Source organism: Mchenga conophoros, linkage group LG10 (genome assembly GCF_057382185.1).
Source record: "Mchenga conophoros isolate Kocher_MC1m ecotype Shallow Benthic linkage group LG10, M_conophoros_male_GT1.1, whole genome shotgun sequence".
NCBI classification, from domain to species: Eukaryota; Metazoa; Chordata; class Actinopteri; order Cichliformes; family Cichlidae; genus Mchenga; species Mchenga conophoros.
Genome location: NC_140535.1, coordinates 16409199 through 16697556, shown reverse-complemented (window position 1 = coordinate 16697556; position 288358 = coordinate 16409199). Strand labels below are relative to the sequence as shown.

The 288358-nt window shown below is 40.6% G+C and overlaps 8 protein-coding genes and 1 long non-coding RNA gene across 16 annotated transcripts; 6 read left to right on the top strand and 3 right to left on the bottom strand.

Moving 5' to 3' along the window:
* Positions 1 to 26455: 26455 nt before the first annotated feature.
* On the top strand, positions 26456 to 30574 carry LOC146565614 (uncharacterized). Of its 2 annotated transcripts, none has more exons than XR_014894134.1 (5): positions 26456 to 26722; positions 27421 to 27486; positions 27837 to 27992; positions 28445 to 28537; positions 28835 to 30574. It is a non-coding gene; the product is annotated as an uncharacterized LOC146565614 (long non-coding RNA). The 2 variants fall into 2 exon arrangements; XR_014894135.1 differs by having other exon boundaries at positions 26456 to 26878.
* Positions 30575 to 32827: 2253 nt separating this feature from the next.
* LOC146565613 (GDNF family receptor alpha-4-like) lies at positions 32828 to 55820 on the bottom strand. Of its 2 annotated transcripts, none has more exons than XM_085288889.1 (8): positions 55303 to 55820; positions 46817 to 47083; positions 46640 to 46732; positions 46161 to 46530; positions 43080 to 43189; positions 42434 to 42568; positions 38646 to 38749; positions 32828 to 35273 (listed from the first exon to the last, which is right to left on the bottom strand). In XM_085288889.1, the coding sequence occupies exons 1-8, from the start codon at positions 55355 to 55357 to the stop codon at positions 35073 to 35075; spliced, it is 1335 nt and encodes a 444-aa protein (XP_085145015.1). In that variant the 5' UTR covers positions 55358 to 55820; the 3' UTR covers positions 32828 to 35072. The 2 variants fall into 2 exon arrangements, with proteins under 2 accessions (XP_085145015.1, XP_085145014.1); XM_085288888.1 differs by having other exon boundaries at positions 38613 to 38749; positions 55303 to 55815.
* Positions 55821 to 58158: 2338 nt separating this feature from the next.
* Positions 58159 to 60460, top strand: LOC146565612 (ADP/ATP translocase 2). Its single transcript, XM_085288890.1, has 4 exons — positions 58159 to 58365; positions 59199 to 59685; positions 59772 to 59912; positions 60033 to 60460. Exons 1-4 carry the CDS (start codon positions 58255 to 58257, stop codon positions 60188 to 60190), a joined length of 897 nt encoding a protein of 298 aa, XP_085145016.1. The 5' UTR covers positions 58159 to 58254; the 3' UTR covers positions 60191 to 60460.
* Positions 60461 to 63101: 2641 nt separating this feature from the next.
* On the bottom strand, positions 63102 to 96934 carry zbtb20 (zinc finger and BTB domain containing 20). Its single transcript, XM_085288887.1, has 4 exons — positions 96673 to 96934; positions 80803 to 80947; positions 78044 to 79549; positions 63102 to 75309 (listed from the first exon to the last, which is right to left on the bottom strand). Exons 3-4 carry the CDS (start codon positions 79527 to 79529, stop codon positions 74774 to 74776), a joined length of 2022 nt encoding a protein of 673 aa, XP_085145013.1. The 5' UTR covers positions 79530 to 79549; positions 80803 to 80947; positions 96673 to 96934; the 3' UTR covers positions 63102 to 74773.
* Positions 96935 to 112926: 15992 nt separating this feature from the next.
* Positions 112927 to 173511, top strand: dlg4a (discs, large homolog 4a (Drosophila)). Of its 4 annotated transcripts, none has more exons than XM_085288885.1 (22): positions 112927 to 113607; positions 145989 to 146150; positions 153644 to 153700; positions 160774 to 160827; positions 161491 to 161541; positions 162505 to 162629; positions 164274 to 164443; positions 164587 to 164723; positions 166243 to 166387; positions 167046 to 167181; positions 167288 to 167444; positions 167539 to 167641; positions 168028 to 168142; positions 169841 to 170017; positions 170127 to 170169; positions 170260 to 170290; positions 170715 to 170762; positions 170874 to 170975; positions 171142 to 171314; positions 171959 to 172071; positions 172181 to 172272; positions 173186 to 173511. In XM_085288885.1, the coding sequence occupies exons 1-22, from the start codon at positions 113578 to 113580 to the stop codon at positions 173290 to 173292; spliced, it is 2328 nt and encodes a 775-aa protein (XP_085145011.1). In that variant the 5' UTR covers positions 112927 to 113577; the 3' UTR covers positions 173293 to 173511. The 4 variants fall into 4 exon arrangements, with proteins under 4 accessions (XP_085145011.1, XP_085145009.1, XP_085145008.1 ...); XM_085288883.1 differs by lacking the exon at positions 112927 to 113607 and adding an exon at positions 122687 to 122785; XM_085288882.1 differs by lacking the exon at positions 112927 to 113607 and adding an exon at positions 133386 to 133791.
* Positions 173512 to 184029: 10518 nt separating this feature from the next.
* Positions 184030 to 225171, top strand: ephb4a (eph receptor B4a). The gene is made up of 17 exons (XM_085288881.1): positions 184030 to 184963; positions 207076 to 207146; positions 210566 to 210847; positions 213423 to 213813; positions 216192 to 216344; positions 218266 to 218601; positions 218684 to 218808; positions 219154 to 219322; positions 219644 to 219743; positions 220856 to 220920; positions 221073 to 221186; positions 221625 to 221872; positions 221982 to 222197; positions 222604 to 222753; positions 222932 to 223125; positions 223667 to 223825; positions 223943 to 225171. Exons 1-17 carry the CDS (start codon positions 184885 to 184887, stop codon positions 224049 to 224051), a joined length of 2961 nt encoding a protein of 986 aa, XP_085145007.1. The 5' UTR covers positions 184030 to 184884; the 3' UTR covers positions 224052 to 225171.
* Positions 225172 to 237559: 12388 nt separating this feature from the next.
* Positions 237560 to 267147, top strand: LOC146565608 (voltage-gated potassium channel subunit beta-2). 2 transcript variants are annotated; one of them, XM_085288880.1, is made up of 14 exons: positions 237560 to 238293; positions 259817 to 259860; positions 259955 to 259992; positions 260264 to 260343; positions 260611 to 260655; positions 261084 to 261128; positions 261231 to 261274; positions 262974 to 263060; positions 263214 to 263299; positions 263415 to 263535; positions 263626 to 263720; positions 263832 to 263952; positions 264387 to 264475; positions 264590 to 267147. In XM_085288880.1, exons 1-14 carry the CDS (start codon positions 237998 to 238000, stop codon positions 264677 to 264679), a joined length of 1281 nt encoding a protein of 426 aa, XP_085145006.1. In that variant the 5' UTR covers positions 237560 to 237997; the 3' UTR covers positions 264680 to 267147. The 2 variants fall into 2 exon arrangements, with proteins under 2 accessions (XP_085145006.1, XP_085145005.1); XM_085288879.1 differs by lacking the exon at positions 237560 to 238293 and adding an exon at positions 242334 to 243070.
* A 2797-nt stretch (positions 267148 to 269944) lies between these two features.
* On the bottom strand, positions 269945 to 273290 carry LOC146565607 (sialidase-3-like). Of its 2 annotated transcripts, XM_085288878.1 has the most exons (4): positions 273163 to 273290; positions 272621 to 272756; positions 272200 to 272439; positions 269945 to 272085 (listed from the first exon to the last, which is right to left on the bottom strand). In XM_085288878.1, the coding sequence occupies exons 3-4, from the start codon at positions 272422 to 272424 to the stop codon at positions 271084 to 271086; spliced, it is 1227 nt and encodes a 408-aa protein (XP_085145004.1). In that variant the 5' UTR covers positions 272425 to 272439; positions 272621 to 272756; positions 273163 to 273290; the 3' UTR covers positions 269945 to 271083. The 2 variants fall into 2 exon arrangements, with proteins under 2 accessions (XP_085145004.1, XP_085145003.1); XM_085288877.1 differs by lacking the exon at positions 273163 to 273290 and having other exon boundaries at positions 272621 to 273149.
* A 5-nt stretch (positions 273291 to 273295) lies between these two features.
* On the top strand, positions 273296 to 282721 carry xrra1 (X-ray radiation resistance associated 1). Its single transcript, XM_085288876.1, has 17 exons — positions 273296 to 273434; positions 274102 to 274247; positions 274330 to 274401; positions 274493 to 274565; positions 274670 to 274767; positions 274928 to 275076; positions 276435 to 276539; positions 276758 to 276867; positions 276945 to 276994; positions 277083 to 277172; positions 277252 to 277345; positions 277431 to 277546; positions 277936 to 278070; positions 278188 to 278317; positions 278456 to 278571; positions 278667 to 278772; positions 278865 to 282721. The coding sequence occupies exons 1-17, from the start codon at positions 273323 to 273325 to the stop codon at positions 279017 to 279019; spliced, it is 1857 nt and encodes a 618-aa protein (XP_085145002.1). The 5' UTR covers positions 273296 to 273322; the 3' UTR covers positions 279020 to 282721.
* The last annotated feature ends 5637 nt before the right edge of the window (positions 282722 to 288358 follow it).

Genomic DNA, 288358 nt, shown 5'->3' with positions numbered 1-288358 from the left:
CAGCTCTCTGAAAATGTTTCTCTGCCTCCTCAGACGAGATCTCAACTCTGCCAACAATACTTCACAGTGACGTCCTGAAATATGTATGAAAGCAGAATCTCCATTTCTTCCTTTTACTTGTTCAGAACTATCAGAACCACCTCATCATCGCTTGTTGTTGACTTCATATATTTCACTGTGCATTTTATCCGTTTAAATCAGCTGTGATGGAGGACACGTCTAAAACCTGCAGGGACACCGGCCCTCGTGGACTGGGATTGGGGACCCCTGGTATATACATTACACGGCAGGTTCACATCTGAAAAATTTTGAATTAAGTGTCACTTTTTCACAACGCCCTAGGTGACTAACAGCTTTTAGACACAACTTTTTTCAAGGCATCTAAAAGTGTCAAAGACTACAGTTTCTCAAACAGCCGTTTTAGGCTGTTTACCAATGTGAGTCATTCAATCTATCTACACTTAGGTTTTAAAATGACTCATTTTAGAGCAGAAACACACATTTTTACCTCCTGGTAGAAAAAACTGATTGACAATTAATAGATAATTTCCTTCTCTGTGGTGACTGTAGATGGGTGTATTTTATTGTATTACCAACTTGTTTAAATTGTATTAAGGCAAAGTTTGACACAATTACAAGTGATAGGCTTCTTCGAGTGAGGAGTGGGTTCTGTTTTATCTAGTTCAGCATTCGGTTATGGTGACATATGCTTGAATGAGTCAGTTGTTCAGTTTCTCTAGCAGCTACATTGTATTTGTCTGTCCAAACACACTCACAGGCAGCTTTAAGAAATCCAACAGAGCAATGGCCTCAACGCTCAACTTGAGTGTTTGTAGCAGCAGTCCACAGATCAGTGGGTGATGTCATGGTGGGTGACTCATGAAGTTCCTGATGCCGTCTGTACATCAGGGTCTACTCTTGTAGATATTTGCTTTTAACCATGGAGCCTTTTGTGCATTAACTTTATTTCTTTGACGTGTGTTTTGACTTTTTTGGTTGCATGTTGAGCTCTGAGCGACATCATATACGGCAAAACCATTTGGGACATTTTTGTTGAAAAGAATCTAAACTTCTGAGTTGGCATTTTACGTGAAATGAAACTGCACACGCTAATACACATTCTTTAACTTCTCATTCTACAAGCTGGGAACTGACACAAGATCGCGTCACCATTGGTTGTATATCACAGGATATAATGCCTGACCTTTTAAAACACTTGACAGTGAGGAGGACATACTCCTCTATTATGTGTCTATTCCATTAGTCTGGTGCAAGCTAGTAAATATAGCTAGTTAATGTTAGCACTGGTTTACAATATTCATGAAATTTCCGCCCCTGTTTAATCAGTGAAACATTCACTGGCTGTCTCTTGTGTATGCACAGTTGTGGAAGTGACAGTATAGCATTTCATACTGAAAATGCAACTAAGTATCATGATGATCACATCGTATTATCTGGCCTTCTGAATATCTTTGATCTCAAGATTATACTCAGACTCAACTCTGCAGGGCTCTCCTGTATTTTTTAATGAATTCCGTGGTTTCGAGTAGTTTTCAGGTCTTTGCTGTGACTGTCCTCAGTGTGTCCCTGACTGTCTCCCTTTACTTTGTCTCTAAACCCAAACTCTACTGTCTCAAGGTCTGGGGAGGATTGCATCACCCTAGTTCATTTCTGTGGCTGTGTGCTCCGTCCATAGAGCTCAGTAAAGCAGAGAGCCAGTCTCTCTCCTAACTCAGCCTCCCCTGGTGTGTGACCTCAATTACAGAGGCAGAGAGATTATGGGTCAGAATTAATACCACTCTTAATCTGTACACTCCTCTCCAACTCCGTCTATCTGCTCTTATCCACTGTCTTTAGCGTCTTGATTCAATGCCAGTTTAATAAACACAATAGTTTGATCACTCGTTCTTCCATCAAATGTGCACAGACATCAACTTTCTTCCTCTTACTTGATCTGTATGTTGTTGTTTTTTTGTTTTGTTTTATACAATACAGCACTGATTTTGTTGATCCATAATGCTGCGGGGAGAGTACAGACAGGAGAGACCACATTTGTCCCATATTGGCTTCTTTTTGTTGGTTCCCTGTTAAATTTAAAATCAAATCCTCACATACAAAGTGTTCATTAATCAGGCCATATTTCAACTTAAAGACGTCATATTACTCGTATTACTGTATGGCTGCTAGGATATTTAAAACTGAAATGGGAGGCAGAGCCTTCAGCTTTCAGGCCCCTCTTCTCTGAAACCAGACCCCAGTTTGGACTCAGGATACAGACACCCTCTCCTCATATTGATAAAATCTACTTGCATAATAACTAAGCAAAATCTACTTAGTTATTATGCAAAACTATCAAATTTACACATAGTGGAAACATGTTGTAGGCCACAGGACAAAACCATTGCATTTTGGTGCAGATCTATTTCTTTTTTAAAACTGTAATACAGAACTTTGGCTTTGGGAAAGGATGTGCTCTCTGTGTGCCCTTCTAGTTTGTTCCTGCATCAAAGCAGACTCAAGGCAAAGGTATTTGTTTAGTGCTTTTTGTGTGTTTGGTTTTTAGTGAGAATGCTTACACAGAAGCTACTTGTTGGAGAGGTGTAGCATGCCCAAAGGAAGAAGTCTTCTGTTGCGTTTAAGATTATTTTTTTAAGTCAAAAGAAGATTTACTATTGTTTTTCACAGGGAGCAAAAATCAAGGATTTCAACATTTGTCTCTCTAGACTTTCAGAAATTCTTCTGCACGTTACAAATGTTTATGAAATTTGCCATGAATGCTGAAATTTCATATTTCAAAGTGGAAATGGAATGAAGTAGAAGATGAAAGGTATTTGTTCACAGGTCATTTTAATGAACCTTCACTGATATTAAATAGTTCCCTTGTGATGAGCCTGTGAGCATGTTTTCTTCTGCTGTTTTACTGCAGGCTATTCCACATAATTTGCTGGATTGTATTGATAGTGCAGCAGAAAGGCTGTTAGGAGTGTGATTCAGCATTTATGTTAGTGTTCATGCTTATGTGCGTGTGTGTGTGATCAGGGAAAATCGGGGAGGTGCAATGGGAAGGTAGCTAGAACAAAAATGAAAAACCCACATCTCTGCAAGAAAGGTGGATTTACAGCTTTAAAGCCTGTGGCTGTAGCCTCACCTCTGAGATATCCCATCTCCCCCTTTTTCCTTCCTCTCGTTCACTCCAATTCTTACATCCCTTCATCCCACTTGTAATTCTCCACATTCAGAGACATTTTGCTGTGCTCCTTCCATTCCTTCTATCTCAGCAAACAGGACCAGAGATGAATCCATTAAGTTGCATAATTTACCCTCAAAGCAAAAGTCTCAAAAAGGGCCTCTGCCATTGTGTTTCTTTCAATAGAGAGGAAGCGCTTTTGTGTAAGCCTCACCCGACCAGACTGTAGGCTTTTAAAGTCTGACCACTGGCTCCTATGTACTCAGAAGGTCTAAATCTTCAATGAGGAGTCAGCTGACATCTGCCCTGACATGACTTTTATTAAATGCTGAAAACACAGACATAGAAATGCATTTAAGCTCCACAATGTTTGTGTATCTTTCTTGGCTTCTCGTGGGAAAGTGTCTTGGTTGTGCCTGCGGTTTCTTATTCTGGATCTATGGGCAAGTGTGCCTGTATCTCAGGGAACAAAGAGCTGTCATCAGTCAGCAAAAGTAAGTGCAATGACATCATCAGAGGCACTCTGTGGCTGACATTTACAATCTCGTAACGGTCACGTTTTGTGTGTACATGGAAGGGTAACTGCTTTAGTGTGTTTGCTTTTTCTTCTTTGTGCGTATGCGTGTGATGTTCTTGCACGACTTTAAAAATCACGTTAGGGTTTAAATCTCAAGGCGAAGAGTCGACTATCTCGAAAAACACTTTACAGCCATGCGAGTAGCTCTGTGAGACTCTAATAATGGATAGCTGTGCTTTCAGCTAAATATTAGCAGGCCCACATGCCCCCAGTGGCAATGTGAACATACTGACGCTGAGCAATTATCACTGCTACCATCTTTGCTTCGTGTTTCATGCTCGCTAATTAGAACCTGATACAAAGTAAAGCTGAGGGTGACTAGAAATGCTGTTTACAGATATTTAGTCATAAATCAGTAGAAAGATCTCACTGCTATATTAGGAGGTGATTACAGTTCTTAAGGAATATGAATGTGGAGTTAGGAAGTTGCACTAGAAAACAAAAACATAAGCCTCATGATGACGGAAGAGGAAAATAATGACAAGGTCTTAAGTTTTGTATGTCCCTGCAAAACATTTGTCAATGCAACCACTATGTTGAGGTAATAACTGGATAAATCAAAGCTTAGAATTTGAATTTAGGGGGTTAGAAAATAACAAAATTTAGTCTCATGGACACTAATAGTTGATACATTTCAGTCTGGAACAAAGTGATGGACAAAGGATGAAATAGATTCACAGACTACTTTCATCATGCTCAGAGCCACTCGCATAATAATTATATGAGACACTGGTTCAAATGTCATCTCTTTCCTAAGCATATTTCAAAGCACTGTGAACACTCAGGCGCAGTAAATAAAAGTGTGGTGTACTAAAATGTAAAAGCAAAGGTACAACATGTACAAAAAGAAAAAAACAATAACAGTAAACCCACACAAACAAAACCATGAACTTCTTCAGTCTGTTCAGTTTTGAATCAAACTGAAGGCAACTGTTAGGCCTAATGAAAAACATGCTAACTCTTTTTAAAACACTGACTTTATCCTGCGTCAAAATCTTTTGCATCTCGTTAAAAATTGCTGTTTCCTGAAATGAGAATATGTTTTGATAAATTGCAGACTTTGTAAAAGCACTGCAGAATAAAAAATTATGAGAGTGAAATATTATGTTGGTCCACAGAATTAGTGGCTAAAGCACATTATTTCTTTTCAGTGCTTCATCTTTTGGTTTTAAGAGTAAAACACCAGAGTTCTCAGTAATTTAAATAATTTGATCTATGTGAACCAGACCAACAGTAGTTATCGTCTGAGATCTGAGTTATGCTGGCAGCAGCTAGTGGGTGGAGGAGGAATTGTTTTTCCATGATCTGAATCAAAAACAATATGCAGACATGAAAGAAAAGGCACATGATTGACATGATTTGATAGACTGTGATGGTGCAGCGACTCACGTGTACTCAATGACTTAGTTGACAATAATGGCTGATCGTAAGCAGAGTCATGTGCAAAACTATTTCAGCTTTACAAACAGCCAAGACGTGGTTTGTGACACACGTGGCAAGACCACAAACCTTGTCAAACACATAGAAAAGTAAATTGTGGCACAGAACCTGATGATGAGTATATGATGATGCGAACTGAAGAGGACGAGAGGGACAGGTGCTGCTAGGGCAAGACAGCTTGCGGAGTCATTTGGCGCTGTAGGCAGGCGCTATCCATGTACAGAGTGAGAAAAGGTGGTGCTGTTAGCGACGTATAGCACTGTTTCTGAATTTTTGAAGTGACTTAGGTCTAAGTTAGGTTTTTGTGTTGATGTTTAAACAATGGGAATTCCTTAAAACTACGGAATCCCATTTTTTCAGATTTACAATAATAAATTTAGTTATTAAATAAGTAATGAAATAAATGCAAGCTACAGTTTAGCTTGGAGTATTATGTGTGCACCAGGGATCACTCACATCAATGTGAGTTGGCCTAGTTTTAGCCAGGAAAGGTTGTAGAGTAGAGCGTTTAAAGTAGATTATATAGGCTAGGTGTCATTAAAATATACTGCATACTTGCAGTAAAACAGCCATTTTAGGCCTTTTAAAAATAATAATACAACTCAAATTATCATAAATTATATAAATATGCATCTTTAAAATATACCTATAAAGTGTTTCTCAGCTTTATTGTTATTTTCAATTAGTCATATTTGTTTTGATTGAAAAATGCAGTCACTGACTTGTCAGGTTTTTCATTTTTTATATGACAATTCTTCATAATTAAACAATAAGAAGAAGTAGGCTGATGTCTTGTATCCATTTAAAGGTATGGTTTGAAATACAATGTTTTTGATTTTCCAAACACTTTAGGTTTTTGTACAAAGTATTACCCAATCAGTATCATCAATACCAGATCAAAAAGGAAATCAGTGGTATCACAAGTGTCCAGGCTTTAAAACTTTAGGTAAAGAGTCTGATACGACTCAGTGAAGCTCACGTCTGTTCGATGACAGCAATACTGAGATGAGTTTTTGAGGATACCCTCAACAGTTTTGTCTTTAAGTGCTGCTGTTTTTGCTGCTGCTAGTCTCTGTTAGCTGTTAGCCGGTGTTAGCTGCTGTTAGTTAGCCTTAGTGAAACTGTCTTTGAAGTGGATGCAGCATAGTTAGACTCAGACATTTAGTGAAAAAAACTCTCATACTATATGAGAATGTAATCACTATTTATCAGAGGGAAAGTGTGATTTATAGGTCACTCTAGCCTAACATTAGCTGGCATGATTTCTACAGCTATTAACTAGCTATTGTTGCTGTTTAGCCGACTCGCTATCAATTGTCCAGAGACGGGAGGGTTACATGTCTAATCTCCTAATAATAATTAATTTTGACAACATTGGGAATAAATAGGCATATTTCTGAAAATGTTTGTGTTTTAGAGCTTTTACTTCAGTTCAGGAGGTAAGGCTTGAGGTGAGGATGAAGAGGATGGCATTTTATTCAGATGCTGGTTGCGTTGACTTTTTTGCTTTGCTTTATCGCTTCTTTGGTGAATGGGACCCTTCCTCCCGTGATAAAACATAGGTATGATCAGGGGCATTTTTAGCCCATTTTGGGGGTGCCAAAGCTCCCCCCAAAGATTTCTTACTTTTTTGACAATATTTGGTACATGATATTGTCATATTTTTTTTGTGTGTGATACACTACAAAAAAATATAGAAGGCACACAGTACTTGGTTGAGATGTAATATTTTAACAACAAAAGCATAGATACCCCTCCTCCCAAAATGGTTTGTTCCAGCTCGCCTCTCCCCCACTCTGGCTCTGGTGCCCTTTGTGCCAGACCGATGGTCGCTGAGACGCAGCGGAGTGGAGGTCTAAGTGCCTGGCTTAAAACAGGACATATTTGCTGCATTTAACCTTCAGTTATTGTTTATATAGTTAGGTAGGAGTCAGACCATGTTTCTTTTTAGCTGAAAAACATTACACCAGGTAATCTGCTGAAAACTTGTTTTCCGACGATGTTTGCTACCCTACAATCCGTCCTGCTCTGTAGTAAAATCAGCGACATTTGACCGTCCTGTTGCTCCCATTGAAATTTTTGGAGTGTATTTTTTATGTATCTGTATTATATTATACAGATTTGATGGTTTTGTTACAAACTTCTCAAAAAAGTGTTTTGCTTTTCTTTCACAAATGTGGGGATTAGAAATTTTTTTTAGAATTGAATATTGATTTATTGATTAGCATTCAAATATCTCAGTGAAAACAGAATAAAGATCTACCACAAAGTAAGAAACCGAGACAAGGCTAATCAAAAGGTATTGGGCTGAAGCATATGCTTATTAAATTGTGTTAAAATGTACAAAACAGTGATCTCATGTTTTGAGACGAGGACCCATGCACAGAGAGACTTGATGAATTTAAGAATCTTACGATCTAATAAAGAAATTTGCAGACTTGCACAGAGATGGTAAAATTATGATGACTGATAACGGAGACGAAGACAACAGTCGACAAGGACAGGGAGGAACAGGGGTTTAAATGCACCAAGGAGACAGTCAGAGAGAACTCGGGACAACTGGAGGCATTTAGGGATGCAGGGACTGACAGAGACAGGGAAGAAGTCTCATTGTGACAAGTAAAGTTTATCTTGCCTGGCTGGGCAGCTCTCCTGACCCCCAAAGCTCTGATCCTAGAATCGCCCCTGGGTATGATTCCTCATATGTTGAGTCTGAAGGTACAAACATGAATTAAAATTTGCCTTCACAGCACAAAAAACCTTTCAAGTTCTATTCTCTTCTGCTTCTGCTGTATGTTATATGTGGCCAACATCTAGCCGCATACATAAAATGCAGCGATGTCCATCAAACTGGTGCCCACTCCTGTCACTTTTAAATGGAATTTTTATGAGAACGCATTTGTTGGAAGATATAATTACACAGTAATTAACAACATTAGCAACATTTTTTCTATTAATGACCTCACAAAATGACTGACTGTACCTTTAAAGTTCTTAAAGCCATTAAATGTAAAAAAAACCCTCTTCATATAGAAATGATGTGTAGACGTAAACAACTAGGCTCAAGCAGTGATCATGAGCAGGCTACAGGGTTTTAGTATGCGCTCTTCACTCTAAATCCTCATCAATAGATTTCTTTTTAATTTCCAGCTTGTTTCAAATTATCAGCTCCCTCTGGAGCAACAGAGCTTTGCATAAGTGTTTTTCAGTACATTACTCATCAGTAAACTCAAATCCTTATTTCATTTTCTCTTGCAGATATTCTAAGATAGCAGTTATTTTGCATCCACGGTAAAACAAAAAACAGATTAAATACCCTGTGTTTTATTGAGTGGGATTGTTAGTACAGCTTTGATTGGTTAAAGTAGAATATAGTTTGTTTAATCGTGCAATATTTTTCATGTGTTGCTAAACAGAGTGTGCACTGTCACTTTCATTCCTGCACTTAATTATGGCTGCGTTATATATTCATCATCTTCCTCTTGTGCCTTCAGCACCGTGCATCTTGGAGCATGAAGGTTTAACAGTGCAAAGCTCTCACTCATCACCTTTTATGCTTACGCTGACAGGCCTGTGCTGTCCACTGGCCGACTTATTCATTGGCAGTGTTTTATCATTAATGCCACTCTTGTTCTCGAGCCATACATCAGACACTTCATCTTCATTTCCCTCCTCCTCCCCCACTTTTTCTATCTCTCCTGGCCTCCAGCAAGCACATTATGCTTTTACATTGTTATGGAATGGGATAGCCAGTTTGGTATAATGACATTCATTTTCTTGGTACTAAATACAAAAAAAATAAATAAATAAAAAATTAATGAATGCTAGTGGTTAGTACATTAAATAATCATTATAATTATTTTTTGCTGAAGCCCACATCCACAATCACCATTGTAAGTTTAATAGGCTGCTACCAATCAATACTTTGTCTCATTTTTAAGCACAACATTGCTTCTAAAAGTTCTCCTGGTTATCAAGCGGACGCAGGGCTTCACCCCCCACTGTCTTCTCTCTTTGGAGTACTTGTACTGCTGTCGGCCACACTGCGCCTCTTTCCTCCATCTGTTGCCTTGTGTCTCTCACTATGTGCTCTCTCTCTCACAGAAATATCTCCTGCACCACCCCATTAAGCAAAACTCCCTCCGATAGCAGACACTCTGTGTCCTTGCAAACATGATCTGCAATATTGCTATCCCATATTTGTCACAAAATAAACTAAGGCATTATAGTCTCTCTTGGTCCTTTTTACTTTCTCTTCAAACAGAGTCCATTATAAAAGGTCTGTGCTTCTCAATCTTGATATATATCTGTCTGTGATGGAGTACTGTGAGGAAAATAAGGGAAGGTTTTTGTTGCAGCTCTCGCACCTTTTCCATACACCTATTTTTTTTTCATCTTTGTGTTTATGAAAGGGTCTGTGGGAATTGCTCCTCTGTCTTGCTTCCTCTCATCATTCTGTTCCTCCTAGGTGGTTTTACTTATTCAGCCAGCAGCTGTGTTTTGGCAGAGGCTCATCTACCCCTCGCTGCCTTTCTCTCTCTGCCTGTGTGTTGTTTCCTGGGCTTTTCTATACTCTTATCTATCTTCATACAAACATTTCCACATGGTCAAAGCAACAGGTCAACATGCAAAGCTTAGATTGCCTTTAATAATCCATGATTAACTTGTTTCAATCTTGTATCTGTGCTTTCTTATTGGAGGTCAAGTATCTTTATTCTACCTTATATATATTCTTTAACAACTCTAAAGTGCCAAATGTAGTTAGTCTTCATTCTTGTCTTGGTTTACACTATGTTCCCCCTGTGGAGTGCAGTGATACAGGCTGAATTTGTGAAAATGTTAAGTCTGAGAATATTTGTTTTGTGAAAGTCTGTGTTTTCAAGAAGTGTGATCATGCTCAGTAACTCCGTTTCCAGATAAGCATCCATGGGTCAGCATTCATACTGCCATACTTTAATTACAGCACTGTGTCAAACTATTGAGCCCACCCCTCATTTCTTTACTAACTTAGCACATAAAGTAAGGAGATTTGTGTTTGGTTCATTATTATTTCTTGGCAATAAATCCTACACTGTTATTGATTTCACCTTAAATGGAGCAACATGTGTTAAATTGCGTCACTGGCCACTAACACACCATGTGTGACATTGCGTCACTGGCCATTCATCTCTTTCCCCCCCCCCCCAAAAAAAGAAAGAATAAATAAATAAATAAAGTAAAAATAAAGCATTGTGACAGTTACTGTTACTGACCTGCAATGATGATAAAAAACATATTAGGTTTCACCATTTATATGCTAAAAGATGTGAACTTTATTACTATTTTTACTATAATAATACATAACCTGACTGGTATTCAAAGGGTATAATATCAGAATTTGAATTATATTTTGGTTTTTATGACTAGAAGCGGTGCTAATTTAAAAAATCAAGTCAATGAAAGTAGAAAAATGTTTTAATATATATGAATTTTATAGCATTTTGTAAATGTAAACAGGGGGTGGCCATTTTTGGCCACGAACAAGCTGAGAGGGATTTTTTTTTTGTTTTTCTCTCACTGCACAAAAAAACAAAGATGCATAAAACTCATTGATACTTTTAATTATTGCTATGCATCTAACCTCCATCATGGTTAGAAAATAAATCAGTTTGCATGTATTATTTAGAAAAAAAATGGGGATTCTATGCTTTTATCCCTATGTAAATCATTACAATTATGTGATTTAACTGGTATTTAAAAAAAACAAATGTTGCATAAATGTCATTGACATTGCATTATAAAATAACAATGCATTATAATCAATGTTGATGTGAATCAATTACATGCCCCAGACTCTACTATTAATAATACAAGAAATTTCAGTAGCAATGCAATTATATAAAATTGCGAGATTTGAGGTTGTCGTCCAGCTGGTGCAGTGGACAAACAAACTGGTGTTTAAAGGGTTAAAAAATAAAAAAGTAATAATTATTTTATATTTATGGAAAGAACTGAAGTTACTTAAAAGCTTTATGCAAAAAAAATGGCAAAAAAACAAAAATAATAAAAAATTACAGACCTAATCTGTAGGTGGCCACTTGTGGCCACTAACAAGCTGAAAGGGTGGTGATTTTTAACAGACCCTGAGGGTTAAGCAGCAGAGTTGGATCTGTGGGTTACACCCATGAAAAACTTGCCAAATCGTCAGCTTCTGGTACCACAGGTGCTGACAATCATGCCCCTGATTAACATCACCTGTGAGCATGGACCCTGCTACAGCAGTCAGTTGGTGTTTGTTCCAAGAATGCTGCATTCCACAAAACCAAGTTGCAGCAATATTTGGAGTGAGCCATAAAGCTAATGTCTAAATTAAAGGCTAAGTTCCACATAAGGAAACAAAGATTTTGTTATAACCAGTCAAATCTGGATTTGTTACTCTGTTTGACCACTGACTTTGAGTCCAGTTCTTATGTAACTTCACATACCTCGGCCTTTTCTCCCTGTTTCCCATCCTTAAGTTTGCTTTCTTGTCAGCCAGCCTTCCACTGAGACCATTCCTGATGTTTCTTCAGTGAAACATCAACCGAAGAGCCAGATGCATCTCTGAGGTCCTGTGTCAGGGCATTGCTGGTCTGTGTTATCTTTGACATTTTTCATCCATTCTACTAAATAAATCAGAACAAATTATGTGTTTATGCAACAGACAGCTAGTAAGCAAGCAAGTGCCCGACTAAAGATAAAAATAAGTTTTTTTTTAAAAAGGCCTTCAGCAACCCTGGAGAATTTGTACTCCAAAATGCTTTAAAAAATTACACAACTCTGGCTCCTTGGAAGTCAAATATAAAGAAACGAGGGGCAGTTCATATGTAATAACCATATAGTTTCCCTGTATCAAAATTTGTTAATTAAATACCAATTTCATTGTGATAGTTCTGTAATTTGCCAAATACAAATTACCAGTCATACCTAATATGTAAACTTTCAAATTGCTAAAAATCTCTGTCTGTGTGTGTCTGCAAACGTAACCTCCAGGCTAAAATAGCCCAACTGTGGCATATTTTTTCAACTTATAACACTTTATAACATCTGTATTTTTGAAAAATAACATTTCAATTATACACACAAAACTTGAATTATGCATCATGTTTAATGGTATCAGCACATCACCTAACAACAGGCAAATATAATATAACATTTATATTGTGAGTATTGCAGGCAGCTTAAATGTTGACTCAAATCTACTTTATGTTCACACAAAATAATCAATGGACAGAATGTGTGTAAATTTTACTACAAGGGTTTTAAGGTTTAAGGTCAGACTTAGACAAGTCAGGGGTTATGGTCGCAAGACAAAGTCTCCAAAAACATACTCTGTTATGTGCAGTAGTACATGAATGTGTTTGTGTGTCCTTAATTACAGCGGCCTGACAAGGACACAAAAGAATATAATCATCCCTTATCAAATCAAGGTTGTTGTGTGTGAAATGTCACCTGAAATGTCAGATTTGATAGATGTGTTGAGCTCAGATTTTTTTTCCACACACGACCAGATTCACATTAAAGGACTCTGTCACGGTTTTTTCCAACCAAATCTTGTGTTTTAATAGCAGGATTTTTTTTTTGACCTGTATAGAGTTTGTTTAAGCAGCACAATAGACAATTAGCAGTGGCTGTTAGTATATCATTAAATGTAAGTCTTCTGCTTGTTTACCTAGTTTTTTTTAATTTAGGAGCCCAACATAGATTTAAATAATTAATGTCAGGCATTATAAGCCTTATAATCCCCCAGTTTAGGGAACCACAGCCACTAAAAAACAAATGTACAGCTAGTTAAAGCCTTCCTATTGTGGCTTTGTATTGGCAGGGGGGAATAAATCTATACAAAATAACAGAACCGAAAGGTTAATGTGAAAATGTAAAATGCAAAATGAAACTAAACTTGAGAGTGTAAAGATTTAACAGCCAGAGCTACAGAACTGTTTCAGCGTGAAGCAAATGAAACTGAGAAGACACAGCCAGCAGGCAGAGTCGGAGCTCAGACGTGATGGGATATTGTAGGGCAGGTGCAACATGGACAAGAGGGAAAAAGATGTGGTTATGAAACAAATACAGACGGAGGTAGCCAAGTGTCATCAATGCAAGGTTTTAACCAAAGCTCTATTGGAGACTAATCTGTGAGGAAATGAGGAAGAGATGAAAACAAAACAGGTTACTGGGAAGATAATGTCAACAACTGTTAAAATTAGTTGTATATATTTTAATATAGAGCTATCAAAACATCACAGATCATTTGCCAAACCTTCTGCATGCAGCAGCCATCTTCATGCTGACATCACTGAAAACTATCCAGTGCACCACAAATTCAATGACCTGTGTTATTGCAGATAGAGACTATATGGCCAATAAAATCATACCAGTCCTTCTCTTAGAAGCGTGCCATTATCACAAAGTCCAGTTCATAGGCATTATCACATAATCCTTCTATGGTAGGTGAAGATGATGTTCACAGAACAAAATCTGCATTTCCAAGTCATCAGGAAGATTCATTTCTCATGATATTTTTGTCTTCTGCAGCAGTATATGTCTGCCTGGCAGACCTGAAGCCGCAGCATTGTCATAGTGGATACTTGGCAGCAGATGTGTATCACTGCAGGGCAATGTTTATATGCCAAGTCACTAAAATGATGGTTACAACTGTCTGTGTGGAAGAAAATGTGTAATCTGTCACATTTTTTAGCATCTACCCATACAGCAGCGCCAATGAGAGATTCTTTGTCAGCATTTGAATATTGTTTGCTGGATTTCATTTTCCAAACAGCAGCAAATAGTGTTTGTCACATAAAAATCAGTGCAAGGGTCTCGGCCATAAATGACAGCTCTACAGGCAGCACTTTCAATTAGGATGTTAAGAAATGATCTGATAGAAAATGTGCGGAACATTTTCTGATGCACTCTTGCATGAAAGGTTGTTTTCCCAGCGTTACTTTTGGAAAACATCACTGAAAAGCCGTGTAAAAACAAACCCTTTCTTGCTTCAGTGGAGGGTTTATTAGAGAGTGTTTCTTTTTCTTCTGTTTTTATTTTTTTTGACTAAACAAGAAAAATATCATGCACACAAAGCCGTGCAAAACCACAAATTGCTGATTTTACACTGTGATTTATGGGAGATTAAAAAATAAGGCAAAACATATCAATAAGTGAGGTGACAGTATCCAGTTGCTGTTGAGTTTGCACCGAGCTATCCAGTTTCTAGCCTTTGTCATAAGTGCAGTTAAGCTTATGGCTCTAGCACACGATCGCAGCATTGATCTTCTCTCCCAAATTGTAGCTGGCTTTTATGTAAAGTTATTTTTTTTGTAAAAAAAAAAAAAAGTATCTTCATAGCAGGTTGACTGTGAAATGCACCCCTTCTGTTACTGTCTTGAGAGACTTTCATATATTTCCGCAGATCTCAAAGATTGATGAATATTAACTGATGATAATTAATAATTAATGATGAACATTTATTCTCAAAATATCATTTTATTTCTGACCTTAAGCCTTTAATCTTTAATCATAACTGTAACCTAATACAAGTCTGAACCCTTAAATAGGTCATCGTGTCTCTCAGTGGGAGGACGTCACCAGCTATGAGACCAAGTTAACATTCAGTATTTGTGTCCCAGTGACATAATGAATAGCACATAAACCCATTGTTGTAAAAGACAACTGTGTAGCACTATACGTGCTAAAAACAGAGACGTGACACGTCAATCTTAAACAACACCCAGCTGAGCTCATCAGCCCCAAATAATCAAACAAGAAGGGCCATAATTAAATAATTTGGACACTATGTGACTGTCATAACAGGCTCAATCCACCACAGCTTTTTTCACTGCAGTAATAAGATAAAGGTCCCTGTAACAACATAGTCGGTCTTGGGAGCAGTGTGGAAAATGAAAAGAACAGAACAGATGAACACATTTTATTGGCAGAGAGGATAGCCTAATGGAAAGTACTGTGCTGAGCTAAAACATTAGATTGGTAGAACTGTAACCGCAGGCATTTTCTCTCTGTTCATCTGAGGTGAAACTATCTGGACCGTCCACAAGTACAAGAGCTTCTCTTCAAAACCCACAGTTTAAAAAAAACATAAAGTTGTGTTTTTCTCTCTTGATGATTTATTTATACATGTGTGTGTATATATTTTAAGCACATTTTCAAATGCATGTCAGAATTTTGAACAATAAGAAAAAATCTCAGGAGAACCCGAGGAGCTACAAAGCCTTAATCCTATGACATTCTGCAAATCCCAAGTAGTTTTCTCATATGTAGGTAATGACTAACAACAGACCAGACACCAGCGACGAGCCAGTAAGCAAACCTCAAAGATCCACACCTCTGTATACACTAAAATCATCTGGTCTCGATCCACTAATGCCACTATAACTTGCTCCAATGTTAGTTCAATACCAAATAAGACTTATTTTTAATGGCATCATTATTCGTAATAAACTGGACTTTTTTGCTTCAAGCTGAAATCAAGCTTGATAACAGTGGTAGCACAGAGGTGACTGAAACACCGCCCACTAATTATAGGTTTGAATATTGCACCCATCCAAACAGGAGGGGTGGGGAGATCACCGTTGTTTAGTATATTGCCGAAAGTATTCACTCACCCATCGAAATGATTGAATTCAGGTGCTCCAATCACTTCCATGGCCACAGGTGTATAAAAATAAGCACCTAGGCATGCAGACTGCTTCTACAAACGTTTGTGAAAGAATGTGTGTCTCTCACGAGGTCAGTGAATTCCAGCTTGTTACCATGATAGGATGCCACCTGTGCAACAAGTCCAGGCGTGAAATTTCCTCTCTAGTGAATATTCCACCAGTCAGCTGTTAGTGGTATTATAACAAAGTGGAAGCGATTGGGAATGACAGCCACTCAGCCATAAAGTGGTAAGTCAGTGGATGCTGAGGTGCTCAGTGTGCAGAGGTCATCGACTTTCTGCAGAGTCAGTTGCTACGAATGTCCAAACTTCATGTGGCCTTCAGATTAGCTTAAGAACAGTGTGAAGAGAGCTTCATGGAGTGCGTTTTCATGGCCAAGCAGCTGCATCCAAGCCATACATCACCAAGTTCAATGCAAAGCATCCGTTGCAGTCATTGTATAGTAGGTCACCACTGGACTCTTGAGCAGTGGAGACGTGTTCTCTGGAGTGATGAATCATGCTTCTCTATCTGGCAGTCTGACTGATGAGAGCGGTACTTGTTTGACCGCACTGTGCCAAGTGCAAAGTTTGTTGGAGCGGGGATTATGGTGTGAGGTTGTTAGTCAAGAGATGGACTTGGCTCCTTAGTTCTAGTGAAAGGAACTCTGCTTCAACACATCAAGACATTTTGGACAATTTCATGCTACCAACTTTATGGGAGCAGCTTGAGGATGCCGCTTCCTGTACCAACATGACAGCACGGCAGTGCACAAAGCAAGATCCATAAAGACATGGATGAGCAAGTTTGGTGTGGAAGAACTTGACTGACCTGCACAGTCTCGATCTTAACCTGCCAGAACACCTTTGGGATGAGTTAGAGCAGAAACTGCGAGCCTCCAACATCAGTGTATGACATCACAAAGGAGCTTCTGGAGGAATGGTAAAAAAAATTCCCATAAACACACTCCTAAAACTCGTGGAAAGCCTTCCCAGTAGAGGTGAAACCGTTATACCTGCAAACAATCCCTGTGGAGTAAGAAATCTATCATTCTTGCACAACTCCGTTGTATTTATCATTTTCCTCTCATGATCTAATCGCTGGTTATATAATAATAAACCACACTGATGAAATTAAATGCTGGATGTCTGGAAACCTTTTAGAACTAAATACAGAGAAAACAGAAATGAAGTTTATGCATAAGTTTGATAAGGAAGATCTGTAATCACTCATCTGCCTGTTTCCTGTTAGTCCTTTTTTACATGACTTCCAGTTTCCCACGCTGTCAAAGTTAATACTGACATCATTACTCTAGTCCAATGATTCTCTTGCCCGCCTTCAGTGAGCCAGTCAGCCTCCAACCTGTGTGCTTTAAATCTCAGTGCTGCTCTTTCAGTCTGTCTCCCACCTCCTCTCCGTCTCCACTTCACTCTGGTCACTCAGGACCCATCAAAGCCGTTGTCTCCATCTTCATCACCAACAGCGTCTAGGCTCTGTCCTAAATTCTATCATCGCTGGACTCTATTCTTTCACCAGACAGATTAAATAACGTCTGTATCACAAGAAATCATTTTAAATTCTTACAAACAATCTCTTTTTTTAAAAATATTTGTTGTTGATTTAAAAGTTCAAAGGCAGGAAAATTGTTCATATTTATCACAATGAGCAAGTTGCAAACCTTGCCTTGATAATCGTTTTAATAAGGCCACCAGAAATGCTTTCAGTCACTTTAAAAAAATATCAAAAGTCAGAAAAATCTTATCTCAAATTGACTCTGAGAAATTGGTCTATTACACACAGGTTAGACTATTTTAAGGATGTATTTGTCAGCAGTCATCAGCAGGATGACTTCAGTTAGTTCAGAATACAACAGCCTTAAATTTCCACAAGGAAATTTGATCATATTTCCCCAGTATTTCACTTCACTGGCTCCCAGTTCAATAGAGAATTAGCTTTAAAATGGTTCTATTAGCTTATAAAGTTCTCAGTATATGTGTGTCATGTCTATAACTCAATTAGACCTCTCAGGTCATCAGGTGGTGATCTTTTAAATGTTCTGACAATTACATCTATGTGTGCTGAAGGTGCTTTCAGCTATTGTGGTCCTGTTCTTTGGAAGAAGCTGCCTGCTCGCCTGAAGTCAATTAGAATTGTGTCTAGATTCAAAAACAAACTCCAAACCTTTTTATTCTCACAGGCTTACAGTTAATAACTCTGTGTGTGTGTGTGTGCATGTGTGTGTGTGTTAACTTGTATTTTATTTCTTTGTAAAGTTTGTTTTGTTGTGTTTATTTCCTTAAGGTATACCAACTTAGGTTTTTTTGTTTTTATCTTTTATGTTAAACACATTGAGTTTACGTGTCATGAAATGTGCTATATAAATAAAACTGCCATTACCAAAAGAAAATGAAGAGAATATGCTGCAAAGGGTTGGAATCAGTCTATTCTTTCTTCCTTTTTTTCCAATATAGATTTTACTGCAGATAGTAAAGGTCAAGAGCACTTATTGTTGACTTGCAGATCAATTGAAACTGCTTTAATGTACAATAAATACATGAAATTACTCTGAACGTGTCATTTATTCACTCTCTATATTTCCCTGCTATTGACTGGAAACTCAAATTATTGTCTTCAATTGCGACTTTCGTTTGCTTCAGTACATTTATGTCAGTTTGATTCTCCATCCACCTGATTCTCTAATATCTTAATGACAGAGCATTAATGCTAAACTTTATTAATATAGCAGGTCTTTTCAAGTCTAACCGACAGAAGTACACACAATGATAAACCGCTTTTTAATATTATACAACTGTACAGTGCTTTTGCTGTCACTCATGATGCTGATTTGTCTGCAGCAGCTGTATTGGTTTCACCATGTATTATGTGTGTAACGGCTGCATGTTTTTCTAATAGTATACTCTAAGCTTCTATTGCAGAATCAATGCACTGCTGCCAGTTGATTTATACATGTTAAGGTTTGGTTATATGCTGCTAATGGCCACTTTTCATGTGAACACACTTGTAGCTAGATTGATAAACCCTGGTTTAATTCATGGAGTTGATAATCACTTTCATGTGATCGTTTATCCTGACTGCCTGTGTTAAGGTAAATGAAACCAGACACTAAAAAATATCCTGAGGAGATTCACATTGCTTCACAGTATAGGGCCCACTTGTCATTTTATTAGCTAAATGCTCGATTAGCTAAATGCTCGATTTTATTAGCTAAATGCTCGATTTTTTTTTGGATGGTTAATTTAGACTGCATTTCCTTTTGACAGACTCATCAAATTTTTTGGAAAATCTATCCTGTTTTTCCCTCTTATTTCTTCTTCTTTTAATTGTTACAGTTATTACTGTTGTACTGTATTCAATGGGAGTGGTGGCATGCTTTCATGTTGTTTACATCAAATTCGTACCCTACCATGTTAGTGTTAAAGCAAGAAATAGAGACTCATCAGACTGGTAAACATTTTCCAGTCTTCTATTGTCTTGTGTGAATTGTCTCAGTTTCCTGTTGTTAGCTGACGGGAGTGACATTCTCATCCCGAGAAAAGCTGCTCACTCGATATTTTCACCTTTTCACACCATTCTCCAGAGATGGTTTTGTGGGAAAATCCCAGTCTATCTTCTCACATTGAACGTCACCTAAATTTCCTTTCTTTTCTTCCGCATTCTGACGCTCGGTTTGAACTTCAGCAGGTCGCCTTGACCATATGTTGATTTACTATTAACGTAATGTTGCTAGTTTGTGGCTGGAGGGCACACAAATTGCTCGCAATTGGAAACAGTTGACTGAATCTCAAGTGTTTGTCAGTAGGTGATGAGTAATCATCTCACATAAGCTTCTCTGACAAATCAGGGAGACCTTCCCTCTTTATCACATTCAATCACCATAAACTTTGAGTAGGCCTATTTTCTTTGCAAAATGCCAAAGCACATTACAATCAGGCCTTCATCACATGGAAGAAAATTATTGCCTATTATCATTCAATATTTGCATGAAAGAAAGCTGCTCCAGAAGTACTATTTGTTCAAGTGTGGTGTCTGTTGTTATTTTTGCATAAAGTAATAAGGCCACCGAAGGCGAGTGGAGTTTTTTTCCCGATCTAATTATCGGTAATATCCAACATCACGGGGCATTTGAAAAAATTTTTTAAAAATCCCGAAAACAACATCAGTCAGACTGTACATCATCTAGTCTTTGGCAAGAGAAAAGAACGCTGTGATTTCCTCACATTACTTTTTTTCCTAATTTGCACAAAAAAGAGTGCGACTGCGTGAAGAGCTCTGCACGAGTATCAGCATCTGTGTTGCTCTCTGCGTGCGGCACCCTGGAGTCAGCAGGTGAACCAGCTCTGTAAACTGGTAGGAGGCAGAATGTCAGGTGAGTTGCTCTGGTTTGGAAAATTACCATAATAACAACTCTGAACCTGTTTTGAAGGGAAAATCATGATGAGCAACAGCACAAAAACATGCAGGGAAGGCTTATTGTTTACTCCCCTGTAAACCGTTCAAATTCAGCGAAGCAAAAACCTTCCCAATCAGTGAAGTTTAAGCTAAGTGAAGAGAAAGGAATTTAGGAATAAGAAATCTTGTTGCAAACCAGCAGACTCCAGTCACCTGCAGTCTCTTTGTCGATAGCTCCATATTTAGCACACAGATGTACTGATGTCACGTTTTTCTTCTGAAAGCAAGTATTTCACGAACTGTGAAGCTATTCCTTTAAATAACCTAAAGTGGCAAGAGAGAAAAAGAAACTAAAAACAAAATGACATTCAGCTGCTGCCCTAAGAGCACTATCATTATATGCATCCCAGTGTATCCCCTTGGCAAACATCACTCCAGAAACTCCTTGTTTCTGAGGCCATTTGCACCACATCACAACAAAAAATGTCCATCTCCTACACCAAAGGAGAACCACAATTTTTAAAGCACAGTTCACCCGTAGCTAAAAACAAAAATCCAAAATGTGAGCATGGCTGCAGAAAAAACAGAGCTGAAATTATGGGGGTTGTTTTTGTTTGTTTTACCTTTTCCTTATCAGACATGTACTCATCAGTAAAGTTTTGTTTTATGGTGATTAAAATTTGCAGATATGTGATCCTTCTGGATATGGCTGCTTAATTGTGTAATGCACCAATAGCTATTCTTTTTTTTTTTTTTTTTTAATGACCATGTTCAAAATTAACATTCTGTTGGGTTACACAAGCTTTGGGTTAAAAAACCTGTTTCATAATGTGAATTTTTTAAATGGGCTTTCTCTCCTTTATATCAGTGAAAAATGAGAGGCTCCTTCCTAACCAGGACTTTTCCTGGTTAAATAAAGGTTAATAATAATAATAATCATTGCTTTAACAGCCAGTGATAATGAACTGCATCAGCATTTAGAGTCTTTTTTTTTTTTCAGAACACGTACTACATATTTTGGATAAAATAGCATTTACATCCAGATGCTGGGAGCAAAGGACATGCAAAGGTGTCAGATTTATGCACAAAAATACGTAGAGTCAGTAGGAAAGGAGCAAGTATTTTTGTACTGGAAGCCAATGACCAATCACGTTTGAGCAGGCATTTTCTGCTTGCGAACAAAGAGTAATTGTGGAGAGCAAAACAGTGACTGCATGTGAAGAAATGAAATCTCAAAACCACATCATGGCTCTGAAATGACTTAACTTTTTTATTGCCTTTATCTGCATTTGTAAACAAAGACAGGCAGATGGCTACATCTGGAGGCCCCAAAGCAACAAGTCTGACAGATTAGTCTTCACTTTGACTTCTCAACCGTGGAATAACACAGTAATAACTTCAACCGCCGTGCTCTTATGTTCAAGTGTCTGATAAAGCCACGGCATTGAGCCATCCTGAACAATGGGATTCCAAGCTGCAGCAGCTAAAATGGATTTGGGTTATTGCTGAGTTTGTTTTAACACCTGTGATTTTATTTTATCTTCTCCAACAATAATAGAACACGGCAACTGGACTGTGGCAGCTGTAAACTGACAAAACAGATGAAACCAGGAGACTTCATACATGACAAAGAGAAAATAGCACCATAAACGATAAAAACATTAGTTTTTTTTTATTTAAAATGTTCAGAAGAAGGCACGGGCTCTTTTTATGTATCAGGACACAATAATAAAATCATCTAACCCACAACCAAATGTATTTGTAGTACCAACCCCAAGGCTGGAAAATGGGAAGGGCATCCTTTGCAAAATCTTTACCAAATCAAACTTGGAGATAATTAAGAATAAGATTATGTACCAGACTGGTGAGGTTAAAACTGTGTTGCTGTTGATTTAAGACAAAGGAAGAAAAGGAGCATAGAGGTATCTGCACAAACACCTCCACTTTAGTCTGTTCTTATGGGGCTTTTTCAGATGTAATATTGCAAACTGCCATGCTTAGAGAGAATAGGCTTTCTGCTGGCAACCCTTCTAAGACACACTTGTTCAGTCTTCTTCTAATTGCACTGTCATGCACTTCAACATTTAGTTAGCTAACGGAGGCATGTAGAGTCTGAGATGTAGCTCTTGGGTTTTTTGCAGTTTCATGCTCTGACCTTGGGGTGAATTTGCTGGGACAGCTGCTCCTGGGGAGTGTCTTGAATGTTCCCGAATAATCTTGCTCACTGTAGAATGATGGAGTTCAAATTGTTTGGAAATGGCCTTGTAACCCTTCCCAGATTGATGGGCAGCAGCAATTGCTTCTCTAAGATGATGATGCTGCTGCTGCTGATATCTTCCCTCCTTGGCATTGCGTTAACACTTAGCCGAATGCTCCAGACCAACAAAACGCCAAAATGTCTGCTCTTATAGAGGTGCTCGCACTTGCTGATGATGTATATAATTAAGTGCATTTGATTAGCAGGACCTGGCTGCTATTTAACTTTAATTCCTATGGCAGCAATAAAGGTATACTTAGTTTTTCACATACTGTTTCTGCATTTTGCCTTACTTCTTGTAAATAATGACATGGTGTAGTGTGACATGCTGTTCATCTTACATTGTACTCACCTGATTTCAAGACTTTTTGATTTTTTTTATTATGTAAAATTTTGGAACTTAAAAAATGGTGTACTGTATAAACAACGCCCCTGTTGTAAGCAGACTTCCAGTGCCTCAGTGACATCTGCAGTGTCCATGATGTGAGCAGAATGCCATCTACTATACACAAGTCGCTACTTTCAAAATTTCCATCTGTTTTCATTCATTAATGTCCCATCAAGTGGAAGAAAACAGACTCATGAGAAAATGCACCACCTTAGCATTTCTACAATAAAGAGCTGCCCTTTCAGTGTTTGTTCACAGCACTGTTTCATGGTTAATATTTGAAGTAAAAGGGAAGTTAGAAGAGTATGAAATCTTAATTGTATTAAAATCCTAACATGCCCAAAGGAAGTGAGCGCTGATATGATGAATCATATCAGCTTCGCACAGTTCCCGTCTGGGAAGTTACAATTTTACCTTGTAGTATTTTACCCTGTAGGCAAAAATCTACAAGGTCAAAATAGGTTTTTGCACCAAATCTCTGTAGTGCCCATATGATAACTGCATAATGTTTCTTCCACACAGGCACTGATAAAAAGTAACTAATTAGATCTGCTCAAGCATGGTATTTAACTACAGTTTGGGGTATCAAATAATTGTGAAGACTTGCTCTTCAGAGTGAGGTTTTACATTAAAAATCAAGTAGTAATTGAGAAAAGCAATATAAACATAATTTTAAAAAATTAAAGCAGTAAGAACCAGTCTTTGAATAAAATATTTCGTTCCACTTGAGAGATTTCCCCTGAAAACATCTAGCTTAATTTAAGTTATTTTTTTAGCTTTTACCCAAAATAAAAGAATAGATGTAAGTCTAATATTTTTAAAAGCTTTGCTTGTTATTCACCATTAAAAAGTCTCTTTCATTTATATTTTGCATGGTGGCCGTCCATAGTAGTGTGGCAACTACTGCAGAAAACTAAATATGTGTTGTTAGGACTAAACACATGTGGAGTAGTAAAACAGCAAAATGCAGAAACATGAAGCTGGTGGTTCTCAAAGTGTGACAGGGAGACACACTAGCCCGGATAGATCTGAAAACGGCGTTTTTGCCTGAAAACGCTCCACACTGAAACAGCCGAAAACGTTACGTTCCAGTACTGCGCATGCGTGAAACGCAAGAAGATGCCACTTATTTACTTTCCAGCTCTTTGAAACGTTGCAGCAAAGATGTTGAGGAAAAGCACCGATTTTTTAAAATGGACTAACAATGAGGCGGAGTTGTTGCTGTGAGTAACACAAAAGTACAAAGTTGCAAAAGCGAGTGAGAATTAAAGAATATGAAGAAAAGCTATCTGAAGCATGTATAGACTGATATTAATCTTTATTAGGGCTGTCAACATTGAGCGCAAACAAAACAACTGCTGTATAATGCCCTCCGCTATCTTTGTTTAATTGGTCACATGACTGCATCATGTGACCAATGACTAACATCATTTTAGAAAGTCTGCGTTTTTTGATGTCCACACTGCAATACGAAGGCATTGTTTTCAAACGTATGCGTTTTCTAGAGCGTTTTGAAAACGCTGTGTTTTCCATGAGCGAAAACACCGTCTCAGTGCGGTCGGGAAACCAAAACCGAGAGAAAACGAATTAGTGTGGACGTAGCCTACAAGGGGTAGTAGTGATTTTTTTTAAAGGGAAAATAAACAGCACTTTGGTGATGCTATTGCACTGACTTCAATTCAACTTGGATCCATTCGCACATGCTTGGAGTGTGAACTTTTTTTTGTCTTGGCAGACAAAACTTGAGAAACAGTGATGTATCAGAGCATCAGTGCAATTATCTAATAATGTTACATTTAATAATTCACTGGATAATCAGATAGTTTAGAACATTTCGGTAAATCTCAGTGTCCCTTGCAGGTTGTTTTTGTTACTTTCTGGTACTGATGCTTTTCTGTTTGATTTCAGATGACATATAAAATGCTCTGTTTTGAATAAGTGTGTCTGATATTTTTTCCTATAGTTCTCTTAAAGTTATTGAATATCCTTTATCTGTAACTATGCAAACATATATTTCATTTCAAAGGGTTAATTGTTGGGTTGAAGATCTCGCATCAGTGAAAAATCACTCACAATGTGCAATGCAACCTTCCACACTGCACTTTTTTGCCTTACACTCAGAATTAAGGACTCAGGGGAACTTTCCATTTCAGTGGAAGAATTCAAAATCAGTCTTCTAATGTCAAACTCTACACATGAATAATTCTGTGCAGTGAAGCTGAAACATTCGAGAGGAACAACATTAATCAAACCACATTTCTGACTGCAGGCCTTAAAGTAAAGAATCTAACGATTTTTTCTTTCTTCATTACTGTTCACAGGGTGATGTACAGTAGTGAACTTGCAGGCTGCATCACTGGGGTGGTGGAATCACAGGCAATGTGTCACCTTTGCGCACCTCTGATCTGCCAGCTTTTCGGGTAATTCTTGTTTACAGTGCTGACAGGTATCTGACTGTGTGTTTGTGTGCAGAATGAGTCTTGGAAAAAAAAATGCAACAACATCACACAATAGTGGATATGAGAGAGAAGCTAATGGGATAATCTCAGTAGACTTTTTATATTTCTTTGCTGGACATATTATCATATTAATAAAAAAGGACAATTTTTGCTTACTGCTGTAAGGTTTTGGGTTCATGCCTGAGTTATAGATTATTATTAATACATGTTACTTAATATAGGAAGATAAGTGTTGTATATGGGCATAGGATTACCTTCAAATGCATGCACTGATTTACCTAATTAATAACCACATTAACATAACTGCTTATCTTTTATATATTATAAGCACAGCGCTGGGATATTAAGCAGTTCGACAGCCTCCCGGGGCAGAACAGTGGCTCAGCTGTGATTACTGTCACCACACAGTGAGAGGGTCCTGAGTTTGAATCCAAATGGAGCTGCACTGCATGCGGCGTTAAATTCCCATCGTTCCTGCTCTTTCCTCACAGATTGCTGCTCTTTCTACCCTTAAATGCCTCGTGTTTTTCGCAGACAGTCTGAAAACATATGTTTTCTCCATATCATGATATACTTTTGTTTTCCTTGTAGCCACTGGCTTCCATTTTCCATTCTTAAGAGACTATATGGAGGCAGGATTTACTAGAAAAGCTTTAGCAAAACGTTGTTAGCTTCACACTTTCAGTTGAGGGCTGCGATAGTTGGGGGAAAAGTCAGAAACAACTACGCTAGCGTCACACTGATGGCATAACTAAAAATCAAATGATTGACGTCTGTAATCTATAGTGAACACGAGGGCAGACATTGACAGGCCATTAACAGGCTCATTCCATGAAGCACAGTAGCAAACACTCAGTCATAAATAATGTTTAAACAGCTTAATTCCCTTTGGCTACTTCAGCATTGTGGTACTGGAATAAAAATTTGACCAAATAATCTTTTGGTGTTAACAGCAGCATGACCGGTAGCTGTAAAAGGTACACTCAAAAAATGAATGAGGTGGATTGTTCAGTGTATATTAATTATTTATTTTCATTTTACTTAAAATATATGTTTTTGTTAAGTTAACATGTGTTTTTCTAATCAAGTCTACGTAATTGTGTCTATTATTCAACGTACATAATACTAATGTGTTACTTGATCGCATAACATTTAAGTTAAGTCAATTAGGATCGATATACCTTGTATATCCACAAGGTGGCAGTAATGCAAAAACAGTTGTAATGAAACCGCGCAGAACAAGAAGGTTTCACGGCTTGTGCCTGCTCATGCACAAGACTTCAAATTTAACTGAAAAAGGCTGTTTTGGCGCCAAACTGCTGTTTCTTTGAGAGGTAAGACCACTTTTTTCTTTGACTATGTTGTGTAGTATCTATATGTCCAGCATGGTTATATTTTGCGTTTGTCTTACAAGACATGTTATATCGTTTGCGTGTGCTTGTTTTACATTAGTTTTACTGGGTCCTGGACATGCTTATTTTGTGGACTGTGTAAGAAACATTTTTATTGTTTTTTGTTTTATTAAGGGATTAGCTACAGGGGTTCATGGGGTTATTCTTTCAAGGGGTTATTTTTCCATTTGCTTTCTTGGGATTCCTTTTCTGTAATCCGAGAGTCGGAAATATCGAATAGGATAGCAAGGATAGCATAAAGTGACATTTAAAATCCAAAAAGTCAAGGGCGAAAGCCACTGTGACACCATTGTTCTGCTCTATCAGTAATCTGTATTATGTAAAAATGGTCTGTAAATACAGCATGTTTCCTAGCGGAGTTATACATATCAATGTAGTTATAAATTACAGTTTGTGAAAGTACACACTTAATTTTTTTAATAAAATTATTCAAGACATATGAGTGGACAGACAATGGAGGTCGACAGACCTGGTGATAATTGCTTCTATAGAAAGTTAGCACATGGCAGTGTCAATCTCTTGCTTTTCTTCTGAGTAGTATTTTATTTAGTTGTAATTCAAACAATAATTTGCTTCTTGAAATTAAGGAATTACTTATTTTTTTTCTTTATAAATCTCAGATCCTGCCTTTACCTGCTCCCTCCTATACTGATGTGGTGTATGTGGTATTGCTGAGCTTGTATGTGGTATGTGAACTGTTATACTTTTAAAAACAAAACTGTTTTATAAGTTAAGTTTTCTTTTGTGACCCATCCCATGCCCCTGTTATTTCTTCTCCACATCTGAACCATGGTAAAGGTTGCAGTTCAAGGGCCTGAGGCATGAAATTCTTTTCAGATCAGCTGTGATCAATATTTTTTGGAACTTGATAAATAACAATAAAAGCTGTAATGGCTCCATTAGCATTTTGTGTAAATGTTTGTGTTAAAATTATAGCTTTAATGAGGTCTTACTACATTAGTTTTAGTTTGTATATGTGTACATATAGTATGTATATTTACAGTACAGTATGTTGTGTTTGTTGACATATTTTCAGGTGGAAGCAGAATATGTGAGGATTACTACTGCTGCACATGTTCCAAGGCTTTTTACACAACTTGACCAATACACTGACCAGCTCATAAAAGTCTTCAAGAAAAAAGGAGGCGTTGCAGGGAAGAAAATTAGACAAACTTTGGCCCCAGCCACACAGGTGCGTTATTCTGTTGGTAGCAAAATATTATGGCTAATAAGATCATTTTCAAATTTAAACAGCTAGTGTATGGTAGCTGCACAGTGCACTTACATTTATATTAAGCAAGACAAAGTTTGGTACTCAAAACGTTGGAAAATTAAAATTACCTAAACATATGTAAAATCTGATCCCTTGATTTAGGTTAAACCAGAAGTGAATGTTTTTATGTTATGTTTTGAATGCAAAAAAGATGATGTATTAGTTTGTCTTTACCTCCATTATGGACATATATAATGTGGTGGAAACCCTGCCCAACAGGTTAACTATTCATGTCCATGTGATGATTAGTTGGTCTTGTGTACATGTCTATCTGTGCAGTGGATATGTCATTCATTTTGCGTATAATGTGAGTTTCTGTCATCCTAAAGTATATCTGTTTTCTCTTCCTGTATCTCTGCCACTCTCTACAGAAGGAAACCATTGAAAAGGGGAGGGAGTGTGTCCTCAGGGCACTACCTTTTTACCTGAATGAAGACCCAAGCATCCTCTTCAAAGAATAATTGGTTGGTAATTTTAGTTTAGTTTTTTATCTGTATTAAACCAAATTTTGAATAACTAATGTTGTTGCATGTTGTAATGTTGTTGTTGTTGTAATTTGCATGGAACCTGTTTAAATGTTTTGGGGAATCTTCTTGTATACCCAAACTATTTATATTTATCGTTGAATCTGTAGTCTGAAATAGTGGCGCACTGGGGTGCATGTTCCTAATATTGTGTTTACGTCATTAAAGGGTAGCTTTGGCCCTTTTTCTTTCTTTTTTTAAAACTGGATGCCATTTTTCTATGTTTTTGTGTCTAAGCTACAGCTGTTCAGAGGGAGCTGGAACAAATTACCCTTGCTATCTTTACCATCGAAAGAGCTGATGCCAGCACTCCTCCAGCCGATGTGGGTATAACCATCTAGTGTGTCCTGCATGACCTGGAAGACCTGGCCTCTGCATGTGCACTCTTAATGGGTGGGATATATGCACTGAATCTCAGTTAACCTCAAGACTGAAAGCTAAGAGACAATCAAAAGTATTGAGATTTAAAGGATTTAATTGAGAGATGATACTGCACCAGAAATGTTGAAGGGTGGTGTGTATATTAGCGTTCAAGGCATATTGTTATGAGGTAGAAATATGTTCATATTCAGTTTGTGTTACATTGTGTGCATTGTAAAGGTAATTGCAATACATACTAAAAATAAGGGTAAGTTAGGAGGTTGATCTGATATCCTCGTGTTGGTGTTGTTCCCAGATCATCATACTAAACGCCTCTGTCCGCCGATCAACTGACCCTAACCCTAACCGTAACCCTTTAATAAACAGTAAGCAGAATTGATATTGTCCTTGCAACATTGGAATTTCATAAATGCACGAATGGCTTGGAATAGAATAACGTCACAACAATGTGATTGGTCACTTGCAATGTTGAACCTGGAACAACATTTTCATGATGGTCTGGGAACAACACCAACACGAGGATATCAGATCATCCAAGTTGGGAATGCAGGATGAATGTATATTTTGTGGACTTTTAAAGACGAACAATTGTTTCCATGTTAAAATGTTTACATCTGAAGTTTTTTGCCCAAACACTAGTAAAATAAATGTTGACAGTGGCGAGTGTTAAATGGTTACTGCGGTGCTGTTGCAAAAAAACTGAACGCTGACAAGCTGTTTTATTGTTAGACCATAATGTTGGCATGTTTTGTTAAAGTTTTATTTGGGATGGTGATGTAATTTTCTTTGATTGCTAATATCAGTGGACTATTTATTATTATTATTATTATTGTTGTTGTTGTTGTTGTTGTTGTTGTTGTTGTTGTTGTTACATTTTTTTTTTTCTTTTTAAATTGTGGCTGTTGAGGTGGACACTTCACTTTGCATTGTTAAAGGAAAGCACTTCATTGGCATTGTGTTACTGGACTGACCCTAAGCAATCATTGCAAATAGCAACTTTGCTATCCATTTTAGACACTAAAAGAAAAAAAACACTCACAGACCTTACTAGCATCACATGTGCATAACTCAAGTGTCATCTTATCAATGTGTTATGGATCTTCAATGCGTTTTTTTTCTCTTCTATTTCTGGTAGATACAGACATTTAATTTAAAGTCTTGATGTTGCATCTGTCTACATACTGTTAATTACTAACCCTAATGAGCTGTTGTGTTTTATTTTGGACTGGGTTTACACAAATGCTCACTGAATGTGTTGGCAATAAAATAAATTTTAAAAAATAAGTTGGATGTACTTAATTCATTTGTGTGGAACCTGTTGACAAAATAGATTTATGTAAAACTAATTAATAAAGCACAAGGTGGCTGAAAATATAATATTTGAATTAATCTAACTTAAATTTAACATTTTACTGCCACAAATAAGAAATGTGTTGAAGTAACTAATCTAAACTATCTAACCTGAAAATATATCATCTATGTTCATACAACATAACTTGATTTAGTTAGTCTTAAATATGTCTTGTTAATCTTAAGTAGTTTTTTTAAATTAGATGAACTAAAGATTTTTGCTTTAAACTAACATAATTCAATTTCGTGGAACCTGTTGACAAAATAATTTTAATTAAAGTCAACGTTTCATTTTTTTTGAGTGTAAGAAGTGGTGTGGTTTAGAATGTTGACAGTCCTTGAAAACCTCAATGTAATATTTGTTATTACATTATAAAAGATTAATTTATTTCAGCAGTGAGTTTTGAACTCTCCGTGGCTTTTCTTCTGCAGACAGCAGTGTTCAAAAAGAACTTTTAAACTAGACAACAGAACATGTATCTGGTCTTCTAGACTGCTGTGTTTGATGTATGCATGCATACTAAAGGATATTGATTTATTGATAAACTATCCCCAAGTGTAGAGTAGTACAGCTTAAAAGAAAAAAAAACAATACAATAGCAGGATAAATATTATAATCGAGGACGCTCAGCTGCTTTTCTCAGATTTCTTTTTCTTTTTTCAAATCATAGATTGCCTAAAATGAATTAATAAAATAAAAAAAGAAACCTAATTGTATTTGTACTATGCTGCACTCCTGGCTGCAGCTGTCTCACAGCCACTTCCCTACAATAATGCCCGAGGCTCTAAAAATAACAACAGCAACGCTGTGTATGAAATGTTTACCCGTGATGGTTTCTAGTAAATGGGTTAAAATGTGAGAAACCACTCAGAACTTGAGAGCTCCCACTGGTCATAAATAACAAAACGTAGAAGATATTTTTACCTCAGGGGGATTAATAAAGTATAACTTAACTTTGGGGACACTTGGCTGAGTTTGGACATAAACAACAAAGGCCCAGAGCCCTTGTGCTGCACTTTTTTGTAATTAAAGTTTCCATTGCTGCCTAAAAATCATTTCACTGTAGCTTGTTCATGTCACAGCGGCTTCATTTTGTATGTAGACACCCCCAGACCCTGTAATCACCTCTGTCAGTCAGGAGTGAAATGTAAAAATGAGAGTCCTGGCTCAATTTGTCCAGAGTCAATATATAAGCTGGGGGGAAATTAAAGTGACTTATTAGCCTGAACATTTGACTTTCAATTAGAGCTAATTAAGCTACAAATAGTATTTATACAGTCATCAAATAAAAAGCTTTACATATCCTTAGCAGGTTTAAAAATAAAGTAAATATAGCCTGAGATGAAAAAAACATGGCATATTACATCCTGTCATTATTCATTTAACAATATTTTTTCATTTTTAGCCATTCTGTTGTAGATTTGCTGCTGTGCTTGGGATCATCGTCTTGTTTCCTCACAATGTTTTGGCAAATCCTTTAGCTGTAAGACAGACAACCTACTTTGATATACAAAGCACTTTGTGGTCAACTTAATGACTCCGATGTGTCCAGGTCCTGTGGTTGCAAAACAAACCCAAATCATTAACCCTCTACCACCATGCTTGACAGTTGGTATGAGGCGTTTGTGCTTATTTGTTGTGTTTGTGTTTTTATCAAATGTAGCACTGTATTATGGCCACACATCTCCACTTTGGTCGTGCATGTCCAAAGAGTCATTATTCTAGAGGTCTTGCGGTTAGTTGCAACTTTGCAAACCTAAGCTTTTTCTTCTTTCTAGGGTGAAGAGGCTTTCAACACTTCCAAACAAACTGCAGTTGTTCAGTCTTTCTCTAATTGTACTGTCATGAACTTTAGCATTTAGCATGCTAACTGAGGCCCTGTTAGGATATGAGCTGCAACCCTTGGTTTCTTTCCAGTTTCTGTGAGGATTGCACAATCTGACCTTAGGGTGAATTTTCTCACTGTACAATAATGAACTTTAAATGATTGGGAAATATCCTCATAACCCATACAAGATTAATGGGCGGCAACAATTGCTTCTTTCCTTATTGGCGTTGTGTTACCACACACGTTAATGCTCCCGAAAACTGCCAAAACTTGCTTTTATAGAGGTGCTCACACTAGCTGATGATCAGTCAAGTGCATTTTATTAGCATCACCTGGCTGCTACTTAGCCTCTTAATTCCTGTGGAAGCAGCAAGGGAATACTTCATTTTCACACAATGCATTTTGGCTTAGGTTTTGTTAAATAAATAATAACATGATTTTGTAGTTCTTATGAGGTTGTAGTTCCCTAATTTGAAGACTTGTTAACGACCAGATTATTTTTTGATGGTTTCACAATAAGTAAAACCTTAGAGCTTTCTCATAATAACTGGATACTTTAACACTCTTTTTTATTTTTATTTTTTCCAACTAATTGATTTAATGTTCGCTTACATTATAAATGACCAAAAAGCCCTTCCACAGCGGTCGTTCCTCGGTCATTCAAAAGCACTTTTTTCAATTTCCAACATGACTTTTATTTTGATTTTTTTTAACAAACTGGAACACTTTATGCTATGTCACAAAATTACACAGTTAATACACACTAAGGTCAGCATTATTCAGCATGTCTGGTATGTTTTTACAAGCATTGAAACAGTACTGTACATAGCCTCACCACATCCATGATATAACATACAAACTGTCTGGGGAATAGTTACAGTTTCTTTAATATCTCAGTTTTATGCATGGAAAGTAAGCTGATGTAAACGTTTACTTTACATAGTTTACAAATATAAACAAACCTGCGGATACACATGTAAACTCACATTAAGTCGTTAAGGCCAGAGTGCACGGGATGCAATTACTGACACTTGTCATTGGATGCTTAAGAGCTCGCTGCGGCTGATTCTGCAGCGTAAACGCTGTGATGGGTGATGTTTCTCTGTCATTAGCGGCACGCCTTCTCCACGGTCTGCTTCATAAATGTGAATCCCTGCTGGTTGTCAAATCAGACTATTACTTCACTTCTTCTGTCCGGTTATGTTCTCTTGACACCAGCTAAGCATGAAGTCATACTTCAAAACTTTGCTCTCAACAAGTACGTGGTCAAAAAACTTGCATGATGTCATTTCGCCCTACAGTCAGTAATAGTCACTGCAGGTGCACTAGCCTTACAACATCCATTCAAAGTCCAACTTTAACTTCCCCAAACTTTGAAATAGGATAGACTGGCACTCAGGGAAACAGAGCTTATATGCTTCCAGCGTCTCCTTTACGCCTTCACACTGTCGAGACATATCCAAAGTTCAGTCTTCATATTAATAAACAACTCCAGCAGATGTTGGTGACGCAGTCTCGAGTCACCCATCAATGCAATTACTCCAATACATATTATTTTCTTAAAAACATGAATTCATAATTACAATGAATTGGTGCTATAGCGGTTTATGACTAGTGAGAAACCATGGAGCGATTTTCTTTGCAGAGCTACTTCTTGGAAACCCATCATCAAATCAGAGAAGTTTACCCCTCTTAAAAAGCTTCACTATACTTCTCTTTACCTACACCCCTGCAGCTGCATAATTTCACAAGAAAATGAGCCATAAGAGGAAAAATCATTAACATCAGCAAAAGATATTTCAGGCAGAGAGAATGGCTCAATGTGCTGCTCAATGATCAGAGCAGCCAGCAGGCTTTACAGCCTCCTGTGTCCGTCTCTATCGCTGCATCTCGCTCTCGCAGCATCTACAGTGCATGATGGTGAAGGCGCACTAAAAACACATCTCCTAAGGATAAAAGAAGTGAGAGGGTATGACAGCAGTAAATTGGCTTTTTCCTCCCCTGAGCCCTACTCTAGACTTCCCCTGCATGCTGAGCAATTTGAATTGTGCTGTAATTGCTTATGTTGCTTTTCTCTCCTCGTCATTTCTACAAAAGAATTTGATCTCATTACTTTTGCCTGTGGTTGAATTCGCAGCCACTCACTGCGGTAGGAATAATACTAAGTGGCGTGTTAACAAAAGAAAGGGAGCAGAGTGACTCGGTGCGCCAAACGCAAAGAACTGTATGCGACGCGACAACGCGTTGGTTTTACATTTCATCACTTTTTTAAATGAAGCCATTGCCAAAAGTGTTTCGTTTTTAGTGGTACAAAGCAGATTAAGTGTGGTGCGGCTCCCTATTAGCTCGTTGTGAAGTGGATTATCTTACTCTACCACAGTACGAAGGAGGGAGAGGAAGAGCCGAAGGGGCAGCAGAGAAACGGATGCGACATGGGTCATGAAAAAGAAATCAAAAGCCATGCTCATGCCTGGTTGCAGTGGAGTAGACTGGTTATGGTTTTTGGGAGCAAGTAAAGTGAATGTGGCCTTGGGCAATGTGCTTCTTGGTAAAAGAGGGGTTTCAGTGTGAAGCAAGCTCTAGATGGAGCATTTGCCCAGAGAAAACCTCTCAATTCACCCATGCTCTCATGTATCTGCTCGTGCTGTTGCCTTCCTTTCATTTGAGACAACTTGAGCACAGACAACATGGATACAGCGGGGCTACAGATATCTTTTAACATCTGAGGAGGCTCAAGAGGAAAAAACAGATAGAAAAAAATGCTGGGATACAAAACTAGAAAAAAGGAAAGAAAAAGTGTTATGAGTATTTACATTTCTTCTTGATGACAGTCCTCTGAGGTCCATTCTGAGTGCTGAGATGGATTTGACAGCAGTAGCGAGTGTAAAATGTAAGTGGAGAATGAGATGGAGGCTTCAGTAGCTCCAACACTTCCAGTCTATGATGAGCGCAGGCAGCAGCAGTAATGGATACACGGGCACTGCTTGGTTAGCTGCTCCCCGCTGGCTCCCTCTAGCACCCGATTCTGTGTCAGAGTCCTTCTCGGAATACGGCGGAATGACGTTGAATTCTTCGCTTGCCTCTTCCTCCTGCTCCTCTTCTTCGCTGTCCTCCATCTGCGGGAAGCACAGGAAGAGCGATTCTTTCAATTAACATGTGTGCTGGAGCATGGAGGAGAGGTCAGGAAGAGAAAGTCTACATTAACCCAGAATCTAAAGCACATGTAAAAATATCCTAAAGGCAAAAAACCTGGAAGCTAAGACATGACTTTTAGGTTAACAAAAGACAGAAAGTACATTTTGTTTGTGCAACTTGAAACTATCTATCTATATGTGTATATATAGATGTGTGTTTTTGTTGTCAGTTCTCAATGGTATTTGTACACTATTTTAAATTTTAAAAAAAGGTCAACCCCCAGGACGGGACCTATAGGATGTCAGAGAAGTGAAACGGGCAGGGCAACAGATACACAGTTATAGGAGGAGCTGAGAAGAGAGAACCACAGACAGGAATGAAAATTAGCAACTAGGAAGCCACGGTGAGGGAACGGCCACTGGTGAGCCACTGTCGCCCTGAGCATAGTGAGTGCTTAAGAGGTAGAACGAGGTCAAAAATGGAAGAAGCAACAAAAAAATCTGCAGTAAGCGACTTGATCATTGTAGCAATCACCTCAGAGCAATCACCTCCCCCAGAGTGGAGACCCATGCCAAAGGACTAACAAGTGCTGCACTAGCTTCCAAAACAACTTCCTTTGCTGTAGCCGGGGAAACTTTTCTTCTTCTGTGGTTGCAAATACTGTTTTATGATTTGGAGTTTTTATATCTACTGAATTGCCTGACAGCTTTATTCTGCTCACCATTTGATTTGGTAAGATTTTATATTTTTATGTCCTGTATTTCCATATTTTTGCTATTACACCCATGAGCTTGAAGTAAATTTGAATGTTTTATCTTTTTTATCGTTAATGTTTTTGGGATGATCCATTTTTTATTGTGAATAAATGATTTTTATCTACTCTTTAAGCTACCACTCTCTTGTCTGCTCCACTCAGTATCAAAAGAAAAAAGGAGATGTGTGGTGCTGATCTGTGGATCCTTACTGAAACCTAATAATAGTTAGAGTACAACTGTTGACAGTTTTCAGTTTGCTGCAATAGAAAAATGGAACACACCAAGACCATCAGACCATAAAAGTAAACTTTAACTTCTACTTTTGCTAATAGGAAGTTGGGAGAATTGCAGTTGTAATATATTTGTCCTTCACATGACGTAAAATGTGCAAGTGTATGGTTCACTGTCTCTCTGTGTTCGCACTGTCCAAGGTAAGTCCTGCCTTTTCCACTATAGCAAGACAGGGCTGTCAGCATATATAAAGATTGGCAGGTGTAGGCTGAATATAATTACTGGTTGAACCGCTGTTTTTATACAAAAACCAAATTCTGTTTTCATCCATATTTTTCAAAGGTTTGTGCAAGTAAATCTTTCCATGTTTGTCATTGGCTGATTGGTCACATGCTGTTAACACTGCCTCTCATTGCTAAATTAGGAAACTGCAGATTGCCTCACTGAGTTAACAAACACCTTCGTGTGACTGCTTAGCCTGATTGTCGATGTTGGAGTTAAACCAGAGGAGGAAAAGATATTTGGGGTATGCAAAAGAACTGACCTTTGCCCTCTTTTGCCTTTCAGCCCCTCCCCACAGCGAGGGAGTCTACACACAGAGTCGAATCTGTAAAGATGATCATTGCTGATACATAGCATATAGCATGTATATAAGGTGCGCTACAACCTGTAAGGCTTTCTACTCAAATTCTATGACCTAAAGTACAAATAGGCAGTTAAACTACGATGAAGCACATAACCCAGCTGTCCTTGACAGATTAGTAACACTCCAAAAATTACAATTTAAATGTAAAAATGAGGATCATAAGAACCCAAGACTTCTAGTAAGCCTGGTCCATTATTAATATTAATGAAATTCTATAAAATCACATTTAGGAGTCCCACCAGTAATCTCCAATTTGTCGTGCAAAAGATTTAAAAAGTCAAAAGCAGCACTTCTCTGAGGTAAATGTGCACATTTTGCCCAACACTTGGGATGAGGGATCTTGCTATTTAGGCTTTTCCAATGTCTTCTGTTTCCTCATGTAATCTGTTTTTGACTGTATTTGTATTTCAGGTCCCCGGGGAGCTATATCAGCTCTGCCCAGGCTTTTGTTTCATCATTTCATTGAAGATAGTTCTTTAAAAGTCTGGCTGTATGTTTGGGGTCGTTGCCTTATGCCGCAGGAAAATTTGGGACAAATGAGATGTCACACCATGGAACTATGTGATGGATAAGAATATAAAACGTGAAAATGAAAATTTACACAGTCAGGACAAGTCAGCAGGCAGAAAACTCCCACATTAGCTCAGTATTAGTACATAAATGTATGCTGGGCTTTCTCTGGTCTATGCTTTTGATGTGAAGCAGCGTACAGAAGCAGTGGTTTTCACTTTTTGACCATAGAGCAACATCTACTGATGACCTGGGTGTGATCTTTTTTCAGTAAAATATTAGGTTATTCACAAAATGTTGCTCTCTGTGGATTGTTTAAAGCTATTTGTACAAATAAGAAAGAAGCAGAGCTTAATATTAATAACCCAGATAACATTTTACACAACTTCTCCTTCAAGAGTTCACATTCAACAATCTCTCACTGCTGTATGACTTTCTGTGCTATATATTTTTCCTTTGAGAAAGCCCTGAGTTACAGCGAAGCCTCCATTCAAACACAGCCACAGAGGGTTGTGAGGGCACACTGAATGGAAAGAGACTGAGTCCTCACCTCGGATCCTTACTTTAGTTTGGGTTTTACTTTTGGTCTTGGCATTTCACTGCATTAAAAGTACGGAAGGAAACTTGTAGCACAGTCATCTATCCATTTTTTCATTCAGGTTTTCTCAAATCAGTGCATCGATAAAAGCATCAAAGGAGATGTGGAGTGATGCTGCAGAGTTTCACTTTGGTGTATCCACGAGAATTCATAATCTGACCTTTTTCAGTGAAACTCCAGAAATGAACTGTGCATCTCGATGTCTTCTAAATCTACTAGCGGCGGAGTTTCTGTGCTACGAGGGTGGGTGGCTTGGGATAGGAGGAAAAGAAAATGAGGAATTAGAAGGATTAAACTAGTGAGAGAATGGAGACTATGAAGCAGATGGGTGTGCATACATGAATATTAAAAGTAAGGGCTGAGTCTGCTACTGCAAACACCTACGGCTAATCCTAGGCCACAATGAGAGGTGTGGATAGGAGAGAGAGGGAGGGAAGTAATCTGAGTTTATACAAGGAGCTCCGGAGCCCGGCACACTGCGATAGTCCCACTTAGGTGTTATCACCTGATACACAGGCGACTGCCTCTTTAGCTGAACTGGTACCACCAGCATATGGCGCAGAGAGCACAGACAACTTACACTGTCGAATTCAGGAAGAGTGTTAATACTGACGTGGACCTTCTCCTGGTAGACGTGTGGGGAGGGCTGAGAAGTTGGCATGGGAGAGTTTTCCACAGGAGGAGGTGCGGAGATTCCCATGGAGCTGATGGCACTGCCTAAAAACAAAAGCAGCAGGGGAAATCTTCTTTAGCTTCACATCATTATTCATCCCTGAAGCATCACCCAAAAAAATTTCTGTGACTTTTCTAAGCATAGTTAGAGCCATTAGCTCTGAAAACACTGTGCAAAACTGTGCATGAGATATGAGCCTCTCTTTTTTGCTTTTTGTTTTTGTGGCACGGTAGTGCACCGTTTAGCACATTCACCTCAAATCATGAAGGTTCTGTTTTCAAACCTGCTACTCTGAGACCTCTGCGTGTAAAGTTCTACCTGTGGCTACTTGAACTTTCTCTGCGTGCTTCAGCCTTTTCCATCAGCCATCGGATGGATTGCTGTGAAATTGGTACATATACCCACATATCCCTTGGCATGAGTTCTGATAACTGAAATTTCCTGACTTTTCATTTAATGCCACCTTTAAGTCAAAACCTTGTACAATATTTCTGTTGGCTCCCTACATATAAAATGGGATGAAAATAATCTAATTTCACATCTCTTCTACACATTCCAAATGTTATTTTAGCTAAATCCCACAGAGAACCTCCTGGCTGCCAAAGACAAGAAAATATCTGCTTTGGTGTGAACAATTATTCCAGAAATTAGCTGGGTCCATGCCACATGTTACCAAGCAGTTCTGATAAATGGTAAATGGCCTGTATTTGTATAGCGCTTTACATATCCAGTCATCCACCCATTCACACACTGATAGTTGAAGGACAGTAAATAAAATACTAAAATATTCAAATTAATATTGCAACTGTTTGTATTTGTGGTGAAGTCATTAGTGGTTGTACAAATACTTGTACGTATATGTAAGTATATTCATGTGAAAGAGAAGGTTTTCACAGGACTGCATGGTATCCTGTGATCCAGGTTGTAGGGATAACTGTAGCAGTAGTAACTTAAAGTAATTGTTTTCTGTATGACTTTGTCAGTCTCTCTTTTTAAAAAAGCGGCTTCCTGCTGGTAACCCCTCCAAACAAGCCACACTCGTTCAGGCTTTTTCTAATAGTGCTGTCATGAACTTTAACATTTAGTATGAGCCCCGTAGAGTAAAAGATGTAGCTCTTTGATTTTGTGCAGTTTCTGTGAGCGCTGCACAGTCTGACCTTCGGGTGAATTTATTGGATGTCCACTCCTGGGAAGATAAACACACACCTGAATGCTCCACACCAGCAAACCACCAAAACCTTTTTTAGAGGTGCTCACATGTGCTGATGAGGAATTAATCAAGATTAGCAACACCCAGGTGCTACTTATCCTGTTAATTCCTATGGAGAAAATGATAGTGTAGTTCGTTTTTCACAGTAATACATAGAGTGCTAAGAAAACTTTCTTTTTCACATGACTCCAGTTATTGCTTAAACACTTTTAAGTCATTTCTTATGCTGCTTTTTGCACTAAAAATATTACCGGTGTAATGTTTTAAATTTATATTTATATAAACATGAATATTTTTTGCTGTGGGATATTCTAGCTTCAACCTGTCAGACATTGGCTACAGGGTGGGATATATAAAATGCACATCCTTGAAACTAGTCATTGTAATATTTGGTATATGCTGCATTTGGTTTCTTTCTTTTGCGTGTTCACTCAGCTACTTTTATCTTAAGCCCAAGTAATTGGATGCAGGTGACCAATGACTGCTGTGTATACTAGACATGTATTGACTGATTCTTGGCTGGACAGCACTTAATGTTTGATCATATTTTACTTAAGAGAACGTGTCTGGCCTCTAACAATTATTCTTGCTCTCTTATTAGAGTACAGTACATCAGTAAAAATTGTTTCTACTGTATTGTACTGCAATTTTTTTAATTTTTTTTTACTTTTTACAGTTTTCTTTATACTTACACAGCAGCAAAATGAGATACTACCCTTCCAGCCATTCTGATTTGGCAACAGTTCAACAAGAAGCCACATTATATTTATCAGATTTAGTGAAAGGATTTATTGACTCCACAAAGCTTGGAAATCAGATTCACATTTGGCAGCCAGCCACACACCAGGGATGATGTCTCTTGCCACTGATTTATTTATAAGAAAACATTATGGTTCAATGGTTTGCCATTTCAATCATCAATTATGACCCACCTAATTTGAATTCTGTGTTCATGCACATTTAAAATGCTCACTTAGATCAGCATGCCTACATTCGTTTAAATAATACTCTAAAAAGTAACATTTCCTCGGTCATTATGCTGACACAGGGTGATTTGTCAGATACAAGATACTTAGCGTAAAGATGAGCAGTGTGTTTAAATTTTGATTTGTAAGATGCATCAGCTACTTGTGCTTCCATTTAAATTTACAAGAACTCCTTCAAATAACACAAAATGTAGAAAAAAATACTATTAAAAATAAAATCAACATATATTACCAAATCCTCAAATGTGAATGTCAATAAGCGTACAGTAAATGATCAAAAAGGTACACTGTTTCTTCAAGTTGTGTTTTTACAGTCTCCTTAGTTAAGTTTAAACTTCCTGAAACTGAAACTTTGAAACACACCTGACTCTCTGAATGTTCATGCACACTTTTATTTTCTCAGAATGACCAGGACATACTCATGCCACAGCTTTGTTTAGCCTATTCCTGATGGCTGTGAAATGATAATGACACGATGCTTCCATAAGGAGTTGTAGTTGCATAAATACAAACAAAATATGGGTCATTGTAGCCCATTGCAAGGTGGTTGCTAGGCAACATCATGACACTATAATACATAAATGTATAATTCAGTTTTTACAGATATATACAAATGTTATTGTGAAATTAAAATGACAGGATGCTTGCATAAGGTGTTATAGGTGCATAAATGCTAAAAACAGGTCCTTTTAGACCTTTGCTAGCTGGTTACCAGGCAACCTCATGGTGTTACAATATATAATACATAACTGATGTTTTGTGGATATAAATGAAATGTCACTGCTGTGAAATTAAAATGACAGGATGCTTGCATAAGGTGTTATAGGTGTATAAATGCTAAAAACAATATTTTCTTAGCATAGACAGCAATACCCTGTTGCTAGGCGGTTGTCTTGCAACCTCATGGTGTCACAATATATATTACATAACTGAATTTTTGTGGATATAAATGAGATGTTAAAGTTAAAATGACATGAAGCTTACATAAGGTGTTATAGGTGCATAAATGTTAAATACAGGTCATTTTGGGCAGTTGCTAGGTGGTTTTTAGCATGGTGTCATAATATATAATAATTTAAGTTTTGTGGATTTGAATTAGTTATTGCTGTCATAAAGTAAAAATGATGTAATGCTTTTATAAATTTTTATAAATGCATAAATACTAAACACAAGTCATTTTAGCCCATTTCTAGCTGGTTGCTAGATAACATGATGACATCATAATTTCTGAGATAGATAAGAACCTTAAGGTGCCTAAGAGGTTCCTGTGCGCCACGTTTGGACGCTTAACTCCTGATCATGTAGGAGGAGTGGGCAGAGAAAGACAGAGACACAGAGACGGAGATTTTGTGTACTAGAGGAAAATCCCAGATCTTAAATTTTATTTGTCTTGAACTGTTTGGTTCTCACAAACTGTTGTGAGTACTGCTTTTGTTAGAACATTTCTGGTATCAATTTTTTTCCTTTGGATAAAAAGCTGTAAAACTGTGCTGTGCTGCCTTCCCTTCCCAGCCTTATTACATCGTACTCACGCAGACAAATATTGTTGGTGAACATCTGCAGGATGCGCTGACAGCCCTGCCATTCATTCCCACTGCCTTCGCATGTGCACCACTGGGACACCTCTGTACTGCTGTTGCTCACGTAGTTGGGAGTCATGATGGTTCCTGGTTATAGAAAGAAGACCAAAGTCATACTGCAGGCACAACTTTATAAACTTTTAAAATCATATTTCCTTCAGACCAAGAATTTTATTTTCAGCACACACCTCTATGAAAGGTAAGACACAGACTACTAACGGTATTAGATGCCCTGCAGGTATGGTGTCACCAGGTTCCCAGCTCTAGATATTGATAATTTCAGGTACACAAAATTACATTTTGAGTGTGAGGAATGAGTGAAAATAATATTTCCCACATTATTTTGGTGAACTGCTGGAAACACTGTTTTTGAATCTGCTGCCGCTGTTATAAGTGATGCTATAAAGAGTAGCAGCTAAGGACCATTTGTGAACCCCTGTAGATTTATTTTGCATAATGAAAATTACACATACCGAATATCGCTGCTAAACACCTATTGGAGGAAGTTCTGTTTGTCAGATTCTGTCTGGGTTTTTTTTCTGAGCTATACACTCTTTCAGCCTCTTCCACCTCTTTAATTTGTTTTCCTCCGTCTCACCTATGAGTCCAGCATAAGCCTTCAGGCACATGGTTCTGCGTTCTCGCATACAGCCAGAGGCAGAGAGAGGGGAGGGCTGGCAGTTATGCTGGAAATCAGCAAAGCGGGATCTGAAACACAAACGCGCACACATACACACACACAAGAAGAGAAAACAGTTTTTCATGTGTCAGCACAGAGAAACAGAGTGTGCATTTTAAAAGTGTTTTGACAATTTCATTTCGGGATTCAGGGTTGTGCTGAATGGAAACAACAAAAGCAACACAAACAACGACATAGTATAGGAGCTCAACCCACTAGAGAAAGGGATACATGAAAACTGCCTGGTACTTTAGTAAAGCTTCAAAAAAAATGTAGCTTTCTAGCACTCTGACGCCACCTTCTTTTCTGCAAAAATGCACACACTGTTATTGTCAGTGCTGACAGATAATTTGAAAGGTGTGCAAACCATACATTTTGCAGGTAGATGATGTCTTTTAGGTTTGCAATCAACCCTTTCCACAATGGAGGTGCAGCCCATATGCCGTGTGCATTACTGAAACATAACCCGCTGCTTGTTTCTAGAATGCTGCATAGGTTAGCACGCTAGACAAAGAGACTGCTTGATGCTACCGCAATTAAAAGTAATGAAGCATTGTTGTGCTTCATTACTTTTGTATAAAAATCTGAGTGAGTCTATTGACTCACTGATTTAAAGCTGGAGTTCAAATTTAAAACTTTTGCTGATGACAACTTCTTGAGTTCAAAATTCCCACGACTCTCTCTTATGCACTTTGTGCTGTTTGGCCTTGCAGTTGTTCTTTTACTTAATCTTCTTTTTCAGCTTTCATTCATTCATATAAAAAGTATCGCCAGGCTAATGAAGTTAATGTATTAAATGTGCACAGATACAGTCATTTGCAGCTGCATCATTCAAAGCTTTTATCAATAATCAACAGCAGATCTATAACACTGTACATTAAATGATGTGAGGTGTGTTTTGGTGCCGTTTCCACACTCTGCAGTATAGTAACACATGTCAGCAGGAATGAAACAGGAGAACCTCCGTCGGCGTAACTTTGTGCTGAACATTGGGGGGGTCAAGATCTCGGTCTAAATAAATAAATAAATCTGGGTAAATTCCCATATGATTAAACATGCAGCTATTTTGCTGGTAATAACTGAAATGAGTAAAGGAAATCAACAGCCTATTTATGCAAGATAATTCATAATTTTATTGGGGGGGTTATATTGGTTGGGTCTGATTATTGGGGGGGTCATTACCCCCCCTAACCCCCCTGAAAATTATGCCCCTGAGAACCTCATATCTCTTTGTTCCTCATAATGCTGTATATTGAAAGTGTGAGTGTTGCGTCACCGTCTACTAAGTCTCAAGTAGTTTACTCTATGGACACTTTGTTAGGTACACCTTGCTAGTATTCGGTAGTACCCCCCTTTTCGTCTTCACTGCTGCCTTAATCTTTCATGGCACAGATTCAACAAGGTGCTGGAAGCTTTCCTCAGAGATTTTGGTCCATATTGGCATGAAAGCGTCACACAGTTGCTGCAGATTTGTCAGCTGCGCATCCATGATTTGACTCTTCTGTTCCACCACGGATGGGTCATATAAATACAGTGATGTCATGTTCAAGAAACCAGTTTGAGAACTGAATCAGTTTGAACTGTTGATATAAGTCATGATAGAATCATGCTTTTATTCTGTTAATGTCATGTGAATTTTGCAGCACTGAGACTCATCAGAGCATGCAACATTTTTTCTCTGAGCTGCTTCCTTGTGAATGGCTGATTACATCCTCGTGTTTACAAGCAGGTGAACAAGTGGACCTAACAATGCGTCTGGTGAGTGTTGTTATATCCATTTAAGAACAATAAGTAGACAGCGCTTGAACAAAAACTGCCCTCACAAATCATCCTGATGAGCAGCGATGTAGCTTTGAATTCTGAGTCACTGGAAGTAAACTGGTCCAATCTTTTGCTCCCACTTCTGTATCTGTAAAAAGCTTCCTCAGTGGTTATGACCCCACAGGACCTGTCACCTGCTTATATTTCCCTACGAGCAGACAAGAAAGGATACGGTACATTCAAGGCGTAAAATATTTATATTCCGAGACTTTAATCTTTGAGTTACAATGCAACAATGTGCTGAAAACCCACAGGTCCTGGCATTAATATGGATGTAACATTCATATCTACCACCTGCCTGAGCACCGTTGCAGACCAAGCACCCCCATGCTAATACCACTCTCTGTTGGCAGCATGACAATATTCCCCAAAAACCACAAAAACTGCTCAGGAAAATCCCAGAATAATACAAAGAGCTGAAATCAACAGCACAGCCTCCAAACCTCCCACATTCAAATTCAAACAAGCATCGAAATTGGGATCTAAAGATGCACCGCATCAAGTCTTACCACAGGCCAGAACAGGACTCAAAGGCACCACAGGACACTTCAAAATATCTTGTGTCCATGCACCAACAGGTCAGAGCTTATTTAGTGGCACAAGTGGACATGGACAACATTAGCTTTTAATTCCACTTTAAGTCCAAAAGCAAGGGTCGTGCAGTGGGTCTGGTATGTTCAGGACATCTTGGATTGTATCATCTGAATGACATGCTAAATCACATCTGGGAAAAGCAGACCTGGTGGATGAATTTTGTCAATCAAAAAAGCATTTACAGCTTCCATTCACTTTACATTTAGTTACATTTATTCCCCTCACTAGTAATCCGGGGGGTGTATCTCATACATATCACCCTTGAAGGACTGCATGTTTGTGCTTTAGGGGAGAGATTATTTAATTAACTCATTCATCAGTGAAGGGGAAATTTTATTTGCAGCAGTTCTGTTGATACTAACAAAATGGGAGATGCTCATCAGAATGCAGCTCACTGGTGCCACTAGTGTTTAAAAAGACAGCACCGTGTGTTTGATGTATCCATGTTTGAGGACTGTGTCGAATCATTACTTTGTGGTTAACTTTGCAAATATTTCTGACTCATTTTTCAATGCTTTTTCTGTTCTGTGTCCATACGACGAGCCCTTAATGTTCCGCATCAGTCTACTCAAACAGCCATCTTACCTACACAGCTCATCTTTGGAGCAGTAGTTCTGAAGGCTGAGGCAGTTGGGCTTGCCCGCCCTCTCCTCCCCTCTCACATTCTCCTCATAAGAGCATGACGGGACGATGGTTTTCCTCCGGCGCTCCCCACACAGTGTGTCAGAGCAGGGACAGAAGAGCAAAGCGAAGCTGTACTCCTCTGGCACGCGCTCCAGGAAGCGCCGCAGGGCTTTGTGGCATTTCTGGCGGTTACAGCTGTTGTCAGAGACTGTTGCTCGCTTGGTGCAGGCTACAACATATTCTGACCGCAGAGAGCCACATTTCTCGTACAGGCCACAGTCCTGTGCCGCCTTCAAGCACTGGTTTTGACCATCCATAGTATTAGAGGAAGCTGGGGGGAGGGATTTGGGAGGAAAACAGAGCAATGTATACCCAGGAAAATCAAAAATGGCATCTAAATCTAATTTTGGGAGCAAAATCACAAAAACGTTCATCTCTACCTGACATGATGGAGGCCATACGCGACATCTCGATGTTTCTCACCAGGTTTAACTTCAGTTCTTCATATGGAGACACTTCATACTCATCATATGCTAAAAAGGCAGAACAAAGACCACATCTATGACCCAGCTGAGAATTCAGCACATACAGACATTAAATGCAAGCATCAAACCCACCTGCGAATCTCACAGTCCAGTAGACCTTGAGGCAGTGCTCTTCCCTACGAGAGCCACGCTGACACTTGCAAACTTGGAGGGGGCGATAGCGCTGCAAGGAGTTCTGGGCCTCCAGGCACTCCAACCGCGCGTCTGCCCTGAGGGGCGCCACGGCTTCCTCGGCCGCGCAGTACTCCAGCAATCGATAGATGGCCATGCAGGACTGCTCCTGGATGCATCCCTGCTCGGCCACCAAACAGTCTACGGATGCAGATACTGTCACGCTACCTGCAAGAAAGGTTAATGTCGTAAGTGGTGAAAGCTGCATGTTGCCAACATTACTGGGTTTATTGTCCCACCATCCAGTACTAAATAGGCTTTAATTAAGGCAGCAGAGCCAGGTGAGTGCACTCCATAGGCACTCAGCAGGTTATGATAATATCCAAAAAGGAAGATAAAATTGAAACTACACAAGAGCAATAGAGCAAAACCTCAGATCTAATCAAAGAGACTAAGGAGAATAATTTACCAACACTACAGGAGTATGTTATGGCTATAATCATTTTCAAATTATTTCCTCGTCTTCCCAGTGGGCATCGTAGTTGAATTTTCTTCTTCTGGTTTCTTTTTTTCCCCACACAACTTAAAAGTAAATCTTTGACTTTTTTATCAGTTTATTGTTCAGCACAATATTTGCACCAGTGGGAGTTACAGCATGTCCTCTTAAGCTGTTTAGTATGCTTCACCTCAAATTGTAATACGATGGAGCTCATATACTATGAGTTAGCTTCATCTCTCTTAAGAGTTAACCATCTTTGCTTTAAGTGAGCAAAGATGAGAACTTAGCCAAATCTTTAGTAACCACTTCTGTTAGTCATATATTTCCTCAGCTTCTACATTCCCAACAACACCAAAAGGATTTTGCTCTCTAAATTAACATTGCCATACTGTTTGATTAAACTACTTAGTGGAGGATCCTACTGATGTTTTTGATGATTCATCCTATTAACTACCTCTTCATACACCCATGATGTATCCCATTAAACGCAACATTACTACTGCTGACAACTTTCCGAAGCGTAATTTCAAGATTGATTCCCCACCTTGGTTTCTGATTTCGCCGGATGTTCACACAGTTAAAGTTTTGTCTCTTTTATTTTGGGGGTCAAATCAATGTTATTGTCCGTTTAGAAATCTGTCCACACTTTTCTGTTCAAGTGCTTCTTTGAGGGTTTGGGAGTCAGCTTCCTAACTGCATTGCATTCAGACACTAGGAAGAAACTCTAAAAGACAACCGGGCATGTGGTGAGAAAAAAAAATCTGCTAGTTTCCTGGATCAGAAGGGATGCCATTCAACAGCCAGCCCTCAAGTCTTGGATGCGTTTTTGCTCTGCAAATACTTGAACCACCACCAAGAGAGTATTTCCGGAATTGGCCCCTCCTATGTGACAGTAATTGGCCAAAAAGTGAAAGTAGCTTTCTATAAACAAGCATGCATAGAAATATCATTAAAAAAAAGTTTATGAGAGGCAGTGAAAGCAGTGTAAAAATGTATAAGTTTAAATTACATAAAAGATTATACAAACCTGACTATCATCCTCTTACATGTGTCACACTGGTATTTATTAGGCTATGTTCAGATATGTGTACTTGTGAATGTCTTGCGCTGCTGTTGTTATTATTATAAGACACTTAAACAGCTTAGGGCAAATCCTTTTGCAGCAGAGTTCCTTCCATTTGGAACAAGCTTTTACTGATGCCAGACACCGTCTCCACATGTAATGCCAGAGACAAAACCAATTTATTCAGCACTATGCAGCACGTCACTTCCAGTTTTACCTTCACACTGAGACTCAATCTGGATATCACACTCAGACACTGAGTGAATTGAAACATCCACTATCAGGATATTCCCCCAGCTTATGTGCGCATTCATACAGCTGCTCCTGCAAAACATGCTACTTAAGGACGCTAAAGATTTGCATCAGCTGTATATGTATTTGTAGAAACATGCTGAATATCACCAACCACATTTCCTCTACATGTCAGAACAAAAAACACGTGGCTCCATTGTGATTAGGCATGAAGCATATTTTGATTGGCAATGTTCTGCCTCGAATGACTGCGAGTGATAAACTACAAATCATTTCATAATGCTGATTGCTGCTCAGTAAAAAAAAAAAAAACACAATGCAGGAAGGCCAAAGGCAGGCCGAGTGAGGCGAGAGAGAGTAAAAACATTTGTTTAAAGAAAAGAAAAGAAAAAGCAGTCTTCAAAAAAATGTATCTGAAGGAGCATTTCAGGAAATTAATTTTCTCAAATGTGACACATTATTGTCCCCACAAATTACACTTGATATACAGTCATTCGAGACTTATAAGGAAAATAGCTTGGATAGGCAATATGCACTCACTTTTCCCACTTTAGCTCATTAATTTTCTATATCCTGTCACTTTGTAAGTGCATGTAATGAATAGGCTGGCAGATATATAAAACTGGGTTGCACATAGAGTAAATCATCATGTTTAAAACTTAATGCATGCCTGCTAACAAATATCTGTACCCATTTCATACACACGTATACTTGTGATTCAGTACATTAACATTTACATCACATAAGCTCGTATGCAAACACACGCGGCATTGTGTTAGATTGGTCACACACTACGATTAAGCTCCTGCTGACTGGCGGCCCAAAGCGCGGCTGCAATCCAATTCTGCTGCTGCATGTTTTGCAATCTCAGGCGCCACATGAGGTCCACGTCTCACTTTGGCATGAGACATATCATAAACAGAAGCTATGCTTCATCGCCACAGCAGGAAAACTTCCAAAGCGACTGCTGGGACTCCATAGGGTGAGGTGGGGGTGGTGGATAGTAACACACAGGCCAATCAGTCATATTCACGGTTACAGCAAAGGTGATGATTACCTGTCTATCTGTGTATCGTGACGTCTCGATAATCCTACCAAAGTATTACATCCCAGCACTTTTAGCTGCAATTTTAGCAGGCTTTGTATAATCTCCAGTTTATTCATTATTCTTTCTCAGTGTTTGCTCCTTCAGGCTTACATTCGATAAAGACAGACTATCAGCAGTTTTACTTTGTGGGAACCTTTCATGGTGTAAGCTCACACATGCGCATACCAACACACATATACATCAGAGATAACAAAAACCTCTATGGAGTCCAGACCAGCTCTTTTATGCCTCGTCCAGCGTGCAGGTCAGAAGTTCATTTTTAGCATTATTTAACGCTATGCTGATAAAGAAGCACTAGGCTCACATTATGGGGGGTTTTTTTGGGACGACAAATTGCTACAGTAAACTTCTGCATTAAGGGAATTGTTGGTGTAAGCACGGGGTTTATGTTTTTCAGGAAAAAAGAAAAATAGAAAGAAAAGTAAGCGGGAGATTAATTACTGCGATATGGGAGCCATAATGCACTCTATTGATTTCTCACTGGGCTGATTAATAGAATTTGTGAGCTGATGAAGGTTGAAGCCATAAACGTCAAACCATACACCACATACCGACATTCACAGAGGGACCAACTGGGTTGGCAATTTTCTCTTCCGTCCTTTCAAACACATGGGATGGGCTGTAGAGCGTCCAGATTGTTGGGCAGTAATTTGACTTGAGAGGAGACCGTGGCGGGAGAGTGCGACTCTGATGTGAAATCTGCTCAGAGATTGTGACAGAAGGGACTTCTTGGAAGGAAGTCACAGACTCAAGGAGCAAATGGAAGCACAGCAACAAGATGGAGAAAAAGGAGAAACACGCTCACGGCTGCCACAAAGTGTTACTACGTGCACTCATTCACAAGCACACCAGTGGGATTCCTGTCTGACCTGTTCATGCATTTCTGCGTGCACGTAAAAGATTTTACTTGTTGTAACTGGAATTGTTGACAATCAGCAGCTACAGTTTTGTGTCAGGGAAAGTAGAGCTATAATTAAAATGCACTTATTCCACCATAAAAACACAAACACTTACTGCTCTTCTTGACCTTCTAGTGAGTACATTAAATAAATATAGATTAGGATTGGACTTTAAACAAACAAAAAAATAGCAGCTTGAAGATGTCAGCTTGTGTTTAGGTAATTATTAGTAGCAGTTAAACCACATATTCAACCGTGGTTTTATAGCTGCAATGACAACGATGAGGCTAATGTTCAATATCTCTATAGCCCTGTTTTGTTCATTAGCGGCACATTAAAAGGACGACAGTGTTGGCATGCTAGGGCTGACCCACAACCATGCTGGGATATTGTATTTCTATGAAATTAACTCATCAACTGACCACAAGACGTCATGCTAAAAACAAAACAAAACATGGGACTAATAAATGGGAGCGGATACCCCGCAGAACATTATGCTCAAATCATGATGTGTAATTTGAACACTGTTCCCTGTGCAGTGTGGTCAGAGCTGCTTCCTCAGGAAGGACACAGATGGTTGATCAGTGCTGATTAAGGCTTCAGTGGCTCCTTATTGACACAATCGTTTCCACTGAGAATTATGCAAATTCAAACAATCGGCTCAGCCTCCTCTAACATTAAGCCTTCTTTTAACATTAAACATATGCTTAACAGTTTGCACATATTCTCTTTGTTACGAGCAAAGTTTCGCTACTGCCCTGGGCAGCCTCGGTCGAGCAGTTCCTCTTAAAGAAATGGCAAAAGTTGGTTTTCTTTGTCTGTAATGGAAAGCTGACTTATTTAGTATGTGAACTCGTGCTGAGATGACTCTTATTTAACATGCTATTTCAAAGCATATGCATTTCCTTTAGATGTCGCTGGGTATTTGGGACTTATTAGTGCTCAAAGAAAAACATTTCAAAAGAAGCTGAAAACAAAGTTATTATTTATCAAGGAAACACAACAACAACCATACATTAGCCAAGCAACCACAGTACACTGCGTTATCTTTTTCTCCCTCGTCATTGTGCTTACATGCTTTTGTGGCCTCTCTGTTCTGCATTGTAGCTTCTTCCCCTTCAGTCACTTCATGCAGTTCTACCTGCTGCATTTATTTATTCTCTACAACCTATCAAGTCATCAAATTTTTCCACACCTAAAGTGTACAAGCCCCATCTTTTTTCCAGCAGCTCTCACAGCTGTGGCCACATGAGGACAACACTGATTGGTTTAGTAACATGTTACATTGACTTTAAAAAAAAAAAAAAAGTGCAGTCTTCAAAAAATCTGATCATTTGCCAACTTCTTTTCAAAAAGCTGTTTGTGGAACAACTCTTCACACCTCCTTAAATAAAAAACACACCTTGTTTAAATTACCTCGCATGTATGGGCAAACACCTCACCTTTCATTTTGCCTCAGTTTGTGCAACATAACAACACTAGTGCTGAAAACTTCCATACGGAGCCACTTGCTTAACCACTTTTGATGTACCAACCCAAAGAAAGACTCCAGGCCTGGGGGGCCCTCAGTAAGTGAGTCAGGAGTAAGCAAAGCAGTATTAGCTGCTCGACAGTGAGTTGTTGAGCAGCAGGTAAAGCTGTCTGAATCCAGAGGCGACAGTTCTGCTGGTGAGGACAAGAATAATCATTTCATGTTCGATATCAACAGCTACCCAGTGCATCTAGTACATGGATAATGTCTCACTTAATGAGCCGTGCCAGCGGATTGTGCAGCCACATCACGCAGGCAGCATCCCTCCGCTGTACACCAGGTAAAACGCATCAGGTGCTGCATCAGCCAGCTAGGGTGTCTGGATCTGTGTGAATATTTCAGGCTTCTGCCTTCTGCTGCCTGATGTAATTCTAAATTCCAACGTGCCAAGACATTTCTTGGCCAGACACACACACGAGCACTGACAGTTTCCATCGGGCTGTGGATTTTTTGTTTGTGCCATCAAGTGTGTGCGAGCGGCAATCAAGATGCAGTGCACACGTGAACAAATTGACTATTACAGCCAGTCATACATAAGTGACACAATTTAACGTTTAAGAAAGTGGGGCTTTTTTATGCTTTTAGCTTGACAGTGAGAAACCAGGTGTCATTCAGACCTACATTTAATTGCTATCCTTGATGTGATCCTTTTAATTAAAATGACTCCTTTAATGCAAAATGTCAAATAGATGCATATTCAGAGGAATTTCATATTTTTTATCTAAGGAATATTCAATGGGCTTCTTGCCAGTTTAATTTTTGTGTGCTGTCGTCCTAAACAAAACAGAATTACAGGCACAGGGAACATCAAGACAATGCCTGAGCATTCAGAGGGGAAGACAAAGAAATGCCTATGGCACGGAGAGAAGGATAAAGAGGCTGAGAATTGGATAAACCTGCGTGCATGAGGTGAAGTCAAATAGCCAAATAGAAACTCCAGGGAGACTAGTCCACCTAAGAAGTGGGTAACTTTACACAGCCTGAAAATAAGCCCTAATAAATTTGTGACAACCGTGTTATGGCTCAATCACATCCACTAAATGAACTACCAAAATAGCAGTGCTCAATCAGCAGTTGCAGCCTCTACTGGGACTTTAGCGATAATCCTCAGGGGCCTGGCAGCAAAGGGTCAAAGTCGGGTTAAATGTCACTCAACAATAGCCAGCTTTCAGTTTATATAGCTGGCAAACATGCAGTGTTTCCACATTCAAAGTGATTGCATGCATTATTTGTGGGCTTTCTTTCCATTGCACTATTCATTTGAGGAAAGAACCGTGGATTCAACAACATATACAAAAAATAACCCAGAGAATGACAATCAGATCATATCTTTGACCCAACAGATGATAGATTTTAAAGTCAGCTTTTAAAAGTCGGGACTTTTGTTCAAAGGCGTGAAAATTCTTAATCTATACCTATAGATGTTTTTCTCCTCTTCAGTCTTGGTGACAAACCTTTTGAGAAGGCCACTGTCATCATCTTGTTGGCGCTGCCATTGTTGAGGCCACCGAGTTGCACAAAGTCGGATATATTCCAAGGTAAAAATAACATTGCATGAAATGGAATACAGTTCGTAGGGGCCAGACTATTTAAACAGCAAGTCTGGCCAAACAGCCGTTTTGAAGCAAAGTAGCTCCACAACAGATTTGACCAAAACGACATTAACACCGAGACCAGATTCTGCACCGATTACACTTTTTTTTTTAATGACGTTGATTAACAAAATTAAAATCCAATAATTTCTCTTGCAATCAGGTATAATGTCAGAAGTGAACATCAGTGCAGACTAATTTGCATGTGTAATGATTCGTATCTCGATTAATTAGCACTTGAAAGTAGCTGCTTTTCTTGGTGTGATTCCACCTAAGTGCGTGGCAGGTGGGCTTGAAACACTATGATGTTCTGCGTGTCTGAAGGCTCTGACATTCACGAGAAAGCATTCATCATCTAATGATACAAATCTCTAATGGGCAGCCTCACCTGATGTTATCTGAACATTCCCGGATGCCGAGAAGGATGAACCTCCTGTACTTGGAGCATAATCCAACAATTACACTATTTGCATGCATTTGTGCAGTGAAAAGCAGAGGGTGGGCGGTGGCTGTGTGTCCTGCGGTCTGTGTTACATTAGATCAAGAACAATAGATCAAGATACATGACATGTAAAGAGCCACAAGCTCTGATGTACATGTCACATTTTTCAAAAGAAAGATCAAAATGGATATATCTCTAAACCAGCAACCACAGACCAACAAGCTTTACGCTCCACTGAGATGTCCGACCACATTATTGACTTTAGACAATATAAAGGCACTTGGCAGAAGCTTAATGTGTGTTCACACTGCAAATTCACGGAGCCTGCTGAAATGTCAGATATTGCTGAGAGGTCTCTCTTGAGTTGATCTTCACAAAAGACAATGACTGCTCGTGCTGTGACACTAAATGCTCTCTTTTGTTACTTCTATTAAGTTGTGAATGTCAGATTTAATCCTACAGCAAATTCACTTCCATTGCACATTTTATGAAATAAAGGAAGAAAGGTCTATTGTCTCAGACCTGAACACATCATCCACATGTAATATCTGAACTTCTGCTAGCTTTTGTATTATTTCGTGGACCTGTGTAGTTTTATTCTGAAGGCTGTCCCAAAAGTTTCTCTTAAACCTGGAATACAATGCAAGACTATTTATGAACCTGCGTCCAGCCAACGTTTATTCTCCTTCTCATGCGTGGACAAAAAGTCTTTCTCCCTTTATGAATTTCAATATCAAGCCAGCTACCGCTCGGGTCACACAGATGTAGGCAATATACAAAAATAATAACAGAACATCAGCAAAACAAATTTAGCTCCGGTGTCTTCGTGTGTATCTCGGCTTGGGGCTTCATACTCTCTAATATGCTGCTATTCGTTCATACATTTGCATGAAAAACACGCACGCACGTACCCGCACACACATGCACTTTCTTATTAAAGTTGCCGGTACTGTCAGAAAATATCTCTTCCAAAAGATCCCAGCTTTGCATTATACACCGCGATATGGCAGTCTAAACGGGTGATTAAAATCTCACTTCAAAATCAGAAAGGTGATGCTTACCATGAGAGAAAACATTGAGCAGAAGTCCAACGATTATCATCCTGCCCGGTGACATTGGATAGTTAGGGATTAGGAAACTCGCACCCGGCTCACTGCAGCTCAGTGACCCGTCTCCTGCCACATCCAGCCTCCCCTGCCGCTGCGCCCTCACGGACTGACTGACTGAGGCTGATCGGATGGTCTAGCAGCCTATACAAAGTTGGCAAAAACTGAACAGGAGCGATTCAAGTTCTCGCGATTTTTGTTGTTCCATTTATTTTTCGGATCCCGGTTATATTGATCTCTGTCGGACGCCAATTCCAAAATCATTTATCCACAAAAGAAGAAAGAGAGAGAGAAGAAAGTTTCTCTGCAGCTGATCGCGACAAAGCTCCCATCAGTCACACACCGTACCGTAACCTCCCGAGCGCGAGCTGTGTGGCGTTTGCGCTTCTGCTTCCCTGGCAGCTCCACAGTTGTCCAGCCAGAGTTGAGAGCAGACTGAGACTGCACGGTGCAACTCTTGTTAAAGGCGCAATGTGATTGGCCCAATGCAACGAGCGATTGTGGCCAAAGGGACGTGAAAATGTTTCCAGTGGGAGAACAGCTGGGTCCCAGAAGGAAAATATGGGCATCAACTTTATGGACAACGTGCATCTGTTATTGAGGTTACACGGGGGGAAAAAGTTAGCACCATTACTGTGAATCTACTCAACTCTTCACGTGTTGTGTTTAGTTTTTGATGGTCGGTTGTGTTCAAAGCATAGCTCCAGTGAATGAACATGAATGCTTTCGACCTTGACGCTTATAATAGGCTTTTGTGCCATGCCAGGCTGCATTCAGAGGAAATCTGAGGAAGACGAACCTTTGTTTCCGTTTGGACTATATGTCCACGGTTATAAATCGTTTTGGGTTTTTTGTTTCCTCCACAGCTGCCTTAAATTAAACAGCTCTCATCCTTTCCATCGAGACTGGTCTGCAGTTCAGGCTTTTCCCATTCATATCAGTTTATAGCAGGAGTGGAACTGTGAGATCTTAATTTGTTCCAGTGCTGTGGCTGATCTGTGGGGGGAATGTGGTTATCCACAGAGGAATGAATTCAGAAATACTAAAATAAGACTGCTCACCTGTAACGCTAAGGTGATTTCACTCCCTTGTGTTTGTTATTGCACGATTCCGTCTTTCATTATTTCCTCAACTTCTCTCACTTTCAGTATTTTACAAAGATTTGTAGCATCGTTGAAAAGCTTTCAAGTATAGCATCCACTTTTTTAATAAATTGCTTTCTTCTTCTTCTTTTTACTTTAAGGTGTTTGTTTGTGGTTTCGTGGAGTTCACAAGCCTATATGTTTTTTAAAAAATGCTCCACTCAAAAAACATGATTAAATACACCCACAGCTGCCTCTCAATAAAGGCGAACAAAAGCAATTTGAAATTGCAAAGTGCGTGCAATTGACCTGCTGTCCTCACTGTAATTAAAAGCAGAGGGATTAATGGATTAATTTACACATCCTGTTGAAATATATTCTCAAGTGGCAGCAAGAAATACAAGTGGACAGTGACTGGCGTTAAAATGCACATGCAGACAAACAAGACCAACCACACAGGGCATTTCATAAGGAACTGTAAATATCAGAGGGCAACGCAAGATTTTGAGAAAAAACTAAACATTTTTCCAGGGTGCTTTTAAATTTTGAATAGGCAAATATTTTCTCACAGCAGTACCAAGGGGGTTCATTTAATACGCTGTTAGCCCTTTCACCTTCAGAAGCTGGTCTGTGGTAGGATTTCTTAGAGATGGCTAGACACTGACTGCTGTACATGGCATGACAGCAGCACCTCCCTGTGGTCAACACTGCGCACGAGCCAAGAAACGTGCAGCTCGCAGATCCAAATGCTCAAATACAGTTAAAAATATATGTTGAGTGTTAGTGATGTTATGGTTTTACATAATAATGTCAAAAAATCAATAAAACAAAGTCAACAAGTATATTATTCGATGATCTGTGGTTTGAAAGAAAGTCAATGGCTTTTATAAATAGTCAGACAAGCAGAAAAGCCATTAAGATAGATAGATAGATAGATAGATAGATAGATAGATAGATAGATAGATAGATAGATAGATAGATAGATAGATAGATAGATAGATAGATAGATAGATAGCCACATAAAACTGAGGCCAAGTCTTCTGCCGCCCTCTGGTGTACATATGTGCTTAAGTCTACTAGATAGATTAAATATCTATTTGCAGCATTGTCACAATGGTGACTCACACACACCTAAAGGTGGCTTTCAGAGGGTAGTTGTGGTACCAGCAGTGCAGGTGCAGAAATGAACAAGCATCGAATATCATCCTAGCTGACTCTGCGTAGTACGTGAAGAATTATCTGCAGGCTGGTGCAGTGATTTAACCGTTTAGTGTAAATATGCAGATCAGGGCAAAACTAGAATGCGAAACCTATGTTAATAGAGTCACACGTAACACTGAAAATGAGTACAGGCTGTGCCAGAGTTGTTTCATAACAGGTAATATGCCGTTAATAATTGTAGGGATTACGCATCTTTAAGGTCCTTGATAGATGAACCTCACGGTATGATTCACACCAAGAATTTGAAACTGTCTCGTTACCCACCATAGTGATTCTGAGCAGGAAGCCAAAAAGGAACGAGAACACGTTCTGTCTCATTTTGGTTTTCGGTCTAAATTAAGGCACTTCACGTGAATTTAATTATAATTCAGGAATTACTCGCCTGGGGTAAGTGACGACAAGACAAATTGGACCGTTTTATTGGCGGAGCAGCGCGTGACGTGGAGGCTAGTTCTCGTGTAGTATCGCGATCCGATATGTGAAATAAATCCCCGGCGCAGCTACACAATCGGCCATTTTGTCGGTGCAGGCCATCAGCCGCAGAGGGCAGAGGGGCGTATAGTATTTACTAGTTACCTGGAAGACGCATCAAGAACATCGCAATATGAACGATACACTTGTTTCATTCGCCAAGGATTTCTTGGCCGGTGGTATTTCTGCTGCCATCTCCAAAACAGCCGTCGCCCCTATTGAGAGAGTGAAGCTTCTCCTTCAGGTAAAACTCTTTGACTGGCGGAAAGCCGTTAGCCGGCTAGCTTGTGTAATCTTACTCACTGCCATTTAAAAGTATTAATCGAATACTAATTGAGTAGCTTGTACATAAACTAATTGCAGCTTGCTTATTATAATGTTTATCCGGAAACGGTGAAACTATAAAGAGGGACTGCTTCAATAATTTGAGGTCACCACAGGATGGGGAAATGACCTACACGAGCCCGGCTGCTAACGCTAGCTTTATTACACGTTAACCTTAGCCGGCATAGCTAACAAAGGACAAACACGAGAACACTCTGTACGAACAGCCGGCAACTCGTCTGGATTATTTAAAGCGCTGGTATCTCAACTATAGTTACACGGGGATAACATGATTATAGTATTCTCGGTAAAATTTGGCGGCGTATCATTGTGGTGGCCCATGTACCCCCGGATGTTAGGCAGCGTTTAGCACGACTGCTAAGCTAAAGCCCGGGCGGTAGTCAATCACAGCCAGATCAGCAAGTTTTACATCCCTTCTTGTTCAACCCGCACAACGACATTATATTACACCCTTTAGTGACATTTGTGTTATTTGAGGCTTAGTGTCTGTCTGTGTGAGCATGATTAAATTAATAGATGGTTAACCACGTCCGAATTAACTAGTCAGATTACAATTCAACACGGTAGTCATTATCATTAATTACTGATATCTGTTTAAGAATTTCTCTTGTGGTTCCTGCAATTTTTATAGCTTCAAGGTCACAACAAAGGGACCTTGTCGCTGTAAAGTGGTTCCTTAGCTTCCTGATTTTTAACCTCAGTCTGTGTGATTCTCCTTTTCTCTTAATCCAGGTCCAGCATGCCAGTAAGCAGATCACAGCTGATAAGCAGTACAAGGGTATCATGGACTGCGTTGTCCGTATTCCCAAGGAGCAGGGATTCCTTTCCTTCTGGAGAGGTAACCTTGCCAATGTCATCAGATATTTCCCCACCCAGGCCCTCAACTTTGCCTTCAAGGACAAGTACAAGAAGGTCTTCCTTGATGGCGTCGACAAGCGCACGCAGTTCTGGAGGTACTTTGCTGGCAACCTGGCCTCTGGTGGTGCTGCTGGAGCCACCTCCCTCTGTTTCGTGTACCCCCTTGACTTCGCCCGTACCCGTCTGGCAGCTGATGTGGGAAAGGCAGGAGCCGGGAGAGAGTTCTCAGGTCTGGGTGACTGCCTGGTTAAGATCTTCAAGTCTGACGGCTTGAAAGGATTGTACCAGGGCTTCAATGTGTCTGTGCAGGGCATCATTATCTACAGGGCTGCATACTTCGGCATCTATGATACAGCTAAGGGTATGTTTATTTCGCACTGATCATAAAGCGATTCATCTGCATCTATTGGTGTTGTAAATAATTTACCTTTCCTTTTGTGCTTGCAGGAATGCTTCCAGACCCCAAAAACACCCACATTGTGGTGAGCTGGATGATTGCACAGACTGTGACAGCCGTTGCTGGCCTGACCTCATACCCCTTCGATACTGTCCGTAGACGTATGATGATGCAGTCCGGACGTAAAGGAGGTGAGTGCATTTGTAACACGCGTCACCTAGACATGAACCCAGAAGTTACAGTTGATCTGTTCTATATTGAGTTTTATTTCGTAACTAACTCTTTATTTTTATTTTTTTTTCCTTCCTTAGCTGAAATCATGTACACCGGGACCATTGATTGCTGGCGCAAGATCGCACGCGATGAGGGTGGTAAGGCTTTCTTCAAGGGAGCCTGGTCCAACGTGCTCAGAGGCATGGGCGGCGCCTTCGTGCTGGTGTTGTACGATGAGCTGAAGAAGGTCCTCTAAATCTTCATTGTCACATCACTGTCCAATTTGGCTAAATGTAATAACTTTCCATTTCTACGGACTCTGCGTTCTGCCTTATTTATGGGAACAAACTTCTCACCAATAGTGAGAGATGGCTGTACGTTGTGCATCTTTGATTTTAAAACGTTCCACACCCTGTTTACCAATGTCATTCCTGTTTAAAAAGAAATATGATACCTCCTCCTGTCATTCACTAGGTTTGTATGGTCCCAACTTGAATAAATTTATTCTGGGGAACAAACTAAACAATTTATGTCTACTGTCTCCAATACTGTTATAGCATGGGATGAACACTCACTTGGATAATGAAATGCACGAAGTGGATTACACCCAATGGCTATATTTACTCATGCTTATCTCTCCCTGAGCCTTTCTGCATTTGACCGTGGCCACTTCTAGGATTGTAGAGTAGAATACTCGAGTGTCACCTCCTTTGTTGTGCCACTCAGATTGTTAGTAGCACAATCTATAGCTTGTATACTGACCTTACTGAGGTTCTGTTTCTAGGTTATCTTTCACAGCACATGTAAATTGACAGTATTGCAGTTTTAGTTATTCAAACAGCTGGAAAATGTAAATCTTAAGAGAAATATATAAAATAGAATTTATATAGTTCAAGATATCCCTCTCATTGGATATTCAGTGTCTGAATAAATATAGCTCTTAAATTTAGAAGAACAGAATGACTACCACGCATCCAAGACACCAACTGAATTCAAATCTATTCTCACATCCATCACAAGTTGCTTTGGCGATGTAAGAAGTTTGGTTTTGCTTTGTCAACCTAAATAGCAAACATGATTATAAGGTGTGGTGCATGTTAAGTGAGCTGCAAATGACTGGCTAGGTGAACACTTGCTTTATTAGTCATATCTGTAGCCAGGCAGAGTGTTATGGGAGAAATACTTCCTACATACTTTCTACATTTTTCATAAGTAATAAAGCCTATATGACATAGTGTAAATTAACATAGGTGTAATTTGATTATATAGATATATAAATTATGAGAGAGAGAGAGTTTAAGGTAAACTTGGCAGGTATGTAAAAAAAATGGCATGGCTTTTTTTTCTTTTTTTAAACCTAATGAAAAGTCAGATTAAAGATAAAGCAGCGATTAAGAGGCCCTTACACACAAGTTTCAATATACAATCTGGTTTCGGTCTACTTAACCCGAGATACTGAATGTGGACAGCAGGGGGCGCCAGTTGCATACAGCGTGAAACTAGATCAGCTCTGCTAAACTGCTCCCACTGAGAGTTTCTTAATGAGGAGTGTCTAAAGCTCAAACAGGCTTTAAATCTTATCAGAATATTATGACAACAAAACAAAGGCTCACCCTGACCCAACCGAGATAAACAATCATCACAAACAGCCAGGCAGTGTTTGCTATGTTGAACTTATTACTTCAATACAGCGAAACCTGCTGCCTGTATAACTCGTTTCAGAAGGTTAAAGAGGTGTTGATGCATTCCAGAGTGATGCTGTGTAACTGTAGCCTGTACTGTAACACTGTAACTTAAATGTTGTTGTTCCTCTATTACATTGTAAAAAAGAAAAAAAAAGTAATACACCTTACAATAAAGCACCGAGAGCCTGACAAAGTAAAGGAAGAATATTTGTCCAGTGCATTTAAAATGACAAATGTTAAAGTGTTTATAAAGTTGCTAATAAAGTGGACAGATACAGAACTGTTTGCTCAGTGTCTTACATCAATTTAAATGAAACCCTTTGCATTTTACTTTGCTTTGACGAGAGATTCACCTCTAAATCGTTTGGAAATATGAATTAAAAAACCGGCAAATCACTTTCCTGTTTGTACTGAGAGCGTGGGTGTAGCCATATAAAGAAAGGGAATGATTTGCCAAGGCAGTAGAGCTATGTTTGTCCTACACAAGTTTAATTTGCAGTCATAAACACCAATAACGTATGCATCTGAATAAAATGCATACAGTACACATTATCTTCTTTGCCTTCTCCCTGTCTGCTCTTGCTGGGTAATGTTTTTGCCAAATCACACCTGTCATATTATCCATTCTTTAGACATCTGCTAATCTGTTAATGAGTATTATTGAAGCGCATGGTTGACATTTGTTTTTTCTTTAACTTTGCTTGTGGAAATAAGGAGCACTGTTTACAGCACATAGCTCTAATCTGAATATCAATAAAAGCTCGTATTGATCTTGCTCGGGTTGTTCTCCGTCCACACACACAGTATGTTAATCAGTGTAAAAAGCCCCAGCGCAAACCACGTTTGATATGGCCATATCTGAGAATCATCTGCGGCCTTGCGCAGCCACGTGCTGTACTTTGCAGCAGCTCGGGGGTAAAAACGCACACCTAACAACGGGACACACCTGCTCTTTGGTTCCTGCTGAAATCATCTCTAGCTCTTTCCACATTGGTCGTGCCAGTTTCCTCCCACAGTCTAAACACTTGTGAGTCAAGTGGACTGTACTCTTGAATTGTCTGTAGGTGTGAAGTACGACTGCGACTGTTTATTAATCATTGTTAGATTTGTAACCAACTGACAGCTTGTCCGGGGTGTTCCCTGCCTCCTGCACAGTGCATTCTGGGATACATTCCAGCCTGTTGTTCATTATCTCGTCACTTCCAACTGTGTTTGGAATCAACACGCACCACAACACACCAGGCTAATATTATTTATGAGCTTAATTTTAGCTACGACGGGTAATTTATTCGAATAAATTGACTCCGAGCATTTCATCTATATGTTTATCTGGTTTTAAGGATTAACTGGATGTTAGTACTTTGCGGCAGCGCAGTTGGGAAATGTGAGTCCTATTATTATTATCATTATTATTACTACACAGGCATTCATTGATCCAAAGACAAAAGATAAAAGAGCACAAAAAGAAAACAGCAACAAGACTTTCTGTGAAGTACAGGAAAGTACTAGTTTTTATTCCTTCATAATCAAACTTCACAAACAGCTTGAACTTGTACAATACCTCAGAGAGTGAAAATTACAAAAAAAGTGCTGGTAACATTTACAAAAATCATCCTTACTTAGCAACAATCAGTTTATTCTTCCACACTTTTTTTAGTCTTTTGTATTAAGGCTTAATACTTCTGTATAAAGTATATGCAAGATAAGTCTTCACAGTTTTTCGAAAAAAGTCACAATATTATGTAACATAATGAAGCTTTTACGGCTATTTTCTTTATAATAACAAATACACATCACTGGTAAATATATGTGAAATACAGGGCTTATTGTAAAATGGCAAGTAATGATACTGTTTGCTGAGATAAATTGATTCCACACACTGTTATAGGAAAGTTCTGACATACCCTTGCTATAACTGAAGGAGGAGGAGAAAAAAAAAATATGATAAGCATAAACACTTGGGAGATCGCCTCCAAACTTTGGCACATCCCATGAAACAATTTCACAAAGAATGAGATTTATTTTTGAAATCATACATATGGAAGAATAGTTAAACTGGCATAAAGTGAAAACATGCTGTGTAGTAAGGTGCTAAAATCAGAGATATTACACTGCCAGCCTTTTTTTTTTTTTCCTTTTTTACCCCACATGGACTGACATGAATAAGGTGCATTTGTAAGACTCAAAAGCATGATGTAGGCCTTTCTTAGATGTCAACGAAATATGCAATAAATACAAGTCTTCAAAAACGACCTAAATGAATTTGACCAATAGTCTCGAGGCGACCTCGTATACTCATGCGTTCCCATGGATTCAGAAAAATGAAAATCTCTTCTGCAGTTGTGTAACTCTAACTGTGGCATGTGAAAGTAAAAGCTGTATTGTATCGGTAAAATGGTATGTGTTATTTGATTTTTTTTTTTGTGTTGTTTTTTCTGTTTTTGTTTCGTTTTACCTTTAACTGTCGTGAAAAACTGGATGAGTAAGGAGATGGAATTTGAAAACTAAATGCGAAACTAAGCCAAGATATATTCACAAGATCCTCTAAGCTGCACTGGTTTACAGGTCAACAGATGAGAGCTCTAGCCCTAGACTTACCAATTTCACCCTCATGCATACTGTACGGTTAAAGTGACGCAACAAGCTTGCTTAAATAGTCTACATCACAAAAAGCAATTTGGTTTTAGTGCAAACACAATTGGCTGGCTTCAGCTTCTCAATAATAACAAGCTCACCAAGGAGATTACAAGAAGGCACATACTTATGCTTCCTCTAACACGCAACAAATTTAGACAAACCGCAACATCTTTCAACAACACCACAAAGCGGTGAAAACAGGAAAGCTACTACATCCAGATAAAATGGTGACGTTTTGCTCTTTGTGAATTTTTGAAAAATTTACACTTATTTATCAGAAAAATATAGTGACGTTCGGGCCGATCGCTAATGCTGCCGGTAAATGACCCCAATTGAAAATGACGTATGATACATTTTGGTGGCTTCTCTACATAAGCAGCCAATGATGGTGCGTTCATTGACGAAAAGAAGAACAAAAAAAAAAAAGATGCATTTTGGATTTTCGTTTTTTCATTATTGTTTCGTTTTAAAGCATTTTTTTTTTTCTGGAACATCCCAGAAAAATATCACTCAAAGTTTTTAAGGGAAAGGTGTGCACGACGGCGGACAGCTGGGTTTCTCTTTTGGCATTTGTGTTTATTTCTAAACATGTTGGCTTGTGTGATGAAGACGACTGACTCGTGGTGAACGATTCCATCCCTCATAACATCCCTACTCTCACTTCGGATCTGTAAGAGCTGCTTGATTTGTCCAAAACAATCACAGGAGGAAACAACAGTTTTAATGCCCCTCAAATCTGGACACTAATACTCAGGGTACTGCTGGGTAAATTTAACATAAAAAAAAGAAGAAGAAGAAGAAGGAAAAAGGGGCGAGGGGAGAAAAAAAAGAACCCTGCTACAAACAGCAATATATGGATGTCATGTGCATTTAAAAAACCAATTCTGTACCTTTGAATACAAAAAAAACAAAACAAAGTAAAACACGTCAAATATCACCATTTACTCAGCATTCCCATGGTGAGGACAAGCGTCCCATACTATGGTTCAAATATGTGTCGTGTGAATTATATTGCTTTTGATAGAATAAGACCAAAATCAGTCTAGTGCAAATCTCTTATCTGGTTTGAGAAGTGGTGGTAGGTGTAATGAGAGGCAACTGTTAAATCTGCTCTAGAAAGAACATATCGGGTGATTCTGACAACTACTTAGCTGTGAAGTGGTATCCCTTTATGAATTTTCTTTTCCAGAAAAGAAAAACAAATCTGTCACCAGTCTATGCCATAACAACAATTTTGAAGGACATCCCTAATAAATAGTTCCTATTAAATATATATATATATTTTTATATATAACCCATCACCTACTGAATGCAATTAACCAGCACAAAAGGAAATATGGTAACTCCTTCTATCCAAATAACTCCTATTTTGATCGGGAGGATGGCGGCCATGTTACTCACCCTCCCGTGTACAGCAGGGGGAGGGTGTGCTTTGTCTGTCAGCTCACATCGGTGCTAATGGGTGTTGCCTGTGCAGTTATGTCTGTCAAATACATCTCTCAACTTGGAAATGTTGGAAAACTCACTCCAGTCCAGTGTTTGACAAATCATATTATAAAAACATCCTTGCACATACATTTAAAAAAAGAAAAAAGAAAAGAAAAAACTTTATCCCCTATTTCAAAACAGCAGTCAATACATTTCATACAAGCTTGTTTCATAACAACAATAATAACAACATACAAACCAACTTGGAGCATAAATTATCAAAAACAAACTGAACACATTACTGCAGCATATATTTCAGGGTTGCTTAGTTGTGATGTTAACTAACTTTACTACAACAGCTCCACTTCTGCCAAGTTCATAACTATATAAGAGATGTCTTTTTTTTTCTTTTTTTATGAAGGGAAATAGTCAAAATCAAAAGCTGACATAGGCAAAAAAAAAAAAAAGCCTGACAAAATATACACATATTTATAACCACATCTCAAATTTCAACTCATGTGCATGTTTACAAAAGCATCTAGGTACATGATATGGCAGCAAAAAGCCTGAAAGCACGATGGAAGAAGAAGAAAAATCAAAATCAAACCTAAGCTGCTTTTTAAAAAGGGTGCGTGTAATTTTGGATTTTAAATGTTAATATCTTCGGCCCGGGTTTTGATTTAAAAAAAAAAACAAAAAAAAAAACCCTGCCTGAATTACAGTAATTCAATTTTCTATTTTGAATACACAGGATGAACAAATACAGCAGATTTTACCCAGATTTGGACCTCATAGTTATAAAACTAATTGTTGCCAAATGATTTACATTCGCTATTACAAAAATATACTCTTTTTTTGAATCACTTTGATAAATAATACCTAATCACATCGCGATGTTGAAATCCATCGTACAGTTTGGTTTGAATTTACTTTTGTTGCGCAGTGACAACCGGCTTTGTTGCCTTTCTTTCAGCGAACATTAAGGTCGATTTGTTAATAGGTGACGAGCACCTAAACTAGATTTGAGTTGCTGAGACTTAAAGTTGTGTATAATTTTTTTTTTTCCATTTTTTTTTTTTTTTTGGCTTAATAAACAACTTACAAATATGTGCAAACTTAACATCTTGGTCCATCTCAAGTATAAATGGCTGAATGTACTCTTAAGTTACAATGTCAGATTAGTTACTAGGGACAGCCTTAAATATATTAAACACAATCCAATGTGAAGGTGAAAGTGTACACCGATTTGCTAAATGTGTGTATAGAAGACGTAACCAATGATTATTATGTTTTGCCAGAGGAACAATGCAACATTTACAATCTTATACATGTTTTAACATGCAATAGTTTACATCACAGCTATTGTGTCAGATTCATTTTTATGTTTTGTTGCATTTCTTATTTTTAAAAAAAGAAAATCTATTTTGGTCTACAATAGGCAAATTAACACAACCACAAAACTATAAACAAGTGACATAACGTATACGCATTTTCACAAGCACCCTGCCATGAGATTAAAAACAAAGAAAATCAATCATATTAATATTAATAATAGTAATAATAATAATAACGGTGGCAATCTAGCCCAATTGTAGGAACCCCACACACATTATAAAGAAATATTCATTTTTTCAAAAACTTAAAATTGTCCTAACCTTTTCTTTGGTTTGTTTGTTTGTTTTATTTAACTTCTAATGATTACCATGGCCCCGTTTTGCTAATTACCCCCAACCTGCCCGTTTTATGAAGACACAGTGCTAGTGCTGAAATTTTTCATCTAAGTCTTCAGTGATGGCAGACCACGAGTTGGCCGAGACCACGGCCAACGTCACGGCGAGGAACCTCGACTTTTTCTAATGTCTCTGCACTATTAAAGAGTGACCTACACAGAGAGAGAGGCAGAACGATAGCATAGTGTATATGTTGTCTATAAAACCAGTCCGCACAAGCGTTAGCTGTGGTCAGAGCTTATAAGGGTTTGTGATCTCATGGCAAAGTTTGAAATAAATGTCGAGATGAGATCTAAAAAAAAATTTAAGAAATTAAAAAAAAAAAACGAAATGGGATAATTTTTAGGGAAATGTAAATTTTTGCTAAACTTGTGATAAGCAAGTCTGCTACCACACGGGTTTGTAAAAACGATTAAGTGCTGGGAATTCTCCTTAATGTTTGGTTTGAGTTGGAATGTGCTGCTCTGAACAGGAATGCATGTTTTTAGTTGACGCTGCTGCACACCTTTAACCTAATCGTCTCATCCAGCTGAACTAAGCCAAAAAGACTTGAGTGACTGAGAATACAAAGAGGCTCAGCTCTTCAGAGTCCAAGTCCCCTCATCAGTGTGATAAAGAAAAGATACTGAATGCGTGTTATCCAGGGACTCGATAACAAAGTACTCCTCCACTGAAAAAAAAAAAAAAAAGCTGTGTAGACAGGACTGCATGCTTTATTTGGACTGTTCGATGGTAGTTACCTGAAGATGGTGTTTTATTTCTAAAACAACACATCTGGGGTAGAGTAATAACTGCATGTTCGGAGAATAGTAAATATAATCTAGATATTGTAATAGCTTAGTATAGCTGTGTCTACTTGAAAATCTGAACAGCTGCTTCATTATGTCTGCAAAACCCTTAAATTTCAAACAGAACTGTTTCTGAGGATGTCATAGTGTGACGGTTGAATGACAGGGACTAGCTATATCACATTGCCTATATTTGTGATGCTTCCTTTTAACAGTAAATGTCTATGAAACTAAGTGTATATTTGTTAATCATAGCTGTTTTCTCCTAATTTAATTGAAAACTATGCATTATGGAGGATTCAAAGATTCAAAATAAAGGCAATCACTTTCTTTTGGCATGCTGCATTTAATGTTATAAAAGGTTTTGCATTTAAGAAAAAAAATGAAGATTTTTTTCTTCTTCTTTATATTTGTCTGCTTCCCTCTTACTCTTATAATTTAAAGTCTCCCCTCATCCTCCCCAAATTTGGCACCGTAACTAGGCTGGAGAAGGTTAGAGAGAAAACTGTGGTAATTAGTCCACAGGGGACAAAATAATAAGCCATCACAAAACCTTTTATTTCAGAGCCACTCGGTCCTGAAACTTGATTTGTGGTTTTTCATTCTGCCGTATTTCTCTCTTAGTTTTTGTTCATCCAAGCACCTAAAGACTGCTGTTTATCTGTAGCCAAAACTTTCAATTTGGCATCCCACTTTTTATTTCCAAATTGCGGTGATAAAAACCGGCCAATCTAATGTTTAATAACCATTTTCTTTTCTCTTTTTTTTTTAACCACATTGCTCGTTGCTTGCCCTTTACGATTCCAAGCTGCACATAAATAACAAGGCTGTAAGATAAGATAAAACTTTAATGATCATTGTGGGGAAATTGGGCATTGGCTTGCATTTGGACGGGCCTGCCATCAAGGTCAAAGCACGCCTGGTGTGATTTGCGCACAGTGTACTTTGGAGCCAACTAAGAACCTTAAAGCAGCTTTCAGATCCTACAGACTGCAAACCATTTCATTCATGTAGTCTCAGAGGAGGCAACTAGTGGCATTCCCACAGATGTTATTGTAATATGAAAAAACGCAACGGCCATAATGACCAACAAAGAGAATCAAAAATATTCAACGATTCTACTTGTTTTCGTTTTGTTCGTTTAAACTTCACCTCTTCTGGCTGATGTGTGGCTCCCCCTGCTGTTCACAAAATGCCACTGCCCTTTCTCCCCAAACATACAGTACAGTACAGTATATGGCTTGTTTGCAAATGTGAAAAACTGGAAAAAAAAAAGCCTCATCTATGACAGAGAGCAATGTGACAGGAAAACAAAATGGCTATCCAGTATTAGGATTTCATATTTTAATTTCCAACTGCCATCTAAACCAACCAATCAAAGGCGTGCGTGATTGCATTTTAAATCTTTTCATCCTCCAAACTGTATACATGTATGTTTAAAAAATAAAACTAGCTGATGTAGTCTTTACTGTATATGAATAGAACATTTCAGGTATTTAAAGGGTTCTCTTATGCACTCACAACCACCAGGTTTTTAGCAGTAATAGTATAAATAGTCTATTTTTCATTAGTCCACTGTGTATATTCTGTATTTGTGCAACGTAGGAGAGAAAAACTATGAATATTCTGTATAGTTGCTGTATGTACTGATAGGCACTTGATAGGCGTACTCCCTATATCACACAAGGTATTGTATATTCTAGCTGCAATTTTATCAAACTATCTGAAAATGTATTCTTTATCTGTGTGGAGATGGTGATACTTAAAATATATATAGTTTATTTGTAAGAAGTTATCTATTTCATTCTTATGTGTACCGGTACTGTAGAAGGACGAAAAAAGCAACGAAAAAAATAAAAAAGCTGTTAAGTATTATATGAATGCGTTCATGTGTTTTCTACTTTTGTGACTTTCTTCGCGCCTAAATAAAATAAATCTGGCTTAAAATGTGTGGAGACAGACTTAAAGACAAACAGGAAGACAGACACATGCTTATCAGAATAAAATGAACCTGTTCCTTACTCAGTATCACCCTCACCATTACTATCTTCCATTTCCTTGTTTTCAACTAAATGCAAAGCGTATATGCATATATATATAATACACTGTGAAAAATAACCGACTATTCTTTATTCAGTCGCGCGAAGCTATGTATGTATAAACAACACCACTATGACCACCAGAAAAAAGCAGAAGGAACTCCGAAATAAAGAAGTATAACAATGAATTAAACTTACTGCAAGAAGGACAACAATGTACTGTAGACCCTGTGTCTCTACACTACGATAAACAAAACATAAACAGGAATATATCTGAAACACAATACAAACAGCTGCAGGCTCAAGACTAGTATCTACTTTTCAATATGTTTTGTTCAGGAAAATATGCGTACACTTTGCAAACATAAAGTCTAGTCTAACAACTAGAAGAAGCACGATTGAGATAAGGACTTTTTTTTTCTGGATAATGTTGCAACTTTTCAACAATTTTTGACTTGGGGTTTTTTTTTTGGTTTTTTTTTGCAACACTGAGAAAAGGGAATTAAGCACCACCACGAGTATCTGAAGCAGTATAAGGAATATATAACTATGGACAGTGAAGAGCGTGTGATGCTAATGCGACAGGGGACAGAGGGGGAGGAAGCCTGGGTATGCTCTGAGCACGTTATGACACACTGGAGAGAAGGTGCTTCCCCTTCCGAGCCTGGTCTGCTATCAAACACCTTATGATACAAGAAGTCAACTGACGACGGGACGAGTTATTTAGCCCTCATCCAGATAACGTTGAGATTGGCTACTTTTGTTATTCCAAAAGAAGTGATAGAGAGAAACGATTGATAGTGAACTTGTGAAATCAAATATTTGGAGGAGAAAAGAAAAAGAAAACCAACATCGAGCTACTTAACCTACTATTTAGACCAATGATACCACAAAGCTGGTTGTACTCATCTAGCTACAGTCAATAGTGCATTTGATATACGTGTTTACACAAAATATGTAAAAATTTCGGTGCCATGAAGGAATGCTAGATTACTGAATACACACGTTACACTGAAACGATTTCATTAATGTCTCTGCCTTTGCTGTTAAAGAAGTGATGATGTTAGTTTGGCAGTGTTTATTTGGTACTGAACAGACAACAAACACCAACATCATGAGCTGTGCGCCATACGTGTGGCAATACTGTTGGAAAGAGATCTCGGCAGTTGCTTACATATTTCTATTTAGTGCATTGTCTGTTAAGGCATGAGATTACCCTCCACGTGCTGTGTAGAGACAAATATAGCACTAGCATGCAGCAATATTGCCATCCTGGCAACAACAGCTACAAACAGGAACCATGTAGTTTAGGCTTATATGCACACCGTAAGAGACGGGCCCAATCAAATGTTAAATAATGTGCTACTTTTACTGAGGACCAACCTCACGGCTTTTCAGTGTATTTCTAAAGTGTGGCCGATTTATTTATATTTCAGTTTCAGACCAGGAGAATCCAGAATCCCGACATCACCGGGTCTCACATGTTCGTCACTTGACTTCATCTGAAACCGACTCGGCAGTGATGTGAAATCTAGTAGCAATTATATGAAATTTAGCATCAAAAATGCTTGACACAACTTCTCCAATCTGGTACAGTGAAGTCAACAGTACTTGACCTAAGCTTGAGTAAAATCCTCCGAACAACTGTTACAGGTGCCTTATTATCCCAAAAGGTTTGGAGAGCTGCTTCTCATAGTACCTGCGCTGCATATTGCAAAGGAAGCCCTACAGTTCAGATATTCCACTTATCAACATTTTGATTAGGCTATATACCACACAGACACTCACAGACATACGGACACTAAGGAAGGGACACAACTGTGTACGACTGACGGACAGATATCAAAGAAGCCGCATTCCATCACCTCCCCTACACCTTTAAACCCCACAGAAAAAAGTTGTTCTAGGACACATACCATTTATGTTACACACACACACTTTATAAATGTTTTATTATTAATAATATAATAATAGTTATTATTATTTTTTTACCTCCGCCAACAGCGTCGGACGGGAGTTTGTTTATTATTACTGTCGTTGTTGCACTGTTAATGTTGTTTGGCTTGGATGTTTCTCATAGGAAAATTCTGCTCTTTTACTAAAGAAATGCAGTTGAATAAAACTGTTACAGGGAGCTGACTCCATAGAAGAGTGAATTCAAAGGTTAAAACATAGATGAGCACACATAATGGTACAGGTTTAAATAAAAACAGGTGCTTGCATTAACACGGCACAAGTATATATACTGTAGGTAACTGCAAGCAATAACAAAAGCCAAGAATCGCTGAAGTACTTAATGAAGAAATTGAAACAAAGCTATTCTATTACATGTGAACTCTACAACCAAATGTTAGATTTAAAAAAAAATCCTCTTTTCTAAAACTATAATATCTCTGTTAACAGTAGTGCACTTATTGGTTTAAGCAGTGCAACATATATGCAAGAAAATAATGCAGTCCACTTATCAAGATTTTTTTTAAAAAAGTTGTTGTTTTTTTCCTTTGAAATTGAATAAAAGAAAATCATAGTTCATTTAAGGAAAATGATTAAATATCAAGCACAGGCATTTTAAGAAAATGTGCAAAGTAGCACTTTTTTTTTTAAAATCGACAGCGGGTCTTTTTAAGACCCCCGTATGCAGTTAGTTATTCTTTTAATAATACAACTACGAAAGTGTTTGCTCACATAAATGAGCAAATCCTTCAGATTGCAGTTGCAGGCAGTTGCGTGCGTGCGTCTGTGTGTGTGTGTGTGTGTCCGAGTGTATGTGTGCGTGTGTCTGTGTGTGTCCTATTTTGGATTAAAAAGCAATAAAAAAAAAAAAAAAAGAATTGAAATATCAGAAATGAGCCTTAAGTGATGTGATGCAGGGATGACAACTTGCACACACTAGCTTCCAAATCTATTCTGTACATGCTGTTGTCTAGGTTTTAGAAAAATTAGGAATGTATGCTATTGTCTACAAAGTCCATTTGCAACTTGTGGTATACCATGAAACAGTGTGATAGCAATCAGTCAGTGGAGCTACTTGTTTTGCTTTCAGACTGTATTTCCTTTCAAAACACTGCACGCTATTTGAGCCTTCAGGGAGAGCTAGGACATGAAAAGCAATGCATTTAGCTCCCATCTGCTGAAATAGCTTTGCAATACCATTAAACGGGTTATACAGGTGCTCTGTGATCAGGGGTGACGTTTCCTTTAATTTCAAATTTGATTCAAATTAAATGATCCACTCCTAAACAACACTGTTTCAATCAACAACTAGCCTAACCCCTCCCCGATATTCAAATTCAATTATCAAATTAAAACCACATCGGCTACTTAATAACAACAATAGTTGAAGTGACAAATCTTTGTTTTGTTTGGGTTTGTTTTTTTTTTTAATCTATATCCCATAACAGTCAGGTGCAAGTTGAGGAGCAGCAATTATGAAGGAGAGAGTTTAGTCGCATATTCCAACCTGCCAAAACTATGAGCGTGAAAGGCTAAATAAAAACCGTCAGCAAAAACAATCTTTCTTTTTTTCTTATGTTTTGACATGGAAGAGGTCTAATAGCCTTAACAGTCTTTTGAAGATATTAGTGGCAGTGTATGCAAATGAGTTAAACTCCAAACTTCAGAAAAAAAGAAACAGATTTTTGCTCAAATACTGTCTCATCAACACACCATAATTTAGTCATCTTTACCATCAGAATGCATGGACAATAATTATAAAGCATGTGAGAAATATCTGCCCCCGTCACCGCTGACGAGGGTGTTACATTTCAGGACAATGATTGAAATTGGTACCTTGACAATGGCTGCATTATAATCCCTTAATACAATAGGAATAAATAAAACCCAGTGTCAAATTAACTACTCTCCTTTTTTTTTATTTCATATAAGAAGGCAATCTTGTGACCATCAGTATTTTTAGAGGGAATATGTAGCCCAACCCCAGGTGTTTTTTTTTTTCTTATTATTATTGTTGTTGTAAATTATACCACAGTAAGCTTGGACATCTAAAGTTTCCAAACTGGTCAATATGGGTTCACAACTGCCATGATAGATATTTCATGGCAATGTACACACACACACACACATACACACACACACACACACACACACACACACACGGTAACGCACACACACGCACACACTTGGATAAACAGACAGACACATGCAAATGCACGAACGTTCAAACAGGTATATTCATTCAGACATGTCGACACAAAAGGTGTGTTTGTGTGTATGTGTTTCTTTCGTAGGCCTTTCGGTAGTGTTCAACACATAAATCAGTATTTTAGGAAAGCATACATTTAGAGGCCTGTAGTTAGGATCCATCCAGTAGATCAATATCAAACTACTAAGCCTTAAGGCCACCATCTTTTTTTTTCTTTTAGAATAACAGAAAAAAAAAATCTTTTTTTTTTTTGGGAAACTTAATGTGCCAGTGTCTATACTCATTACTCTTCATACCTCAAAATAAGAAAAGGAAAATCTAGTGCCATTTTATTTGTCATTCTTTTTGAAAGAAGTTTATCTAGTTGTACTTATCCATCGGAGACATGCATTCGCATGTGGTCATTGAAGTGCTCCATTTGGTCAAACTTGGCAGGGCAGACGGAGCATACGTAGGTGGTCCCTTCTTGGCAGCTCGCTTCTGCAGCTACACCCACTCCTGTTCCAACCCCAGCCCCTACTCCAGCACCTCCACTTACTGGCATGGCGAGGGCAACCACTCCAGCTCCGGGCTCAGGGACGGCCATAGGCATGGGAATGGAGACAGGACCCGGGGCAACTGCACTCCCTGACAGCCCAGTGATGGCGCTGGCTGTGCTGTGCAGGGCCATGTGCCTCTCCAGCAGGGTCTTGTGTGAGAACTTCTTCTTGCAGATGTAGCACTCATAGGACTTCTCTCCACGGTGCAGCCGCATGTGGACGTTGAGAGAGCTCTTCTGGGTGAAGCGCTTGTTGCAGATGCTGCACTGGTAGGCCCGCACCCCCGTGTGTGTCACCATATGTTTTATTAAGTAATCCTTCAGGGAGAAAGAGCGCCAGCAGATGCTGCATTGATGAGGCTTCTCACCTGGATGTGCATGAAAGACAAAAGCATTAAGGAGGGTGGGGGGAAAAAGGGGGAAGAAAGTTGTGGATTAGGTTAGGAATATGGACAAGATGGGTGTCAAAAAATCACTACTAAACATTTTAAATGATTAAAATCTCATAATGTATCTCCAGACCAGGTGGACGTGCAATTACTGAACGGTGAAAGAAAAATTTATTCAAGGGAAAATTCTTATAACCCTTCTCACCCTTTCTCTGGTTTCTTTCTCTGAGGTTAATTTAGCTCCATCTGTTTATCACATAAACATCCACCTCGATAGGGACATTCACTGAGGTCTGTGTGGCGCGGTCATTTTTAATGAAAGATTTCAGGGTGCGCACGCTGCTGTGGGTAAATCAGCCATTACGAAGGCACGTGTCTGATTTATTAATTACAAAAAAATTGGACCAAATTAGTTGTTGGAAATTGAATCAAGGCAAATTTTGACGCTAAACGCTCCTGAAACACAGCCAGCTGACTCTTAAGCCCTACATAGAAAAAAAAAACATGGCAGGATCAGCTGACTTCAACTTGTACAGCAACATCAGACGCCCAAAGCCACAGGGGTTACTTTTCCAGTACAGGAACACACCTCTGGCTAGAATTATTTAAACCTGCGTTTGCTGTATTGTGATGCTGCTTTCACGTTGCGCTGCACGCTACAGCGCCGTGGGAAAGGTTTAGGTTTCGTCACAGTTGCTCTGATACAACATGCGCAAATTTAAAAAAAAAAAACACACAAAAAGCGAGAAAACGATACATTTGAAGTATTTTACAAAAATGTAATAACGCTGTAATGACGGCGCAGAAAAGTGGGGCTAAAATGTCAGGACTGCGAAAGCAATATTTTATGCATCTATTTGGCATTTCTGCCACTTTGTCGCGACGTTAAGATCATTTTCCATAATTGTCTCTGCTGACATTATGGGCTGTAAAATATTAACATATCAATAATAACGTAAAACGAACAGGCGGAGAAGGAGACTGATAACACAAGTTGTACCACGCAAGTTAATGAAGTTCTGTGTATCGACTGCTTTTCTGCTGTGCCGAATGAATGAATGTGTTGCCACCTGCTTTCATTTAACGAAGCTAATAAATTCTGCTTTTGCTTTGTCTTTTTTTGTTTATTTCCACTTGACCCGACCCAGGCCCTTGCAGAGGTCAGGTTTCAGGGTCACAAAACATTAGCAGCACATACATAACAGGTATTTTACTGTGTTGCCCGGGGGGTGGTGTACTCGCAGTACAGTGATTCATACCGCTGAAAAGCATTCTCTATGTCTCTGACAGGTTTTTGATTGCAGAAAAATGACACACTACCTCTGCTGCACGTGTTATCATTATCTTTTTAGCTATTTTGAGTGCGCCGCGTCAACGTGCCCTGTGAAGATGTGATATATTACATTTTCTGGGGTACTTTGTAACTCCTGCTTAATAAACAAACAAAAGATGTTATCTTGTGTATGCGTTAGATGTATTCTCATATGGACAGCAGCGGCATGTTATACTAAATCACGCTGGCATCCTTGTGGATTCTGAAAAATATAATTTTTACGAGATTAACAAAGGCGATCCATCATCGGCAGCCACGACTTGTTCAGATCTAGTCCAGGGGGATTAATCGATCGCTGATTTATTTTCCTTCTCAATCTGTCATCACTCTGCTGCTCACAATTATGCGAGTAAAACAGGAAATTTAGTTTCAAATAGCTTTCATATGACAAGTGGTTCTGGCCAAGCGATGGATTGTAATGAATAATAATGGCTATTTGAGTACGCAATTTTAACAAGATCATCTAATTATATACGATATTTTATTCTTTCTTTCTGTGATGATGATTTCTACAGCATGTGATTGATAAGGTTCTAAGTGCTGGAGGAAAGCGGTGCACAGTGAAACGATGTGCTGCACAAGCACTCTGCTGGCATTGCAAGTTAAACAGAAATGATGGCAAAGATAATAGTCAACCGTGACCTAACGAATGCGATTTGGGCTGTTTTTTCATCAGTTAGTAATTTAGTTAAATTGCTAGGATGGGTACTGGTTTATTATTTATTATGCTGGAAGCAATAAGATGACAGACATGTGTCGACAGGCCTCAGCTTTACACTGGAACTACAATCCACAGTGCAGTGCAACGCTAGAACTTGGCAACTATCTTTGTGCAACAGTGCCTCTCATAAATCTACATACTGATTTATACTGTATGTAAATAGTAAAGATGAACTTTCTAAAGAGTAACTTTGCAAATACCTAAAAGTTCACTTTTTATGGTCGAGATCTCGTTTTTCTGCTTTAATCTAAACTTGACCTACACTTGTTCCTACATTCAAACAGTCATTTCTATGACACCCACATGTTTTGCAGAAAACCGAAGACAGGAAATCAGATATCAATATGTACAGTATTCATTTGGTTGTTTCCCCAGTGTGAACAAACTACAACCTCACATGTGTGGTAACCTTGGATTTTTCCAGCTCTTCCGCACTGGCATATTGCTCCTGCACTAACAAAATTTGTCTGAATAGTTTATGATTAGCGAGCTCGGGTACTGTCACGAAACATCGTAATCAGAATGAATTTCAGATGAAAAAGACTGTGGCGAACCGAAAAGCTTTCAGCATTCACAAGCGGAGGCATTACCTAGAGAAGTGATGAATTATTATTGCTTAACTAAGAAAATTCAACTGATTAAAAATATTTTTCGCTTACCAGTATGGACAAACATGTGTTTGACGTAGTTCTGTTTGGCAGTAAAGGTTTTACTGCAGAGAGTGCATTCATAGGGCTTCTTTTCCCCCTGACCAATTCCTCCTGCAGCCTGTTGCTGCTGAGCTGGCGATTGCGGTACCGAAATAGGGTTGGGGAATGATGGCATTGCAGGGGGCGGCACTGCCACAAACTGGGGTTGCTGCTGGCCAGGAAGGTAAAGGAAAGGCTTGTGGTCTCTAGCCGGCTGTGTAGGAAAGAGTGTGGGCAGGAAGGTGCTTCCAGCAGTGCCCATCACTTGGGAATTGCTGGTCACGGTGAGCGGCATCCTTAGATTGCTGGTGTCTGGCTGGCGCATGTACTGGGACAAAGGGCTGAGTTTGACTGAGTTTTGCAGGGTATGCATCATGCTACTATCACTAGTGCTGTGGGATGTGTCCCCGTCCTCTGTCTTTTGCACTTGCTCTGGGGACGAGTCATTGACCTCTATCTGCACTGGAACTCCTTCCCCGCCACCGTCTCGGCTAAAGCCAGTCAGGTATGGCTGCTGCTCCATTGTATCTGGCTCAGTACTAATGGAGGAGCTCACCCCTGAGTCAAAACTTTCAACCTTGGATTCACTCTCTACACCCTCAATCTGGTCAGTGTCGTCCTGGCAGTCCCCCATAGTTTCATAGCAGCTGTACTCATCATCCTCTTCCTGCTTTACTTTCACGCCTCCTGTTTGTATGCGTACCGGTCGTGGTTGCTTGCGGCAGTGAGTGGACTCAGCTGTGGAGATGAAGCGATCAACCTGCTGAGATCTTTCCTGGATGCGGTTCATCCAGGGTGGATCTTGAGATTGCTGGTCCTTCTGAGTGCTAAGATTCGGATCGTAATTCGTCGACAGAGGGTTAATGTAAAGGGAGCGCTCGCGGGTGCCGTTCTGCAGAGACAGGCCAGGGTAGGAGTACAGAGATGTGTATGCACGATCCACATTTTGCTGTGATGTTGCTTGCATATAACCTGACTCTGCGTCACTGCTGGGCCCAGAGGTGCCAGACTCTGGAGTGCCGCGGGGTGTTTCCTGACCAGAATCTCCCGGTATAACAGGGAACCCCCCTGGACCAGCCAGGCCCACGTTCTGGGACACGATCCGTGTGCACTCATCAATGACGGTCTTAATCTGAAGGATGCTGGCAGCAGTGAGGATCTGCAGAGCCTCTGATTGAGACACTCGCAGAATCCCACTGTACATAAAGTCTATCAGCTTTTGGATGGATTGTACCGAGACCACAGAAGGGATCTCAATGTCGCTGTAGCCCAAGAGCAGCTTGTCCTGAAAGAAGGGGCTTCCAGCAGCCAGCACGCACCGGTGAGCTCGCAGCATACTTCCATGGATCCGAACAGTCACGTCACAGAAGTGCCCACGGTTGCGCTGCTCATTGAGGGTCTCAAGTACAGAATTGCTGAAGTTGTGGAGATTGATGTTATGAATGCGCTCGGTCATCCCCTTGCAACTGATGTCACCTGCAAGCAGGAAGCAACATGCCTGACTGAACACAACACTAAAAGTCCCGGCACTTTTTTTTCCCACATGTAACAACAAAACATCGTCATTGTTCCCAGCGTCGCTGATAAATTAGGATTAATAAAATCGTGCACAATGGAATACAACAGTTATAACCAAAGGCAATATGATAAGAAGCTCTTTATCCATTCAAGGAAATTGCCTTTCTAAACTGTGTGTAAAAATGTCGTCAACCATGACACAGCAATCAGTTTGAATACGAATTCAATACAACTGCCTGTTATAAATAATAAAAATAATACAATTCTTTGGAGAATGTCTAAAACAATAAGACAAATGTGTTCATTCTGAGGGGGGGGGGTCTTTCAGTTCAGTCTCATAGTATTAGGAGACAATCCAGTAATTCCAGCTTCTGAGCTACATTTTTCTTCCACATCGCCAAACTGAAGGACAATTAAGATGGTTCCCATCTAATTACTCCAAGTTTCTATCAGTGTGTATTTCTGAAATTCCTCCGAACACCATTAGGTGGTGCACTGGGCTTAAAGGACAAACAGGCCTCTTTTGTTAGCCATGTGTTCACTGTGATGGCGCTTCCTAACTATCCTAGGGATCCACTAAAACGTGACCCGGCTGATCAGTGTGAGAGATAAATGAAAGTGCTTTTCTTCCATGTCCTCAGCTGAAGGAATAAAAATGAGAAAGGTAGTAAGTATACGAATTGTCTGTTTTGTTCTACAACTGCTTTGAAAGCACAGAAACATACTTAAGTATAATTTCTGCTTTAAAGTACAGCTGCTGACCTTATTTGAAGGATCATTAAACACAACTTGTACTGAAACCAAGAAAATTGCCCTTCAAAACCAAGTGGAATATTATACTGATTTTTTTTTTTTTTTGGTTTTTACACTTCATCTGTCAGTGAATTAATTTATTTAAAAAATAGTGCTAATGAAAATATGAGGCAGAATCGAACAAATTACTGCTGAATACACAGGGGAACGTTTGAAGAAACACTTTATAATTTAAAATGTTATTATATAGCGAGTAGAAGTAAAATTAATGTTGGGGGGGTCAAATGATAAAAACTAGATTTTGTTTTAACCAGTGAAGTTGAATTTAGGTAAAAATTACTCCAAGAGGCAGTACAAAAGTGTCAACACAACCCTTTAGTGCTAATTCCCAGCTCAGTGAATGAAACGTTAAGGAAGAATACGTTATTTTAAAAAAATGAAAGGAGTATAGTACTCACAGTTAGATGACGTTTTGTTACGAAGATGCTTGTGTGGCTGGTGATGAAGTGCGGGTCAAGCTTCAGTTTGCTGGTGGAGATGGCTGATCAGAGGCCTGGTGCTAGGCAAGGCTGTCAGTCCTCTCTGTCCAAATCATGTGTTGCTCTGCCACAGTGTTTGGAGGGGGGGGGGGGGGGGGGGGAGACAGAGGGAGAGAGAGAGTGAGAGTGAGAGAGAGGGAAAAAGACAAAGACAAATCTTAATGCCACATACAGCCTCGTCGATACTGCCACTCCCTTAATGAACCAGGAGCCACATTAGCAGGAGTGTCTGCTGCAACAGATGTGTGAAGAGTTTTTAAAAAGCAAGATGAATGGACGTCGGTGAGTTCACATGACTGAAAAATACAAATCAAGGTTGAAAATAATTTTGGTATTGGCTCCCCCCCCCCGCACACACAAACACACACACACCCACGCACACAGTTGCCTGAGCTTTTGGGCAATAAAACCACACCCTTCCAAAGAAAAAAATGATCTACTTTTTTTCCTAAGGAGCTTTGTTTTTGTTTGAATATTTTGGAAAAGGTCTCAGTCATATTCACCATCCGTGTGTGTGTGTGTGTGTGTGTGTGTGTGTGTGTGTGTGTGTGTGTGTGTGTGCGCGTGTGCGTATCTGTTCCCCTTGTCATTTTCAAATCCACAAATGAAACGGCACAATGTCTCACACAGATGTAAAGCAACGTTTTCAGCTGTAATAATAGAAAAGAGTCAAATATTAAACACACAAAGCTTTCATTGAAAACACAAGAAAGGCATTCAAAAACATTAAGCATGTGATGAGCTGCTTTGGTGATGCTAAGGAAGTCTGACACAACTGCTCTCACACTGTACAAACACATGCAAATGCATGTATGCAAATGTTTGACCCCAAAAAAGAAGACAAAAAAAAAAATCACAAAATCACATAAAACTCATCAGACTCAAGTCGCACACTCGTGCTATCGTTCAAGAGCAGGGAAACTGGAAAAGGGGGGTTTAAAAAATGCATTGAATCGGTGAAAAAATGCCTCCACCAAACAAATTAGACCCACATTGTTCCAAAGTGCCATCAGGTAATGCAACCAGTGAAGCTTTTAAAGTACCTGGAAATTTTCACGGCATGTTTGGATGTGAATATTTATCATTAATTTGAGGGTGGATGATATTTCTGACACTCAATTTTTTTTTCTTTTGTAAAAGACGTTCAGCAGCAGCCACGCTTGCTACAACAGGAACATGAAGTGCTCTGTAAAACGCCACTAACTACTCTGTGCTGCTGAATGAACAGAACAGGGCCAGGATTTGACCAGACGTGCGCATTAATGTTGGAGCAAATTATTCTTTTACGGCTCTCGAGTACTTTCCAACAGCACACCTACTTTGAGACACTGAAGTAAAGCCTGCCTACAGAAACTATGAGATTTTAAGCAGTGACCTCCCTTTTTTTTTTTTTTTTTTTCCTTACACACTCGTGTGGAAGGATCATTGGCTGCATTCGGTTCTGCTCTTCTATGCCAAGGTAACAGACACGCGTTAATGTGTAAATGTGGCCCGAAGATGATCATTGTCGTTATAATTGAGCACGCTGAAGCAGAAAATCTGGGCTGAAAAAGTACAGTTAAAGTGTAACTGAGTAGAAATGGCTGAGTTGACGGACTGCTTGGGTCTCGGGCCTCCCTTCGAGGAGCGCCGCACTCTGTGGGACGCTCAGTGCTTGTTTTCCAGACATGTTCGTAACAACTTACAAATTTGATGATTAGATATAGGCATGTAATAACATGTTTAGGAGCAGATGGTGATCACACAATACTCAGATGGATCATGCTTTCAACCAAACGCAAACAGTTGGTTGTTTTTCAGTTTTGATCTGGATAAAAAAAAAATTATTATAAAATGAACCTCCTACATATGAAATATAACTTTAGCCATTTTCTATTCACTATAAAGTTATGTGAGTGACCTAAAATAACACATACAGATGGTTTACTATAAATATATATATTTATATAAGTCTAAACTGAGCGCTGGCGTAGCTGCTAAGTTAGAAACTATGTATAACTGCGACCTGTTGCGTGTGAATGAACCCCTCCTTAAATAATCCTGACTGACAAAGTCAAAGGAAACCCCCTCATACATATATATATATATATATATATATATATATATATATATATATATATATATATATATATATATATATATATATATTGTTTCACCACCTAAAAAACAATAGCGAGACCACTGTTTTTTACTAGACCGCACACCCACATGTCAAATTTCTTTATCCATTATAATGTCAAATATTTGACTTTTTTTCCTTTTTCCTGCTGGGGTTAGCTTGACATGCAAATGTTATCCAGGTGCCATGGTTGGGTTTTGTGGCTACTGCTCGACATTGCGCACATATATGTTGCTTCTACCAGTCCAGACATGTAAATCCACCTGCCTAATGGGGAAACTGAGGTGAACGCTGGCAACAAAGGAGTAGGCCAAGGGAAGCGGGCTTCAGTTGCCCAGACTGCCACTCACAACAGTGATTCCATTTTAGCCGTGACACAGTGGGTGAGCAGCAGCCAGCGCCTACCTGCAGTGAATTCTAATCAGCCCAGGGGTCTGTCTCCCTCCCTCCCTCCTGTACCCTGCCTTGGACTAAAGGGGCTGATGATCCTTCAAAATTAATTAGATCCTTGTAGGAGGCGGCCATTTTCTTTCACTTGCTAATACTCCATGGGGAGGAAAAAAATTTAAATCAAACTAAATTCAGCATTCGTACCCCACCTCCCCCATATTGGTTTCTTTCTTTCTGCGCCTCTACCTGTTTCCTGTTTCATCACGTTGAACCTCTCCCCGTCTTCCCTTCCTACCCGTCTATCTCTCCATCCGTCTATGCCCCCACTCTTCTTCCTCCCTCCTCTCTCCTTACAAACCTTCTCCAACACCCCCCCCCCCCCCCCCCCCCCCCCTCTCTGGCTGCCTCCATGCCCCCAGCTCTGTGTCTGCCTCTGTGGAGTTTGCTGTCAATAAATCCCCAGAGGTCAGTTTGTCTGCTGGAAATCAGACACAATGCTTCAGACCGCCAATGCAACGCATGCTCTGCTGCTGCCGCCACAACAAAGACTAGGGAGGGGTGGAGGAGGAGGAGGAAGAAGGGGGCATTAAAAAAAAAAAAGGGAAAAAAAAGGAGGAATTAAGACGGGAAGACGAGGGTTGCAACTTCACCAGGCAGGCTCCAGGTTAATCAGCTGACTGCGTGAGGAGGCGAGCTCGTGGAACACGCTGCACCGAATTGGACATTAGTTAATCAAGGTGGGGTGGGGTGGGGTGTGAGGGTTTTGGGGTGGGTGTGAGGGGGGTTAGAATGGTGAGAATGGGGGATGGGGTTGAGAACAGACATAAGAGGCATGGTTATGAAAGGAGCAGTATCAGCCATTTGAATAATGTACATCTTGAATATGCAAATACTGCTTACAACACACACTACAAGCATACATTCAAGGCCCTTGGTACGATTCAGTGTGGAGACAAAAGGGCCGCGGGGCATGATGAAAAAGCTCATGTCCATGCACGCGCACGTAGCATCTTGATGGATGTGATGCAGATCTGCACTTATCGAGAGTGTTTTTGTGTTACACCTTATTAACAGTAAGTCTGTCTAAAACCTCCGCTGCTTAACAATCACCGTCCGACGTTGTAATTATTAATTTCAATCATCCAAGCACATTAGCATATAAACTGCCAGAAATCAGGCTGTAATAGTACGTTTTGGATATGGGATCTAATGTAATTCTGTTCACAATGTAAATATGTAGCCAGAACACTGGGGTGGGGGGGAATGAAGCAATATTCGTGAGGTAAGTGAAGGGGGCGCGTTTGTTAAAGACAGAGTGCGTTCAGCTCACTTCTTTGACAAAATGGGTGCGCACACGCAACTCGGCGTCATCAGTTAACGCCTCAAACTTAAAAACCAAACGTTAGCCAGTACTATTTTGCCGCTGCACGCTTTGAAAAAAGAAATAAATGAAAAAGTCTGGCCAACGACAGCTGTGTCAGCTAATTAAATCGGAACAATTTGGAGCGCTGCGTTTCTCTCGTTACCTTTGAGCACTTAACAGGTAAGTAATGCGCCCAACTCCCATACACTCCAAGAAAAGCTGCAGAAAAACCACATCCTCAGTCTCAGGATTTAATTGATTTGGCTTTATTGCAGTCACTGAAAATCATCAACAAGCACACGGAGACTGTTGACAAGTTGAGCCAAGATTTTTCACACAACATTTTTTTTTTTCCTTCCAATTTCTACTTCTCCCTGGACTGAAACTGTACGGCGCGACATGTCAGAACCGGTGAAATAGTTTGAATGATTTCGAGTGCAAATCATTGATAATTATAGCGTGTTTAAAATAGACTCGATACGCAACTATTATTATGAAACATGAAACGCCTTTTGAACTTTGAACTGCCATTTCACCTCAAAACGGAGGCGTACCAGAGATCCCTCCTTCAAAACGGTACTTTCGATTTTAAACTCAAGACCAGGAACGGTTTCAAAACATGAAAATATCTAAATTTACAACACTTTTCCTTTCTCAAATTCCTTCCTTCTTGGTCAAAGCATTGTAAAGTAATTACACCACTATAATGTTATAGCCTCTCTTCAGTTGAAATTGCTTCAATGACTGTGTTCATGCATTTGTGTGCATCATACGCTAACTGCAGCCACTGTTAACTCTTTACGGTCCCCTTAATTTAATCACGCCGCGAATCTTTAGTTCCACTGAAATGTCTCCAGTAGCGCAGCATATTAATGTGTGAACATATTCAGCCCAACAGAAAGCCACTCAATGTGACAGGATGTGCGGCTTTCAAATAAATTCCTCTAGCACATAAATAACAATAAACACTGCAATTCAAGTGGAGGACAGTTAAAGTATTTTTTGACAGGACAGCTTGTTCAACTTCGTCACTTTCTGTCAAAAACACACCCACCGCCACCCGTTATCCATAGCAGATCCATTGTACACTTACAGATGGGAGGATAATCTACTTCTAATATACTTTTTTTTCACACAAAGTCCACACAAACACTTGTGAATTAGTGCTATCAGTATTTTTTTTGTTCATACTGTATTTTATGAAGAGGATGGGGTGGGGAGTGGGGGAGGTGGGAGGGGGACAAACAGCCACTGCTGGCTTACGGCCATTAAAATTAAAGACGGCAGTCACTTTGGTGATGGAACAGAAAAGAAAAAAAATCTCAGAATTGGCAAATGGCTCTGCTTTTGTTAATGAGCATTTGACCATAAAGAACCACCTGACTACTCATATGATAGTCTCCAAAACACCTCTAACCCCCGAAGCAGCTAATGCTAAATTCAAGAGTTATCATTTAGGCACAAGTGTCCAATGCAACTGCCTCTCTACAGCTACTACACACGTCAAGGACATTTTGCCTCTCCAAAAAAGGACCTCACAGGCCATTAAGAGATCTTCACGAACCTACACAGCTGCTCATATAGGACCTCTCTGTCTATTACTAGTGTATCATGATAAAGAGCAGTTAATACATTCAGCTCATCAAGAAATATCAGTGTGTATGCCTCTATTCATATTTCTATTCTCAAAAATTGGACTGTGTAGTTATGAGGAACAGTTTTGTATCTTCAAAGAAAATAAAGCATCTCCTGACTTTCTATCCTTGAGATGTAAACAAGGGGGAAAAAACAGGCGTTTGTGCTGAATTTCGAGGGGACTGTGCGGGACCTTTGTGAAGAAGCGCGCAGCTCTAACACAATAACGAACAAAGCAGGCTCTGAATGTGTTTAGGGTTAAGAGTACACTATGTTTGTCACTATAGCGAGGCCAAACAAAATGAAACCACAGTCTCATCTGTATTTAGAGCTAGAAAAACAGAAAAAAAGATGCTCGCATAAGTTTTATGTAAAGCCGGGTTTCACATGCAGCGCTTTCAAGGTGTCCTGCCTCTCAAAGACAGCACACATACGTGCTGTGGTTAAACAGTAAAGCCTTCTTTCATCAGTCATGGTTAGTGCCTCCACAATGGCACTTTGCTCTGTAAAATTTAAACCTTTAAGTTAACCTGACTAATGATTTAACTGCTAGCAGTGACTTTAAATCACTACTCGACCGTGCGTGCGTGGAATAGTCAGCAACTTCAGAAGTTGTGTACCATGAGGTTTCACAGCAGCTGCACAAGGGTGCACGAGCCAGCGCGGTGATGGTCCAGCACAGAGCTGAACTTTCACAAATGCACAAGGGTGCTTTAAGCAGGTCAGCTGCTCCGCTAGCTGCTTTTGCTTCAAGGGTCAGCAGCCTACCCTCTCTCTCTGGCAAGCACAAGCACAATGTTTGCCATTTAAAAAAGACATGGTACAAAACTGCTAACATGCTAGCAGGAGAAAAAAGAGAAAAATGGTCATTGCAAAAGAAAAAATAGTTTCATGATGCAACATATTTCTTCAGCCTGTAGCTACGGTAACAAAAATACAAATGGCATTGGGATGAAATAAAACTGACTCATTATTCAGGTGAACTGGTGATATCTTCAATATGATGTCTTCAAACACAGATTTTTCTCATTATGTGAATAAGATGGTAAATCCAGAAGACTTAATGGAAGCATGCTGTCCTTATTTGAAGCCATATGGATGTTAGCAGTGTTTAGTTTATTTTTAGTTTGGCAAGCTGTTGTGTAGTAAATACAGATGATTATATATGTCTCCTCAGATCATTTGACATATGACCCATCTAAAAGTGCAATGCTGACGCACTGAAACACTGCCGACCACAACCGTGCCCTAAACACGCTTTGACCAAGCGCTGGTCTGATCCACTGGTCTGCAGGCTGAGCAATGTGATTTAGAGCTAATGACTTAAACAAAAATTGGCACATAGGTAAGGTTTTCTGGTAATCCATCAAGGGGTGGCAATCTAACCACATTATGAAATTTCATCCATACAATAGCGTGTTGCGAGATTAACTTGTTAAGCAAGCCAACTACAGGATTTCACAAGCGCTCAGGGAAAGGCCAAAAACTAAAGATTTCCACTCTTTCGGCCTTGTGTTAATCTCTAGATGTTATTTAGACATTTGAGCTGACTGAAATTTCACAGCAGCACACTCAAAGTACAGATAAGTCATCGGTCCCTCGTGGAAACGGCGCTCGCATAAGGACAATAAGATCATTCATGTAAAGAGGAAATCAGCTCTCGTCGGGCATTTATGATGAGTACATTTTAAGAAACTACTGCCAACACTGTAAGCCACACCCTCTTACTCAGTAAATACACCTTTTGGAGGAAACAAAGGAGTAAATGGAGAAGTTTAAAGAAAAATATGCAAACTTGGACATGTGACAAAACAAAGCTTATGAGCTTCATGGGAATCACATGTAAGGCTTCTACTAACACAGTCCAATTTAGTGTCAAACCTTTGGACAGTCTAATCTCAAAATGGGCCTATGCATTGCCTGGAAAGTCTGTTGTTTGTGCTTGTTGTTTTCCTAGCAATTACATCAGGAAAAACTATGTAAGCAACACCAGTTAGTGTGGTTATACAAGTTCTATAGCATATCAGAGGTTGCATATACATAACAACTTCTTGTGTCCTTGTGTGACTGTGAGGATGACTATATGTTTTTAAAATGATGTCAGATGAGCTGATGGTAGCTGTTTGGCTGTTTTTTTAAAATAGATTTTTACCACCCGATGTGTTAGCTGTTAACACGCTCATTAATTTATGGTCTTTCCATTTCCTGTTTGCTTTGTTGGTGCCCAAAAAAACAAAAACAATGCCATTAGCAGTGAAGTCTTCTCCAAGATCGATCATATTTAAAGTAGGGAAATTGATTTAAAAGGCATTTAAGTGATGCTGACAATGTTGCGTTTCTTACTGGACTTCCTTATGTTTTCCAAAGACAACAACTGGTGGAGCTGTACAATGCTGTAATTTGTAATTACAGAGCAAACTGCACTTGCTTTGTAACAAATTTCCATTACCTTACATGGCTTGCGTTGTTTGTTGCTGTGCAATGTGTCACCGTCAACACAACAAGATATTTGCGTGTTCACCATTGCTACACTTCCTATTGTTCCTTGTGCATTTTAGTGTAGCCCAGGTTGTCCTCTCTGATCTGTTTTAATGCAAAAAAAAAAAAAAGCAGAGAGACCACAGGGTCACCTCAGCACAAAGCGCCGATAATATCAGCTCCGTTTATGATAATCCTCTGGCCCTTTGGCCTTGCTAATGCTCATGAATTGTTGGTCAGTGTGGTCTTTTGAATGCAGCAGAATTATTATCGTTGATGCTAACAATCTATAGCTCATAAGCCCCAGAGTGTAACCTAAGCTGATCAGCTGTTTCTGGTAATATTACTATAAAGATCGTGCCACAGGCCTGTGAGTATTTTCGGCAGGTCATGAAACAAATGTGCCACTTCTAAGTCATTTGTGGTGCCACGGTTTGATGGAGAGGCTCAGGAATGCATATGCCTTTATTCCTGGTCATGTGACTGTGTTAGGTGAAGTTAACAGGGTACGTACAATAGCTATGTGTGTCTTTGTCTATTTGTGTGACCTTCCTTCCTATAAATGCATGTTGGAACTGAGCCTAAAGAGAAGTGGGAATAAGAAACATGCTTTGTGAATGAATGAATGATTGTTTAGACACTAGCCAGCAGCACAGCTCACTCTAGTGAAAGACTCTAAATTGGATTCATGTTGTTTAATCTGTTCACAGAAAAAATTTTTTAAAAAGAGCTTAAAGTGAGTTTACATAGCAGCTGCCACAAGGTCATGTATGGACGTTTTCACGTGCAGCGTCCCACTGCTGCCACAACCAGCAACCATTGCATTGGATTTCAAGCCGCCCAACTATCTCATGGAGACACATGGACTGCATCTACAATAAAAAAGTAATGCAGGTGTTACGAACGTCACTAGAACGATCCCACTGGGTCACTTGATAAATGTCAAACTTATTGTCAACAAACCTGGCAACTCGGATAAAACTGAACATTTGCCTTGCCATCTGGTTGTCATTGAACAGGATAGGCATGCATTTTCTTTGTCACCTAAACCAACAGTCCTAATAATAATAATAAAAAAAGACAATCTATACTTTACTATTCATTAAAACAAGAAGCTGTTAGACAAATTAACTATTATTTTCAGACTCTTCAAACCTAAACGTGTCTTGATATAGATACAATTCAGGGCAATAAATAACATGGATGGTATAAGAACAGATATGCCTTTTCAAGATGAAAATGCAAGAGAAAAATTCCCTTGTTAAAGATTTTCTTTCAATAAGAAAAATACCTAACAGTGATTTCCTAAGGCTGTATTTAAAAAAAGAAAAGACGAGAAAAAAAAAACCAACTAATGACTTACTCAATAAAAAAAGAAAGAAAATACAGTTTTAGATTATGTGAAAATACTCTAAGGTTTCAGCAAACGTAATATTTGATAAAACCACAACACAAATACTATTGTGTAAATAAAATAATTCCCCCTTAGTTTACCCAAAGCACAGTGCATACCAATGTACCTCGAGCGAGAGTGTGCACAATCTTAACATTTTGGCTGGTGTGAGTACAGTTTAGTGGAATGAGGCTTAAAAAGTCTCCTCGATGCCAAGAATGAAGCCGGGAACTTACAGCGCTTATATTTATTGTGAAAAGCTGAAAAACTTACAAAGGACACTACTGCTCTTTGCAGTTTTCTCATACTCTCTTTAGATACTCTCCCCTTCAGCTAGGCAGTGAGCTCACCATGACTTGTAGAAAACCATATGGGTAGCAGGGTGAACTGAGGACACACATGCACCTTGGCAAACATACAACTTTGCTATTAGAATCCAGGATACATTTTTCACATCAGTTGAATACCTAGGCCTGCTTGTGTGTTTAAAGAGAAAGAACATTAATTAGGTTTAAATGCTCCTTCCATGCGACCGACAAAATAAATGTTTCTAAGACACGTTATTAAAATGAGTTCTAAAGAAGTTTAAACATCTTCAATAAAGGAAGAAAAAAAAAGAAACTCTTCCGTTGTGAAATTGTTGTGAAATAACTTCTGATCAAGTTCTTACATGAGATTTGGCTCCTGCAGCACAAATATAAAAGCTTTGATAACAACTGCATGAACCAAGAGAGTGTAATGGAAACACATGATCATACCCACCGTGTTTGTAATGTATATACTGTATACATGTGACACAAGGAGACCGCAACTGCGAAAACAAAGCAGCTGGCATTGCACTTTAAATGACAAAATTAAAAAAAAAAAAATCTTAAGACTAATAAACATATTTCTTATCGTGTGAGCAGGCTAATATTAATTCTGGTCCTGTACCAAGCTCATGTGTAAACATTAAAATAAAACCTTCTTATCCGACGGCAAGTGTGTGATGAGTTTCTCCCCTGTGGGACGCTCCTTTTAGATTTTGCTTTATTTTGGAGAAAGTAAACATTCAAATCTAAAACCATATACTATGAAGCTATGCAGGAAGTAAGGATAGTAAGCGGGTTTCATGAGACTTTATAAAGTTTTATAGCCGAACAAAAGCTTACTGACGACCGGCTGTAACACTGGCAAATACTTATTCAGGCTCAATTTGTGCTTTCATTACGCATTCCTGTGATACTTGCAGGGAGGGAAGATTCCAAAACAAAAGTCCTTTGAAAACTGAAAAACGCGTCATAAAGTTTTTATGCTGCACGATCTTATAGTCACACCAGGTTCAGCTAAGGTTTAATAAAAGTTCTGATCTAAAAGGGCACATATTAAAAAAAACAAGACAAAAAAACAACTCAATGAATTTTAAAAGAAGGAGAAGAAAAAGTCTGGAGCTGTAAATATTCCTGAAATATTATTTATGGATAATATACCCTGATTGGGTTTCTTTTTAAAAAATAAATAAAAGCCTCTCAGTTGATTCCAAAATATTTTTTATGCTTTCTTCTCCACATCTTCAATAACAAAACACAATTTTCCTCCCTTTAAACAAGTGATTTTGTGTTCAGTCCTTGCTTTATTGCTGGAAGGAAATCCCCATAACACACTGTAACAGTGGTTTTGTGTTGCATTATGCAGCTAACGGGGAAATTCATTCCTTACTGACAAAGGCAACCTGTGCAGATTGTCAATAGGTTTTGTGATTGATTTGTATATTCAGGGATAAAAATAATGTAATATAAAGAGAAGCATGTAATGTGTGGAAAGGGTGATTTGTGGGTAGAAGGATCCAAGCCAGTTAGCCAGGAGGTAGCTAGCCTGCCAACAATTTCTAGTTTGCAAAGCGTAATCCAACGATCCAGCAAGGAAGAACTATCATTATATTTTACTAGGATCAAGGGATACAAGGAAAATAGAAATGGAAAATAATTTAATCACTGATACTTTAGAGGCACCTGAGTTTTTTGGGGGGTTACCATGGCAGCTAGGGACTCAAATGTTGCGTTACAGCTGCAAATGCTGTAAAACAGGAGTCTTACCAATAAACAGAAGGTGAGAAACTTTATTCATTCTTCTTAAACAAAACCAAATCCTGAAGCTTAAAGTCTATTAAAGGCTTAAAGGCTACTCTGTAGTTAATTACAAGACTTATTAACTTTAAGATGTGCACCTGAAAACAGTCTCTGTTGGCAATCACATCAAAGATGAGCCTTACTCCAAAGGGGGGAATATTCATCTAACGAGTATCATACAGGGAGGGGGAAAAAAAATAAAAAGCTGGGAAAAGATAAACTCTGCCTGAGACAAAAAGGCCAAGCAGTTAACAAGCACTGTGACATTCTGGATGCAATCCACAAAGTGGCTTGTTATATCGATGGATCTCTGCTGCATTCCCAAAATGGCTGCCAAATATGTTCAACTGAGCCAGACAAAGTGCCACAATGGACTCAAGTGCAAGTCTGCTGTCATACGATGGTAAAGACCTGACTTGAAATTTTAGTTATTGATTTTACTTCATCTGTAAAGGCTCGCCATTACCGCGAGGAGGAATTTTATTTGGTTCGTTTCTTTGCCGTTGTATTGCCAGCACATGCCAGAATTTTCAGCCAAATGTAGACTTTCCAAAATAAAATTATAAATACAGAGTACACATGGCAGAACGAGCGAGGTGAATTCCTCTCATGACCAGCGCTACACGCCCTCCCACACCTCTCCAGTCCGTTTCACTACATAGTGTAGCTCCCAAGGCCAAAAAAAACATTTCAGGGCAACTGCACTGCAACAATATGATCCTTTCAAATATTTATAAATATAATCATGTAAGTTCGGGACCACCACGCTTACCTGGTAACAGCCTGGTGAAGATAGCTGAATGGCGTGGGAATACCAACAACCAATGAAGCACTGCGGAGGCTTCAGAAAGATGTCTCTATCTTGTCTTTTTGGGCATCAGTGCCTTATTTCACTTATTTATTTTTTTATTTTTTATTTTTTGGAAATCTGACCTACCATCTGCGTCCATGTACAGTACAAGATGATTGTTTTTTTTTTTCCTGGTTATATGTGTCTTACAAAGAAGCACTTATTACATTAGTACAGCATGGTACCCTTACACATTTTCACTTGAGTAAACCCAAATAATCAGGTGGGAGAAAATGTGTGAAAGCGTGACTAAATCAGTCAAAAACACTTCAAAACTGAATGCTGGGCACACATTGCGCCAGTTTTCTGGTCAATAATAATAAACTGGCAAATGTGAAGAGACGGTGACAAGCTACAGCGGACGAGTGAAGGATGCTGAAGCCAAAAGAAAATTGGGATTGATTGCCGCATGTGGATTAACTGATCACCCCCCACCCCTTCCACACACACACACTCACACACAGCCTCTTTCTTCCATGTGAGTATAGGTGTACAGTTTATCTGCTGGGTTTCCTCACACAATAACCACTTTCCTTGATGTGCAGACGTACTCTTAAATATTCATTAGTCATGGGTGGGTTTGAGCCGTGACACAGAAAGTGGGCAAATGGCGATGGCTCAAACCCTGTGAATATTAATGTGTGTGGAATTTATACATGTAAATACCCGTTCCTGACTTAACTGAGATGAAACCGGGCACCTGATCCACGGACTACAAACCCTCCCAAAGCACATAATGGCTTACCCTCGCTCAGCAGCTCCTGTACACCTCTGTGGTGATAAAACAAGAGTTTTTGACATCAAGCCATGGCGAGAGCTCACTTACAGCCAAGACAAGTACCCTCCAATTCATCAAAACAATAAAATGTCCACAAATGCAGGTGCTACGCCTTTTTATTTTGGGGGGGGGGTTACTATAATTTTTGAGTTTCTTTTCAGATGAAGGGCGTTCAATTCAGTGTACACATTGTGACAATATAATTTTTACTTTCTCATTATTTCCTCACCCACATGCAACCTGTCAAATCAGCGTGCTCTAATTCATGGGACAGAATTGCAATTATGCCTGGCTGAAGTCTCACATCAAGGAGAGGGGAGGAGGGTGGGGTGGGTGGGTGTGTGGAGGGGGTGAAGGAAATGTTGCATTTCTCCTACAAACATGCTGCACGCTCAGCTCCGTGTTTTCCAAATGTGTCCATTCAGAAAACAAACGATCCAGTGCTGCCACCAATTACGTAACCGAGCCTATAGACAAGCAAGTCGTTTACGTTGTGGAGGCATATTCTGAATGAAGGCGGGCAGGAGGAAGTGATCACAACAAAAGTGAAAAAAAAAAAAAAACAGAGGCAAACGCAGAATCGTAAAAAAAAAAAAAAAAAAAAAAGGAAGAGAGAAAGAAAGAAAAAAACCTACACACGCTCTGACACACACACACAGGTGCACATCCACAGATCGAGTCTGCGCTTTAAGGACGTGGACGCGGCGTTTCTCTCGTGCCTGTCAAACCCGGGACCGGTCTCTTGTTTGGGGCTATTCACTGACCAAACCAACACCAACCTGTGACATGACTAATGCGTTGACGCAAAGCTTTATACCTGGGAACAACTCCCGGGCTCCAGCCGGGTGTGTGGCTATTAATCAGACACGGAACGTGCTGTATTATAGAAACCTATCAGCGGCGCTCGCGTTAGACACAAGGACACGCCGTATTACTCTCTTTATCTGACAAAGCCGAGCGCTTTGGGACAACATCTGTTTGCCACACACACACACGCATGCACGCACACACACGCATACACGCACGCTCTCTGCCCCTGTCCATCTCTCAGTCACACGCGCGCGCGTGCACGCTCGCGATCGAGCACGGAGAGAGCAAGACTGACATGTTGCTCGGGATGAACTCTCTGTGGCCCTTTCAGTAAATTCATCCGCGTATATTAATCTATATACACACATATGCACGCATCTATATATATATATATATTTAATTTTTTTTAATTGCGCAAACAATACACATATTTTGACTTTAATCAAGAGGCGAAGCGCCGCTGTGCTGCCATGTAACAAGGAAGAGCGAAGGAATCACGAGTTGCCCATTAATATTTTGCAACAAAATGTCTCAAAAGGAACACAGAGAGCCTCTCTTGCAACTTTAATTACACCAGAGCATGGCTTCGTATCTAGGCCAGCCTCACATGGTAAACATTTTTTTTTTAATCTACTGTAGGGTATGAATTTAAAACGTGGGGGGAGGGAGCGATTGCGACAGTTTAAAGTGAGCTTTTATTTTTGGGAGAAACATGGCACCAAAATCCAGACCAAAAGAGTCCCACCAGATCCAGTTCTTATTTATCCCAGAAACTGGACCTGCAGTATTGCTTTACCTACAGACACAATATTAGCCAGCCTCCCCTCGCCTGCTGAGCACATCTGAACGTAACCCCATCTCATAAATGCAACGGCGTAATGATATTAATTCACAAAAAAATGTAGGCTAGACATCTGTCTCAGTGTGAGCCGCTTCGCTCCAAGGATAGATTTCACGCGTGCACAAAAAAACCAAAAAAAAAAAAACCCCCAAAAAAAACCAACCACCTCTCCCGGTAAGTTTAACAAACTGAAATTCATTTAAGACAGTTTTCTAGTGAGAGTATATAAGAGCGGTAGGAAGGAGAAGAAGAAGGAAAAAAATGCAATAAGGAAACGTGTTTCCTCTGACTCAAATAACTGACCTAAAAGCCAAATGCGCACGTCGCCTGCCACAGTTGTTCCGGGCTCACAGTGTGTAAAATGTGAGCAGGCAGCCCGCGAGCATCGCTCAGGCTTTCGCTGATTGAGAGAAACAGACCTGTGAACACACTTTGACCGGAGTAGTATTGTTCTCAAGTGTCCCCCCCCCCACCACCACAACCACCACCACCTCTCCACTGTCCGGCTCACGGGTAAATCTAAAAGTAAAGGGGGCACAGTCAGAATAATGACAGATGGCAAACTTGCGTCACGCCAGGGCAGCGCGTTTTTTGGTAGTCGAATATAGATGGACAACAAAACCCCCTGGCAGCCAAAACTGAATACCCTCACCCCTACCTACCTACCTACCCTACCACCACCCCTTCCTCCTCTAATCTAACGCAAGGGGCTCGTTTCATTAGGCTACATTTCGGACGCTGGCATCACGTTTATTGAACGTTCGTGACCCTCCAAAGAATGAAGTTTCCAATGTTTGCGGAGATTTCTGGGGGGGCTGGTAAAGCCAGCCACAACTACATGGGAAGTGAGTGGCATTTTCATGCATTTCACCCGAAAGTCAGCGAGCATGTTTTAATCCCCGATAGAGGACATTCCTTGTATTCCCCCCCTTCTCTCTCTCTCCCGCTCCCTCTCTCTCTAATAATAGCGGCAGAGATGTTGTAAAGACCCATCCCTTTTCCTACTTTTCTCTCAATTTCTTACCTGCACTTCGAAGCTCGTTCACAAGAAGAAAAAAAAAGTGGCGACAGCGTTTCCACGGCGTTCCCCCCCCTGACGAAGCGCGCTGAGTTGATGTCTTTTTTTTCCTTCTTCTTTTAATATGTTCCCTTACTTTGTTTCATTTCTCACTTCCATCTTCTTTTCATCTCATCAATAAACACACGCTGCAGCCTACCTTCATAGAGCAGCTCGGTTCAAGTGTGCCCTCCCATTTTTTAACTATACATCGAGTACTTTGAGGGGTGGTGGTGGAGGAGGAGGAGGGAGGGGGGGGGGGAGTGAACGGGCAGGCACGCCTTTTCACTTAAAGCTGCTATTGGAAGAACAGTGCACTGTCTTGGGTTGGATCAGAAATCCGTCAACATTATTGCGCCCCAATCGCAGGGAGCGCGGTGGGACGGTCAAACCGGCTCCATTATGGCTCTCTGGAAGTGGTAGGAGTTGTAGTAATAGTAGTTGTAGCGGGCTAATAGCGCTCAACCTACTCATTTGCCACTGCCTAAGCAGCAGCACGGCAGTTTATATAAGTGGAAGTCGGGCTGTGAAAGTGAGCGGTGCCTGTAAAAGGATGAGGGTTAAACAGGCTCGCAGTGACGATAAAAAGCAGGCGAATCTCTTCCTGAACCCATAAATCCCCCCACTTCTTCTTCTTTTTTTAAAAAATGTAATTCACTCATTTTTATTACGTGGCTTTCAGCGCCAACAGTTTTAAAATCTCTGCGCTCGCAAATGTGAATGAACTCCGAAATCAATCCCCCACTTTGGGATGAAGAAGGACAGGGGGAATTGTCGGTTACACGTCCATCACGCGTCTGAACTTCTGATTGGACGCCGCCTCTGTCTGTACCGCGAGCCAGCTGCGCCGACGCCTCCCATTGGACGCCGGCGCCGTCGCTCACTTCCAGCGCCAACAAGCTAGATTGTCTGCCGTGTCTTCTACTTTCTACGCATTTCTATTTTCTCATTTATTTATTTTTTAACGTCCCGAGCTGACCTCGGGTTTGCGAGCAGGGGGAAAAAACGGTGTCGGTTCAGCCGGCCAATCAGATTTGGTTGAGCCGCTGCTTTTCCCCTTTTGTTGTTGTTGATTTTTTTGTCATTATCCAGTGCCTTGAGATATATTCTGGCTGCCTTAGAAAAAAAAGAAGTAATGGGTCATGTGGGATCTCTCCCCCCCCCCCCCCCCCCGCACCCACCGCCTTAATGCCCCCCTCCCTGTCTAGACAGTGACAGGTGTGCGTGTGTGCGCACACTCTTGTCTGTAGTTCACATCGGAATAATGAACCACGTAGAAGGTAGTGTATAACAGATACTTTAAATAAAATATGTATGTGTGTGATTAGGGTGTGCAGTGGACGGAGTGTTCAGTGTAAGCTTCCCTGCTTCTTGAAAGACAAGCTTTTTACTTGACAAAGAGGTCAACTAAGGTTAGCCCCATGTGACAAACCGTCCTGCGTCCCGAGCTGAGCTGCTGGGTGAAAGAGGGATGTTCAAACGAATAAATAAATAAATAAAAACTCTCTTTAAGCAAAGCTGTACTCTTGAACTTTGCGTGCAAAACCCTCCAGCTGTACAGGAGAGACAGAGGTGCTGCTTCAGACAATCGCCATCTCGGAAGCTGGGTAGGCTCCTTACGGATATTGTTGTGCGAGCACCGCGGTGAGCACCCAGGGCACTCTCAGTTGACTGTGCGCGCCATCTGCAGGACTGCGATGTGGATTAATACCGCGGGTTCAACGGAGGACACCCTTCCGTCACTGCTTTGACCTACATTAACCAGGAACAGTGTAGGAACACCACTACCGGCCTTAATGCGATCGGTTGCAATCCGACAACGAATCACGAAAACCAAAAAATGCCTTTAATACTCGTTCAAAATCAGAATGATCACAATCTTAGATCACAAACAGAAAAAAATTGCACATCAGTGCGGTGAACGCCTTTCCCGGAACAGTATTTAGGATACTTCGCGTTATTAACACGATGGCTCAGCCGGCACCACGTGCAGGGAGGATTCACCATCGAGAACATTGTGTTTCTGTGGTAGCTCTTAAGTGCTTTGCATATTTTACCGGACTTGCCTTTATGGCAACGGGTTGTTGACACCATTAGAAATTTAATGAGAAACGTGCTTAGTTTATTTGTAGTTATCTGCCTATTTGTGCTATTAATACAGTATCAGGCATTAAGTGAAGGGACTGAGGGCAAAGCAGTTATTTTGTAAAGCTTGCTAAAACACATGCTTTTAACTTAAAATTTTGTGCAATGCATCTAAAAATGAAATTTAAATTGCAGTACAATTGCATGCCTATTTTCCCTTATTGTGCCGGTTTATTAACAAATTAAGCTATGCTATTTAAAAGTGAATTTAAAAAGAAATCAAGGACGGTGTGAAAAAAATGATTGAAAATATGGCTGATATTAAATGAATACCTCATGACAAGAAAATAGCAAATTTATATATATTATATATATATATTACAATAGTGAAAATCTTTAAAAAAAATAAATAAATATATAAATACATGAAAATGCAATAAATAAATAAATAAAACTATTTGGTTTGTTAGAGCTTCCCTGAGGATTATGAATAGCCTGGAACTGTTTTTTTTTTTATTCCCAGACCTCTTAACTTAGCCTTGTTAATAGCAATATTTAAGAAATTTGACCAATTTTTACAACTAAATAAGATAAATACATCTGCTGAGCCCCTAAATACCTTTGTTCATTTCTAATGAGTCCTCATCAATTTCCAGAGAAAATCCACAGATTTTTTATTTATTTATTTTTTTTTTTACAAAAGTCTGGAATTAATAAAATAAATGTAAAATAAAAATAAAATATTGTACTACAAATCACTTCTCTATTAGATTTTTGGGATCCTTCTGAATTCTTACAAGTAAAATCCATATCTGGAGGTAAAATAGGAGTATACATGTGTATAATCTCACAATGGCAGGTCAGGGCAAACCTCACACAGCAGCTCTGCGACTTGAAAATTATTTGGTTATTCATTAATTAATTAATTTGTCTCTTGTGCTTCTCCCCATATTCAAATACAAGTTAAGCCTTAGCTTTCACTTCATTTGCACATGACCTCTGAGAGCCTGCTTGGCCTTACATACAGCCGTGTAGTCAGACAATGATGCCACTGCGAGCTTCAACAAACCAGCTTTTGGTAATCAGTTAACGGACAACTGATCCTACAAGTTTGGACTCAGGATGTGCAACTAGAAATATGGCATGGTAGGCTATTATCGCTCTAGAAACACATAGAAACACATCAGTATTTCCCACGCTTCTTTGTGTGCTTTAAGAAACGTTACTGTGCAAGTCCACTCACAAGTCTTGTCCTTGCATCTTTTGCTCTCCCATTAATACATTCCACTAAATGAATGGACCACGGGCTATTCATTTTACAGACAGTCTAGACAACTCATTATGGCTTGTATCTCAACTTACAATGTGCAAACTGATTTTGAATTAGTTGTGGTCCAATTAAAAATGTTATTACCTTCCCAATCCATCCCATTTAAACCCGTCTTAGTAGAAACAGGTTAATGGCTCATCATCTCAGCAATCTTTCTCATTACTTTGTTTACGTCAACTGTAAACTGAACAATCTGCAAGCACTACAAACCACTTTGGTAAAATTCAGTTTTAGTTAGCCGTAGATATTTCAAAATGCTAACGCTAACAAAGCACTTAAGTGGCACCAACATTTATGAAAAATTTTCAGCATGGCCCTTCGTCATTCACCACTCACACTCCTTGTGTCCTCAGAATTGCTGTGCCTCAATGCTCTGTGGCATAGATTCAAAAGGGTGTGGTAAACATTCCTCAGAATGTTTCGGTCTATACTGAGGTGATATTATCATGTTGTGGCATTTTTGCTGGTAGCACCTCAGCCATGAAAACTTCCTGCTCTACCGCTTATAGAACCGGTATAGAACAGTAAAGTTATTGTCATGTTCAAAAACAAGTCTGAGCTGTTAAGGCTTTTTAACATGACATATTAGCGAAGATGGATCCACTCTTTCTTGTTGCTTGCGCCAGATTTTGACCCTGCCATATAAATGTCGGTGCAGAAAGCGAGAGACATCGCACAAGATAACATTGGTCCATTCTTCATGTGGCCTGTGGTGAAAGGAGTAGCAAATATAGGCGTTGTCTTCTGCTGCTAGCTCATCTGCTTCACACACACTGCAGCTTTGAGCTTTTCCTGGGCATTACCCTACCCAACACCAAAATGCAAATAAACGGCACAATCAAATTCGAATTAAACTATCTTTAACTTCCCTGTTCCCGACTTCAGTTCAAAGTCTGAGTGATATCTAACTGCGACAATTGACAGAATTTTCACAGCTAGCAGTCATCTTGCATCATGCCACCGTCATGTTCTTAATGGTTTTTCATGAATTTTCCAGAGTTCATGTTTGAAAAAGTCTTGTTGTGCATTCAGAGGTATTCTTAACCTCGGTTGTAATAACTGGTTATTTAAGTTGTTGTTTCTCAATCACCTTCAACCAGTCTGGCCATTCTTCTCTGCCATTTAGCACTTAGCACTTTCTTTTTTGGGCCCCTCCTTGAGTTGGTTGTGTGTGAAAATCATAATAGCTCTGCAATTTGTGAAATAATCAAACCAGCCCAAGTGGCAGCAACAACTATGCCATGTTCAAAGTCACTTAAATAGACGTTCCACCCTATCCCAATGATTGATTTGCACTTGAGCGGATCCTCTTGACCATGTCTACATTCTTAAATCCACCGGCTTTCTGCCACATGAACGGCTGATTAGACATTTGCTTTTGAGGAGCAGCCGAACAGACTGACCGGTGAGTGCACCACGTATATGAACCCTTTTTTCTTCTTACAAGTGCAGCAAAGATTGAAGTCCTTTGTGTGTAATACGGCTGCTGAACCTTTTCAGTGTCAAGCATGAGCTGCTGGTTTAAGCTAGTCAACAAGGTCATGCTGCACCACACCACCATCTTAGCAGAGTGCCACCACAGAACATCATTGTTCTGTGTCATCATGTGGGAAATCCACATTAGATTTGTTTTATGTCTGGTGTGTAAAGCTACTTGAAAATCTAGATTGTGCCATGGTCCATCTGTGAATGCCAGCCTACCATCCATGCATGGATGTGAGGCCCACTTGAACACTCAGTCACACTTTGTCTCTTAATCAGTAGCATCACTCCAAGTTATTGGGAAATCATATAGTATTTATGAATGTGCGCTGTTCATTGCCGCTGTTGCAATATGATAGAAATGCACTTCATTTCCAGCCATAGTGTGACCTAGTTTGCCCTCTTAATAGTTGCACACTGTACCATCAGATATATTAGACAAATTTCACACAAGTTGTGGTCGTCATTGGCTTTTTCTTTTGCCATTTCCCCATACTTCACAGATTTTCTGCTATAAAAAAAACAGCAGCAAAGACAATCTCTTTTTGTGATGTTTTTCATGTTTCTGGGAGAGAGAACGAATGGCCATTAAAATTAAAATAACTTACAAGCTACCCAAAGCTTGCATCATTTTGTAATGCACAGTAAGTTTGCACTGCAGAAAGCTTCTCGCCTCTTATCTTCAAAACTGGCTGCAGGCAGATTGTTGACAAGTACAGACGATAAAATCTCTTTGTTAGCTGTTCTTCTCTTCTTCTTTTGGTTATTTGGTCTTTGGTCTTAATTTGTCAATTACTGGGCCTAAAATAACTTTTTTCAGTAGTCCAGTATGTCACTGACAACATTAGTATTACATGTCTTACTGAAACTCACAAGATATGATCAGAGATAAGCCAGATGCGACACAAAGTAAGACTCTTCACATCACAACAAGTGTGGGGTTTTTTTTCTTTTCTCACTCCCTTTTGGTCGGGGCTTCTCTCTGATTCTGGCTTGGTGTTACTAGATTCAGCAGAAACTGTAAAACGGCACCTATTCAGGTTGTGCTGCATGTGTGAGGCAAGGCAAATACTGTATCTGTTTGCTCTTTGCAAGCACCAAGTCTTCCATGAGTGACGCAACATTTGAGGTTAAGGATTCCAGAGAGAAGAAAAAACGAAATCAAACAAAAGGGGAAAAAGATGAATGTCTAAAATCAGTAGATTGATCCTTTGGTTTAACCCTTTAACCGGCACGATTTAGCCTCGCTTGCTGGAGTGCCGCTAGCACTGCAGTTCTTCTTCTTTGACAGAACAAGCGGGGAAATATTTGTGCACTCACAACGCATGCATAGACAGTGCTGTGCTACACCATGCTGTTAAGATTTACATGTTTGGATAGAACTGTGGGGATCACTGATGCGGCACAGGCTTTCCAAAACAAGCACTGCTTGTAGAGTATTAGTCATTCCAAAGCAAAAATAATGTAGCAGTAAAGGAAAATCAAACACTATTATCATCCTTCAAATTTCTTCTTACTCTCACCTCGAATCTGCAGGAAACTCCAACGAGAGACAACATATTAAACCTCTGCCTAGTACATGTCTCTTTTTTGCCTCACAAAGGCAATTGAGGTAACATAAATGAGTTACCACAATGCTGTCTTTTCGAGAACACAGTCCAAGTGGTATAAATGATTAATAGGCTTCTTCACTTGTCTTTCAGCTCTCAAGGGCCCCTCTCTGTGTCAGCCTTGTAGCTGAGATATAAGAATAACGTGCCACTGGTCTCCACAGATTCTCCCTCAACTCTCTGCTTTGTGATTCATATTTCATCTCACCTCTATTTGCCACAAGCGGAGCAAAGTAGTGACTCAAAAATGTTATGAGATAGTGACGACTTTAGCCCTTCTGTTATGTTGAAAAGTACTTCTCTCCCCTGATTATAACGCACAGGGTGTTTTAAAATGCCCGGAGGCACATCGGCAACTTTACTTGTATGTACCTGAGACAAAATGTCAGGTCAAGCGAGATCAGTTGTTGTGTTAATTTGTTTTCATTCATGGGTGTTAATGGTATGCCATGGGAAATTTCATCACCAGTTGTACATGCATGAATGCACATGCATGAATCTTAACTCGTTTTTGAACCGAAAAGACATTTGAGTTCTCAGTTTTGCCCCTCCAAAATATCACAACAATGTCTGTCTTCCAGCAGTCTCTTTAAAGCTTTCACAGATGAGCTGATTGATGATAAGTGCTCCAATACAGAGCTGCAACTGAGTCCCCGAAGGCCTTGGGAAGCTCCTTAGCTGGACACAACTATTTTTCAAGTGACCAAATTTCAAGTGTTGGCGCGAAAAACGTGTCTGAGCAATTTGGGCTCTTCCTAGGAGGCACGGACATTCATCCTTCAATGACTGCTCCGTCAGAAGCTTGGCCAAGACCTTGAATGACCATACAGGTGACCGACTGGCAGTCAAAGCCATGGCAGGTGGTAGTGGGCACAAGAAGGAATGTCAGAGCTCTCAAAGCCCAGACTCTGACATCCCCCATTTGTCCTGCTGTCAACTGCTGGGGGCTTTGAAAGGGAGACTGTTTTCTATTTCTGCACACAGACAGTCCAAGCATAAAATCTGACTGCAACTTTCACACGGGCATGAGCAGCCAACTGATAAATAAGGGTAAAATAAGAAATAAAATGGGATTTCTTCTGCAGGGTACAGTAAATTGTACTGTTCTTTCTTTCTTTACTGATTTTGGTCCCGCCCACTGACACAATCAGAGCAAACACTTCAAATATCACTGTGTTTTTAGGCTCAAATAGGCACTTCCTCCACCAGGACACTTTTTCAGGGAAAAGCCATTCGCATCACTCTATTCTGATTAATTGCTCTAAAAAGCCATTATAGTGTGATGTGGAGAACCAGCATGCTCAACACAAGGACCCTAAAACTGTAACAGCAGAATCAGATGATTTATTTATTATTTATTTACCTGTTCAAATGTGTGCCATGAGGGCTATTTGTCTTTGTTACTCCAGCCCTTGATAATGTGACACCATATCAGCATTTTAAGTCATTTTTTTCAAAAACATGTGTTTGTTTCTCTCAAATGAGCAGTAGTATACGCTTAAAACATGAAAAGAATAATACTAATATGTAACATCTACTTGAGGTAGTAGTACTACAGAATTTTACCAGCAGAGGGTGTACAACTCCGCGTAATCAGACACCACCACTTTTGAAAATCAAACACAACTGGGTGTTAGGTAACATTTTAATGAGCCTTTAACTGTAATTTATTATCCAGATTGAACAACAATTCTAATATCTGTCTATCTATCTATCTATCTATCTATCTATCTATCTATCTATCTATCTATCTATCTATCTATCTATCTATCTATCTATCTATCTATCTATCTATCTATCTATCTATCTATCTATCTATCTATCTATCCTAACTTTGTGGGTATAATTAATGCTTCCGAGCTTCCCGCATCAAACCTAAATTCATTTTTTCCCACAAGGCTCTATAATCCCAGTCACTTTCTACTGTCATGTGTACAGTATTTTTCAGCTTAACATCAGGGTTTTACTCCCACCACCAGCTCTGTTACTCAGGCTCATATGCCAAGGGGGGTGAATGTGAGCTATATCATTACATGGTGCAGTGGACAAGTGAATGCATTAGCACCCCTAGAATTCCCCAGCTGCTTATTAATTAACACGCTGTGGGTTGGTGGGAATTATCAGCAAGGAAAGGTTACTGCAAGCTAGCAAGCTACGTTAGTGTTAGTCAGGGAAGTGCCTTATTCGACGTGTGTGTGGTTTTGCTTTATCGGTGTGCCAAATGCCATTTAACCAGGCTGGCCGCTAAGCAGACGGCATGCACTGACAAGTGGAAGTGAGTTGGCTAATCATACAGCAGTGCTGTTGTGAGGTATTTGAAATGTGCTGTGTGTTTACTGAGCTGTCTATCTGCCTTCAAATTGTGAATGCACGTCTAATTGTTTTGTTTGTTATCTGCTGGGCGTATTTCACATCCAGAGGAGCAAAGACCCTGAAACGTATGATAAATGATAAATTCTTTCAGTGATTTTTCAGCCTTATTTTCATGTATTAGTCATGGTGCTGGCATGCGTATAACGCCCACAACAGTGTGCCAATGTTCTCTGTAGCAGCCTGGTTTACTTCCGCCATCCACTGATGTCTCAAGGACTACAGGGACGGTTTGAGTTTCATTTTCATTCCGCCTGGTGGTATCACAGAGCGGTTTTGATGGTCAGACAGCTCCTCTCCCTATCTGCACGAGAGAAAATTATAGGAAATTATATAACGTGCTGTCAAAGTATGTGGATCCACATTTGAGAAAATGCAATAAAGAGGAGATGAGAGCCCTTCTGCCACTCAGTGGCACTATGAGCTGTGCTAAGTAAGCAATGATGATCAAGAGTGTTTCTCTTGAACTACTTAGGCTGAGTAACTAAATCAACAAGATCACAATAAAGTGTTTTCTCACCAACACAACTCAACTTAACACAATGAGGAATTAGAATCACGCACACACGTCCACATCACTTAATTATACATCCTGAAATATGGCAAGCAACGTTAATGAATTAAAGTTTTTTAAAGAATGAGAAAAGTATGGTGAATCACAGCTGACTCCTCACTAAAGTGTGAGGCATGCTGGTACATGTAGGCAGTGTGAGACAGACTGAGCGGTAGAACAAACAATTCTCTGTTAGTATGGCAAATTATAGTGTGCATTTCATTATACTGTACCCTCAGCAGTACAAAGACTATGGTACAGTGTGTCCACATAATTAGCAGCAGTGTTTTCCTTAAATTGTCACTGTTAAAGGCCGTGAAACTCATTTCTACAATAAGCTGACTCTGACCACTGGTGACCTACATGAACACCTCTTCAGCCAAAGTTTTACAAAAGTTTTATTTAATGGTGTTTAATTACTGGTGAGTTACAGAGGACCTGTTATGCTCCTTTTTCTAACCTTTTCATTAGATCTTTATTGCTGGACTATACTAGAGTAGCTTTGCATCTGTCACATTTCATGTTAATCCTTATTTGTCTTATACCAGACCTTGTTCGGTTTTATTTATATAGCGCAGAATCACAACAACAGTTGTTGTAAGGTGATAATGAAGAGAAAGCCCAAAACAATCAAACTTGGTGACAGTGGGAAGTAAAAATTCCCTTTTAACAGGAAGAAACCTCTGGCTGAAACATAATCTGAGCATCCATCATTGTAAATGTATATATAAAGAAGGGGTCTCCAACGCCAGTCCTCGAGAGCTCCTTGTTCCAACACACCTGAATCAAATGAATGGCTTGTTACCAAGTCTTTGCCGAACTTGATGGCATGCTGAAGAGGTAATTCAGCTGTGTTGGAGTACGGCTGCATCAGTAGCTTTTCAGGATTGAGAGTTGGAGACCCCTGATATAGAGAAATAAGGAAAATGCTTACTAGGCTCACTTTAAGGGTATTTGTGCACCAATCAGAATTTAGAAGTATTGCTCAAATTAAATTGATGTTTGATCATCGACATAAACGGTGGACATAGCTATTGTGATGTCTTCCAGTGTTTCCTCTAGGACCGTGTTGGTTTTTAAAAAACTAGATATGATGAGGAGGGTGCGTCTGACCTTGAAACTGCATGCTTTCTAGTTGTCAACTTGTCAATCACAAGTGGTTAGCCAATGAGAATACTTCAGATAATCCTGTATTTTTGAAACAGCATGACTGATGTTTACAAAATAGACATTTTTTTTCTATAAGAACCAAAAATGAATGATTGAGAAACTCACCAGGAAAGTATTTACGAAGCTGTTTTTCCATAAGCTGGTATAAAACAGGAAGTCTTTCTGTAACTACAGCTACTGCCCTCTGGTGGCCGTTTGATCAAATGGAAGTTTAAGGCACTTCTGTCTGTACTGGCTTAATTCTTTTCCATTCTGGAAGCTGTAGTCATGATATTTACTTTCTATGTGTTTGGCAGATGCTGTACGTCTTAACAAAGAAGACTGACTTAAATCTTTAAACTTGGATCTCAAAGACATTATGTGATTCTTTGCAACAGGAAGCACCTTTTTCAAATCATTATTCATTAAGTCTTTTATTTGGCTTTTTCAAAATGTCATAACCAGCAAAAAAACATGAGGTATACTGTGTTTTATAAATCCACTAGCTTTTGAAAAATATAGTTTGCATAATGAAATTTTTGTAATAAAACCAGGTAGAATTATATCTGCTTCCCGTGAATGCAGAAATATATACTTATGCTTTCATTTTCACCTCTGTTGAAGCTTGAAAGCTGTAAAGTACCTGAACCCTAAAACCTGCTGTCGTGTACCTACTCAGACCATGCAGTAGCAATCTGAGTGTGACAGTTTCCATCAGAAGCAAATGCTGCATACATCAGGCAAATTGTTGAACATCTGCCTTGGGACATGCAAAAATCCCAGAATCCAAACTGCAGCCTGCTTCCCGAGGAAGCACACATTGTAGATTGGCGCATTGTACATGTCGACTGGGGTACAGATAGTTTATTTCAGGGAAGTTGCAGTAAAAGTGAGAGCAGACAGGCCCAGCAGTCATAATGATGCCCACAAATAAGCCCAAAAAGTGACACTTCCCCAAGTGAGTCTTGATCCACTTGTAGGTGTCTCCTGTCTTTGACAGCCAGGGTGTCGGTTTTTAAATCAGCTGGATTTTTGGACAGAGAAAAGAAATTTGGCAAGAGAAAATCCAACAATGTTTCAGACTGGAATATAACTTACACATTACTTAACTGATATTAATGTTTAAAAGAGCCTCTATAGATTTTTCAATGTGAAATATTTGACATTACAATAAGAATATTATTATTCAGGAAAAAAACACTCCACTATATTGCATGAGCAATATCCTTTAGCTTGAATAAAGATGACCCCATGAAAATATTCCATCTCCCTGTGACTAGAAGTAGATCTGGCGAGTGTCCAGCGCAGCAGCCCCATGATCTGGATGTTCTGCCTGGGTTTAGCCTGTTTAGATGACCAGTGCTTGTCCTTGGCCTACTTTTTTTGTCAGAGGCACACCATAGATCCAAAAGACTTTAAGCTCAGCAACACAGCAGGATGGAGACGACATATTTATGGGTGAGTGCTTTCTCAAGTCTTGTTAAAAGACTATTATAATGGAGGTTTGTGGATGTACATGAGTGGAAATGCTCTCAGTATTCAAGCTCGTCCATGGGGAGAGGTTTTTTCTCTCTTTGCTACTCCTAGCATGATATATTTTTAACAGCATGTGTAAGTGCGTGTGCCTTTGTGCATGTGTGGGTGTTGCACGGGCAATGAAAGGGTTCTTTTTTTTGGTTTTAAGATATATATTTTCTCCTCATTTACATAATGAGCATGAATATTATGCTGTTTTCTTGTGACTGATCTTTTTCTTCTTCTGTCTGGGCCTACACTTTTCATTATTTGCACCAGAAGAATCAGAACTTTGAGAATGTGAGAGTACTCAAGTTTTTGGCACAGGAAATGTGAGCGTAGAGCTGTTAGCTCACTCAAGAGCAGAATTATATAATCTTGTATACAGGTCAGCCATATTAGGATCATCTTCTGAGAGAAAACGCCTGTAGAGTATGCGGATCATAACTCAATCCAATCCTTTCATATGCATAAAAGCTCATACGAATGAATGAACATGTACATTAATCACTGTCACAGTAAACAGATCACCTCACGCATATGCTGCTGCAGCCTTACATTAATTACTAATGCATTCACATACACACACACACACATGACGTGTTCCCATTTTCCCACTAAAATATTTACACAGACATGTATGAAATGCAGCTGTGTTCACTTCCATACTGGGAACTCACGTTAGATGTATGCATTTTACATAAACGGCCACGTCTCTGTTTACGGGTTCATTGCAGAAGAGGAAGCCGTCAATTCTGTCGGCAATCAGGGCTGGGGACATAATGAGTGCTGACATAGAAATGTGCAGTTAAATGAAAAACACAAACCTAGCATCATCACAAATAATTATCTGTGACATTTACAGATGATTTGTAAACCCATTTCTGCTGCCACTTAGTCAGGAATAGTTTAGTAGAACAGAGCACAGGAGTGCGCTTTAATACACAATAACAGAGTACTGCAACACGGAGAAGGAATCACACTAGACTTAATTGTTTTGGGGGGTTTTTTGTTCTTTTTTATTAAACTAAAATTAATATCACTTGATTGATATCCAGGAAATTAATTAAGAGTAAGTTGAGAGGACAGATTCTGACTTTTTTCATTCCCTTAAACCCAGCAGATATGCTTTCTTTTTCACTTTGTTCTTTAGGGTTTGATTGTTTATTGGGTTTTATCTTTAAATTTCTATTCCATTTCTCTATCAGCCAAGAAGAGATTCTTGAAAAATGTGACAATAGGTGACAAAATCCACTTTGGTCCGTGTGAAAGCCTGTAACAATTTGTTTTACACTTAAATAAGCGTTTTTTACAAGTGCAAAAAGACTCTTTACACCGTCTTCCTCTTCTTTTTTGTATAAAGTTCCTCTATGTGGTTCTGTCCCACTAATACTGGAAACACAAATAAGGAAGATAATTTGATTAACTCAGACTTCAGAAGCTTGATAATTAGGTTGGAATAGAAGTTGATTTCTTCACCAAACATGGCAGATTTTCTTTCTTATCACCTCCCTTTAGTAGATTCACCAGTGGCTATTTTACTTCTCTCGTGTAATTAAAGAATTTCTTTTTTTTAAGAATAAAATGATGGGCAAAAATTGATGATGGTGATGTTTTGAAAAATCCATTTCAGTATCAATCAACTATAATGATATACACTCACCAGTCAGTTCATTAGGTACGCTTTTCTAATATCATGGGTTGTTGTCAGAGCTAACTTAATTCTTCGTGCTGCAAACATTGCTCTGAGATTTTGGTGCATATTGACATGACAGCATCACACAGTTTCTGCAGACTTTTTGGCTGTGCATCTATGATGTTGATCTCTTGTTCCTCCACATCTCAAAGGTGCTCTGTTGGTTTGAGATCTGTTGACTATGACATTTGAGACATTTGAGTACACTGAGCTGAACCAGTTCAAGACAGGATGGATCCATGCTTGCATGTAGTTTAAGCCAAACTCTGACCCTATGTTGCGGTAGATGTTAAGACTCATCAGACCAGGTGAGGTTTTTCCAGTGTTTTGGTGAATCCGTGTGAACTGTAGCATCGGTTTCCTGTTCTTAGCTGACAGGAGTGACACCCAGTGTGGTCTTTTGCTGCTGTAGCCCGTCTGCTTCCAGCTTTGACATGTTGTGCATTCAGAGATCCTCTTCTGCATACCTTGATTGTAGTGAGTGGTTATTTCAGTTACTGTTTTTCTGTGATACCAGCGGTCACTGATCTCTGGCATGTTCACCCAGAGAACTGACTCTCACCGGATATGTTCTCTTTCCTGACCAATATCTGTAAACCCAAGAGACAGGTGTGTAGTAAATCCCAGTAGGTCAACAGTTTCTGAAACCAGTCTGGCACCAACAATCATACCGAGGTGAAAGTCACCTTAATCACCCTTTTCCCATTTTGATACTCAGTATGCCTTGACCTAAACTGTCTACATGTCTAAATGTTGCTGCCATGTGATCAGCCTAGATAACTGTGCTAACAAACAAGATGAACTAGTATACCTAATGATGCCCGATGAGCTTATTTCCCTTTGATGACACATATGTGGCCCCTTTCCAATTTAAAAACAAACATGTATGTGGAAACTTGTATAGTCACCAGCTCTGACACAACACTGACAAACATTCAGAATTTCCTTGAGCTGCACAATAGCAACAGAAGACTGATTGTAACTGTGACAAGTTAGTCCAATTAAATTAGATGAAGTATATTAATCAATATTTCACTAAATAAAATGTGGCAGATTATATTTCCTTATTACACATTGCTATCTTGTGTAAACAACATCTTTCCAAGATGATCTGCAGCACTGTATAATTTTTAAAACAGACAAAAGTAAGAAAAACTGAGTCTTAAAAGATGAAAGAAAAAAAAGCCTTGGGTTATAGTGCTTGAATCTTTAAATGCATTATAAATAGAGTTATCAGAAGGCATCAAAGGCTAGTGGAAGTGAATAAATGTTATATGATGACAATTGAAATATTACTTCACTGTGCTCGAATCTCTGCTCATTAAACCTCTGTCACACAAAGCTGCCGTGCAACTTGTAATAAGTAAGGTTTGTAGTTCAGTAGTTCATGAGCCAAGAGACGACAATCAGATGTGCGAATGTAAACTAACAGGCGTTTAATAAAGCGCAGAGAGGTAACTCGGGTCATCTGTCTGTCAAAGTACGACTACAAGTGTATTACTAACAGTAGGATGAGGCCATCTGTGAACACAAAGCGTTTCAGTTTGTTTCATTGCCGCTGTACATTTCGATCAAAGCTTCTACTCTCACCTGGGGAATAAACGTGTGTTCATCATTTTGAATTGCTTTACTTCTGCACCATTGCTCCAGCATTGTGGGGGGCTGGAAAGTGGGGATGTGGCTGGGTGAGGGGTGGATTTGTACAATTATAGAACTGATGATGTAAAGACACTAAAGCACACATTCCCCCTTATATAACCCCGAGTGGTACAGTCCACAGTCTTAAAGGCAGAGTGTGCTGAGAGGAGTGCATGCATTCTTTAATCTGTTTTAGTTAAACTAAACAAAAATGCGAACGAGGTGATCAAACAGAGGAGAAATCATATAACAATTCAGACGGAGAAGGGGCTAAAGAAAGTTTCAACGCATTATCATTAATGTGTCTATTTGGGACTATTTAACGTTGAGATATTCCTAAAATCGCAGATTATTACTGTCCTTTGTGCTCCTCTATAACCTGAGTGCATATTTGCACAGCCACGTGGAAATATGCTCAGGTGGGCAAATCCAGTGCAGAGTTACTGACTCAGACCTCAGTCCTACAAGGGTGACCATATGACAACAACAAGCCTCCCTATTGCCATGGCAACAACTGCACCATTGCTAAGGCAACAGCTGCAGAGTGCTACAACAAGCAGAAAAAAAAACCTTCATGTGTCTTCAGTTTCTTTCTTTTTTCCATCCGGTTAAAGCAAACTTCGGCTTCATGTGATCCGGTCTTCCCTGAGTCGCTCTCGCGGTGCTTCATGGTTTCTTTTTTTCTGTGATGCATATGTAATTCACACTCTCCTCCTCAACACATTTTCTTTCGGTCTAATTCCTGCTGTCTTCACACACACACACACACACACACACACACACACACACACACACACACACACACACACACACACACACACACATGCATACACTCACGCACTCACCCACTCTCCCTCTCCTTTTCTCTCTCCTTCACTGTCCCCTCCCTCAGTTCTTCCTCTCCATCCTCGGCTGTTTCGCTGTCTTATTCTCCGTTTCTCTTTTTCCCCTTTTCTTTCCACAGTGTGACCCCCCCTCTTTTTTGTTAATCCCACCACCCCTGCCTTCCATCTCCATCCTCCCTTTTCTCCATCTCTTTTTGTATTCATCCCATCTTTTCTCTTTCTTTTCCACCGTTCCTTAGATAGACTCACACCTTTCCTTTTCTCTGCTCTCTCTCCCTCTCTTTCTCTCTCTTATACTAAATTCTAAGACCACCCTCTCTCCTCTCTTCTCTTTTTTTCTCCTTTTGCTCACTCTCTCTATTTCTCTGTGGCCCTCCCCCTCCCTTTTCATGTTTCCCCCCTCCCTCCATCCTCTCTTTCCCTCGCTGGTTCAGTTAGTCAAAGAAGAGATTCACGGAAGGAGAGAAAAGGGGGGAAAGGCAGGACGAGAGTGAGAGCGCAGGAGTGGGGCAGGCTGGGGAGAGGGGTGTGGGGTCTCAGCCCTCTGTCGTGGGGGGTTGGGGGGGTTGAGATACACCCCGATATTTGTTTTAAGTACCATGGACTGCCTCTGCATTGTGACTACAAAGGTAAGCCTATCTGTTGTTCATTACTCTAGCTCTATGTGTGCGTGAAACAGAGTGAGAGGCACCACAACTGGAACTGAACCGGGAAGAAAGCAGCCAGCTTCCTTCTGCCATCTCTCAATTGTGGGAATTTGCTGTCTTCATGACATTTCTCGTGTTGTGCATTGTTTAGATCTTTGTGTTCGTTTTGAGCATTTGAACATTTCAGAAAAGCCTCAGTGCGAGCTGAGCTACCTGACTGAACACTCTTTGATATCTCCCTCTCTAGATGACCCTCTCTCCCACTCTCTGAATCTCCTACTCCGTGTCATGCTTTGTGAGTGTATGAACAGGGGCTGGCTGACCTGCGTGGATGTAGCGAAAGCGGCAGAGATCTGATCCTCGGGTTGCCTGTGTGGGGCTTTGTGTCATGCCCGAGCTGCAGAGTGTGTCAGGCAGAGACCATGGGAGGGCACTATGCATGCTAATATTCCTCACAATTTCCAGCTGCTTTGTCCTAAACTCGACCGTAAGCACACGTGAAGCTTACCCACTGTGCAGCTGCAAACATCTGCAAACATAATGTATGAGCCACATGTTATATCACACACATGCGCTGCTCCAAGGAGCCAGTACTAGACATGAGACTGACTAGAAAAAGGAACATGAAGTAGCTTCAAGTCTGTTGTCCAAGCCTATTTGTTCAGATGTCCAATACCTTAAGACCTTCAGATCATATATATCTATATATATCTATATATATATATATATATATATATATATATATATATATATATATATATATATATATATATATATATATATATATATATATATATATATATATATATATATATATATATATCTATATCTATATATATATCTATATATATATATATATATATATATATATATATATATATATATATATCTATATATATATATATATATATATATATATATATTATATATATATATATATATATATATATATATATATATATATATATATATAGATATATATATAGATATATATAGATATACATATAGATATAGATATAGATAGATATAATTTTCTGATGGACATACCTACACAGCTGCACACAGATTCAAAAGGAGGTGAGCAGTGTACTATAGCAGCTGAACCTGAATGCAGATTCTGGCAGGAAGTGATGACAGATAAAAGAGGAAAACAAAAATACACGCAAACACACACACACACAGGTGTGTGAAGGTGCTGATCATCTGAGATTTCCATTTGTTCTTAATTTGTGGAGCAGGCGTGAGTGCAGCTGGTCCTTTCAGATGTATTACGTAAACTTGCGCTTAACTGTGGCACATTACATTCATTTGCTTATCAAGCTCTCAGTTTCCGTGGCAACAGAGATTAGTGGTTAAACACAGATAAGTAGGTGCAGTCAGATGAGGAGGGAGACACACTGCGCGCGTGTACAGCAAAGTACATTAAACACATTTTTTGTTTGCGAATTTCACACCATTTCACGTCCTTCCCTAATGACAGAACTTCCACACAGGTAGCTGCTTTTTGGTTCTGCAAAGCAGTTTTTGTTACCTTGCACCGTGCAGTGTGACAAATTTATTGAGAGAGAGAGAAGGGGGGCAGGAAAGGGAAATTTCAAGGTATTTCTCCTCCCTGGAACACCTGCACCTCGTGCATTTTGTTTTACATCACTGAGCTTAGGACAAGAAGAAGAATAAGACTGTAAGTAAAAGACCACGGTTGGTAACTGTGGGTTTTTCACCCAACCAGTTCCAGAATTCTGCATCGCTTTCAAAGTGTGAAAAGACTTAGTGTAAAGCTGGCACAGAAAACCCAAGTATTGCCAAGAACTTGTGAGACAGATGGTTGGTTTATAAAAGGAAAGGTGAGAGCGCATAGATGTGCAAAGTTATGCACCGACTGATTGGCTAAGCAGCTCTTGGACTGGCAAATGAAATGGCTATTCTTGGAGTGCCTAGATGACCGTTTCACCCAGAAAAATGAGCTAAACCTTTGTCACTGGGGATTGTTTGTTAAACACTAACCAGATATTCACAAGAGAGCCTACGGTTCACTTGGATATGCCACAAAACTTGGTGTATTCCTTTAAATGCGCATTATTAAACTTTAATGGAGGCAGGCTGAACTGCAGGTGAGGAGTGTGGCTTGCCACCACGTAGCAGATGACGGGCGAGCAGCTCCCTGAGCGAGCTGTTCCGTGACACCCACGTGCTGTATAACAAGTTATGTGAACAATGCCGCGTTCCCGTGCAGGTCTTTGCACAAAGTTTTTGTGTGTGGGTGAAGCCACAGTCAGCTGGTGAGTGACAAATATCTGATACCGCTACACAGAGCACACCAACTAGAACCGGAGCACTGCTGTGCCGTGCTCTTTGACGGTTAAAAGGCATCCCCCACTGAGTCGGTGGGTTGAGTATTTTGGCGAGAAAAGTCAGGCTGAGAAAGGATGTCTTTGAGCGAAAGAACCAGAATTAGTAGAAATTTGTGAGGAAAGCCCATTTTGGATAAAAGATGATTTCATCCTCAAGGTAAAAGTGCAAAAGTTGTGTCCCTTTCTTTTTTTCTTACAGTTGGCCTGGCCTGTATTTTATATAGCGCTTTACTAGTCCCTAAGGACCCCAAAGCGCTTTACATATCCAGTCATCCACCCATTCACACACACATTCACACACTGGTGATGGCAAGCTACATTGTAGCCACAGCCACCCTGGGGCGCACTGACAGAGGCGAGGCTGCCGGACACTGGCGCCACCGGGCCCTCTGACCACCACCAGTAGGCAACGGGTGAAGTGTCTTGCCCAAGGTCACAACGACTGAGACTGTCCAAGCCGGGGCTCGAACCGGCAACCTTCCGATTACAAGGCGAACTGCCAACTCTTGAGCCACGATCGCCCCGTTCTTATGACGCTATTACCTTTCTCTATCCTTCTACACTGACAGGTTCAAGTTTTGGCTTGGATAAAATTTGAAGTAACTGCAATTTGACTGTAATCTTTTTATTTATAATTCATGGAGCAAATGACCAGGAAACACTCGGCATTTCAATCGATTCTCCTGAGCGAATTGGACTTTTTAGCAGCTTATGTAATTTTCTGCTCCTTCCCACACTAAAATCTCTGGGAAAAAAAAAAGAGCAAGCAGTAAATTGCAACATATGATGCTGGTGAATCATACACAAGTGTCATTACATAACATTTAGAACTAGAATATTAGGGCATATCGAGGAGACGTCACAAGATTTATATTTAGTTGCGTGGCTGACAATACCTTTGACTCTCCCTCCCTGTATGGCACTGAGTCAGAGAAGGATGGGTCGGTAATTTGAGAGGCGCGAACACAGATGATGCGCATAGTGAAAAGGATTTATGCTCGAAAAGCAACTAATCTTAATTCTATCTTTGAGAAAATTGCTGCAATAAATCCACGTTCTCCTGTGCGGTACAGAGCACATGCAGTGCATTTCTGTTGCCTCCTCTTCTCTAGCCTTTTTTGATCATCACTCTTTTCCCTGTTGTCACTCTCAATCCACTTCCTATTTCTACAGACCTTTTTTTGTGTGTCCTTTTTGCCTCCTTCACCCCTGTAATCCCTCTCTCGGTCCTCTCTCCCAGCCTCCTCTTTCCTTTATCTCATTTTACCTCCTCCCCCCCATCCCTCCCACTCTGCTCACTCTACTCCTCCCTGCTCTCTGCTCTGTAGCTTACCTTCTGCCCTCTTCTTCAGCACTTTCGAGGCTTCCCTAGTTAGTGCCTTTTTTCCTCCAATGAATTATACATTTGACAAGATGTAGTCAAAGTCAGCATCTTCGCGTGCGCTTGATTGGTTTCATGTATGGCTACATCATGAGCATCTTCTTCCCTGGATTTGGTTTTACCACTCACATTTTTTTCAGTCTATATAAATATTTATATAATGTGAATGTGTGTTTATTGTGTGTGCGTGTGTGTCTGTGCGCTTTCAAGGATAAAAAGCTTATGGCTGCTGTATCTTACGCTAGCCCCGAGAGTCTCCAAAATGGAGTTACAGTATAAGCTAAACCCCTCTGCTCGCAAGTCCTTTTGAGCCTCCTCAATATTTTTTCAAGTCATCCACCTTAACAAGCGCCCATTCACCATACCGTGTGATGCCAGTATGAATGTGTGCAGCAGTGTGTACTGTGTGTCAGGATTAGTGATCCAGTGGAGAGCTCAGATGATCTCCACTCAAGGGCATGAACATCCATCAGGCCTTTGTATGCAGCCACAGAGACACTGATCCTGCCAAGTGTCTCCCAGGGCACAGTGTGCGAAGCAGAGCTTGCCCCAGTGCAAGACCGATGCCATGACTGCACTGTGCTGAGGGTCTCTGCTGGTCAGTTAAAAAGCACAGCAGAACAAATTTGTAGCTGTATAGAGACGGACAATTTCTTTATTTATTTCCCCCTTCGATTGCTCTGTCGTTATTTCTGCTCAAATGACAGCTTGCTTTTGTGCTTGAGATGAAATACTGGAAAAAAATTCAGGGGTTAGCCATGATCTCCGTTCGTCTTTATGTATGTATTGCACCACTCACCCACACGTTCATTTGTTTTACCAAAAGAAAGCCACGTACACCTACATGATCAGACAGAATGCATGCAAGCTGTGGAGCATTTCGCTCTAGTGCAAGTAGCTTTTGCACTGTGGATTGAAGCCTTGCTCAATTTAAAACTATGAATTTTTTGCCAATAAAACCCATTAGATTCAAATAAAGAGGAGGTATAAGATCACCGCTTCATATATTTGTATAATAATAATAATTATAACTAAGAAAGTCAAAATGCTTCATATTAAGTTTTTTTCCCCCAAATCGTATGCCCATCAGTTGCCTTGTTTCACTATCTTAAGCCTGCAGAGTCAACACTTCACGTATGAGTATATTTCAGCTCCTTTATGATGCTCATCATCCCCACCAGGCGCTTTAGCCAGCAAGAAGGCTGTTAAGAGCTTCTCTTTGTCAAATGCACACAGCACAATCTGTGCTCCTGCTTCTGCTGCTTCACTCTGCTCCACTGTTTCTTACGGTGAGAGAATGAGCAAAGCCTCATCCTTTCTTTTGAACTCAAATGGTTTGGTGCATTAGGTGGATATTCTGGTAGGGTAGATGCTTAGTCTGTGTCTTTAGTGCTTTTCTAGTTTCTCCTTTGAGCCTCGTTTTGGGCAGATGGCTACTTCTTTTGATTTAATAGGGCGATGTAACGTTAAACAGTGAACACGTATTTAAGCAACCTTTCCATTTTGTGCACTAAGAGTGCCACCTCCAAGGGTCTGATGCTCATTTTCATTGTTTTGGCTGTCAGAATCATCGTCCATCCTCAAATTGTCCACATGACAGATGACAAATTAGATATATCATTGCTTGTTTGGGTTGGACACTTTGTCATTTCACATTGAGCGAGAAGGCTAATGGGGAGCCGTGAGCCTGCTACGGTAGACCGTAAGGAGGGCAGTGGCTGTCAGCTACACCGCTCCGTTCTGAGCAAACAAGAAACACAACAAAGTGTCGTGGCAACCTGGAAAATTCAAAATCAATAGCAATGAGAGTGTACATCTAATGATGTTGATAGAGTCGATAGAGGAGGCTCTGTCATCCTCATTAGGGTCAAGGAGGGTCAGGTTGTCGCTGGATCCTTATGTAATGACACATTATGCACACATTGTAGGCTTTTTAGTTAGAGATCATATAACTAGCATGTCATATGTGGGGAAAAGAGGAAGGTCAAATAAAAGTGACGAAAACAAGAAAGCCAAGCTGATATCATTGATGTGGACTTGCAACAGCTTTGCAAGCAGGATCCTAATTTCTTAGAGAGCTGATTTTCTTTTTCTTTTTTTTTTTGTAATACAGCACACAATGACATCTTGTGGCACATTAAAAAACTACAGCAAAGAAGCTCATGACAGTCTGATTAAGGAGTATTCATACACATTTCACATGCCAGTACCCTACATATGTGAAGCTCGGATGCTGCATTGGCCTATGCCAAAATATATATATATATATACACACACACACCTACACCTACACACACACACACTCACACACACACACACACATATTTATATATATACATATATATGCATGTAGGGCCCTGTGTGTTTCCTCATAATTTATAGGGAGCATCTGAATTACTGTATCAGTGATTCATGAGCAGTCCCCCTGTCACAGGCACTCACATTCACAACAATCTCATCTGAAATTCAGGTCACGATTTTGGGGGTTTCGAACCTCCTGCCTGGCAAAGAGCACAAGACTGAACAGAGTGCAAGTCAAATTCGAATTATATGCTTAGTAACCCTAATGATAGACCTCGCTGCCTACATGTGTGGCTTTGGCCCTGAGTAGACACGGCACACGACGTGAGCTAATGACGCTATGAGAGTTCAGACGTAGTGACACCCAGCACAGTAACGCACAAGTGCACATATTTTCTCTGATTTGTTTGTCTCTGGCTTTGTATCTTCATGTTCCTCTTATAGGTGATGTCAGTTGCCTAGCAACCAAGCAATCAGGGCCCGATTGTTGCCATGACAACGTGGCAGGGGTATCATCATGGAGAGAATAGAGATGAAAGGAGGAAGGGAGGGAGAGAGGAGAGAACGGGAGAGATAGAGAGAGATACGGAGAGAGAGCGAGAGAGAGATACGGAGAGAGAGAGAGAGACCTGCCATTGAAGGGTGTTGATAATGTGAAGCCCACAGTGTGCAGGTAGGAGGATGACCTCTGTGTAGGCGCCGGCAGAGGATGCTCATGAATGCAGAGAATAGAAAATTAATGTTTGGTCTTATGTGGCTGGATTCGCGGGTTACACAGCATTTAACACTCTTCTAACGGGCTTCACTCCAGATGGAAATGTCACGATGTGCTTGAGTTGTCTTTAGTTACAGAGAGCGAAGCCGCGCAGAAGCCACAGCTCACTGTGTCGCTGAGATCCAGAGGGCTGTGGGCCTAACCTCTGCAGGTGTCATAACCCATCCATCACCCAACAGCCATCCACTGTAAAACAGTCCAGTGGGGTCATGGTGCATTTTACTCTGTTTATTCCCCAACCAAATTTTGCCCCCCCCCCCCCCCCAATATAGCCATATAGCTGAAAGACATAAAAAGAGACGCAGCTGAAGTGCAATTTATGATGACAACTAAGCCTGGAAAAGAGTTATATTTAGTTAAAAATTTGGGCAATAACGACTGATCAAAGACCACTCAAGTTTGTCTGAGATAAAAGCTTGAATGGCTACTACATAATAACAATTGGACAAGCATCAGCTGTTATTAGCGATATCAGTATTTTGCATTAAGTCACGATGCATTCCTTAGAGAAAAGTTGTCTTACTCATTCATTGTTGACTTTATTAATGTGCAGCTTCTGGCTAAAGGGTGACGATACTGCTTCTAGTATACCTGTAGACAAGATTGTGATGTGGATAGAGGAGTGTAAGTTATTACTTAAGAATTTGTACAGTTTGATAGAGTGTCTAATGCTTACGTAAGAAACAGTATTTGCTATGGTTATATACAGAAAACAGACAGTATAAAAAATATATCTAGAAACACGCTTCTTAAAGCAATCTCCAGGTCTTTGTGATGTGAAATGATTGATAAGATAAACATGAATTTGCTCATGTATCCTTGCGTAGGGATATGGGTATCAAAAAAAATTGTTTTAAAGTAAAAATACATTCTCATAACACCAGCCATGCAATTTACCAGTTATCACTGTGCTAGGCTATTGTGAAGTGATAAGGTGAGGAAGTATCACAGGCTATATTAAGATGCTATTTGCACCTAAAGTGAAAATTGTGATAAAAAAAAATATCCTTTATATAGAAAGAGACCTGAGCATTCAGACAATGCTGGCAGCTACTCTAAAGGTACAAATTACACAGACTCATCTGTCCCACCTAGGAGTATTTGTAATTAAATCAGCTTTCATGTTAGAGTTTAAAAAGCTACAACACTAAGAGAAGGTCCGATTCATTTTAACCTTTAGAGGTAAAGAGCTGAACGTCATTTCATATTTGACATACATCTTCAACAACTTCGGTGATCAGCACCCAAATATTTTTGCTACATGTCTATTATTAAATTTTATGTGCTTTATTAATTGATGCTATTGCAATTTAAAGAAACTAGGCTTCATTGCTGCAAATTCAACAAAATGTTGGATCGCTGATTTTACAGCTTGCCGTGCGCCAGTTGATTTCACTGTGGCAAAAGTTGTTACTATCCAATAAAAATATAAATATTCAACTTTAAAAAATTATTTAAAAAAAACAGATATTCTCTTTAGAAAGCAAAACTGGAAGCTGAAAGCAGAAAATGTTGGTATTTTTTCTTGCCTATATAAGAAGGGATTAGCTGGTTATCAACTTGCTGTCAGCTATTTGACCAAATAAACCTTCAAAGTGTTCAGTCCCCGTGTAACAGCGGTGACATGGACATTTTTTCACTTCCCTAAAACATTCTAAACCTGCGTGAGCTTATTTACTCATTTATTTTATCTTCCGTGCTAAGCACATTGAGATTGCGTGCAATGCAATGAGCTATCTAGAAACAATTGCTATTGCCGTTAAAAGAGTGGAGGTGAAGGTGTACCCAGAGAGTTCACATTTGCGTCAAACACGCTCTCACGTTAGGTGACGTCTGTGTGCTTAATGGTGAGGCAAAGAGGGAGCAAAGAGCAGAGTGAGTGGAAGCATACTGTAAAAAGGAAAAAAAAAACCAACCCAAAAATCATAGAAAAATAATATAAAAGGTTGTCTCTCTGCCTGTATGTCCCCTTCCCCCTTCCCTCCCTCCCTCACCGGCGGTGGCAAACATATTTTCTGAGTCACGGCTGGAGCAGGCAGCCGGTCGTCTCTTTTCCGACCCTTGCCTTTAACACCAAGATACATCCAACACCAACAACTCTCTGCTTCCAGGAAAACTCTCTCTCTCTTCGTCTGCTACGACACCCCCCTCCCCCCCCTTCCCTCACTCCCCCTCCCTCTTTTTTTTATTCCCCCTTCCCCAGCCTCCCATCTTTCTCTCTCTCCCTCTCTCTCTCTTTCCTTTTCTCCCCATCTCTCTCCTCCTCTACTGCGGGTGTCTGGGAGGCTGTTTTTCCTCTGTCTCTTGCTCATGAAGGGCCGCACTAAGCTCCCTTCTCTCTGTCCGTGTGTGGTAGGTAAATTCACCTCTCTGTTTGTGTCGTTCTTCTCCTTCCATCCCTCTGTTGCTGCCTCTGTTTTGCATGTTAGCTCAAAGTCTGCTAGTCGTTCTGGCAGGCTTAGAGGAGGTCTCTACCTACATCTGTGCATACTGCATTGAACATGCTTGTAATCTGCTCCAGTGTCATGGATTAATCAAAAAATATGTGTCTGAGGAATTTTTTATTTTTTTTTGCTCTCCTTGTACGTGTGCTCTGGGTAGGTTTAATCATCCAGTTTGGGTATTACGTATGAACATGGCCCGGCACGTGTGGGTGTGTATGTACCAGTGAGCATGTTTCGAAATGCAGAAAGAGTGAAACTCTAGCAGACTTGTTGATTAAAGCATTACAGATTCATGCATGCATGTCTTTTATTCTACGTCTGGGTTGGTTCCCGCCTGTGTACGTCTGGGGATAATTCATATTCTTATGCACTTCTCTTCCCCCGAGGACTCTGGGACATTAGGCTAGTGTCCTTCTCAGATAAGGAAAATCATCCTGTTTAATCAGCTGGCATCGCTTTGAAAAAAGGTCATTTCATTTTTAGGGTTACAGTAAAGACTCGTGACCAACATCAGGTTAATGGGACACAGAGGCAAGCAAATGGGTTTTCTTCTCATGTCCTGGTTACATCCCTACGTGCTGAAATACAGTTATTGAAGCAGTCGTGCAGGTTTGTGTAAAAAACAGGGCTACTCCAGCCTTAATTAGCTGACATGATGAGTCTCTACTTTGGCTGATCGAGTGTTTGGGACTAAGATGCCATTTAATGCAGTTCCACAAGCAGAAGCCACTGTGTATGCACATGTATGTGTTTGTGGTCGAACAGCGCTTTGAGCTGGTCATTATGGTGTATTTGACAGGTTGGACTGCAGATTTGTAGCTCAAGTAGGTCTGATTTTAGGAGAGCCATTAAATTTACGGACTTGTTGATTAGAATACGAAATGCAGTCTACACAACGTGGGGCATATATAATGTTTTTTTGTTTGTTTGTTTTAAGTGTGCCAGCATGTTGGATTTTAAAAGGAGTAGATTAAACGATAGCTTGATGCAATTTCCCTGATTTAGTGCACAAAATGTTTAAAAAAATTATATACATCTCAAGAACTGGAGTTTGATGTTTTGATAACCTTTTTTATTATTATTCTTATTCTGGTTGTTTACCTCAGTTGTCAAAGACCAAAGATGTGTCAGTCAGACTGTCCTACAGGTGCACATGTGTCAGACATCAAGACATGAGTAGACCAGCCACTTCAGGTGGTCCACCATGAGATGCAAACTTCAGAAGTACTCCAGGAAAGTTTCAGAGGTTGGAATCAGTGTGCATGAGTGATGCACAGACCAAAGTATATACATATATAAAGAAATGCCTCATAATCCAGTGCATCTGTCAAACACAGCAGAAGTGGTGTTATTGATTGGATGTGTAGCACTGCTGGTGGAGTCGCTTGATGATTTTGCTTCTAATTGCAGCAGCGCGGTGATCAGTACATACATTAAGACTCCTCAGATCCAAAGGATCGCATTAGAACACGAGGAACAATGATCCAGCAGCAAGGCAGTCTTAAACATTCACCAAAAGCAATTTAGGAGGAGTCATGAACTTGACCTGGAGTTCAATTGAGATCCCAAACAAGCAAGAAGTGAAGATGGCTGCAATCCAGGAGGACCAGAGCATCATGTAGGCGTGTGATCGGGCAGTTGTCTGCGTGACAAATTTAGTTAAACTGGTTTGATCACATTAGGGGACCATATTTGAAAATGGTTGCAGCCTCTACATAGTTTACTTTATGTGGATGTCACTGCCCTGACATTGAACTGAAAATACCATAGAGGTAGCATGCGTGAAGAGCCAACTTTGCTCCAGGTAGCAGAAACAAAGTGAAAATACAACTTCTCCATGCCAGTGCACGCCACCACATGTTCAACATCATGCTATTTCATTGTCTTATTTCATCACCTTGTACAGCTTTCTAATGGGTTTACTGGGCCATGACTGGCCAGGTGATCTACTCCATCATAGCTCAAACAGGATGCTGATGGGAGAGCAGATTTCTGTCGTATGTTTTTCCTTTCGTTGTTAGTAAAATTTTACGAGGCCCGACTCATTTGTTAGTTTACTACCTCTGCTCAAACAGTCGCTCTTTGTATGATTATGAAATGTGTCTTTGCAGCAGTTGTTTTGCACATTTGCACCGAGCATGATTATACTAATGACAACTGACCGTGACAACCGAGACTGAAGTTATCACGTATTTCCAAAAATCAGAAAGTATAAAAATGATCACCTCCTTTTACTGTTAGTCCTCATTCTGTTTAGAGCAATGGTGATAATATCTCTTGAACTAAACACTGCTTGCTAGATAACACAGAAGACACTTACAGCAAAGTGATAATTACTATGTTCGCTTAAGACACTGCTAGTCGGGCAGCTTTCTACCGTTATTTTAGGAAACTGTTCAGCTTGTCATAAAGATAGATCTATGCTGGCCGTTCAAACTACGCCTACCAGCCACAACATTAAAACCTAATATTATGTGGAGCCCCCTAGCGCCAATAAAACAGCTCTGAACCATCTGTGATTGCAGGTACCAGGATATTAGCTGTAGATCAATTAAGTCCTGTGAGTTGTAAAGTGGATCATATTAGTTTTTCCCACATATCTAACAGATGTTTGAGCAGGACTGACATGTGGAGAATTACAGGACAAGTTAAAGCTCTTTGTTAGGTTCTTTATTACAGTTGAAAGATGCTGTCTTTGCTATAAAGGTCTGCTATAATGGCCTGCAACACTGTTTAGGCAGGTAGTGCATTTCATGCAGCAAACATCCTCATGAATGCCAGGACCCAAGCTTTTCCAGGAGCACACTGACCAGAGAATCATGCTGCTTCTGACATCTGCCTGCCATGTGCATGCACCCAGCTCTCACCATGATGTGCAACAGAGCATGATTCATCAGACAAGGCCATCTTCTTTCACTGCGTAACTTCTGATGCTCCAGTGTAAGGGATCTCAGCAGTGGACGGGGGTTAGCATGGGCCTTCTGGCAAACCGGTGGCCATACAGCCACATACTCATGTACCGCAACCAGCTTTAACCCTGTAACACCAAGTTATTGTGATCTCAACATCATTACACTGATGTTTTTTTGTTGTTTTTTTATTTGTCAGAAGGTTCAATAAACAGTTTGAACAGGTTTAAATAGAAAAATTACATTTTTTTTGGCAATTATTTCATATTTCAGGCTTTGCAGGGTCACAATTTCTAGCAATTTCAGCTCAGGATATCAACCCATCAGTTAGCCTTTGCTCCCTATGTGCATCTGTGAGGCTCGGACACCTATGCCCCTGAAGACAGTTCACATATTTTATTTCCTTAGACACGTTTTATAGGAAATTACCACTCCAGATGAGCTGACTGGGTCAAAATCATTTGAATCCTTATACATCAGCTTAAGGTTAAAGGCATGTTCACTAGCTGCATACCATATTCCACCCTGTAACAGGTGCAGCCAACAAAATAACAAAATAATGTAACAAAATAACTGGTTGCATTCACTTTACTTGCCAGGGGATTTAAATATTATGTCTGATCTGTATGTATTTGAGTGCTATTCATAAGAAACTGGTATTTTCTTGTCTATTCATAAGAAATTAGTGTTTTCCTGCCTACAGTAGCAGCCTGTACCAGTAAACATATGTCAGTTCAGTAACCACGACCATAAAAGACCCTCATATCAATTTTGCATTCTGATTACCGCTAACAGCTTCGTCTAGCAGTCCCAGTCTTCAAAACCCATCCCCTGCGGCACACCTATGAACTCCTTTATTCAAATGGGAGTGGTGGGAAAATGGAGCATAAATATATCCAGTTAGATTTACCTGGCAGGTTGGTTCCCGGGGGCTGTTCTGTTTTAATCATCTTGGTTAGAAGCTGTTCCATGGCTGACCAGACTGACGTCCTGCTGAGCACACTACTTGCAGAGCCAAAGCAGCGCGTGGTGCCGTCTTTTGTTGCATTTCTTCAGAGGGGGATCCAAAAGAAATCTACTTTTACTCTGACAGTCTGTCAAAAGTATAAATGAATGCGTACACATAACAAATGCGGAGTTGTGTTGCCACGGTGTGGTTCTGTGCTCCAGCGCAATTTATTCAGTTCCATTCGATACAGTGTTACAATATGCAATGAAAAGTATTACCCATTAAATGAACTCCTGTGAGTCCTGGCCATGGTCATGCTAAAAAACTTACAAAACACAACAAAGCAAATTTCACATCTAATTATAGACTAAGCTGCATTCACACCCCAAGGCAAAGAAAATTAAACTAGCCTAAACTAAACTGTAGTCTTCTTCCATCTGCTGTTACAAAAATAGTTCAGTGAGGAGAGAGCCTTGCTTCTGCAGTTACCACAGAAACCATGGCAAGGTTCGTCAGCTCTATGGAAACACCACATGAAGAGAAGCACATGGAAACACTACTCACATGAGATCACTCCATGAAAAAAAGAGCTGCGTTAAAATTCCTGTGGCTGGTGTTTACTTGTTAGTGTAGAAAATAGCATTTATAAGCTTTATCGTGGTGGATGTGGCTAAGGACTTTGATATTACAAACAGGTCATGGTTTCACACAGACAGGCACAACATATTTGCCACCAACACCTTAAAGGATACCTGATATAGTAATTTTGAGCTGCATATTTTTCCAGTCCTTGATTCTAATAGTGTAGCTTTTCATGATTCAAGTTTAAAATAATGTCTGAAACAGGCTTTTTTAGCTCCTTGTCCTTTAAGGTCCCTATCTCTTTAAGACTTCTTTCTGATTGGCTGTCCTTTGCAAACAGAAGATTTCAACAGCAGTTGGATGGGACTTCTGCGCTCTCGTTGACATTGTGCTGCTCTTCATGATGGCTTCGACGCAGTGAAGAGCTCAACATAAAACAAGGAAAGCATGACAAATATGAAATAAGACTTATTTTATTAAAATCAAGTCTTGCAGAGTGACATATTACGTCATCAGCCAGACATTGCATTAGCATGTTCGCGGCATGGCTGCTTTAGCAAGACGACAGGCTATGGGAGGGCTTTCGGCACGTGGGTGGTGGTGTTTTACATCGGACAGATTTTAGTGCAGGTTAGAGCCTGACGTGATGATCCAGATGATCTTTTATGCGCATCTTTTCACATTAAGTCTCAGATGGAGGGGAGGGCAGCAGGCAAAGGATCGTCTCTGTACTGTGGATGGCACACTGCTGTTTGTGTTTAGTGTGGGAGGAGGCACAGCAGAACCAGAATGTAATACAGACTGTGAGGCTATGGTTGCAAAGAATTGGACCAGTAGCTGCAGTTAGACATTCTTCTCTCATCACAGGAAGAGAATTATCCGCACGCTTTTAAGATTACGACGTGACAGCGTGGATGCTCTCATCCACTTGAAGGGTGGTGCGGACAACTTCGATCCCATTTTCCCCCTTAAATAGTTCTCCCAAAAGGAGAAAAACAGTGCATTCTAGTGGCTATGTATTTTTTCTTTTAGCTTTTTGAATGTGTTGAAGGGATAATGCACGCACCATACTTCATACATAATGGATTGCTCCAAGTCAATGCTGTTGGTGATGACTCCATTTGGGCATGTAATATTTATACAGCTGGGTGAATTTGCAAGAGAGAAAACCAGGAATATCCTATCTGAAACCTAACAGTTTGCCTTTACTACAACTTTTGTGTCCTGCTGTTGCACCTGCAGGTTACCTTTAGCTTTGTGCAGCGTTGGGGTCAAAGAAAGGGTTTTTAATGATGACAACAAGTCCAGTTTAACTTTCTCTGACACTAAAGAGTAAATTCATAAAATATTACACTCAAATGCATCTCAGCTAACATTTTGCTTCTAGTAAATTAGTTTTAGCTCGCAGGCCTCTTTGATATGAAATTATGCCTGTAGATGCTGCAGGACTGTAGTCACTAAACAGAATCAGATATTCACACAGAGAACTTTCAGATATTGTTGGTTCTGTGTAGGTGTGAATACTATTATTCTCACCTTGTGTGTTTTCCTAGTCAAGAGAGCTGAGGCAGTCTCGGAGCCTCGGGAGATTCCCGGTTGTGTTTGCGTTTCAGTTCCGCTGTTCCGGTGTCAAAGCTGCTGAATGCTGGAGGTAATGGAAGGCTCAATAGTAGAGAATTGTTCTGGAAGTGTGATATACATTGGTTTCACCCCAGTTTGCCACCTTCTGTGACAGCAGTTCTACACTTTCAGTGAATGCAAACACTAAAGCTGTAATTCCTTGTAGGTTTTGCCTCAACAAACAACTATTTAGAGAGCGGGCCCAGACAGAGCAAAACTATTTTGTCATCCATGTTTCACATGTTCTATCAGTTTATGGCTTTTTATAAAAATCTAATTGGTAGATGTTTGTTTTGATTTATTTCAGAACGGTGTATTATACAGTAATGTGGGCTTTGTAGGCTTTGGTATGGTCATGTTAACTTGGTAGTCCAAACCTATGTTTTAGAGATTTCAAGAAACAATCGGCTGCATGGTTCAAAAGAATGCAACCCACCATCATACTACAATTTCGACACCTGTAACTTGCACGTAAGCAATCCACTAAGCAGTGGATGACTATACAAGGGGATTAGATCAGACGGCAAGTATTCCCCAATTGGAGATCCCTAACAAAGTCAGCAAAGAGCACATTTGGCGTTGGCCAGCTTGAAACTGTATTTTTTAAATGATTAATGCAAATATCATGTTTTCTGGAAAGCTGCAGGGAACTCACTTTAGAGGCCCTTTGTGTGATTTTTCCTTTTCCCAGATCTACAGTATAGATTTTGGAGAGATACACCAGGTTGAAATAAACCACAAATATGCTTTAATTCAAAAACAGATTATTATAAAGTTTGGAAAAACTGTTATGCAATGGCCACAATCAACTTTATGGTGTCATTATAAATTGGTTCTGATATGGATAACATATGGAATAATTACTCTGCATACATTTACATTTGGTGAAAGGTTTGAAGCTAATATTATTGTTATTTCTGTTGGCTGGACTTACAAAATATGCTCTAATTCATAAATCTGAAATGTACGGTCTATAGGCAAAATGAAGCAAGATCAAAGTGCATTCATTGCTTTATTTAATTTTGAGATGTTTATGTATATGTAAGAGTCTAATAAATAGAAAACAGCAATAAAATTTAGCTGACTATAGTTGGCGGAGTAGGATCTATTGATCACACACATCTCAAAAACGAGGTGAGCTAATCTAAAAGCAAGGACATGCTATGCATGTTAGATGGGGATGTGGGAAGATTAACAAAGGCATCAATGTTGCATGAATTTACATTTTCACACAATTAAATGTAAACCAATCAGAATTTCAGCTTTGATTTTAGCTTTAATGTAAACTTTTAGCCAACCACCACAGCTAGTACGGAAAATCTGGCTCTAACCTCAGGGCAGACTTAACAGGGTTTTAGCCACTCACAGCGTCAGTGAGGGGCTCTTCTCGTGAGCTCACTGTATTTCTTTAAATTCTCTGTCCATTTGAGGAAGACCTGTCACGTGTCTCGCTTGTGTCGCATGTAATAGTAGCATGAGACACCTGCTTTTATGAAGACAATCACCCGTGACAGAAACAGTCCTGCTATAGAGCCAGTGACCAGAAAGCTGCTGGCAAGAGGACTGTTTGTTAGGGATCTGCCACCCTTTGCAGATGTTGTCATGGAAACACTCTTTTGGGGTTCTCTCTCTCTCTCTCTGTTTCTCTCATACAATGCAGCATTAGGATGTTAATGCTATACTCAAAACAGTTCAGGTTTCCATGTGACTCCCACACTTACATAATACTGTAGTTGAAGGGAAAAGCCACTTACAGTATGCCATAGAAATTATACTGTGCCCATGCTACATTGTACTTATTATACAATACCTGTGTACCCATGTATTATACTGTACCTACGCTGATAATTTATGACGTTAGTCACATCAGTTTTTGTGTTAATTGCATGTTAATACACTTAAGTGTTGCATAAAATGGGTCACTTCTACTGTATATGTTGGCTATACACTGCATATTAAAGATGGATGCTTCTTAGTCTGGTGGCCACTGGCCTAAGCCTCGAGTTAAGGATCTCGGTTTTCCTAAATGCTGAGTATGGCTAACTACAAAGCAGGGATAGAGCATGTTCAGATGGTAATAACTTTGAAATCACATGGTAACCTCTCATAATTAATTTTATTCTGCGTTAAATAAGACTTGCAACGATACCATTAACTCATCATGAAAGTGTTTATTGATGTATCAAACCACGTAAGAAATGGGCATTGTAGTCTTTTATAGTCTATGCAAACAATTCAAAGCTACCACACAGTACGGTAGCAAAGTCAGCAGTTTTGTTTTGCCTTTGAACCAAAGCTACACAAAAAATAATCCATGATTTGTGAATTATGCGCGTGTAAATTGCTACCAGATGTCCCCACTGGTCATAAGAAAGAAAGCAGGTTTCAAGGATTTCTGCCTTCCAGATCTGAAACCTCCATGTCTATGTACAATTTATAGTTATACTTAAAAAGAAGGGGGAAAAAAGACATTTCTATGTCTACATATTTTTAACGAAAGCCTTGAGAGGAATCCCAGGCATTCCTGGGTTGTTTATTTGGAGGTTTCTCTATTAGGAGAGAAAGAATAGAAAATAGTTCATGTCTTTTTCTTGCCAATGATATATAATTTAGACCTGTGATATGAAGGCTGATTTGAACCAAACTGAAATGAGACAGACTTCTGATTAGATGATTAGTTATTGATATTGTGACAGTACTCTTTAAAGAAAGTTACTTTCAGAAGGTGGAGTATTGCCAGGGGAACACAAACACACATAAAAACTGTGTGGATGTAATTCAAGTGGAGGAGTAGAGGAAAACGCGTGGACTACCCTTGTGTAATTTTGAAGAGGTGGCCTACTAAAAGTCTGTTACTCACAATCTTTTCCAGTATACAGTCGGCAATGTGAACTATCAAAGGGCATTCACCGCTGCAATTGAGGACAGACTTTCAGTTATTATGTGCATAAATATATATACATTTCCATACATACAGAGTACTAAAAGACAAATGTGAAGCAAGCAAAGACTCAGATGACTTATAAAACAGAGCATTTATGTGATCAAGGATTCTCTGCTTATGTTGATGATTACTCCCTGAATCACATGACCAAACTAGAAACTTTTAATTTCTACACACGTCTTTTTTGGTCATTGAGAGAGTTAACTCTAAAAGAAAAAAACATTTTTAAGCAGCTGGCACTATATTCTAATTCACACTGTGCTGTAATGACCTCCCCATGAAGATCTGTGATAAACCTGCTGGTGTCTTTAGCACACTGGATATCTCCAGCTCTATAGGTGGGAGATAAGGGTTTTAAAAATATATATATCAGCAGCACACTGGGATATCTGGAACGGTTTCTGTGTTCGATTTAACGCTGACGTCACCCGGGAGCATTGAGCCCTGCGCCGCAGTCGGTCCTGAGATGAATGCACAATATTCAAATCTTCCCTACCTGGTTCTCTCACTCCACCCTGTGGGCTCACCATGCCAGCACAATCCCACGAAGGAGTGGAGACCATCAAAATACCAAATGAATGAAATGAAAAACACATTCATGTTGTGACAGCTGTAAAGTGTGTGTGTGTGTGTGTGTGTGTGTGTGTGTGTGTGTGTGTGTGTGTGTGTGTGTGTGTGTGTGTGTGTGAAAGAAAAAGGGACAATAACTTATTGCTATTGTATTTTATTTTGAAAACACTATTTTAAAAAAATCAAGAGTAATTTTAAAATTGATTTAACTTTAGGTTGATTCATTTTTTGTTTGTTTGTTTTGTTTGTTTTTTGTTTTTTAGTTCTGAACAGGCCCAGCGAAAAATAAAGGCCCACTTTCAGCACTTCCGTTTAGCACAAGTGGCACTATTCCCTATAACAACCATCCAGATCATGCGCAGTGATAGCTGAGAAAATCCAAAATAATGACACATATAAATACTAACACAACAGCAAGAGAGTCTCAGCTTGTCGGTCCTAGTTTACGTCACTATTTTACACTATTACGACATTTAAGACTGGGCATGTGTTTGCTTAACGTGAGGATCATACATCGCTGACCATGTGAGCAGGGTGCTTTGAGGGATACGGTCAAACACCGTGTGCTGATGAATGAAATGAAGACGTTTCGCATCCCTCCTCCTGAGTTGAGGGATTTCAGCACCTTGGACAGCAGCCTACACGCCATTTTCCCGGTGATCCATCGGGGGGCGCAGCAATCACGGTGTTACATGTGGAGGAGAGCGAGGATGTTTGTGTAGCATCAAAAAATGCTCCCCGGCATTCACTGCTCTCGCTTTGATACTACTCCACTACTACTACTACAATTTTCACGCAGACTCAAAGGATAATTGATAATCGCGTCACTCTCTGCGCGGATTTCCTGTGAGATTCCTGCTGCGCTTTACGTCCAAACTTTACGGCTCAATCAAGTGAAGCGCGAGGACAGAGAGAGACGCGGGGGGTTGGTGGGGAGGGAGACGCTATAGCTATGAGTGACGCTTGCTGTGCTCAACCTCTGGACAATATGGCAACGTACAGGCAGCAGTCGACTCGTTAAACGTTAACGTAAAGTAAATGTAAAAATAAACGAACAAATAAAGCAGGAATACACCTCACGCTTCAACGGGGCAGCCCGCCCATTAACGGGTACTACCGGCCCCACACGCCCCCTCCAGCTTCCGCGGCTCTCGTCTAAATTGCACCGTGGCTCTGAGTGAGAGGCGGCGGACCGACGAGCTCTGGTGCTGTCTGCCTGGTGTGAGGGCTTTGGACTGATGTCTCTGCCTGTCAGGAATTTAAAGTGTCTTTCTCCGGTCATGTGCCAGTGTAAGGTCATCTGCAGCAACCGGACCCTGTCTCTTATGTTCGGGTGTAAGGTAAGGCTGCTGCAGCAGCAGCGACTCTCATCTGGATGCACTTTGTTCAGACACCGAACAAAACCGAGCAAAAGGCCTCTGGGAGAAATTAGCTTTCTTTCCTTTTTTTTAAATTATTTTTTTTATTTTTTCAGAGGGGGAGGGTTAAAAGCCATCTGAACCGCGCTTTTTTTCCCCTTCCAAGTGCAAATCCACGATAGTAATTAGTGCAGTGAAGTGACTTGGCCATATGTCTTGAGCCAGCAAGCTTATTCACATCTTAATACCTTTGCACCGCCGAGTGGTCGGGGTTTTCGTGCTCAGATGGTCGATTTCATTTTACACATAGCATGCTACGGCATCGCTGGCAAGCACTGTTGTGTTTAGTGTTAGCTGCTGTTCAGCGTGAATTCACAGTCGGATGCTGCTTAATGAATGGAGCATCACTCCCTCCTGTATTTCTCCTCCGTCTCCTTTGGGCAGGTCACGGTAGGGCTTGACCACAGGTTCACTTTGCATTCCAGCAAGGGAAGATGCATGTTGTGCTTTTGACCTTGGAAAAACCACTTTATTGCTCAGGGCCACTTAAGTAGCCTTCATCCTTAGAGGAAGCTGCAACAGAACAGAGCCTGCTTGGAGTAGGGTAACATGAACGGAGAGTAGCCTGTTCTTAAATCAGACCCAGAGGGTGATGTTTGCTGTTTATCAGGAAAAATCAGGCAGTTTTTATTTTCTTGGATGTTTTTTTTTTGGTGTTTGTCTGTTTTCCATCATGATGAGAACGTGTAATCCAAAGAGAGGACATTGGGCATTCATTCACTGATTCTCTGATTGTCCAGATTTTCCTCCCTCCATCCCTCCCAACTTCAGGTGTTTCTAGTATTGCAGCCAGTTCAGAGTTTCCCTCCACATGGCACACTAATCTGTTAGCTTTACAAAGCCAAATCCGACTACACCGCTCTGCTCTGGCCAGTAATTGTCGCTACACTTGCCAAAATGGTGTGTACATGTGTACAGAGCTCCAGTTAATTGTTTGTAAATTCACTGCTGATGTTTTGGTTCGTGTTTTGTCTTGTCACTAGAATCCAGTTCACTTCCTAGTTTGTGGCTAGAAGATAAGACAGCTCGACATCTTCGTCGTATCCTACTACCTGCAACTATTTGAACATTTTGTCTGCTGCAAAGCTGGTGAGGTTTTACGTGGGTGTTTCCTCTTCGTGTCTCTGAAAGGGTGGTCCTGCTGTGCTCAGTATTGAGTTTACTAGCAGAGATAATCCCATTTGTCCCCATGCATCACTCCCTCCTGGCTCATATCCTCCTCTGCATCTCCATCAGGAAAACCACACCTTCCTGGTGGAAAACACATCAACATTCTTCTTCCAGTGATTCAAGCTGCGTCTTCTGTAGTCATGCCCATCCAAGTGAAATGCAGTTCCACAACACAACATTTACTCTGTCGTAAAGAGCAGGTTTCAGGTGGGATTAATGACTCAGTTAAAGCCACTTGTACAGTAATTCTGTTTTAATAGATCTGGCTTCTAAGCATGGGATTCTTTTCATTTCAAGTGTAATTTATAAGCAATTATTTTAGTTGAGATTGTTTGGGAACTTTCTGGTAAGGCTGTCTCTATGATGCCACTGGTAACTGTGTTGGAGCTGGCTTGTTTTGGGGGAAAACACAGGAATCATCAGTGCATTCAGGACTAGCCTCAGCATTGTTCTTTCATGTGCAAACAGTGTATAGATGCAGGTTCAATAGCCCTCCAGCAGCTTGTGTCCAGTCAGTTGCAGTCTCGTGGGGAGTTGTTATAGGTAGGGCTTAATTTGGATCTCTGGGATATACAGTGTATTGGATCAATATTTTTTTTTTTACCTCATATCATGTATTTGCACCCTTTGCTCTCAATAAACCTCTATGTTACACTAGCTACCACATGACCGGTCGTTTTCCAAGGGCTTTCAAGGTGATGTATTTGCATAACCTTTGTTCTTAAACAATGCCCGGCACAAATCCACTCAGTCATTTTGAATACAGTGTCTTAATTAAAAAGGTCTTTCTATGGCTGTAGGCACTCAGCAGTGCTTTAATGGGCTCTCTTATGCTTAATGGCCATTGATGGCCTAGCAACATTCAGTCAAGACGGCCTGCCTCACTTTGTCTTTAAGCCACAATCTGGAGCGGTACTTCTACTAAAGCCCGTGCAATGTAAACAGGCCAAAGAATAGAGTTTTAAAATCGAGCGTTAGTGCAATGAATGATTTATGACACAGGTATCAGCGCGCCTTCATCTCAGTGTCAAGGTCTGTAATCAGCTCACCCCGATAATCAATTTCCGCTGTGTCTGTATTGGAAAATAAACAAAAAGAAAAGTCATTCATTACCAGCCCCCAAAATTTTAAATGCACAGAAGTAATTATATAGAAAGGAGATAGCAGAGAGGATATATTTGGGGCACTGATATCACATTCACCATGCTTAATGTCCCTGTTTTTATAGTCTTGCAAATACACTTCTTCCTATGGATTTGACCTATTTTACTCTGCTGTTTGTGTCGCCTTCTTTGTTACAGAGAAATGAGCCCGAGCTCAGCAATAAGCTTGAGGATTCCCATCACTGTAGTGGAGTGTACAAAAGTTCTTCTCAGGTCTAAGATTGAACCATTTCCTTTATGTGCTTATGTGAGCCAAAACACCACACTGTGTTATGAGAGAGGCACATTTATGGTATGAAAACTAAACCTATTCTGAAACTGACCTTACCGAGTCCACCTATCAAGGTCATGCAAAAAATAAAAAATAATATAAAATACATAAAAGTCTAAGAACAATCTAAAAGAGGAAGCTGTTGTTCATAAACATAAACTGCATCCCATTAATGGGATGGTGGTAGACAATACAGTTTTTAATTTAAACAGCTCTAATATTCAAGCTTACCAACATGGCACTTTCCAAATGCAACAGTCACCAGAGTTAGAGATGCAAAAATGATGGCGGAGCCTTTGATTAACCAGTAGAGGCCCTTGTTACAGTTAATGGTACTGATTTTACTTTTAAGCTAACTTTATTGATTGGCAAACACAAAAAGGACCAGAACATTACAAATGAAAAACTCACCTCGCTGAGCATCTGGCACATGGATATGCATCATCAAACATTAAAATTAAATCCATTTTTAGCCTCGCTGTAATGCAAAAAGATTCAGAGTTGCTTTACCCTCCAGGAAGTAAACATTCACAGAAGGCACAAGCACGTAAATAAGCTCAGCATTTGTCTCCGAAAGCCAAAATGAATCACTACCAACTACTAAACATGAAATACATTTATTTTTGATGTTCAGCCATTTAAAAAGCCTCTTTCCTTTCGAATTGTGGTATAACAAGGTAACGCTTTTTATTCTATGCAAGCCATTAAGAAATCAATGCATTTCATCGAGGCGCTTCATTTGCAATATTTATTGTTGGTACTTTTAAATCTACCATCGCTGCATTTTCATTTCTAAAGAAGTACTGTGGTAAAATGGCTTCTCCATGCATGATCGTGTTTGTGGACAAGTCAGAGAGTGAGGGTTAATGTTGCAACCCCCATTACAAGTGCACCATACGTGAAATCGCATGTGGTCAGCAAAAAAACCCCAAAAAACATGGTGTGTGCATGCTTCTGTGGACCAAGTGAAAGGAGATGAAACGATCATCACTGCTGAGCTGTGTCTGACCTGCAGACTTGCAAAAATTTATTTATTTATTTATTGCTAATTAAGGGTAGCATGGCATGACGTACTCCTCTCAGTGCAGCGAATATCCAACACACCCTTTTATCCACGGGGTTGCACTTAAGCTGTCAGGGCTCTGCTCGTTGCATTGCCTGCACACACTGACCACCAGAAATCTAGTCAGCTGTAGGCTCTGACTCTAGCTTCCTCACGTGTCACGAAGCCAAAAGGAGGGAGCATGTTTGCTCTCCCTTCCCTCCCTGTCTGATCTTGATGTTTTCCTGTGTGCATTAATGCCAAGCATTAATTCAGCAGTCTGCATTTACTTCCATTTACATAATGATAAATTTCACATGAGCTGGCCTACTACTGCAGACTCGTGCAAGTGTTTCTTGCCTCGCAAATAAGTGTGAAGTTCCAGTGAAAGCAGGCTCTAGACAGACACAATGCCCCCCCCCCCCCCCCCCCCCCCCCCCCCTTGCAGAAGTGCCACAGCCGAGCACCCACTATGGCAACATATACTGTAACTCTGATCTGATTATTGCGTTTGAGGATGATGCATCTGTGTGGGTTTTATCAATGATGAATCATCCCACAGACAGGAAATTCAGAATGTTATTAGCATCAACACGAACATAAATTAACAAGCAAAAAGACTGAGATTTGAGGAAAGTTAAAACCGCACTAAACGTGCGCCAACTAACTGCTAAGGTTGTTTTATGGCCTTTTATGTTTCATTGTGATATGGAAACTACTTTCAGCTGCTTGCTTACCACGAGGGTTCCCACAGCAGGAAGCGCCGCATGTTTGATTTAGCAGTTTTTAATGCCAGCTGCTGTTCCTGCAATGCAAAAGGAGATTTGAGTCATTAACCAGCAACCTTTTGCTCGCCAAGCAAATGGTTCCACTCTGATATAAAAAAGCCTGTTTTTTTACAGTGGTTAAAATGGGATTCGAAACATGTACTGCTGAAAGTATTTGTTTGATTAAAATGTTGATTTTGAATAGGTCTTCAGGGCAGAACTTAAATCATCTCCCTGTGGGACGACGCGGATGCATTTCTGTTGCTGCTCGCTGTGTAACACCTTCGTATTTCAGCCCAGAAGATGTGTTTGCACTTGCTTTTCATTCAATTATGCTAATAAATCAATAAATCATGATAATAAATAATTTAATTATGCATTCTTAAATAAATATTCACTCTTTGCCCTTTGTCTTTCTGTCTTTTGAAATTTTTGTCGGCCCATTAGTTAGATTGGTACTTAATGCTAATTTTCAGCATTGCAAAGGCGACAACTGTAGACTTAAATTTGGGTAAAGAGGGGGTGAATCTAGAGCATCTCCGTGGGGGTATTGGATATTCCTCTTTGTTGGAGCTCCACTTTTTGATTTAGGACTGATGGATTCTTACATTAACATCCTTCTCAGCACAGCTTTAAGCAGTCTGCCCCATGGTAAATGTAAAAGTCTGTTGTTATTGTGGAAGCCAGCATAGCTACAGGATACTAACACTCGTCAAAGTGTTGTGCTGAAACACCTTGGAGAATAGTCTGAAGTTACCATTGGCAGTAGATGAGTGAATTTTCTGTCTTCTGGGGCTCACATATACACGAAAAAAGTGTTGTACTGGTAGGTGTTGGCTGGCAACAGCAATTGTGATAATGCAAATGAGATGAAAGCTGTGTTTGAGGTTTGGCTCTTGCGAAGACACTTGGGAGTGAAAATCAACTGAGAAGGCAACAGTGACTGTTTCTTGATGGATTGTAGTGGAAAAGAGGACGTTCACATGACCGTCACAGGCAAATGTTGCTCTCTTTTCTGCGCTCTGTCAAAGTGACAGTGAATGATGATGCTGGGCACCATGAGTGTTATTTCACCCACATCATCAGTCTGATTTTCAAGATAATGTAAGTAGTCCACGTGAGTGTGGTTGATAGATTCTAGTGGGCTGGTGTGAGGGTTTGTTCACCGATATCCAGGCAGAGCTGTGGCCTACTTACAGTGTGTGAAAGGGAAGAACACAGTGATTACTTTTTGTTGCTTTTTTTCACAGGAAGAGCAAGAAGTAAAGTTAAACCCCAAGTCAAAGACACTTTTATTTTACGGTTTTCACAACAAGCAATTGAAGTGCAGACTTTCGGGTTTAATTCAAGGGACAGCAGAGCATCTCAAAGAACACTTTTCTACTCTATCTGATCACTCAAAGCGCAACTTGGCTCACCCATTCCTACAATGCTTCTTCTAAGTAAGTGCTTTCTGTCTAACATTCACACACATTCATACTCTGATGGACGAATCTTGCCCATGCAGACTGGAGTAGCTTGGAGTTGAACAATCAACCTTTCAATTAGCAGAAGACCTGCTCTACCTCTTGAGCTACAACCACCTATGTTGATGGTTTTAGATGCCAGGCAGTCATTGGCTGCAGGATCATCCAATAATTAAAAGCGATCTTTACAGTTAAAATGATGTTAGTTTGTCCAGTTACCTTTGAGCCTCTGAAAATAGGGCATGATGTAATTCCTAAACAGTCATTTTAGTACTTTTGCTAAACCCGTTGACTTAAAGCTGAGAGTCTACAATTCAATCACATCTTGATTGCTGGGTTTAAAATCAGCTGTGTTGGTGAACAGAGGTAAAATTACAAATCTAAGTGTATTTCTTGTCTAGTCGACCAACATTATGCGTCAGTGAATCATCAGTAATTATATATATGTTTGTTTTGCTGATGTTTGATCCACGCATGAAAATTAACTAGAAATGCAAAAACGACCAAGCTGTTCTCTTCCCCCTACACAACACTGCTGAACCATACCAAACTTGTATAACATTCATTGACTGTGAGTGCAATATTGTCCAAGTGTTTTATTTGTCTGGGATATCTAATTTGTGAATATTGCCTCCCTTGCACATGTGGTTTTCTACCTTTTCACGTTCATTCATTCAGATTATCTCTACCACCTACAGTGTACAGTTCATTGTGTCATCTCAAAGAGCCTCCGGGCGCTTGTTTGGGAAGTTATATTTTGAAAAACTATCCAGATTTAGTTAAATGCAAATGGTCACTGCGACATGAAAGCTGATGAATAAACAAAAGAAAAAGTTAAATATCACCACAGGTGACTGCGTTTCAGCACAGGGAATTTGTGCATAATCTATGTTGTTAAATGTATAACAGGAACATTTTGGTCAAAAAGAGGTAATACATCCTCATCACTTTCATAGGATGCAAATTGATCCTGCTGTCCTGCCTAGTCATCACACCACAGGCCAATTTTGTGGCAGGAAAAACTCTGATTATTCATATTTTTTCCAAAAATAATTACTGTTAATTATTTTTTTAAACTGTCAGGTTTTAAACAATCAGTTGCTCCTATCTAAGTGTTTTAACTTTGGCTTTGTGTTTTGATTTTTATGCCATTTTATGTATTTAAACACAAATCTTCAAATTCATTTGAATAGAAACACATTTACTTTTTATGAGATATGTTGTGCTGCTTCCAAACGTCATATCGTTGCAGTACCAAACAGACTCAATAAAAAGCCCTCTGGGTTGATTTTTAAGAATCAAAAGACATGTAAATAAATGAGCATTCACCTTTAATTGACACAGATTTGCAAGTGAAAAGCTTCTAATGGTTCCTGTAATGTCTTCCACATCAAATGCATTTACCATATAAGTTTGTTGTAAATTATATGCCTGAGGGGTAAGGTCAGCTTTCATTCCATTACCTAATGAAAATAATTTAAGCTCATGCTTGGTCCTTGAATTACAAAGTAATGTGATGGCAGACAGCATTTGACATTTGCTCTACAATAACTGAACTCTGTTAAACGTTAAATATTATTATTATTATTATTCACACATAGTACAAGAATTTAAGCAAATACTACTCATGCTGCTCTCCTAACGATGACCTTTAAGTAAGGCAGGCCCTTGGAAACCTCCCTGCCTGTTAGAAAACGATTTAAGTGATCTAATGAGAATTTATGTTTATGAAAACAGATTATATCTTCTTACGTATTTGTGTTCTTGACAGTGGATGTCAGTGCATTCTGTGTATTACAATCCAGAGGGTAACAGCGATGCTTTTCCTTAATTTACCTCATTTTGTCATGCATATACTGTGGAAAAAGTCTCAGATAAAGAGGTTGGTTTATGTGCAAGTGATCACAATCATTCAAAAATGAAACATTTTCCTGGCTCTGTAGAATCACCATCCTCGTAGAAGCAGGTCTTGCAAGTTGCCAGTCATCTTGAAATGCCTCCAGTAGTCTATTTATGGACGTTATTTTGCAGCTAACTTTAATTTTAATGATCACTGGGATATAAAACAAACAAACAAATAAATTAAAACAAATATTTTAAAAATTCTTTGAGTGGTATTATATGATATTTATCCCGAATATGGTTGTTGTGCAAGCTAAAGCCCCACCCACCTGCCATCAAACTTTTGATTTATGAGGGGCAGCCAATCAGAAAAAAGCAGGCTGCCTTCAGAGTGACTTTAAAGTGAGTGGAGCTGAAATAGCTTGTTTCAGCCGGTTGACAAACCGAGGAGCTGCACCTAGAACCAGTTTAGACTGGATTGGCTTGACTGGCTCAGACAGAGATATGCTCTATTATTTAGAAAATGACCATTTCGCTACCGAGCTGTGCGTGGTTGTTTTGTTATCAGGCAATGTTGATGCTCTGGGCATCCAAAAAGGTCGGGTGCAGTTATATGTGTGTCAGATGTGGGCTTAGCTAATTACTTGTTTATTTTTTTTATACTGTTTGCTGATAATGGCCGCCTTCAAACCTCTGAATTGTGAGATGACAAATGAATTTATTCTTCATTGAAAATAGCATTAATGACACCGTCACAATGCTTTTTTGCACAACAAATAACCCAAAACCTGAATTACCAAAGAAAAAAAACACATAAAATTCTGGGATTTCTGCTTCGGAGTGGAAATCTTTTTCTTTTTTTTTCTTTTAGGACTTTCCAAGCTGTTCTTGTTGAACCCTAACAAACAAATAACCAAAAACAGCTGCCCTCCTCTCACACTGCCTAAGTGTGGAAAAGCCAATTATATCTGATGGTGCAGAGGCTCATTCATTCTCTCAATCTCGATAAAAAAATATTAAGCATTTTTATTAATAAATAAATAAAATGTTCATATGTACATATCAGTAACATGGTTCAGAAGGAGCTACAATATTAACACCAAAAAACAGGTGCATAATTTTCACAGAAACAGTGTAAATGATGGAACGCACAACAAAAAAAGGGAGAATTTTATTGTCTTTGTACTTTTAGTTATTAAACCATCCAATCAGTAGTGATATGCATAACAGGTGAATTCAGTGATGGCTCTTTACCTAGCTGGAAAACCGAAAGGATAGGAGAACTTTGATGATCCGTGGCTGTTGAGAATCCCTCTGCTGCCCGCCCCTCAGTCATGCTGGCTTTGTTAAAATGTTTACCAAGGCTCAGTCAGCTTCAAAATCATTCATAGTGTTCAAATCAATCATTTGTCTTCCCCCTCTTCCAAATAAACAAATCCTGTGTCATTTTTAACAATCACACAGTGTGCTTGTCAGAGAAAAATGCTCCAAACCTCTCTCCAGAAGGACACTGTGTAACATATCTTTGAGTTTAATGTCACATCCCCCACCAGTGGGACAGAAGGCAACATGGCAGCGTGAAGGCTGGTCATGCAGGAAAGGGGGAGGAAGTGAAGACCAGAGAGCTCAGGGCTACTCTGAGCGGTGATTCATGTAATATACTTGTCTTTCCAGGGTTTAAATCAGTGGTTTATATTATTTGACGAAAAGACTTTACTGATACAGTTGGAGTTAAGAATACTTAATTAACCACAATTAGGACTAGGGAAATAGATCAAATATAGTCAGTATATTTTGATTTGTTCTACATGGGATGTAGTAAATGTATTGGGAATGCTTGGTACAAACTGTCATATTTTTTTAAGCTGCCAGCATGACACAAGCTTTGCTGTTTTGCTTCTCGGGCTCTCTCCCACGATTCCTTCGCTCTCATGCACATAAAAATAAGTAGATAATAATAAGTTACCAGTGCCTCCATTTAAGTCAACTGCCTTCGTTTTTTTGAAGTAGGCTTATATTAGTGGCAAGCCTGTAGCAGAATCGTTATAGTGCACCTTTCTAAGCTTACAGTACAAAAGGTTTCACGCCCGGCAAACCTTCTTGTGAGAGCAGATTTTATTACAGTTATTACAGAAACGTAATAATAGTTTGCCTCGGGGTTTTACAAATTGTTGAAAATTCAGTACATACACAAAATATGAGCAAGTTATGGCGTATTTTTTTATATCAAGGATGCTCTGCTGTATATTCTGCATTTAAAGAGACAGGAATTGAAGCAGAGAGGTGGCTTTAGAATTTATAGATTTGGAGCAGCTGTGGGTTATTGAAATCAATAATTTCACTCAGTTATCTCCCTAAACACATAGACCGATCATTTGGAACCAGACCTTAAATTCTTAAACCAAGTGCATAATTCTTACAGAAACATTGTAAGTGATGGATTGCACATGCAGTAACAACAGGAAGGGATTGGTTTCCCCCTGGCCTGTATTTGAGGCTCAGCCTTAATTTGTTTGTTATGACCATGACCCAGATGTTATTAGAAGCACCTTAGCTACTTTCTGCAGAAGAGAGCCTCCAGTATTGCCCAGAAAGTGTGATGTCTTGCCACAGATATGGCTCTCTCTACTTCTGCTCTGTGGCAACAGCGACTTGAATTGTGTGTTTTTGTCAGACAGTGTCGTGGTCAGGGTGGCAGATGAAAAAAAAACGAGGATTTCAGCAGTGCAGAGGTGCTGCTTGAAGACGGCTTTTTAACTGGCTGCCAGTTCATGTGTTGTTTCATATTTCATACTTGCTCCGTTTTCTAACAACAGAAACACGAAAAAAAGTGGAATTCAGAACAGCTTTACTGGGAATTCAGCTTCATTAAAAAACATGCTGCTGTCTATATGTGAGTATAGACAGCAGCACAGTAGCTCCATAGAACTAGGCTACATTAATCATAGCTACGTCGTCATGACATTTCTTCTTTTAAAAAATAAGATATATTAATTTAACAGCTGCTAAAAGTATCCAATTACCTAAATAATAATAATATTTTACTGGGTTGTATTTTCTTTTTATGTTTTTGCATGCAAGTTTAATATTGTAATATTGCTTGGGATGAGTTTTAAAAACAGAGAAATATTTTGCATCTTATTATGGACCATATCTCCCAGTTGAGCCACATACTTAATTGAATCTGTTCTCTTACAGTGTGCAGGTAGTTGGTGGTATGCAGTTACATAATAGTTAATCTATGTATACAACAGTGCAGTAATATCAGACTCAGCGCTTTGCACAGAAAAAAAGGGCTTCCAGCTTATTAACCTGTAATTATGCAACAACAACGAGTCATTTCTTTCCTGCCTTCATGCTGCTGTTTTCTGTTGATGGGCTCGCTTTTCTTTCTTTTTTTCCCATTTTTACCCATCCCCCTCACTTTCTCTTCTATCCTCATCTCTATTTCACTCCCTCTCTTTCTTGCTGTCTCAGTGTAATGTGATCCAGGACCGATGCTGGCAGCCCCAACTGTGGCACTGCAATCTCTGCTCTGCTCTGGTTGCTAGGCAGCCTGTCTGAGACAGAGCTCAGTGATGCACCTCTCTCTCCAGTCTGCCTCCAAAACATAAATAAATATATATATATATAAATGAGAAAGGGGATAGTGGCAGGGTTGGCAATCGGGCCACCAGCCAAAATTCTGAAGGACCCACCAAATGTTTCCATTTTTCAGATCGGCCGCTTCACATCTGCAGTGCAGCACGGTAGTACACTGTGAGCCTTCGAGGCTTCAGGAGCAGCGTACAGATATGCAGAAACCGCGAGCTCTAACCCGCAGGACGAGCAGATATCCACTGTGATGCTGCCCACGTTCTCGTGTGCTTGTGATGGAAAATTGCTGCGTGCAGATTTTGTGTCATCACGCCTAAAATGAAACCTACCATGTGTGGCTAAAACAGTGGGCTGCTGGCAGGCTGCCCAGGTGTGGGATATCGGTAGGGGAGTGAGGTTACTAGGAAGAAGCCGCATGATCGGCTACTTCAGAGCCGCTATGAGTCACGGCTCCAGTTGCTCCATGTGGCTGTGGAGGACGTTAGCTTTGCTCAACGCACAATGGAAACATTTTGAGGCCTCCGTTTGTCCAATTTGCGCTTGTGGGCGTCACACATGTTATGTGATAAACTAGATTTGCATATAGATTGTCCGCTTTTAGCTAAAAATCCCTCTTTAGTAGAAATACTGTGCTCTGCTCTTTGTACAGGTAGACTGTCTTTTACATAATAATGTGTAAGAAGATCAGAAACCAGCGAAAGGTGGCGGTAAATTCTGTTTGTGATTTACCTGTTATCGAGATCCTTTTACATAAGACCTGGCGAGACTAATACCCTCGCCTGTATCTGTGTGTGTCTGCAGAAGTACAGGTACCAGGATGAGGAGACGCCCCCCTTGGAGCACAGTCCAGCACATCTGGCTCAAGGGAAAAGTGCAGAGATGCTTCATATGAGTGACAAAAACCTCGCTGCCATGGAGGCGATCCATGGCTACACACCACACACGCATATCTCACCTGTCAAGGTAGGATACGCACGTTCCAAAACACACTCGCTTATGTGCATTGGTAATCAATACACAACACTATTACAACAGCACAAAGCACTCAGCTGTCAACACTTAGGAACGACGCCGTTAGCCCACGGTGCCAAAATAAGCACACCCTTGCTCGAGAGCATATTGCAGAGAGCTTCACACATCATCGTTCCACAGCCAATTATATATGTACTGCAGTGCTGAATATTCAATGCAACATCAGTGAGATAACTCTGACTTCACATTTACATGACTTCATGTGAGCCACTTTGCGATCTGAGTGCATCAGAGATTTATTTTTTTCCTGCAGTGCAGCTCAAAAACCCTAATTACACACGTGCTAATTATGCTAAATGTATGTTCTGTGGAAGCGGATAATTGTATTTATAATTCATAATATTTGATGAAGACGCTTGAAAATTGCTGTTATTATTAAAGAAGATTGTTTAACACCCCCCTAAGAAAAAAACAGTATATATCACTGATTATTAGATTTCTAATTCAAACACACACAAACACGCACACTATCTATCTATTATAGGTTTTCTTAAGATGTCGTGTTGTCTTTTTTGGAATCATGGTCAACTTAAGTATGGTAATGGGAATGTAATACATTTATGGGGAATAGATACGGCCCCTGGCACCTTAAATGGTCAGATCAATTTTGCACTTACATGAATTTGCACAGCTTCAAAATCAATGTGCAGGATGCATTTAAGAGTTTTAAGGTAGTAATGCGAACACTTGAGACATTAAAGAATGCATTCAGATATAGGTTTGGTTTAATAAATGATACCGTGTGACAGCAGCAAAAAAAAAATCCAACAAATTGAAATAAAATCTCTCATTCTGAGTTTGGTGGCAGCAGATAGCTTGACTGGCGGATGGAGTTGCAGGTACAGAATCAAATGTATAGAATAAGGAAATGCTTACGATTCATTTTTGCAATACAGTATTTAATGTCTTTGAGAGCTTCATGACAAAGAAGGGGGCAATGACACCAACAGCACAGGAGATGCCGGTCACACAGTCAAACGATACAGCTGACATCAGTAGGAATATGAGCGCTTTGCTAGGAGTGCATTAGCAAATACCTAGTGTAGCTACAAATGTAAAGGTGTAGGCTATAATGGCCACTTAATAATGATCTGTCTCCTATGCCCACATGCGTTATTTAACAGCATCCCTTGCTATTAAAACTTAAGAGTGCCTGCATTTATTTAGTTTGATGGGGGTTCTTTGAGGAGGGAGGGGTTATCAGTTTCTCACCAGGGAATACAATGGAGAGGCTGAGTTATTGTTGTCTGCTGCTGTTTAAAATATACAGCTGTATGTTCAGCATGAGCTCTGGTGGCCATGGAGATTTCTCCTTGAGGATGCTGTGAGGAGGGTGCTCTGTATGGGAACACTGCCAAATTAAAAACCACCGCCGTAGCTTTGGAGAGTTAGGTCAAGTCGTACAAGACACTAGAAAAAGTTCCTTACTCGGTACAATGCACAAAAACTTGTCCAGATAGAGATTTTAAATGGGTATAAGACTGTATACTGCAGGAATAACACAGGGTAATAACATCTAGGAGTAGTGAAGAAGGTGTGAAAACCCATGTTTGTTATTTTAGCTCTCATCATCTTGGTATTGTTCTTTTAACCGGACATGAACATATTTAGACTAGAGGGAAGAGCAGGGGAGTTAAGAGCTAAGCTTGGGTAGATATTTGCTTCCATAATTTGTTACAATAGGAAACTTGTGACTTTGGTACAGGCTTAACAACAACATATCAAAGCAGCACTACCTTAATTATGCCTAAATTTAAGCCTTTGTGTGATTTTAAGGAGTAAATTATATAAAAATCAATTGCCTGTACAACTATAATGAGGTAGAAAATAATGAGAGCAAACCGTTTTATGCCAAGATGTAATCATGTATATGTCGGCCTAAATTTGGGTATTTTAACATGAGAGTCTATTAGGGATCGGCTCTCTTTTGAAGCCAACCTCAAGTGGCCACAAGAGGAACTACAGTTCTAGATTTCATTTTGGCTTTTGAGGTTGCTCGTTGATGGGCACAAACAAGAAAGTGGTTGTAATATATAATATACATATATTTTGGTTGTGGTAACTTTGTCTATAAGTCTGTGACTCTTACTCTAAAGTTCGGGTGTCACAATGCGCAGCTTTGGAAAACCTAAAGAACTTAACTTTTAATTACATTTTACAGCTTTCAACACCATTACCATTTATACTAGACCGATTATTCTGATTATCATTATTATTATTATTATGATTATTATTATTATTAAATATATTAAATTCAGTCTGGACAATGAACTACCATAGCTTTTGTAATTTTAGACATTTATCACGTAGTTTCATTGGTCCGGACAGCTGAAGATCACAGTGGGCTGTATGTGTCCGACGATGTAACATGACTTTGACGTCCCTGCTTTTGAGGCTTTACCCGTGAGGTTGTTCAAGACTGACAACAAAAAGATGACATGTTTTTCTCTGTTAAACCATTTTTTGTAGATGTTTAAGGGGGTGATGTGTTGTGACAGTTAAAATATATATTTAAAAACAAGATGACGTGTAAACGTGTCGCATTATTAGCTTTTACAAAGGACAGACAAGCTCTCTTTTTTTTTGTTACTTTGAATCCCTGTGCTCCCAGTTGAGTTTGCTATCCAGCACATGCCAAGGGATCAGTAATTATTCATAGTTGATGGGTGCACCATTTATTATGGTAATGTGGCAGGAGAGTTACTCCATTCTCTAAAAACCCACCAGTATGAGGTTTATTAAGTCAAATAAAAAATGTAATGCGTGCCCTCCAGTGGTTCAGGTCCATTACATGACTCATTCAGTCAGTCCTTTGAGGCTTGTGGTATTTTTTTCAGTATATATGAGTTATCATACAGGAAATATTATTTATGATCTAATAATGATAACGTCTGTGAGGTTTTTTTTAATATATGTTTCAAACTGGCAAATTGCCCGATTTACTTATTGTATCCCATTACACTGAAGAGTATTTTATATGAATATCAGTAGGTCCCTCTTTTATCGTGAGCATGGAGACTGGCCACTGTATTAGGTACACCATGCATGACTCCTTCTGCTTTCAGAACTGCCTTAATTCTTCACGTCATAGATTCAATATGGAAACATTCATCAGAGATTTTCGACCCATATTGACATCATACTGGCATCATGACATTGCAGCATATTTGTCAGCTGCGCATCCACAATGCAGTTTCCTGTTCCAACGCATCCTAAAGGTGCTTTACAGGATTGTGATCTGATGAAGGTGGAGGCCATTTGAGTAAAGTCACTTTCATGTCCCCCCACCCAGCAGTGTGAACCATTATTCAAGGCAGGATGGATCCCTGCTTTTCATTGCAATTCTCGATCCTGTCAAAGTGTCCACATGTACAGAGTTGCTGCCACATCATTGGCTAATATTTGCATATAAGCTATTAGGTATTAGATACTGGCATTAATGAGCAGCTGAAGAGGTCTCCACTAATAAAATGGCACTTAGTATATAACTTTTTCTGTGAACTGTTTCATTAGATGTGCACTTTCATTAGAAAACTAATTGTGTTGAGGCTGGCATGCAGAAACAGTGTGGAGAATCAGGAAATTGGCATCAGAAATATGAAATAATTTCTGCTTTTCTTCTGTTATTTGTATTTCTCCTCAAACAGTGACTGACTCTGCTACACTGTATCATCCTTACGAGTCTTGACTCTTTATTATTTTGACTGCTAAAGCATTTTATTGGTGGACTTCAGTTTGTGCAGCATACCATGACTTTGTACTCTTAATTGGCTTCATAAAATTTATAAAGCATGCTTCTAATGCACATGTAAGCCCTTATCTAATTATTTTCCAGAAATGTAAATGTATTGATTTTCAAGGGGAAATTTATAAAATTGCATAGAATTACATATTAATTCAAATTAATAACACTGAATTTTTAATTTACTTTGGTGTGTAGATAGGTGTTATAATTGTTTAAATAAAATTCCTGCTTGGTTTTTGTGTTTTGTCTGACACCATTAGACCACATGTATCTTAAATTAATAGTAGTTTGACATTATAGTACAAATGTAATCAGTTTTTAATTGCCTTTAATTGCCTATAACTTAATTTGTTAGCTAGCATAAGTTTAAAATATACTTACTTATTTAACATTATCTACCTTTTTGCCTGTAATGTGAGGAGAGTAGTTGTACATAATACTTCTAAACTGCCAAGCACAGAGACCTACAGGGCTGCTGAAGCTTTAATTTAGAGTGCTGTGATATTTTTTCTGTTACGTGTTTAGATTTTGATTCTTGTTGAAATGTAATGTCGTTTCCAGTGTGTGTGGGCAAGAGAAGTGTAAAGTCAACAGGCCACCACTATTGCAACTCCTGTAGTGATTAATGGCCAGTCACTGGTCCTCTTTAAGGTTGTTTTTCAAATGTTAATAAAAGCAGTATTGCTGTTTAAGTGCAGTGTGTAGTCTATGGCACACGGAGATGCAGGAAAAAGTGAAATCTGTCTTCAACATGTAATGTAACCACTGTTAAATTTCATTCGTTTTCTGTCTTTCTAAATAAAATATTTTCTTCTATAACATTTTTTAAATTAATTTTCAGAATTTATTGAATTGAATTTATTGAATTTATTCATAAAATCCTATTATAATACAAGAAATTGTTTGCCCATCCTACACAATCAGGAGTTGAGCAAAAAAAAACAAAAAAACATGGCACACGGGTATATTTTAAAGGCCCTGAAGATTCTTATCTATATCAGATATGTCATCACGTTACCTAGCAACTACCTAGCAACAAGCTAAAATGACCCATTTTTAGTATTTATGCACAAATGTATTTAATTTATGAAATCATTACAGCATCAATACATTTTCAATTCATAACAGCAACAGCAACATCTGCTTTAGTTCCTCAAAACTTAAATTCTCGGTACATTATTTTGTTGTCACGCTGCCTAGTAACCACCTAACAACAGACTAAAATCACAAACAATACTTGGGTTTGGGCATGGCCTCCTTTAATTTTTAATATTTCTACAACATCAGTGTGTGTTTTTATCTCCCCAAAGAACCTAAATAATTTTTTTAAACCTAAATAAATATGTTGCAAAATATGATGCACTTTAAATGTTATATATGCAAAATAATATATAATTATATATATAAAAAAGAATATGTCAGAACGTTCAATAAACTTTTTTTTTCATTCAATTCTCTGTCAATTATGTCATGGTTTAGGCTTTAAAAAGTATGACACAGTCACTATAACCAAGCTGGAACTGTACTGCTCACCACTTTTAAGTGAAAGTTGCATCATTTTTGAGGCAATGAGTTTTTAGAATTCTAAAACCAATTTAGCAAATATTAAAGTGCAGGCTGTGAAAGCATTTCCTTGATATCATCCCTCAATGTGATATTAAGTACAGTGGGTAATACTTGGTGTAAAATACAAGGGTTTTGCAATATAAACTAAAACCATAATGAGGTTTTGCATTGTGAGTGTCCCATGTCTCTAAAAGTCTCCTAAAATAGATTTTCTACAGTCTCCCCATTTTGCCCAAAGACATTTCTGGTGCTCAGTATGTTCACTGCATCAAAACTTGTGTGACACAGAGAGCAGTTTATAAACCACTAAATTGCATTAGCAGCAATAACACTGTTATTAAGACACCTACACTGCAGTGAAATTCTGTCTTGAGGATATTTTTCCTAACATTTGAAAGAGAGCATGTTGATGTTGTTTGCAGTGGTGCTTTTTTGAATCAGGATTGGCCCTATTTCTATTTTTGGAATACCGCTATTATTTATGAAGTTTTGTGTTTCTCTTCAGGGAGAGCTGAATGCATGATGAAGTACAAAGGTCTGCCTTAACTTAGTTCAAAGTGAATTGTTCACATCACGCTCTGGGAGCTTTGCGTGTGCATCCTTGAATAGCTATAAAAACAAATACAAGAACGTAACTCCGTCCTAGGCTGGCTGGATGCATGAACATGTGGCGACCCTTATGTTTGTCCCACTCAGAGTTAGACGAGTAAAAATCATATTGTGATCAGATTTCTGCGATATTATGAGTCACATGCAAATATTAATACAGGCCTGATAAAGATATTTAATAATTATTACATATGGCTTACAGGTAATTGATTTTTTGTTGTTAATTGTGATTTTGATGAAGATTTAAAGACAATAATGGTCAATTTCAGGATAACTATGATGATGATGATGCATGATGTTTATCTGCACTGTGTTGCTCCATTTGCTTGTACTGTGTCCTCACACAGTACCCCCGAGGGCTCTTGTGAACTGGTTTGTTACTTTTTGAACAACACTGGAAACCCTGGCCTTCATCAATTGGAGATAAAGTATCTGAATTTCAGGAGCGGGACTACGCCTCCAAACACGCTCCTCCCGGTTCTCATCTATATATGTTCCCCCAGTTATACAAGCTGTTCATTCTCGTTTACAGAGAGGATGTGGGTCCAGCGAGTGAATAACATTGCCCAAGTTTTACTTTCCCATCTTTAAAAACCTTCTCCACACTACCTAACCCCTCCTGCAGCCATCTCACATGCTTGAGACTGCGTGGCAGCAGAAACATTGACTCATTGCATTTTTTCATACTCTTCAGCTTTGATATGACTCCTGATTTGCCATTTAGCAAGCCAAAATATTTCCAGTGAAGCACTGAATAGAAAGCAGTGTCTATATTAAGAAAGACAGGTAGTGTCTGTTAATAACAGGAGGAATCGGCATGAATCAACTGAATGAAGTGCTGTGCTGGATCAGCAAATGCAGCTGTCCTAACATTCATACTTTAATTACATGCTTTGTTGTAATATAAAACTTTTCCAGTGGGAGGAAACTGGTCTCCTGACATGTGAAAATGCTGCAGTGTTGCTGTTTGTAAAATTCATGGGCACATGGTGGATTGTTTAAAACTTCAGCTGTGCAGAGTAATCAATTCTGCTTTAACAAGCACTGACAATCCCACTGTTTCTTAATGGTTGTATGTACCTGAGTGTTTTTTACTCTCTCATATATAAGCTATCAGTGAGTAGTAGAGACAGTCCGTCTGTGTCACTGTGTATTCTGCTTAGTTTGATTGTTTGATCGCTGTTCTGCATTAATCCATCTTCAGGGCTGGTGCTTGTATAAATGATCAGTATACAATTTTTAATCAATGTTTCTCGATGTGCTGTCTGTGTGGTACACTGTTTTTAAGATTTTGCATATAACAAGTATTTTACTTTCAACACTGTAGTACAGTATGTTACAGTGTGGGCCCTTTAACTGTCGCATTCAAGGCCTGCTTTCAGGATTTCTTAGAAATATGCAAAATCAATCGCCACAAGAGAAAAGACTGAGCGGTACCCGCTGTTCTTCCCTGTGCCGATGTACAAGGCCTGCACAATTACCCTCTCCTTCTGTTGTTTTGCAGCCTGTGTTGATGTCTACGGGACACACTCCAATGTACACCTCCGCTGTTTCCACACTGGTAAGAGCACAGCAATCCGTGCTGGTCCATCAACGTGAAAGTTACCAGTATCATCATCAGTCATCATAATCAGTGTGATTTTTATCTTTGTTCCGTGTCTTTGGCTGGCTGTCTGATTGCAGAGAGACAGCTGCCCATTCATCGCCATTTTATCTGTACTGCCAGAGTATGAGGTCATCTGTTTCTGATCATATCAGCGGCTTCATGCTCACTGTCATTCAAATCTCCTTTGTCTAACAGATTTGTTCTGCTCGTACTCAGTGGCTATTTTTGGGACTAAAATCACAGAAATCACTAAAATAGTTTTTCAAATGTTGAAAATTCAATCACACCGTAAGACTCAGATCTGTCGTTACGTGCATGTTTCAGTTCCTATGTTCTAATTAAACAACACATAATCTACCATAGCATTTTTGTGCATGTAGAAGTTCATATTTCCCAATAATCCTAAAACATGTAACACAATGAGAAAACTATCTTTGTGGTCAAGACACATATGTAAAGTCCTGATGTATGTCGCTGCTAAACCTTTAGTGCTACATTGCTAAACCTTTGTGGCATGGATATGGACAGACAGAGACAAGCAGAGATTTGCAAGGGAAGACTGAAACCTGTAGGTGTCAGTGTTAGACCGTGCACACTCAACTTTCATAACCTTGAAAAGCTGGCTGTCCTGCTTCCTCTATAAAGCATTTTTGTGAGGTTTGAGAGAGGTTGCATTTGCATCTTGCTCAATGTGTTGCTCGCAGTTGCAAGGCGAAACGTGCTTATAGTGGTCCAGAAATGTATCTATCACCACTGAGAAGTTTGTTCCTTCCTAACCTTTTATTAGGATACTCAATTTAATTACATTTTATTTATGTAGCACAAAAATCATAACAGCAGTCGCCTCGTGGTGCTTTAGACTGTAAGGTAACCAAGAGAAAAGCCCAACAATCGAAGAGCCCCTTTGACCCATTTTAAGTAAGTGGTTTGGGAAAGGTGGGAAGGAAAAACTTCCTTCGAACAGGAAGAAACATATGGCCGAAACAGGGTCAGAGGCTGCCATCTGGCCAATTTGGGGTGAGGGGAGGAAGACAGAACAAAAGACACACAATATTATATTGTGTTTTTATTAGTCGAAAATCTGAACATTAGAAATGAGCTGCTACATAATTACTTTAAAAGCAAAAAGACAGGATCATTGAAATAAGTGGAGTTTGGCTTTCAGTCTCTCCGTGTCTCTCGAACAAGTAGTTACTCTTGTAAACTATACGTCATTCTTTGTCTTTGTGGGCCTGCCCTGACTTTGAACACAACGCAATTAATAACACATGCTTAGAATTAAACTGTTTAACATATGGGAGACCACGCAGCCTCCAGCATGAAGTCATCAGTAAGAAAAATGTGTTTGTATGCGTTCCTTCAAACATGCACAGAACGACTGCATTCTGTTGATGCATGCACTCAATTTTCCCCACCGGTCGGGTTAAGTGTGTCCTGTCTTCAAGATGCATTGCGGCAATGCCTTTGTGTGTGGACGTGTTTGCAGCCGATGTAATGCCCGTGTGGTTGTCATTGATGTGTAGGTGGTATCGTCAGTCTGTGTCTTTATTGCTCTAATGGTGTGGGGTTTGCCAGTACCACTCCAGGGCCTATTGATTTATGGGTAGGATTGTCTCTGGAAGCACTGCAATGGTTTGGCAAGTAATAGAAGGTCTTTGGGTTATGTACATGATTTAGCAAAGAGGTGCTTTAGCTTCAAATGGCATCCATTTTTTTAAACTTATCTGGTAATGTAATTAGAAATCTTTTTTTCTTCACACTGCGCAGAACTTTTGATATCGATCTGAGCTCATGCTGATGAATCTTCCCGCCTTTTACTCGATGTGACTCTTCGAGCCTGCATAAACATAGAAACTGATGTGTTGACTGCTCTGCTTTTATTTATCTGCTGTTGGTTTACTTAAAGTTCACGGTCTAACAGCAAATGAAAGCTTTTTTGTGTCACATTGTATCCAGTCTGTAACACGTGGAGATTTCTTTAGAAAGTGAATTCACTCTTTGTTTTCTTATTACAAGTTTATATGAAAATAATGCTAAGGGTTAGGGTCATCTGATTCGATATATTCTGAATGTACTGCCCTGAAAGCACTGTTTTTGTTCTCTTTCTCTTTATATAATTCTCCTTAAAGACAGAGATCTGTCTAAAAATGAAAAAACAAAACAAAAAAGGCTTTTTTAATAATGTATGAGGTACTTTTATTGTGACAGTTTTGAATTGTTGAGATAAAAACTCTACACAGTGCTTATCTTTGCCATTAATCCTTCACCTAACAAGCTGAAAGTGAGAAGCAGAAGGCTGTAAGTGCTTACTGAAGACTCCCACCAACCCATTTGTTATACTCCTTCAGTTCTAATGAAAAAGGATGCATATCACTTTTCTTGTCTCCAACCACAGACGCAGTACGCAGCCCAAATCAGACAAATCCTTCTTCAGACAAAGCAGTTAAACCCTCTGACACGTGTCTGACACTTTGCACAAAAAAAAAGACAGTTTGTTTTTAACGCAAGGATCAGTTACACGTTTCTGTAGAGATTCCCCAAGAGCTCTCCATTATACCTTCCCCCTTTCTCTTCTCCATTCTTGTCTGGTCAGTATCTGGTTTCCATCTTCATTTTCCCATCCTCCCTATTTTTCTTTAATAAATGTTTAAATACGTCCCTGCAGCTTCAGTGTAATTACTGAGCAGCCGCAGCTCAGGTCCTTTGGGAAGCAGAGGGGAGAGAGAAAGAGGGGGAGAAAAAATGCTGAAAGAGGATGAGAGAGCTGTTCGTGCTGAATGGCAGAGTAAAGGATAGAGAGGGCCTTGCAGAAGGGCGAAAATATTAGATAGGTAAATGGAGGGATTTTATTTCACAGAATGAGAACGTTTGCTGACAGCTTGTCCTTCAGCATGTCCTTGCTTAAGTCTGTTCAGTGTGCGTGCATGCATTTGTGCATATATATTCCACGCCTGCCAATCCATCTGTCTTTCTGAAAGAGAGAGCTTGCACAAGCTTGGAAAAAGGATCATTTAAGCCTTTTTTTCTGTACATGGTGGTGTGCTTTCATAGTAACCTCACGTCCTGTTTAATTATTCAAGGTAAAAATGGCAAACAAACCCCTCCTCTTTTCTTCAACTCCATATTCGGTCAAGAGTATTGCTGTCAATAGTGATGACAGGTCCTTCAATAAGGTTCTTAGAGATGTCTTGAGAGAATATTATTATATTCAATGTTATTTTCAACACAATTATATTCATCATAACAAAACAAAAATGCATTTGCAGGCAGCTACGTTGTTGATAAGTTTATGTAAAATGATGTTTTATACTGATCGCCCAACTTGAAAATAATTTGTGTTTGCAGTAAAGCTGCAAAAAACAATATTCACAGTGAGCGGACGTCACACGAGGGCATCGGCATCTTAAACCAAGATAAACAAATGTTAAACCAGCCACTCTCTGTTGCTGTTTTTGCTGTTTTTGAATGAAGCAGCGCTAACATGGTGAAGCAGAAAGCCGAAGAGAGCAGAAGAGACACAAATATTGAGCTGAAATTAAATAAATTTAATGAAATTAAAAGGAGGATTTGTTCATTATGTGCAAACGCTGCCCTGCAATTACTCCAGCTTCTCCTCACGTCGCAAATAAAAATCTCCTTTGAAGGGCCCTAATTTACGGACATATACAGACTTTCAAAAACAGCTCAGGTCTGGCAAAAACGTCACATGGCAAGCTTCATTTTTTTCCAACCAAGCTGTCACTACTGTGTTCAGGCTTCATTCTTTTTACTAGAACTGGTACAGTACTCACAAACCTTTCAGTGTCGAGTGTTCCCTAAGAAAAAAGGGAGGCCAGTTTGCGCCACTTGTCCTTCTTAAGTTCAGTCAAAGTATAATTCCTCAGCCTTTCACATCACCAGCGTAGACATTATACAGTGAGACAGCTAAGTAATTGCCATCAAACTTTCCTGCCTGCTCCTCTTTCTCTCAGCAGCAGGGATGGGAGGGGTACAGTACAGTAGCAGCAGAAAATGTGAACTGCGTTCTCTCTGAGCACAGACCAGTAGCAGGGAGGCACGGCTATCGTAGTCCACTACCAGAGAGGATGGAGAATGAAGGGATCTATTTCTTTTTATTCTGGATAGATGGCTTCCCGAAGAGTGGATGATCGGGTATCAGATAACAACAAGACTTACTGGCAACAAGTGATCAGCCTCAGCCTTGGTGGATGAAATCTTCAGCACCGACTCAACAGGAGGAAAACATTACTGAGCTGTGCTCTTTCTGTGATTCTGGACATGAAATCGTTGCATGTCTTGAGCATGCCAGCAGGGTTCGATTAGATTTGAGTTAAATGTAAAGCTCAAGTGTAATATCTTAAGTTGAAACAGGTATCTTTTAATTGATCCACTGTGGAAGCTTACTGTTATGGCAGGGCCTAGACCTAATGGCTCGCTTGGCAACAATACCTTGGTGGTACTTTGTGGTGAATTTGAATGAAGATGCTTGCAGAGGGTACTCTAAAAAAACACCTTGACACTTTCAGTGTGTCTGTATATCGTTGTAAGACTTGAACAGGGTGTAATATTGAATATCAGTGACTGACATCTAAGGACAGAAGCACAATGTTTATGTCTGTGTGGTACGCCAAAAAGATGGGCTGCCGATTCCTCAACAATGTGCGGAAGGGCAAGAAACGTCGGCATCATAAAATGGTAGGCATGTTTTAAACATGTTTACTTCATGTTTGTTTGTTTGTATGACTTCACCTCAGCATAGTTGCACAGATTTTAATGAAAATGTCACCGGCACAGAATATTACATTAGTGTGTTTTGTTATTTAAATATTTTAAAGTATGTGCATTGTGTTATTGTGTGATTTAAAAGGCACCGGGATTTTTTTTTACTTTTCAAATTGCTGCCATTAAAGCTCATAACAGACATTTTAATCACAGTGAGCTCGAGTAATCAGATCTGCTAATACTAATCAAGTCCTGCTCAGGCCGTGTGTGAGTAGTGATGCAAATTTGCAAAGTCCTGCTTGAATTGTAAATGCATTAGTGTCCGTTTGCTGATGGATGGCGGTGCTGCCTATAGAGCCATGCCAGGGATGGCTGAATAGGTGGTGTTAAAATATAGGTGGGCAAGAGCAGCCAAACACTGTAAATCCTAACCGCCCTGATGTCGAAAGACTTGACAGAGCGGAGAGACAGAAAGAGAGCTCTGTCAAAATCCCTGCAGGGAAATTGCCTGCACTAGGCTTAGATTTCTGCTAGCTATACTCATTATTTCTCTCTCCAGATAAGGATGAATTTGACGTAATGTTCAGTAGCACCGCTGGATGCGGCTACCGTGCGTGATGAAGCCGTGCACAGGCGATGCTGCAATCAGACAGTGAGCAGTTGAAACACTCGTCAGAAGAGAGATTTGTGTCTTTTCTTTAGGAGGACTGACGTTTTGTGAAATTGCCCGAGTCGTCGGGCAATTCCACACATCCAGCATGTTTAAAAGGAGCAGGCTTCACTGAACTTTTTGGCTCCTCAGATATAAATAATGTTGTTAATGAAATAATTTGCTGTGCCAGGATTTTGTTATAGTGCGTGGTAGCTCTGGGACACAGAGTGAAACAAAGGCTTCATTAATGTCATTAGTTACCCCTGCACTTCTCCTGCTGCGCCATGGAACGCCTAATGAAACTGAACCATTACAAACAAAATGTAAATTATCTGCATTTCCTGCTGTGATCAGTCAAAATGCATGTTGTTAAAAGTCTGCTGAAAAGCTGCTGCACTGCTATAATGTATTTCTACAGTGTATCACATCCAGATGTTGTTTTCAGAGAAAATATGAATAAACGGATAACACTTCTTCCTCTGGCTCAGCTTGAACGTCTTAGAGAGTGTAAACAAATAACTTCCCTTTGCATCCCATAAAGATCACTGGCTAGGATTATGAAGCCATTTTATTGAAAGCGCATGTGTTTGGATTGGCCGCGTAGCTGTTTGTGTGTGTCAGAGCTGTCAGGTCTGTGAAGGTCAGCAGGCTGATTTTGTGCTGCTGTTTGCTTTTCTGTAAGCACTTTTGGATGCACAGTGTCTTCCCCATGCTAATCAGCGTGCGCTAAAGAACAGTAACAAAAAAAAATGAACAATGGCGTTTGCACAGGGAGTCGGTCAACAGTGTATTCGCATTTTAGAGCGACAGACTGAAGATGTGAGTGAATCCCAGAAAGAATGATGAAAGAACGAGAGTACAGTGTTGATGTCTGCTGTGGCGAGCTGGTGCTGTATGAATGAAACTGAAGTGAAATAAAAGAGCGTGGATAAACTGTGACACTTCAGGTGAGCTGGAAGAAAATTCTTGGCAGGTAAATCCAACCCACGTCCACGCCAAAAATCCTGTCCACCCACTGATTTGCTGCATTTTGTGCTATTTTCTACATCACTTTAATCCTGATGGATAACTTGTTGAAATGCTGTGGTTTAATCTGGCTCTGTGAGCTTTGCTGCTGTATGGTTTAGGACAGAATCGCCGACCATTAAGCGAGCCGGCATTATACTAAATGGGCTAATCATGCTGTGTGTCATTGTCATTACACCAGTTTACCGTGTCTTCATCATCCTCCGACTCTCCACAGAAATTGCCATATGTACGAAATACTGAGATGTTTGTTTTGAAACGATGGGCAGGAGGCATATCCGCAATATCTATGAGATGACCACTTAGTGCATCAGCTCTGTAATTCAACTAACAGCTAGAGCAAAAATAAAACCATGGCCATGAGTATAAGGGCCTGCGTGAATTATTTCTGTGTCCATCATGGACGGATGATAACAAATGGTTTAGGAGCAGTGCTCTCCATCCTTTAGCAGAGTGATAACCAAAGCATAGTGAGAGCAGTGTCATCACAGCTTACAGCTAAAATGGTCATCAGTCTTGGCTGCGACTGCAGGTTTCAAGGGTACACTGAGAGCTCAGCCGAGACTTGCCTCACATTTGAATTTCTGCCATTATTTCTTAATAATGTTTCCTTTCTCTCTGCCTCCAGGGAAACACTCCTCCAGTGGTCGTGAACACTGACACACTCGATGGCTCCCCATATGTAAGGATTATGTTTAATCTTCCCTTTATTGTATTATTACGTTAGGCTTAACCACATGGCTAACTTAACTGCCTTCATATTCATTGTACATTATCAGTTCAATTCCACTCCTTTCCCACCCTGCAGGTAGGGCTTTGCACACTGTTTTAATCTGCACGGTAACAGTTATGAATTTTTCCTCCATTTTAATTAAATTAGCTTTCTTTGTTTGATATACATTTGGGAGAATAGAAATATTCCTTAATTTGCTTCAGAGTTCTGAAATGGTGTCATATCTGTAAGGAAAAGCAGTGACCGTATCATCACGAGTTGTGTAGAGAATGTGGAAATGCCTGCAATCACAGAGCAGCAGCAGCAGCAGCATTTTTGCACCACTACCGCATGAAGAGAAGTTGTTTTCTAGGTCAGACACCAAAACACTGAAGACTGAAGTTACTTAAATCTCCTCGTCCTCTTGAACTGTAATTGCAAAGGTAAAGCTGACGTGGAGCCAAGTTGTTCATCCAGAAGGAAGAATGGGACTGAAAGAACAGTGCAGCAGTCAATAGTGCACATATGATGATCCGGTCCACGGGACTAATGCTAGAGATAAAATTTAGCTGACTGGTTGTGACAAAAATGGTCTACAGGGACACCACCCTTAAACTGATGTCTTCTTGACAGGTGAATGGGACAGAAGGTGAAATCGAGTATGAGGAAATCACACTGGAGAGAGTGAGTGTCATGATGTGATCTTTTAAACCTCATTACACATTTACAGTCCAGTTGCGCTGTGATTCTTATCGTATGGACAGCATCGGGATTAAAAGTTAGAGCGAGTCAAAGTCAAGCTTTTTATGGATGCATGAATGTAAAAGTGCTGTGAGTGATATATCTATAAATGCCACTCCCGTCATTCAAAGACATGGAAACACGAAACCTTCAGATGACAAAGAGAATTAAGTAGCAGCAAGGCGCTGCTAATCAAATGCACGTGATTAAGTGATTTTCAACAAGTAAAAGCACAGGTTTTGGCAGTTTGCTGGTCTGTTGCTAACAGAGTGCGGTAATTTTCCCAAAGTCAGACTGTGCAAGGCTCAGAGAAATTCCCAAAAATCCAAGAGTTAAATGTTAGGTTGATGACGGTACAGTTATAAAAAGACTTAACAAGTATGGCATATTTGGAAAAGTTGCCAGGAGAAATCCTCTTCTCTGTAAAAAGAACATGGCAACACAGCTTTGTAAAGGTTTGCAAAGTTTTATGTAAACAAACCAAAGTGGAAAGTTTTGGCCCAAACCAAACACAGCATATCAGCGCCCAACACCTCATGCCAACTGTCAAGCACTGGCTTGTTTTAGAGCCATGAGACCCAGGCACCTTAATGGCATTGAGTCAAACATAAACTCCACTGTTTACTAAAGTAATCTAGAGTCAAACGTGAGCAAAAGCCCAAACTGATCAGGAAACAGAACAGTGACCCCAAGCACAGCAGCAAATCTACAACAGAATGGCTTGAAGAGAGAAAAAGAGGGTATTTTAATGTCCCAGTCAAAGTACAGACATCAGCCTTACTAAAATGCTGTTGCAAGAGCTCAATAGAGCTGTGTTTTTTGTTTTTTCACAGAACTGCATGCAGTCACAGGAAAACTTTGTCTTGCACATGAATAACTGTGTGCTTTGTTTGCATTGAATTGCAGGGTAACTCAGGCCTGGGCTTTAGCATAGCAGGGGGAACAGACAACCCTCACGTGGGCGATGACCCCAGCATCTTCATCACCAAAATCATACCTGGAGGAGCTGCTGCTCAGGATGGACGGCTGAGGTAAAAGCGCACACAGCGAGCTACAATAAACACAAATCCAGTCTGTACGCACATACATTCCAAAACCCAAGACAAGAGAAGTGGATGCTTAAGCAAAGCCTCCCGTCTTCTTTTTTAAGTGCAAAGTAATGTAACACAGTACTGTACATAACTCGTTGCTCGTTCAGTCTGCTCAGCTTCAGAGCTACATGTAAGAGCATCTGTCTGTTTAACTCAAGAACGGCATGCCTTAGCCTAGCTAAGAGTTTGTATTTTCTTCCCCGACATGTTTAAAGGTCTTTTTGCATTTTGATGCCATGTTTAAAAGAAGTAAAGTAAGGCTTAAATATGTTGTATATGACAAATTAGGTCGCACTTTAAACTAACGATATGGAAAAGCAAGTTTAAAATGTGGTTTGTGTGTCAAGGTTAGTGCCATAAATCTCCACACTCTCACTTAATGGACAAAACATGTAGCGGCAAGCTGCAACATATTTTTTGGAAGAAAAGAACTGTTCGCACCTAAATTTAAATGAAAAAAGATGGAATCCTAATCATGCTTGTTGCAAGAATATGTAATAATATGCATGTTTTGCCACTTTCATAAGAGGATGTAGTACAGAATTTGCCTTTCTGTGGGAAAAAAACAACACTTAGGATCCATTTCTGTGACTGTGCTTTAACACAGACGCATCGTCTTCTTTACACTTGACCTATAAACCTCCATCTGGAATGATGAGTTTGAAGAAGACCTAATGAAAATGCTCATATTTGCTTGAATGCAAGTATATTTTTTGTCCTTGGTCTTTGATTAAGCTACTATCTGCTTATTTTAACGTGGTTGTTAAAAGGTTCTTCCATCAAAGTAACTGATTTATTTATTTTTTGCAGTTAAATGACGGTTATTTGGAATATTTAGTCCCCTACACATACACGTTTAATAAAGGTTGTGCTCAAATCAACACAGTGCATCAATAAATATATACAGATGCTCTGTGGAGGCTGAAAAAAACATTGCATGATAAAAATGTTTTAAATCTTTCCTACATGCAGCCTTGCAGATAATATGCAGCTCGGATGATGTAACATCATTTGCATGAAGATGTCAGCTGTGATTGGGTCCCTTTGGATTTGACTATAGTGATGTATTTCAGTGGTTAAAGCTCCGGCAGCCTGCAAGAATAATTTCAGTCCTATTTACGCATCATCATTTTCATGGCCATAAAATACATTTTGAATACATGAATGGAATCACAAAAACACGGCCCTGGAGGGGGAAAAAAATGTGTGTGTCTGAAAATAGCAATTTCATCGCTGAAGATCAGCTTCTCCTATACACACAGGCTGTCACTTTCGCTTTACCTATCAAGTCGTCATCATTTTTTATGAGCGGTTAACACAAAGAAGCTATACTGCAGCTTTCCCCCGGTGCTAAATCAATAGAGCAAGAGATTATACCCTCTTTAATCTTAGTCACTGAGAAGTGGAGAAAAAAAAAAGTCTGCAGTGAAACTGGATCCCCAGCGCGGCTGTAGCTGGAGATTGACTGTTCCTGACCTCGTCTGGTGGAGGATTACACCCAAACTTCTTCACCAAAACAAAAACTCATGCGGTATTTTTTCCTCTCGCGCCCACAGTCTCTCTCTGTCTCTCTCCATTTCTTAGTGTGAACGACTGCATCCTATTTGTGAATGATGTGGACGTGAGGGAGGTGACACATAGCCAAGCTGTGGAGGCTCTTAAGGAGGCAGGTGCTATCGTCCGCCTCTACGTTCTCCGCAGAAAACCAGCAGCGGAAAAAGTCACTGAAATCAAGCTCATCAAAGGGCCTAAAGGTGTGTGCAAGCGAGGACTGGTGCAAAGCATCAAGGCTTTTGCGTGGGCTTACGGATGCTAAGCTGTGCCCTCTGGATTTAGCAAATCTACTCTGTGTTAACCTGCACCTCCTTTGCTCACGCTCTGCTCCCCCTTTTCTCAGGATTAGGTTTCAGCATTGCTGGAGGGGTGGGGAACCAGCACATACCAGGAGATAACAGCATCTATGTCACTAAGATCATTGAAGGCGGAGCAGCTCATAAAGATGGGCGTCTGCAGATTGGAGACAAGATCTTAGCGGTCAGTCACTCACATATAATAGCTTCCAGCATGCAGGGACGTGTTCTCATACATGGATTCGTGTTCACCCGTATGTACACTCACACATTGCGCACATATGAGGCACTGATGTATCAAGAGCCAAGATAAATTACAGCTCTCAGTTTTCATGGTTTGACATTACAGCCATTAATATGTTAACAGATGTGTAGGATGGAGTGAGCCTTAACTACAACAATGCCAGAGTGATTTCTAAGCAGCATTACTGCCACCTGCTGGGGAACACACAGCTCAACACCACCAGCTTCAAAATGGTGCTGTTCCCACTAAATGGTGTCTGAGCCGTTGCTTTAACTCAGAATGGGATGTGGCAGCATCCTTTTGTTCCCTGTGAATTTGTTAAAAAATACATTATGTGTTCTCTCTGTAACCTACAGTTAACACCACGCAGCCACAGTTTCTTTGATTTAACTCTCAATCAGCTGGAACTTGTCATTCCAACTATTTCTCTCCCTGCATTTCCCGTCCACTTTAAAGGTGTCTAAACCAATTTGAGTTTAGCGATTTATACTCTAATTTCTGCATCAGAGGTGTCAAACATGAGGTCAGTGAGCCAGAACCAGCCCTCCACAGGGTCCCATCTGGAACGCTTTGCTAAGTGTGACTGATGCGATTTTTCCACATTTGACAAAGCGTTTGGTTATACTAACAGTAGACTGACTGAATTTGGAGGATATTGTTTTTCTTACGATGTATATGCATTTAAATCAATTCTGTTGTATTTATATAGCGCCAAATCACAACAACAGTCTCCCTGAGGCACTTTACATTGGAAGTTAAAGGCCCAGAAATAGTAGAAGAAAGACCCCAACAATCAGACTACCCTGTGTTGCCCCAAGCACTTGACAACAGTGGGAAGGAAAAACCCCTTTTTAACAGGAAGAAACCTCTAGCGAAACCAGGCTTAGGGATGGGCAGCGATCCACCTAGACCAGCTGAGGGTGAGAGGACCTCAAAAGGTTCAGACTCCTGGATGCTTCATAAAATATGAACATTTTCCAAATGTATCTTGTACCTTATTACAGTAAAAAACAGGGAGAATTTTAGATGTGTATATTTCTTCTAAGTTATTAGGAAGTGGTTTTACTGGCCTGGCACACTTGATATCTCATGGGGCTGAATATAGCCCATGGATGGAAATGAATGTGACTCCCGCTTTTAGACAAAGAGAGATTCTCTCATGGAGCAACTTCACTTAGCGTATTATTCAAACTGGTCTGTGTTACAATAAATCTCTTAAAACTTATTGTTCTACCATTAAAAATTAATGTTATTAACATCTTTCCCTAACATGTATTAACTTTCCACGGACTAAACTATAATTTTGCTTTCATTACTGGAATCTAGCTGCTAAATGTCTCTGTTAAATCTAATCCATGAGTGCTGCTGGATCACACATAATGAAGTCACAGGGGTGACAGCCTTCTTATTTGCACTTTGTTACCTTACCTGTGTTTCCTTGTTTGTTGCGAACAATCAGGTGAACAACGTGTGTCTGGAGGATGTGATGCACGAGGATGCGGTGGGGGCTCTGAAGAACACAGCCGAGGTGGTGTACCTCAGGGTGGCCAAGCCCAACAACCTGTTCCTGACCAACTCGTACAACCCTCCTGACCTCACCAGCAGTAAGCCTCCATCCTTCTGCCCAAATTTCCTCACCCCGTATTAAAGAGAACTTTGAGCTATTAAAAACAAGACCTGCTCTTTTTGTGTTTGGAACAGCTGTCAAAAATAGAACAGAGGGAGAAAAAGTCTTATTAAGTGCTAGAGATGACTGTGGGATTTCTATGAATAGTAAAAGCTCAGTTCAGAACCAGTTTCTACCAGTTTTCTCTACAAAGTGAGAGCTACAAAAATACAAAACACAAATTTCACCAGAAAAAAGTTTCACAAAACACAGCAGATGTGATTTTGGGAGACAGAAACTTAATGGAATAGCAAGCTAACAGTAAAAGTCTAATAGCAAACATGTATGTACAGTATTAAAACACGTTACTTTCCCCTTTTCTCTTGTACTACACTGATGAATCTTCTGTTTATTTTGAGCGTGTCTCAGCGTGTTTTGGTTTCTGTCACTTTTGTCTTGTTATTTTTCCCCCCAAAACACAGATTTGTTTTCCGCTACTTCCGTAGTATTTCCTTTTCTATTTTTCTGGTGTTTTCTTAAGTTGCAGTGCAACCTGTGACCTGAAACCAAGAAAAAAGTGCATGAAAATTGAAGTACAATAAAATCCATGTGCTTGGTATGTTACACCTCATTTGGTTTTGTGCTTATTTTTCCAGCATATTCCCATATGGATACTGAACTTAGCCACCCAAACTATCTCGGATCTGATTACCCGCAAGCCCTCACTCCCACCTCACCGAGTCGATTTTCTCCTGTTCTACACGGCATGATGGGAGATGATGATATTCCCAGGTGAGCAATGATCCTTGAACTGCAGTTTTATCTTGTTTATTTATTATTATTATGGGGGCATTTTAGCCCTATAAAACTTATTTTGTCTCCTTCATCGATTTTTCAGAGAGCCTCGTCGAGTTTTGATCCACCGAGGCTCCACAGGTTTGGGATTTAACATCGTCGGAGGAGAGGACGGCGAGGGGATCTTTATCTCCTTCATCCTGGCAGGCGGTCCAGCTGATCTCAGCGGAGAGCTGCACAAAGGGGATCAGATCCTCAGTGTAATGACAGTTTTCTTCATGTTATCAAGTAGTCATGTAATCCTTAGCAGCACTGGGTCGTCAGGTGTTAACAGTCATGGTGTGTGTGTGACAGGTAAACGGCGTGGACCTGCGTATGGCCACACACGAACAGGCAGCTGCAGCACTGAAGAACGCTGGCCAGACAGTTACCATCATCGCACAGTACCGACCCGATGGTAAAACCACTGAGAGACCTTCTCACAAAGAACTTTATACGTTGCAAAACTTGTTTGAGCAATGAGTCTAAAAATTGGCCTTTAAAATAAGCTTCAAAATCTCTTTTTGAAGAAAATGACTAAATGCAATGGTAGGACTACTTTTTAAATAAGGTGGAAATGTAGGCGATGGGCAAAGAACAAAACAATGACTTAGTAATTTCTCATTTAGATTCTTTTTGAAACAAAGAGATCAAACATCTGCAGCTAAATCCATTTATCCACGCTTCAGCCACTGAAGGACTAGACATGGAAAAGAGAAAGATCTTTATTTTTATTGAAGCAAACATTTTAGGTGTCTGAGAGTAAAATATGGAATCTTATATGTTTGTGTTTCTCTGTTGCAGAGTACAGTCGTTTCGAGGCTAAGATCCATGACTTGAGGGAACAGCTGATGAACAGCAGCATGGGCTCTGGGACGACAACCCTAAGGAGTAATCCAAAGAGAGGCTTCTACATCAGGTCTCACACTAAAAGCAGAAGAACTACCTTTGATATTAGCCTTATAGGATGAGATCAAAGTGGCTCGAGGATACGGTTTTTGGGTTAATGCATCGTTTGACTGCAGCATAGCAGAAATCCACAGCTTTTTATCATTAATAAGAGTGGTTATATTGCAGCATAGTATGGATGTTTCAAATACTTCAAATAATGCAGATTTAGTTCCATTTAATGTTGTTTAAAGTATTTTGAGTCAGAGAGCTAAAAATCTACCTGCACAAAGCCAAAAATATGTCAAGCATATTTAACTAAAGAAAATGTCATTATTTGAACTCAGCCGTCCTTCCACTTGAACGCCATTATGCTGCCAAATGTGTCTGCAAAGAAACATTTGCAAAGCCTCGTTCAGTTGAAGTGTTGAGTTTTGAAAGTCAGAATAGGATCTATAGCCGCAAGAGTAGAAGTAGAAGCGTTATCAAAGGCAATGTATAGTCAGGCTTCAAAGGCACACAATATGAAGTAAGAATAGAGAAATAAAATGACAAGGCGATCACTAGACATACAAAAATCACAAAAACTACAAGCCTTAAGAGGAAAAAGAATAAAGAGGAAAAATGTAAAGTATCTGTCTGCAAATATGTCTCAGTCAACAGCATTAGAGTGTTTATTATTGTTTCCTGGGCCTTTATATGCATTTAGCTACCATTTGATGTATTCACCGCCAATATTAGATTTACAGGGAGTACCAGCAGGACACCATTGCATTACTGTGTTTACTGTGTATACAACAGGCTCACGTGTTTACTGAAGGTAATCATTTAGAGCAGTCAACACAACGTTACTGAAACGCTCTTTATTTTCTGCGCAGTTAAATAAAAATGTCACGATTAATCCATGGAAACTAAGCTCTACAGCCACACAGCAACCGACCCACATTGAATTTACTCTGAAATGTTCCATTTAAAGATTTACACCAACCAACTTATTAGCTATGTTTATTAAAGACAAACTAAAGAGTACTTGTGGTGCAAATTATCTTCAAAATCACTGCAGGTTGCAGAAATACTTTAAGCCAAAAACCAACAAGCAAACATCCAAACACCACATCACACTGCACAGAATACACACTGGTCTTTATAAGAAGTGTGGGTGAGAGGACTAGTCGCTGGTATTCAAGGTATGCTTTGCTTGACCGAAAAAAATCCTGGAAAGAGAAGCAGTTCATGGTTACATTTCACACAGTGTGTTATACGTCCACTGGCACATGGAAAGCAGACGCTGTCAGTCATGCTTTTAAAGCTCATAATTAGGCTAAATCCAATATTTCATACAAATTCTTCTTTTCTGAATAACTGAAGTCGTGCGGGGCACTCAGTGCTAGCCACAGGTGGCTAAAAACAATTATTTTTAAAAATGCCAGTATAGCAGCGTACCCCCAATGTTTTATTCCTATCCGCTTTGTCTTTATGAAAATGTCAAGCATGTTTCTGGTCCTCTCTCTCCATTTAGTCAGCACACTTGTTAAAATTCAAAAATTATTTTTTTAGTACACATCTCTTACAATGTAACGTTTCCAACTGTACGGATGTTTCTGTTATCACGATGCACATTAAAATATACTAAAAGCGCAGTTTTTGGAATATCAGTGGCTTTTAAAAAAAAAAGATATTTAAAGGCTTTTTATGAAATGCCTAATTGAAATCCTCTTTTTCCTTCCAGGGCTCTTTTTGACTATGATAAAACTGCCGACTGTGGCTTTCTCAGTCAAGCACTTGGGTTCAAGTTTGGAGACGTGCTGCACGTGTTGGACTGCGGAGATGAAGAGTGGTGGCAGGCCCGTAAGGTCAGCCCGCAGAATGAGGCTGAAGAGGTTGGCTTCATCCCCAGCAAGCACAGGTCAGACACTTTATATGTAGCAAACTTACTGAAATGTAGAGTAAAGCACTGCAGCTCAGTGCTAATGACAGGTTGTCTCACCTTTGTCACACATTTTTCTTCCTTACAGGGTGGAAAGAAAAGAGTGGTCTCGTTGTAACACCAAAGAGAGGGTACGTTTGTTCATTATAGCTTTCTGAAGGAGGGGAGTTCATTCAAAGTGTGTCCTGATCGGTAAATATCTGCTCTTGTCTCTGTTACAGGACCTTGGTCGGGACAGCTTGAGCACACAAGGTAATTCGGTGGATGCTCTTTTGCATCCATTAAGAGATTAGTAATATGCATTAAAGGTGCAAGTAGCTGGAACTAAAACAAATGTGTGAACAAAGCAGTGTTATCATCACCTTTGCTCTACTCTTGGCATTGCTGATATCTCTAAATGCCTCTCCACTATTATTTGAGCAGATCATTGACTGCCAGATATGAATCTAAGACTTCTCCTTCAGTATTTCCCAGAAGGCTATAATCCAAAGCACACATTACGTCAAACAGTCACGCCTTTAACACCTTGCCAATAATGATATCTCATACATTTGCTGCCACCTTTGAAGATACATCATCTGCCCTGCATATAAGTACAAACACGCGCATGTCGATGCAAACGTGTCATTTGTAAGAAGGCAAAAAGAAACCAAACGCTTCTGTGTTCTCTCACCAGGGAGAGATAAAGCCTCACACAATTATGAGACAGTTACCCAAGTGGAAGGTAAGGTGAAGTCTGTACTTTCAGGCTTTTATACGAATGTTCATTGTTTTGATTTTCTCTTTTGTGAATGATCCCGCTCTCTCTTTATCCTTTCATTCTCTTTATGATAAGTACATTATGCAAGGCCCATCATCATTCTGGGTCCTGTGAAGGACAGGATAAATGATGACCTGTTGTCTGAGTTCCCCGATAAGTTTGGATCTTGTGTCCCACGTAAGTGATTACGCTGTCAGTCTCGGAGACAGATGTGTTCGCCAGTTTTCACTTGCTGCCACCGCTGCACAATGCGACAATATTAAAGCGATGTGTGCGCAGTGCATCAGACAGAGGTGATGCTGAGATTCAAAATGAGGTGCGCTTTCTGTTCTTCATTTGACAGACACCACGCGGCCCAAGAGGGAGTATGAGGTGGACGGGCGAGACTATCACTTTGTGTCCTCCAGGGAACAGATGGAGAAGGACATCCAGAGCCATCGGTTCATTGAGGCCGGACAGTACAACAGTCACCTGTACGGCACGAGTGTCCAGAGTGTCCGTGAGGTGGCTGAGCAGGTGTGCAGCAGCGTGTTGGATAATGGGTTTTGTAAAATGGGATCATTACCTCCAGATTCATTGAGATATTGAAAAATAATGCCATAAAAACCACGGCTTTTAGTACCCAGAGTATGAAGTCAGGCACAAGGACATTACTTAAAGGAACAGTTTACCCCCAAATATATTTACATATTTTACCTCTATACCTGCTTTTTATTCATCTAAATGGGTTTGGGTTTGAGTAGATATGTGCAGACTCGACCTTCTATCATGTATAATATACTAAATAGCACTTGGGCTGTGTGGTGAAACATCAGTAGTAACGCTTCTTTCAGAAACCACAAAATCACAGTTTTTAGGAGCTTGAAGCACCACAAGGCAAATACTTAAGATATCTAATGGCAGATATCTCTTCAAAACTGGTCAACTGACGCAAAACACTGTAGATAAATAATACTAAAAGACATGGGGAAAAAAACTCTTACCCCTTTAAGTATGATGAATCCGTTTGCACTAAAAACACTTTGTGTTTTATAACAGCAATGCTCCGTTTAAGTAATAAGCTCGTTTAAGCTCAATTAACCTACAATATTCATTAGTAAAATAACATTCTGTTTTTGTATTTACTTATCATTTCTGTTCTTGCTTGCATGCATGAGCAGCAGGGGAAACACTGCATCCTGGATGTCTCAGCCAACGCTGTGCGCAGACTACAAGCAGCTCAGCTTCACCCAATTGCCATCTTTGTGCGGCCCAAGTCGCTGGAGAATGTCCTGTATGAGCTCAAATCTTCTATATGCATTTAGAAAAAAAATTCTGACAATGATTATTCTTTACAGCTTGAAAGCAGGTGTGATTTTATATTTGTTTGATTTGATTAACAGAGAAATCAACACTCGCCTGACAGAGGAGCAGGCCAGGAAAGGAATGGACCGAGCCCTCAAACTAGAACAAGACTTCCTAGAGTGTTTTACTGGTAAGAGCATGCAGCAATCACATGTGCACGAGGTTTGGTTTTAGATTGCACTTAATTACATGGACATTTTAAATGTAAAGTCAACAAAAAAGTAAGCTTTTTTCAATGCACTGTCTATCACTGTATTCTTAGCAGAGGGATTCACATTTAGGTTTTGGCAGAACCAGATGGAAAAACAGGATTTTATGCGTCTGTGTTTGCACTCAAATGTAGGATTACTCATAATCTATTTGATATGGAAAAAAATCATCTCTTTTATCATTACAAGATTCTAGAAACAACAGGCTGACCGTGTTTTGCTGGCGCTCGTACGCACACTTTAGAAGGTGATCAAACTTCCTCTTGTAGCTCTCGTAGATTTTTTTTGTTTAATGCCAACAAATGCCAGTGACCGGGCTCCGCGCTCCCGTTTGTACTGGCACGACTGAACAATCTGAATAAGAAAAGGAATGCCTTTTGGGAGGACTCAGGGCATTTTAACATTTAAGCGATGCATTTAGGGCAAATCTCAGCAGTTGGCAGAATATGAATGCGAGGTTTCACAGCAAATTCAACACTGTCTACAGTTTCTAACAAATCATGAACAGTGGGGGGTTGTGACATTTCATCAACCACTCAAAGCACGTGGGAAACTGTGTAGAACTACTTAGCTGATGTAAATGCGCCTCTTCTTTGATGTCGTACACAGATTGTAAAACTATATTCATAATTGATTATATCTTAAATTGTCATTTCCCCTGTTTCTCTTTATCCCCACGCCACCACCCAACCAATGTTTCAATTTCATCTCCTGTCTTTGCTCTTTTCTCTTAATTTCCTGCTGCCTGTGTCATTTTTTTCTTTAACCCATACCTCGTTCTATTTGTTCTTTTCTTTTCTCTCCTTCTGTCGCACATGCTATGTCCCGCTGCAGCTGTCGTGGAAGGGGACAGCTTTGAAGAGGTCTATCACAAAGTAAAGACAGTGATTGAGGAGCAATCAGGGCCTTACATCTGGATCCCCACTCGGGAGAGGCTGTGATGCTACACCCGCTCGACCACCCCTCCCTCACAACCACCGATCGACCGCCACCCTTCACCCTCACAGCCAAGCCAGCCTCGCCTGCCTGCCTGTCTGTCCTCCAGCAAAGTCAGTGCTTAGGCAATCACTGAGAATGACACAGAGAGATAAACGCATACTAAGACAAAACACAGCGACACCGCGAGGCAAAGAACGATACCAAAAAATAAAAAATAAAAAGGAGAGAGACTCTGACACAGATGTAAATGCAGCGATGTATAAAGAGACTGAGAGAAAAGACTAAACCAGTATCCCACTATAATGAAGCCAACCCAGTTCACACTTTGCATTAAAATGCATCTCGGATACATGAGTGGACAGCTCTAGATGCAGCTGTGACTGCACCCTAAACTGGGTGCTGGTGGGGGTGGGGGGGGATGCAAATATCCAAATCACAGATAATAACTTGTGTATATGTAATGTGTTTAACCTGTGTTTGGATACAGGTGCACTTTCCCACCAGATAGGGAGCAAATGAAGTGACTATTTCAGGCGGATTTCAGTTGCATTTTGATGCTGGGTGTGAACTGCAGCCCACGTCACCTGGAGCTCAACACAGCAGTCTAGATGTATGTGGACATGAGACATTAATTCTGAGCAGGGCTCGAAAGAAAATAAAGGATGACCTTGCAGAGATGGACCCTGAGGTGCTATCGCCTCACCTACAGAGCCATCTCGAGTCTCATGCCGACATTGAACACCTCAGTGCACCGATGTCTCAGATGGAGGTCCCCCCTCACTTTAAAAACAAACAACAAAAGACAGTGGCCACTCTTTTTATATCACCTCCTGGCTTTCTGTCCTCCTCGTCCTGCCACCTCTGCCTTGTTTCAGGACAGGAACGGGGAAGACCGAGAACAGGGGCCCAGATCCAGCTGAGTCCCACGTGACCAGGAGTCCTTTCTCAGCAAAGACCCGCTTTTTTTTTCTTTTCTTTTTTTTTTCTTTTTGTGATTCTCATCTTGGTTCTGGGTGTGAACTCAGAATAACACCTCAGAGGCCAAGACTGACGTTTGTTCGGGTCACCCCATGTTGAATATTGCAAGGCATTATTTAAAGGCAGTTCAAATAATTATATTGCTAAAAACCTCATACGCTGAATTTCTGCATGCATCCTCAAAGACAACGGAGAGAGAAGAGAAAAACAAAGGAAGAAAATCGTGATAATAATCTAAAGGAAGGAGAAAAAAGTGAAGGAGTTTGTTTTTTTTAGCATGTCTCAAGAAGAGAAGAGAGACATGATCATGTGATTATGGTCATGAGAGGCCAGTGCTGAGCATACTAGATGCTCTGGCGTGTAGTTTAGCCTCAACTCTCTTATGCACACAAACACACTCATGCACCCACACACACACACCCTCACTCCCTTACAGCGGCACACACACACACAACCGCACACACACACAGACACACAATCGTAGGGTCGTAAACTCAGCTGTAACCTAGCACACCTCTACAGGCGGATTGGCTGTTCTGACCTGCTAGTCAGCATCCAGGATGAATGTTATCTCTCTAGGCACAAACAGCAGAGCTCTTAGCTTCATCGCACCACAGCAAACTCATCGGTCATTCTTCCAAAAGATACCCCCCTTCCCCTGCCGCAGACGTACACACCGTCTCCAGTGGTCGCAGTTAAAAGCCATGGCGTATGTGTGTGTAAGTGTGTGTGTCTGCGTGTGCACGGTGGTGCTCGTTCATGTGCGGGGACTCCTCTGTGTGGGAGGAATATGTCCTTTTATCCGTTCTCTCTCTTCCAGTTTTCCCTGCTTCTTTCTCCTTCCTGTGTCCACACAAATTAAAGCTAAGTCATGTCTAACAAATAAATAGCCTATATATATAAATATATATATATGCATATATATCTTTTTTATGACAATTTCTAACGGGATTAAGTCTGTAAAAAAAATTAACATTTCCAAATAATATTCCATTGATTTTTTTTTTTTTTTGGGGGGGGGGGGCGGGGGGTAATATTGCAGTTTGGTTTTTGAATTTACACACAATCCCATTTTTCATGTTGCAAAGCGCAGCAGAAAGCTACACACAACTAACTGAACCATTGAAGTCAACGTAAAGCAGACCTCACACTAGAACCGAGAACACACGACGTGTTCTCGTACGCGCTGAAGACAAACTGAAACACGTGTGCAATGCAGCTGCGTGCGTCTGTGTGACTGTGTGGGTATGTGTTTGCCGCTTGTGTGCGAGAGTGGCAAGAAAGCGCGTGTCGTGTATAAAATAGAAGCGATGCTATATGAGAACATCCATCCTTATGGTTGTAATGTGTGTGTGTGTGTGTGTGTGAGTGAGAGAGCGAGACACGCACGCGAAGATGTAGTGCAATACTGCTATGATGTTATGCAATGAAGATGGTTTTATGGGTCTAAGATTTAAACTGTATAAAGTTTGCACTGACGGCATTATATGCTACAGGTATCGGCGGGATAAAGATGGCGAGCGAAAGCAGGAGGACCCCATGTCAAGATTTTAAGAGCATGTGTTTTGTATTTACTTATGATTTGTTCTGAATTAAAAGAGTAAAGGTGGAAGTATCGATGGAAGTGACCATTCATATTTATATTTGTTTACTTTATGCTCACATGCTTCTGTTGGCTCGGTTTGGAATAGCTGAAGCTTGTGAATGACGACTATCAATTTCTGTTTGAAATAAATACATATATATATATATATATATATATATATATATATATATATATATATATGTATGATTTATTCAGAACTGTCACCAGTTGCATCACCTGTCTGTATATTTTTGTATTTTTTCACATTGAGAGAACTCTCGGGTCTTGGCCAGAAATGCTGTAAATATGTTGTTGGAGTGCCGTGTGGGTTTAGGTTTTAGCCGTTCACACTGCTGAATTGGTGCAAGTGCAGCATCCATCAGAGCCACAGCCCAGTTTCTAACTGCTCAAACACAGAAACGACACACGCAAGGAGATATCAGCACATCCACACACATGCATTTAACATTTACACATAGAGAGAACTCACGGAAACTACGACACACCGCGACACATCCATGAATTGAACAATATGTTTTGGGTTTCTTTATTTGAGGGTTCAGTGTATTTCTTAATATCTCTCTCAGCCATCCTTATCATAGTGTGATATTCCTTATAAAGTATATGAATTTTTACAGAAAAGACTGATTACAAAGTTACAACAGAGTCAGCTGATGCAGAAAAATATATTTAACAATGACAGTATCAAGCAAAATAAAATGTTCCAGTTCAGTGAAGCGCTTGTTGTAAATTAGCTATAAAATAATAAAAATTAATTTAAAAAATGCTTTCTGAAAATGGACTCAGCAGCCTTCTTTTTTTCCTTTGTTTGCTTGTTCCTGTTAATAGTTGGACTCCCACCCCAGTTCCACAGGTGAAGAAAATAACAGTCCGGCCAGAGGAGGGCACTCATTCTCCATTTACAGCTGCTTACACAAGCTCCACTCAGATGTATTTGCACAGACTTGCTCTGGCTCTTATTTGCTGGTTGCTTCCCCACCCTGCCTTCACTCATCGGGGGAACCATTTTCTCTTTAGAAAAGCACACAATCACGAGGATCCCTTCTTTTGATCGCATGATATGCTGCAGTGCCTGACTGTGTGTAGGTAGACATTCAGATTGCGTGTAAGGCCGCTGTGATGCTATATCCCTGTGATTGCTTAACCTCTTTGGATTAGAAACTCGCAAATGCCACGTTTATTTATTACCTGAGCTCGTTCGCTTCATGAACTCTGAATTTATTTCTTATTATGCAGCCACAAATTAACTATCGCCGCCAGAAAGCTTTTAAGCTTACTGACTTGCCAATGGGCAGGTCATTACAAACTCCTGCTGTGCAACCAAGCAACCCACTGAACTTTTGTTTGTGCTTGTGTAAATCCCATTTTCCCTAAGATATCCCAGCTTTGAGCAGAATCAAAACATATCACCTTTGTAGAGCTTAATAAGAGTTACTGAAAGAAGTTAAGTGGTTTAAATTACATTTTATCTCAAACCACTTATTCGGTTCCTGAAATACAGAACATTGTTATTCTATCTGACCCGAGCCCAGTGCCTGATGCATTATAACTACAAGTGACAAACAGAATCAGGCAGAAGGATGAGAGAACATCCATCAAAGACCTTAAACAGGATTCGAGCTGACAAAACGGTGAAGTCTTACAGCCATCAGGTTACTAACATCCACATGATTCTGTTATCCTCCTATCAGTCATCATGTCTACTTCATGTACCAAGGCACGCAATGCATATACCCACAAGCTGGTGTAAGAATGCACAGTTGGACTCTTGAAGAAGCCAGATGCCTGACAGATGGATAGATGCGGGGAGAGAGAAGAGGGGGGAAAAAAACAACAAAATTAAGTTGCTTACTTCAAAGTTAGAATTTGAAATTTCCTCCTAATTAAGAAACCGACTCTGTGAATAAACTCTCTCTTTAATCATTAAAGTGATTCATGGTTTGCAACCCTGATTCGCAGATGTACAAACACTCCAGTGCATGTATCCCGTCTTACTGCCAGGATGGGGGGGGGGGGGTTCCTTTTAAACAAAAAAGGGTGCTATGATTTACCAATCACTCGGACCCAAAAGCAGCACAAAGTCAAAGGGAAAACGTCTAAAAGATTTATTGACTGAGAGATGGTGGACTGAGTAGAGGCTGAGGAGTGAGTAGTCTTTAAATGGCGAGCTGGAGAGTAATGCATTGAGCAGCGAGGCAGTGATTGAGCAGGGAGGTGGGCGAAGAGAATGGTTTGGTGGTCATCTGTCTGCAGACAAGCAGATGACAGTGAGCAGACAGGCGATTTGGCACACACAGGAGGTTCAGCGGAGGTGACCGTGCGATCTGCCTCGGAGGAGTACCGAGGGGTTGGTGTGCCGCTGAAGCTGACTGAAAGAGGACGTGCAGGTGTGGCGGCCACAGGGACCTCGGGCAGGGAAAGGAGTGGCCATGGCCAGGGAAACGCAAACACACAGAGATACACAGAAACACCCACAGAAACAGAAGGGAGAATGCAAGAGAGACAGAAACACAGGGACCAAACCAGATTTCTGGCAGAGCCACGACAGAGGGATGAGGAATGAACGCTTCCAAATGTAATAATTAAATCATGCCAGTTATTAGAATCAAATTTCTCTCCAAATATGAAGAATGTGAAATCTGGTGGAAGGAAATTAATCGTTAGACTGTTTGATCTTATAACTCTGTGCAATGGAGCCTATAGTCATTATGAGTTGCAAGTCTGTCGCGTTCCACCGGCAATTATTCACAGCGGGCTTCAAAATGGGCCGATGAGGGAGCAGTGCCTCTTTTTACCTGTTGCTGTACAGAGCTGCAGTGACATTGCTGGATTTGGATGAAAGAACAGCTGACGTGCGAGTGCTGGAAAGACGATTCAACTGAGAATATTTTTTTTCCTAGGTATTCAAAGCAACCTCCAAACCTCTGAACTTCTGTACGGGGAAACCGGTGAAGCATTTCAGTACAACACAAGCTATCGCACAACTCAAAGCCAAAAGCCTTCAGTGGACCTGAAGGCCCCCTCCTGTGGTCTTCCTGGAACCTTTACTTTTAGTCCTAACTTCAGCAGGGGTAGCCTTACGAAAACAGTGGGATATTTTCAGTAGACAGGCCCACTTTTTTTCTTCTTCTTTGTTTTTTTTTTACAGTTGCATGAGCTGTCAGAAAGGCATGCCTGTATTCGTCTGAACAGCTGTAACTCTTTGGTTAAGCTAATCCTCTTACATCTACATGATAATATAGCAGGCATCCAGGAGTCTTAAAAAAATTCACCAGGAACAGTCAGCGATAGGCTTGCTTCACCGAGATGCTTCAGTCACACAGCCAAACATACGGCTCTAACAGACGACTGTCAGTATCATTTGTTACCTTAATTACAACACGACAGCGGCAGCCTGAAGTGGAGGATCAAACGCAGAGCCATTCCTCCTCGTTCATATTTCATACCAGCCCGCTGTGTTTGACTGATCCCTTCTTCTCCTCGTTATGCTCTCGCACCCCCGAGGCCCCACCTGGTGCCAGCTTAGCTGTTTGTGCAGGATGACTTTGAGTTCATTGCTCAATTGTTCGTGTCTCTATTGTTTATCACGTGCCGTATTAGTAAATCTGGATGATGTCAGTTTGGATGCTTCATTGCTCTTTATCCATGTATCAGACTGTCTGCATGAAAATGAGATGATTCATCCTCAGACTGATGATGGGCAGGGTGTGGTGCAGGATTTTTGCCATTACGATGACACTTTACACCGGTGTGAAAACAGCTGTCATCCCAAATCCCTAGACCAAGATAATAACTCCTCCTGCAGTTAAGTCTAATGGGTTCCTTTGCTTTTCTCTGAGTCTTAAGGGCTCATTTAAAACACACATACACACACACACACACACACACACAGACACACACAGTGCAGTCAAGACAACCATCAAAAATATTTGTATGTGTTTTTTCCCCTTGTTTCTTTTTGTGATAATCATTTGAAATGGATTGTGATTTTACTTCTCTTGAAAAAAGAGAAAAAAACCAAACTGAATACCCATGCGCACCCAATTAAAGTGAGGAAGGGCGGTTTGTGAGAAATTTTACCTCGTGCTTATTTAGCCGAAAAACAGCGACGTGGAAAAGATTTTAATTTTGCACCGTGAGGTTTTGCCAACCCGAGAGAACGAAAGCGATTTCAGAGTACAGCCTTGTGGTGTCACTTTTACTAAGCTGCATCTGCAAAAACAGAGCTTAACCAGTGAAAGCTTATAATGTCACCTGAGCCAAATGCACACGTTTCATTTTGTAGTATTAGTGATGAGGTACGATGCCATTAGGATGATGGCCCACAGAAACATGCCAGCATTTGCATTTTTAAATTTCTGCTTAATACCCCCGTTTGCCTACTGAGGAATACACAAAATACCAAATGCACACGTGTACAGCTGGAAAATAATAGATAATGAAAGCATGCAGACATTTTAGGGCATTTGTGGATGGCTCCTGTTCTGTTGCTTCAGAAAAGGAAGAGAAGCAGAGCTGAAAATATCCGATTGTGCAGTGAGTCAAGATAGAAGCTCGTGCGTGGCTCTGCCAGTAGAGCTTGGCTTACAAAATGTTAATGTGCATTTTTACCACTTGTTCCTGATGTGTAAATAGCTCTTTAGCTCATTACATGCTCTGTGTCATTATGTCACTGTGAAAACAATTTAAGACCGTTAGAAGTTCACATCTACTGAATGTCAGGCTGACCGGACTTAGACAAACCTGAGGATGCTAAAGATCAGCTAAAGTTTGATCTGCTATTGACTGCAAGGTGATTTGACATCCTTGGACCATCAAATGATTAGTTAAGTGATCTTGAGCAAAATCCTGAATGCCAGACTTTTAACAAGCCAGGGTTTTGCTACTTTTTTTTCCTTCCCAATACTGACATCAGACTGAATCTCATAATTTTAGAGACGTTAAATGTAAAACCACAAAAATAAACTTAGTAAAGGAAAGAAAAAGCGGAGAAAGGGATACTTCAAATCAGCAAATTAAGTCGATTACCTAAGATCCACAGACGGGTCCAGATTCTGGGTCTGAAAGGTGAAGTGCATTTAGTCTGCATTCTTTCTAATGGCCACCAGGGAGTAATCGCTCTCATTTTGTTCTACAAACCTCTATGATCAAATTCTCCGACTTCTCCCTTAGTTTAATACCTCCATAAACATTTACCTGGTGACTTTCTTGTCTCAATTGCTAGTTTGAAGTTCCATCTAATACAGCAAGGTGTCTATTTTGTAAATGATGGTGCTATTTAGAGTAAAAACGTATGATTAAGCCGAGTACGCTTTAGGGTGTGGCTATACTTGTGAGTGACAAGTTGCTACTGGATAAGCAGTGTTTTTGGTTTCTCAGACTTGGCTTCAAAAACCAAGATGTGGGCAGTGTGGCTACATTCATGCTTTATATACAGTCTATGATATCACCAGTGTCAGTGAGGTCAGTGAGATACATCACATGAGCGATGTTTTAAAAACAAATATTTCAGTTTTCCACTTTTTTTTTTTGACACATTTTACACAAAAAAGATAGAAAGCGGTCACCTCAAGGCTAATGCTGAGGGAAAAGTCAAAACACCGCTGAGGTCGGTATGATTTTTTGCTTTGTGGCGGTGATTTTTGCAGCTTTACATCCAGTTTTCATTCTAGACCGAAAGGACTAACCAGCTGACAAACTAACAGCTTCGGTGAATTCTCTGTGACCGTGAAGTGTCATTGCTTTGCCAAAGACAGTAAAATGACCTGCTTTGAGTGCGTTTTTACATACAACATCAACACCGTTAGAAGTCTGGCAGGAACGTTTTTATGGCTCCATGACATTTATCCAAGTACATCTTCTGCTTGCGTCTGTGTTTGAATCCTCAAAACAACTAGCTCTACTAGTCTCACAAAGCTCTGCATTTCACAGGTTTTGAACATTTCATGGCAATCACTAAAACAGGGATGACATTCAGGTGTCCTAACTAAGCGGCGTCGACAATAAACGGGGTGTGAAAAAAAACGCGGCTGACAAATAGCTTTGTTTTCTACCTTTAGTGGGTCATTCTGGTCTAAAGGCTCCTCTGGCTCACACTCTGGAGGTCTTAGAAGTTTTAGATTTATATTTTAAAGACAAATTGAACTTCACAAGGACATTTCTCATTTTATGTTTTCCTGTTGAAGCTCCCATTGCATCTTCCTGCTGCAAGAAGAAGAAGAATTTCATGCATTGAATACAGTAAATATGACAGCTTTGATGATATGGACACCCTCAAGCGGCATCTGAATGCATGCTGTCTGGACCCTCTGACCACTTACTGTATATAACAGACAAACAAACAGAAATAAAGTTTGACGCTTAGCCTATAAAATGTGCAAAAGGCTTTGTTACTGAGTCGGGATGAGTTGTTGACTTTTTGCTTGTACGATATTTGCACTCCAGTGAGATCCACAGAGATGCAGGCAATGCTTTTTCTAACATTTGACCTTTATATTTTCCGAACAACTTTCACAGCAAGTAAACAAATACTACTGTTGTGCACACGATATGTAGAATATAGACCCCTTCTCTTCATCATGTTCACATATAGCTCATTACAGACGTTTGCACATCTTCACAATCCATCCTCTGACATTTGTATACTCAGGTTTTTTGCAGCTGAGACTTGACCTCTGACTCAACTGTCCATTTTTCTTCTTTAGTCTTTCTCTCTGGGACACAGCACATCCTTAACCTCGGATTTTGGGTGATATACCATGTGCTGTGTTGTCAGTGGGCTGGATCATTTGATGGTTGGAAGTGGATGTACAGTAACCCAGATGTTTTACTTAATTATTCTGCTTTACAGACATTACATCAACAACAACAAAAATGAAACAGCTGACCCCAGGAGAACGGGAATTGCTGGTCTCGCCCTGCCCAAATTAAGCATTGGTCTGGCCTTGTTAGCAAGCTTGAAATGCTAATGTCTGATTTACATTTTATCACTTAGATTTAAAATATGCATTTTCTCTTGTTTATGCCGCTGTCTTTGCCAGACTTCCCAGAAAAAACAGCCATGAATTAAATAAGAAAATAGGTTGTGCTCAAACACCAGTGCTGTGATTTAGCAATGTTATTAGCTCTCTTGATATCACACTGTGGTCAAAATGACTGAACTTACAGAAGAACGAGCGGATCCGTGGCACATTTCATTACTTAAGTACTGGCACATCTCGTGGAAAGATGCGCTTCAAAATGGACAGAGAGATGGTACAAATTCATGCACCAGATTTCTAATGCTATTTTTTTTTAAAGAGAACACAACTTCTAATAGCCAAAGGCCATATTGCAGAAAAGTTGCATCATGAATCAGGTGAAGTAGTACTGAGCTGATCCATCATCATTTCGTATTCTTTAGCATTTCAGACCTTAGCTCGATTCCATCATACTTACATACATACAGGTTAATATCCCTCCCTGCTCCTTAAAGGCAATAAAGGCTCAAAAATTGTCCTCTCTGTTTTGTCCAAACACACTGATTTCTTATTCATGGGGATTAATTCAAGGAATATTGGCTGGAGTCTGATGGGCTGGATTATAAGTACCGCCAACTTCCTGCTGATTTTATCTACAGCACAGTTTACAAAAACTGCATGCCAGCGTTTGCAATAGGACGGAATTAATTGTAGTGTTGGAGTCAAGACGCTCGTGAAAGTAATCTAAGCGACACCGGAAATCGTGTTACATTATTGTCAAAATAAAAGCATTCCAGAAAAAAAAACAAGATACCAGCTGAGTGCGAAACTGAGATGCGCAAAGAAATGAAGTGCTTCCTATAGCGCCATGTTTTAAGATATTTTTATTCAACAAATGTGTGAAATTACAAACATGTTATCAAACAGACACCAAATATATTAGTTTGCAAATAGGAATTTATTTGTCAAAACAATGAATGGTAAGTTGTGAATCATGTAAAGGTCATATATTCTCTATTTAGTTCTCTTTTTTCCCCAACTTGCTGGTTCATTCGTATAAAATGTTATCGGCCTATATAATTTTATTTTGAAGGTGCTTGCCGGAAATTCCATAACTTTCTTTTGACCTACGCTTTTGACGCTGCTGTTATGGTAACGAGAGTGGGCGGAGCTTGCCCGTGCCATTCGACTCTGGGTTTGATGCGGTGTTGAAGTCCTTGGTGACCAGCTTACAGTAGTCAGAGCCACGAGCGCCCAACTTTTGATATCCAGCGCACATTCAGTTCGCTGACTTACTCAGAATACAAAGTAGACGTTTTCTTCCAGTTTCAGTCTAATTTTTCGAGTAAAACCAGGCCAGCTTAGACCTGTCGCGCAATATATCCCCACCACCTTTCGTTGGGTTTTTTCGCCCCCGCAGCCAAATAGTCTGGTTGCTGAAGGAATTAAAAAAGGAAATTAAATCAGACTTTTTTTCCTGGATATTTTTCCCGAACGTGGAGATGTGGAAGAAGGTATGAAGCGACTGCTATGTGAGGACTAAATGTGTATCTAACAGATATGCAGTGAGGTGCCCTGGTTGCAGTCTGCTCGGTCATCGAGCTGAGGGGGGAGAATCTTTCTCTTTTTTAGGGGGAGAAGTCGTGTGGTGCACAAAGAGCTTATTAAGCCGAGCATACAAGTCTTTTTTCTTAACCATGCAGCCCGTGTGCTGACAGAGGGCTGAGCCTCACGAGGAGTTGCAGCACCGCGGTTTGTTTCTGCCTGTGTGTGTGTGTGTTTTTTCTAGACTTTCACCACAACACAAAGTTGGACAAGTTTTGAGCCTGCTTATAAACGCTCACTGTCAACGGAGCCACGTACGGACAGGCGTTAGTCAAAGTGTGCTTTCTCTCTGCGGCACAGTGTTGAGGCTTTTACTGAAGTCCAATTTAAATGCGGACTGGTTTTCGGTTAGTGGGTGCACAGCCGAGCTGCCAGTCGAGTGGCTGCCAGCGCCACTTGGTTTTTAATTCAAGTCGATTCATTTTTCACCTTCTGGTAACGACACCATGGAGCTGATATACCAGAGCATTGTCCTGCTGGGGTGCATCTTCCTGGACTGGGCTCTTCTGTCGACTGCAGATGAAGGTGAGTGGTTTTTTTTCCTCTTAAATATTTATTTATTTTCATATTATTATTATTATTATTATTTTCTTGACGTGCTGCCCACACTTGTCTGGGTGAGTGAAATGTCCAATTAGCATCACATCCCGTCTCTTACCAGCGGGAAGTGTCGTAAAACCACAATGCATTTTAAAAAGCATGCTGTGCAAAACACCACACAAGTCATTTTTTATCCAAGTAATCGCAGAAAAATCACGGCCACAAGCTCACTGTTACTGATAAATAGCAGTAAGAATGTCACTGTAGACACTGTGTTTGCAAGAAATGGCTTTTTTCTCCTCCATCTGGCAGTGGATTATTTAGTTTGTTTTGACAGAACTGTGTCACCGTGGTGCCAATCAATATTGTTTTGTTTTGTTTTTTTACAAGCTCCTTGTGGCTTCAGAAAGGCCATTTCTAAGACCAGCTCACTATTGTTTTTTTCTTCTTTTTTTCACTTTTAAGTCATCACAAGGTTCCCACTCTGCTTCCTGGGGGATTATTAACCAGTTTACCTTAAAATCAATACTAAAACATTCAGTGGATAGAGGCTAGTACAGGCGTGGTGTGGTTTTAGTGGGTTAATGTAGAGTGCTTTTAAACTTTTACATTAAGCCCTGGAGGGAAAAAGGAAATCAAAACAACAAAAAAAAACATCTCACATTTCATATCAAATGTGTAATCTGGATCATAATTTCTATTCAGTTCTGGCAGCAGGCTTGACATTAACAGGCAAATTGTCCTGGATCAGCTTTGTGAACCATGAAGGGGGAGAAACAAGGCAGCCTGAAATTATCTGTCATAATGTTAAAGAAGATGATGGTTTCAAATGGTCTGGTTTTTACAAGGGAGTATAGCTCCACATCATCAGCATAACAACAGGGGCAGTGTCTGGATAATTTGCTTAATGCAAGGGTGGAAGAGTAACTCTGAGTGAGCCACGCTGACAAAAAGCAGAGGCTGAGTGTTTATTTGTTCCTAGTCTTCTGACACGTCTCTGTCTTATTGTGACATTAATAGGGAAGTTTCGGCTACGCGGAGGGTACTGCAAACTGATTTAAGTTTGTTAAGGCTGCTGCCGAAACATCTCTCTGCAAAAGCCATTTATAGAAAATGGTCTTTGGAAATAATAGGCCTGTGTTTACCGAGGATCAAAGGATCACAACTGGGTTTCTTTAAGAGCTGTTGAACTGCAGGGTCTTTAAAAAGTACCTTACTGCTGTGTAGGCTGCTCGCTCCTGTTCACCTGCGAGGACTACGTTTTATTCCACGTTGTGCTTTTTCGTTTTTGGCACTGCTTATAACTTTGCACACAGCACTGTAGTCATATTTGCTCACTGGCTCACAGCTAGTATGTTTATTTCCCTCTCCATCACTTGTTGGCATTAGTTAATCAAGGCGAAATGACATGCAGTCTATATATTAAGTTAAAGCAAAATGCTGGCGTTTCTCTTGTAGTTTCCCAACACGTGCTTCTTCAGGTAGTTTTACTAATTTTACCATTATTCACCCCCCACCCCCCGCAAAAAAAACCAAACAAAACAATAAGGCTATTAAAAAAAAGCCCACTTTTTCCTGGGTATTTCCATTCCAATCGAAAACCGTTCTAAACAGGAACTCCATGTACATGCATGACTTCACATATACAGTGCTGTGAACACAAATCTGTCAGCTGCATCTGGTTTGAGGCCTCAACCCTCCCTTCTTACTGAGGCTTCCAGTTTGGCTTCATGCTGTACATACACATGGATGTGGCGTACATGACATGGCCCGCAGTTTTATTAAAGGGCTTTTAAGGATTGGATTTGCCACTTGTGCACGCACACCCGTCACATGTAGAAATTAAATTACTGCAGCTACCGAGAGCCTGAATTCTTGCGGGGAAAACTTTGTTGACTTTGTATTTTGAGAGCGTAGTATGGGATTTTCCCAGACACTTAATTTTGGTCAGTTTTCTGGGAGTTCGGAATTTGGCCGTTAGAGGAGCTGGAGATTCTCCTCCAGCTGGAGCAGCAGGTTTTTTGCAGCTGAGACTTGACCTCTGACTCAACTGTCCATTTTTCTTCTTCAGTCTTTCTCTCTGGGACACAGCAGATCCTTAACCTCAGGCTCTGTGTGGGAGGTGACGTCCCACATGTTTTTGGTGTCAGAGTTATTGAGCATCTCCTGAATAGCTTGTCAACTCGTCTCCGCTTGACCTTTTCTGCGTATTTGCAAAGATGCTGGTTCCAAACAGGTGCGGCGCAGACAGTGGCGGTGAAGAACTGGCGTGTAGACGGGAGCCGAGGCCTCGTAGCACCTTGTCGGCCGGCTCTAGAACATCTGTGTCTTGCCAAGTGTGAACAAGATGTCTGGTTTTTCGTGTCTTGGGTAATGACCCACTCCTCAGCCGGCACACTCTGGATCACTCCCCCCCCTTGTTCTCCACCTAGTAGGGAATTCTGTAATGAACTGATGGGAGGGCAGATGAAGCTCACAGCTGCCAAATCTCTCCTCCTTTTCCAACTAAAGGATAAATGACTCATTTACACACCACTTGGTTGTTCAGAGCATGGATCTCTCTTCCCTCTGTCTTTGTGAAGATTAAAACACAGACCTTTTGATCAGATAATTAATTTGGCTGGAAATTAATACCACTCTTTCTTTTTTTTTGGTTGAAATCTGCAGCGAGGATGAACACATACAGGCACACCAGACAACATTTTTGTCTGCCTTCCACAGAAAGCACATAATTTACAGAAAATTATAACCACGGGTTTAAAGTATTAACCGCTATTAATAATTCCCACTTATGTACTACAATTTTAAAACATATTTGACTTCATAAATGTAAGCCATAATGACGCCTTATCCTCCCACACGCACACTCAACCTAGAAAGTGCTCATTTTGTTTCTCTCCCAGCCCCTTTATATATTTCATGTACAATTTCTCTTTCTCAGCAATGCCAAGATGCAGCCGGCGACAGGACCACTGCAGTCTTTTCCACCTGTTCGGGTCCAGAGCTTTAATGATATGCCAACACTTATCACTTATCAGTTATCTCTTCCATCTTGCAATATGCGATGTGGCTTGAAGCCATTTTTGAGTGCTAGTGCACCTCTGTCACCCCTGTGATCATCTAAGAGGCTAGACGTAAATTCTTGATATGAGTAAATGCACTTATTTGGCTTAAATCTGCTGCAACTTTCATAAAATTGGGGAAAATGGATTAATGTAGGTGTGTTTTGTTGTTGTTTTTTCTCTATCCATTATTACACCACTGCAATTCTCCAGCGGGGTGCCATTAAACTGTAATTAAGTAATTAAAGAATGACTTCAGCTAAAAACAAATGAAAACAGTGTGGAAAGCGTGATGGGGAAAGGAAATGGCGTTTATGTTGATTTCATGTATTAATTTGAGGAAGGTTGTGCTCATTGGTCCACACTGATCACTTTACTGGTTCTCTTCTATCCAGAACAACTTGTGCTTTTCTTTCTTATCAATACATCAACTTTCCATGTTAGCCAAGTGTTATTTTTTGTAATCATTTCTACGATTCACCTTCTTTTAATCAAAGTCAACTGCACGTAGGTTTAATTGGTAGTGGAGAAATGGCTCAGTTGATGACTAAATGTCTCTTGAACTTGACGTAAACAGTTTTGAAATCCATGTCCATCTCTCTTGAACAGGAATGGGAAGTACATGTGCAATATGGATTTTTTTTATTATTTTTTTTTACTGCAGCTGTTACTTCCTTATAATTTACAAGTCATCTTTTCACATAATGCACAACAAGAGAGTGCAGCTGCCAGAGTAATATATTTGGCTGAGGCCTGGCTTGTTGGGTTGAAAAATACAGACAGCACTTTTTTTAGCTTCTGGCGATGGAGCGAGGAGGGGGAAGTGTCATCCTGTCTCTTTAGCGGTTTCTTCCATATCACTTTCTCAAACCACGGCTACCCTAATGCTAAAGCAGGTGATGGTAACATCTTTTTGTGTGGCACCTGAAAAGATGCACCATCCACTCTCTATTCCAAACAATGAGTTTGCACAGCTACAGGTTGGTGCCTTGGAGGCAAAGCAGTTAGTAATGAAGCCACTTTTAAAATAGTCAACTGCGTCAAAACGTATTGTGATACTTTGTCTGCAGGTAGGCATCTTTATCGACAGAAGCGCCAAGATTTTTCACTAACGAAGTTAATGAAGCTCCTGTTCTATTTTGGTGCAGATGCTTAATTAATGTGATTAGCAGCACCTGTGTTTACCTACTATTTCCTGTCCACATGGCAAATTTTTGCTGAGTAGTAAAGGCACTGAATTTCTGGCATATTGTTAATTATTTCTGAAAAACTAATATAAAATTATTAAACCATCTGTTGAGACTATATCTATTTTTCCTTATAAAATAGGCTAACCCCATTAGCTGACAGTGGTGCAGCTCTAGCTGACAAGTGGTGCATCTCCAAAGTGTTTTGGGTGAAAGTCACATGGAATGGCGAAGGTGAGACTACCCTCTAAAACCCAACGCCCATCATCGGTTTATTCTTTTTCCTCCTAGCTCGTCCAAGGCACAACTGCTGTGATGAATAGCGTAATGCCGCTCAGTCTAATCGAAACCCCAGTGTCTCAAATGGAGAAAGGATGTTTTTTCTATTTTTTTTATCCGAGAGGCCTTACTTGAGCCTCAATCCTTTCTTTCACAGACATGTATCCTTTTCTTTTGCTACTCCTTCCACATCCTCTGTCTCCTTGATGTTTGACTGGTGCTATGCTGTTTTCTCTTGCTGACTGTCTCCCCTGCCGTGGAAATGTGGATCGTTTCCCAGAAATCCTTTTAAATGGAACAGATTTTTATAAGAAAGGGATTTGCATTTAAAGCAACCTCCCCCCTCTCTGAAAGCCTGTAGCCCATCATCCTCAGTACCTCAATCCGATGATTAGCTTCCTCAAGAGTTAAACAGGCATCTGAGTGCCACAAGTACTCTCAGTCCGTGTCTCTCTCGTTCCCTTTCTCCCCTCCTCCTCTTCAGAGAGGGATACATATGGCAGCTGGGAGTTGCAGGTGGATGATAGTTTAGCTTGGTGAGAGGATACACCCCCAGCCCATACATCCATGTCAGGCATTCACTTTGGAGAGCCAGTCTGTCCTCCACCCACACGCTACTCTCTGAGAGTGGGACACAATGGGGACAGGCTGCAGCGGAGAGGGAATGAGGCCACAGCCTATCAGCCATAAGCACCAAGGAGAATGGCACTTTTAGAGGGATGGGGGTTCTCTTTGAAGTGAGTCAAGGAGAGATGGGCAGACCGGCATGAGTCAACGAAATGGAAAGAGCAAGTGCAGTGAGGGCAAGGAGGGTGCAAGTATGTGCACGTCTGCACAGCATATAATGAGCAAAGTTAGGTATACTGCCTATTTGCATTCTTTAATCACACACCTAGGGCCAGATATGAGAGATATATGCAATGGGCTAAATATGTGATTATAATAAAGGGATTAAGAAGGCCTTTAATTAGAAGACAACAACAGAGAAGGAGCTATTTATCTCGGGTCCATCTTTCTCATTTATCTTGCACACTAATCACAGTTCTCATTTGAGGCACACCAAGTATTGTGTTGGAAATAAATCCTTTGTGAAACGTTTCTTCATGCCATTGTTGCACGATACCTTATGATGTTTTTGTCGCTACATTCGAAAATAGAATGAAGTCTTAACGGGGAAGAAGCAACATGAGGCCAGCGAGACATCTGAGGCTGGATGTGCAAGAATTGATTAAAAAAGGCAACCTTGATTTAACAACAAAAAGAAATTCTCTGCTTGAAGCACGCTCCATCAGTAGACTTGATTCGATTCGTGTCTGGGATATTTTTCCTCACTGCGTCAGAGGTTGACCTACATCTTCCGTTTGGCCGTTTTGAGTTAAAATGCAACTCATTTGGTTCGACATCAACCTGGAGAGCACGTGCATATTTGATCCTACCTTCATGCATATGTACACATCTTGAGCGTGTCTCCCAGGTACTGCTTTCATATACCACTCTGAACCAAGTGGGCTCTGCTATATACGGCATAACATAGAAGCACTGCCGTGTAGCTGCCCTCCTACAGTTCTCACACAGCTTAAAGCTTTAAGAGAATGTCATGCTCCAAAATAGAGAGGGTCAAAAAGCATTAAACACCTTTCTTTTTTTTTGCAGCGTGGTATCTTAGTATCTAAATTTCTGTGGATTTGCCACACATGAAAAAGTTCTTTACCTTCTTGTCTTCCTTCATATCCACAAATAGCTGCTCAATCCCATCCAATCATTGCGCTGTTAAACTTTGTCCTTTTTTCTGTCATTGGACAAAAGCGTGGTTTAGCAATTCAAACAGTTTGCAAACTACTGAATCCGCCTCCTAATGAAACCATAATGTAGCTGGCTGAGGAGGCAAAATAATGCTCTTTGTACTCGAGCAAATAGCTCCACATCCGAAGATGAGTTTATCTTTATTCCAGATATATCGGTCACCGCCACACAAGCAGCCAATTGCAGCCTCGTAGCGGCAATTCGTGGCTCAATGGAAGAGAATTAACTCTCAGTTGGGTCTGTTGTTGGTTGAATGTGGGAAAAGTGTGATGTGTCAGAATAAAAGGGAAAATTCTCGCCGAGAGTCTGTTCTCTTGTATCTTTACTTAGATGTGTCAATCCTTAGATGGTTTATTTAGCTGGAGTCTGCACTGTTAGCTTCAAGCTGTCCACCTCCCACAGCAGATTAGTCACTGGGAGCTGTGAGAGTGAGTGTGTGTGTGTGTGTGTGTGTGTGTGTGTATGTGTGTGTGTGTGTGTGTGTGTGTGTGTGTGTGTGTGTGCATGCATTTTCTTCTGCAATTTCTTCCCCCCAAAAATGAATTGGAGATTCTGCTTTAGTCGAGGCTTTGATAAAAACTCAGTTGTAAGTACAGCAGCAGACATTTTTGGGGCTCGTAGCAAGGTCGTTAGATGCATCACAGCAGTCGATGGCTCTATGTGGGTTTTTAATCTTTTCATCTAGAAAGATTTGAAATAATATAGGTCACCTGTTATATATTATTTTATAAAAGTAAAGATTTGCATGTCTTTTCTCTCCTTTATATATATTTTGCAGCTTCCAAAGCTGTAGTGCATCAATCTTTGTGAATGAAATAGTTTGGGTGTTTTTTTGGTTTTTTTTTTTTTTTTTTTGTAGTCACGACTAAATGGCACAAAGCTCCAATCATGCTAATAATTAATCTATAGTTATCTAGCTTGCAAACTAGCTTGTCTAATTATTAAAAGACTAAGCCAGCACAGGGGTGGAAGAGTATCCTGCTGGTTAGGAAGATCATCCCAGATTTCGGCGCTGTGTGACTCCAAAGTATCCACTCTGCGGGGGTGCCAGCCTGTTACTGACCCAGACATCAGCCTTCCTGACAGGAGAACAAAAGTATGAATATCCTCTTAAGACACCGAGAAAGTGTTTGAAAACAAGAATGCAATTTGCACCTTCCCCTTTTGCTTTTGTCAGCTCTGGACTTTCAGTTTACGTTCTTCAAACTTTTAAGATGCTGACCTAAATTGAGGCTTGCGGGCATTTGAGAGCAGTGTTGACCACAGCGTAATGGTGTATGGTGGGTCAGTTATAGGGCAATGAAGTGTCTTTATAAACTGGTCACACCTGAATTTGGTCTATGAATATCTTCTGCTCTGGTTAAATAAGCAAATTAATTGCGTGCTGTAGGCCAAATGTTTATGCATGTTTGTAGAGGTATTTTCCTTCTTTGCTGTGATCAGTGTTGGAGTCGTTACTCAAAACGGCAATTATTACACATATTTCACTGAACACTTTTAAGAAAAGTAATGCAGTATGTTACCTAATTACCCCTGGGAAAAATTAATTTGTTATACTATTCGTTACATTACCTACTCGTTACGCTGTAAAATAGCTGAAACACACCGTCTCATAATCACCGTTTAACAATATAAACCTCAGGCTACAACCCCACACACCAACACAAATCCCTAATGAGGACACACATCTCTAAGTTCTTTCTCTTAGTAGAATACAAAGCTGACAACACAACCAAGGGTGGTTACAACCTGACTGCTCATCTGTTTGTTACCTGTTGAAATTCTGTATCTCAAAAGACAGAACTTCAGTGCTGATCCCAGCAGGCAGCATTCACTCAGCTTTCACTGTGGGTTCTTGACTATCTAATCCACACTCTAGATTGCATTGCTATTTTCCTCCTCTGACACTCGAACTGAAATCAGCTGATTGTAGTGCAAATGCAAGACCCGGGATCAATAGGCAGGCAGACTAACAACTCCAAAGAATTGGACTACTTGGAAACAGTTTTCTTCAAGAACCGGTTCTCGATTCCCATCTCTCATCCAGGGTGATTTTTTTTCTGATGTATAACAAACTGAAAATTTGTGACATTTGTCTTTTTGCAGTCAAACGTGCAATTGTGGCAGTTTCTTCTACCAACTCTATCACAGGATTCAAGACCATTTTATACCCAAAGTCAATGTTAGATTGATGTTGTGGATAGACGTGATTTTTGCACGATTTTTTTTAATCTGCTGCTTTGTGCCGCTGCTGCAGCAGCTGGGTTGGAGACACATGTATGATGGTGTCAGTCATAGTGATATGTCAGCAGAGAAGCTCAAAGATTTACAGATTACACCGAGGGAGATATTGCGACAGTTTGAAAAGATTCAACTTTGTGGAAAAAACTTTGAAAAAACACTGTAAACATCATATTTAAATGGATGATTTTTCATTTAGGCAGTTTCTATATATGTCTGTACTCCAGCAAATATCAGCCTTTGTATCAAAGAAAAACTTTTTATCTAAGGCACAGCTGTGCAGGCTTCCATAACAGAAAATGGTATTGTAAAAGTCTCAAGCACTAAAATGCACCATCTAGTAAATGTCTGTTTTGTAAGATGCTTTGCTTTCAAAATCCTTGATAATGAGTGATAGTCTTTCAAGATCAGAAGCTTGAACTGAAAGATTAAAAGGTGTAGCACCCTCGCAAAAACATACCATGGAGTATTAGGGCCACCATTTGTGCAGTATTAGGGAACAAGTTTTGTTCATTTTGAAAAAGTTTCCAAGTGCAAATTTCAACAACAAAATACTATTTATAGAATAAAGAAAAAATTAAGTCAACTCCTTTAAGATGAATTTATGGCCCAGGTTAGCTAATTTGTTTGCTGTCCAGGGATAGCGGGTCTGTGTCCAGAGAGCCTTGTTGCTAGTTTGGGGCAGTGTACAAAGTATGTGGCCACTACTGCTTGTACTGTTGTTGGTCCTTCAACAAGCCAAAGAAATCAGCAAATATATAACATACTAGAAGCTGGAGCGAAACAAGTGGTAAAAAACAATGAAACATGTCCACTACAGTCCCCGTCTGTGCTTTCCATGCTTTATTTTTATATTTGAAGTTGTTTTTTTTTTTTTTTTCTTTTCATTGCTCTTCCATTCCCGGTGAACTCCGATGTCATTCGTTTCCCTATTCCGGATCACTTGTCAACCAGTCAGCATTTGACAAATGCATACTTCATCTGCTTTCAGCAATGCAAGGTTTTGGAGAACAGTACAGGAGCATGTAATGTGGCTCTAAAAGGAAGGCGTTACTTGTCCTATCATATTTGCATTTGGTGCCCGCTTACAAGTTAATTTGTTTCTTTAATTCAGTTAACTTTCAGTAACTATCCTGTGTAAATAATGTTACATTTTTTTTAAAAAATCAATACTTATAACCCTAATTTCAAGGAGCCTTCCTTCTCTTATCTCTGTTAGTAACAACAGGGAGCGTTCATAAAGAGAAACTAGATCAACATTTTGATGCATTTCTACATCAAAATGTAGGACCATGGCCACCTTTAATTGTCTTTTGAGATACAGAATTTAAGTTAAATTGCATAATATAGGCGATTTGAGGGAAAAGAGAATATGAGTATAAATAAGAGAAGACGAATGAAACGGGAGAATCAAGAAATCAGTCAGCTGACAGGATATACGTTGCAGGTATTTTTTCTGAATTGGATAGTTATTTGTCTCTTTTTTTTAAGCAAAAGTGTCCAACCATGGAGGACTTTGCTTTTTTTTTCTTTTCCCTATGATACTTTAAAAGCAAACAGATTAATTTTAAAGAGTGCATTAATCCATTAATCACCACTAGTGGTGGGGTTTCGTAATTATGGTCTCCAGATTTCAGTAAAAATGATGCATGATCTGTTCTGCCTCGAAAGTCAACACAATCAGCCAGCACCAGTAATTTGTCTTCTTTGTATTTTGGGCCTCATCAAGTTATGTGTCTGTCTTTCTAATTTTATACGTTGTACAGTATCCGAAAGCAGAATGGCTTGTGGAATAGCAGAGGTTTTGAGAATTGCACTCTACCCTGCAAAATAAAAAAAAAAGTCTCATCAAGAAAATCTTTTGAAGTTTTCCTTTGTAATTCATTCTTTCTTTTATAGGATCAGGAGGCCACTAGGGAGCTGGTGCAGCCCGCAACAATGTTCTCAAAAAGCCTTTCAGTTTTTCTCAGACTTGGGTTATTTTTGAAGAAGACTTGAGAAACTGTTGCCCATAATTGGAAGTAGCAGGAGGTGAATTCTCACAGTGGCAGATCAATATGCCAAAGAATGTGAAATATGCAGCAAGGCAATTTAACCAATCATGCTTTATAGAAGTGAGTGCAGGGCCTTACGTGTTTAAAACCTGAAGTTTTTAAATGTGTCTGCTTGGAATTTAATTTGGAATGATTAACAATTTGGGCAGAAAGAAGGACGATCAATTCCTTTTGCCGCTTCTTGCCAATATTAGCCAGTTGCTCGTGTTTGCGGAAGTCCATTGGCAGGTATTTTATTATAGAAGTACTCATACAGTGGGGCAAAAAAGTATTTAGTCAGCCACCGATTGTGCAAGTTCCCCCACTTAAAATGATGACAGAGGTCAGTAATTTGCACCAGAGGTACACTTCAACTGTGAGAGACAGAATGTGAAAAAAAAATCCATGAATTCACATGGTAGGATTTGTAAAGAATTTATTCGTGAATCAGGGTGGAAAATAAGTATTTGGTCACCTCAAACATGGAAAATCTCTGGCTCTCACAGACCTGTAACGTCTTCTGTAAGAAGCTTTTCTGTCCCCCACTCGTTACCTGTATGAATGGCACCTGTTTGAACTCATCATCTGTATAAAAGACACCTGTCCACAGCCTCAAACAGTCAGACTCCAAACTCCGCCATGGCCAAGACCAAAGAGCTTTCGAAGGACACCAGGAAAAGTATTGTAGACCTGCACCAGACTGGAAAGAGTGAATCTACAATAGGCAAGCAGCTTGGTGTGAAAAAAATCAACTGTGGGAGCAATCATCAGAAAATGGAAGACATACAAGACCACTGATAATCTCCCTCGATCTGGGGCTCCACGCAAGATCTCATCCCGTGGGGTCAAAATGATCATGAGAACGGTGAGCAAAGATCCCAGAACCACACGGGGGGACCTGGTGAATGACCTGCAGAGAGCTGGGACCAAAGTAACAAAGGTCACCATCAGTAACACACTACAACGGCAGGGAATCAAATCCCGCAGTGCCAGACGTGTTCCGCTGCTGAAGCCAGTGCATGTCCAGGCCCGTCTGAAGTTTGCCAGAGAGCACATGGATGATACAGCAGAGGATTGGGAGAATGTCATGTGGTCAGATGAAACCAAAGTAGAACTTTTTGATATAAACTCAACTCGTCGTGTTTGGAGGAAGAAGAATACTGAGTTGCATCCCAAGAACACCATACCTACTGTGAAGCATGGGGGTGGAAACATCATGCTACGGGGCTGTTTTTCTGCCAAGGGGACAGGACGACTGATCCGTGTTAAGGACAGAATGAATGGGGCCATGTATCGTGAGATTTTGAGCCAAAACCTCCTTCCATCAGTGAGAACTTTGAAGATGAAACGAGGCTGGGTCTTCCAACATGACAATGATCCAAAACACACCGCCCGGGCAACAAAGGAGTGGCTCCGTAAGAAGCATTTGAAAGTCCTGGAGTGGCCTAGCCAGTCTCCAGACCTCAACCCCATAGAAAATCTGTGGCGGGAGTTGAAAGTCCGTGTTGCTCGGCGACAGCCCCAAAACATCACTGCTCTCGAGAAGATCTGCATGGAGGAATGGGCCAAAATACCAGCTACTGTGTGTGCAAACCTGGTAAAGACCTATAGTAAACGTTTGACCTCTGTTATTGCCAACAAAGGTTATGTTACAAAGTATTGAGTTGTATTTTTGTTATTGACCAAATACTTATTTTCCACCCTGATTTACGAATAAATTCTTTACAAATCCTACCATGTGGATTCATGGATTTTTTTTTTCACATTCTGTCTCTCACAGTTGAAGTGTACCTCTGGTGCAAATTACTGACCTCTGTCATCATTTTAGGTGGTGGAACTTGCACAATCGGTGGCTGACTAAATACTTTTTTGCCCCACTGTAGATGTCAGATCTCCTTAAGTGATTTTTTTCTTCTAGTTTACCTGCTTTGGGAATATACCTCACAGCTATGTGTATTTTTGTGTGTTTGAGATAAAAAAGGACTGTTTGAGTCTGAGTTGCACAAGTGCTGTTCAGCAGTTGACATCACAGGTCAAGACTCATTATTCGTAGGTGGCAATGTAAAAAAGCCACGGAGGCAAGCTGATGTCTCATATCCTCTTAACCTTAACCTCTCATTTTATGCCGTGGCTAAAACTTTTTCATACAATTGAGATTAGAGGTAAATATCCGCTGCGCGCTGACATGACTTGAATAAGTTAACAGTTTTTCTTTTCACTTAAACGCAGTTAATTAAGAGTGAATTGCAGTGCATTACAGGTGCACCCTTTGAATTATTTTACCTTCTTATAAATCAATATTTGTTTTGTGTTTCAGAACCAACACTTTCTGGTGCGACATACAATAAAAGCTACTTTCCCTTATTCACAAAGGGTCACCACAGAGGGTAGCTCTGCATGTTTGAGTCTGTGTATTTTTATGCCAGATGCCCTTCCTGGCGCAATCTCAAAGGGATTCGTGTCTCCTCCTGGGATCAAACCAGGTATCTCTCGCTCGATAGGCGAATGTGTAAACCCTTTACGCTATAAACGTTTTACTTTAAAAGGTGAATTATCCAGGGATTAGGGCATACCAGTTTTAGTGTTGTAGTGAATTTATTAATAGCTAAGGAAGAGAGGGCGATCTTTCATACCGGTTCTCCAGCGTGAACTCGAAGATTCGCTGGGGAAATACACCTTCACTTGGAAATGATTAACATAATGATTCTGTCGAGCAAATCTCAGGTGACCGTGTAAGCCGGAGCCAAAACATTCAGAGGGCAGGTATTGTAGACCTGGTCTTAAATCCACAGAGCTTTGGGGTCAGTGGGTTTAATTCGGAGCACCATTGATCTCTCTCCCAGCTTCTTTTGGTTTCTGTCCAGATTGAAGCTTCCTCCTTAACTAGGTCACATCCTGTCCTGGGACAGAAACCAACCACAACACTTATTGATATGCGTCCCTGCGGGCAAAAAAGAGAAAAGGTGTCGAGCATTAACACCTTCCCCAGCTCTTTCATCTTACTGCTCCTGTGAGGCTTACTTATAGTACCTGGGCTCATCCACATGTGCCTCGAGGGGAGGGGGTCTTTGTTATACAGTAGGTGGGGAGTGAAACTGTATCCTGCCCGGCTGCTGTTCACGTGAATGATGTATGCATTGGCGGCACCAGACCAGGAGACAGGAAAAGGACAGGAACTACAGGAAGCTGGTGTCTAATCCCAGTAGACACAACTTTGTCAAAGACACACAAACACGCTTTATACACATACATTCATTTCATCACTCGCTAAGCATTCATTTTCACGTGCACTCGCCGTACAACAATAAACTGTTGAAATGTGACGGAAAATCCCCTCTTCCTTCTTTTCCGTGTCTTCATTTGCACTGTGAGATAAGCTTGGTGTACCAAAAATGATCATTCTTGCATACTGTCAGTAAAGCCTGGAACACAGTCACTTCTACCTCCTTAGCTTAGCTAATCATACAGACATGACAGCGCTATCAATATTCTCATCTAAAGCTGGCTTATTGGTTGGTAAGCTTCAGAATCTCTCTCTTTAACACCTTGCAGCCCATTACCCACGATCCTTCATTCCTCCCACTCAGCGCCATGTTTGGCCAGCTGAGTAGAGGTGACAGAGGAGCTGGGCATTGTACTCCTCAGTCTCTGCATTTGTAACTTCACAATATGCGACACTTCTCATGTGACCAACCCAATGCAACAATCTCTGTGTCCCCAGAGAGCCTGTCTGAAAATGTGCACCATTATCGCATCTTTAAACAGTATTGCATCTCTGTCAGCCATTCTCTGTGGCGACTTTTTACTCTAAGCTGCTGCTGTGGACAATTGTAACCCATCACTCCAGCTTTAATTCCTGGCAGGAAAGCAAAACGCTGAATGTTTAAATGTGAAGCGTGTAGCTTTCAGATGGCTCCGGGGCAACAATCATGTCTGATTTCAGGATATTGGCTTTGTAAAATTACATGTGCCAGCAGTGTCCCCTGATAAACAGAAGATTCTCAGTTATAGCCAGAGGACAGAAAAACTCCTATCAGGAATCTACTTTGCTGCCACCGAGAAACAGAACGACCCTTCATATCAAACAAAGAAGACAGCAGATTATATTCCAAAACTATCAAATAAGTAGTATCCAAGTGCTTTCCTTTATTTAGCTGTTTATTAATTATTATATTTGTGTATTGATTAGAATACTTGGGAGGGAAGGAGACCTGAAAAATGGTATCATATGTTCAGTTGATGTGATATAAAAAGGATAATGTGTTCAAATAAATTGTCAAGATGACATCAAGATGTTAGCGTGTTAGCTGGACAGGCTAAATATTCAGAGCAAGTTGCTGTGGAATGGAAAATACATTGAGCCCATCCACTTTTTATACATTCCTGTGAATCCCAAATTTTCCCCTTCTCACATTCCTCTTTTTCATTATCCCTGCTCTTCTCCTTTGTTTCAATTTCGCCAGGTGTACAAGGGTAATTGGCTCTCTGTTTCTTTAATTAAAATGAGGTCTAATTGTAGCTGAAGCAGGGCAAATGTTCTTAGGCCTATAATTTCCCTATCATACTCCAGAGCCACAGAGAGAGTGGAAAATAGGCAGCAAACGGGCATGCAGGGAAGGAATGAACATACAAGTTAAGGATAGAGAATGAAGCAGTTGGGGTGGGGGGTCATTTATAATGGCTCCAGATCTTGAATATGAAGGCAGTTTGAAACCTGAACACGGCTCGATATAGAACATGGGGGTGAGGTGTTTTCTGTACATGCCCCAATTTAAAAAAATGAAGGGTCAGGTTTTACATTTCAAAAGAAAAGCATGTACAACACTCCCTGTTGTTGTCTTGCTTTGACATAGAACAGTTAAACCCATTTTCTTTTGTTTCCACAATATTTTTTTTTAACTTTTTGCCTTAACAATATTTAACATGTTGATACTGTGTTTTTTCTGTAATTGTTAGTCGAAGGCTAAGGCCTAATCATCTCGCCACCACCCGTATCAGTTTAGACTTCTCCGGTGTCTAGTATTGCGTACAGTTGTCCTGTAATTACTGTACAGTTGTTTGTTTTGGATGTTAAAATTCATCCAGATGACGAATTTTCATTGTTCCTACATTTTTCGAGCACTGGGGGCAATTTTCCGGCGGTGGGTGGTCGCCGCTGCTGAAAGAATGCAGGGGAAAAGCCAGCTTCCTCTAACAGGGCTTAAGACTGTATCTACTTCAGCGAAAGGCAAGGCCATGCAAGCACATAATAGGAGCGCTAACCATCTCATAGAAACACTCACGCTCACGCATCCTGTCTCATAAACCTTAATGATAGAGCAGTGATAAACAGTGATTACCATGCCTGGGGGGGTGGGGGTGGGGATTTCATCTCTACTCCTTCAGAAAAAAAAGAAAAGAAAAATAATTATAAACACAGAGGCAGGTGTGTATATGAAATGTGGAGATGTGGAAATATGTATAGCCTTTGTGGTAAGGGTGTTTTTTAGATTATGCTGGAGTGAACTCAGGGTAGACTAAATGTGGGGAAATCACCACTCTGAACTTTGTCATCCAATTATCCTCCTCATCCACCTCTTCCCTCTTTTTTTTTTTTTTTTTCCCCCCTCTCTGCTCTCTCCAGGCTTTCCTTTCTTTTCCTTTGTCACCTTAGATTGTTGTTAGAAAGCTGGTGGGCTTCTGTGGTTTTGAAGTGGAAATGGCTGAGAAGCACGGTTGTGTTTCTTCAGCTTTCAAAGAGTGTAAAATTGTGAGATTATAAAAAAGCGAAATGGGGTATGAGAAAGGAGGACTTAATGACAAAAGCGGACCCGTTATGCTCATTTACAGCTCGCTCTTTTCACTTTTGGGCTCTACTAGAATAGCTTTGACTTATTGACAGCCTCCTTTAATCCAACTTTTTTTCTGATTGGTTGCACCTTGCAAACAGAAGGTTTGAAGACCAGGTGGGTGGAGCCGAACCCAAACTCAGAGCTGTGTGTTTTGACCATATTAAGGATGTCCCCTCTCCATGACATTATACCGAGCCAAGATAAGGGGGAAAAAAGCTCAGGATTTACCTGAGCTTTAAGTTCAAAGGGATTATTTGCACATATGTTGAACTTACTATTTAAAACATTATAGTTCCATACTAAAGCCACGTCCCTTTTTCTTCTCAATATGATGCATGACCTGTTGCATATGCAGTGCTGATGACAAGTGATGCCATGTCCTTGCTTTTATATGCAGGTGGAAGGCAGTAAAAAAGATTTGACTAATTTGCGTGTACAGCAGGGAGAGTGCTGCGGCGAGAGTGGGATCGAGAAGAGTGAAAATTCTGTGTTTGAGTGTGTGTGTTGGCCACAGAGAAAATGTATTAAATTAGCTGGAGAGAGAATGTGAGCGGTGGTGGGCGTGATTGAGTGATCAGTGAAATCATTATGGGAAAAAACAAAGAAACATCCTGTTATGGATGAAACAGTTTATTTTTATTTCATAATAGTATTGTTATTGTGTTACTCATTTATTGTAAGTTGTGTTTGGTGTTGCGGATATGCGTGTTTAGAATAGGTTTATTTAAAGATAAATTATATAAGATTATTAGTTTAAAAATTGAGCACTGAGATTTAAGAACTTAATTACAGTATAGATAATGTATATAATTTGCTTGCTTTATGCATCCTCTCACAGAGTGACTGTGTCGTGTCTTCAGCTCAAACTTCACTGGGTGTTTTAGCCCTTAACCATGAGTAAACAGAGGTTGTGGCTAAATCACTGCCCACCAGCTCCAGGCTTCTAACCCCCCTCCTCCCTTTTATACCCGAGCCAACAAGAGGCTCTTTCTGCTGCTTCCCCAGTCCTGTGCACAGCTGTTTTCCTGCTTGTTCCCTGAAACTCCAACTGTAGTGTGCGACTGTGCTGGGAAACCTCTACACTCCACTTTTACAGGAAACAGCCATACTTAACACCTTTTCTCTCCACACTCCTGGATGAGGTTATGGTATTTTAGATTTGTCCTTTTTGTGAGACTCATCACAGCCGTTTTCCCATGGCCGCAGTGGTATTTGACTTCTGGTGCCGTCTCCGCCGGTGTTGTTTGTGCAATTCTTCTCATTAGTCGTATTTCAGTCCTGCCCATTACCATTGTGTCTCACCTTTCAAGCTTCTTGTCCTCTCCCACTTTCAGGAGACTCTGGGGGTATTATTCTGTTTTGTAATTGGTAACATGTTGCGGTGCCCTCTTGCACATAGTGTACATCAGGTTTCTAGCCTTAATCACCCATGCCAGACTTTTCAGCTGTCTTTCACTCGTCTTTCCAGCATCACCAATCAAAATCATTCTTGTTTGCCATCCAGTCTCTTCCTGGATGTCACTGGTTACCAGAGTTTACTTGCTGAATGGGATGCCACAACTGCAGATACTCTATAGGGTAACAGTGACTTTCCACCTGGATCTGCTGTGTAGAGCAGCTTTGACGTATTGATAGCTCCCCTTTTAACTTTCTTCTGATTGGCTTCACCTGGCAAACAGAAGGTTTAAAAAGCAAGTGGGTGGTGCTTCTGTAACTAATCTCTACTCTGTGTGTCTCTCTGTGTCACTACAGAGTCAGAGAAAGAAGTAGGACTTCTCAGAGATAATTTTTTTCTTTTATAAAGATAACAATGCCGATCTGATTAACAGTCACTGCACTTATGCTTTCTCACACCCTGCTTATAACGCCCCTCCCCTGCCCAATGGCATCAGGCAAGGCAGACGAGTGGAGACTGTGTAGCTTCTCTGGCAGATCACCATATAGGTTAGTTGTATGATGATTCCTATTCTCTAGCACCAAACAGGTTGAACTTAAACACTGGTTGTTTAAAATTAAAGAAAAGATTTAGCACAACCTAGCATTTGGACACCAAGTGTTACTGAATAGCTGCAACCCCTTTATACAGTAAGGTATTCTAAATATTGCTCTCTTAATAATATAATCGCAATCACCGCCCAATTAAAGTGTTAAGGTCATCTATTCAACTGCTCGTTAATGCAAATATGTAATCATCCAGTCTAATGACTGCATATTTATGCATTTAGGTATGTAGACGTGGTCCAGAGAACCTGCTGAAGTTCAAACTGAGCATTTAAATTGGGAAAGAAGATGATTTAACTCACTTTGAATGTGGCCATGGTTTTTTGCTGCAAGATTCGCTGGTCTGCGTATTTTAGAAACTGCTGTTCTACTGGGATTTTCCTGCACATCTCTAGGGTTTACAGTGAACGGTCAGAAAAAGAAGAAAATATCCAGTGAGCAGCATTTCCCGTGGGTGAAAATGTTAGAGGTCAGAGGAGAATGGCCACGCTGCTTCCAGCTGATAGAAAGGCGACAGTAACTCAAATAATCACTCGGTACAACCAAGGAATACAGAAGAGCATCTCTGAAGGCATTGAACATGGAATCAGATGGGTACCATTCCTGTTAGCTAAGAGCAGAAAAGTGAGAATACATTTCACACAAACTCACCAGAGTTTAACAATGAAGACTGGAAAAACAATGCCCAATCTAATGAGTGTCCATTTCTGCTGCAATGATCAGACGCTAGGGTGTGGGGGATATTTTCTTAGCATACTTGGGGCACCTTAGTATCAGTTGGGTATTGTTCAAATCCCACAGCCAACCTGAGTGTTTATGACCACAGTGTACCATCTTCTGATGACTGCTTCGAGCAGGATAATGACAAAGCGATCATCAAGGGCGATCGTGGCTCAAAGAGTTGGCAGTTCGTCTTGTAACCGGAAGGTTGCCGGTTCGAGCCCCGGCTCGGACAGTATCGGCCGTTGTGTCCTTGGGCAAGACACTTCACCTGCCGCCTACTGGTGATGGCCAGAGGGGCCGATGGCGCGATATGGCAGCCTCGTTTCTGTCAGTCTGCCCCAGGGCAGCTGTGGCTACAACTGTAGCTTGCCTCCACCAGTGTGTGAATTATATAAATGCAATCTATTATTATTATTATTATTATTATTATTATTATTATTATTATTAAAGCTTAAATCGTCTCAACACAGTCACCAGATCTCAATCCAGTAGAGCACCTGTGGGATCTGGTGGGACAGGAGATTTACATCGTGGATGTGCAGTCACCAAATCTCCAGCAACTGTGTGATTCTGTCATGAATCTGTGCCGCAGAAATTAATGGCAGTTGTCTGGATTTATAGGACATGAAGACTTGGTGAGCTAGAGTTGTAGCGCTTGACACAACAGGAGCCAGATTCAGCTTTACCTCAGAATCTTTTTGCACCTTCGTGTGTATTTCACTGGGATGTGGGCTGGTAAGTGGTAAATGCGATTGCCTCTCACTTCACACAGGATCACAGAGATTAGTAACTGTAGGCGTTGGAGTTATTTTTGTAAAATACTACAAGTGCTGGTGTTTTGCAAAATATATTCAAAGAGCACGAGGAGTCCATGACAGCCTTGATGTCCTCGTAATGTTCGGTGTTAAAGGTTTCCCCAAACACCCTCTTATCCTGTACACAATCTTTCACAGGCAACACAATATCTACAACATCCACAGAAAATGAAAGTAACTGAGAGAGCGATATTAGGATTACACTGTGAGGATGAATTTTCATAATTTTGGCAGCAATATTTATCACACTGACACTGCTAGTCATCAGTCTGGGGATGGTGGTGTGAGAAATGGTATTAGATGTAAGTATTTTTCTTTACTTAGGGCTTGAGTTAATGAGTGTTTTTATTATTGATTAGCCTCCTTCTTTTTTTTAAATAAATGCCTAGCACTGTTTTGTTTTCTTTTTTCTTTTCAGAGCCTAGTCAAATCTTCACATAGTTCTCACATTTTTGCTTAAACTTATCTGATGATAAGATTGCTGGCAATTCATCATAATTAACCACTGTGTTTTACAAGCTGACGGTTGTAGAGGAAAGAGAGAAATCATTTCTACTCTTGATGTTTTGTAGTGTGTTTTGTGTAGTTTAAAAGAAAATTCCTTTAATAAGCCTTTATTAAACTTCAATGGCTGAAGTCATTATTGAAGCAATAAAAGAAGCCCCATTGAAGAACTACGGGCTTTAGATAAATGCAGATGGAATCACAGAGTTTGTGTTTAATGCCGGATGCGTGATTGTATGACACACGTACGCAGCAGATGTTTTGAGAAACAAAGCAACATGTTGAAGCGAGTAGGCGGTGGAAACGCATCTTAAACAACTGAGAAAAGCAACACGTTGTCCTCATTGAGAATTCAGAGTAATTGTTTAGTTTCTGAATGAGCTGTTCAGCGGAGTTTGTCAGCTCGAGGTAAACGAACAGGCAGCAATGCGAGGCAAGATATTGATATGTTATTAAAATTAAAATTCTATTTGAAAGTATGGATTTCCGAGGAATTCGAGCACTGCTTTATTATTTATGTGAAGGATATTGATCTAATGGGAAAACGTTTGAGTGCAAAAATCGAAACGTGGGGGAAAAAATAAAGCACAAAAAGTGGAGATCTGGGGCAGATGAAGCGTTGTATTTGTCTGTGTGTGCAGAGGGTGTACTGCGGCGTTATGGCATGCTGACTTAACTGCCGAGCCTTATATTGGAAGCCTAATTCAACAAAGCACCTTACTAACCCCAATGATAAACCTCCTGCTGAAACCCCTATTTCCTCCAGCATCCATTTTCATGGAAGCGCTCCTTGGTTTGTAGCCACATTAAATCTGTTTATTCGTAAAACCAAACTGCGCAACCCTTTTGGGATGAGCTTCTGTGGGGAACAGGTAGGGCACTAAAAGCCACTCTGTGACAGAAACCGCATCCCATCAGTGTAAATATGACTCGGAGCCTGCTAATGCAGCTAAAGGGGGGAGGGGGGAAAAAAAAGATGTCCTCACATCAAAAGAAGTCCCTGCACCCAAACTAAACTGTGCTTCCAGTTGCACGCAGTTCAGGTCTCGGATTTTATTGGGTTACTGAATCATAGCAGAAGTCCTCAGATTGTTTGTGAGCTGGCAGCCTAACCCTCAAAAGATTACAAAAAATCAATTCTATTGTAATCACAGATTGTGACTGGAAGGGCTTAAATCTTGGTGTGCCTGTGCACACGCCTGTGCATGCGCGCGTGTGCGTATCTGTGTAAGTCTGTTCGATTCTGCTGTTCTACTTGTCCCTGCTCTCCCTGGACAGACTCCTTTTTTTTGAGCAGGTTCAGTTCGACCGCAGGCGTGGCGTGTCGCTGGGAACTGGGGGGAGATGGGGGGAATAAAAACAAACATGAGAGGAAAGACAATTTTAGAGTAGTGGGAATGTTTCTGTGGATGTAATTGACTGGTGAAACCTCATCTTCTATACTAATCCCAGCATAAGCCATAGCTGATACTTTGCAGAGCGCTTGGGACTCAAAATATGTTCTCTCTGTGATTTTTAGATTCGATTGTGTGTTTTCTGAATGTAAATGAGCCTTATACGTGTCGTTTTTACATTTCCTGCTGTGAGTGGTGATATATTTTTTTTATCTCTTCTGCAGAGGTCCTGATGAACACTAAGACAGAGACTTCAGATCTCAAATGGACCGTCTTCTCCCATGCCAAGCCACAGGTATGTAACCTCAGCTTCACTGTGTTATCTGTATTCCTGCCACAGAGCCTAGTGGTGACTGGGGATTTTTGGCCTCCAGCTGTTCCTTTGTTACTTTGGCTATAAAAGATTTCCTTATATGGCAGGTAACTGACAGAGTAAAAGAAACACCAGAGTGAATGTGGGATTTAAAGTGTATTGAAAGCAGATGCTTTGATAGATCTCATCAATCTTGGAGTCGAAGTCACAGGCTGCTCGCAATTTTTGGTCCTGCAGCCAGAAAAAGACATATTTGTAATTTGATCAGCTGAGTAGTGGTTGCTAAGGTATTTCTGCCAGCAGCGTCTGTGACCAGAACTGCTCAACTTGCCGATTGCCTTGGAAGGAAAATGGTCCCAGTGATGGCGGTAGGAGGATTTCTGGTGCTGGACTGAAATACTCAACAAATGTGTCTGTGCTTTTGATTAAGATGCAAGGCTGAAGCAGGCAGACTGTCTCTAAATAGCCTGCACAGCATTTATCATTTGAAGCAGTTTATCAAAAGCTCTGTGTTGTCAGAAGAGTGGCCGGGCTTGTGTTTTTAAGCATTACCTTGGCACAAAAGAGTATAAAACCGTGATTTAGTCAATGATGACAAGCAGCGGTGGGGAGATGCCACGAGCTGTCTGCTTCAAAAGTGCAGACATAAAAGGGATACTGTATTATTCTTTATTTTTAGGATTAAAGGATTATGATACCCTTGTAGGAGATATTTGTGGCAACTTAAAACCCAGTCAGATAAAAATTTCTGGCTTCTCAATTTCAAAAATACTTGAATGTCACTGTTGCATTAATAATTCATGAGGAAGCCAAATAAAGCTAATATTCATATTAAACCTTTTGGTGTAATGATGCGAGTGTGACAATTGTTTTAATGAAACTGGGATGTGCTTCCGACTAAATCTGTCACAGTTAGACCCTGTTGCATATTAACACACATCTATGGGCCTCCATCACACAGACGCGCACATTTGAAGGTAGTGCCATTGCGCTCTTTGTGCAGAGATCATGGCTCCCAGTTTTTGAACTTTTTGATTAGTTGTGCATCCATTTAAAACTTGACTGTCCTGAAACGACTCACAATCTTATTCATGAATCACTTGCTCTTTCTCACATATTAAGTGTACGCAAAGCTTTATTTTTATACTACATTTCATTCCAAGCAGGAGCACAATGCACTGCACAAAGCACAAGCTCCTTCAGAGTGTGTATCACCAAACTATAAAGATGCTGTAAAACGAAAATGTACGTAAGAACGATGAAAACCAAAAGTCAGTACAAGGAGTAAGGTGAAAAAAGTGAAGTAATAATTATGATCGTTTGTTGTCCAGTTAGAGTAATAAAATACTTCAAGGTGAAGTCCACAAACAGTCAGAAATAAAGTAAAATGTTAAAGCCAAACAGCATGGATAAGCAGGACAGGTTTTAGTTTAGGTTTAACATTGATGATTTATTAGGTTTTTACAGTCTGCATTAGCCAGCATCAGATGCATTCAGTGGCCAATTCATTAGTTACCAGGTTGGACCCCTTACACCTTCGTGACTGACTTGAACGCGTGGCATAGATGCAGAGTGGCACAGATTTGTTGAACAGCAGTTTCTAAAATACTCAGACCAGCCCATCTGGCAGCAACAACCTTACCACATTCAAAGTCACTTACATCACCTTCTGCTCACTTTGAACTTCAGCAGGTTCTCTGGACCACGTCTACATACCTAAATGCATAAAGATGCCATCATTACACTGGATGATTACATATTTGCATTAACGAGCAGTTGAATAGAGGTGTGGGAAAAATCCAATCCATCTGACAAGAACAGCCATGCAACATTCAAAGTCACTCGAATCACTTTTCTTCCTCATTCTGATGCTTGTTTTGAACTCCAGCAGGTTGTCTTGCCTATGTCTAGATGCTTAAATACAGACATTTAATTGGCTGACTAGATACCTCATGAAGACATGTGCCTAATGAAATTGCCAGTGTTTGTATATGTATAGTATTCGTCTAAGTTGGATTGGCCATGTGTGCTACCTACTGACTGCGACTCCACCAGAGGTTTACCTGGATCATTCTCATAGGTGCAGTTAGACATGAACACACACTTTATGCTAAATAGCTGGCAAATCAAAGAACATTTATTGTCCAACCTGACTGCGTTAGACATTTGCTCTCTACGTGTCTAGTAAAGTTCAGTTCATGCGTGAAAATGGCTCTAAACAACAAGGCAAAATCAATGATTGTAAAAGATTTGTTGAAATGTCATCAGTGCCGGATGTATGTCGTAAATGTCATCCACTGTGATGTTGAGACTTCAGTACTATTAAATACAGAAGGTGTGACTTGCTGCCAAAGAAATGTAATTATTTTTTTCAGGAGGTAATCTATATCTTGTAAAAAGTATTAGATTACTTTTTTAAAAGTAACACTATATGCTTTTTTTTAAAAGTCCCATTTATGTAACTGCACTTTGTCTGTGTACTTGTAGCTCATTCTCTCATTTGCCTTCAAGTCACACTTCTCTTTGAATGGTTTTTGTCAAATCCAGATGAGTCCTCACAGATTCGGTGCATCTTCATCACAGAAAACATTTTGTTCACAGACACATGTGCTGCCAAAGTCCACGGTATTTATTTTTTTTGGGATTAGAAGGGAAATTCTTCTTTCCAGCGTCTCAAACCTGGCTCTCGGTGCTCTGCTGCACTGTAATTCATTCACACCACAATTCTGCCTCATTCAACACATCATCTGAAAATGGATTTTTAAAGATTTACATATTTACATAACCGAATTTCTGAGCCTCAAGTTCAGCAAATCTGCTAAATTCTGCCCCGAGTATGTTAATTTCTTGCTTGTTTCCCGCTCTTGGGAACATAGTGATGGTGAACATTTTGCTGTTGACTCAGAAGTCAAACATTAAAGCATTTTTCTGTTGCATTTGGCTGCCCAACAAATGTAGATTTCTGTGCAGTTTTTTTTTACTTCACTCATATTTGCGATATCCCCTCTTTATTCTTGTGTTTTAGGCTATAAATGTGTTTGAAAGGTGAAAGCTTTGTCTGTCTCGATGCTGTTTGCAGAAGTGTGCTTTGTTTGACAAGTGAGACTTGTATTCCCACTGGCTGTGCTGGAGCTCAGTGGGAGGAATGATTTAACAACCCAGATTCAAATTCGGGCTGGATTAAAATCCACAGTGGGCCAGATCTGTCCCACGGGCCTCTGACAGGTGCAGAAGGCCAACAAAAGATTGTAACATTATTATGATGAATAGGATTTTTGATGTGACCAATTATATAAATATATAAATACCCCAGTGAAAGTCTTTATAGGTGAAGTAAATCTACTCTGTGCTCACAAGTTATCTGGGTCAATCTGACAGCCCTTTGTTCTCTCTGCTCTCAGTGGGAGGAAGTAAGCGGTTTAGATGAGGAGAACAACAGCGTAAGGATCAATCAGATTTGCCAAACGGACAGTTCGTCCAGCCACTGGCTGCGCAGTGGCTACATCCAGCGACGGGGAGCGTCTCAGGTGTACGTGGAACTGCGATTCACCATGATGGAGTGCTCTTCCAGGAGCACACACCACCGTAGCTGTAAGGAGACCTTCAACCTCTACTACTATGAGGCAGACTCCAACGAAGCCACTGCTACGAACCCACCCTGGATGGAGAACCCCTACATCAAGGTACCCATTACATTACATTATAAAAAATAATGCAGGTTTCTTTTCTGTTGGCTAGTCTGATAAATATTATAGGAGCTAATTCGTTGTTTAATTGTTTGAGAAAATCAATTGAATTGAATTCTCGTGGTATTGCCACTCGGCTTCTAAGACTGTTGTATTATTATGTCTTGCTCAGCAGGAACATTTTTATATTTGACAGCGTAATAAACTGCAGGGCTTATCTTGATTATCGATCAGTCTGCCTATTATTTCCACAATTAATCGATTGATTCCACTGTGGTGGCTCTAATTTGCTTTGCTTTACCCAAAAGTATAAACAAGTGCTGTATATCAAGAAAAATAGGGTAAAAACTGCCTGAAATGGTCGTGTCTGAAATTGTACTCTTAAAAAAAAAAAAAAGAAGAAGCAAATCAATGGGAAAAAAAAGTTCTGTCGCAATGAGGGAACTCGAAGCTCCAAATCTGAAGGTTGCCAAGCAGTGAGGACCTGAGAAAAATAAGTTATTGAATAGCTGTGTGTATTGCTACCAGTGAAAGTCTGTTGCATTGAATTTGATGACTCACAAATACCCTCATAAACTGGATAAAAAAAGCTGTGCATGATGTCCAAGTCATTGTTGGGAAAAAAACTTAAATGATGAAACCATTAACAATAAGTATTCTTGCCTTTCACTTTTGCAGAATTATTTATAATCTCACCATGTTCTTGTTTTCGCTGACAAACAACTGTTTTTGAAGCCTCATAAGGCGCATGTGTGTACAGCATGCAGTACTGTGAAAAAGTACCAACTCTCACTTCTTCTTTATATAGGATATATGAAGCATATAGGGTAAATGGTGTGGCGATTGACTGAAATGTCTGCAAACAAACATGGTATATAAACAGAGTTTGTCTGAATAGCTTGAAACTCAATATTTGGTGTGACCATCTTCATTCTTCAACACAGCCTGAACTCTCTTAGACAAGCTTGCCTGCAAGTTCTCTAAATGTCTGCAAGAATAGTTTTCCAGGCCTCTCGAAGGACATTCAAAACTCTTCTTCAGATGTTGGCTGCCTTTTTTTCCCCATTTTCTGTAAAAATGATCCAAAACTTGCTTCATTAGTGTTGAGATCGGTGCTCTGGTGAGACCAATCCATGACTGATAGTGTTCCACTGTGTGTGTGTGTGTTTTTCATTCAAGTATGATTTTACTGCATTGCCAGTGTTTTTGGAATCACTGTCGTGCTGAAAAATGAAGCCGATGCCAAGCAGATTATAGCTGCATTGTGCATCATAATCTGATGGTACTTTTCTGTGTTCATGATTCCATCAATTTTGACAAGATCTCCACTGGCAAACTATGACAGATCCTCCATCGTGTTTGACAGATGGCTGTCGACACTCAGTGCTGTAGCTCTCTCCTGAACTTCTCTGCACATATTGATAAAGGTTTAAACCAAAAATGTCAAAATCTCGATCCATCACTCTGTAAGTCCAGTTATTGTGTAATTTAGCATACCGCAACATTTTCTTGCCACTTCCGTTTCTTAAGAATGGCCTTTCTGATGAGGCTTCACTTGGCCAGATGCATCTGCCAGGTCCTGTGTCAGGTCTTTGCTGGACTTTTTGCTATTTCTTAAGGACATGAATATCATATAGTGCCCATCTGTTTGGTTTTTAGGTCTGCGACTTATTCTTGTGTCCTCCACATGCCATTTTTTCTCATTTGTCTTTTAGGACACACTGCACTCCAAGTTATGCCAAGTTTTTTGGTTTACAGCTCTTTGTGAATCACCTTGTTGGTGCAAAAATAATACTTTATGCCTGTTAAACTGTTATTTTTTTATTCCTTTGTTAGTGTGAAGTAGCTTTAAAACACTTATCTGAAAATGTCTAGGTATTAGGACTGGATTAAAATGAGTAAAAAAGCAGACATGTCCAAAGAAAAACTTTAAAAGACCTTCTTCAGACCACTTTAAAAAGTTACAAGAAAGTCTGACTTTTTTAATGTTCCAATCATGTTCTCGCCTCTTGGGAGCAAGCACTGCTTTAAAACCCACCTTGTCAGTGCATTCAATCTGTTTCACAGCCTGAATCTTTTCGTAATGTTTATCTTCTGGGTTTCATTTTCCAAACACATAGCTTAGGAATGCAGCACAGTCAATCTAATTGTCAAACCTTAGTTGTTGGCCGTGTCCTTGAACACAACACCAAACAGTGGCGTCAAAATAGTCCCTGCTTCTCAACTTCATTACCACCTAATAATGTAACTTTGACAGAAAAATAAAAGTGATGAAATGTTCGCCGTGATGAATTGCCTTCCTCTCCAGCAAGTTTCTCGTCCCTGCAAGTTGAGGTTCAAAGCACACTGTAATAAATGGGAAACAATGGCTGCCAGAAAGGCAGTGAATCAATGTAAAAATCACAGTGGTATGCTTTGTAAAATTTTCAGTAATATGAAGCATATGTAATTTCTAATTAATGGGCTAAACATGCAAAACTATCAGTTTGATCTTTTTCATGGCTGAACAGGAATGCAGGCGTGCAGGAATCTGGATATTACATAAGGTCTTTTCTCTTTCTCCCTGTCTTAGGTGGACACAGTGGCTGCAGACTTTCTACTAAGGAAGGACGGGGAGAAGAAATTGAACGTGAAGACCTTGAGACTCGGCCCTCTTAATAAGAGAGGCTTTTACTTGGCCTTTCAGGCTCAGGGTGCCTGCATGGCTCTGCTGTCTGTCAGGGTCTTCTTCAAGAAGTGTCCTCCCCTGGTCAGTGCTCTTTCCTCTTTCCCTGAGACTATACCGCGTACTCTTGTGCAAGAGGCACAGGGTGTGTGTGTGGAGCACGCAGCTCAGCAAGGTCCCCGTCCTCGGCCGCCTAAGCTCTTCTGCGGGGAGGATGGCCAGTGGGTGGGCCAGCCAACAACCTCATGTGCATGCGTACCAGGATTTGAACCAGCTGAGGGGTACACGAGATGCACAGGTAACGAAGGAGGCAAGGTTAAGCCAAATAAAACTGACATGCGTGCATGTATGCATATAGACTACACCCATATAGGCAACAGGGCAGGCAGACTAAACAAGAACACAATGGTAAGGCGAGGGTGGCGGGGAGTTCACTGAGGGTTGAAGTGTTTGAGAGGAAATGAGAGACCGAGGAAGTTAATGAGGCAGGGGAATGGCTGTGACACAGAGGAGACAGAAAGAGAGGTCAGGTGGAGCAGCACTTATCTCTGAAAGGAAGAGCAGGGTCAAAGGCTTACTGCTGCGACAACTCCTGGCTCAGCCGAGATAGGAGCGCAGGAGGACTGCAGAGGTGAGGGGCGAGAGGGAGGGGAGGTGGTGCTCGGGGTAAAGATCATAACACTTTGAGAACATCAAAGCAAAGCAGACAAAAAAAGAAGGAAGAAGCAGGATGATTCTCTCAGGAGCCGTGCAGCAGCTCTGCCTAATGAGTCCAATTAACAAGCCTCGCGCATGGACTACCCCCTCACACGCGCACAGACTCGCCGCATCGCAGCGACACAGATAAATGGCGAGCACTAAAAACACAGAAACAAAAGGAGAAATGCCACATTTTCCCAGGGAAACGCCTGGTTTCATCTGTCTGTGTTTGAAGGTAGGCTGTAGTTTGATCTCCGTGGGCGGTATAATGATTTTTCATAACAGAAAAAATAATTTCCGACATTTTGCTCCTGGTGAGGTGGCATTTTCCAGCGTTCTGTCACAGAAGAGAGTTGCAAGGCAAAACATTCACAAGGCCATAAAGGGAAATTGCCTCGCAGAAAAGACCGGACAGTTAATTTGCTTGGGAGGCTGGTCATTTCGGAAAAATGAAATCGACGCCAGGGTTTAAAATTAAAATTCATTTTGCTGTAATACCATTATTTGCCAGAGACTATACATATATTTTCTGGGGCAAACACGAGCATTTAAATATAAAAGTTATGAATGCTGTCAAGTTGATTTAGTGTTTCATCTAAGTATGGTTAGAATATTTAAACCAGGTCTCTGAAATGAACTATAAGACCATAAATACTGCTCTGGGGGAGGGGTATATTTCCCCTCATGTGGCAGTATTGCTTTATTATTGTTAGACAAGTACATCATTATAAAGGTTAAAAACTAAATAGGTTAGAACTAGCCCCTAATCTACTCCAAACAAGATTCATTTCTATTTCAAAAGCTTTGTTTCGTTCAGGAAAAAATGCCAGAACCAGAATACTGACTTATCTTAATGTGAACTGCTGCAAGTGCTAAACAATCTTACAGCTGAATTCACTGAAAAGTTGCACAGTAATCGATAGCGACGGCTCCTGTAAATCACAGTGTTATTTGTGTCATCTTGTGGGAGCTCGAAAGCACCGAGGTTACAGCCGCCTCTTCACATGTGGCAAATTCCTTGCGGTAAATGTCAGTCAGGAACGATCAGCGAGAGCGTTGACCCTGTGAAATGTGTCAGTTTTTCGCTGCAGCGATGCTCCCGCTCGGTGTGAAAGTTTCTTGTTGTATTTCTCTCGCTCAGCAGCTGCGTATCAGCCGCCCAGACTGAACGCAGAAAGTAAACACGTTTGCTGCCATTGTGTGCGGTATTAGCAGGGTGACGGCTTATTACACATTCACATGTTAGAACAAGCGTTGGATCGGGCTTTGCTGGTGAGCAGAAGCTGAGGTGTGCACGGTTTCAGACCATGTAGTGACTGCAGCTAATGACTGTTGTCATTCTTAATTTCTACGTGTATTTATTTTCTTTGATCGATTGATTGTTTAGTCTGAAACGTCAGACGTGGTGATGTTTACTGCGATATGAAGCGAAGAAATACAGGAGTGGTGTTGTAGATTTGGTCAAAATTGTGCTTAATTGTTTTTCCATCGCTCGACTAATTGATTGTTCAGCCAATCCTTTCAGCATGAGTTCAGACTCCATTCACGGTGTCCTTACATCTTACCGCGGTGCTGGTTTGGGCTTTACAAAAGGAGACCTGGAACAATGTTTGAATCAATAAGCAATGACAGTTTTTTCATAAGGACCGCCACATGTCTGGTCTCATTATCCAGATATGGCCAGGTAAATTCAATGATAAGCAGCATGTCAGTCACAGGCAGTTTTTTTTTTCCTCCACTAAATTGACTATTAGTGTCAGTCTCATTACTGTGATTGTCTCAGTTTATAGCCCTCATTACATGCTTCTGTCTGTCAATCTGCAACCATCTGGCACCTAAGCACTCCGAAATAAAGGATTTATTTGCAAATTGAGTTTGACCCAGGCCTATACAGGACACAGTGAAGGCGTTATGCAATGTACTGTTGTATTTAATGCTAATGTGCCTTTATTTGTTCTCACATCTTGTCCTCTTCAGCGTGTCCTGTGGGCCAGTTTAAGTCAGGCATAGAGGGACAGTGCAGAGGCTGCCCAGGATTCAGCCAAGCCACCAACAGGGGGGCGTCAATGTGTGAATGTCGCCCTGGGTACCTACGTGCCGAATCAGACACTCCTGACACACCGTGCACTAGTAAGTAAAACAGTGCTTAATCCACATGCAAATATGGAGGTGCTAAGCAACACTCTTTACTGTCTCCTCCTCTCTTTTTTTGTCTTCCTCTGACACCTCTGATGCTACTTCTTTTTTTCCCTCCGGTGTCATTTAGCCAGGGTCCGCTGAGCTGCTTTGTGGCTTTTGTCTCACGGCTGGGCATTGAGATGCATGTCCTTTGTGACAGGTTGTTGGTGAGGGTGGGAGGGTAGGGCTTTCTGTCCAAAGTGAAGTAGGCATTGATGGTCTCAAGTGACACATCCATGCGGATTGAGGAATTTCAATTCAGGCTCATTTTGGGTGTGTGTGAATGGGAAGGGGGGTCTTTAATTAGGTGTACTCTTTCGGAAGGGACACAAAGCTGATGTGAAACAATGTGACACTGTGACTGTGGCTGTTACCCCTGCAGGTGTGATATAAATACCAACTGGAATTCACACCCACCAATTTTATTTTTTACTGATAACTTTAATTACAAAGACTTATCTTAATAATGGATCTCTTTAAGAAGCTAATTTCTATTATGTATTCTGTTGTTGTATCAGATTGCCTGAGCAGTTCGGCACGTAACGTTATTTTCAATTTGTATGCAAAGTTTTAAACCAGCCGAGCCACCTGAAATTCACGCCAGACCTTTTCCCTCCTGAAAATAGGTATACGTTTTTACATTTTTGCGACAGGGGTGGTGGTTTTTAATTAAGCGCATTGTGATTGCCAGGACTTAAAAATGCGTCACCTCCAAAAATCCCCTGTTGCCAAATGCTGAATTCAGAATTCATGCTCGCCCAGATTGAGCGTGATGTTACTCCACTCGGGTTTCCAATGAGAACACCATTAGCACTTAAGTTAGCTGCAGGCTCAGTGACAAAGCTCTCTCTCCTTGGCAGGAACAGAAACTCATTCACAGTGCCTGAGTGGTCTTGCTGTTTAGTTATGCTTGGCTTGAGGCAATAGCTATCTTCTTACAATTTTCAGGCGGTGATCATTATCATCCAGTTTTAGACAAACGTAATTGCACCAGTTAAATCCAGCAGCACATATGCTCCCGCTGTGACGCAAAGCCACTGCAAGAGCATTGTTCTGCTTCGTGAGTACATGTGCGGGCTGAGTAAAATGGCTTCAGCTTATATCAGAAATCATAAAGAAACAATATGTGTGGGTCATGGAAAAGAAAAACAGTGGCAAAATGGCACAGCGGAGATCAACACAGAACTTTCATATATTGTAATTTCACCGAGGCAACTTTCCACAGGGGAAAAAACATGAAGTACGATTCAATATTTTTTCCCATATAACTTGATAATATGTGAAGAACAGCTACTGGTGCTCCCTGAAGGTACTTTATCATAGCAAAAACAAAAAAATCATAACAGGTGATGCTGCTATATTGATATTGTTTAAATGGTCTTAAGAGGTTTAGAAAATGCTGCCTTTGGGATCAGGAAAAGGCCAGATTGAACGGAATAGTTTGACATTTTTGCGATATTTGAGTTTGATCGGATTAATGTGTAATTCTGTCATGTATACATGATGCTCCAGTTCTGAAAGAGAGTCATGTTCGGTGGGTTATGAAATCCCGAACATGCAACATGCAGGTCTGACCAACCATGAATCCTGCTTTTATGGTTAAGTCAAGCTAAGTGGATGCTGCCTGCAGCAAGAGATTTACTCATAATCAAATTTAACAACATCATTTGTTGTATTTTGTTTTAGTGTATATTACCTATAAGTAAAAACATTATAGGTAAGCACATACATGAAAGTTTCATCAATTTTCTCATTCAGCTCTTTTTTTTTTTAAGCAGATTGGTTCGCATACAGGAACTTGGATGACTGCCAGTTTGCAGTATTTTTTAAATGTGGAAAAAGCGTGCTATTTTAACTATTTCTCTCACTGTAGGAACTCCCTCGGCCCCTCGCGGCATAATCCGTAAGGTCAACTTCACCACAGTCACTCTGGATTGGAATGAGCCGCTGGACAGCGGCGGCAGAAACGACCTGAGCTACGCCATCAGGTGCTCTCTGTGCAGGTCACCAAAGGAAGCGTGCCTCCCCTGCGGAGATGGCGTCAGTTACCGGCCTGCGAAGGACGGCCTGCTGGGTCACAGGGTAGAGGTGTGGGGCCTGCTGCCACACACAACGTATACGTTCACTATTCAGGCACTTAACGGGGTGTCTCAGCTCAGCGAGAAGGAGCCTGCCAGCGAAAGTGTCAACATCACTACAAGCCATGACGGTAAGAGCTGCAGGAGGATGGGTGGAAAGGTATAAATAGTCCGAATTTCACTGTATTTATAATTCTGCTGCCATCTGTGCAGTGCCGCCACTGGTGTCTGTGATTCGGAAGAGCGACTCCACAGAGAGCAGTCTGACTCTACACTGGTCGGCCCCGACTCAGCCACACTACACCATCCTGCAGTATGAGCTGCGCTACTGTGAGAAGGTAAGAGCTCCCTGATGACATCCCCGAACTTTCCCTTCAGATAGATGATCTATTTTTTTTTTTAACAGGCTCATGAGAAGAAAGCACTCTCAGTGCAGATGTAGTTAAAGGGTCACGGCACGCGGCTTAGACCATGTGGATCTGTGAAGAAGCTCTCTAAATTGTGCAGTATACACTTTAACAATTAAGATATTAGTAACATATTTGTAATGTTTTTTTTTATTATTATCTGATGTAATTGAAGTTAGTGTTCAGTTCAGGACAGTTTGACTAATTAACTAGCTTGACATCATCATCTGTTCTTCTTTCACTATTGCCTTGGACTCATTCTTTTTTTGCTTTTAGAAGGAGCAGCGTAGCGAAGATCAGTGCCACTCCATACAGAGTAACAGAAACCAGGCTGTACTGACAGACCTCCGCCGGGCTAGTCAGTATGAAGTGCAGGTCCGGGCGCGTACCCAGGCCGGCTACGGCAGTTTTAGTCCACCAACCATTTTCCGCACGCTGCCCGATGGTAAGAAGAGGTCTTGTTTTCTCTTGAAGAGGAGCCACACACACATTACTCTTTTTTCTTATTTAAAAAAGTAATTTCCAGTGGGGGTGTGACAGTCATTTATCCCTGCATAATCAATCTCTGCACAGTTTCTTTTATGAATTTATCATCTGCATCTTTGTTGACTCTCTTTAATAACCTAAATTCCTGCCCCCCACCCCCACCTTTCTTTACTACCTATGTAAACCTCCTGTCATGGCTTCTGTCGTTGTGTTGCTCTAACTCTCTCACTTTCTGTCTGCTATTTTCTCGTCTCTCTCTTTTGTTTGCCGTCTCTCCCAGGACGTGACTCTGGCTCCGAGTTCTTGGTACCTGGCATCTTTATCGCTGTCGGGATGCTGCTGCTTGTCACTTTCGTCTTTGTGGCCGCCTACTGCATACGGTGAGAACGGGAGGAAGGGAAATGGGCACAGGAAAACAAGATAGATTTGCAAGTGAAAGAAGCTCGCGGAATAACAGGAAATGGAGCGAAAAGGATAGAAATCAAAAACCAATAACAAACGTGACCCCAATTTTACAGTTTTGCACTGCTTTGTTCTTTTGTTTATACAAATCATATCTTATCAACGGTGGTTTTGCACTCTGTTACCCACACCTTTTCTTTTTTTTTCTTCCCCCTCTGTGAAGCAGTTCAGACACAAAGCAAGGCTCATGATTTCTTTTGCTTACACAGCTAAAAGCTATCCTGCTCATTAGAACATTTTCCTTAGGCTTCATTGTTTGAGTAAATAATGTCGGATGGCATCACGGGGAAAAAGAGAGGGAGAAGGTGCGTGCATTTGTGTGTGAGAAGGATGACGATAGAGGTAGAGGGCAGGGAAAGACAGGATGCAGGCGTCCCAACCCTGTTTCCACAGGACAGAACAATAGCTGTGACCTTGTGACACACACACACACACACACACACACACACACACACACACACACACACACACACACACACACACACACACAAACCAGTGAGTGAGGCCCAGATCTGCCACTAACTGAGGGTGGTGCATTATTGCTATTTTAGGCTTCTGAGGTGGAAGAGAGAAATGGAGGAAGGCAGCGATCCAGTAGCTACAGGGTTGTTACTGTACTGTAGGGATGAGTTTGCTCCAGCAGAATTATAATGGAGCCGCTTGCGTCAAAGAGCAGAACCATATGGGTTGTCTCAGGTATTCAGCACCACCACAAGTCACTGTGTATTGCGTGTTTACAGCACGGACAAAACTGTCCACAACAAGGCGGTGTTGGCTTCTCAAACCATAACAGTTATGATGTATTTTTAAGAGTGCATGTGGCTGAAGTGACCTCTGACCCGTGATAGCTCTGTTATGTGCTGTGCTGTTCTTATTGCATCTGAACAGTTGGTTGATGTGCATTACATTGGGTTGATAAAGCATTAGGAACACTTGTCCAAAAAAAAGTGAAATAAAACATCAATTCCTCAGATAAGTGCGCTGCAATCCTAATCTTGTTTCATTTATACTGATCTCTTTGTACCTGCAGCCGGCACAGCCGAATAAAGGATCCGGAGCTGAGTGACAAAAACAGCCAGTACCTCATTGGCCAAGGTAACACATCAAGGACATGCACGCTGAACCACAGCTCTGATTTACAATTCATTCACGTCGGGGAAATCATTTTTAATGTGACCGGTCTCTCTGTCGCTCATGGTTCTGTAACATTCCTGCTCCCACGCTTCTGTTTGTCTCCCCTCTCAAAGGGGTCAAGGTTTATATCGACCCTTTCACCTACGAAGACCCTAATGAGGCAGTGAGAGAATTTGCCAAGGAAATCGATGTTTCCTTTGTCAAGATTGAGGAGGTCATTGGTGCTGGTAAGCCCATCAGTATGCTTTTCCTGTGATTAATAAATCTGTAAACTTTGCCCTGGTCCATTCTTTCTGAGGACTTGCAGACTGCACAGGTTGCGTTTTGTTGTGATGTGTTGTTTTTATTTTTAGCATATTGTTCTCTCTCAAAATAACCTTATTAAAAAATACCTAATTACTAAATTAAATAGATTCAGTGACATTTAAAACCATTGCCCTGTTTCTTCTTTATCACTCAAAATTCAATTTGGCTGCAGAAAAAACACAATTAACTGATAAATATGTTCCCGATATTGGTGGCCCTCATTCAAACCAAAGGGCACTGCTAGCTGCGAGCAAGCGTTGCGTTTGTTAAATGTAACAGTTGTCTTCATAATGAGGTAAACTCATGCTGGGGAGGAAAAAACGGCCATAATAGTGTGTTTACGTGTCTGTGTGCTGCAGGCGAGTTTGGGGAGGTGTGTCGAGGACGGCTGAAGATACCAGGAAAAAAGGAAAACTACGTTGCAATTAAAACTCTAAAGGGTGGCTACACCGACAAACAGAGACGGGACTTCCTGTCTGAGGCGTCCATCATGGGACAGTTCCAGCACCCCAACATTATCCATCTGGAGGGAATCATTACAGCCAGCTGTCCAGTCATGATCCTGACAGAGTATATGGAGAACGGCGCTCTGGACTCTTTTCTACGGGTCAGTATGAGTCGGACAAACCAACGCCAAAGCACGCTTCTCTCAAAACACTGAAACACACCGTAGTGCCGCTCATTCTCAGACTGAACTGGTTCTGTCCTCTCCGTAGCTGAACGACAGCCAGTTCACACCCATCCAGCTGGTTGGTATGCTGCGTGGCATTGCTTCTGGCATGAAGTACCTGGCAGAGATGAGCTACGTCCACCGAGACCTGGCTGCCCGCAACATCCTGATCAACAGCAACCTGGTGTGCAAGGTGTCTGACTTTGGCTTGTCACGCTTCCTTCAGGAGAACTCCTCTGACCCGACCTACACCAGCTCTCTGGTGAGACAACAGCCATCCTCAGTTAATGCTTAAGGAGAAAAGCCTGTCATTCATTTCATACAAAGTAGTCTAGTAGGATGGAAACCATAGAAATGATCCCAATGTGTTAATTTTAATCTCTAGCACAGACATCAGGACACTGATTATCAACAATAGTGGTTATCAGTGTGATTTCTGCACTACAATTAGTTGTCAGTTAGATTTTTAAGATTTAAATAAATGCATAAATGAATAGCAGAGTTTTATTTATCCACATGCTTTTCATCTCTTGAAATATTATGTTGATCATAAAACATTTTTAACTTTAACTTAGGATTTTACCTACCTTCAGTTTCCTCCCCAGCTCCCTGCTGGACCATGTTTACGTGAAGTTTCTGCATCACTCACTGTTTACCTTTCTGTGTAGGGAGGTAAGATCCCAATCCGCTGGACAGCACCGGAGGCAATAGCCTTCAGAAAGTTTACCTCAGCCTCAGATGTGTGGAGCTACGGCATCGTCATGTGGGAGGTCATGTCTTTTGGAGAAAGACCGTACTGGGACATGAGCAACCAGGATGTAAGTTGAAGCAAGAAAAGCCTTGCTGGGCTGTTTTTTAGATTTTTGGAAGGACTTTTCAGGTTTTGTTAGCCGAGTTTTTCCAGTCATTTCAAAACACTTGGAACTAGGTGATCAGTGAAGTGTTTAAATCTTGACTGTGACCATTAGACTCATGTTTAATGGTTGCTTCCGTCAGGTGATCAATGCCATAGAGCAGGACTACCGCCTGCCCCCGCCACCTGACTGCCCCACCCACCTGCACCAACTGATGTTGGACTGCTGGCAGAAGGACCGGTCGGCGCGCCCTCGCTTTGCGGAGCTCGTTAGCGCTTTGGACAAACTCATCCGCAATCCTGCGTCGCTGAAAATAGTGGCTCAAGAAGGAGCAGGGTGAGAGTGCTGATGTGTTTTTACAGTTGGATCAGTGAGGTTTTGGACCACCACGGTGGATTTTAAACCTAAACAAACAAAATGCGATTAAAGTGAAGCTTTTAATTCAAGATGTTTAACAAAAGTATTGCATTAATTGTTCAGGAATTTCCTGTTTTTATGTAGTCCGCGAAAAATGTCACACAGCAAAAATCAAGCATGTCTTCACAATGTCTTATTCTTAGTGTCCATTTAAAGCCCTGACAGTGACAGGGCAGGCATTAGCCTCCTGCTGCCCAATCTTGTGCACCACCTCGGTGTCCTGCTGTGACCTGTCAGCCACTTGCTGTTCCCATTTCCCTGTCTCAACATTCTGCCTGTCGGCTAGTTATATACAGCTGAGGACACTCCACCTCTGACAAATCCCATTGTTTGTCCCTGTCAGTCACTCAGTTCGACTTGTCACCTGGAATGTTGCTGCAGGACATGTATAAGCTTCTCACTGAGGTTTTGGTGACGGTGAATGTAAGTTATTCCTTTGTTTCTGGATCCTGTCCCCTAGGCCGTCCTACCCCCTGCTGGACCAGCGCGCACCTTTAGCTCTCCCGCCGTGTGCTTCGGTGGGGGATTGGCTTAGGGCCATCAAGATGGAGCGTTATGAAGACAGTTTCCTTCAGGCTGGCTTCAACTCAGTGGACCAGCTGGCCCCAATCACCACACAGTTAGTTCATATTCCCATTTTTTTTCCTGCTCACTTATTTTATCCAAGTAAAAATTTGTTTAGGAAAATTTGTCTCTAATTAGTTTTTTGTTTTTTTTTTGTTTTTTAATTCTGTAGGGATCTGCTGCACATGGGTGTGACTTTGGCTGGGCATCAGAGGAAAATCCTTTCCAGCATCCAGACAATGACCTTTCAAAACAAGAGCACTGCAACTGTGACCTTCTAGCTGACCTGCCTCTTATTCTGGACATGACACCAGCACACAGGTGCTGCCAAGTACTGAGAGCACTCTGGATCCTCTTTCTGTGAGCCACTTTGAACACGGACTCGTAAAAGGGATTGGCGACTTTATTCGTGACCAGAAAAAATAGGGAGAAAAAACTATGGTGTGAACTGTTGTGCAGAGATTGGCAGGTCTCTGCCACACAGAGGGACCAGGTGATGAAGCTGTGCGGACTGACTGCTTCTTTATTTTTTTGTTCTTTTGTTTGTTTTTTGCAGTTTGTGCTTTTACATCCACCCAAGATTTGGACTCAGTACATGTGGTGAGCAAAGAGGAACAGCGGACCAGAGTTTACACAGTTCTGTATTGTCATGTCATTACAAAAAAACAAAACAAAAAAACCCAAACTGGTTTGTTGTCCCAAAATGTCACTTTGATCATTCACCAAAGGAGACAAAAAAGACGAGAAGAAATGCCAAGATTTTTAGTTTTCGTATTGTTGTAATTATGAATGGGAACCGCTCTCGATGCCGACTACGTTACTTCAGAGACACCTTTCACATCAAAACGTGAACATTTTAATGTGAGATTTTACATTTTGTTGTTCTTTCTCCCCCATTTGATTTCAGTATTACCTCCTCTTTACTCAGGTGTGATGTGTAATGCAGACTTTGGAGAGCGCTGTACTTGCTCTAATCAGACTCCTGATCTTCCTCAAGTCTGGCTCTCACTTTGCCAGCTCAGCAACATGTGAGAAGAAAGGCACAGAGACATATCAGCACTTTTGTCATTTCAGAGTGAATCGTAATCTTCAGTAACTCCACGTGTTTCTCGTGGAGTGTGGTTGGTTATTTCTAACGCTGGTCTTTCTGCTGGCAGCTCAGTTTTATTATAGTCGAGCTGAACAAAGACCAAGTGGACTGAGAGACCACGAAAACTGTAGAATTGGTTTTCTTTATAGATAATAGCCAAGGACGCAGTCTGGCCTCAAACTTGTTTTTTCTTGATTATAACGGATACATTTTTAATTATCTTATTCTGTATTCTCCATTTTCCAGTGCCATTCATTTGTCTTTGTGAACTAAAATGCCATTTTTATAAAGCAGAAGCCTTTCACAAGTGATTCAGTTCTGTCTCATTTGAATGCACCTTAAAGGGTAACTGAGTAAAATGTGTCTGCTTTTGCTCTGAAGCGATGCAAAAAGAGGTTCCTAACAAAAAGCACGAAACACAATACATGACCTTAAATTAACACTCTAGCTTGTAGCCACTTTGGTTGGTTTCACCGGCAGTTTCGCTCTGCAAAACTAGTGATTCTCAGAGCTGTTGTCTTATTAGCAGGGCAGCACCTCTCACTTTGCCGGATGTAATGTCAGTAAAACATTTCTGCACTTGCACTAAAACGATTCCCTAAAATTTTGGAAGAGGAAACAAAGCACGGCTACCAACTGAGCCAGTCTGCTCAACGCAGTGTTTTTGCGTTTCTCAGAAAACTGCCTCTCGTACAAATATACAGTTAGCAGCTCGCTGTATCTGTTGCTTTCACTCATGACCTGCTCACAATACTTACTGTTTGCAAACGCAGAAGAGTTGAACTTCCAGCAGAAAGTGCCTGTGCTCCAGGAGCGTATCTTTGCATACTTTGTCCATATGAAGGCAAACAAATCTCTTGGCACATACAAGTTTGCACTTTTCAATCTTATCCAGGACCTGCCAGGATTTGCTGACTGATTGTTGTGCACTACCTACAGCTGGAGGCAAGGACATATGATGGAACAAAGCCTGGACTCTATGGATACATGGGTGCCTCCCCTGTAAGATATCCTCTGCCACCACAATGTAGCAACATTAACAAGTAGTCCAAAGGCTTTGCTCAGTTTGTCTTCAGTGGGTGTAAAATAAATGTCACATCACTCATATACCATCAAATACTCCGTTCACTAAATATTTGTAGAATATCTGTTTACAAGCAGTTTAAGTTACTTCCATGCTACTTTAGCTAACACACTGATGTCGCTAACATAGTATCTACAGCACTGAAAACTCTATGGGTAAAGATTCCTTATCAGGCTAAACCCGGAAACGTTGGCTGATATCATTTGGAGTGTAATGCAGAATGATTTCATGCAGTCTGGTCTGTCCATTACGCGGCTTGTAACCATAAACGTCTGCGTTTTGCTTCAAAGGCGTGTCTTTACTGACAATATTCTGGCATTAAAAAGCATGAAAAGACCATTTTTACTTATTTAGATGATATTGTGGTGTCTGCTGAAAATTCTGGGTTAAAATGTTTTTTTCCTTTTCTCCAGTGCTACAAAATAAAATTGAACATGGGAAAGGATGCTAATAGGCAGTGGTCAGCTCACCGGATTGAGTGGGTAACCCATATGCTGAAAGGCTGATGGGGAGGTCAGGGTTTAGGCCTGCACTGAGGCCATTTACTTAATGTCTTCCCCCTGGTCTTTTTAAAAATCTGTCTCTTCACTGTCTTGGTAAAATAAAGGGTTAAAAAAAAGACCCAGAATGTGGAAACTGGATGCACAGCTAGCAGTAAGATCTGCAAATTGCTTTCTACTTTTCCCCCACAGCTCCGCAGAAACAGCTTGAAGTCATCAGTATCTTGTGAAATAAACATTTAACTGACTGGAGTTCAAAATGTTGAAATATTGCTCAAAGATGTTGCAAATGTTGAAGGATGAGACCAGAATTTTTGACATGTGTATTTTACCCTAGATAGCAGTGCTTCAGGATACACCTGGGCTACTAAAACATACAGAAATGGCTCAGGTGCACTGAATCGCTTCTTCTAAACTTTTTAGGGTTGAGAGAGTTTTTAAAGTCCCAGAGTGCATAACAGTCATTTGAAATATGCAACGCAAACCTGAAATGTGATGCTGGTTATGACCTTACACTTACCCAGTGACAAACAGCAGACCAACACGTTCCTTTGTAGGCTTCATACTGAAGATCTCAATAATGGCAACTCTGAATAAGGGATAATGTTTATCCACCGTGTATATAGGTAAATATGAATATTTACCATCATTTCTCAGCTGTTTAACATGTCAGAAGGGCTTTGTAGATAGCCACGCTCATTTTTCACTGCAAGCGAAGCATGGAAACGGTTTAAATAAAAGGATGTCGTAGGAGGTCCATATCTGACCTGAAGTGATAACCCACATGGTTTACCTGTCTCCGGTCGTAAGGCAGGCTGTCCCAGTGACCCTGTTCGCTCCCGTCCCAGATTCAAAGAAAAAATGAGCACGCAACAAAGCAGCTACACTTTTGTCAAAAGGCGCACTGATGCTTCTGGATGTCTTTGAGCTTTTTTATTCCAGTGCTACTCAATGTGAACTAAATAAATGTTTCTTGGTTGTCTCGTTTTAATCTTTGGTTAAATAATGTGTTGCCTAAGATCATGTAAGTAAAATGTCTAATAGGATTTTTCTTTGTCTCCTTTGTGTCAGCCCTCCTCATCTATCCAGTTGGCCCGTTTTTAATAATGAGATGGAAACAAGAGAACGCAAGGACTCAAATGAGTCCCCAGCTTTGCTTTCTCGCAGCTTTTCCTCTTGCTTTCTGTTCCTCCAGAGAGCCTTTACCCCTGAGGGCTCAAAGCTTGTCCTCTTCTATGTTTCCTTTCCTGGTCCTCAGCCCTTTTAATCATGAAGAGATGTTCTTTTCTTCTCCTGTGCCTTGGGCTGAGAACAGCTTATGGCACAGCATAAGCTTAAACTCTCACACACACTTTTCTCCCCCTTCTTCTTCTTCTCCCATCTCCAAAGCTACAATAAACAAGCTAAGCTGCCAGGGCTTCCAAAAGCATTTAGGCTCATTGATTAATGTGCTTTGATTATCTCTGTGTTACTGACTCATTCCTCTTGTTCTATTGTTCTGGTGTGGACCACAAAGTATAGACCTGCGCAAGTACAGATTTTTTTATTTTTATTTTTTTAAAGAAAAAGATGAGTAACTGTTGTTATGGTTTATTTTCAGCCCCACGGTGCATTTTGGTTTGCATGAATCCCAGTGTTGGGAGTGATTCAGTGCTTGAAAGAGAGAGATAAGCATTCATGTGGTTTCTACTTCTGTCAGTGCTTTGAGTGACCCCTGACCCTGCTGCATAGTACAAATCCAGCCTCAGCTTTGTCTGTGTATCTGAATGGCCATTCATTAGGGCTGCTGTCGGGCACTGAGTAGACCAGGCCGAGCAAGTTTTTAGCATTTGGTGGATTGTGTCATTCCCCTCGCATTCCTGCGTGCATTCGAGTGTGGAGAACGTGTGTGTGCGTGCATGGTCGCAGTGGGTGGGGGGCTACCCAGAGGGACAGGTACATGTGGATTTAAAGGAAAGGGGGAAGGGAGGTGATTTGAAATGGTTTCACCCTGTCTGGAGGAGTAAAACTCTCAGAAAATCTGAGAGTACACACATTAAATGTGTATTGGGAACGGTTTAGTCCAGCTAAGTGCACTCCCACAACACTGCAGGACTCAGAAAACTGATTTTTTTTAAATCTACGTCAAATTTAAAACAGTTGAGTCTGAAATGTTCTGGATTTGAGCTTCTGAAAAAAACACGTTATACCCATATTTGAATGATTATCCTATCTCACAGAAATCTCGGATAAATAAGTTTGCTTTGAGCAACCCCCCCCCCCAAGTATCCCTCATGAAAGCCCCAGAGCTGCTTTATCATTCCACCCTTCAGTTTTTGGAAACCGCTGTCTAATTTCATTTTCCATTAGTCTTCGTTTTTGATCTGCAGCATTGGTTTGATTTTTCCACAACAGCACTTATCTGAAGATGGAAGTTTAGGCTGGAGATTGTCACTCCTATGCCACTCTCCCTCCGCTTCAGCTGCCAGATTTCCTCCCCGAGATGACTCCCAGACAGTTTGCTCAAAATGGCCCAATATTTCTGAGCAAATCCACCGAGCAGCCAGCTAAGATTATTTTTCACCTGTGTACGCATTGTGATTTCGGAGGCACATTGCTCGGCAGAGCGCTTCCACTCTGTTTCGTATTAAATCTGATCACTGGAAAAGTTGTCACTCCTCGCTGCTCTACAGCATTTCTGTTGACTTTGCAGGAGATTGTGCCAGGCCATTGCCGTAAATAAGAATTTGTTCTTTGCTGACCCACCTGATCAAATAAAAGTTGTTGGAATTTAATTATACTTTCATGCTGCAGTACAGTTTTATGTGGAATTAGTCGAGTATTTTTAATCATGTATTTAATCCACTTAATCAATGTAAACTTTTAGACCACAATCCCCTGCTGTCTCCTCAGTACTGATGTAGAGGAGTATTCAAATATTGTTATATTAGCTACTGTCAGGCTGTTGCTTTCACAGTTAAATCGTTTGGGTTTATTTAAATGTATTTAAATGTACTGAATAACTAAGATGAACTAATAACTGAGATTATTTCCCACAATCATCTCTAGGGTTTACAGAGAATGGCTCTAAAAGACAAAAATATCCAGTGAGCAACAGTTCTCTGGGCAAAAATACCTTGTTGATACCAAAGGTCTGAGGAAAATGACCAGACCGCTTCAAGCTGAAAGGAAGGCAGCAATAACTCAAAGAACGACTCGTTACAGCCGAGGTATGCAGAAGAACATTTGGAATGTGCAACACACTGAACCCCGAAGCAGACGAGGTACCACGGCAGGAAACCACACTGTTAGTTATAAACAGACAACTAAGGGACAAGATTTAAAAAATGTATGTGTTTTAATTTCTGCTGCCATATTCAGATGATGGGATCCATGCTGCCTTGTATCAGCAGTTCAGACTGGTGGTCTAATGGTGTGGAGGGGTAGTTTCTTGGCACACCTTGGGTCCCTCAGTGCCACAGCCTAACTGCGTGTTGTTAGTGGCCATGTCCACCCCTTCATGACCACAGGGTACCCATCCTCTGATGACTGCTTCCAGCAGGATAATGCTCCACATCACAAAACTGAAATCATCTCAAAGAGGTTTCTTGACCGTGACAGTGAGTTCGGTGTACTCGAATGGCCCAAACAACAGTAGGGGTGGGTGATATACCCACAAAATTTTATCAAGATATTTCAAAAAACATTTGTAATAATGATGTTTGTGACAATATAGAAAAAATACTGAAGGAACTTTTTATGGATGCTTGCACCTTTCAGGCAGCAGCATTTGTACGTGTAAGTAAATAAAGGGCGTTTTTCCATCCATGTTTTCCAATGAGCCACTGTCTCTGATGACAGACTGAAGTGTGAATCCACTGAAATAAGGTGCAGCCAGCACAGCATACGATGGTACAAGTCACGCTTAAGTAAAAAGGTAGCCTAGGCAGCATTTTCCCTGGAAATTTAACACTTTAGTTTAACAATAACTAGACAAACTTAAGCTTGTAACTCGTCAGGAGCTGCACCATACTGTCACAGATAATAACGCAGAAATATATTTTCTACCTGAAATGTGTTATCTTGGGTTGAGGTTTTTTTTAACCAGCTGCATACAGCCCTGCTTTTCCACCATGTAACTCCATCAGTAATTTCCATCCACCGTTTGCTCTTCCTGTCGTATGGAGCGCAGCTTGTGATGCTTGGTTGAGCCATTTGATTACTTTTGGGTCACACATCACCAGCTGCTAGTATCTCATCCTTTGCAACCTGGTTGTACTCGACAGTGTTTTTGCCTCAAGCGGTGAAACGACTTTGTTGCTTCCACCTTTAGCGAGAACAGGGTTCTGACTGTGCTTTGTTGGAGGTTGTTGAAGTCGCTCCCTCTTTAGGTACTAAAATGCCATCAGAGACTGACACCTGTGTTTTACTGCCAAGCATTAATGTAAACCCATGGTGTTGCTATAGCAATGATATCACGATATAGTACTTTTATGCCACAGAGGAATTTATACCGGTATTATTATGGACCATGTGATATGGCAACAACAGTCTGGGATAGTAAGCTGTTGGGAAGTGGTGTAGTAAATATTTGTGCATGAGGAATATTTCCAGCACCTTTATGAAAAATTAAGACAGTTCTGAACTCAAGAGGGAGTACAACCTGGTACTAGCAAGGTGTACCCAGTAACATGGTTGGTGAGTATATCTTAGCTAAACCTACAGATGGATCGTTTACTTATAAAGAACGAATATTCAAGCGGTTAAATAGGGTTAGGATGCAGTTCAAACAACCCTTTATTTGTTTTAAGATTTTAAAATGGCTAGGTGTTTCTTTATATCCAGCTGTTTTATATTTTAATATTTGCTACTAGCTATACATTTAGCTAACCGATGCATCTTTGTAAGTAAGGGTTGTTTCTTTTCTTTCTTTTTTTTGAGAGTTTAACACTTTGATTTTCATTTTTTAAATAATTTCTAGCTATATTGGATATATCAACATCTATCTATCCAGTACTGTATATTAGGGCTGCCACAAACGATTATTTTGATAGTCGACTAGTCACCGATTATTTTTGCGATTAGTCGACTAATCAGATCATCATCCATTGGACGTACAGCGTACAGCTTATTGCACCAGCAGCATCTGGTCTTATATAACTATCATTAGCTTACAGCTTGAAGTGTTTGTGCTAACTAAAAATAAAGACAAGATGGTAGTTTATTAACTTTTAATGAAATTTGCAGATTGTTTCGGTGAAGTTTAATAAACTCCTTGCTTTCTAAAATATAACAGGACACCGGAGTATATTCTCCAGCGTCTCACACTTCTGATAATCAGCTGTCTGCTTGACAGTTTTAGCTGTGCAAAAACTATAACTTTAATCTCAGCCAAACCGATTTACTCAGGAACAAATAAAATACTAAAGAAAGCCAAACAATAACATTTTTAAGTTATCTAAGTGACTTATATATATGTTTAACCTGACTAGCGAAAGACGGCGATGGGTTTGAAAACGATTTGCCGGGAGTCCGGTGTTCTCACGGCTCTAGTTAGCCTTGCCCCCGCCTAGCTAACGAGCTAGTGGGTAACAGACGTCTCCGAAAACGTCGGAGCGCTTTTGAAAATATGTGGTGTCTTGATAAACTGAGCAGATATTTGAGGTTTACACAGCTACATTCTCGCCTGAAAATATGTTAAACGTTTATTTTGTGACCCAGAAAGAATAATAAGAGTAAAGTTAAAACTAACTAGCTGCCGCCATTGTTGACAACTGCGCTGGGCTGCGCTATGAATTCTGGGACACAGCTTCTTCTTCTTCGGGGTTTAACGGCAGCTGGCATCCTTGTACATGCAGTGCTGCCATCTTCTGTTTCAGTCCGTTATTACACTCTTAAATCCTACTACTCATTCCTGCGTCCTTTGTGATCTTACAAAGCTTCAAACGATGCGTCGACTATTAAATTAGTCGTCGACGATTTTAATAGTCGACATAATCGTGACTAGTCGACTAATCGTGGCAGCCCTACTGTATATTTACCTAACACTGGATAAACATTTATGTTACCTAGACTATTAGGTAACAGTTAGCTGTAGGTTTAGCTAGCTTTTTCTACCTTTTGTTGTTCTAGGGTTTTTTTTTCAGGTACTTTTATAAGCTGTTTTTATTCCTTTTTGCACAACTTTTAATTATCTAAGTTCTTTATAACATTTCTGCTCAAAGCTATGAAAGCTTGTGTCAACCACTGGGAACCCCCCCCCCCCCCCAAAAAGACTTTATAGTATAAATAGTTATATATAGTTTAGTGATACTGATATATAGCTATGTACTTCTCAACCACACTTCACAGAAGAGACCACATTTGATGGAGGTGTTAGTGTGATGAAGAATGCGAATATGGGTTTCATCACCTTCAGGGTGAGTGAATGGCTCCTCCAAAGGTGTTTGCTGGTTCTTGCTCTGTCAGCTTTCAGCAGCCATCCATCTCCCCCATGGCACCCTTTTGTTTTCCACTCAGCTAAGATGTGCCTCTTGCCTTCTGTGAGGAAATGAAAGTCGTGTGACCTTCCCACTTCTTATCGTCTTCATGTGAATCACTCTATATTCTAAAACTCAAGCCACATGCGTCAAGGACCACTATGTTAAGCGGAGGGAAATAAAACTCGTGGGGCTTCATGTGGCAAAAAGGATTCTGCGTATGTGTCTGAAGTGAGGGAAAGTTCAAAAAAAGGCCATGATAGGAGATGGCAAACATCTCATGTGAAAGCTGTTTCTGATCAGTGAGATTGATTACCCTTTGTGAACTCAGATTGATGGCTTTACTCTTCAGTCTTGCGCTTAACCTCTCCTATAGGTCTCACCTTTAAGTCCTAACTCATCATAACTCCTCCACACTTCTGAACCCACTGGTATGAATCTTTACCCTGAGCTGAAATGTGTATGCACCCACAGTCACCTTGTCACTAACAAAGAACACACAGACTTCATAGCGACCACCGGGAATTTTTGAGGTTTGATTCAATCAGACAAAGTTTGTAGAACTTTGAGGATTTAGAGAAACTACCAAACAACAGCAATTTAAAACATGCACAAGGTTATTTTTTACCACGCCTCAAAAGGGCTTCTAGTTTTGTCTGTTTTCTATCTTTTTCATAATTACAGTAAGGTTTGGCCTTTATATTTGTATTGTGGCCATAGATGTTTACCCTAACTGAATGTTTATCCTTCTTCTTCTACATTTAAATCACAGTTTGCCGAGCAATTGCCTGAATGAGCTGTTTTCATAAATGTCTACAAAGCAAATGAGCAGTAAACACAGAATATTCCAGTAAACAATGACACACATCTGCACTGAGAGCACATTTTTGTTTTCAAAAGCAAAGGTAAAGCCTTCTTCAGTCTTTTTATTTTTTTATTTTTTGGAGGAGTTGCATGAATGCGTATCCCCTCACAGCAGGTCTAAGGATTAAAGCACCCCCTCCTGATCCCCTGTGGCCCTCCTCCCTGAACCTACACCCACTCCTTTAGCCTGCTTTGGAACGTCAGCCTGTCAGAACTATTGATTATACTGCAAAAACATGACCACTCACGTTTAGTACTGACCCCATGAGCACATTTGTGGGGGGACGGGGTGTGCTCAAATTGTGACAATATGGAGGGTAGTAAAGTGTATGTATGCGTGTGTTTGTGTGTGTGTGCCCACTTAGAAATCTGAGCATGGAGCATATGGTTATGATTTAACCAGCATCTGGATGCAATACAACAAGGTTTACAATACAAAGCATAAACTGTGTGCGTTTGAGGGAAAGGGTGTAGTATTGAAAGTAATCAGATTACAGAAATGAGGAAACTAACCTTGGGCTTATACCATCACCCATCAACCAAAATCGTACCCAGAATGGAAGAAATAACCGTGAACACACACTCGCTCTCTCAGATCTGTATTACTGTGTTTTGAGCGCCCTCTAGTGTGCAAAAACTTGGTTTATTCGATTTTTATTCTAATGCTGAGAGGAAAATAATTCATGCTTTAAATTCTCGTTTATTTACGAATCACGCGTTCAACCCTGATCATTCGGTAAACATGAAAGCATGAAATGCGTCCTGACTCTGCTTATCAGATAAGGGTTGAAGCTGCTGTCTGTGCAGGTTTGGGCTGAGCCTCGCAGACAGTGTCTCAGCATATTCTGACCCAATATCACTCCTACTCTTTACAATCGGAAAATCTGATTGTAAACACGGCGTGCAGTCTGCGCCACTGTCTCGGCTGGCAACGTCACGCAGAGGCGGAGAGAGGACTGGTCATTAGCAGTGATCTGAAGTCATGATAAATACATTCTGATTCCGAATCTGTTCTGTGGTCGTCCATCCGGACAGATTTGTTATTCTCGAGTTTTAAAGGTTGGGCGTTCAACAGCTTATCACAAAGAAAGAGGAGCAGCTCTCCTGCAAGGTAACTTTGAGGCAGGCTCACCATTACTCACCCGCGCTGCTTTGTCGCCGCCTGGTGGCCATGGCGGACTCTGACACCCTAAAGGAAAAGCAGAGTCATGTTTCAGTGGGTCGAGCTTAGGCCTGAGAGGATGCAGAGGAGGCGCCTGCTCTCTCAAAACGAAGTCCTCCTCTCACATCGGTGTATTGTGCAACTATCGCCTCTGTAAACATAGTTTCTGATAGGATTTGAACTATTTTTCGAGTAGGTCGAATGTGTACTTGTCTTTAAACAATAATGGTCCTTTGCTCTCTCTTCCCCCCCCACCTAGGCTACACTACATTATGCACTGCGTTAAAGCAAACAAAAGAAAACAAAGACCACAGAAAAAACAACAGCAGTAAGAGCCACACCTACATAAATAACACACATGACCACACCTCAATGCCTGGCAGTACAACAAAAAGAAAACCACACAAGACAAAAAAGCTATACCAATGAGTCCTGCGGCAATAAACTTTTAGTTTAAGAAGTAGAAAAAGAAAAAAATGCATTTAGAGAATCGTGTGCTTTTTAAGCACTGAGAACAATTATTTGAGATACAGGGTTCAGTAAAGACAGAGCGTTAGTGCCTCTGAATCAGCATGCGCTTACGTTTAAGAGACGCAGCCCTCTTGGAGTTGTAGTAATTATGATAGAAGTGATGGATGAAGTCATGCACTGTTGTTATAGCGCAGGGAGGTGGTCAGGGTGGAGGAACGGGTCAGCAAAACGCTGGACACAAATACACGAGAGAGCCGTGTTCATTGTTTCCATCTGGCAGCGGAGACGATGAGCCTTTAATTGTAACCACCATGTTTCCCTAGCTTTAAACATGCTCTTCTTTTTAGGCAAAATATGGTCTCTCCTCTTGTTGTCTGGATTTAACCCAGCCTTGAGCCTACGATGCGATTCGTAAGAGTCTTAAAGGATTTGGTAAACTTTGTCCTGCTGATGTAAGCTTGTCTTTCATTTTTAAGGGGAAGATTTTTGTATGGGCCCCTAAGTGGGAATTCCTGATGTGTCTGCCTGATATTTACAGATTGCTTTGACAAGCTGTATAAAAGTAGTAGCAGGTGAACAGCACTGAAGTCGGGCGTGATTTAAGATGAAAGGCCTTTCTGGTACACCGTAGGGAAAATGCCTCCATCTGAGGCAGCCCTACTACTCACACAAACAAGCAAGCTCGCCTCCTTCTCATCACTGTACAGCATGTACAAGGTGGCAACAAATAGCTTGACTCCATCGCGCTCTACATTCCTGGGTTACTATATTGTTAGACTGACGAAATCTATCTTTGCGCGGTTACGCAACAGATAACTAAAAACAATCTTCGCTGTTCTAACCCAGATATGTGATAGTTATACAATGCAGACAGCAGGTTCTCTCTCTCCTTGAAATCAAAAGGTAAATTTCTATCATCTGGCCCTCGTGACATCACGCATAATTATAAATCCACTACTTTGAGGAAATACAGAGTGCTATGAATTACACTGACCTCTGCCAGCTGCCTGTGTGACTGTGGTCAATTGAATGAGTGATTGTAGCAGCTTAATCCCGGATGATCTCTGGCTCTGAAAGCCACTACAGCAAACGCAGGGAGGACTGCACTTTAGGAACAGTGCCTGACCGCCACGGCAGCTGGAAGATGAAGGGGCAGAGATGGTTAAGCAGATGCATGAATGAGCTGGAAGTTAATCATTGAGCTAGACGTCTGAGATACTGATGCACTTTTTTGTGGCTTTAATAATCCACATTTAACCCACTGCTGAATACGGCAAAAGAGCAGATCCAAGCAAACATTTTCACCAACTTGGAAACATGAATCACAGCTGATCTGATTGTTTTCCTATCAAATTTAAAATAAAAGGAAAAGATATAGATATCAAATCTAAATAACGGCCTGCAGATATTTCACAGCGTGAGGGAGTTGCTTAATTATTTTCACATTTGATGCGAATTTCATTTTTGTTTCCGATATTGGCTTTTAAGCTGGGACTTAACAGCCATGCACGGAGGAGATTAGAAGGTGGATTTCTTTGCGCAAACTGTCGAAAAGCTGATGGAGAGAACTAATCCTCTCTATCTGCATCATCATTCTTTAAAACTGCACGCTTTCTGTCTGTCTGTATTTCTCTTTTCAGCAGTTCAATTTCATTTTAGTGCACAAAAGATGACCTGCCCTTTTTTATGTTTAATTTTTTATGAACAGGGCACCAGTAGCCACTGATTTTTCTTTCCCCTCCAGTGAAAAAGGGTTTCACACATTGTGCTCTGCTTTATGGTTTGTGTGAAAAACTGTCGCAGGAGGTTTGGCTCGCGCATTAACCCAGACCCCGACAATATCACGCTCAGCAGTGGCCTGAAGCCGGTGCCAGGCTTTGAGAGGATGCCACCCTCGCTTTGTTTGAGGGACCGAGGGCTCGATGGCAGCAAGGGTGCTGGTTATGATGACAGCGCCGCTGCAGATCAACTGATCAATTATAGCCACGCAGGTATGAAAAACAAAAAAAAAGTCATTATTAATTTGTATCTGAAGAAAAAGGTCAGCGAGCTGAACTCTCACAGCCGCTGCTGATTATAGTCACAGAAGAACAGACACTTCATCCGGGAGCGCTCTTAATCTGAGCAAATGTAAGCTGGTGGTGCTTCGACACAAATCCCCCCACTGTCCTTCCTTTGAGAGATAAAGAGAGAAAGATACTGATTGCTTTTCCTATCCATTTTTACTCAAAGACGCACCTCACATCAGCAGGAGTCATTGTTTGTGACTGGGTGTTGCTGCTGACATGTCGAACTGGCTTTGTTTTATTTTGGAATTAGGCTCCACAAAGGAGAAATCAAGACTTTTTTAAAAATATTTCGCAGGTGCTTTAAGTTCTCCTTTCCAGCAGTTTGATGTCTGACACATCCTCGGGCCGGATGCTTCAAATCTACATGAAACTCCATCAAAATAGCACTGCCTTGTTATTTTGTTTCAAACTTAGAAGCAGCTTTTGTTTAAAGTAGATGTAGCAGGCAAAAAAAAGAAAGAAAGAAAAAGTAAGCAAAGCAGAATCGAAGAGCCATTTCATCAGTCGGGGTGCTGGAATCTAGGCAACAATGTTTGCCAGCCGTGGTGGCAGCGGAGGAGGTAAGGGGGGGAAATACTCCGTGGAGGACCTCTATGGCATCAGTAAGAAGCCCAAGGCGTCGACCTCCTCAGGGAGTATTGTGGCCAAGGCTGGGACCCGGAGCAGCAAGAGCTCGGAACAGAAGACTGAGTCAGAGGCCTTGGCCTCTCAGATCCTGGAGGCAGCCCACAGACTGGTGGAGCGACGCCGGCTGGAGCTGTACCTGAGAGAATGTGGCCTCTCCCTGGCTGAGTGCGAGGCTGAGCGCTCTGCAATGCCGTACAGGTATGAGGAGAAGACTTTACAGCATGAAACCATGAGGCAGTTAGAGTTTGTAGTTATGACTTAGTACATTTAATTAGGCCACTAAAAAAATAAATAAATAAAAGCAATTATTAATAATAAAGAACTGGAATGTACAGCCTACACAAGGCTGCAGATTTAACTCAGGTCTGGGTTTCGGCTGCTTTTTTAGCGAGTGCAGGACTCACACTGAATGTCTGGATTTTACAGAGATAATAAGAGACCATCGCGAGCACTCAGCCATCCGTGGATGATCCATTTTAATAACATGGTTAATATTTTTCTAACATATTACTAATGCGTTGATGTAATTGAGTGTTTGGAGAGGACTGCAATTGAAAGGCAGTGAGTGGAGACATCATTCACGAGAGATGGGGGAAAAAAAATATTATTTTTTTTTGTTTTTTTGTTGTTTTTTTCTCACTGGTGACCTAAAAAGAAACATCAGGCGTTTGATGAGATTTCAATGCAGAGGACTGATGAGTGTACGTGGCCGGACTGCAGAAGCATCCGGTTGTTCAGGAACGCTAATGTGAGTTGTACGTGAGCCATTGTCTAATTCCAGCCTTTCCAAAAAACAGCCTGACGGGGTCAGGCATCAGTGGTGCAGAAGTTTGGGGTTAATGATGCATGATTTGACAGCGGGGGACGGGCGGTTGGTTGTTGTACCGCGTGCATCTCTCTGTTTAAAGTGTGGAGGCGAATGAACGGTGGTGTTGGCTACTCTTCAATCAGTTTACCAAAAACCTAGGGAAAAATAGATTTTTGTAAATTGAATGAGACCTGAAAAAAGGAGGGGTGGGGTGCTTGCAGAGAAGAGGAAGATACAGGCCAGGCTGCTGCATATTTCATTATTACTGCTTAAACACCATCATACTAAAATACTGAGTACAGATTCCATTACATTTGTCATTTTATTTGCTATAACACATCCAAAACATGCAAACACAGTCATCTAGTCTCCAGCACAGTTGCCTCTAGGTGGCAGCGTCATCATGGTGTGAAGACAAGTCTGTGACCAATGACTCAAAAGCAGAAAGAGGGACAATAGTACAGGCCAAGGGGTATCATTTGCAATTTCACATCATTTTTATGCTCAGATCTAGGACTTACTTTATAGCACATTTGTACTGGCAGCGTACATTTTGATAGCTGAAACAAACTAACGGCGTACCAGAGTATGATTCAGTTGATTCGACCACCTCTGGCAGAACCGCTTCCATCACTTGAACTGCCCCACAGAGCCTCCAGTGGAAGTTGTTTCCACAGCCTCTGTGCGCCTTCATTTGCATGAGATCTGGACTCCCTCCTGACAGAAAATGATTACCTGTAATCAAAACAGAAGCCAGCATCTACCTTGACGTTCTTTCTCGTTTTCCCGGTTTAGCTGCAAACATTTGAGCTGCAGAAATGTGAGCTATTTAGATTCTGAAAAACAGACAACGAGGGCCGAATGAAACGAAGCTAATAGGTCAGACAGATTCGAACATGTGTGAATCTTCATGGATTATATCAAAGGAATTCTGTCCTCTTTTCGAGGAGCTGAATTACTTTTGAATAAAAACCGCGAGGAGAAACAAGATGCCTTCAAAGTCACAGGGTCAACGCCATCAGCTTTCTCAGAACGTCATGCGAATTTCATGTTGAGGCACACCTGCAAACACTTCTTAGCGTTCTTTAGTGCTATTTTAGTTCAAGCGTGTCAAAACCAACATGAACACCACCATGGGAGACGAGTTTTCTTGCTTCATCCTGCTTTAAAAAGACATTTACACATTTATTTATTTCTCTATTTACCAGGTTATGTCGAATTGTTCTGTTTTTAAGTGAAAATGGAGCCAAAAGGGTGACAGGCAAGTCCAGGTCATTTCATTCTGTAGCATTAAAGGAATATGCTTGCAAGCACTTATCAAAGTGCGGTTTGGCAGATTTTAGGGGATTATAGCTCAGAAAGTCACACTTTGTGATGAGTTTTTACGCTGAGTTGCATGAATAACCTACCTTTTCAAGGACGTTCAAATTATAGAAGCTCTTGTATAATCCAGCTTGAGAAGAAAAAAAGCCATCTACTGTATCCCCTTATTTTCTGATAATTTGATTCTATAACCTTATCATTACTAGGAAAATAAGGATGCACCACACATGTGCTCATTTTTGGTCTTTCTCCACCCAAATACTTCAACATGAGGCTCACAAGTGCTGGTTGTGTCCCGAGGTTTTAGCGCTGTAAGCTTCTGAAGTGGAGAACAGACTGAGTCAGTGTCATTACTGTGTAATACGGCGATGCCAGTGGCCATTATTTGGAGTGAAGGGGAAGGTTAAGCCTACAGGGAGATGAAGATAAAGAAGTCGACATGATTATGCAAAAGTTTGGCTATACAAAAATAATGTGCTTCCTGGAAAATAAGCGCCTTAACAGTGAAGTGGAAGTAATTAAATCTTCTCCTCTTTTGAAGCGCCACCACGGGCAGCATTCGTATTTTCTCTCTGCCTGTACAGCTGGAAACTTCCCCGTCCAAACTTGTGCTGAATGGTTCTTTAGAAAGAGCTGATTGCCAACTCAAAGTCACATTCTGCTGGCAGTGGATGCCCTGCAATCTGCTCTGGGACTGCAGATCTGCTTCAAAACACTAGATGTGAAACCAAATTGACAATGGTGACAAATGTGGGGTATTTTGCACATCGTCCTGCTGTGTGAAGCAGACTTAGCGGGGCGAGCACTAACCACAGAGTAAAGCCTTTTGGATTGACAGTCCTCTCTAAGGATATGGCATCACACTTTAGATGGTAAACAAAGCCTGGAAGGGGCTATTATCATTGCTTGGCCACCAAAATGACACATCCATTTCATTTCATTGTGATGGGCTGCAGGATGATCTGATATGCCCTGCCGTGCTATGCCCGTGATGTGATGTATTGTGACTTAGAAACCATCTATCCTCTGTTTGCTCAGAGGTAGTAATGAGTGTAATTCTGGTGATTGGGTCATTGATGGCAAATCAAGCTATCATTGGGGAGGGCAATGTTTTGCATAGGAAGAATAGGAATAATGGGAGTGGTGGGACGACAGAATTCTGGACCTTATGGAGGGAAAAAAGATGGTTTGGGGAGGGGGTTGAGTAAGTATAGCCTAATGTGTGCCTTTGTGATGAAATGTGTGCGCATCGGTGTGATGAAAAAATGTGGATCACACCCGAAAGAAAGGGAGGGAGAGGGAGTATCTATCCAAACCCCCACACTGCTTGTGTGTCGTGAACGTTTTGAAGCCTGTGGAAAAAAAAGGAGGGGGGGGGGGGGGGCGGTCTCCAAATGATGCTGGAGAGCCGAGAGGCGGCACCGAGCGTTTGAAATGTCTGCTGCAGCTGATTTTGGGGCCAGTATGCCGGCATTTTTCCCCCAAATCCGCGCACCCTGAGATCCTGGCGAACAACGGGAGACGTGCACAGTTACCGCTGCTGCCGGTATGTGAACAACTTCTCACACTGAAGCTAAAGATGAACCGGCTCCGTGCTTGCTGATTTTGTTGGGTTTTTTTCCCCCTTCTTCTTCTTTCTCCATCGCTGTTGCATCAATTGGATGCTGCGTGAAGCCGCTTGGTGATGATGCATTGGTGGGGTTTGAGTGTCTTTACCCCCGATCTGACTTCTCTCCTCGGCGATGTAAATTCGAGCTATTGAGCCCGATCTTTTTTTTTTTTTTTTTTTTTTTTTCCCTTTTGCTCACCCACCTTGCGACAGTAAAATAAAAGGTGGGGGAGAAATATGAGTGATTTCGACGCGAGGTGTGAGGATGCCTGTAGCTGTGGTTGTGTCATTGCTGCGGCACGTTCCGGAGCTCCTCAGCTCAAGACAGTCTCAACAAACCTCAGCTGAAGAGAAAACAGCAAGCTGGCAAGTGCTTTATCACCCTACATAAGCCATACAGAGCCCGTGCATGTTATGTCGGACGAAGCCACTCTCCAGGGAGGGCATCTATTGCACTGAGATTTTATTGGGGTGGGAGGGTGGGGGGGCTTCCCAAGAACTGCCACATCCCCAAATTCGTCTGAGGACTGCTGCGAGCACACAAGCTCCCTGATGATTTTTGGAGGGCAGCCCTGATGCATCGTGTGAGTGTGAAAGCTCCGAGAGCCTTTTTGCCAGGTTTGCATCACCAGACAGGAGACTGAGCAGACGGTAACTCTGTGTGTGTCATGTTTAGAGGCTGGACTCTTGCCTGCTCCCTCCAACTCTGAGCCAAAATCTTTGACCTGCCCTGTCTGAGCCCTTTTGTATGAGCATCACGGCGCTGCCACAACAGCACGACGGGAAACGGTGTCGAGCAGCACCAACAGTTTGTAGACATTGCTGTTTGTGTGACTCCTTGTTTAAAAGACAAAAAACAAACCCAACCCTATACTCAGACTCTCAGAATAAGAGACACAGACATCAGCTGCCAGGATGCAGGTGTCTTTTGCATGCACTGAGCACAACCTCAAAAGTCGCAGCGAGGACCGGCTTTGTGGCCTTCGCACCGCTCCACCTCCTGGAGGGAGCAGTGGCGGAGTAGGGGGAGGTGGTGGCGGTGGAGGAGGAGGAAGTGGAGGTGGTGGTGGTGGTGGAGGAGGAAGCGGAGGTGGAAGCAGTGGACAAGGGAGCAATGGCAACTACATGTCTCAAGGTTCTGTCAAGACCAGGGAGGGTTCCGGGTCTCGTCAGACTCCTCAGGGTCACGCCCACATGAAGGAGGCTATTGGGCGCCACACCAACATGAAGTACAGGTGAGTATGAGCCTGACTGGGGGAGACGAGGAGCCGGAGCTTTATTGGTTGGAGAGATGGCTTTTATTTCGCTCTGATCACTGTGGCCTTTTGACCTCCACCAGAGGTGAAAGTCCTCCACCAGAAACAAGGTGTTGGGCCTCTTCTTCACAATGAGGCTCTACCTGCCTTGCCGGGCCTTCATTATTCCTAGTTCTGCCAGTCTCTTTGCTGAGATGTGAGGTGAATTCGAGGTTAGCTTGTCACCAAACATATCACCAGTGAGCAGACTGTGCAGACTGCCTACATATCCATTAGCCAGATGAGAAACACCTCAGTGAGAGCAATGACTTCTCTGACATTACAAAAATATGACATTTATTCCTAAAAGCGCTTATGGATATAAATAAAAAAATGCTTACATAAGTCATACTATATAGCCCTAATGCTATCACAATATTTCAGACAGTATGCATATGGGAGCATTAGCCACAGACTTTGCGTTAGCCTCTTTCTCATTTCAGCAGATTAATAATACAAAAAAAGCTTTCCTCCAATAACAGCTTCTCCTGAAACCACACTAGGACGCCCGGCTTTTCTTAGAGGTTTTAAACACATGTACTTTCATAAAATAGCCTTGCAGGAGACCATCGTATGCACAGAAAATCTCTGCTGCACACACACCAGGTCTGAGTCATAAAGTAGGAAGGAAATCCAACCAGATAAACAACAAGACAAGAATGCAATGTATGTTTTTCCTCTTTTAGTTTGTTGGCAAACTTGTGGTTTACCTTTGATGGATTAGAGCTTGAAGCTAAACAAGGACAGCTGTTCATGCACAGCTCATGCATGAAGGAGGCTCGTATTTATACATAAACATACATTTTTTTAAAAAAGGGGGGGAAAGCACAAAGCATGCACTTTAACATTAGGCTGCAGACTTCCACAGGCTCACACTGTGTTTCCATCTTTGGGCTGTAAAATTCGAGAACTAGGAGGAGAGTTTTAACGACCTGGTTTCTTGGTAATCAGGTTGATTGAATTGCTGCCATTCTCTTCAGTCAATTTAGTTTCCACTTAATAAGATGCTTAAAAAGGGAATAAGGCACAGGACAAAACTAGGATATTTCCACTCCTATTTTTTCCCTTTAGAATCACACACATACAGGACTTTATGATTGGGCTGGATTTTTCCAGTTGTTCTGTCGTCTCTAGAAAAGTGTCACTAATAGGGAGTGCAGCAGCACAATAAGTCTATACAGCATATGGCCACTTCCAGTTGCCATTGGCAACACCCCAGGCATTGCCTTTAGTTTTTGTCTTATTTTCTAATCAGCCAGCACTGCTGTCGCTTATCAGTCCTTTCCTTAACTGAGTATGCTCAAAGCTCCACCACCTGCACCACAACAGTCTGGTTGTGGCGGCGTCGTGGTGGCCGCACATTCCTCATTTCACACCGTTATTACAATTACACAGAGGTCAGGAAGGAAGCAGGCTTCTGCCTTCACTTTAAACCACCCGTGAACTATATAGATATATAGAAAAGTGGGCCATGGCCACTGTGGTGTCATCCACTGGTTTGTGGAGTCCCGGATTTGACCATGTTTGGATGAATGGCTGGAATACAAAGGTGTGTCCAGAGACTGTGTAACTGCATCGCGCAGAAACAGATATCTGCTAATTATTGCTAAGTAACATAGAAATAGAATAAAAGAATATTACTCTGCAAAAAACACCTGAGCACAGATCTCTTGTTGGTGTCATTAACCACACAGTGAGTCCTGTGACTTGTCAGATGATTGCATTAAAAATGTTCCAGGGGGGCACAAACACACAGAAGAGGTCACGATGGGTGACGAAACATTTCCCAGCTTCTGCTCAATGGTGATAACGTTGAGTATAAATGAACTTATATTATATTATATATTTAGATGGTGAAAATGAGTTAAGGAGACCAATGTGCCAGGCTGTAAACATGCCCTATAATGCTGTTTAAACGCAGTGGGAGATTGAGTCACTCTTGTAGGCAGCCTCAAGTGGCCATTTGAGGAACTGCATTTTTTGGCACTCCAGCGCTGGTTTCTATTTCCAGTTCTGGATGCTGCTGCTTGCGTTGACCACATCTTTGTGGCCCTTCTGTCTCATTAACCCAAGTATTGATCACTCACAGGCAGGTCACAGATGCTCAGAGTCTTTCTTTGCGACTCTCTCTATCTTCTTTCTTTGATCTTGTTTAAGCTCACTGTTTTCTTTTCAAATGCTGCCCTTTTTTACTCCCTCACAGTGCACTGCAGCATTCTGGTTTGTGTGTGTGTTTGTGTCTGTGTGCGTGTGCAATATGCTGGGTGTTCAGTGTGGCCACAGGGTATGCATTCGAGCTGATGGAGAGGTGACTGTAGCGGTCAGTTCTGTCACTCAGCAAAACGTCTATTTTTAAAGTAACTAAACCTTCTGTTTTCAACACCAAACTGTCCAGATGGCCCATTTTAAGGTTCCATTTGGCACAATACACTCAAGTTTGAGAAAACTGAATTAAAAGATATGACAAGATAATGCACATTTCACAGACAACGCCAAAAATGATTCGACTTTCCTCTGGAATCGCATTTTTGTCATGTTTGCACCTAAATATTTCAAAAGAGAATTTATCTAAAAGCATCATTCACAAAGTTGTCTGTGCAAATTAAAATTCACATGAGTTAGAATAAAATATGGTATATCTGAGCATCATGAATTTCTTAAAACATTTTTTTGGTATGAGTTTAAAAAAAAGAAAAGGGAATTTGATTTACATTAATACTGGAGAAGACCATAGATCTATCCACCGCTGTTCCTCACAGATGGCCGCGGGGCACGCTGTGTCTGTGGCGGATGCCTATAAATCTTAATGCATGCTTGAGAGATGGAGAATGTGAATAGGGAAGCCCTACTCAGATAAAACATTCAGCACTGACATGCAGTAAACTGTGAAACAAAGTATTATTGTTAAAGAGCCAAGATGTGAGAAAATCAAAATAAGTTCAGGACAGCTGGAAAGACATGAAGGAGTTTAGGAGCGATTACCCAAGAATGCCGTTCTACTGTATCTAAAAGAACTCAAGTTAAACTTAAAGACATGTGATTGTGAAGAGTGAGAACAAACTATTGATGACACTTGCACGTGATGTTTCACATCACAGCCAGCAGCTTAGACCAAAGACTGGAGACGAGGAGCTGTTGCTGGTTCCATGAAGAGTCTGTGACCTGATGGGAATTGCTGTGGTGTTTTTGCACTTTGGCTTTTGCAAGGATTAATCAAGTAATAGAGACCTTGTTAATCAATGAGCTTTAAGTTCTGTCACCTTAGGTGCACCAGTTGACCTCTATCATCTGCTTTGGTGCAAAGCAACCGCTCTCTGTTAGTGATGTGGCTGTACTCGTGCTACAGATCAAAATCTTAAGCTCTACAAAAGTTCCCTGATTTCAGATTATTTTGCCAAACTAATGTATTTCCAAGCTGTTTCTACATTTTTAAACATTTAGGACATGCTGCTCCAGTTAAAGCAGACGACAAACAAAAGCCTCAGCTGTACCATAAAGAGAAAAACAAGAAAAAGAAGATGTAGCGTTCATAATAATACCTGATACTGGGTAAGGTCGCATGTTAAACTGGAGAACAAAGCCTTCATGTATTTTCATGAGGATTTGAAGTGTTCTGACATTCAGCCATGCAGAGAGGTGTCGTTGTCTGGAGGAGCGGAAGGTGGAAATCTCAGTAGCGTAGTCGCAGCAGCTGAAGCTTTGGCGTCGAGCGGCCCTGTCGACTTTAAACACGCATCTCATGCTCATTTAGTGCTGCGAGACGGTGACCTACCCTGAGTGTTATTACTCTCGCCGCGTGCCTCTTCTTAGCATTCAGATTCTTATCTCGCCCGCGTTTATGCGCTCTGACGGCACAGCGGCGTCACCGGCTCGCTTTGTTAATTTCACTCCACGCGCCGTTCACACGCGTGCCACCGATGGCAAAGCGAAGTGTAACAAATCCCCAGCAGCGACTAAAATATTCATCGTAACCGGCAGGTGAAGCGATAATGTAGTGATTTTGACCTCACGCTGTTGTCATGATTAACCACGGGAAATAAATGGCCTGTGTGGCAGGGAGGAGAACACGACTGCGGGCTGCAAAAACCTTGACCTTCAGCTCTCCCCTCTGTCGCTCTGGGACATTTATTTATTTATTTATTTATTTATTTATTTATTTATTTATTTATTTATTTTCAGGAGGGGTTCCAGTTGACTGGGCAGATTAGTGACTCACTTTGAGGTCTGGGAAGTTTTAGGCAAAGTAACGCCGGGTGTTCACTTGCTTGATTTCAACCAAAACATAATCCAAACCATGATCTGTTTACTGTCTGCTAAACTGTGGCTGCTTATTTTCATCTGCCACCCACTACTACAGCACGCTGTACGGTGCTTAATGTTATAATTACTGCATATATCGTGCATCTGAACAATATCTAGGCTGTTATTATGTGTGCAGCTGCTTGTTGGGACTTGATTAAGTGTATGCAGCGGGCAACTTAATCCTCTCAAAATGCAAAGTGACCTGCGTGTCAGTGTTGTTTGATGAAGCTCAGAGTTGTCGATAATTGACTGCATTTGGCGGCTTACTCTTAACTGAGAGGCATCGTAATCGCGGCCAGAAAATCCACATCACGTCCTCGGAGTAAGGCTGTCTCATCAAAGTCAAAGACTGGTATTGTCTTCTGGCAGAGCCATCATGGCCGCATGTTGTTATTATGTAAGAGCAGAGGGCAGCCTAATGAACAAGTGTCCGCATGCTCTGGAAAAGACTCAAAAGGCATTTAATTAGATGATATCAATTCCTCTTTCTTCTTTTAAAATCTTACTTTTATTTGAAACTCTTTTCAGTGTTTTAATATATTCATTTATTTAAATAAATCTTGGTAGCATTCATTTGCCTGCCGTGTAATACACTGCAAAATTCATTAAGGCAAAGTAGTTGAGCTGTTTTAAATCACAGGGAAACAGGAACACCAAAGAAAACCGGAGGACGGCGCGATACTCAAAAACATGCTCGCGATTGCATTCAATCACTTTGAATTCACTGCGTTGTCACTCACGGGGGCATGAGATCCGGAAAGCACCACATCCCTCAAATACTCGTCTTTATCCGTCTGCCAGCGGACATGAAACAGAGGCAGAGTGCAGCGACCTTCTCAGCGAGCGAATTTCATTAACATTTGATTACATGTTGGGGCGAGTGAACATTTTTTTGGGTTTTTTTTTTTTTTGTCGCAGGTCACGTGTGTTCCCAAACTTGGAATAAACAGTAATGACAGCGCATTGTGTCAAATTCAGCTTGTGTGAGCTCTTTCCTGCACCACTTCATTACATGCATTTTTAGTTAACGGGAGAGTCAGGACCACTAATAAAGTGTCAGCAGCTGATACGCAGAATTGGAGGAGAGCAGCTGAGATTGTGCGTGTGTGTGTCTTTGTGCCCCTTTTTCTCCATTCGCTCCCTGCACAGCATGTGTATTTTATAATTAGGACAGACCTGATTTCCTAACTGTTTTAATATAGCTGAATTAAAAAAAAATCACATTTACATGAAGGGTCCATTGTTTAGGCTAATGCTTTTAAAAATAGCTACATCAATAATTAGTACACTCTTAGATGCTGGGGTTTTGATTAGTGCCAGGCCATGTGGCTAATTTGGTTTCATTTGTCATATAAACCCAAAAATGTAGCTCTGTTGGCATGTCTCTGGATTATTGAGAATGACAAGCAAAGTAAAAGTTTGTGGTGGCGTTTTTTTTAGTGCCATAACTTCTGCCCACTCCATTGATTGTATTTAGGCAGGCACAGGTGAGAAAAATCTGTTCTCTGTAATTTGGGTGAAGTGACCCTTTAAAGCCACAAAACAGTGTGTGCAGCATTACTGAAAGAGAACAGACAGTCCACCATCTTCCCACACTCTGTGCTCAGAAAATGTGTGTCTAAGCATACACATAAAACTGACGTGAGTGTTATTAATATCTAGGTCTTCCCTCTGGAGAAGAGCCTGCTCAGCATGTGTGTGGCATTTTATGACAACCGCAGAGGGAAGGGGGAGAAAAAAAGTCCACCATTAGCACCTAACCATCTGTATATAGTGTCTTCCTCCTGTCTCAGGTGAAAACTAACTGTGAATGTCAGCACAGGTTAAAATGCTGACTAAACCGTGACGGAGCACCTGTGTGTCTCCTCTGTCTCTCTCTCTCCAGCGTTAATAATGTATGGACGAGGCAGCCAAGTTGCTACAATCATCTCGTTTGGAGATCATGATTTATGGCAATGGAAAAAATAGAGAAGAAAACACTGGAAGACCTACTTATAAAGGCTATAGAGAAGCATCTGTGTGCCCTGCTCAAGAGTGCATTCATGCATGTCTGCATGTGGAACTGTGCCTGCGTTCCAATGCAATTCCCATCAAGCGTGAATATTCACGTGAAAGCATCGAACCCCTCCCCATAATGACACATGCACAGCATAGATGTTTTCCGTTTATTGCACAGCGTCCCTCACATCCGCCTCAGATGAAATATAGGCCGAGCGTCTGGGTGTACTGCGTGCGGGAGATAGTGGGAAAAGACTGTCAATAGGGAGATAGTGCGAGGAAAGACAGAGCATGTGTTTCTCCAGACTCACTGATAGTAATTTAGCAGACTGCAGCATTGCAGAGAGCGGCGGAGTTGAGCGCAAGGGAGGGGGCGGCCAGTTGTCACACATGGAAACAGTGACATCCTCTATTGCTCAGAAGCACACGCGCACACACAGACATAAAAATGAGATTTTTATGTGGCTCGGCAATTGTGGAATTCGCCCAGTAATGCACACCGGTTTCAAATTTGCTCCCTGTCATGATGCGTTCACAAGCAGCGTTCACCAAACACGAGGCTGTCAGCTTCATGCACTCATCTTTAACAAGCATATCGGATAGAAGAGCATTTAACAGAAGAAGGAGAAGAAAACATTTGCGTAACAGCCGTATACCAGTGGATGCTTGACACACTCCACCGAATGCTGACTCATGTTTTGGTGGTATGTGTTTTTTCCTCACACGTAAGCCTTCTGTTTGCCGTCCTGGTCCAATGTGAAAAGGAAAGTATGGACAGAAGGTGTGTGACTAAGCTGGGGAACAGATTTTTATTGTCCTTAATTCACAGCTCAAAGCCATCATGCATAATTCTAATGAGTTTTTCTCAAGTTCCCTAAAAATAATAATAAAAAAGAAGGTAATAAACAAAAATAAAGTTGGGTATAAACCATATCGTTTATTTGCTCCCGGTGTGCAGATACAGAAGCTACCTCAAAAGCAATTTTGAATCAGTTTCAAGCTTTGCTTTAGAAGCTGATTAAAACTGTAGGGAATATTTTTTCCGGATGCTGTTATTGGCCCCACCTTGTCAAATGTTGCTTGACAAAAAATAAATAAAATCCCCTTTATTCTCATCCAAATAAAGTTGAGACAAAAAAGGACTGATTTGATGGATACTACAAAAAAAGAAGAGCCAACAAAAACGAACAAAACAAATGGTAAAATATTCAGGTAGCTCATTTGAAATAACCCAGTCTCTGAAATATGTTTTTCCCATGTGCCTCATTTAAATTTACTCCCAGTGTTCAAAGTGGCTGTCAGCGTGAGAGAACAGACAGAGCTGTCATTGGTTGACGAACCACGAAGAAAAGCCAGCTTACCATACAAGGAATCAGCTACATCCAAACCCCGCAGACACATTTCCCTTTAAATAGCTTTCCTGACCTTCCACCTGTGTGCTTTTTTAACAGTTTAACGTAATGACACAAACAATATGTATTTCACACCCACATGGAGTGCTCACATAAAGACTGATGCCCCCACTACACACACACACACATAAAGATCGTGAAACAAATGCTTACATATGCAGGAATCTAAAAATAGCATAAGGTTGGGAATAGAAAATAGACCAGGAAAATAAAAGCGGGACTTGTTCGACTGAGTCTAAATGCTCTGACAGTCTGTCTTTGTGCATTTGGCTGTTTCGCGGTGGACGCAGGCAGACAAGCCGAGAGGGGAGAGGCGCTGGAGATGAAAAGACGGCGAGCAGCGAGGTGCACTGCAGTTCTGCCGGCTCTCCAGCTGGCTCCCCGGCTAATTAGAATGGGGGAGAGCACACAGGAGAGCAAAGCATGAAGCCCACATCATTTTCAGCTGTACATGCTCTTGTGGTCAGAAATGCAGCTCTCTGCTTCTCCCCCGCCTGCCCTTCAAAATTCAGCTGTCTGAATAATCAGATGTGGCATGTCAGTTAATGGACTCCTCTTTAGCTCACAGAGCATTTTTGAGCCATTTATGGTGCAGACCAAAGAAGCTTTTGCCAGGACTCTCTAACTGCGCTGAGCTCCGTCCCCTCCAGGTGTTTCACTGGCCCACTGTAATACACTGAACTGCTAACATACGAGGGATGAAAGGTCAATTGTTCAGAAATAATTAGTGTGAATGCTTGAAAAGCATTCACAGTATTGTTATTCTAATCTTTATTATTATTATTATATTTTATTTTTCCGTACGTTTTTTGAAAGCCTACTCCTTCAAAACCGTTCAACTTAGAAAAACCATTCAAACATCGTTAGATTCCTATTATTTTGGACAACATTGCTTCTATTTTTCTCATTTTTAACATTTATATTTTTAATTTTATTCAACTTTATTCAACAAAAATTTCCCATGTATTTCAATGGGGAGACCCTTCAAATTCTCATTCAACTTACTCATTTTTAAACTCTTACTACTTCAACATACGTTCACATAGAGCCACCATTCAAACTTTAAAACGAAGACAAGACATTCAACTATTCAACTTGTATTTATCTTTTCAATATCTATTATACTTTTTCTTCAGTTCCAGTTTAAGTTTCATGATGTTTTTTCACCCGTTTCAGAGTTTATAATGGGTGTGTATGGGACGGAATGTTGGGGCTAGAGTGAGACAGCTCAACTGCTAGAGTGAGAGGAGCAAAAAAATTAATCTTAAAATCTTTTTTAAAACTGCTGCTGTGTCCTCAGCGTTTGCTCTACAGGTATGATTTTACCCTCAAAACGTAGCCATGGCTGTCCTCTTTCATCCAATGTGTTTACTATTGTCCTAGGTGTTACGGTTCTTTCATAAATGTCACCAATGCACAGCCTCCTCCCTCCAACTCTTCCATAGACTCTAATGTTAAAATGGCTCAGAAGGTTCGTTTGAAAATCAGAAGAGCATGGTGTCTTTCCACTGTCACCACGTCCATATAATAAGCTCCACAGGCATGAAAACTGAGAATTAGGTAGACTAGACATGGCTGTCGCTCACGGTGAAAGAATTTTGTCAATACGACTTTTACTTTTCATTTGGGAACGATTTGTTTCGGCCTGACTTTTCTGTTCATTTTAAGCAGCAAAAGTGAGGCGCATGTCTGTGTACGTGTGTATGGAGCCATTGGGTGCGGTCACTATAGCAACCAGGCTCACACCTGCCTGCTTAACGAGCTCTGCCTGCCACTGTACCAAGATTCATCTTAAGCACTTCTCTTTCAACTGCTGCTGTGTCCACAGTGTTACAGCCATCATTTTACCCTCAAATTGTCGCCATTATTGTTCTCTTTCCAACACCGTATCTTTCAAAGCTCAGGCATTTAAACTTTTTAAACTGTGTGGATCAAAGTGGAGGGATCACATTTGAGTCATTCAGTGATTCAAAGAATATGACCTTTTAATATTCATTCAGATGTTTTCTGACTCTAAATGTTCTTTTCTCATTTCTTAGGTTTTTCTAATTTACATTTAAAACATTTTCAGTTTTTTTCCAACTCCTTCTTCTGTGTAACCTTCAGCTTTTAGCAGTTCAGCACCTTTGTTTTCAGGTTAAATTCGGGTTTTTTTTTTATCTCATTCAAAATTTTTAACTTAAATTCAGTAATTATTTCATTTCAATGCATACATTCAGATTCAAGCATTCACACTGCAGTTTCTTCAGAAAATGCACTTTCTAGTTATTAGTGTGAATGCTTGAAAAGCATTCACAGTATTGTTCTTCTAATCTTTATTATTATATTTTATTTTTCCGTACGTTTTTTGAAAGCCTACTCCTTCAAAACCGTTCAACTTAGAAAAACCATTCAAACATCGTTAGATTCCTATTATTTTGGACAACATTGCTTGTATTTTTCTCATTTTTAACATTTATATTTTTAATTTTATTCAACTTTATTCAACAAAAATTTCCCATGTATTTCAATGGGGAGACCCTTCAAATTCTCATTCAACTTACTCATTTTTAAACTCTTACTACTTCAACATACGTTCACATAGAGCCACCATTCAAACTTTAAAACGAAGACAAGACATTCAACTATTCAACTTGTATTTATCTTTTCAATATCTATTATACTTTTTCTTCAGTTCCAGTTTAAGTTTCATGATGTTTTTTCACCCGTTTCAGAGTTTATAATGGGTGTGTATGGGACGGAATGTTGGGGCTAGAGTGAGGCAGCTCAACTGCTAGAGTGAGAGGAGCAAAAAAATTAATCTTAAAATATTTTTTAAAACTGCTGCTGTGTCCGCAGCGTTTGCTCTACAGGTATGATTTTACCCTCAAAACGTAGCCATGGCTGTCCTCTTTCATCCAATGTGTTTACTATTGTACTAGGTGTTATGGTTCTTTCATAAATGTCACCAATGCACAGCCTCCTCCCTCCAACTCTTCCATAGACTCTAATGTTAAAATGGCTCAGAAGGTTCGTTTGAAAATCAGAAGAGCATGGTGTCTTTACACTGTCACCACGTCCATATAATAAACTCCACAGGCATGAAAACTGAGAATTCAGTAGACTAGAAGCTGCTGTCGCTCACGGTGAAAGAATTTTGTCAATACGACTTTTACTTTTCATTTGGGAACGATTTGTTTCGGCCTGACTTTTCTGTTCATTTTAAGCAGCAAAAGTGAGGCGCATGTCTGTGTATGTGTGTATGGAGCCATTGGGTGCGGTCACTATAGCAACCAGGCTCACACCTGCCTGCTTAACGAGCTCTGCCTGCCACTGTGCCAAGATTCATCTTAAACACTTCTCTTTCAACTGCTGCTGTGTCCACAGTGTTACAGCCATCATTTTACCCTCAAATTGTCGCCATTATTGTTCTCTTTCCAACACCGTATCTTTCAAAGCTCAGGCATTTAAACTTTTTAAACTGTGTGGATCAAAGTGGAGGGATCACATTTGAGTCATTCAGTGATTCAAAGAATATGACCTTTTAATATTCATTCAGATGTTTTCTGACTCTAAATGTTCTTTTCTCATTTCTTAGGGTTTTCTAATTTACATTTAAAACATTTTCAGTTTTTTTCCAACTCCTTCTTCTGTGTAACCTTCAGCTTTTAGCAGTTCAGCACCTTTGTTTTCAGGTTAAATTCAGGTTGTTTTTTTTTTTTTTTTGTCTCATTCAAAATTTTTAACTCAAAATTCAGTAATTAATTCATTTAAGTGCATACATTCAGATTCAAGCATTCACACTGCAGTTTCTTCAGAAAATGCACTTTCTAGTTAGTGTGAATGCTTGAAAAGCATTCACAGTATTGTTATTCTAATCTTTATTATTATTATTAGTGTGAATGCTTGAAAAGCATTCACAGTATTGTTCTTCTAATCTTTATTATTATATTTTATTCTGTATTCCGTACGTTTTTTGAAAGCCTACTCCTTCAAAACCGTTCAACTTAGAAAAACCATTCAAACATCGTTAGATTCCTATTATTTTGGACAACATTGCTTCTATTTTTCTCATTTTTAACATTTATATTTTTAATTTTATTCAACTTTATTCAACAAAAATTTCCCATGTATTTCAATGGGGAGACCCTTCAAATTCTCATTCAACTTACTCATTTTTAAACTCTTACTACTTCAACATACGTTCACATAGAGCCACCATTCAAACTTTAAAACGAAGACAAGACATTCAACTATTCAACTTGTATTTATCTTTTCAATATCTATTATACTTTTTCTTCAGTTCCAGTTTAAGTTTCATGATGTTTTTTCACCCGTTTCAGAGTTTATAATGGGTGTGTATGGGACGGAATGTTGGGGCTAGAGTGAGGCAGCTCAACTGCTAGAGTGAGAGGAGCAAAAAAATTAATCTTAAAATCTTTTTTAAAACTGCTGCTGTGTCCGCAGCGTTTGCTCTACAGGTATGATTTTACCCTCAAAACGTAGCCATGGCTGTCCTCTTTCATCCAATGTGTTTACTATTGTACTAGGTGTTATGGTTCTTTCATAAATGTCACCAATGCACAGCCTCCTCCCTCCAACTCTTCCATAGACTCTAATGTTAAAATGGCTCAGAAGGTTCGTTTGAAAATCAGAAGAGCATGGTGTCTTTCCACTGTCACCACGTCCATATAATAAACTCCACAGGCATGAAAACTGAGAATTCAGTAGACTAGAAGCTGCTGTCGCTCACGGTGAAAGAATTTTGTCAATACGACTTTTACTTTTCATTTGGGAACGATTTGTTTCGGCCTGACTTTTCTGTTCATTTTAAGCAGCAAAAGTGAGGCGCATGTCTGTGTACGTGTGTATGGAGCCATTGGGTGCGGTCACTATAGCAACCAGGCTCACACCTGCCTGCTTAACGAGCTCTGCCTGCCACTGTACCAAGATTCATCTTAAGCACTTCTCTTTCAACTGCTGCTGTGTCCACAGTGTTACAGCCATCATTTTACCCTAAAATTGTCGCCATTATTGTTCTCTTTCCAACACTGTATCTTTCAAAGCTCAGGCATTTAAACTCAGGCATTCATTCAGATGTTTTCTGACTCTAAATGTTCTTTTCTCATTTCTTAGGGTTTTCTAATTTACATTTAAAACATTTTCAGTTTTTTTCCAACTCCTTCTTCTGTGTAACCTTCAGCTTTTAGCAGTTCAGCACCTTTGTTTTCAGGTTAAATTCGGTTTTTTTTTTGTTTTTTTTTAATCTCATTCAATATTTTTAACTCAAAATTCAGCAATTAATTCATTTCAGTGCATACATTCAGATTCAAGCATTCACACTGCAGTTTCTTCAGAAAATGCACTTTCTAGTTATATTTTATTTTTCCGTACGTTTTTTGAAAGCCTACTCCTTCAAAACCGTTCAACTTAGAAAAACCATTCAAACACCGTTAGATTCCTATTATTTTGGACAACATTGCTTCTATTTTTCTCATTTTTAACATTTATATTTTTAATTTTATTCAACTTTATTCAACAAAAATTTCCCATGTATTTCAATGGGGAGACCCTTCAAATTCTCATTCAACTTACTCATTTTTAAACTCTTACTACTTCCACATACATTGACATAGAGCCACCATTCAAACTTTAAAACGAAGACAAGACATTCAACTATTCAACTTGTATTTATCTTTTCAATATCTATTATACTTTTTCTTCAGTTCCAGTTTAAGTTTCATGATGTTTTTTCACCCGTTTCAGAGTTTATAATGGGTGTGTATGGGACGGAATGTTGGGGCTAGAGTGAGGCAGCTCAACTGCTAGAGTGAGAGGAGCAAAAAAATTAATCTTAAAATCTTTTTTAAAACTGCTGCTGTGTCCGCAGCGTTTGCTCTACAGGTATGATTTTACCCTCAAAACGTAGCCATCGCTGTCCTCTTTCATCCAATGTGTTTACTATTGTACTAGGTGTTATGGTTCTTTCATAAATGTCACCAATGCACAGCCTCCTCCCTCCAACTCTTCCATAGACTCTAATGTTAAAATGGCTCAGAAGGTTCGTTTGAAAATCAGAAGAGCATGGTGTCTTTCCACTGTCACCACGTCCATATAATAAACTCCACAGACATGAAAACTGAGAATTTGGTAGACTAGACATTGCTGTCGCTCACGGTGAAAGAATTTTGTCAATACGACTTTTACTTTTCATTTGGGAGCGATTTGTTTCGGCCTGACTTTTCTGTTCATTTTAAGCAGCAAAAGTGAGGTGCATGTCTGTGTCGTGTGTATGGAGCCATTGGGTGCGGTCACTATAGCAACCAGGCTCACACCTGCCTGCTTAACGAGCTCTCTCTCTCTCTCTCTGCCAAGATTTATCTTAAACACTTCTCTTTCAACTGCTGCTGTGTCCACAGTGTCACAGCCATCATTTTACCCTCAAAACGTCGCCATCGTTGTTCTTTTTCCAACATCTTGTCTTTCAAAGCTCAGAGATGTAAACTTTTTAAACTGTGTGGGTCCAAGTGGAGGGATCACATTTTAGTCATTCAGTGATTCAAAGAATATGACCTTTTAATATTCTTTCAGATGTTTTCTGACTCTAAATGTTCTTTTCTCATTTCTTAGGTTTTTCTAATTTACAATTAAAACATTTTCAGCTTTTTTCCAACTTCTTCTTCTGTGTAACCTTCAGCTTTTAGCAGTTCAGCACTTTTGTTTTCAGGTTAAATTCGTTTTTTTTTTTTTATCTCATTCAAGATTTTTAACTTAAATTCAGTAATTAATTCATTTCAGTGCATACATTCAGATTCAAGCATTCACACTGCAGTTTCTTCAGAAAATGCACTTTCTAGTTATATTTTATTTTTCCGTACGTTTTTTGAAAGCCTACTCCTTCAAAACCGTTCAACTTAGAAAAACCATTCAAACATCGTTAGATTCCTATTATTTTGGACAACATTGCTTCTATTTTTCTCATTTTTAACATTTATATTTTTAATTTTATTCAACTTTATTCAACAAAAATTTCCCATGTATTTCAATGGGGAGACCCTTCAAATTCTCATTCAACTTACTCATTTTTAAACTCTTACTACTTCCACATACGTTGACATAGAGCCACCATTCAAACTTTAAAACGAAGACAAGACATTCAACTATTCAACTTGTATTTATCTTTTCAATATCTATTATACTTTTTCTTCAGTTCCAGTTTAAGTTTCATGATGTTTTTTCACCCATTTCAGAGTTTATAATGGGTGTGTATGGGACGGAATGTTGGGGCTAGAGTGAGGCAGCTCAACTGCTAGAGTGAGAGGAGCAAAAAAATTAATCTTAAAATATTTTTTAAAACTGCTGCTGTGTCCGCAGCGTTTGCTCTACAGGTATGATTTTACCCTCAAAACGTAGCCATGGCTGTCCTCTTTCATCCAATGTGTTTACTATTGTACTAGGTGTTATGGTTCTTTCATAAATGTCACCAATGCACAGCCTCCTCCCTCCAACTCTTCCATAGACTCTAATGTTAAAATGGCTCAGAAGGTTAGTTTGAAAATCAGAAGAGCATGGTGTCTTTCCACTGTCACCACGTCCATATAATAAACTCCACAGGCATGAAAACTGAGAATTCAGTAGACTAGAAGCTGCTGTCGCTCACGGTGAAAGAATTTTGTCAATACGACTTTTACTTTTCATTTGGGAACGATTTGTTTCGGCCTGACTTTTCTGTTCATTTTAAGCAGCAAAAGTGAGGCGCATGTCTGTGTACGTGTGTATGGAGCCATTGGGTGCGGTCACTATAGCAACCAGGCTCACACCTGCCTGCTTAACGAGCTCTGCCTGCCACTGTACCAAGATTCATCTTAAGCACTTCTCTTTCAACTGCTGCTGTGTCCACAGTGTTACAGCCATCATTTTACCCTCAAATTGTCGCCATTATTGTTCTCTTTCCAACACTGTATCTTTCAAAGCTCAGGCATTTAAACTTTTTAAACTGTGTGGATCAAAGTGGAGGGATCACATTTGAGTCATTCAGTGATTCAAAGAATATGACCTTTTAATATTCATTCAGATGTTTTCTGACTCTAAATGTTCTTTTCTCATTTCTTAGGGTTTTCTAATTTACATTTAAAACATTTTCAGTTTTTTTCCAACTCCTCCTTCTGTGTAACCTTTCAGCTTTTAGCAGTTCAGCACCTTTGTTTTCAGGTTAAATTCGTTTTTTTTTTTTGTTTTTTTTTAATCTCATTCAATATTTTTAACTCAAAATTCAGCAATTAATTCATTTCAGTGCATACATTCAGATTCAAGCATTCACACTGCAGTTTCTTCAGAAAATGCACTTTCTAGTTAGACAGAGGAAGTCATTTTACCAGAGGCGAGAAAGACTTTCACTCAGCAGCTGCAGTGGAGGAGTGAAGTGTCGGAGACTACGATAGAAATAAATTACATCTGTGTCTGGTTTTTAATTTTGTGTCGTACTTATGTTTTACATGTGACACCAGGTTTGTGTTACATGCTGCTACAGAATAATCAGGATCTCATCAACAACATCACCATATTAAGGCGACGTTTAGCTTTCAAATCCTGATGTGTCCAGTAAAGCAGTGAGCCAGCTCCCTCATAGACGTGAATAAATAGTTTATAACGCTGTAATGTAGTTGTGAGTGGATGTGATTATTAATAAACCGAAACTACTTCAGATGGCTCGGAGGCTTGGGTAGAAACAAATAAGACAAAATGTGTGTTAAATACAGTGTAACATTGCAGCTGCCATCTTTTTTAAACTCCACTTAGGTATCTCTTAGTCTCATCACTGCTTAACCACAGTGTCTCCCTACTGAGGATTGCTCATCACTCACATGCGTACATCTTACTGACTGTGTTTGAAGATTGTATGTCCAGATATATTCCAACTGCCCACACATTTTGTGTGTGTGTGCGCTTTACAGGCATTTCTCATCTAACCTCCTGATTTTTCCCCTTTCTATAGGAACCTGGGAAAATCGGGCCTACGTGTTTCCTGTCTCGGGTTAGGTAAGTTGGGATGAAGGCAGGGAAATATTCAGCTCAGCTTCAAACTCTTAAATAAAATCCGTCTGTCTGTCTCTCCCTCTCTCTCCTTGTTCAGGCACCTGGGTGACATTTGGATCGCAGATCTCTGATGAAGTGAGCATTCTCTCTCTGTGTTTGTATGAGAAATCGATTCCCGCACACCTTCACTCGTTTGGTTTTTGTGTAACACCGTTCGGCGCACTGTAAACAAATCTCAGTGTTCACGATCGCAGGAATATGTGTGACAGGCCTTAAGACTGCTGTAGCTTGGCGAGATATTGTCTGTATTATCCTCCCTGAGTAGTGCCCTTCATGAACGACCTCTGGGTAATTGGAATTTATCCGCCGTCTGCTTCTCTCAGTCTCAGTTTTTGTGTTCTCTCAGATGGCGGAGAACCTGATGACCGTAGCTTATGAGAACGGAGTGAACCTGTTTGACACAGCGGAGGTGTACGCCTCTGGAAGGTCAGACTTCACTTTCCTCTCCTGAGCCTCAATTAAACTTTTTTTTTTTAAATCGTCTGATTTCTCTCACAGCAAATACAAAAATTTAAACCTGTTTTTATGTGACGTCGTCTTTTATTGTCTGCCGTTTTCCATTCTTCTTCTCTACATTAATCTGGTTTTCTTTGGTCTGCGTGTCTTTATCATTTATTTATCTCGTTAAACGTTACATACAAATAAAGTTTATTAGCCTCAGCCCGTCACAACCAATGATGTGTTTCTCCACAGGGCGGAAATTACTCTAGGGAACATCATCAAGAAGAAAGGTTGGAGGTGAGATTACTCATTCTTCCTAACTGACTCACAGGCATGCAAACCTTTTTAACTCGACCAGATCACAGATTTACTTTAAATAATCCCTAATAATCCCTTCCTGAGATGAAATGCATTACTACATGTTTTTATTACTTTTGATAGCGGCACACCATTAAATTCTCTCAAGGGAAAGCCATACTTGGGGAAAAAATGTAGAGCTTTATCCTCAGAGAGACTAAAAAGGATAAAAATGTTAAATTCCCTGATCAGAGATGGTGGCTGACTCACCCAGCTGCCTAAGAGACACATATTGGTAATAAAATGTTTTAATTTTAACACCAGAAAGAGAGAAAGACTGTCCGTACTATTAGATTTAGGATGAGCTGATTCCCTTAACTTAAATGTTATGCTGCAATCAAAATACTCACGACTCCTGTCCTTGCCAGACGTTCAAGTTTTGTCATTACGACAAAAATCTACTGGGGAGGCCAGTAAGTATAAGACTAAAACACTAGACTCTTCACATTTCTTCAACCCAGCCTCTTCATCATTTTAACTGAGGATCAATGATTTGTATTTTCACAACTTCACAGGGCAGAGACAGAGAGAGGACTCTCCAGAAAGCACATTATTGAAGGTACAGTCTACTCATGTATTTGCAAAGTGTAAACCAAATAAGGGGTTATTCTGGTCCAGTTGAAAGCAATTTAAATAAATTTCAGTTCAGTTATATTTATAGAAAATTCAACAGATCACACATCAGTTGCCTTGGGGCATTTTATTTTGAAAGTTAAATACCCTACAATAATACGGAGAAGACGAACAGAGCAAGTGCTTTGGCGACAGTGGGAAGGAAAAACTACCATTTAACAGGAAGAAACTTTCAGCAGAAACAGACTCAGGGAGGGACAGCCATCTGCCACAACTGGACATTGGATAAATATTTTTCTGCAGCTTGACTTTAAACTGACAATTTAAAATAGAAAATGGGTCATTTGGAGCTGGACCACAACATCACCATAGATACTGTGGGGATCTCTCACTCAATGACTCAAATTAGCTGAGGTGAAACTTAGCGCACAGCTGGCAGAACTTTGATATAAAATGAAGTGGTGATTTACATATATAAAAAAAGGCAGAAGTGCCACAAACTGCAGTTTGTGGCACTTCTGCGTTAGCTTTAGGCTTATTATACATTAAAGACTATAAATGAAAGCCTTGCTTTATTAGGTTGCACTGCATCTTTATTTTGTATGGCATGTTTTCCTGTGTGTTACTTCAACCACTAATGATGTGGTTGCTATCATTCATTCGGAGGCCCCTTTACCTTTTAGTGTGAGCATTGTTTGACTCACTCAGTCAGCTCCGTGTTACACGTCACACAACTTCATTTTTAACTGTGATGTCAGTGGACACTATTGGGATATGAGGTGCATTCACTTTGAAGCTATAGTACAGATGTTGATGGGTAGGATGTTTCAGAGGCCTGTCATCAGATTTGTTGGGTCAAAGAAAATACAGAGGTCAGGTGAAGGTACATGTCTTGATTGCTGTTTTCCAGCCATTTCATCGGTTCCAAAAATAATCCTAAAAAAGCTAAAGGATATGGTGGTGGTCTTTGTTCCTTTTGTAAGCAGCACGGCCGCAGGATGACCATTTACCTTGGACTTGAATGACTTTTTTATGTCATTGTCATGAAGCTTTTGATTTGGGGCCGTTGCATAATGAGTGAACTACGTGCAGCTCTTAAGGCTTGCACCGCGTGCAGGGTCAACGCTCAGATTTCGACTCTACGCACTATTTTTCACTTTGCTCAGGAAAAAAAAGTCCAACTGCTGACTTACCCAAGGTTAGACGCTTGCCCAGAACATTTGAGAAGCAGAAAATCGAACATAAAACAGAATCACTCATTTTACCCTCCACCAGCACACTGTACTGAGGATAATCATTAATATCTTGGGAGGAGCTGAATGCTGTTTTGATGCCATGTAAACTTAAAATGTAAAAAATAAATCACTTTAGTGATCTGGCCTAAGATTAGGCACCAGCATGAAGTTTGTATTTATAGATCTACTGGATGAAACTCCATGAAATTCCAAACACACACTCATGTCTCAATCAGGAAAAAATGTAATAACTTTGGTCCTTCCCTTACGCTTCATTGAGCATGATTACCAGATCAATATAATGCAGCCTGATACTTTGGTTTATTGCCAAATAACTGCAAAGCTATTGACACTGTAATTAGACTCTCTGTTGTGTAGCAGTGGCTCAAAACATCACTGTGCCTTAAAGTTATGACCCTTAGTCCAATAATTGACTCGTGTTTCTCACAGGTTTACGAGGATCCCTATCAAGACTCCAGCTAGATTATGTGGACATCGTTTTTGCCAACAGAAATGATGTCAACAGTCCGATGGAAGGTCAGTTTGAACCGCTTACTACTGTTGTAGCACAAATATGGAGGGTTTTTGTATGGTAGTATGTTTTATTTGTGGAAATAAGCTTTAATCAGATGCGTTAGAGTTGTCAAATGAATGTAATTTAAGTGAGATGTCGTGTGCTGTGATTTGCAGAGATTGTACGGGCCATGACGTTTGTAATAAACCAGGGTATGGCTATGTACTGGGGAACCTCGCGCTGGAGCGCAATGGAAATCATGGTGCTGAGCTCTCACTCTTAAAGTCTTACTCTTCACAAATTCACGAGTGTCAGCTTTTTTCCAGATAACGCTGATCACTTACCATTGCATTGTGTTTCCATTTCTGCGGCACCAGGAGGCATACTCAGTGGCACGCCAGTTCAACCTGATACCACCTGTGTGCGAGCAGGCAGAGTATCACTATTTCCAGAGGGACAAAGTGGAAGTGCAGCTTCCTGAACTCTACCACAAGATCGGTCAGGCATCCAAAAACCCCACAGCAACATTTATCTCTTCTTTTTAATTAAGTTTCATTAGTTTCATTCACACTTTCCTCGCTCTGTCAGGTGTCGGAGCGATGACCTGGTCTCCGCTCGCTTGTGGTTTAATCACAGGCAAGTACAGTGATGGTGTACCGGAGTGCTCCAGAGCAGCAATGAAGGTCAGTTTGATCTTCCACTTCTTCTGGCTCCACATCAGCCTCACTATAGTTCTTGATTTTATCGGCATACAGTGTGAATCAGTGCTTTTCTCCATGTTGGTCCTGATGAAGGGGTACCAGTGGCTGAAGGAGCGAGTGAACAGTGAGGAGGGTCGGAGGCAGCTGGCTAAAATCAAGGAGCTCCATCTACTGGCAGACAGACTGGGCTGCACTGCTGCACAGTTAGCCATCGGTAAGATCCGAGCAAAAGGCCTTAATTTTTTAGTGCAGACATACAGAGATGCAGCTTTGCTTGTTTTCGCATCATGTGACTGCAGATTAAGACTGAATTGATTCGTATTTGCATGATTTTCACTCCTTAAATGACTGATTCATTATGTTTAATCTTACTGTACACACGCAGGTAGGAAGTGCTGTAACGGTTCTGGGAGAAGTGTTGAAAATCTATGTCTCCTGCATGAAAATAACATTACATAATCTGTGATCTTGTTAATTAAGTGCTTTGTATATGTATGGTCTGCATTAAGGCTTTCAAATGGAATCCAACCACTGGTTAAATCTGTTAACATTTTTTTTAAAAGAAGTCTAAAAAATCAGCTACTTTACTTCGGTTACAAACTGATATTCCTCCAGCAATAAAGTTTTCCTGGTTTGCTCTTTTTACAGCCTGGTGTCTGCGCAGTGAGGGAGTCAGCTCAGTACTTCTGGGTGTTTCTAATACAGACCAGCTTCTTGAGAATCTGGGTGCCCTCCGGGTAAATATGTGCTGTATTCAAATATGCTTTTATGTTTTGTGCGCAATAAAAAGAACCACCCAAAAAAAACAGCAGATGACACTTTAAGCTGATGCCACCCTCCCCTTCTTTCAGATTTTATCTCAAATGACCCCTCAAACCGTTACTGAGATGGACGCCCTGCTGGGAAACAAGCCACACTCGAAGAAAGAGTCACGCGCTTGATGATTCAAATCTCAGCGACGGACGATGTTCCGAGAAGATGAAGAAGACTTTGATATTGGGGAAACATCGCTTTTTGCTCTGCTGTATACTCAACAACTTGCATGTCCTCGGCAACATTTATGCTTCCAGTATGTGCGCATATCCATTCTGCGCAGTACATTATATCATGTAGAAGAAGAAAAAAAGAAAAAAGAAAAAGAGAACTCTCTCAATTGTGGAAGAAAAAAAACATAATCGATCATATATTGCTCACTGTTGATTGTTCAGAGACTAATTATTTCAACATAGAGGAAGGCTAAAGCTGGTCAATCAAATGTCAATCCTAAAATGAGGAAAGAAAGAAAAAAAAAAAGGCCACCTCTGCCCTAACATGCAACTTTACTGCGTGAACGGTGCTTTCATTAGACGTGTGAGTCTCCTCCCCTCACAGCTGCCTGTTATTCTGTGTGATGTTTAGTACCCAGCAGCCAGAGAGCTAAAGGTTGGTCCTTATGTGTCTAACCGAACATTTCCCGTAGTGTGCATGTGACTGCTCTGCCACACTCACCGCTTTATAGGGTTGGGAACAATGAATTACTTGTGAAGTAATAAAAAAAAAAACCCACAGCAAATAAGCCACTCTGGTATTACTTTTTTTTTTTAAATCACATGATTTAAAAGGAAAAATTGGCAAATGAATTTCAAACATGAAGGTTACAGAGTTAGAACTGAGTCTGGCAGAAATGTTGAAATAATAATAATAACTTATGTGTGCTGTTACGTTGTCAAATTGGCAATCAGAAATCAAAAGCCAGTGACATTTTGCAAAGTGACTTTTCCCAACCCTGCTGCTTTCTCAGCGGTCCGTTTGCCTCCTCTGTGCGCATGTCCCTTTAAGACAGAATAGCCCTAACAGGGTGTAAATGTGGCATGGCTTCTTTCTTTTTTTTACGGCTTATGTAGATTTGCAGTGCCCTTGTAAGCCATTTATTTATTTATTTTTTAAACTCTAAGCGGTCAGATAGTTTTATCCGACATAACCGTCCTGCTGGGCACGCTCGCCTTAAAGGCTCTCAGCAGTCTGCAGACACGGCTTGTGTGTTCATGTTGCATATAATCTTTGCATCGTCCTAAACTATGTCAAAAGATGCTGACATCACTTTCTAGCGGTGCCGAGTTGCTGATCTCGAGTCGCAGGTCTGAGACGGCTGGACTGAGCGGAAAGGTTGCTGGGTGTCTGACACAAAGATTGGGACATATTGTGGTGAACGTTACGTTTTCAAAAAGATGGGAAATAAAAACAATAAGTCTGAGTTTATCAAATGTGATACGAGTCTTACCACAGACCACTTAGGGTAAGATTTCGATTAATGTTAACTTTTCTTTTTGTTTGTGGAAGCCTGAAAACACAGCTTCTCTGCTCATTTCTCTCTCTGCATCGCTCCAAATTCGTTCCCATTCTCAAACACACGCACGACAGATTTTATACTGTGCACTTTGTCTTTTTCCCTTTAGTTTTGTAATGACTTCAACACTTTGTAATGTGAAAGGGGGGTGTCTTTTGTTTTGTTTTTCTCCTTTTTTGTGTGATTTGCCATGAAAACTAATCTCCGAGGTGGAGTTTTTGATACACCGGAGTTGTTTCAGCAGACACGAGGTTGCAATATATTGTAAATAGGCTCATGTGTTTTGACGGTGACGTAACAAGAGAGAGTTCAAGTCTGTGGTTCATGAAGGTTTTCTTAAAGGAGCCGCTGAAACGTGGCTCTCCGTGAGTCTGTCATGATGTACAGTTCGACTGAGCGTAGCTTCCTGTGTACATAGGTCCTTCAATCAAACCCTGAAAATGTAACTTTGCCTGCCTAACTTATATTTTACTGTCTTGCAACAAAGAGAAACCAAAACACAAACAAAAAATAATAATAATAAGAGAAGAGACAACTGATTCTGAATGTATCATGTCTGTTGCTCAAACCTACTTAAGGGACAAAGCACATACCCTGTTCCATGAAGTCCAGAGGTTTTTGAACCTGCAAACGTGCAAACATTTACATTGGGATTAGCCAACTCAAGCTTCTTGCACCCCCTTCTTTCAGCTGTTAATACAAAGTCAGATGAGATTTTTGTACTTCCAAAACCCGGAGTAGTCTAATCACAGGTGTGACGCTAAACCCCCAACTGCTAGCTACTCTTCCACGTTCATTTTTGGACCACCTTTTATTTGTGTACATGTGCGATGCAATTTTACGAGTTGCATATGAGGCGGCATATGGGCCGCGAGCACTAGGATTAGTCACAACCTTCATTCTCGCATATCATGTGCTCCCTTGATGGGTTTTAGCTTCCTTATGTACACTTTGATGATCAACACAATGTTGATGGACATACTTAGATGACTAAGACACTTAAACCTGTAATTGCTTCAGATTTTTGTTTTATTTTGTTCGACATTTTTATGCAGATAGAAAATAAAGCAGCTTTCAGCTACAGATTTTTATTTTATTTGTGGTTAAGCAGTGACTGGCAGAGGAATGTTCTTAACTAAAGTCAACAGAAGCCAGCAGATAACACTGAGTGCATAATGCATACCTGCAAAGCTCGTTTGTTCCTTCCATTTGAGGTTAGCCTGCACCTTTGTGTTGCTGCTGATATAACAGAGCCTCTTTGTGTTGCACCAAAACAGCACGAGTTGACCGAGCGTGGCGACGGGTGCTGACCGTGGAAATAGTGATTTTTTGTGTGTGAAAAGGCTCAGGGAGATGTGTTGTTTCAGAGAAATTCGAAATCTCCTCACTAAAGCGTAAAAAACTTTGATTATTCATGTGGATCTTCAGACTGTTCTTTCTGAGAGGGGGAAAAACGTCCCTCTGTGAAATCTGGCATTAAGACTGTTTGTGCTTATGTGGATTTACACTAATCAGCTCCTTCTTTTCCTTAGCGCTTCTTGCGAAGAAACGCAATGAGTTGATCAAACTTTTCCTTTTCTTGTATGTTGACGATGGTGACGTTTGTGACAGGCAGCTTTGTTGCGTGCAATAACAGACTATATTTGTAACAAAAGTCCACATCTGATTAATCACTTTGCAAGCGCTGGCTTACAGTATGAGCCACACAAATATTCAGCTGCACATCCAAAGGAGTCAAATTTGCACCTTGTAGTGTTATTGTACAATTACATTTGGGGGTTTGGTTAGCACTAAATCGCAGGTGGATTTAAAACACTAAAAAGCTCACAAATTCAAGAAAGGTGCGAGTTAAGAAGCCTTGCATTTATTTCCCTGCTTACATCCTGTTAAATGTGTGCCAGCTCTTCACCCCTGACTCTTTCAGATGGATGGTACGAGAACAATAACTCAGCCGTGTGTCCGGCGCTCTGTGCCGTGCCCGCTGGGACGCCACACATGTTTACAGCGAGCAGAAAACATCTGTGACGCCAGCACCGGTAGGCCTTCTCTTACTGGATTCCCAGGTGCCCTCAGAGCGACAGATGAAACACATGTGCTGAAAAATATTGACGTCCTCACCGCCAACACAGAAGAAGGAAACAGGTCTTGCCACGTGATTCATCCTCTGTGCGGTGAAACAAGTTGGGGATAAGGTTATAAAGAAAGAAGAAAAAACAGAGAGAAAGATGTTCAGAAGCACATTGGAGATCTACAAGCCCCCACATCTAATAAAGCACATTTCATACCTTACCCAGATGCTGTTGTTTTGGTCCTACAGTGAGCCGATTATATTAGAGGTCAGACCCGGTGATGAAATCCCAGGTAACCTGTAGCTTCTGCTGTGTTGACTAAAATCCTAATACAAATGTAATAATGCAGTGGAGCAAAGCAACCCATGTCAGCACGAGCTGAGCACTCGTGCACCGACTACATTTACTGCATTTGTGTCAATAAAGAGCCTGAAATCCTTCAGCCTCCATCAGAGTGCTGAGAATGAGCCCAGCTCAGTGTTTCTCGTAAGGCTCGCCTCTGCAGCCAAATCCTCATGAAGGTTATTGCTGTGTTACAGACCACTGGGTGATATCTCTTTGTTACAATAAGGATGGCTTCCTGCTACTTAGCACAGCATGAAAATGTGCAACAATCTGCTGCTTAAAATATTCAGAAAGAAGAACTATACGCTGTTTGAAGTAGAAACATTTGATAATACTACAGTGCCCTGCAGTATCTAAGACATAAAATCATTTTTGTTCTTATTAATTTAGGGACCGTTTTTAAAGATTTGTTTTACACAGACACCATATGGAAGTCAGAAACAAGAAGACAAGCTAAAATAATGTTGATTTGGATCTTTGCTGATAATTCGAACACTTTGTAGTTATTGCAGTGGGCTCGCCAAGACAAGGACAGGACAGCGTTTCACATGCACTTATTCCAATAGAATAACCTCCTTCGCACATTTCAAAAAGAGTCCATGCAGATCGTTTGCTTCAAGGACACATACAACCCTCATCCTCCTAATGTATGCTGTCTCCACTGTGCCAAGCCAGTTAAATCTCGACTCCTTTAATCTGACCCCACCTGCTACCATACAATAAATGGATGAAGTGGACTAAGCTACTGTGGACTTCCTTTTTATTGCTGTATTTTCACGTGTTTGGCTTTCAGGTTATGCAAGTGCACATGTATATATATATATATATATATATATATATATATATATGTATATATATATATATATGTGTATATATATATATATATATATATATGTATATATATATATATATATATGTATATATATATATATATATATATATATATATATATATATATATATATATATATATATATGTATATATATATATATATATATATATATGTGTATATATATATGTATGTATGTATGTATGTATGTATGTATGTATGTATGTATGTATGTATATATATATATATATATATATATATATATATATATCAGAAACTCCCATATTAGTAGAAATGTATTACTTAGGAAAGTTGGGAGAGTGGAGGGGGAAATAAAGAGCTCCCGCTTGTCCTTAATTCCTCCCCCTCTGTTTGCACATCTGCTGAATCACATTAAACTCCCCACAGGCCGCTTCACAACAGAAGTCCTCGACATCATTTCAGCAAGCTGGAGCCCTTCAGCCTCTGTTTGCTGCCATGGGAATGCATCTGAAGTGTTTTTTATAACTGCTTAAAAAAAAAAAAAAAAAAACACGCACACAACCATCTCTTTTACTTTTCCTGCTCTGAGTCAGCTTTTACAAGCTCTTCAATTACTTTACATTGTCACAAGGAAAAAAAGAGAAAAAAAAGGAAGCCAGGTGATCACAGGTTACCTTTATTTTACTAAAATACACGTTTCATGCAGGGTTTTTTGTCACTTTCCACAACAGAAACACACCTAAACTAATGCCACCTCGGGGCTTCTTATTTTAAATGTTTTTTTCTTGTCTGCCGCACAACAACAGGCAAAGAGGGACATTAAAGTCACACGGTACAATATTCCGCATGTGCAAATTCCTAGTGGCTTCATAAATAGCGAGTCCTCATCTGATGTCACATGCCGTCATTAGCGAACCAATAGCGAGCCAGATGTATCTGGTCATAGCGACGCAGTTTACGCTGGGAAAAGAAAGTCATGCTCAATGCGCCGGAAATCAACAATAACGGAGTGCTGTATTGCTTTTGAAAATTAATGTCATAAAAAAATATGTGTGCGGTAAAAAGTAGCCTTAATCTATCACGTTTTAAAAACAAACAACCAAGAAAAACTTAGATGAAGTTGGTCAGCTGGATGCATCTTTTCCCTCCAGTTTTATTGCCACCTTTATGGCACCGACTGTGACCCTGCAGGGGGGGGGAAAGCACTGACAGGCCACGTTCCAAACAGTGGAGAAGGCATACGTGAATCAGAGCACATGACGTGTAAAAAAGGAGAGACTGAGCATGGAGGAAACTCTTTCCAAGGCCTGCTATGATCTTCGTATGAAAATAAAAAGAGGTAGGCAAATTGTCTCTGCTGCTCAGAAAACACTGGCAGTTTAATAAGATGCAAACGGGGATGAAGTGCTTATCAAACATGCTACACGCAAAGCCAGTTTTTTTTCCCTAAGTGACAGTCCAGCACAGCATGCCTGAAACAAACCACCTAGCCTATTCAGAATAGTGTTCTTCCTTATGCAGCTTGTTGCATATTAATAATATTTAATCTTATAATAACTTTTTTTCTTATGTAAACAAGGAGACAGCGAAACACACGACTCATGCATGCATTATCATCTCCAGAATGTGGAACAATAGTAAACACAGACGGATGTTACTGCACAGCATATTTAGTGGCTTTTTGTTTTGTTTTTCTCTCTATTTTTTTTTCCTTTTTTTGTTTTTAGGCTGTGGGGGAATGTCAGAGAGCTTCGTTTGCTAACACAGAAATAAAAGCGACCACAGTTAGACCGCTCAACGCTTTTCTTTCCTGCCGCCTGTCTGCATGACATCATTAAGGGAGAACGACACGAAGGCAATCTGCTCGAGTTCACTCTCTTTCCCGCACTCCATCAGGCACGAAAACTGATCCTTGTCCCCGTTGTAAGCCAGGTCCGAGTAGCCGCTGGGCCCCCTGTGGATGATCCTGGGTCTGTCCCATCCGGATGAGTGCAGGGGGGATCGGTTCAAATACACACCCATGTCCCTTCTTCTGGACTTGCTCGTCGGGTGCATGAAGAGGAGCCAGGTTTGCGTGTCTGGTGACAGGAGCGACGTGCCGCAGGCTTTGCTTTCCGCGTCGTCGTTTGGGACAAATTCCGGCGCGGGAAAGCCGATGATGCTTCCCTGACATCCGTAGCGCGTTTCCACCAGCTCCGGGGCCATGTGGGGCTTGTCGAAGTAGACGCCGCTGTTTTCACTGAGAGCCTCACACCTGTGGCCCCCGGCATTACGAGCATTGCAGTAGAGGTGGCTCCTGCCCTCGTGGTCTATGATCTCGGCCATTTCACATTCGCACGACTTCTTCCGCAGCATCTTACCTATGTGCCACGTCTGTCCAAAGTCCTCGCTATATACTGACAGTGCACGTGGGTAGACTGTGCAAGGGATGGGGAAGGAGCAGCATCTGTAAGGAATGTAGTAGGCGTACGCAGGGATGATCAGTCGGCCGTTCTCAAGCTGAACACCGTGGCCGGGGCCCACGGCGAATGTGGCCCACTTGTGAATGGCCTCGCCGATCACGCTGTCAGTTAAGTCTGTCACTTGGCTCCAAGTCTGGCCGTCGTCTCGGCTGCTGACGTAGCAAAGACGAGTCTTGTTCTTACCTGTCAGGATCTGCTTCGCTTCCGTGGTTGTGCCCCACACACAGATGAAAAACAAATAGAGCGTTTTGGTGTTTTTTTCATACACCGGGCAAGGATTCATAGTGCGGTGGTTTGGCAGGCACACCGAAGACAGCTCCTGACTGGACGACCACTGGAAAAAAAAACAAAATCCCAGAAACATGACAAAGGCAACATTTGAAAAGAGGACAACAAATCATGTTAACTTCAACTATGAAAATCAAAGTGATCATGTGGCAATGGTAACCTGCATGGATCCATCCTCTTTCAGGGTGCCTCTCCTCATAACGAAAATTTTGGCGTCATTGTCACAGGGTGAGGATCTCTTCTCTGCAAAGGCGAGGAAGGTGTGACAGTGCCTCAGATAGACGAGAGCAGGGATTCTGTATGTTATCCCACTTGGCTCCCTTTCAAACAAAGTTGTTTTAGGAGGTTCTTCTCCGCTGTCTCCCTTCGACGACGTGTTTCCCATGGTGGATCAGAGCTCCTGTGAGCAATAAAATATCCTAAAATGCATGACAGAGCCTCAGCTTCTTTTATAGTCTTGTTATAACAACCTTCAAAGCACAGACTCGGTGAAGAGTTCACACTCCAGCAGCTCCCTATAAACACAGACCGCTGCATTGCCACAAACAGCTCGCACCGTGCATGCACAGCAAAGCCCTTACCTTCACTGATCGCTCTTCACAGGTCCCACTCGTGATCTTTGTCTGAACATCATACCGTCTATAATCGCACGCGAAACCAGAGACCTCTGATGTTCACGACACTGATGCTGTTGGTTCATCAGAAACGAAGCCGTACCTGAGACCGAGAGAGACTTTTACGCTCCCTTCCGCGTTCGCTTCTCAGCTAAACTAAACGTCGACTTTATGCAAATGAATATATCCACCTTCGTATTTGATTGTGTTTTTCTTACTAGCACTACCGCAATAATGACTACATATCAGTTATGGCTGTCACTACCTACGCCGCTCTAAAACGGCCTTCCCCCGCAGGGACGCCCTACACAGAAGCTAGCTAACTAGCCGGTTTAAACAAACACAGGTCAGGCTTAAAATCTTCCGAGAGTAATTATTTGCCAAACAATACACAAAATAAAGCATTTCCTGGTTGTAAACGTGCTTTTTTAATGTCTTTGAATGCCTCAGGTTGGCCCGGCGGAGTATTATCTTGCCATTTTAGTTAATCTTTGAACACCTAAACTCACCGGTCTCTTCCGCCTTTAGCTTAGAAAAGAAATGTTACTGCCCCCTGCTGGACGGGAGAAGCGGTACTCGTCTTACGTGCTGTTGCTAAGATACAGAGAGCTACACTGAAGCTCGGGATCAAACACATTGTAGCAGTTTTTTGACATAGTGTGGTGATAAATGGATTTGGCTGCAGTCAGGATGACTTCAGAGTCCTACACCGCTGACGCAGGGCGGAGCTATCCTGTAAATTGTTTCCCTGCCGGGACTTCACACCACAGAAGACGAGACGGTATGTTGAAATAAAGCAAGGTTGTAACTAGCTTATATTAGTGAAATAAATATAGTGAAAACGAACAGCACCAAAACCAAGTTAGCTGGTTACTCTAATGTTGTAAATGCTGTAATGTGAGCTACTGCTATGTACAGTACAAAGTAAATATTATTTATCAAAAGGGGCCCAGAAGTTCAAGCAGTACCAAAGGGCACTTTTATGAATGGAATTTGGGCCATACCCTAAATAATATTTGTGCTTGGTCTACTGAGCTGTCTACACTGTATTAAACTGTATGTGTCTGTCTGTATACAGGTGTATGAATGGTGGGATTAGTTGAGAGAAATCATAGTTGGCAAAAATCATAGTTTAATTTTGAACATACATGCCCACATATCCGTAATCAGACCAGCCCATCTGGAATCAACAATTATGCCACTTAAATCACCTTTCTGATCCTCAGTTTAAACTTCAGCAGGTCATCTTGACATGTCTAAGCCAAAATATACTGGGTTGTTGCCATGTCACTGGTTCATAAGATATTTGCATTAGTGAGCAGATGCACTGCTCAGTGAGAAAAGAACTGACAGATCCAGAATGAAGAGACTAACCAATAATGAAGAGTGTTTACCTGTGTGAAAACACCTGCTGGCGTGGTTTTAGTCATCCATCTTTGCTTTTATAGGTGCTGGGCACTGGCTTGCAGCTTACAGGGAGGCAGAGGAGCAAAAATACAGGCATCAACGTAGGAGAACAAAAGCAGCTTATAAAAAATGTGAGAGCAAGCTGGCTGATACTTCTCATGGAGTCACATTAGACAGAGCTTTCCTGGTATGAACCTTGAATTCAACACACAAACGCTTATCTGACAAAAGTTAGAAAAACAGTGATATTTTTTTATTTTCTTTTTCAGCTCCAGTTGCATCATGTTGACAGACCCTCTGAGCTCTGTTCTCTGGACATCAGCGAGCAGAAACTAAGCTCTGTAAGAGCCACCTTTTCCTACTTTTACTTACCTTTATCAGCCTGTTGGTTAAAATCATTTGTGATTAGTTCCTTTATACTGGGGGTCACAGGTCAAACCAGAAGAACTCGAGGTGTTTGATAACGTGGCTTACATCAACGCATCTATTAACTCCCTCTCTCTAGGTGAATATGCATGTATACATTATCCTGCAGATTTCATTCTAGCATCGCTGTGTGTGCCTCTTTCATGAAGTCATATCAGAGGCTGTCCATTGTTTTTCCTGCAGGATCTTTCAGTAGTTTTGTGTCTCTAAGAGAACTCAACCTGTCATTAAATGAGGTTAGCGACTTGATGTTTGATGCTGCTGCCTTCCCTCTTCTCGAGGTAAGATGACTCGGCGGTGCTTTGTAACTGTGAATGTGCAAAAGAGATGCTGACATTCAGAGGAAGAGTTAAATGTGTGCCATTTTTCTTCTTCTTCTTCTCTCCTTCTTCTTTTGAATGTGGTTAAGTTCACCCGAACAGTGCATTTTAATCCTCGCAGGTTCTGGATTTGTCCTACAACTGCTTATCACCTGATGCTATTGATTCTCTCGGTCGGCTCCCACGTCTTAAGGTCCTTCATCTAACTGCAAATCAGCTTCAGCGTCTCCCTCCTAATCTGGGCTCCTCACACCAAGACCCCACTCAGCTGTAAGTGCCTGAAATAGCAATCTATTTTTTACCACGTTTCATCCACGATCAAGAGACGTTAGCCGTCCATCAGTTCAGATGATGAATTTGCTCGTTTTTCCTGCCCACTTTGATGTACGTTTATACTGAAAAGCTTCAAATGAATAAACTGCAGAAGTATGTGCACATTGGTACTGGGCAAAAACAGAATTTGCGAGTGTAGTCTTGGTCTTCTATCCCCACCTCACACACACACAGACACACATACACACACAGTTCTGCCCTGCTTTGTGTTAAATGACTGACAACAAAACAAACTTTAGGTATAAAAAGCTGCCTGATTTACAAATTTACAAATCCAATAGTGGTAGTCATTAAACTGGCTGAATCCAGCTCCCATAAATAATTAGTAAAATATTCCAAGATGAAATAATTTATGGCTATCTTTTAAAATCTGTGTTAACTCAGCATGTTTTAAGTGTTATGATTATCATGATCCATGAAGTTATCCAGTACCTTGGTTATGATTTCATGACACATTTCATTCCTGAAACATTCACAAATGTAGTTTTCAAACCCACCAAAAGGGGGAGCACAAATGCTCCAAATTCACACTTCTGATCCGGTAAACCTGCACTCACAGGCCACTTTGTTAGGTACACCTTGCTAGTACCAGTTTGGACAGTGTTTTGACTACAGAACTGCCTTAAAGCTCCATGGTACAGATGGAGATGGAGACAGGGCATATCCTGTTGGAGACAGCCACCACAAGATGGGTACTGTGGTCATAAAGGGATGAAAATGCTCTGCAGCAATACTCAAGTAGGCTGTGACATTTAGACTAAGGTAGTGTGCCAAGAAAATGTCCCATTACACCACCTGCAGTTGCCTGAACCACTGATACAAGGCAGGTTGGATCAATGCTTTCATGTTTTTTCCAGTCTTCTATTGTCCAGTTTTGGTGAACTTGTTTAACTTACAGCCCTTTTTTCCTGCTCTTAGCTCACAGGAGCTTGGTTGTAAAGAGTGGATATTTGAGTTGCCCTTGCCTTCTTATCAGCTCGAAGCAGTCTGGATATTCTCCTTTGACCTCCACCATCAACAGCACTTTCTCCCAGAGACCTGCCAGTCAAGGGATGTTTTCTCTCTTTGAGGTCAACCTCTGTAAACATTCTGATGCTCGTATTGAACTTCAGCAGGTTGTCTTGACCATGACCACATGGCTAGAGGCAGCGAGCTGCTGCCCTGTGATTGGCTAATTTGTGTAAATGAGGGGTTGAATGGTTTACCAAAGTCACTGATGAAAATAGATACATAAAATCTTATTTCACTTTAATTGTATCATCACACACATTTAGCATTTCTTCGTTTACGTGTAGGCCGGCTAAAGATGAAGACACATGCTTTCAAGCTCTAGAAGTCCTGATGCTTGATGATAATGAACTGACCTCTGGAGTCTTCAGCAGCCTTAAAAACCTAACGAGGTCTGTAAGTTTTCCTGTAAAGACTTTTTGCATACAAAATATTCATTATAAATGCACTTTTAAAAAGTCTGCATGCATATTGCCAGCCTTTGTGCGTCACAGTGCAAGTGAGAAATTGCACTTTTAAATAAAAGTGTTTCTTAACATGGACTCCTTTATCACAAGGCACAGCAAATTAGTGGAAACGCTCATTAAGCATTTTTAATTGTTGATTACAGGCTAAAGCATTTAAGCCTACAGGGGAACTGCATTTCTGAAATACCGTTCATGCAACTGGTGGGTTTTTCCAAACCTGTGCAGACTGCCACTGAAGAAGAGGAGGAAGAGGGTAAATACTCGGCATCAGCTTTGTGTAATTCACATGTGTGTCCAAAATTTCATTTAAAAATATCTCTCCCGATCCAGCACTCGCTCACTCGGAGCCTTCCGATCAGTATTTGACAAGAATCTCAGAGGTAATTCGTCCATGATCTTTTAGATGTGTCATCACTGTAGCTCGGTGTTATTCTCCCATTAAACTTGTGTGTCTCGTGGTCACTCTAGATCTTTCGCAAACACAAGTGGGAGCAGAACCGCAAAGAATCCAGTTTACCTCTTCCAGCGCTGCAGTACCTCAACCTAGCTGACAACAAGGTGTGCTGCTGCTTTTTATAAATAAATCCACTATTTTTGGGAAACGAGGTAGCGTGACACACCGGTGGTTTCTCATCAGGTTGCTAAGGAGGAAGCACTGATGGCTGCCACTCTTTTCCCAAAGCTTCGTGAAATTGATATTCAGTTCAACCCCATAACCACGCGGAGGAGAGGTAATATTCCTCCTGTAAAGAATCATTTTAAAATAGGTGTTCGGGGCTTCAGAAACAACCTCATCATGTCTTTGTTTAAATACAGGAGATCCTCCCTTGCTGGCCTACATGCAGGAGAGACTTGGAATAACAATAAAGCAGAAGAAAACACCGGAGGTTGTGAAGCGCCCGCTGAAAGTGTCCACTGAACCAAAATGGAAGGTTGGACTTTTTTGTGTTTGATCACGATCCTTCGAATTTTGCTGTATCAATGTCCAGGCTGGAGTCTTAGGTTTAGTGATTTTGCAGAAAGGACGTGTGATTGACTCCAAGGTGGTCATATTTTTGGTAGCGTTTGCCTCTAAACTTGATCGTTTTTTATGAATTCTGATAAAACTCTGTAAGGGCGTAGAGTGGGGTCATGCTAACAATCCATTAAAAGTGGATTTGCATGCACTAAGGTCTTCAAGGCCAACTTAATGATTGATTGCTCAGAAATGGATAAAAATAAGTCTGGTGTGTGTTATCAAGCTTTTTGCTTTTGTATTAATCACTGTAAAGTTCCATTTCAGTGAATGAATCATTATGTTTTCAATGTTTTCATATTGGAGGTGGATGAAAAAATACCAAAGGTGTCAAAGAAGCTAATACTGCTGAATCCACAAAGCCAGGCTGGCAAAAATGAAGGCAAAAACAGCAGAAACCACACCTTCCATGAAAAAAGAAAACCCTTCTTTCTTACTCAGGTATGTTCTTCAGTAGTTTTCCTCATTGGGATATAAAAATCCATCATTTTACCAAGTTTTTTAAATGTTAGTTAATGCCGCAGCATTTTAACGTAGTCAGTGTTATTTCATGCTCAGGCAGCAGATGGACCTGAGTTTGAATTTGGTCTTCTTCCTGAAGACAAAGAAACTGCAGACAGCAAGGAGAGAAAGCAGTTTGATTTCTTGATGGATGTCGAACCGAACCCTCGTGTGCTCAAGCTCAATGGTGAGGAAGGAGGAATGTATTTTCATCTGCAGCCATTTCGTTTTTTTGTCAATTGTTTCAAAGCCAGTAAAGTTTGGCTATACAGCGGGACCGTGGAGAATACTGATGCTTTCTTTCTCTCTTCCTTTCTTTGTGCAGGAATTCAAACAGCTGTTCGGATGCTGGAGCACACACTGAAGAATCTCCATGTTTACAGGGACTCGAAACCAAAGCTCGACAGCATCCAGACGCCGTACAGGGAGCGAGAGAAAAGGGTTTGATGTTTAGCCACGCAAACTTCATTTGCAGGCTCGTAAATTGCAATAAACCGAGCGACTTTAACTACGTTTTTATTAATTACTGCACACAGATTAAGGAGCTGCCACCTCTGAAACCTGTGAAGCAGCTGACTGAAAGGGTAGAGGACATGATCAAAGAAATCAGAGAGAGTAAAACAGTAAAAGTGGTCCCTTTAGGTATGCACATTTCCTACTTATACGCAGTGAATGTCAACATATTTCCCCTGTAAAGCCCTCTTTCTTTAAATAACACTCTGTTTTCTGTCCAGCCACTACCCTACAAAGCAGAGGTGTCAGTAAGCAAGAATATAAGGAAGCTCTCTCGCTGATGAGGGACATGAAAAGAACATATAAGATGGTCCACGCGAAAACAATGGAGCAAGAAGCCGCCATCAAGTCTGACAGAGACTCTGACCAAATCTGAGTTGAATCTCCATCTGTTTAACAGTCACATCCAAATAATTAGCCGAGCAGATTTTCTTTGGCTTGAAATGTTTTCTTTGTATTACTGTGAGTAGAAATAAGTAAATCGAGCAATGTTTTCCTCGACTATCAGCTCTAGAGTTGAAGTGCAGAGTTCACAAAGCTGTAGCAGATGCAAGTGTGTCTAATTGTAACTAAAAAAGTGTGCCACTGTCTGCTCCCCGTAAGCCTGACAGTTCTGAGCAGCTGTGCCGCCACGGCTGTGACCAGAATCCATCCAGGATGAATGCATTGTATTCATTAGGAGTTTGTCAGTAGAGCTCATTGCAAAAACAGAAAGTAGAGAGAGCTTTTTCTCTCTTTTTGTTTTGTTTTGGGTGAGGAGAGGTGTTTTAGACTGTTTGTGCACATTTATATGCAAACACCCTGTTCTGTTGAAGGAACACTGGGGTAGATTAACAGTGCAACAAAGTCCACATCAAGCCCTGCTGTATTTGAAAATGTTGTACACCCTCTAATGGTTCCCAATCAGCTATTCTCCATGGGTATTGTGCATCACCCTCTCACTCACCTTTTATATGGTAAATGGCCTGTATTTATATAGCGCTTTACTAGTCCCTAAGGACCCCAAAGCGCTTTACATATCCAGTCATCCACCCATTCACACACACATTCACACATATATGAGATTTTCAAAAATGATTATGTGGCTGATTATTATCTTTTCGTAACTTTGAACAGACTTCTGCAGTGCAGAATGATTTAGGTTTCGATGCCAATGTGCGGTATTACTACAAGTTGAGAGTGGTAGTTGTTTGTTTTCGTTGCTCATTCCCTTTTTGATTTCATGGTCTTGTCCATCATATGATTTTGATTATTTGTCTCGAGTGCAGCGTGCAGATGTGGAATGCATGTTCAGCCCCTGTGGAATAAATCACTTGGCACTCTGAAGATACTGGGTGCAGGGATTCTGGGTTTTTACATTCATGTCGGGACATTTTTCTGCTCCTGTATGGATTGAATCATAAAACATTTATGCATTTCTTACGCTAAACAAAAAAGCGTGCTCTGGCAGGGGGTTCGGTTTAAGACGGGACCCAGATTCAACATGCGAGGAGGTTGTAGGGAAAAAGGTGATAAACTTTTATGGAACGAGCCGAGGAACAGCTGAGGTGTTGATCTCGGGAGGGGAAGACACAGAAGAGACGAAGAACAGGCAGAATGGGCCTAATGCAGCACAAACAATGGATCAGAGTCACCTGATCCAGCCATAGAAGGAAATTTTGAAGCCTAATGTTAGAACAGAGAGAGTCTGCCTTCCAAACCCAAACCTGGAGCCTGGTTCTGCCTCTCATTATGCTCCCGGAAACAGTGGGAACCACAAGTAAGATGTACTCTGAGGGTTAACATGCTGCTCCAGGATCTTTAGGATAAAAGCAGCTTGGTTATAATTTAATTCTGCATTTCACTGTCTTTTTCAGTTTGATCAAAAATGTAAACACAACAGAAGATAGTATGTCTGTGAAGGTTCTCAGTCATCCAGGTCATCGTAGTCAAAGGAGCTTGCAAAGAAAAGCGTCTGGACTTCTTTAAGTTACTTGAAGACGTTTCACCTCTCATCCGAGAAGCTTCTTCAGATCTAAGGTCAAATGGTGGAGAGTCCCAGATATAAACCTAGTGGGAGTTTCCCCCCACAGAGGGACAAAAGGACCCCCTGATGGTCCTCTAATCGCCTGAGCCAAGGTGTGAAATTGGGTGTGGGTCCCAATCAGCCAGAGTTTCGGGTGAGTTCATTGTGAAACCTGGCCCCACCTTATCATGCGAATTCCTGAGATCAGATGGCCCAGGATGTGAGTGGGCGTTAAGGCGTCTGGGAAGGGATCTCAAAACTGGATTATAGATGGCAGAGAGTTGGTGTCGTAAACCACCGCCTCTGTTCAAAGATGGTCGCTCACAGTGGACATAGATGGCTTCTTTCACTCCTCTTTCAAACCATCTGTCCTCTCTGTCCAAAATGTGAACATTGGCATCCTTGAAAGAGTGTCCTTTATCCTTAAGATGCAGATGGACTGCTGAGTCTTGTCCCGTGGAGGTGGCTCTTCTGTGTTGTGCCATGCGCTTGTGAAGTGGCTGCTTGGTCTCTCCAATGTAGAGGTCTGGGCATTCCTCGCTGCACTGTACAGCATACACCACATTGTTAAGTCTGTGTTTTGGCGTTTTGTCTTTCGGGTGAACCAGTTTTTGTCTGAGCGTGTTGCTGGGTCTGAAATGCACCGGGATGTCATGCTTGGAGAAAACCCTCCTGAGTTTTTCTGATACACCGGCTACATAGGGGATGACAATGTTGTTGCGTCTGTCCTTCTTATCCTCCCTCGCTGGTGGAAGCTTCTCGGATGAGAGGTGAAACGTCTTCAAGTAACTTAAAGAAGTCCAGACGCTTTTCTTTGCAAGCTCCTTTGACAACAGAAGATAGTGCTTAGTTATTTTTTTTTTTTTTTTGCTTAGTTATTGAAACCGGGGTGTCTGCATGATTGGGCGTGCGCTGCTTTAACATGGTGTTGTGGTTGTGTTGTATAACTACTGTGAATTTCTGAAACCTTGCCCCCGGGAAACATGCCTAATAATAAAAACAGTGAAAAAAATTACAGTAGCTGCTCACCATAGCAATGGAGTGCATGCAGAAGGAACTCTTTTAGTTTTGTGTGTGGAAGAGTCAGCATTGGGTTCCAGTGATATGTTTTAATGAAATCAATCACTGAGCTCTAGCATGAGAATCGCTGTCATTGTGGTGTCACACAAATCTTAGCGATAAACAACTTTCAGCATTGTAATTAGTTTAAAGCAGTGTTCTATTATTTTTTCACTAAAAAGTTAGTCTTGATGGATGAACAGTTTGACACAGTGAAAACAATCGGTACAGTGCTGCTCAGTGCTATCAGGCAAACACCTGGTCTCCAGTCTGATGGCCTTGTTCAGGTCTTTTCATCCTTAACTATATTTTTGCTGGTAATGAGGAGCCTGTGCCAAATGGCAGAGACACCCTTCTACAGAAATACTCTTTTCCAGTCCAGTGGAGCTCAGCTCCACACAGCCGAGCTTGTCTGAGCTGCAGCGATATTCCACAGTATTGGACACAACAGCTGCTGAAAATCCTCGATGCTAAATAGATTATAAATGATCAGATTGTTTTCATTATTGACTCTCAAATTGCACTTTTACTCCCTATCCAGGCTTGGGTGCGACTCCATTAAAGTGCCCTGAGACTTGTTGTTGCTTTCACTAACATTATGGATTTTGTTCTGCAGCCAGGAAGTCCTAGCATGAACTTATTTTGTTTGACCAGATTGCTGTTACAAAGTAATTTAGAAATGATGATGATTAGTACTTGCAGTCCAGTGCTGTCATGTTGTAATTCTTTAATGCTGGAAGAAAAATAGACATGTACTCTTGTGCAAGACGTTTGTTACACATGTTAGTTTTCCACATTTTTGGGAATAATCAGTCCCTCTGATGGCTGTCTATTCCAAGTACACTCTAGGCGTTTACTGACCTCATCACAAACTTGGAGATCTCTCCAAGAACTCTTCACGAGATTGTGAAAAAATAACTCAGATGCACTTAGTTGGTAAACCTTCCACTTTTTTCACCAGCTCTTTTGGGACATACACCTTCCTTTTCTTTGTTTGTGTTTGTGCCAACATGTGCAAATTTTAGATTATGTAATTAATAAAGCAGATGAATCTGATCATTTCTTTTCCCGCATTACCGTTGTTCAGGCGATGAATCCTGGCTTCATGCTGTTACCTCAGGCTCCTTCTGCAATTCTAAAAGAATCTGTTATCAGGAAAAAGTCAGAAGGATAACTACCAAAGCAACTACAAATTCCCCTTTGAGCCTGATCAGTCGATGAGTAATTAATCACAGCCAGTTGTGCTTGAATCTGCCAACACAGTTTCAGTGTGAGCAGTTGCTTTATATAGACATAAACAGTACCCCAAAATACCCCAAGAATGCAGTACAAAGGGATGTTTTATACTAACAGATGTTTTTATATTTATCAGCTATGTCAATAAATAATGACAGATGCAGGACACAAAGCTGTAAAGGCCCTGTGGTACGAATGGCTTCAAAACCTCTGGATCCTACACTTCCCAAAATGCAATTTACCCAGTTTGCACTTAAACCCCACATTCCCAGCATAAATAACCTCGATGACATCAATGTGATATCATGAGCATTATTTTTTGTTGTCATATATAATTGATTTACTTGTAGACGCCTCATGGGGGTGCTTAAAAGAGGACCTCTTATGGTTCTCTTTATTTTCTACCACATATGCAGCCACATGAAAAACAAAGTACTCTCACATCTGGTGAAAAGCAAACACAGCAAGTCAGCACAAACACCTCATACTAACTGTCAAACACAGTGGCGGAGGACTGAAAATTTGGGCTTGTTTTGCAGCCACAGGACCTGGGCATCTTGCAGTCATTGAGTCAACCGCGAGCTCTTCTGTATACCAGAGCATTCGAGGGTCAAACGTGAGGCGATCTGTTATCTGTCAACAACTAAAACTTGACTCAGACTGCAACAGGACAAAAATCTCAAGCACAGCAGCAACTCTACAAAGGAAACGAAAGAAAAGAACCAAGATGTTGCAATAGTCGAATCAAAGCTCAGACCTCAACCTGACTAAAATGCTGTGGCAGGACCTTAAGAAAGCTGTGCATAAATAAACACCCACAAAGAAAAGTGGTACAAATGACTCTAAAACGATGTGAGGAACTGATAAAATTGCATGGAAAACAATTCCTTTTAGTTATTGCTAAAGGCTACAGGCTACTGAATAACTGGCTGTAGGCCTACTTTGTTTTTCCCACAGAGCGCCTTCTTTTTCACTTAGTTTGTGACAAATAAATATTGATTCATATTGATGTTCATCTGAGATTTTCTTTAATTAATTTTAGAACCTATAAAGGACTAAATCTTTTTGTAATAGGTCTTAACATGTAGAGTTTTAGGAATGTCTACACCTTCTGTTTTTTGCACAACAGTAAATAGACGCCAGAGCAGTCTAGATGCTTGGACTTTTAGTTCTGCATGATAGTATACCTATATATTAGGGGTGCAACGATACACAAAATTCACGGTTCGGTTCGATATTTTTTCGATACAGAAAAAAATGTTCATGCCTTTTTAATTTGTCATTTATTAAATTTTCACGGCACATTCCGCACCACATCTCTGTGCGTTCATCATTTGTTTGAAGCCAGCTCACCTCCTGCAACTACTTTTCCGAAAATACGTGCTTCTTTTGTGGTTCGGACTCCTGACATTTCTTTGGAGGTGGAGGAACATCACAGTAATTGCTTAAAGGAGCTTCTTCGACATCTTTAAGAGTTCTAAACAAATGTCGGTCCAGAAAATCTTATGTACGCAAATGTAACGGAGGCAGAAGGCTGATTCTACTTCCACAGTGGTTTTGTGCGAAGGAAGGAAACCTTCCTCCAGACGGATTGAGCAGTGGAGCCGCCAAGGGAAAACCCGGCGGCGTCTCGCCACCCTATCAATGTTTCTGTTCCGGTTTCCCGAATGGGCAGAGCTCTCAACTCTGCCACCGCTTTCCTGTGGCAAACCAAGCAGCACCAGCCCGTCTGGGCTTGTGGCCGCCGCCACCGCCTGATACCGTTCACTCTCCCAGTCCTCACTCCACCATCAGTGTCTTCTCTCTCGTCTCCCATCACTCTTATTGGCCTCCGGGACCTCACAGGTGTGTTGGGTTCATAATCAAGGAGGGGCGGAGACTTTCCAGGACAAGTCACCGATGAATACCATAAAACATGCAATAAAACCCATAAGAATACAACACTATACAATATTAAAGAAAGTAAAACACAACCAAACATGCACAATAAAAATATCTTAGGTAACTTGTCCCTCTCCACCCCATGACATCCCCCCACACTAAAATATTAGCAGTCCCTGCTAAGGCCCAACTTGCGGTCCTGCAACCTTCTTGGAGTCTGGTTTCTTTCTTTTTTGTTCGGCCCCCAAGGAAAAATACAAAGTGCGCCATTCTGTCCAGTTCCACAACAAGCGAACCATTTCGCATTCCATAGCATAGCTACCCGGAAACCATTAGGTCCTAAGCTGCACCTCGCTGCCACTGTGGGGATACTTCCAGGCCTAACCTGGGCTTCGTGCTTCATCCCAAGCACTGCTGCCTAGCAGCAACCCATAACCCCACTTCCCGCAACCCTGCAGCTGAATGAGGGTGGGGGAGGCTCAATTTGCCATGTTGCAAGGAGAGCTTAACTTCTGTCTTGCTAGCTTGCCCTGCGCTCTTCCTTCTGACGATGCTGTCTGTGTTGAGCGCTCAGTGGATCTGCGCTCGACAGTGCAGCCTAGGCGGAGTAGTCGAACGCAGATTCACTGAGCGCTCAACACAGACAGCATCGTCAGAAGGAAAGTTGATAAAATAAATTACAAATTTTGTATTGTTCGATACATATGCGTACCTAACCGAAATCACTGTATCGAACGGTTCAATATCGATACGAATATACGAATACGAATATATATATATATATATATAGATGAAGGTATACCTTCATCTCTATGTTAAAGTCCCTCCTACATGCTGTTTAAGCTCTCTTTAAAAGTGGAAGCCAGGCATGAAGCTAGCTTAAAAGGGAGGGTGGTCTCAAAAGCCAGTTTCACACAGTGGTTTGAGTGAGATGCTGCCCTAAGGCCCAGAACAAACTAAAAACCATTATTCAGCACTGTGACTCATGCAACACTCCTATAGCAGGGTCCAACTTTATAAATAAGGAGCTGGAAAACATATGTCTATGTTCAAGACTGGAGACATAGTCCACATAGCTTATTGTAATACACACAAAGCTAGTTTTACTTTAGATTGCAGACCAAAGCCAATAGAGAACCCTGTTTCTCTCTGTTTTCATTGGATTTTTCCTCACATTAACATTAACCGCAGAATAAACACATAAAAGCGACTTCTTCTGTAACCTCTTTGATGTTACGATGAAAAACTGATGAGTTGAGTTAATAACTGAAAACACATTTCATCCGCGCTCTTGGTGATATAACAGAGTCTGGCAGGGGAGTCGGATACTCTGTCCAAACGCAAAAAGAAAAATAACAAAAGACATGGCGAAGAAAGGCGCTGATGTCTTAGGCACGGCACATCTGTTTACATATTTATACGTCTCTTTTCTGTACGTCTCAACGCGGCACAGCTTCACATCTGGAGCAGTCGTCACAGCAATCAAGCCTGAGAAATGTTTGGGTAAGGTTTGTTTGACTCTCAAACTGAGGGCCAACAGTTAAGCTTTGAGGATAACCCTGTGGAGACTCAAACACCAGATTTGGCTCGGAAAGAATAGGCCTGAATACCTCATCAACACTCCTCATTACTCAAGTGCCAAATGAGCTCACTGCGGACTGAACCTATTCATTATTTCCTTTGATGGACAATTGAACTGTAACACACTTATCATGTAATCCTGGAAAGGCTTCAGATATTCTGGCTGACATTTGAAAAGAGGCCATTGTTAATTATAGATCATAACTGTAAAGTTGACACTTATTTCGAGGTGGGGGGTGGTGGGGTATTCCGCCCCGCTGCGATCTGTCTTTAATAGTTTATTGCCATTGCAGGCATGCATTAATATTTCTGACCTTTAACCCTCGTCGTTCAGGGGTAAAGGAACGAAGATTTAAGCGTTCGTGACATGTAGCCTCGTACTGTCCGTATTTTTTTTGGCCCGACTCCAAGCATCCGCTAAAATGATCAGGGCCAACTTAATTAACAGGAGGGTTAAGGGTGTAAAAAACAGAGCCCTTGATAGATTTCGGAAGTATTTTGAAGAAGCATAAACTCAGGGACTCTGCTGAGCACCTTAATCAGCTATGAAAGCAAACACATCTATCAGACTTAATTAACTCAACACAATTTGGCTCCCTTTGAATCAAAAGACTGCCTGATTGATTTGCAATGCTTCAGTTCCTCAAAAACACCATACGCATCTGTGAGGATTTAGTTCCTGCAGCCATTTACAAGATGTTATATTTAATTTTTTGTAAATGTAATCACCTCTACTAAGCTGCTCTTTTTGTCAACACTGCAAGCTTAAAAAGCTCACATATAGTTACTCTGCACAAACATGCAGCCTTTTCTGCAACGTGCACCAACTGTTCTCACAAAGGAACTCACATTTTTAAGCAACAGCGAATCAGATTTGTTAATAATCACAATTTTGGCCAAGAAGTGACTCCAATCCTGGGCCGAGTCGTGACCCCGAATCTCACATTTTCTTCCCTTCTCACTGAATCGGGGCTGCATGGGCAGCAGGGTGGAGTACACATACACAGGGAGCTGACCGACTGCATGATTTATACCTACTGACTGCCCCCAGCTGTTACAATTGCAAGAGCCAAGACTAAGCATGCATAGCTGAATTAACCCACGAGACGAATTCAAACGTCCACAAAAAGTGGACTGATAGGATTTCCATTAAAAATAAAAACATATCACAACATCTGATACTGACTAGGCTGCAGCGCGTCTTTTAGAGGTAAAAAGTAACTTGCAACTCAACTGACTTGCTCAAAGGAAGGGAGGGCACATGGAAACGTTCGTTTAAGTTTAATGCTGCTAATTTGAGTTGGCAGCATCAAAGTAGAACACCCCTTTCTCACACTTTTCATTGGAACAGCCTGATTGGGCAACTTAGAGACAGACTGTTGTTAGCTGTCAGGTCTAACAGCTAACACAAAAATATGACAGGTTTTTTTGTGAGAGTAATGAAGGCACACAAGGGAAGTGCGTCGCTTTCAAAATATTGTTTCATGCCTTTAGTGAGAGATGGACAGAGCTGTCTGGCGCAAAGTGTGAAAGCAACACAATTGAGTCATTGTCTGAGGGGAGGGGACAGAGAGAGCATGTCGGGGGTTCACAGAGAAGGGAAGCAATATTATTCTGAAGCGCCCACGCAGTCTACCAAATCAGCAATTGCACTCTGACTGAAGCATGGGAACCGGCAGTAATAATTTGACACCTGTTGATCAAGCTGCCCTGTAGAAAGACTGCACACAGTGCTGCTGAGCAAAATAAACCTTTGCTGCTCCCACAGATCTGCTTTGTAGCTCATTATTTCCACGAGCAGGTTACACTGTATACGGTGTTCTCACTAAAAGGTGGTTTTGTTGTTGCATTGATGTCCTTTACCCCATTTTTATAAAAACAGATACTTGCAGTCATTCATCAGATTATAACAACAGACATAAATTCTAATTATTTGACTATCTGTTCTTCATT

Bases quoted from the DNA above. Each gene is read 5' to 3' on its own strand.
- LOC146565613 (XM_085288888.1), bottom strand. From the start codon at position 55,357: ATGTCACCGGGCAGGATGATAATCGTTGGACTTCTGCTCAATGTTTTC. The intron at 47,084-55,302 runs GTAAGCATCACC...CCTTTCTTGCAG, and splicing joins GCTCAATGTTTTCTCTCATG to GTAGCGTGACAGTATCTGCA. The intron at 38,750-42,433 runs GTGAGTACGATG...TTTTGTTTTTAG, and splicing joins CACCAACAATATTTGTCTGC to GCAGTGCCATCAGCTCCATG.
- LOC146565612 (XM_085288890.1), top strand. From the start codon at position 58,255: ATGAACGATACACTTGTTTCATTCGCCAAGGATTTCTTGGCCGGTGGT. The intron at 58,366-59,198 runs GTAAAACTCTTT...CTCTTAATCCAG, and splicing joins GAGTGAAGCTTCTCCTTCAG to GTCCAGCATGCCAGTAAGCA. The intron at 59,686-59,771 runs GTATGTTTATTT...TTGTGCTTGCAG, and splicing joins CATCTATGATACAGCTAAGG to GAATGCTTCCAGACCCCAAA.
- zbtb20 (XM_085288887.1), bottom strand. From the start codon at position 79,529: ATGACCGAGCGCATTCATAACATCAATCTCCACAACTTCAGCAATTCT. The intron at 75,310-78,043 runs GTAAGCGAAAAA...ATGCACATCCAG, and splicing joins ACACATGTTTGTCCATACTG to GTGAGAAGCCTCATCAATGC.
- dlg4a (XM_085288882.1), top strand. From the start codon at position 133,690: ATGTCTCTGCCTGTCAGGAATTTAAAGTGTCTTTCTCCGGTCATGTGC. The intron at 170,018-170,126 runs GTCAGACACTTT...TCTTCCTTACAG, and splicing joins TTCATCCCCAGCAAGCACAG to GGTGGAAAGAAAAGAGTGGT. The intron at 172,072-172,180 runs GTATGAGCTCAA...TTTGATTAACAG, and splicing joins AAGTCGCTGGAGAATGTCCT to AGAAATCAACACTCGCCTGA.
- ephb4a (XM_085288881.1), top strand. From the start codon at position 184,885: ATGGAGCTGATATACCAGAGCATTGTCCTGCTGGGGTGCATCTTCCTG. The intron at 220,921-221,072 runs GTAACACATCAA...CCCCTCTCAAAG, and splicing joins CCAGTACCTCATTGGCCAAG to GGGTCAAGGTTTATATCGAC. The intron at 222,198-222,603 runs GTGAGACAACAG...CTTTCTGTGTAG, and splicing joins CGACCTACACCAGCTCTCTG to GGAGGTAAGATCCCAATCCG.
- LOC146565608 (XM_085288879.1), top strand. From the start codon at position 242,751: ATGCAGGTGTCTTTTGCATGCACTGAGCACAACCTCAAAAGTCGCAGC. The intron at 261,275-262,973 runs GTACAGTCTACT...TGTTTCTCACAG, and splicing joins CAGAAAGCACATTATTGAAG to GTTTACGAGGATCCCTATCA. The intron at 263,953-264,386 runs GTAAGATCCGAG...CTCTTTTTACAG, and splicing joins TGCTGCACAGTTAGCCATCG to CCTGGTGTCTGCGCAGTGAG.
- LOC146565607 (XM_085288878.1), bottom strand. From the start codon at position 272,424: ATGGGAAACACGTCGTCGAAGGGAGACAGCGGAGAAGAACCTCCTAAA. The intron at 272,086-272,199 runs GTTACCATTGCC...TTTTTTTTCCAG, and splicing joins AAGAGGATGGATCCATGCAG to TGGTCGTCCAGTCAGGAGCT.
- xrra1 (XM_085288876.1), top strand. From the start codon at position 273,323: ATGGATTTGGCTGCAGTCAGGATGACTTCAGAGTCCTACACCGCTGAC. The intron at 277,547-277,935 runs GTTGGACTTTTT...TTCATATTGGAG, and splicing joins CCACTGAACCAAAATGGAAG to GTGGATGAAAAAATACCAAA. The intron at 278,071-278,187 runs GTATGTTCTTCA...TTTCATGCTCAG, and splicing joins AACCCTTCTTTCTTACTCAG to GCAGCAGATGGACCTGAGTT.